General features: G+C 36.1%; 4 protein-coding genes across 18 annotated transcripts; all 4 read right to left on the reverse strand.

Moving 5' to 3' along the window:
• Positions 1 to 1,874: 1,874 nt before the first annotated feature.
• LOC136025063 (facilitated trehalose transporter Tret1-2 homolog) lies at positions 1,875 to 19,807 on the reverse strand. 4 transcript variants are annotated; one of them, XM_065700747.1, is made up of 4 exons: positions 19,653 to 19,775; positions 13,115 to 13,262; positions 7,891 to 7,997; positions 1,875 to 3,791 (listed from the first exon to the last, which is right to left on the reverse strand). In XM_065700747.1, exons 3-4 carry the CDS (start codon positions 7,994 to 7,996, stop codon positions 2,503 to 2,505), a joined length of 1,395 nt encoding a protein of 464 aa, XP_065556819.1. In that variant the 5' UTR covers position 7,997; positions 13,115 to 13,262; positions 19,653 to 19,775; the 3' UTR covers positions 1,875 to 2,502. The 4 variants fall into 4 exon arrangements, with proteins under 4 accessions (XP_065556819.1, XP_065556820.1, XP_065556818.1 ...); XM_065700748.1 differs by lacking the exon at positions 13,115 to 13,262 and adding an exon at positions 13,743 to 13,839; XM_065700746.1 differs by lacking the exon at positions 13,115 to 13,262 and having other exon boundaries at positions 19,653 to 19,807.
• A 6,579-nt stretch (positions 19,808 to 26,386) lies between these two features.
• LOC136025065 (facilitated trehalose transporter Tret1-like) lies at positions 26,387 to 65,807 on the reverse strand. Of its 4 annotated transcripts, none has more exons than XM_065700753.1 (3): positions 58,830 to 58,968; positions 29,144 to 29,241; positions 26,387 to 27,691 (listed from the first exon to the last, which is right to left on the reverse strand). In XM_065700753.1, exons 2-3 carry the CDS (start codon positions 29,217 to 29,219, stop codon positions 26,403 to 26,405), a joined length of 1,365 nt encoding a protein of 454 aa, XP_065556825.1. In that variant the 5' UTR covers positions 29,220 to 29,241; positions 58,830 to 58,968; the 3' UTR covers positions 26,387 to 26,402. The 4 variants fall into 4 exon arrangements, with proteins under 4 accessions (XP_065556825.1, XP_065556823.1, XP_065556821.1 ...); XM_065700751.1 differs by lacking the exon at positions 58,830 to 58,968 and adding an exon at positions 35,985 to 36,088; XM_065700749.1 differs by lacking the exons at positions 26,387 to 27,691; positions 29,144 to 29,241 and adding exons at positions 46,523 to 47,825; positions 65,698 to 65,807 and having other exon boundaries at positions 58,830 to 58,971.
• A 20,786-nt stretch (positions 65,808 to 86,593) lies between these two features.
• LOC136025066 (facilitated trehalose transporter Tret1-like) lies at positions 86,594 to 122,880 on the reverse strand. 2 transcript variants are annotated; one of them, XM_065700754.1, is made up of 3 exons: positions 122,822 to 122,880; positions 116,196 to 116,343; positions 86,594 to 94,862 (listed from the first exon to the last, which is right to left on the reverse strand). In XM_065700754.1, exons 2-3 carry the CDS (start codon positions 116,335 to 116,337, stop codon positions 93,565 to 93,567), a joined length of 1,440 nt encoding a protein of 479 aa, XP_065556826.1. In that variant the 5' UTR covers positions 116,338 to 116,343; positions 122,822 to 122,880; the 3' UTR covers positions 86,594 to 93,564. The 2 variants fall into 2 exon arrangements, with proteins under 2 accessions (XP_065556826.1, XP_065556827.1); XM_065700755.1 differs by lacking the exons at positions 116,196 to 116,343; positions 122,822 to 122,880 and adding an exon at positions 112,857 to 113,077.
• Positions 122,881 to 132,244: 9,364 nt separating this feature from the next.
• Positions 132,245 to 212,969, reverse strand: LOC136025067 (facilitated trehalose transporter Tret1-like). 8 transcript variants are annotated; one of them, XM_065700758.1, is made up of 5 exons: positions 212,945 to 212,964; positions 211,872 to 211,915; positions 204,481 to 204,550; positions 156,248 to 156,397; positions 132,245 to 136,462 (listed from the first exon to the last, which is right to left on the reverse strand). In XM_065700758.1, the coding sequence occupies exons 3-5, from the start codon at positions 204,509 to 204,511 to the stop codon at positions 135,165 to 135,167; spliced, it is 1,479 nt and encodes a 492-aa protein (XP_065556830.1). In that variant the 5' UTR covers positions 204,512 to 204,550; positions 211,872 to 211,915; positions 212,945 to 212,964; the 3' UTR covers positions 132,245 to 135,164. The 8 variants fall into 8 exon arrangements, with proteins under 8 accessions (XP_065556830.1, XP_065556831.1, XP_065556832.1 ...); XM_065700759.1 differs by lacking the exon at positions 212,945 to 212,964 and adding an exon at positions 212,830 to 212,933; XM_065700760.1 differs by lacking the exon at positions 211,872 to 211,915 and having other exon boundaries at positions 212,830 to 212,969.
• Between the last annotated feature and the right edge of the window lie 8,550 nt (positions 212,970 to 221,519).

The following is a 221,519-nucleotide window of genomic DNA, read 5'->3' on the forward strand; positions in this document are numbered from 1 at the left end:
ATATTTTCCCCTAGACCAGAAGAAGTTACCCGATAGCCTATGGCATATTTTCGATCAGCCAAGGCCAAATGGACATTATTTTTTTTTTTCATTCTAACCAACTTAAAACTCACAAGGCAGGTATCCCATGCCGAGAAGCCTTCCAATCTAGAATATTTTTGATCAGCCCTGATCAAATGGAGTTACCAGACACCGATTAGTCTGATCCGCCAGACCAAAAAGGATTTGGAATAGATTTGACCATACTAGACCAAAAGGATTTACTAGATTCAGAATATTTCAGCTAAGACCAAGCTAAAAGGATTTACCAGACTGAAAATACTTTCAGTGAGCCCAGGCTAAAATAAGTTGCCATTCCAGGAATATTTTCGATCGGTCCAGATCAGATGAAACTTCCAGACATTGAATTTTTGGATTTGTTGTGAATACCACCCTAGACTTCCAATTCAGATTAAACACATTCCAGGAGTCAAAATATTACCAATGACTGAATTATATTTATGCTTTGATCTGCTTAATATACCTTCCACCAAGAGGACCTTGTAGTACAAGTAAGTTATGACAAAAAGTTACAAGTAAACGAAATAAGCTTTTTATGTCAGATTGGATCTTGACATACAGAACTTGTATCCTGGGCAAATAGGAGTTCCGATACACTTTGCCACAAATACCTAGGTGTACACAAAATAATAATAATAATAACAATAATAATAATAATAATAATTATAACATCTTCGTTTGATTGGCTTGAAGCTGACAGTGTATGTTTCTTAGGCCAAGTAGTCCCCAAAGTACAAATATTGTTCCGGCTCAGAGAGGTTTATGTCCATGAACTGTACTAAAATTCTTGAGGCTTTCCCTCTTTTGTAAAATAAACCCTTTTATTTCCTGAATCCCTCTTGCCCAAGTTTTCTTCCTAACTGACGTACCCACGTATCACAAACTTCGTCACGCATTTTTTTTTTTTACACACACACCAGTATAAGCCACCAGTGTAAAACCACCAGCAATTCTAGGTCTCTTTCCTAGATTGGTAGACAGTGTGTATTTGCACCGTGCCTACAGTTAAGCTGCCAAGCGCTCTTGGGGAGTGTGCAAACAGCCTTTGGCTGTCTACTCAAAGCGTGTTCATTTTGAAGAAAGAGCGCATGCTTAGCCCTTTTATTCATTCTCAGTCACTTTTTTCACTTGAATTTAAATTATTCTATGACTGTATTCCTACTTGTTTTGCTTTTTATTTCGATTTTACTTACCCTCGAAAAACTTTTTTGGAAAACACTTCCCAAAATCCATCTTAGCAATATAAGAAGTATCCTATGCTTTAACTGCTTGTGTCGCAAGTGGTATAGGCAGTTTTATATTTATAATTCAGTGGGTAGTGCTACACTGTCTGTGACACTAATAATTTTGAATTATTATTGTAGACATGGTTAAGCACCGAAGATTCGAATCTTTACAATTTCCCACATTTCTTATCTATTCTCTATTCAGCTATTTAGCTATTTCTTCTTTACAATTCCTTATTTCCCCATTTTCCTGAGCACTTATTTATCTTTAAATTCCTTAGCTTAAAGCTCATGCGATTTTGATTCTTTCTACTCTTGTATGTCTGGCATTTGCTAAGAAGGATTTTGAAGGCAATGGATTTGAACTATGCTACCGCAACTTCAACATTGAAAAGTTCGTCCTGTGGTGGCGCAGTGGGTTTGACCTTAGCTTGGTAATACGGGACCCAGAGATCGAACCATGCTGCAGGAATGCACTGCAGGGCCGACGCAGGGACCTTAGTAGTCAAGAAGCGTCGTTAATCCGATACATTGAAAAGTTCAAGTCCTTTCGACCTTGGAAATAGCTTAAAACTATTCAGAGAATATTTTAAAACACATTCTATTCGATTATTACTAAATGCAGAATTTAACTGGTACTCTAATCACCGACCAAACATAAAAAACAGATGAAACAAGGAAATTATAATAAAATAGATTGATGTTTTGTAATAAATACTTTCAGGAAATTTAATTCTCCTTCGACCAATCTGGGAAAATCTGAAGATAAATCTTCAACTGGTGAGAGTGAATTTTCGAGCTTTCTCAATTGTCAAAATTGTTTACTGAACACTAAAGGTTAGGAGGCTGCAAATAGGTTGGGACGAAGAAAGAGTGTAAGTAAAGAAACTGCCTTAAGATATGCTTGTAGTAAATATTTAACAAAAGAGAATAGCAACGATAGTATATCTTCACGCAAAGGATGCTGGGGGACTTGAATCGAAAATTAGCCTAAAAACTTAAAGGGCCCCAATATTGATAAAAACATAGAGGCCTGAAGGGCCTTTTATTTGTTTTTAACCCCCTCCTCTTCCAACTTCCTATTACCAGAAGTAAATTCATCGTCACCTCTTCTCCATAGAGAATATTGAAAATATATCTAAACCTATATGAGCAGTGATAAAAATAATTCCATCTCCGAGCCTATATTGGATTTGGAAAACACTAAAAATTACAGTTAAGAAAATAGCTTTTGGATTTCAGACAAAGTTTTCCCCGTTGTCTCTGGAATACAAATAAGAACATACAAAGCACCAAGGAAAGAAAAAGAACCGTAAATTAGAAATATAATACTTTGATTGAAAGTTTCCACTATGATTCCGTACGTCATAGTTACTAGAAAAGCTAAAAACCAGCCAAACGACGTGACAATGGCACTCGTGGCTCCTTTTACTTCCAGAGGAAGTATTTCACCCAATACTGTCCATGTAACAGGACCAAATCCAACATAAAAAAATGCACTAAACACTATTAAACTTGCTAGTGGCAACCAGTATAGGTTATGGATTCGCTCAGGGCTATGGATACTGTAGTGGAAATATACTCCCAGACATGTTGTAGAAGCACCCATAGCAATTCCTGAAATAATCAGTAAGGTTTTTCTACCAATATGATCGATGATTATGGAACTGATAATTGTGGTCGAAAGTTGAACTAGTCCAACTATAATGACTTGTAGAGAACTTGGTATATTACCTCCAGATATGTCAAAAATGATTTTTAAATTGTAAAATATTCCATTTACTCCACAAGCTTGCTGAAAGAACATCAGCGCTAAACAAATTGATACTGGTTTAAAAACACGTTTGTTGAAAAAGTAACGAAGCTTAATCCTAGACGGAATGTTACTATCTTGATCTTTCGCTATATCTTCAAAGCCAAATAAATGTCCACGCAAGAAAAAATAATTTTTCTTTGCTTTTTTTAGATCATTTTGTCTAGCTAAGTATACGGGTGATTCTGGAACAAAAATAATGGTTGCTATAAAACCACTTATTGGGAACAATAGACAAGCAAATGTAACTGTTCTCCATTGAAAAAAGGCACCTAAAATATACATCGTCAAAATACCGCAGACAAGCATAAAAGAAAACATTGTTGCAAGTAGTCCTCTATATTTCGGGTCAGCGATTTCTCCAGCAAATACTGGAGCACTAATTGTTGTTAGACCCGACGCCAGACCAATGAGTATTCTACCCATAACTAGCATATAGAAATTTACTCCAAGGGCAACGCACAAAAAGCCAAAGAGAAACAAAGGAGTAATGAATAAGAATGTTTTCTTGCGTCCAACATAATCTATAAGCAGTCCTCCACTAAGGGCTCCAATGGCACCACCGATGTTAAGTGCTGAGCCAATCACGGATACGTCTGCCGTGCTTAATCCCAGTTCAGATTCTCCAAGTTGAGGTAGAGATGGCGCAGCCCATCCTAGACCAGCACCAATACAGAACGAACAAAGATCAGCTGAAATGGGAGAACATAATTAAAAACAGAACTAGGAGTGAAGACAATAGAAAAAGAATTAGATTCAAAACTAAGCTAGATAAATCAGTGAGAGATGATTAATGCCTACTAGAGCCTCAAGGTTATTAAGTAAAAATCATGTCAATTTGGAAATTAGGCCACTTTCATTATTTTTATCTCTTTTTCTAATAGAACTTAAAGGTCTTTACTGCTTGTAGTTATTGTGATCTCTCACATAACCACTATTCACAGGGCAAAGTGAATTTTTGGAAATTCATTTTATTATCTTGATTTTTCGTTTCCCAGTGACGAAGGTTGACACTTTAGTAAAAGATGATATTTCAATTAGGTTGTTACGACACGAATAAGACAGAGGATACTAACTGACTTAGGTCTCCTACTTCCAGCTGCGTTTAAGGTGATAACAGTACCTCTCCACGACGGCCTGTCTTGTGCTATAGACTAAAGATCTTTGAGTGATGATCTCACAAACGCAGCAGTCTACTTATGACATCGGCTGAGTGCTGTCCTTCGTCGTCTGCGTCTTCTGATGCCGGGAGGAATCTACCACCAGACATCTTGAAGGAGGCGCCGCTCACCCATCTGCCCCATGTAACCCAATAATGCCATCAGTTTTGCCTTTTCACTAATGTGCACGTTAGTGATCTTACCGGTCCAGTGGATACCAAGGATGTATTGAAGGTGGATATTCTCAAACCCCTGGATTCGCTTTTCCAGATGCTTGGTCAACGTCCTAGATTCGCATACATTAGTACGGAGAGGACGTAGCTGTTGAGTTGAAGAGCCGGAGCTTGAGCTTCATGGAGTATGCTACATTCTTCTAAACATTCCTTAGTCATGGTTGCAGAAGTAACTGCAACCTAGTAAAGAGCAAACCACGGCCCATGGTAATTAAAAGCTAAAAAAGGTGTTTACAAAAAACTGCCTAGTAAAAAAATTGCCTTTTGAAACTGATTTAGGAATGGTAACTATTATTTTGGTTCATCTTAAAAGTAAAAGTTTATTCCGTTAAGAAATTTATGGTGATTTCGAAAAAAAAACGAAACCTGTCGAAAATAGCGTCAGATCGAAACGAAAGTGCACCATTGGAATAAGCATAATCAAAAAATCTTTGAAAGGGGAATTACAGTCCCCGACCATGAACAGAAAGGAAAATCCTTCGTTTGCATTGGTAGCGCTGATGTGTCAACCTTTTTTTACTTTTCTTTTTTTCCAGGGCTAGCGGGTTGCCAAAAAACTCATAGAGAGATATTCAATAGCTTATTTATTCTATGGATTTTAACGGTAAGGAAGGCCTTCAATAGTGTAGAGTATGCATTCATGCTTTATAAACCTACAATGCTGTCTCTTGGCTAGGAAGTATGTGAAAATTTAAATATGAAATATTAATCATAATAACAGTAGTAGATCTAAATGTTTCAATAGTTCGATAGTTAAAGGATAGAGATAGGTTAGTTTAAAAGATACAAAAACATAGTCTTTTACCTATTGTTAAGTAAGGCGCTGTCTAATCAATGTACATACAGACAAAATAATGCGTTACAAAAACAGCTTGGTCATAGGACCATCAAACAAGGGGTGATATAGCCTAGTCGTCATAGGCTATCTTTAAAAAGCAAATCAATAAAAGGGAAAATACTTGGAAACGAGGAACGTTTCAATAGTAAGGGAATATACAAAAAGTTGCAATCTTCACTCTGGTTTCAGTCCTGCCTGGAGTTTATCCACACTGGGTTTTATTACGGTTGCTCAGTGAAAGCCACGTGTTCTGGTTGTATATTTCTATAGATTTCTGTACTGTCAAGAATATCCTCTGTTTTCAACGATTAATTCATTTATTAGTTTATTCCTCCTGACGATAAGGGTACTGTCAAATTTATAAAAATCACCCAAGTGGCTGTCTAAGTCTACGCGTAGAAGCTCTTTAGCTTATTACCGAACGCTCTTATTTTGACTCCTCCCGCTGGCATGCCTTGCAGCATTTTCCATCTCAGAGGTAGAACAAATATAATCACTTATGTGGCGCCTATAAGAAAGTACATCCCTAGAAGACCAAATGTTATATTAATCAATGACTTGAACTTCCGGTAAAAGTTAGGAATCTTCTATTACCCCAGATAAAAAAGGGGTTATAAGACAGTTCTAAGACAAAATTTACAAAGCCTTAGCTCGAATATCTGAGGTCAAGGTTCTAATTGAGAAGTATTAAGTTTTCTGTTCATAAATGCAAGCATTAAGTTATCGATTAATACATGATCATGGTAAACTGTTTAAAAAAAACCATACAAAACTTTCTGTTACTTTGAAATTAAGTTAAAAAGTATCCAAGTTAGGTTTAATATTGTTTTCAATGTTTATATTCTTTTGATTTTTGTAGAAAGTACTCCGCGATGAAAATCTTTTTTAAGGGGTACTGGATTTGAAAAAAAGTTTTGGACCACTGATCCAGATTATCTCTAAAGATATCAACTTCAGATTTTCCGGAAATGTTGAACTAGATCATTAGATTATATTGGGCTCATTTTCTCCCAAAAGCAAATGTAGAGCACAATTAAAACCAGAAACGAATATAAATTAAGTCTTCGAGGGATCTCCAAAAATTTCTCTTACCCACTTATTTTCGGTTACAAACATTTTTAGTAGTTACTCAGAATTGAATCCCCCTCCCCTTTTTCAACGTTTTAAAACAATGTGTTTATATTTGAAAATTTCTTATTTTTATGTATTATAACTACAAGTTCTGTAACGATTTTGTTCTTTTTAACAACAAAACTTTGTATTTGTGCTTCAACTTTAAAAAAAAAAAATTCGGAATTTTTTTGTTCTTAAAAACAAAACTAAAACAGACAAATAAAAGGGAGAAGAGCAGGCATGTTCATTTTTAGACCGTTTTTGACGTTTGAGATAATTCTGATTCTTACGGAATGCTATGGTCAACTAGATATTTGAAAAGAACATAGTGTAGCTCATTGGTGTTTTCTTGCCATATACATAAACTATCTTTGTTTTGTGCTATATTTATTTGAATAATTAGCCCTTAATTTCGTAACATTTTGTTACTTCTGATTTTTATCGGCGATATTTTGGTAAATGAGGTCAATATTTTTCAACGTTTGAGTCGATTTAAATTCAACATGAGGGGTCGATTAGGTGCAAACATACGATATATACCACCCTTATATGTAATTTACTGTATATATTTACCTTCACTAATACTTTTTTGCGTTATATTTCCTGGTTTTAGACTACCTATAGTGTACATTTTAGCCAGTTAGAGTTGTGAAAGATAAATCTTGATGTTTGAAAATCTGTGTTCCAGTTATTAAGCTTTAATTTAACTTTGACTATGATATTTGCAATGGATTTTATGACAATTTTACATATTCTGATAACACAAATGTACTGGATTTCAAATTTTAAAAAACATAAAAAAAGATGAAGACAATGGTGACAAATTGAAACCAACGAAGACAAATAAGAAATCAATAGGAGGGACAGCAATCAGCAGAAAAGGCAAGAAAATAAACTATTTCTGCTTTGTACCAAGTGAGCTAAGCTCTCCAACTTATGCCATAGAAGAGAGGGAGAATCATTGCAGGAAATCAAATGTAAAATGGGTGCCATCACTATTGCAAGAAAATTCTCGAGCACTAAAACAATCAAGGGAAAGAATATACAAAATAATAAAAAAAAATTAGAATGACCAAAAAAAGATTGAAGAAGGAAAGAGCTCCATATGATGATTTTTCATACTCTTTATGACTTACTGCAGGAGGTCATCATAAGAGACCTAAAATGCACAAAACTCCATTTTTGATATTCTGAAGAGCTAACTGGACAGTGGGTTTATGTTTCATCACCATTTACAACCAAGTCAAAAAAATACTCCGCTAAAAATAACAAAAGTAGCAAAAAATAAATAAAAACAAAGAAGAAAGAAGATTCAAGAAAACTACAGATAGAAATTCCAATGATATTTTGTGTTCTAATAAGTTACGGCAATTGCCGACTCACCAGAGGCAATTGTTCTGCGATATGGCTTGTGACCCACGCTTACATACCTCATAGAAAGATTTACCTGAAAATATCGCTAGAATTTGGTTTTTCAAATGCTTCAATGATTTTGCCTTTGGTGTAGAAAGGAATTCAGAACTTAATTCTTCTGGTTCTCCTAATTCCTCCATCCTGGAATTAGAAAACAGTCCTCTATATCAAGAAATCAAATAAATCAGAGTTGGTAACAATTACTAGCACTTCTGATGGCTTTAGTTTTTTATCTTATTCACTTTCAGTTACAACTGTTCTAGCTAGAATTTACGTTTTCTAGAAAAATAGCTTCAATCTGGAGAGAGCAAAACGTATTCAAACAAATCATGAAACTTAACCAGCCTTGATTGACAACAGAAAAACTCTTGAAACGAAATAGTTGTTAATTCCCCAACATAAGAAATTCTTGGACCAGTCTCGGGTTTTACAGTTTGCTCTGTCAAACCATTCACAATAATGAATAATATGCAAAGATAACCCTTGTCAATTATGACAAAACCCTGAAAACAGATGGTTGAATATACAAAAAGAATCGACTTTTTTTTTATTCATTTTTCATTTAATATTTGAATAATTCTTGCCATATGTCTTTCCATCTATGCTCTGTATGTTGTGTGCTCATTTTTGGAAATTACCATACATATCAAAGGCTATTAGCATAGACAATTTAGGTCTTTTTTAGAAAAATAGAAAAATTATGAGGAAATGAGAAAAACTTTCATTTTTGGTACTTATAGGGCAGTCCCTCAATATGCTCTAGCACACCAGCTAGTAAAAAAAAAAAAAAAAAAAAAAAAAAAAAAAAGAGCTCCAAGGAAGAAGCATTCAAGTAATTTGGCATGTTTTGGAGTTCCCCCTGGTGCTACAAAAATTTGTTAATGGACTCTTTGAGGAGGTCAGCCGACACTGAGGCTCACGAAATAATTGTTAAGGAGAAAAACATCTAACGCCGTATTCACACTGATTTAAGGAAAGAATATCCTCGTTGAAACACATTATATGGCGTTAAGCAGCCCTACAACCTATTTGGCATAAGACTAAAATTTTAGAAAGCCTTTTAATCAGAACGGTCGATAGATTTAAAAATGACAACAGGGACGACATGATAAAACCAGAGCCGAACCAAAATTTGAAGCTGCCCTTGTCCCAATCTCCCTCTTCCTTTTTCCAGCACTACCTGGAAATTTCCGCTTCATCCCCAAAGTCGTTCCCGAGATACCGCAGATATGATACTTCATTTGCTTGGATAAAAACAGTGTCTTTCGATCTACCTCTCCCCCTCACTCATGCCAAAATTTGAAATTCAACTTGATCCCTCCAACAAAACTCCCTGAAAGCTGTATCCTGATCCCCGGAGCCAGACAGGGTTATTGCCGACAATGTAGAACTCAGGTAAAATTAATGTCTTTCGATTTACTTAGGTAGGCTTGTCGATTACTGAGTATACCCTTGAACAACTCTGAAAATCTTGTCCTAGCAAACGATCTCTAAGAGCGCTTTGTCGATCAGAAAACCAAGACTAAACATGGGCAACTTTTCTACTAAAACCTATGGCTGAAAAATAGGCGGTTTGCATATTTACGGACAAGGCCCCATGAGGTAGTGGGTCTGATTTCGACCCTATAAGCATATTTACTGGACCAGTCTAAACAACTGGCAATCCAAAATTTTGATTTAATTTCATAGTAGCTAGGCAAAGGGCAAGAAAAGGAGTCTTGCTGCCTTCTATCACCTTTTCCACATAACAAAGACACTCTAAAATTTAATTTATAATTGAGTAGACCATCTCAAAAATTTACACGACTACCCCTTAAATTAACAAGAGCTAAGGGTAGCATTTGGCAGTTGTGACGAGGCAAGGAGAGCTAAGAGCCAAGAGATCATATGGTATGAGCTCTAACAAAATTCTATGAATCAATAGATTGATTTAAAAGGAAAATAAGAGGCTTAATGCCGGTCAGGATTTAAAATAAGAGCTCTGAGTCACGATGTCCTTCTAAACATCAACATTCATTAAGATCCGATCACCCACTCGTAAGATATAAATACCTAATTTTTTCCAATTTTTCCTCTCCCTTTAGCCCCCCCCCCGGATGGTCAAATCTGGGAAAACGACTTTATCAAGTCAATTTGTGCAGGTCCCTGACACGCCTACTGATTTTCATCGTCCAGGCACGTCCAAAAGCACCTGACTCGCCAAATCACTGAACCCCTCCCCCCAACTCCCCCAAAGAGAGCGAATCCAGTACGGTTCCGTCAATCACGTATCAAGGACATTTGCTTATTCTATCCACCAAGCTTCATCCCGATTCCTCCACTCCAAGTGTTTTCCAAGATTTCCCCCTCCAACTCCCCCCAATGTCAAAGATCTTGTCGGGATTTGATATAAGAGCTCTGAGACATGAATTCCTTCTAAATATCAAATTTCATTAAGATCCGATCACCTATTCGTAAGATAAAAATACCCCAGTTTTCCCGTTTTCCAAGAATTCCGGTTTCGCCCTCCAACTCCCCCCAATGTCACAGGATCTGGTCGGAATTTAAAATTAGAGCTTTAAAGCACAAGATCCTTCTAAATATCAAATTTCATTAAGATCTGGTCATCCTTCCGTAAGTTACAAATACCTCAATTTTCAAAATACCCCCCCCCCAACTCCACCAAAGAGAGCACATCCGGTGCGGTTATGTCAGTCACTTATCTTAGACAGATTTTATTGTTCCCATCCAGTTTCATCCTGATCTCACGGCTTTAAGTATTTTCTAAGATTTCTGGTCCCCCCAACTGCCCCCCCCCCAATTACGCTAGATCTGGTTGGGATTTGAAATTAGAAATCTGAGTTACGAGGTCCATCTAAATATGAAGTTTCAAGAAGATCCGATCACTCCTTCGTAAGTTAAAAATACGTCATTTTTTCTAATTTTTCAGAATTACCTCCCCCCCCCAATAGAGTGGATCCGTTCAAATTATGTAAATCACGTATATAAGACTTATGCTTATTTTACCCACCAAGTTTCATTCCGATCCCTCCACTCTAAGCGTTTTCCATGATTTTAGGTTCCCCCACCCCAAACTCCCCCAATGTCACCAGATCCGGTCGGGATTTAAAAGAAGAGCTTTGAGACACAATATCCTTCTAAACATCAAATTTCATTGGGATTTGATCACCTGTTCGTAAGTTAAAAATGCCGTATTTTTTCTAATTTTTCAGAATTAACCCCCCCCTCCCAACTACCACAAAGAGAGCGGATCCGTTCCGGTTATGTCAATCATGTATCTAGGACTTGTGCTTATTTTTCCCACCAAGTTTCATCTCGATCCCTCCACTCTAAGTGTTTTCCAAGTTTTAGGTTTCCCCCTACCGACCCCCCCCCCCCTCAATGTCACCAGATCCGGTCGGGATTTAAAATAAGAGCTCTGAGACACGATATCCTTCTAAATACCAAATTTCATTGAGATCCGATCACCCGTTCGTAAGTTAAAAATACCTCATTTTTTCTAATTTTTCAGAATTACATCCTAGCTTACCTGGAAGTGCCTAAAGTAGCAAAACCGGGACCGACAGACCGATGGACCGACCGAATTTGCGATTGCTATATGTCACTTGGTTAATACCAAATGCCATAAAAATGACTGAGAAAAGGTTCATAGGCCCTTTTCTGTCCCGTTGTCGGGCCTTTTTCTGGGGGTTGGGGTAGTAATAGATCAGAGACAATGCTAGGCAGCTGCCTCTGATAAGAGTATCTGTTATCTTTATGTTTGGCGTAATTATTCATTTTGATTTATGTTTGTTTTGGGTTCCATTTCTTTTTTGTGTTGGGAGAGCAACTCTTTGGTTTTGTTCTCTAGGGACTTTGTTCCTAGTCCCCAGATTTCAGGTTATTACTAGAAAGTGGTAAGGGTTTAATCTCTGCGGTTTTCACAAAAAGTGTGGACCTCAGGCTGGATTGATGAGTGTGACTTTGCATTTTGGAAAGCTTCATAGAAGTCTTGCATGGGGCCAAAAAGGATGGTCTTTGCTTGGCCTTGAGCCAGAGCCTATAGTGTAAGGAGTGAAGTGGAGTTTTATAGCCTATGTCGGAGAGAACTATCTGAGGTTATGCAGTCAAGCTTGCGTTTCATCAAACCATGTTTCTGCTTTCGAGTGGAAAGCTCCGTTCTGGCAGGCAAGCAGGCAGGCACCAGTTTCAAATTGAAGATGGTCTAAAATCTATAAGTGTTAAATATATGCGGCAATTACCCGGCACCACAGCCAATATATCTTTTTTGAGTGATAAAAAGAAAATTTTGCAGAAACAAAAAAGTGGCATTTTCCCACGGCTCTGAAAGTACTGCCATCTATTGTTTCTACCCATTTTTGTTCGTCATTTCAGGTGGGTTTATCATTCGGTTTGTCGTACTTGAGATTGCAGTAAAGAAATGGTATCAGATGTGCCCCTTAAACCTTAAAAGTTCTCTCATTGCTAAGGAAATTAGACTTTATCCTTTGCTCCTTTCTGAGTGATGACGTTAGAAAGTTGGCGTACGGCAAAAAAGTCAACTTTTAAACTAAGACAGATAGATTTTTTTTTCGACGGCAGTCGATAGCTCTTAGTGAGCTGATTAAAGTATATGTCATTCATTTTTTGGTAGAAAAATTTCTTCATGAGATGTACCAGTTAGAAAGTTTAAAGGGGTCCACAGCTTCAGTAGTAAGGTACATGCTGAAACTAATAATAGGCCGATACCAATTGTGAGACATATAAGGGAGTTTTAAGCAGCAGTCGGCTGTTAGCTCATAATCATTTTCGGCAATGAGGGCTTCGCAACTTTTGCTAGTTGATGTACCTACTATTTGTTTCCGGTGTATTTGATGGTAAGACTAATTCGATTCCAGTGGTAAGACATGTAGGGGAGTTGTTTATCTTACAATCCTTACAGATTAACAGCTTGAGTGTTTAATCAAAGCGAGAAAACAATACAAAAGTGTTGCTCTTACAACACTTTGCTCGGCGAAGCCGAACAAACGTTGCTGCAACACCTCACGTTGCTCATACAACGTATCTAGTTTTAGATAAATTTCTGTTTTGCAGGAAACAATACATTTGAAAAAAGTGTGTAAGATGATCAAGAAAAATGCAAAATATGCTGTCAGGCATTTGATATTAATAGGTGACTTTAACCGTCATTTGTCTGATAAAACATTTCCCAAAAGCCAGCTCCTTTGGAGCTTCATTCCTCCTTCGTATTCATTAGTTGACAAAAATGAATAATATACCTATATTGGCCCCAGCTCTTCAACTTCGAACCTCAATCATGTTGTGTCTTTCTTTCCCATTAAACAAGCTGCTGTACTTCGTGAAGGCTACTACTCTGACTACAAACCTATTTGTGTGACAATTGAGTGCAATGTCGAAAGCAAAATCCTAAAGAAGAAAAGTGGTTTTATAATCAAGAATGGAATCACGTTGATGTCTGAGTGTGACTCGTTCCTCAGCAAAATTAAAGTTCCTTTTCAACTACTTAATTCAGAATGCAGGTCTTACATGAGCGAGTGCGAGATCGAAATACAGCTTAAAACTTATCTTGCAGATATCAACCACGCACTTCAATGCACAGAAAAGTGTGCAGTCCCCAACAACGTGTTCGGAAAAAGACAAAAGTCATCGACAGGTCTAAAAATCCGAGTCTTGTTGCAGCTTGCGATTCAGCTGAACTGTGGCTTCGAATCTGGAATGAATCCGATAAACCGCGCTCTGGTATAGTAAACGAATTGCGTTTGGAGACAAAAAGAAAGTTCACAAGAGTCCTTAAAGACCATAAAATAACGTTGATTCAAAAAATGTCGATAAGATAGCTAGTGATCCTTCACTTTTGTGGAAAAGTTTTAAACGCAGTGTTCGTACTTCTGTCGGTAGATTGAATATGAAAAAGAGCTTGACCGTTTGCTTGCTAACTCTCAGCGCTCTGCTTTTGTATTGACGGCGTCTGATGATGAGTTTCCTATAAAAAAAAATTAAGAAAAAATCATCTGCTGGTGTTGATTTAATATCTGCTAAACACTTCGAACTTTATAATTTCTTAGACCACACCACGCTAAGCTTTTGTTTGCTAAAGTGTAGTTTATATTTTATTTTGTTCACGGAGTATTTTTATTTTTGTTAGATAAAGTGTAGTTTATATTTTATTTTGTTCACGGAGTATTTTTATTTTTGTTAGCTAAAGTGTAGTTTATATTTTATTTTGTTCACTGCTTTATAAAAATTAAACCCGTTTTTTCTTCAATTATTTTTTCGTACTTCGAACCTTGTAGTGATCTTTTACCGCATCATCTTTCGTTACTTTTTCAAATGTCTATTTCTTCTTGTATTGTGCCTCAATAGTTTTGCATTGGCCAGATTACGCCAATAACCAAAAAAGGGAAAAAAGATCTCGATGATTGTCAGTCGTATCGGCCTATAACCGTTTCAAGCATTTCTTTTACGATATTAAAGTCTATCATTGTTAGAGGTATTTTCCAAAAGTGTTCTGTGCCTCCGCGTCAATTCGGTTTTCAGAAAGAACTTAGTCGTGAGCATTCTCTTTTTTCCCTTTTTAAGGTTCTTGTACATGTGAAAGGTTCCGGGGATTTTCTTGTTCTATGCGCACTGAACATAGCCAAAGCATTTGATTCGTGCATTTTTGCCTAGATTTTGGTAGAGGTACAAAAGAGAGGGTTTGACTTCTCAGTTATAAAGTGTCTTCGATACATGTATAAACATCTTAGTGCCAAAATAAAATGTGGCTCAGAGCTTTTTAATGTGCTAAAGGGCGTTAGACAAGGAGGTCTTACTTCCCCCGTAATTTTTAATAATTCAGTCATTCCAGCCCAAAGTTCTATTGAGTCCACCTGTATTTACAAGTTTAGACGGAGTTTAGACGTGTATTTACTTACGTATGCTGATGATACCCTGAATCTGAGTTGTACTTTCTGAGGTTGTGAGAGCACTTTATCGAAGTTAAAACTAGAATATCAGCTGATCGGTTTAAGTTTTAATTTGGATAACTTGCTGAAACTTGTATCCCCCTCTCTAAAAGCCTTATTTACCTGGGAATGCCCATTGGAAATTCTATTAAGGTATTTTGAACAAAATGGCTATTTCAAATTTTTAATCAGATACATTTGGGAAAAAGTGAACGAAAAGGGCGAGGGGGCTGGTTACCTTCAGGTCACTTTTGACTCTTAAAAAGGACAAACAAATTCAATTTCCATTCGATTGAACCACTTCCAAAGTTTATACGACCATGCCTTCTATAAAAACCTTATATGTTAACGATGGGTAACTAACATAATTTATAATTACTTCCCCGAGGGCTTGAGGGGAGGGGGTCAAATCCGGAACCATAATAATTTTAGACTATTTTGAACAAAATAGCTATCTCAAAATTTCGATCCGATACATTTGGGGAAAGCAGGGCAGGGGGGGCTAGTTGCTCTCCGATCTCTTTTGACTCTTAAAACGGGACTAGAACTTTCAATTTTCAATCAATTAATGCTTCCTCCAAAGTTTATATGATCGCCACTTTGACCCCGAAGAAATTAATATATGATCTTTGGACTATTTTGAACAGAATGGCTATCTCAAAACTCAGATCGGATAAATTTGGGGAAAAGAGAGCTAGAGGAGAGCTATTTGCCCTCTGATCACTTTTGATTCTTTAAAAGGGAAATAGAACTTCTAATTTCCGATCAAATGAGCCTCCTCCAAAGTTTATAACGCCACGTTTTCCACAAGCACCTTTTATACCCCTGGAGTAAAACTTACAACCCATGCTCCAGCGATCTGAGGGTTGTAACAACCCTGAAGGCACTGCTATATATACTTTGGACTATTTTGAGCACAGTGGCTACCTCAAATTTCCGAGCGGATCTATTTAGGAAAAAGAGAGCGTGGGGGTGGCCCTCTGCTCATATTTGGCTCTTAAATAGTGAACTAGAATTTCTTATTTCCATTCAAATGAGTCTCCTCCAAATTTTATACGACCATCCCCTTCTATAACCTTATATGCCCCTGAGAAACAGCTTAAAACCTTTGACCCCAGGCTTTGTGGGGCTGTGCCAACCCCAGAGGTATTTTTATATGATACATGGACAAATTTCAAAAAATGGCAATTTCAAAAATTCAATCGAATGCAATTGGGGAAAAAGGGCGTGGGCCAGTTGCCTTCCGATCATTTTTTGGCTCTTAAAAATGGAACTAGAACTTTCAAGTTGCAATCAAATGAGCCCTGTCTGAAGTTTATACTACCACTTCTTCCACAAAATTCTTATATACCCCCAGGGAGTAACCTTCAACACATGCCTCCGGGTTCTGGGGGATTTTGTCGATCCCGGAGTTTTTGTTATCTGATCTCTGAATTATTTTGAGTAAAGTGGCAATATCAAAATTTTGATCAGATGCATTGGGGAAAAGAGGGCGTGCGGGAACAGGTGGTCTCCTATCAGTTTTCGCTCTTAATAAGGGCACTAGAACGCTACATATCCAATCAAATCAGCCCCCCCCCTGAAGTGTGTACGACCACCCCTTCTATAAAAGTCTTATATGCTCACAGGGCATAAGTTTCAACACGTGCATCCGGGCTCTGGTGGGTACACCCGTCCCCGGAGTTTTTTGCTATCTGATCGTTAGGCTATTTTGAACAAATGGATATCATAAAACTTTGATCGTATGCATTTGGTGAAAAGAGGGTGGGGAGGGGACTAGTTGCATTCCGATCGCTTTTCACTCATAAAAAGGGCACTAAAACTTCCAATCTCCAATCAAATGAGTCCCCCTCCGAAGTTTGAACACCCACCCCTTCCATGTGAAGTGCCTCTGGAAAACAATATTGAACCCTTATGGCCCTTACTATAAGAAAACGCTATAGCGCTGCCTCTGACTTGGATGAATCATAGGGCAGGATTTAGACAATAGGTCTATTCATAAAAGTGGCATTCATATAGAAAAAAAATTTTCAGAGTTAGAATAAATTCCCAATAGTCAACTGCCATTTTGCAAATTCTGACGCTGATTACATTTAAAAAGAGAATGAACCGATCAAAGGAGTGAGTTTGACACCAGCGGCACCCATACACTAAAATATAGGGAAGGAGGCACATATTTTTTGTAAGATCTAGGGGAGATAACACTTTGCTTCTTTTCAGTGAAAGTACCAAAAAACTGTTTCTCAATCAAGATACCAAAAAAGTTACTTCTCAAAATTTTGAGGGAGGAGGGGGTAAATCTGTACTGATTGACAACTACATCTAATGGAAACATGCTAATAAAAGTTGTACCATTAGTTTCCTTATTTTAGGCTCTTTTTAAGTATGGTTGCTTTTCTGACAAATACACCACCACCCTCTTGCTTATATGGTACTTATCTGTTAGCCAGTACACACTCGAGAATTTGGATCTACAGGTACGGGGTTGAAACAACTGAGACGCTTGGAAGATAGATAGGATTTATATAATTTGGGCTGTATATTTGCACATTAGGGGGAGGGTTAATTATAGCATGGCTGCATGCAAAATGTAACCTAACCTAACCGAAATACTAACTAAATATTTTTTTTAAAAATATAGCTACAAAGTAGTTTTCCACTGTGCAGGAGCTAATTGTCTCCGTTTACAACTAGCAATAAAGCGTTTATTGTCCGATTTTATTGGTCCAAATTCTCAAATGTATACTGGCTAACAGATAAGTACAATTTTTAGTCCTAAATATACCCCAAGGATAAATAAATAACTGACAGAAAACAAAGAAATTATTACTTTATAATATGAAGCATGTTTATATTAATCGAGGTATCAATCTTCCTTTCATTGTTACCGTTTTCAAGTAACGGGCTATTTTTATCCGACAATTCTTTTATCATCATTAAGCCGGACTAGATTTCACTGGGTCAATAATGCAAAACTGCTGTATAAAGAAGACGTGAGGCATCCCGAGATAAAAATAAAAACAACTAAGAAATACATTCAGCAATATCTGAGACTATCAAATGGACGGATACGATCGGGGATGATGTTTGGAAAGAGCATAAAATAAGGAATTTAGTTGCACTATTTTTATTTTATTACCGTTTTTCCGGTAAAATTCTAGTTTGGGGTGCTTTTCGCTATCCCCAAACCCCGAGAGCCTTGAAAATAGTTGAGTTAGGTGCATGAAACTCTTTAGAGTGTGTAAAAACTCAAGAGCCTTAAATGTATCCTGGGAAGATATTTTGAAACACCTACCTCCACCTCTTCTCCCTCCATAGGGCACTGACCTTAGACAAATTTTAACAAACTGTGTGTTATAAAAGTGAAACTTTGCAAAACAAATGGTGAATTCAAATGACACACAAAAAAAAATTTGAGCCTCATACCTTTGCTCAATCATAATTTATAAGGTTTCAAACATCTGTAATGTAGTTCTTAAATCAGAAAAAAAACTAATCTGGCTTAAAATTTGACTAAAATAACAGGAATTACATAAAATACAGAAGAAATTCAATTGAAAACTCAAATGAAGGCAAAACTCTTTTTTAAGGATTCACATTGGAAATAGACCTATCATGTAAGCAATCTTCTAAGCCCTAGAAATAATAAAACGGTGGATGTAGTAGATTGGCTATATCTTCTCTGGGTATATTTTTTGCCCTAAAGTCATTCCTCAAAGTTACTTTCACTTAGCTCAACTACTTTCTAAGATAGCAAGAAGCCATTAAACTAGGTTTTTACCTGCATTTCCTTTATCTGTGGTAAACCACCACAAAGCCAAGCTTAGCAGGGATAATGACCGCAACCCCTGGTTGTGCCCCTTTTTGACACCTTTAGCCTCCACTATGCCCCAGCATTATCCTACAATTAGGGCTACTGAGAAGAAAATATGTTAAGAAAATAATTCTCACCTTATAATACGCAGAAAAATGTAGTTAACGTATTTGAAGGCGCTTCAGGAAATTTATGACAGTTAATATTATTGACTCACCAATAAAGTGAATATACCGCTATATGTCTTTTCTATGCTCTTCACGAATACAATAATCGCTTCTATTGCAAATTCAAATTTAAACACTTTTTTACTTAACCTAAACTAACCTTATTATAAATAATTTTGGCACTGAGAAAATGCAGTATTATTTTGTCGAAAACGACCGAGAAGTCGTCCGAAATCGACCGAGAAGTATTATTTTGTCGGAAAACGGCAGACAACCCATACTTTAATTGAAAATCCGTCATTTTTAAAAGCTCGAAAAAAGCTTAAATTCGAATTTGCAATAGAAGCGATTAATATGTTCGTAAAGAGCATAAAAAAGGGCATTGAATGGTATATTCACTTTATTAGTAAATCACCGGCAATTAGTAAGTTAGTAATTAGTAATTTAACGGCGCTTCAATTATACTTTATCCCCAACCCCCATAATGGTAAATATTTAAGTCAAATAATATAATCCTCATGCATTTTGCTATGCGCCACTCTTTTTTCAACCAATGTATCCATAAACCCCAGAAACCGCTGTCGTATAATCAAACGCTGACGAACTCAAGAAACAGAAAAACACATGGGAAAGATACAATTTGGGCTATTTATTTGTACATTAGGGGGCCATCAGAGTATAGCGGAAGTGCATATAATACGTGTTAACAACACATTTTTCTGCAAAATAAGCAGAAAGAATATTTTTTTTTTTAACCTGTTTCCTTCTCAATAGTCCTAATTCTAGGATAATACCCCATTTCCTTGATTGGAGTATGACTTTTTGATGACCAAATTACCACTAGAATAATGTAATGAAACTAATTTCTTACTGTTTTCAATAGAATTAAATTCCTGGAATTTTCAACACTAAAACATTTTTTCTAACTATTTTTACTTCAAGTTTACCAAGTCATGCTTTTTCCACTTGTCGAGACAAAAAACTACTGATGCAAAACCTGATTGACTGAAGTATTTTATTTGGACTAGCTTGTAGCTGTCCATTGAATAATCCGACTCAGCAGTGAGATGACGCAGCAATTAACAAGGCTTATACAGGAAAAGCTGGCTTTTCGATAAATTAGCCTTAAAAAGTTTTCAAAGAAAAGTAAAAGGCCATATTAAAACCTAAAACGAGCAGATCACATAAGGAGGTTATACCCAAAATGAACAAACCTGCCATCATTAATAAGCCAATCAGAACCAAATAATTCTGGACCTGACTAGAGTCAGATCTAGTTTCGGAAGAGGGGGAAAACCCCCGGGTAGACCGCCTGGGGCGGGGCATAAAGATTAAAACTATAAAAAACAACTTCCTGGAAACAAATAATTTAACATTTCAAATTATCTAGATTTTAATACCCCAGGGTTTTGTCAAGATAGGATTTTATTTGCTTTTAGTAAGCGTTTTTAGTAGCTTCTAGCCTTTCTCTCCTGTTTTGCTTTAAGGGTTCATTTGTGCATTGAGATGACAAAGCGATATAATGAGCGTGGTTGCCTGTTGCCAGCTACGTGGCTAATCAAGGCAGGTAATTAATAAACTATGTAGGTAATTATGAAAGTTGAAATTATCAGTGCATGAGGAGGGGATGTTGAACTAAACAAAAAATCACAATGCGAATACTACTACCACTTGCTATTAATACTTCTACTGATATCACAAATACCCCTCCTATTGCTCTAATTATTACTTTTGCTACTATCCTTACTACTACTGCTAATCCTAAGGGTATTAGTTAAATTTTCAGAGAACGGTAAGGGCGATGATAAACTAAGTAAAAATACACTGTATATATGTGGGTTATCAACCAACAACTTAGTAATACTCCAGGAACGGCTTAGGGAGCAATAAGAGGGCTCCAGGTACGATGACACCCTACCCCAAGGGTTTCCAGGTAAAATGGTGATCACCCTGGGGGTTCCAGGTACGATTGTCCGCTGCCCTGAGAGTGTTCCAGGTTCTTCCGTCATCCCCCACCCCTCCATGCCTACTACCGTCACCCCCTAGTGCTGCCATCTTTTAAAATATGAGATAATACCGGTCATTCGCTACCTACGTTGACAATACAGGTCATCTCATGTCTACGTTGATACAACCGGTCATTCCATGCCCTCGTCGATACTACCGGTCATCCCATGCCTAGGTTACATTGATACTACCGGTCATATCATCTGTAGTCATTACAGGTATTATGATCACTCCTCTCTGAATCCATAATACATCCTGATGGTCATTCCTATCTGTAGCCATTACAGGTACTATAGCGCCGTTCCCATGGACCGTAACAAATACAAGCATGCCAATGGTTTACTCGTCTAGGTGCGTTTCACTGACAACTCAGAGGTTGTTATTCCGGTTTCCTTCACTGAGTAAATATAAGGGGGAATTTTAAATGTGTTTTCTAATAGTAATTAATTAGAATTCAGAGAGATATTTGCATGAATATATCTTTTCCTTCAAGTTTGATTTTACAAAACATACTTTACTAATAGAAATGAGTGGTTTGTTTGCAGTGTTGGAAGTTGATAGTTACTATAAAGGTCCTAACCTCCCATCTCCAAAAAACGTGAGATTTTGTGTTTTTGTCAGAAGAATGACCACGAATACGTGTTTATTTGTTGTTGTTTCTTTTTTGCTTTTTTCTAGAGTGATCATGTCAAATCACTGGTCCAAGAATATCGGGAGAGGGCTCTTTCGAACGAAAATTAAAAGTTCTAGAGCCCCTTCAAAGTGACCACAAATACTGAAGGGAAATTAACCCCCCCTCCCAAGCTCTTTTCTCCCGAAGTCATTCAATCAAAACTGTGAGATATCCGTTTTGTTGGCCATGTCCGCAAGATCAAATAACTATGCCTCTAGAGATGACAAGACCCCTCACAACCTAGGGGAAAGGCTGTAAGTTATAAATTTGGCCTGCTGTTTGCGTATAATATTTTTATTTGTAAATAAACATTTATTTTTCTGGAGGCACAATTTTCTGGGAAATATTTTCTACGGGGAAGGATTTTCCACGGACATGGAGGTTTCCTGGGATGAACTTACAAGGGGGAATTTTACATGGAAGAATTTGCAAGAACTATACAAAAACATTTCTACTTTCTCTTTTCCGATTGAACTTTTCATCAAGAAATGCTCTGGTTAAATTTTCATGACTCTCCCCAGTGCCTGGGGGAAGCGCTATTACATCATGCATTTTACCTATTGCTACATATAGTATCTGTTATTTGGAAGGAAATTTCCGCGAGGTGAATTTTTAATGATTAGAGAAGTTTCCTGCAATGAATTTACAAGGAGAAACTTTACGCGGGGAAACTTTCCGGAACTCCTCTCTGAAATTTATTTTACTTTCTCTTCCTGATTCAGTTTTACATTTAGAGATGTTCCAAAGAAGTGGTCCTAAGAAAATTTTTGGAAAAGTTAGAATTACCTGGGGTATATTTTGTGGGTCGTTTAAGAAATTCCACAGGAGAAATTCTCCATGGAGGATTTTCCATGGAAGAAATTCTACATGGGCGAATTTTCTGTGAGAAAAACTTTCCAATGGGAGGATGGAATCTCTAGGAAATATTTCACACCAAGGGGTTTTTCTGGCATGATTCGAAAAAATACTAGAAATTAAATGAAAAACAAGTCTTTTTCCAAATGAAAGTAGGCTAAAGAGAATTTTCTTGGTGAAATTGTCCAGAAGAAAATTTATGGTCGGCATTTTCAGCATGGATGGATTTATCGGGGGGGGGGGATTTTACGCAGGTTGAATTTACCATGGGGGGATTTTCGTGGGAGGTGGTTCTAAAGAGAAGAGAGGTAGATTTACCGGCATTATTGGAAAACGATCGGAAATTAAACAATTTTTTCTTTCAACTGAAACTAGGGAGCAATATTTGAACTTAAAGCGAAAAGAAATCATACCAATTATGAGGGGAGACAACTCCTCCTCAATGCCAAACGGAAGAGTTTGACTTTTTGTCCCGATTCCGTAAGAACAACTCCTGAAACAAAAGGGTCGTTTACGTTGAATAACAAGCTTTCTAAAATACTAACAAATCTTGATGAGAAGAATAAGCACATGTCCAAGATACTTGACTGACATAACCGGAATAGATCCACTGTCTTTGGGGAGTTACGAGGGGGGGGAGGGGTAATTCAGAAAAATTAGAAAAGGTGAGGTATTTGTAACTTACGAACGGGTGATCAGATTTTTATGAAATTTGATATTTAGAAGGATCGTGTGCTTCATAGCTCTTATTTTAAATCCCGACCAGACCCGGTGACATTGGGAGGAGTTGGAGGGGAAACCGTAAATCTTGGAAAACGCTCAGAGTGGAGAGATCAGGAAGTAACTTGGTGAGAAGAATAAGCACATATCCAAAATACGTGACTGACATAACCGGAACGAAACCACTCTCTTTGGGAGAGTTAGGAGGGGACGGGGGAGGGGGGGGGGGTAATTCGGAAAAATTAGAAAAATTAGGTATTTGTAACTTACGAACGGGTGACCAGACCTTAATAAAATTGGATATATAGAAGGATCTTGTGTTTCAGAGCTCCTATTTTAAATACTGACCAGATCCGGTGACACTGGGGGAGTTGGAGGGGGAAACCGGAAATTTTAGAAAACGTGAAATTGAGGTATCTTTATTTTACGAAAGGGTGATCGGATCTTAATGAAACTTCATATATAGAAAGTTTTTATGTCTCAGATGCTCCATTTTCAATTCGAATCGGATCCGCGGACAAAGGGGGCTGGAGGGGGAAAACAGAAATCTTGGAAACCGGAAATGTTTGAAAATGCTTTGAGTAGAGAGATTGGGATGAAACTTGATGGGAAGAATAAGCACAACTTCTAGATACGTGATTGACATAATTGGAATGGATCCGCTCTCTTTTGGGGGAGTTGGGGGGATTTCCAGCGCTTTGGCAAGTTCAGTGCTTCTGGACGTGCTAGGTTGATGAAAACTGGTAGGCGTGTGAGGGACATGCACAAATAGACTTGATAACAGTCTTTTCCCCGATTCGTCCATCTGGAGGGGTGGATGGAGGGAGAGGAAAAATTGGCTAAATGAGGTATTTTTAACTTACGAATGGGTGATCGTATCTTAATGAAATTCGATACCTAGAAGAAACCCGTGTCTCAGAGCTCTTATTTTAAATCCCGACCGTATCCGGTGATATATGGGGAGTTGGAGGGGGGAACAGGAAATCTTGGAAAACGCTTAGAGTGGAGAGATCGTGATGAAACTTGGTGGGAAGAATAAACACAAGTCCTTAATACGTGATTGACGTGACCAGACTGAATCCAATCTTTGAGGGAGTTGGGGGGAGGGGGTTAATTCCGGAAAATTAGAAAAATTGAGGTATTTTTAACTTAATAACAGGTGACCGGATCTGAATGAAATTTGATATTTAGAAGGAACTCATGTCTCAGATATCTTATTTTAAATCCTGACCAGATCTGGTGACACTTGGGGGAGTTGGAGGGGGAACCGGAAACCTTGGAAAACACTTAGAGTGGAGAGATCGGGATGAAACCTGGTGGGTAGAATAATCAAATGCCGTAGATACGTGATTGACGTAATCGGACTGGATCCTCTCTATTTGGGAGAGTTAGGGGGGGGGGTCAAGTGCTTTGGCTTGTTCGGTGCTTCTGGACATGCTAGGACGATAAAAATTGGTAGGCGTGTCAGAGACCTTCACAAATTGATCTTATAAAGTTTTTTTTTCGCCGATTAGACCATCTGGGGTGCTGATGGGAAAGAAAACATTAGAAAACATTGGGTATTCTTAACTTACGAGTGGGTGATTGGATCTTAATTAATTTCGATATTTAGAAGGACGTCGTGTCTAGAAGTACGTCGTGTCTCAGAGCTCTTATTATAAATCCCGACTTGCATTAAGCCTTTGATTTTTCCTTTTAAATCAATTTATTGATTCTTAGAGTTTTGCTACAGGTCATGCCATATGAGCTATTGGTTCTTCCGGCCTCGTCACAACTGCCATATGAGCTCTTAGCTCTTGTTTTTTTTTTTTTGCAAATTGGAACTTGCTTCATCCAAGAACTTCATCCAGTTTATCGGGACTCCTTCCCTCCAACATTATTTTTTTTTTGTATGTGAAAAGGTTCCTTTAGTCAACGATATTTCTAATGTAAACTTGGAGCACTTTGGAGAAAAAAAATGTTTTAGCTTTGTTGGCCCCTTTCAAGATGAACCAAAATTTCGTTCACGAAGGACGTCGTGTCTAGAAGGACGTCGTGTCTCAGAGCTCTTATTATAAATCCCGACTTGCATTAAGCCTTTGATTTTTCCTTTTAAATCAATTTATTGATTCTTAGAGTTTTGCTACAGGTCATGCCATATGAACTATTGGTTCTTCCGGCCTCGTCACAACTGCCATATGAGCTCTTAGCTCTTGTTTTTTTTTTTTTTTGCAAATTGGAACTTGCTTCATCCAAGAACTTCATCCAGTTTATCGGGACTCCTTCCCTCCAACATTATTTTTTTTTTGTATGTGAAAAGGTTCCTTTAGTCAACGATATTTCTAATGTAAACTTGGAGCACTTTGGAGAAAAAAAATGTTTTAGCTTTGTTGGCCCCTTTCAAGATGAACCAAAATTTCTTCATATGTGCATTTGGTCCTCAAAAATTAATAACAAAAATTTTTAGCCGATCAGGGAAAATATTAGTAATCCTTTTGGGGCCCAATTCTAGGGGGAGGAAGAACGTATCCCAAGTCATTTTTTATTAAATTTACCCTGACCAAGGAGTTTCAAATTGTTCAAGGATAACAAGTTTTTTGTGTATTTCTAGTCTTTAACGCTGTTTTCTGCTTTTACAGAACATTTAGTCCCATTAGTCCAAGTGACAAAAGTTTTTCTCCCATTTTTCATTTTGTAGATGGACTCCACATGGCTGAAGGACCGAATAATTAAAGTCTAAGCAAATCAAATTAACGTCCTCTTGGCCCAGGGATTTGAGGTTTCATGTTACAAGCCGTTTGGAAAAAAAAGGTTTTCCGAAACTTCTGGACCTTTGATAGGCCTTATTTATGGAGTAACCAATACATTTTATTCTATATAACCTTCTGAATTGAAGTCTTTTTCCCCCAAGGGTTTAAGGATACAAGTTTTGAGCCGATTGGGGACAAATACTTTTGGCCTTTTGTCAGACCGGTTGACTTTTGGAAATCATAGAACTCAAGACTCAGATTCTAAGACATGTAGTCCCAAATTCCATAACCCAGGATGTCGACTTGCATAGTCCTGATTGTATATACCGATAGCCCTGAATCTGTTGAACCCTTAACAATATAGTTCTTACCATAGAACTTAAAAGTGAAATTTAATCTTTTTAGGTAAAATAGCAGGCCATTATGTGATGATAATTATCAACAGCAAAAATCTGAATTAGTGGCCGGTATTTTATTCCTCAAGATAATCATGTATTGAAGCTCGTTTGACCTGGGACTTTGAAGATACTCCTCCCTCTGAATGCTGCGTAGACCGCCTCCAGTATTTGTTTTTTGTCCTTAAGCTTGTATCTTCTTTCTATCAATAAAATAGAATTTGCTCTTCCAACTGTATATTTTATTTAAAAGCAATTTGTATCTCTTGTAAACTCTTTCCTTTTGTTTCAGGTACAAAAAAAATCACATAAAGCACTGACAATAATGAACTAATACTAAACATCCAAAAGACACCATACTCTCCGATGATTTTAACAAAACTTTCAAAAAAAAAAGTTATTAAAAGAGCTAAAACCCAATTAAAACCAGAAATGACCGAGCTCACTGCTCCTTTCACATGCACTGGTAGTACCTCCCCCATAATAGCCCAAGGCAAGGGTCCGAAACCGATGGAATAAAATATAATATATAAAGTCAAAGAAGCTAAAGGCAGCCATCCTAAGCAAGCAGTGCTTTCTGGGTTATTTGAATTTAAGTAAAAATAAGTCCCCAATGTTAAAAGGGATATGCTCATTCCTGCCCCGGAGACCAAGAGTAAGACTTTTCGCCCTACAAGATCAGCTATAAATACTGTAATTAAAGCTGATGTGACCTGGACAATACCAACAATTAGTGATTGAACGTTGCTGTTTAAAGTGCCATCGGTTGCACTAAATATAGACGATAGATTGTTGAGCACAGCGTTGATGCCACTAAACTCTTGAAAAAACATAAGAGCAACACCCAAAAACAAGGGTTTCAATACTTGTGGTTCACCGATAATTTTGACTTTCAAATTAACACTTATTGTAGCCTCAACACTTTTCTTTATACTTGAAAGTTCTACGTCAGAAGGATATTTTTTCCCGCGTAACCATGTCAAAGCTGCCATAGCTTGAGGTTCTTTATCGCTCATTATTAAGAAATTCGGTGAACCAGGTACAACTAGCATAGTGAAAAAGTGAAAAACGGGAAATATAATTGAAATTAATGAAAGAGTTGACCACGAGGTGAATATTCCGATAGCATACACAACTGTAATTCCCATGACTATTAGGAGCACAAAACCTGACCCAAATGTACCTCTATATCTGGGAGTGGAAATTTCACCAACGTATATTGGAGCAGCTACAGATGCTATACCACCTCCTATACCAATTAGGAGTCTTCCAGCAAGAAGCATTGCTAAGTTACTGGATAGACCAATAAGTGAAAATCCCACTACGAATACTGGTGAAGTCATTAGAGAAAGATTCTTCCGACCTAGTTTATCGACTAGAAAGCCACCTACAATTGCGCCAAAAAAAGCACCTAGATTTATTATTGAGCTGATCAGAGATAGTTCCGTCTTTGTATAACTTCCTTCCAACTGTGGCATTGATGGAGAAGACCATCCAATGCCAGCACCAAATGCAAAGGCTCCAAGATGTGCTAGAAAAAAAAGGCAGAATAAGAATTTAGTTAAGCAATAGTTCACTGAGCAGCCACTGAAGTGTGAAATTTTCTACATGAAAATTTTAAAGTCGAAGCAAAAGATAAAACCAAGTTTACACAATATATATTCATTAGGCCTGAGTTCAACATTTCTGATAACCACGACACATTTTAAAACATAAGGATTGGGACAACTTTCTCAAAATATAGCTCCCTCAAAGGAAATCCAATTCAAGAAAATATGAAAGAGGACATAGAAAAATGACCGACTACAGTCGAAAAATGTGACGAGAATAATCTACTCTACACTGAAAAAAATGTTTGAGATTCAATGAAATTATTTGTTATGTTTATGAAAAAAAAAAATCGCATTTTCATCGCCTGAAAATCGTTGGAATTTCATATTTAGGGCTTTATTGGAGTCCCTTAATCATTATTACTTTCCAACTTGTTGAGAAACAAAAACATTGGATTGAGAAACTCGAATTTCAATTTCAATTTGTTGAAGAACAAATATGTTTAAATTCCAGATTCTTATTGGGTCTCCAGTTAGTTAAATAGCAGATAGATTGGATCTAAATGGCACCATAATCAAATTTAATAGAATATTAAAGAAATTTCCATCTACGATCGAAATCCAAACGATTTAGATTACTATAACCTATTTATGTTGCAAAATAGATTTTTCTACTGAAAAGTAGATAAATCTCAATAATTTGTTGGATTTCAAACACGAATCACAGTTTCTACAGACATTGTGGATTTTGTTGACTGGTTCAAATTCCAGCAAAAACTTTTGTTGAAAATACATTTTTTTTTTTTTACAGTGTTATTGGTATTTGAAGATAACTGAAGAAGGCATGGTAACGGGTAACTTCAACTGTATTCCGTGTATCGCAAGGAAGATTACTCCATTCAGATATTGCTTTTCTTATTAAATAAAAAAAAATGTACGAAATAATTTGTGCTTGTTTGGAACTTCATTGTTCCTCTTTACTTTCCTTTGAAAAAACTCGTTTTTGGTTTTTGATCTGTTTTAATGTTAAACCCAAGTTTACCTAATACAAGGAAGGACTCCGCTCTTTTGAACCCCGCACTCTTTAAATCAAAGTTCACCTATTGCATTTCGCTTCTTCGAGAAAATGACCTCATTTAGTTCGTTTGCTTTTTGAATGACAGTATAGTCTTCCATTTACAGTATAGATTAAATCACACTACGAGAAGAGTTTTTGCACCCTCAGCACCAATACTCTACACCGCAAAAAAATTGAATCTGCTGAAATTTAACCTTAACTTATCTTTTGAAATTATCGAGGTCTTAGCGGTAGCTGCAATCTAGTAAGAGACGATCACGTTCCATAATGTAATTTGGAAAGGGCACATACGAGATATTAAAATCGAGTCATCTGCAAACTTGAATCCGTCTCCAAATTTTTTTTTGCTACTTACCAGCTAAGGCAGCAAAAAGCTGAGGCACCAATTTTGGTTTTTTGTCTTCATGTTCGATTTCTTCGCAATGTTTCATTTTGAAAGACTGTAATTTCAGCCTGAAAAAATTGTTGCATTAAACTAAGAAGTATTATTCCCTATTTAGCATATTGATTGTTTAGTCAAACAGTTCGGTCAAAAACAACTATAATATCTATTTGTAGCTATTTTCAGAAAATGTTGTGGGGCATGCTGAACAGAATTAAACCACACTATGTTTAAACTGATTGTCAAAAAGCACATCAGCAAAATTCCAAGAGCGGTCTATGCCTGAGGGTATTAAATTGAAATTTTCAGGGCACGTTGAAGAAAAGAGGCGGGAATATTTGATCCTGGTTGTGTCAGAAAAGACTAAAGATACCGAGATATACTTCAGTGACTGTGGAAGGGGGTTGCCTAACTAATTCAAAAGACACTATATGGATCCAGGCTATCAAAAGGACATATCTGCAATATCTTAGCAGTGGCTAAGGGTATTAACTTGAAACTCTCCGGACCACTGTTATAACTATTACTGTGACTGCGACTGCGACTACTTGCGACTTCGACTATGAGTACTTGCGACTATTTGCAAGTGTGGTATTTGACTACTTGGAACTTTGACTACGACCACATGATCGTCACTTTAAGTATTGGTGGCTGTGACTATAGCGACCGCATGCGACTACGACTATTTGTGACTGCAGCTATAACTACCTGTATTTGCTAATACAACTATTTGCGAATGCCAATACTAGCAAATACGATTACATGTAGCTTTGACTACGACTAAGTCTACTTGGGATTACCACTGTGACTATTAGTAACTACGACTGCTAGCGACTGTGAGTATTTACGACTATGACAACTTTTGACTTTGACTACTTAAAACTATGAATATTTTCGATTATGTCTACTTGAGATTGTGAATTTCATGAGTCGACTGCAACTACTTACGACTAAGAATAACAATTCAAACTTGACTGTGACTACCTGCAACTGCGACTGCTTATGACTACAAGTATGAAAACTTGCGACAACGAGTGCGACAACTTTTGACTGCAACTGCTACTGCTGGTGACTGTGACCACTACCATTAGTACTGTTACTAGTGCTATTATGATTGCAACTGTTACTGAAAATACACTACATACTTAGCATATTCTCAAAAGAGAATAACTACATCCTGTTTATCAAAACTGCATACTCTATCCAGGTTTTCAAAAATGCTTATCTGCAATATCTTGCGAATGACTAAGGTTATTAAGTTGAAAATTTCACGGAATATTGAGAAAGAAATTTCACTAAATTAAAAGACACTATTTGCATCCGATTTGTTAAAAGAATTTACCTGTGACCTTGGGAACAGCTACTGGTATTAATTAGGAACTTTCATGGAATTCTAAGGGGGATGCAATATTTAAAGAACAGTTAGGGAATGGTATCGAGTTGAAACATTCAGAGACTGTGGAGGGGGATGTTGTTCTTAAAGACAGTAGGCTATGTGCATTTCAGTTATTAGTGGGCGAGCTGCAATGTCTCAGGGTTGGCAAATATTATTAAGTTGAAACATTCAGGAAATGTCAATTGGGATGCTAAACTAAATCAAAAGAAACCATGGGTGCTGTGGTTGTCAAGATAGCACGTCTGTAATATCTGAGGAACAGGGAAGGGTATTACTTAAAAACTTTCGGATAATGTCGAGGGGAATGTTGAAGTTAATCAATATACGATTTTGTGCATTCCGGTTGTCAAAAGGGCGTAGGGGTGATATATAAGGATCGGCTAATTATGCTGAGTTATAATTTGCAGGGGATGTTAATCTAAGTCAAAAGATATTTTGTAAATCCATCGTGTTAAAATGGTGTATGCGATGACTGAAACATCTCAGGATAAGTTAAGGTTATTAAGTTGAAACTTTCAGAGAACTTTGAGGGGGGATGTTGAACTCGCTTAAAATATACTATACGTATTCCTGTTGTCAAATGGGCATATTTACAATATCTTAGGATATACCACACGGTAATATAATAGGGCTAATGGAATTTAGTCGGAACTTTCAGGGTCAGACATTAGAATCAATTATTTTAATTCTTATGCCGAAGATGGAAAAACTGGAGAATATCCATTATATTAACCAATAGCAAACTTTGGTAATCAAAACGGGGGAAATTAATTTAAAAAAAAAACTTTCTGAAAATGAAGTAATCCAAGGAAAAGTAAAGAGCCATAGAAACCCAAAACGAACAAACAGAAATTAACATATGATTAAATTTATCAACAAAATCTCAGATACTGATATAGATGTATAAACAAACATTGAAACGAGTAAAAATCAAATTAAATATTTAAGTCAATTTAAAACAAACAAAAATTACTACAAGCAGGATTTTGGCTAATGCCCCCTTTCCCTCCCTTAACCGTAAAAAGCTCTAAAGCCTATTGCATCGTTTACGCTTTAATGAACTATATTTCATACTTTTTTTTAACTTTGAAAAAATAAGGCAAAAAAGAAATCTTTCATTACTGTGTTTCCAGGGATTAATGTTAGTGCATAGTAAACATACAATGTATTTTAGTCAATTCTATCCAGTCATCTTGATTATTATGGGGATTTATTTTTATTTGTCGTCGATATTTTAAAAATAAAATCACAAATTTTAAAATACAAACAGTTTTTAGTAGAATACTAGTGACGCAACAGGCCTTAGAACTTTAACGGTCAGAGGAGGGGGATTGGTTGTAGCAGACAAACTCCTGTTTGTGGTATTTTTGTTTGTTTTAAGTTTGACTTTAATATTCAATTTAGTTTTTACTCGTTTTAAGATCAATTTATACATCTATTTCAGCACCTGTTATATTTATGTTTCATATAATCATTTATTATAGTTTCTTCTGGTTCCGGGTTTCATTTATTCTATAATAGCAATTTTCGTTTTTTTTTCTTTTTTTAGTTTGAATTGTATAACACTTTATATCTGCTGGTCTTCACTTTATTTTTCGAAACTTTGGACAACAGCTCGATCTCATAGTGTAAATTACGTTCATTTTTCCTTTTTTTTAAGCCAAAAATAATGAAAAAGTTCCAATACAGGTATCAAAAATAATTCCACAGCCATTTAGGTATAACTTTGTGATAATAAATAAAGGCATGAAAATAGGGTTCCAAGACGCTGGAAACTCTACTTTTCTAAGAAAATTCCTGTCTCAAATGGTCTATTATGGTCTTTCTTGAAGTAGTACCCAAGACCTATCATAATCAGCCCAGTAGCGATGCGTGAGTAAAGGGTGATGCAGCTTCCTCATATTTTTCTTCTGTAGCTCATTTTGTATAAAAGGGGTGGTCGTAAAACTTAGAATGGGGCTTAACTGATTTGAAACTGAAAGTTTTAGTGCCCTTTTTCAAAGTCACAAGCGACAGGACACGCGACCCCACAAGTGACCCCAATTTCGCATCCTTTTTGCTACCCAGTCCCCACTTAACCCTTAAAGAAATTCGAAAAAAATTTATATAGTCATTTTCTTGGAAAAAGTCGAAGAGTCCAAATAAAATATCTTCTTGGAAGACGCTGTCCTATAGCCCCTCGGTCAAAGGGAATAAAATATTCAAGTTGCCCATTTGCTAAACATAAATTTTTTAATTGTGAGAAGAAAATAGAGGTTCGTTCAATACTGAATGAACAATTGGCGAGTTTTTCTGGGATCATTCTCTGCCTCAAAGGCCCAAACGCTTTTGGGGGAGGGGGAAGGCTGAGAAATAGGTAAAGAACTTGTTGTTTCTGATTAGATGTATTTCAACCAGGCCTTTATGGTACCAATAGTTATATCGAAATTCCCAATGTTTACCAAGAGCATACCCAGGAAACGAAACGCACTCCCGTTAAATCAAAAGATACTATGTAGACCTGCTTTTTCTGATTATTTACATTAGCTCAAGCAGTGGTTAAGGGATTGAGTTGAAAGTTCAAGGGAGCATCAAAAAAGAGGAAGGGGAGTCAAATGGACTTTAAATTTTTAATTTTAAAAAGCAGGCAGAGGTAAATCCAAAGACAGTATGTGTATCCAGTTAGTCAAAATTCCATGTCTGAAATACCTTGGGAATGGCTTTTAGGACGGAATTAAGACTTTCAGGCCGTTTTGGGCAAAGGAAGGTGCGGAGGAGAGAACAAATTGACTCAGGTGTTGAAGAGAGGGATACGGTCTAAACACTTTTTGTTTCTGATTCAGATAAAAATATCCAGATAATGTATAAAAATAATTTCTTTGTGATGTAAGCTCCAATCAGATTCATGCATGGCTAAGCAGCGATAAAAATCGAATCATTTGACAATATGTGCTTCCAGACTATCAAACACCATATCTGCAATATCCTGGGAGTAAAAATGAACTATTGAAGAAGTTAATTCAGAGTTTTAGTACTCTTTTCAAGGGTCAAAAGGAGGAGGACTGTTAAGTGGACTTTAAACGGTGAATTTGGGAGACTAGGTGAGAGGCAAAATGAAAAACGCTTTGTGTATCCATTTCTTCAAAATATCATTTTTGGAATGTCTTGGGAACACCTTTGGGATGGAGTTGAAACTATCACGTAATTTTGGGCAAAATAAAATGAATGTAAGAGGCAAGAGAAAACAAAATTTAATATTCAGCGGAGGGAAGGGGGTTAAACAGGCTTTGTCTTCGATTCAGACGAAAATATTATTGTTGCACTAGAAGGTCCTATGTGACTTATAATTAATACATGGTCAAGCAGCGAGAATGCCTAAATCAATAATAGATAAGAGCTTAAATGGCATGAGCTCTAGCAAAATTCTAAGAATCAATAGATAGATTTAAAAGGAAAATCCGAGGCTTAATGCCGGTCGGGATTCGAAATAAGAGCTCTGAGACACAAGGTCCTTCTAAATATTAAAATTCATTACGATCTGATCACCCACTCGTAAGTTAAAAATACATCATTTTTTTCTAATTTTTCCTCTCCTTTCAACCCCCCCCTCGATGGTTGGATCGGGGAAAACAACTTTAGCAAGTAAATTTGTGCAGTTTCCTGACACGCCTACCAATTTTCATCGTCCTAGCACATCCAGAAGCACATAACTCGCCAAAGCACTGGACCCCCCCTAACTACTCCAAAGAGAGCAGATCCAGTTCAATTACGTCAGTCACGTGTCTAATACATTTGCTTATTCTACCCACCAGGTTTCATCACGATCTGTCCACTCTAAGCGTTTTCCAAGATTTCTGGTTTCCCCCTCCAACTCCCCCCAATTACGCTGGATCCGGTCGAAAATTAAAACAAGAGAATTGAGTTACAAAGTCCTTCTACATATGGAATTTCATTAAGATCTGATCACTCCTTCGTAAGTTAAAAATACCTCATATTTTTTTAATTTTTCAGAATTAACCCTCCCTCTAACTCCCCCAATGATAGCAGATCCGTTCCAGTTATGTCAATCACGTATTTAGGATTTGTGCTTATTTTTCCCACCAAGTTTCATTCCGATCCCTCCACTCTAACCCTTTTCCAAGATTTCCGGTCCCCCCACCAACTCCCCCAATGACACTGGATCCGGTTGGGATTTAAAATTAGAGATCTGAGTTATTAGATCCTTTTAAATATCAAATTTCATTAAGATCCGATCACCGGTTCGTAAGTTAAAAATACCTCATTTTCCTAATTTTTAAGAATTAACCCCCCCCCCCCCAACTCCCCGAAAGAGAACGGATACGTTCCGGTTATGTCAATCACATATCTAAGACTTGTGCTTAGTTTCTCCACCAAATTTCATCCCGATCCCTCCACTCTAAGCGTTTCCCAAGATTTTAGGTTTCCCCCTCCAACTCCCCCAATGTCACCGGTCCGGTCGGGATTTAACCTAAGAGCCCTGAGACACGATAACCTTTTAAACATCAAATTTCATTAAGATCCGATTACCCGTTCGTAAGTTAAAAATCCCTTATTTTTTCTAATTTTTCCGAAATAACCGTCCCCATCTCCCCCCCTCCAGATGGTCTAATCGGGGAAACGACTATTTCTAATTTAATCTGTTTTTTGTTCCTGGTATACCTGCCAAATTTCATCGTCCTAGCTTATCTGGAAATGCCTAAACTAGCAAAACCGAGACAGACAGACAGACCGACAGACAAACCGACCGAGAGACTGACAGAATTTGAGATTGCTGTATGTCACTTGGTTAATACCAAGTGCCATAAAAAACACTTTGTGTTTTCAGGTTGTCAAAATGTCATGCCTGTTTTATCTCAAAAGCGGATAAGGGTATTAAGTCAAAATTTTCCGGGAATCTTGAGGAGGATGTTGAATTGAATGAAATGATACTATTTGCTTCCAGGTAATCAAATACTATATCTTCAAGATCTCGGGAATAGAAATTTATAGCTTAAGAAAGTAATTCAAAACTTTCAAGGGGCATTAGAGAGGGATCAATTGGATTCCAAATTTTGATTTGGACGGGGGAGGCAAAACAAAAGACTCTAATGATATCAATATACGTATATATGCACAGTATGTCAGCAAATTGCTTGGGCGGAAGCCTTTGGGTTGAAAAATGAATTGAAGCTTTCAGGTATAGTTGGTAGAAAGGAAGTAGGATACTGGAGCAAGGGAAATACAAATCAACTGCTGAGGGAAGGTGAGGGGGCTAAACTTTTTTGCAGTGTAAGTTCATATAGAACTTCACGGTTCATGCACGGTAAAGCAATGAGGGAAATAAAAATACGCTATGTTCTGCCAAGGTTTCAAATAGTTAAGCACCCATGACTATGAACATGTATCTGGATTAATAAACACTGTAGGCTTACCACTTACCAGAATTATAACTAGATTTTCTTATGACTAAAAATCAATATTGGCTGGGAAACGTTAAGGTGACTAAACCTATATAGTTTACATATACATAGACGGTTAACGGGTATCTACTAAAAGAGAAAAATAATTTAGGAAGCGTCTTTGTTTTTTTGCCTTTTTACTATGCCAATTAAGTAGCAAAAGTTTTAATGTAGTGACCGACAAAACTTTGTCCGATGTAAGTGGCTTCTATGACCTTACGCTGTGAGAGATTCGGAACGTGGTAAACTTAAAAGTAATGTCTGGGTATCATATAATTTTTTATTCTCAAGTTTAATGCCCCGATTTATTTGTTACTTTCACTTTAAGAAAACTAGTTTTCTGTTTAATTAACAAAAAAATGATAGTCATTATGGTATAATAAGCTAGATTTTACCGTTATATGTATTAATTTCGCATATTTGAAAGGCACTATCTGGATTTCTCTCTTATTTACTTTAGTAAAATACTTTTTGCGTTGCTTATTTTTATGGCACTTGGTATTAACCAAGTGACATATAGCAGTCGCCAATTCTGTCGGTCTGTCTGTCGGTCTGTCTGTCGGTCTGTCGGTCTGTCGGTCTGTCTGTCGGTCTGTCGGTCCCGGTTTTGCTACTTTAGGCACTTCCAGGTAAGCTAGGACGATGAAATTTGGCAAGCGTATCAGGGACCGGACCAGATTAAATTAGAAATAGTCGTTTTCCCGATTTGACCATCTGGGGGGGAGTGGGGGCCCGGTTAATTCGCAAAAAATAGAAAAAATGAAGTATTTTTAACTTATCAGCGGGTATTTGGATCTTAATGAAATTTGATGTTTGGAATGATATTGTGTCTTAGAGCTCTTACTTTTAATCCCGACCGGATCTGATGACATTGGGGGGAGTTGGAGGGGGAAAACCTAAAGTCCCGGTTTTGCTACTTTAGGCACTTCCAGGTAAGCTAGGACGATGAAATTTGGCAAGCGTATCAGGGACCGGACCAGATTAAATTAGAAATAGTCGTTTTCCCGATTTGACCATCTGGGGGGGGGGAGAAGGGGCCGGTTAATTCGGAAAAATAGAAAAAATGAAGTATTTTTAACTTATGAGCGGGTGATTGGATCTTAATGAAATTTGATGTTTGGAATGATATTGTGTCTCAGAGCTCTTATTTTAAATCCCGACTGGGTCTGATGACATTGGGGGGAGTTGGAGGGGGGAAACCTAAAATCTTGGAAAACACTTAGAGTAGAGGGATCGGGATGAAACTTGATGGGAAAAATAAGCGCAAGTCCCAGATACATGATTGACATAATCGGAACTTATTTGCTCTCTTTGGGGTAGTTGGGAGGGGGGGAGTAAGTCTTAAAAATTAGAAAAATGAGGTATTTTCAACTTACGAACGGGTGATCGGATCTCAATGAAATTTGATGTTTAGAAGGATATCGTGTCTTAGAGCTCTTATTTTAAATCCCGATCGGATCTGGTGATGGGGGCGGGGAGTTGGGAGGGGGAAACCTAAAACTTGGAAAACACTTAGAGTGGAGGGATCGGGATGAAACATGGTGGGAAAAATAAACACAAGTCCTAGATAGATGATTGACATAAACGGGACGGATCCGCTCTCTTTTGGGTAGTTGGGGGGGGGGTTAATTCTGAAAAATTAGAAAAAATGAGGTATTTTTAACTTACGAATGGGTGATTGGATCTCCATGAAATTTGATTTTTAGAAGGATATCGTGGCTCAAAGCTCTTATTTTAAATCCTGACCGGATCTGGTGACATTGGGGGAAGTTTGGGGTGGGGAGACCTAAAATGATGGGAAACCCTTAGATTGGAAGGATTGGGATGAAACTTGGTTGGAAAAATAAGCAAAAGTCTTGCATACGTAATTTACATAATTGGAACGGATCCGCTCAATTGCGGGGGGGGGGGGTAATTCTGAAAAATAAGAAAAATAACGTATTTTTAACTTACGAAGGAGTGATCGGATCTTCATGAAACTTCATATTTAGAAGGACCTCGTAACTCTGATATCTTATTTTAAATCTCAACCGGATCAAACGTAATTGGGGGGGGGGCAGTTGGGGGGGACCGGAAATCTTAGAAAATCCTTAAAGCGGTGAGATCAGGATGAAACTGGATGGGAAGAATAGAAACCTGTCTAAGATACGTGACTGACATAACTGGACCGGATCTGCTCTCTTTGGTGGAATTGGGAGGGGGGAGGTAATTTTGAAAATTGAGGTATTTGTAACTTACGAAAGGGTGACCAGATCTTAATGAAATTTGATATTTAGAAGGATCTTGTGCTATAAAGTTTAACTTTAGGTTCTGACCTTCTCACAAGTGCCAAATGAGCTCTTGGCTCTTGGCTCTTCCGACCTCGTCCAAATGAGCTCTTGGCTCTTCCGACCTCGTACCATATGAGCTCTCGGCTCTTCCGACCTCGTCACAAGTGCCATATGAGCTCTTAGCTCTTGTTTTCCTTAGAAATAATTACTTTTGATTATAAAGTGCTGAATATACGTTAAACAAACTTTGAAGAGTCCCAAAACAATAGATCCTATTCTTATGTTTTGAAATATCCAAAACACAATAAGCCAAAAAAAAAGAAAGAAAAAAAGCTGCTTATGACTTCTCGCGTAAACTTACTCTTCCTGTCTAATATTTCAAAGAATTTACTGCTGATTATTTACTAATTTTTACCCTTTTTCGTAACTCTCCCGATTTTCCACTTTTCTGAAATTCACAGCTATTGTACAGCTCTTAAATCATAAACACTTCGAAATTTCTCTTATACTTGATTGTTTCTTTCCTTATCTTTCCTTAGCTACAGTATCTCTGTTTTTAGCTTTTTTTTTCAATTACTTTCTGTTTTGTAGTTGCTGATGATGTTTTGACGTTTAAAATACAACCTGTTTTTATGGCACTTGGTATTAACCAAGTGACATATAGCAATCGCAAATTCTGTCGGTCTGTCGGTCCCGGTTTTGCCACTTTAGGCACTTCCAGGTAAGCTAGGACGATGAAATTTGGCAGGCGTATCAGGGACCAGACCAGATTAAATTAGAAATAGCCATTTTTCCGATTTGACTATCTGGGGGGAGAGTGAGGGGGCCGTTAATTCGGAAAAAATAGAAAAATTCAAGTATTTTTAACTCACGAACGGTTGATCAGATCTCAGTGAAATTTGATGTTTGGAAAGATATCGCGTCTCAGAGCTGTTATTTTAAAACCCGACCGGATCTGGTGACACTGGGGGGGGGGTTGGGAGGGGGAAACCTAAAATCTCGGAAAACACTTAGAGTGGAGGGATCGGGATGAAACTTGGTGGGAAAAATAAGCACAAGTCCTAGATACATGGTTGAAATAACCGAAACGGATCCACTCTCTTTGGGGTAGTTGGGGGGGGGGTAATTCTGAAAAATTAGAAAAAATGAGGTATTTTTAACTTACGAACGGGTGATCGGATCTAAATGAAATTTGATATTTAGAAGGATATCGTGTCTCAAAGTTCTTATTTTAAATCTCGAACAGATCTGGTGACATTGGGGGGGGGGGGTTGGGAGGGGGAAACCTGAAACTTGGAAAACACTTAGAGTGGAGGGATTGGGATGAAACTTGGCGGGAAAAATAAGCACAAGTCCTAGATACATGATTGAAATAACCGAAACGGATCCACTCTCTTTGGGGTAGCTGGGGGGGGGGGTGGGTTTAATTCTGAAAAATTAGAAAAATTGAGGTATTTTTAACTTACGAACGGGTGATCGGATCTAAATGAAATTTGATATTTAGAAGGATATCGTGTCTCAGAGCTCTTATTTTAAATCCCGAACAGATCTGGTGACATTGGGGGGGGGGGGGGGTTAGGAGGGGGAAACCTAAAACTTGGAAAACACTTAGAGTGGAGGGATCAGGATGAAACTTGGTGGGAAAAAAAGAACAAGTCCTGGATACATGATTGACATAACCGGAACAGATCCACTCTCTTTGGGGTAGCTGGGGGGGTTAATTCTGAAAAATTAGAAAAATTGAGGTATTTTTAACTTACGAACGGGTGATCGGATCTCAATGAAATTTTATATTTAGAAGGATATCAAGTCTCAGAGCTCTTATTTTAAATCCCGACCGGATCTGGTGACATTGGGGGGGGGAGTTGGGAGGGGGAAACATAAAACCTGGTAAACGCTTAGAGTGGAGGGCTCGTGATGAAACTTGGTGGGAAAAATGAGCTCAAGTCCTAGATACATGATTGACATAACCGGAACAGATCCGATCTCTTTGGGGTAGTTGGGAGGGGATTAGTTCTGAAAAATTAGAAAAAATGAGGTATTTTTAACTTACGAACGGGTATCGGAACTCAACGAAATTTGATATTAAGAAGGATATCGTGTCTCAAAGCTCTTACTTTAAATCCCGAACAGATCTTGTGACATTGGGGGGAGTTGGGAGGGGGAAACCTAAAATCTTGGAAAACACTTAGAGTGGAGGGATCGGGACGAAACTTGGTGGGAAAAATTAGCATAAGTCCTAGATACATGATTGACATAACCGGAACGGATCCGCTCTCTTTGGAGTAGTTGGGGGGAATTCTGAAAAATTAGAAAAAATGAGGTATTTTTAACTTACGAACGGGTGATCGGATCTCAATGAAATTTGGTATTTAGAAGGATATCGTGTCTCAGAGCTCATATTTTAAACCCCGACCGGATCTGGTGACATTGGGGGGGGGGTCGGTAGGGGGAAACCTAAAACTTGGAAAACACTTAGAGTGATATAACACTTAGAGTGACACTTAGATATTTAGAAGGATATCATGTCTCAAAGCTCTTATTGTAAGTCCTGACCGGATCTGGTGACTTTGGGGGGAGTTTGGGGGTGGAGGAACCTAAAATCATGGAACACGCTTAGATTGGAGAGATCGGGATGAAACTTGGTGGGAAAAATAAACAGAAGTCTTAGATACGCGATTTACATAATTGGAACGGATCCGCTCTATTAGGTGGGGGGGGGTTTATTCTGAAAAATTAGATTAAATGACGTATTTTTAACTTACGAAGGAGTGATCGGGTCTTCATGAAACTTCATATTTAGAAGGACCTCATGACTCAGGTCTCTTATTTTAAATCTCAACCGGATCCAGCGTAATTGGGGGGGGGGGCAGTTGAGGGGAACCGGAAATCTTAGAAAATACTTAAAGCGGTGGGATCAGGATGAAACTGGATGGAAAGAATAAAAACCTATCTAAGACACGTGACTGACATAATCGGACCGGATCTGCTCTCTTTGGTGGAGTTGGGTTGTCTGCTCAATTTTGAAAATTGAGGTATTTGTAACTTACGAAAGGGTGACCAGATCTTAATGAAATTTAATATTTAGATGGGTCTTGCACTTTAAGGCTCTAATTTTAAATTCCGACCAGATCCTGTGACATTGGGGGGAGTTGAAGGGGGAAACCGGAATTCTTGGAAAACGTGAAAATTGGGGTATTTTAATTTTACGAATAGGTGATCGGGTCTTAATGAAATTTGATATTTAGAAGGAATTCATGTCTCAGAGCTCTTATTTCAAATCCCGACCAGATCTTTTGACATTGGGGGGAGTTGGAGGGGGAAATGTTGGAAAAACACTTGGAGTGGAGGAATCGGGATGAAGCTTGGTGGATAGAATAAACAAATGTCCTTGATACGTGATTGACAGAATCGTACTGGATTCGATCTCTTTGGAGGATTTGGGGGGAGGGGTTCAGTGATTTGGCGAGTTTGGTGCTTCTGGACGTGCTAGGATGATGAAAATTGGTAGGCGTGTCAGGGAGCTGCACAAAATGACTTGATAAAGTCGTTTTCCCCAGATTCGACCATCTGGGGGCTAAAGGGAGAAGAAAAATTAGAAAAAATTAGGTATTTATAACATACGAGCGGGTGATCAGATCTTAATGAATTTTGATATTTAGAAGGACATCGTGACTAAGAGCTCTTATTTTAAATCCTGACCGGCATTAAGCCTCTTATTTTCATTTTTAAATCAATCTATTGATTCATAGAATTTTGCTAGAGCTCATACCATTTGATATCTTGGCTCTTAGCTCTTCTTGCCTCGTCACTAGTGCCATATGAGCTCTTAGCTCTTGTTACTGAAGAGGAAATGACATTCATGCCGTTTAGAGGTTTTGAGACAGAAAGAAGGGAATTCAAGTATCCCTTTTATTTGTAAATCTTGATTCGCCTTGGGATACATTTTTTATTGCGCTTAGTATGTACCAAGTGACATATAGCGATCGCAAATTCTGTCGGTCTGTCTGTCGGTCTGTTCCGGTTTTGCTAGTTTGTGCACTTCCAGATAAGCTAGTACGATGAAATTTGGCAAGCGTATCAGGGAACAGACCGCATTAAATTAGAAATAGTCATTTCCTTGATTCGGCCATCTGCGGGGGGAGGGGAGTTGGGGGGACATTCAATTTGGAAAATTTAGAAAAATGAGGTATTTTTAACTTAAAAGCGGGTGATCAGGTTTTACTGAAATTTGATATTTAAAAGGATATCGTATCTGAGAGCTCTTATTTTAAATCTTAATCGGATCCGGTGATATCGGGGTAGTTTGAAGGGGGAGCCTGAAATCTTGGAAAACGCTTAGAGTGGAGGGATCTGGATGAAACTTCGTGGGAAGAATAACCACAAGTCCTAGAGACGAGACTGACATAACTTTGGGAGAGTTACGGGGGGAGGGCTAGTTCGGTAATTCGGAAAAATTAGAAAAAATGAGGTATTTTTTAAATTACGAACGGTGATTGAATCCTAATGCAATTTGATATTTAGAAGGATTTTGTGTATCAGAGCTCTTATTTTATATCCTGACCGGATCTGGTGACATTGGGGGGAGTTGGAGGAGAAAACCGGAAATTTTGGAAAACACTCACGTTGAGTGTCAAATGACAATCAAAAATTTCTCAAATTTTGATTGGATGTGTTAGGGAAATGGTGCACGTGGGAGGGGGGCTAGTTGCCCTCCAATCACTTTCGACTACTAAAAACGGCACTGGCTCTTTCAATTTCTAATCGTATGAGATGTTTTCGAAGTTTCTACAACAACAAACGGCCATTTCAAAATTTCTATCACACGCATTTCGATAAATACGAGGTGTTTCGGGAGGAGGTATCCACCCTTCGATCACTCTGAATCTCGAATAGGGCACTAAAACTTCCGATTAATAATCCAATGAGCCCCCTCCGAAGTTTAAACGATCACCCTTTTTATATAAACCTTATATGCCCCCAGAGCATAACTTACAACCCTTCCCCTTACAACTACTGGGGGAAATGGTGGGCGTGGAAGGGGGGTTAGTTTCCCTCTAATTACTTTTGACTATGAAAAGGGCACTGGTTCTTTCAATTTCCAATCGAATGAGCTGTTTCCGAAGTTTCTAGGACAGCAAATGACAATCTCAAATTTTCTATTAGATGTATATCGGGAAAATACGAGTTGTGGGGGGGGGGTATCCACCCTCTGATCCTTGTGAATTTTAAAAAAGATCATTAGAACCTCATAGTACAAATCCAATGAGCCCCCTCCTAAGTTTATACGATCACCCTTCCTATATATACCTTATATGACCCCAAGGTATAACTTACAAAACTTTCCTCTGGGGGGGGGTTATCCTCAAAGAAATGATTTCCGTACCTTTCTATTACGTTAAAAAGAATGGCTATCACAAAATTTTGCTTGGATGTGTTTGGGGATATAGTGAGCATGAGAGGAGGGTTAGTTGCCCCCCAGTCTCTTTTGACCGTTAAAAAGTGCAGTAGCTCTTTCAATTTCCAATTGAGAGTGCTCTTTTCGAAGTTTCTACGACAAAAAATGGCCATGTCAAAATTTCTATCAGATGCATTTCGGGAAAATACGAGGTGTATGGAGAGGAGATATCCACCCTCCGCTCTCTCTGGATCTCAAACAGGGCATTAAAACGTCTGATTGGCAATCCAATGAGCCCCCTTCGAAGTTTATTTGATCCCCTTTTCTATGTAAACCTTATATGCCCCCAGAGCTTAACTTACAAGCCATGCCGTGAGGGCTGTGGGGGCGGGTTGTCATCCTCAAATACATAATTTCCAGATCTTTCAACTACGTTAAACAAAATGGCTACCTCAAAATTTTGACTGGATGTGTTTGGGGAAATGGGTGGACGTGGGAGGGGTGTTAGTTGCCCTCCGATCATATTCGACCATTAAAAAGGGCATTGGCCCCTTCAATTTCCAATCGAATGAGCCCTTTTCAAAGTTTCTACGACAAATCCTTCGATACAAAGTAGCCTGGTCATAGGCAGCGCTATTACACTGCCTATGATAATCAACTTATAGAATATTTTGAGAGGAGCTTGTAGGAAGGGATATTCGGAATTTTGGTACCATTAAAAAAAATAAATGAAGATTTTGCTTATTCTACCATTTTCAACTGCAAAACAACAATGTGGGCACAAATACAGGCAAATGCTATTGAGTGGAAATCCTAAGATTGTCAATCGCTTTAAAACTCCTGAAACACTTTATCAAAAGTTTATGTAAATAAAATCCAAATTTCAATACCATTCTACCTTGGGATGGTACAGTTATCCCTAGGAATAAATATTTTACAATCAAATGGATGGCTTTTTATATACCTTGTAAATATCAATACTTATGGTTATACAAGACTCCATGTTTGTGCAGCTATCAAACAGTTCGTGGTAACGAACTTACAGGATCAAGAGTAACCGAAACTCTAGAAAACAGAATTTTGATATCGACAGATACACCAAAAGAATCAAATTTATATGTCGATTTCAAACATATAAGTTTTATCAAGTTTAGTCCTGTCCATCAAAAGTTACGAGCCTAAGTATATTTGCCTTGTTTCCGAGAAGAACGCGGAAACACCACCTAAAAGTCATAGAATCTTAATGAAAACCAAACCATAAGATTCAGCGTATCAGCGAACCCTACTGTAGAGATTTCAAGCTTCTATCTGCAAAAATGTGGAATGTTGTATTTTTTGCTCTGGCAAAAAATACAACATTCCACATTTTTGCAAAAATCAGGAATCTTTCTACAGAAAGATCATGAATGGGCGTTTACTTGTTTCTATTTTTCTTCCCAGGGGTGATCCTATCGACCAAAGGACCCTAGAATGTCGCAAGAGGCTCATTTGAATGGAAATAAAAAGTTCTAGTGCCCTTTTAAGGAACCAAAAATCGAAGGGCAACTAGGCCCCCCTTCCATGCTCGTCTTTTCCAAAATACCTTAGATGAAAATTTTGAGGTAGTCATTTTGTTCAGCATAGTGGGAAAATCCATTAACTAGGTCTTTGAGGACGACTTGAACCCCTACAGTCCCCCGGGGAAAGGGCTGCAAGTTATGAACTTTGCCCATTGTTTACATATGTTATTGGTTATTGGGAAGTATATAAACGTTTTCAGGACGATTTTTTCTGGGGGGGGGGGAGAAGTAGGTTACGTGGGAGGACCTTTCCATAGAAGAATTTTTTATGGGAGAAGAGAATTTTCCACGAAGATTTCCCAGCATTATTTAAAAAACGATAAGAAATTAAATAAAAAAACAAGTTTTTTCAACTGAAAGTAAGGAACAGTATTAAAACTTAAAACCTCGTTTACGCTTAATACCTCGCTCTTTACGCTAAAGTTTTTTCTTAGTACTTTTAAAAGAGTTAATTACACGGAATTTGTGATTCAGGGGTTATTTTTAAAGAATTGGAACACATTCAAACCTTAGCCTACAGAGAGAGGTATTGACGAGGGGGAGAACCCCCTTATATACGTAATAATTTCTGCTTGTTTTAAGTTTTAATGTTGCTTCTTATTTTAAGTTGAAAAAATATTTTTTTTATAGTTAATTAGGGAAAAGGTCAATGAGTCTATTTGTTATGGGGATTACCTAAATCTCAAAAATAAGAACTTCTTATCCAAAATTTCAAGAAGAGATAATTGAGGTAAATAGAAACAAAGTTTCACATTTTCTTAGAACAAAGCTTGAACCCCATTCAACAAGGTTTTTTAATATACTGAATTATTATAGTATAAGCTTCATCAAGATCAATTCCCTTGATGGATACATTTTAGTGTGACTTAATTAAAGTCGGCATTTAAAAATATCAGTTTGGGCTCAATAGATGACTAGGACGCGTTCTGTGGATGAAAGATGACAGATTGCCAAAGATATTCCTTATCGGCCACTAGTCTAGGGCCGAAGGAAAAGCAGTCTAGGTCCGTGTATAGAGTGGGAGGATGTTGCAAGGAAAGATTTGAGGGGAAGGGGAACTTCTTGGGAGGGTATAAAGATGCAGGCTTTAAATAGATTGGGATGGAGAAGTAGCTTGCGTAGATGGGTTGGTCTTAGGTGGCTCGGTGGTGAGGTGAGTTTTTTGAAGCAGTAGTAGGCAGCAGGTATTTCAGTGTCTGGTCGTGTGCATAGAGCTTTTGCAGTCACGTGCAAGGATAATCCGTTCAGGCATAGTACTAAACCGAGCTAAAAATAAAGTTATACCTTCAAATTGAAATGAATAATTTATTTAAAACATCTTTGAATCTCTTGTAACGTTTTACCTTTTGTTTCAGGTACATAAAATATCACATAAATCACTGAAAACAATGAAAAGGAGCCAAACATCCAAAATACACCAGATTCTCCCATAACTTCAATAAAACTTTCAAAAAAGAAAGTTACTAGAAAAGCTAAACCCCAACTAAAACCGGATATTATTGAGCTTACTGTTCCTTTTACATGCACCGGCAGTATTTCCCCCATAATTGCCCAGGGCAAAGGACCAAAACCAAATGAATAAAATGTAATATATAAAATTAAAGAAGCTAAAGGTAACCATCCTAAAGACACAGTACTCTCCGGATTATGGGAATTAAAGTAGAAATAAGTTCCTAACGCTGCATGTGATATGGTCATAAAAACACCCGAGGCAGAGAGGAGAACTTTTCTCCCAGCAAGATCGGCAATAAACACTGTTGTTAAAGCAGCAGTCAGTTGAACCAATGCAACAATGACCGATTGAACGTTACTGTTTAAGTCACCACCAGCTGCACTGAATATTGAAGATAAATTATAAAGGGCGGCATTAATACCACTGAATTGCTGAAAGAACATAAGAGCCATGCCTAAAAATAGGGGTTTTAGTACTTCCGCTGTGATTAAATCTCTAAATTTAAGTTTTGTATTTCTTGTAGCTTCAACACTTTTTCTTATGTCTGAAAGCTCTATTTCATAAGGATACTCTTTTCCACGTAGCCATATCAGAGAATTTCGTGCTTGAGTGTCTTCGTCTTTTATTATTAGGTAGTTTGGTGATTCAGGTACAACGAACATACATACGAAGTTGCATAACGGGAAAACAATCGAAATTAGTGAAAGGGTTGACCAAGACGTAAAAATTCCCATAGTGTATGTAACTGTAATGCCTGCGACTATTAATAGCGTAAAACCAGATCCAAATGCACCTCTATATCTTGGCGATGAAATTTCAGCAACATAAATTGGTGAGGCTACGGATGCAATTCCCCCTCCTACACCAATAAGCAGTCTACCAGCAACAAACATAGTTAGGTTATGGGATAAACCTACAAGCAAAAATCCCAACACAAAAATTGGCGAGGTTGTCATAGAAAGCCTTTTCCGACCCAGCTTATCGACAAGGATGCCGCCCAGGATAGAGCCCAAAAAAGCCCCAAAATTTAATAATGAGCTTATTAATGACAGTTCCAATTTGGTGTAGCTTCCATCCAGCTGGGGTATTGATGGAGAAGACCATCCAATGCCAGCACCCAGTGTGAAAGCTCCAAGGTGGGCTGAAAAATAAGAAAACAATACAAAAAACTACTAGATATTCTGAAGTGGAATAATATTGAAATAAAATACTTTCTTTTTTTTTGCCTTTTTAAGGTAAACAGGCAGAGAATCCTTTTCTAAAGAAAAAAACTAAAAACACTGAATTACTCAGTTTATCAATGAGCCAGAACAAACCGTCTAGCAACATCTTTCTGATTGTCCATGGGGGGGGGGGGGGTGAGACATATTTCCTAAGAAAGTGAAGCGGGTGGCATAAGAAATAGAAGAAGTGATTTTTTGGCCTAATTATATTCATTTCCCCTCCCACTGAGTGCAGGTACAATGTGTTATATTTATAAGATGCACTTACTTAGACTGTTTTGCATTTCAGTATATTTGTCTTAAAATATTCCTACTAACGCTTCTTTGAACAATTTTGACCCCCCCCCTAAAGCTTAGAATCATTTACGCTTCTTATATGTTCAATTAAGCTATCATTTTTATATCTCAACAACCTTAAAAGATTTAAATAATGGAAAAAAAGGTTTATTTGGTAGCTATGACTTCTCGAGGCATAATTCCCCTTTGGAAAATTCATTTTTCCTACTTAAAAAAGAGAACAACTAGCAAGGACAAAAATATTCAAGTGAAAAACTAGCCTCTTCGCGAAACTTCATTATTGTAAACTCAATCTTATTTGTTTTAGTATTTATGGCTATAGGGCGTCCCTAGCTCCTATTTTGCTTGGAAACTCCATCAACAACCTATTTCGATTAATCCTAAAAAAAAAACTTAGATATTATTTCCTGTATGAAATACCATAATATCTTTCGCTAAATCAGAAGAATATAGTCTTTTTGCAATACTAGCTTCAGATTTGGTAGCAGTAAGCCCGAAACTGTTGAACATCAACTTCGATGGAAATACACACCAAATTTGAAATATGTATTCTAAGCCTTTTAATTTTTGAATCATTCATTAAAATATTTGCCTCAGGTTTATCACCAGCAGGCCTATCTGTCCGAAGTACCAACTTTAGTGTAAATTAAACACCTGTTTGAAAAATATACCTAATGTTTTTGATTTGAGACTTCTCTATTGCAACACAAAGTTTAGTAAAAATCAAGCTAAACTTGGGAGATATATGGTCATTTTCTTTTGGGTCTGAACTACTACTTTATTTCAACAGTTTTCTTAGGTTTCTCAGCACCCTTGGAAGCTTCACTACACTTACTATGGTGCCATATCAAGTGTGGCGGAAATGTAGTTTCAAAATCTAGATTGGCGGTAATTTCTTTGTTTCATCCAATTTTTAATGAAATAAAAAACAAGTTATGTTTCAATAAAAATCCTTAAAAGGAATACATTTGTCAAAACCTGGAGGGAAGGGACAATTTTTTTTCAATCAAGTTTTTTTTTATGAAAATTCCACAGAATATTTGTTTTCACTGAAAATATCCGAAAGTTTCCAAGACCTAAGGGGCTGGGGATTTAGGAAGACAATTTTGTTTGCTTCTATACGTCTCTGATTAAAACAAAAAGGCAGATATTTATTAAGTATATTAAAAAAAAGTTTTTAAGTTGTAGTAAGCACTTTAACATCCCTTCTTCTTGATTTGCTAATTATTTGGTGAATTGTTAGCAAAATAATTTCTATTTCTTTTAAGGTTTGGTAACTATCTTTTCAAATATTCTTTTGGGGATTAAAAATGCAAAGTGTACATGTTAAAGTATACAGTAGTAACATGATTTGAGTAAAAAATATATGTCACCAAGCCTCTCGGCACTTATAAAAGCTCGAAAGTACAATGCAAAATAATAAAGAAAGGGGTGACCCGGCGAAGTAATGGCTTATAACTTCGCTGAGTGGCGGATCCAGGATTTCTAAAAGAGGGGTTTGGATTGAATTTTGGCGAATAATGAAATTTGTAGTGCTAACTTCTGATCAACGCTGCAACAGGCAAATAGCCGGAATTCCATAAATAGTGGGAGAGGGATCTCGAAGTGGCGGGACTCTTCGAAATTTGCCTCGAAATATTTTACCAGCCTAATAGTTTTAGCAAAGATTATCTATTAGGTTTCATAATAATCTGTGGTTTTAAACAGTAATATTGCGCCCTGGAGCGTCAAAACGTTTTTCCTCTTGGTAAGGAAAAATATTATCTTGAATTTTTCTTCTTTTATACTCCTTTTTATGGCCATGAGAATGTCCTTCAAAATTTGGACCTTTCCTTCAATGTAGGACCTATATTTTTCTTCTAATGACTTGTGGAATAGCCCTATCCGAGAAAATACCAAACGCCTGTTAAGAGCTGTTTGTAGTGAAATTCTTTTAGTACTGTCAATCTAAATTAATTCTATAGGTTACCTCAACAAATTGCAATAGTTTTGATTTTGGTATGATTAAAACTGGAAAAAAAATCTCTACAACATATAAAAACTGACCAAAATCGGCTGAGGCGAAATTGACATTTTTTCATATTTTCTTCTAAAATAACGACAAAAAAAATAATAGCTTGCACCTTTAAAAAGTCGATGATAGGAAATTTTGGTACATAGATCACGAAAATGGACTCAGTTCTTTGTTTTCATCATCCCTGAGTAGTTTACCCCTCCCCCCCTCTTACAAACCCACACACGTGAGATAAAGCGTGTATTAATCTATCTTGGATATTACGCGAAGTCAGATCCGCGCAGAGAAAATTTACACTTACTATGCCAAAATGCTCGGAAAAAAAATCATGTCTTAGTAACTTGCATATTTTGCCACCCCCTATGAACACCCAATCAAATAAACGGTTTTGCATAAATCTTAAGACTGTCCCGTATCTGCAATGTTCTTCAACGTTGCAAAGTTAATATAAATGACATTAAAATTTAGAAACCAACAAGGATAAAAACGAACTACTAAATTCACTGAACTCACACGAGAACTTACTATTGTTTCAACCTTCTAGCCTTTTTTTGCTTCTAAGCAAAATTTTTGTCGGTAAGACAGTGCCATGAAAGTTTTCACAACTGGACATGCAATTGAACAGACCTTGCGCCCGCACGTAGGGGTTTTGCTCCTCCTATGCTGAAGTTTTAAGGGTTGGGGAAAACGTTGCCATTTCTTATGGAATCAAACCGCAATTAATTATTTTTGACTGTCTGGTCCAACACGTGGCGAAAAATATTGATCACAACCTATGTACTCTTGATGGTAGAAACGCCTTTTATGGCATGGATATCATTGCATCTGGAACCCCAGGGATTAATAGTACCTTAAGAAGTATCCTTAGGCTATACGTAGCCACTGAGGAGATAAACGCAGCTGTAAGAATGCAAATCATCCATAGAAAGTCAAACATTTATGTTCTTTAGTCAATGTATTACGATCTCGTTCATCCAGGATTAGAAGAAGATAAGATTTCAAGCTTAGTAGTTCTTTGGCTTAAGTCTCGGCATCTCAAGCAACATAGGCCAGGTTGAAGTAGAACCATGCAATTAGCCATGACCGGAGACTATTCCAGTAAAACCAACATTTACTTTCGTCCTATGATCAATCTTCTTTCAAGTGGCGAGAATTCTATCCTTTCTACACTGACATTCGTTGCGTTCTACATGACATCAGGTCGAAGGGTACGGATTTTCTCCGTTCGTAACCTTTGACCAGTTGTTGTCGAGGAAGCACACGAAGAATATTGCTGTAAAAGGACCTGAAAGTAGAATTGGAAAAGTATCGGTTAGAAGATCCCTCGCCCTCATAAGTTTTGTCGGGGCCATTGGACCTTTAATGGATTGAACTGGATTAAAAGAAATGTTGAATTGAAAGAAAAAATGGGAAAAATAAATTGATGTACGCTTCCGACACAGTTCCTTATCTTCTAAGTGATAAGGCTATTTCTCCAGTACTGCGAGCCAATAACATTGCAGACCTAACACTTTACTTGATTCTGATAGAGGAACTTATGAACGATGATTCAGATGCAGAACTTCAATTGAATGCAGAACTTGTATTGAATGGGGTTGAGTTTAGTGAAATCAAGGGCCTATATGTGAAAGTAATCACTATATAAGTAATCTCAAGGTTTAAGTCTCATGACAGTCAAAGCTTCTCTGTTAACTATTAAGCCAGAGCGAAGTCACGAGACTCGAAGAGGAAAATTTTGGATACAGTACATGGACATGGTTGCCATTTTTTGAAACTTGCTCAGAACTGAACGTACAGGTCAATAGAAACTTCATTCGGAACCCATTCTCGACATGCTCCCTTACCTTGCATTAGCTGGTCACAACAACTACATGAAGTTGGTGAGGCTGCATATACAGCACATGAACAGACTTGAAGATATAATTCTCTAATTTTTCGAAAAAGCCTTAAATGTTGTGAGAAAGTCGGACAGATTTTGGACCGCTTTATCTACAGATTTGATAATAGAACAAGAACTAATGAGAAGTCTAAAAACGCTAACCAGATTGACTAGAGATAGAAGAATGAAGGAAGTACAGAGCCTTCAGTGGGTAATGAGAGGTACAGCCTGTGATCACTTTAATCTTTAGAAGCAAGAATCTACGGATGTTTCGTATCACACAAGCAATCAACCCAAAGAGTCTGGTATTTTGAGGTAGCAGAGGGACTGCAAAAACATTAAAATAGCTATTGACTTTGTCGAGCGGTCGTATCCTTTCAAGGATGATCGGATATCGCTTCGTAGCCTTGCTAATGGCATGACTACTGTAGAAAACGTCAACGCCGGTAAAGTAATGAAAGTCAGGAAAAAGATTCATCACGGATTGGTAGGGAAATCTTTGAAAGAGCATTCGTTCAAATGGATCAGGCAGTCCCTATGGCAGTGAGGTGAAATCCAACGTTTATACCCTTTATTGCTGTTTCAGCGTCTTCTAGCTATATCCAAAAGACTGAATATTTTCATTTATCCGAAGAATATTCATTTAAGTATAAACTTTACTCCTATCTAGCGTCATTTTTTGAAGATTCTGGCCCGCTCTGAAAGCCAAATAAACCAGAGCTAGCAAAAGCTATCAGGCTACTTTTAGAAATTGATACTACTGGTGGAAGCATAGTCTGAATTGTACCTACAGGCTAGAAGGGAGCGCCTTGCTTCACAGGAGTCCCTTGGCAAAGAAAGAAACATATTCGGAGCCCTTAGACCGATACTGGAACTACGTTTTGGCCAAATATCCAGACGGTTTTATTGTCTTTGATAGCTACGACATCACTGCTTCGAAAAAAGATACGACTCATCTGAAGCGGAATGGTGTCACTGGAAGGGAAGTACTGCTTAGCCCAGAAATGAGACTGACAACCAAAAAGAGAAATTTCTTTCATGCAAAAAGAATAAAGCCCGTTTTGTCAGTGTATTTTGTGATTATTAACGAGGCAAAAGTCTGAGAACTATCCAAGATAAAACTGATGTTGACTTGCTTATTGTGTTTACAGCGGTTGAGTATTCAAAGTCTTTTGACACTGCAGTTATCGGTGACAATACCGACTACCGACTTGTTGGTGTTGTTACTTTATCATTGCATTCCTGGGCACTAAAAGCTCTTCCTGCACAATGAGCCTAAGCCAACAACTTCGTGTGGAACTTAGGACATAGAAGCCATTGTTAAGACAATTAAAGACTGCTTCCTTTTGCTCAAGCAATTATTGGCTACTACACAACTTCCCGTGTACATGGACTTGGCAAAGGGATTGTGCTTAAATAGCTGAAAGTAAATGGACAGTTTAGTCTAGAATTCTTTCTTCGAAAAAAGATATTGAAGCAGTAGGAGAAGCTTCAGTTTTTATTGTACAATGTAAAATCTCACAATCTTGACAGTTACCGACACCTAATCTTTCAGCAGAAAGTAGCAATGTCTACAGCTTTCGTCCATCCCTAAGATCTACCTCCTACCTAAGCAGCAGCGAAGATCCAATTTTTCCGAACCCATCTTACAAGTACAAGATTGGATTGGGCTTCAGAGCCCTACTATTGATCTTGAGAGTTTGGGATGGGGACTTAAGAGCGGTGTGCTGTACCCTACCTTTACGAAGCTTCTAGTGGCACCAAAGAATATTCCCACCGTCGTGAAATGTGGTTTTAAGGGATCTTGATATAGTGACTGGTGCAGCTGCTATCAAAATGGCATGGAATGTGACATTGCTTGCAAATTTTGTGTAGGAACTAGTTGCTCTAATGCTTAGGTCCAAAGCGAAGATAAAAAAAAGACATGAGATTAATCAAATAAATGCGATGAATCTCCAATCCCTTTACAATTTCAAATTATCAGTGATTTTTATTTAAACTAAATTAATGATTTAACTAGTTGTAAGAAGTTGCTTATTGTATTCTAAGAATTCGGAGTGGTCATGTTTAGGCTGTAGAGTGGGAATGGGGTGGTAAATTGATACGGATACAACTTCTTTTCTGCATTTGCAGAATATTGATGCTTGATTTATGGAAGGGAGGGGGGACTGAGTTTGAGTGTTTAAAACGAAAATAAAGCGCATAATGTTAATTAAAGGACAAGATTTACCTGTTACCGACTTTCTAAACATAATTTTTTTTTTAAGCCGTCATTTTAGAAGAAAAGACAAAAAACATTTAATTTTGTCTCGTCCAATTTTGGCCTATTTTTAATATGCTGTAGATAAATTTTTTTTCCGGTTCGAATCAAAACTATTGTAATCTGTTCGAGATCAAACCTTAGATTAACCGTACTTTTAATGAGTATTCAGAAAACTGAAAGATATCAAAAGAATTAGTGTTTGTATTTTAAGAAGAATTTAAAATAATGCTTTTTGTTATTATCGTTGTAAATATTTTGCCACGAAATTACAAATTCCGTAAAACGTCTTATCAGAAAGAATTTTTCATCACTCATTAAGTTAACCCTCACTGTTTTTTTCGATATCTTTCCAGTTTTGGGTTACGTACCAGTTTCATTGAAAATTTTGAATGTTAAGAATTGTTTTAAGATTATTAAAAATGATTTAATCATTCTAGTTACAATATTTATTGTCAGTTGCTATTCAAATTTTGTTTTGTCTAGGGCATGTTTGGAGCCAGAGGGAGGGGGTATGGCCCCTCACTAAATACACCAATGGTCTTCCTTGCATTTTTTTAGGCATTAATTTGACATAGCAAGCAACTTTTGCAGATGTCAAAACAAATTATTTTCGTCATACCCATTTCTAGAATTTTAGTTTTTGGAGAAAGGGAGGGGATTGATTTTTTCTTTTGCATTCTTTACATTCAGTTCTCGTTTTAGGTGTCTTGCATAATTAGCTTCAACATCTAAGAAAGTTGTCTCCACTTAGGCTTTGAGCGGTAGCTAAGAAAATTTTATAACGCTCCTTTCATATGCGAAAAAATAAAGTGAACTAAATCAAATTTAGCTGTGAGTCTCCATATATACAGACCACATAATTTCCTTTTGAGCCCCATCGTGCACTGGTTCTGGGAACATTACTTTACCTGAGGCCAAAAGTATCTCAATGATTTAACGAATACAGAAATTGGAACTTGTAAAGTTACGACCTTTAAAAATTTATTTTGTATCAATATTTTGATTGACGAATTCAGACACTTCGAATTGTACTTATTAGGGGTTTTAAAACACATATCTCAAGGGTAGAAAAAAAGAAATTAGGTGATTTAAAATTTATTTACTCAAGCAGGAAGGATGGGAGACATAGACAGGGAGTAGAGCTAATTAGGAATAAGGGGGTGGCTAATTCCTTTTAAGGTTGCTGACGGTTTAAGCATCCTAGATGAAAGTATGAGCAAAATGAATGGACTTTTAGAGGTGTTGCAAGTTCAGGGTGCTAGATGAGGATCGAAAATTAATTTTATGAAGACAAACTCTAGCAGTATTGAGAGCCACTAGGCAGTCTCCCTATGAAAAGTGTGCTTTCGGTCAGCCCAATATTAAAAGCTGTACTTTCGTTGATGCCACTATTGACAAAATACTTGTGAAATTCAAAGATTGTGATAAATGCAGTGTGCAAATTCCAGTCTATGTTATCATTTACCTGGCACAAGTTCCTCTAGTCCCTGCTGTCACGCACTCTGCCATTAAAGAGGATATGCGTATGATTAAGCACCCGCTGCCCGTTGTAGCTGAGAATATGGAATCCTGTAATTTACTACCATTTAAAGTTCCATCTGATTCGAGCAGTGACGAAAGTGATTGTGTTTAGTTCTCAAAAGCTTACCACCAGGATGTGATAGCTCACTGAAGCGGAAAATATTCGTAAGGTTGTCCCTTCCATGGACAAATTGAAAGAACACCTACTACAGTACCTACTGGGCAGGTACTACTGAAACTGCCCAGCAATTGTGTGATACAACAGCTGTATTGTTAAAGCCTAGCAATCAGACAAAGATTATTTCAAATGTATACCTTGGGCTTATCTGAAATTACCGTGCTGATCTAGACACCCAAGTTATTGCGGACTGTAACCCCAGCATCACTGCCGCAAATCCGATCGTTGAAGTCCACTAAAGTCAAACTTGCTTTCAAGAGTAAGCTAGATCTCGAGGAGGCATTGAAAGCCGGCCTGACTGTCGACTGTGATTTCTATCGAGTTCTTGAGTTCAAACCAGTAAATTGCCAATGCTTCTGATTTCAGAGCTTTAATCACATTTCTACAAGTTGCAATAAGTCAAAGAATTGTGCAAGGTATAGTGGTGCTCATTCTTGCTCTAAGGATGTGTCTTTTTCGAATCGCCCTAAATGTGCGAACTGTGGTAAAGACCACATCAGCTTCAGTTTCAAATGCCCTCTTTCGCGAAAAGTAATGAGGAACCAGAAATGGCGATCCTAACTCCCTCTTGCCCAGTTTATTTATTCTGTCTTTAAATATTAATGCTACCAAAGACAATGGTACAGTAATTGACGGTTTGTTAAGCGAATATGACTTCATTTGAATTCAGGAGCACTACTTGACAAACAACAATCTAAATTTTCTTGGAAGATCCATCCTCCACGAAATGTTTCTTGTTGCAGCTAAAGGACGAGAGGGCGTCCCCCTGGTGATCTGGCTATATTTGCAAAAAGGACTTTGAAGACAAAAACGATCCCTTCTACGGATAGAACCATAGCCTTATCAATTCAGGGAATGGTTCTTATAAATGTTTATATGCCCACTGAATACCACACAGCTGTTTCTTTAGCCCAATTCTCTACAGTTTGTGACGATATCTCAAAGCTCCTTCGGGCTACGTGCTCTACAAATAAATTCTGGATTGTTTGCGGTGATTTAAACCGTAATCTATTCCTCCCTGGTGTGCAAAGTGACATTTTCCTAGACTGACTCCCTCCTGCTTATATAATCTATAACGAAAGCAAAACTTTACGTACACTCACAATCCTGGTGCTACATCTCATTTAGATCATGTTGCTTGCTTGCAAAATACAAATATAGTCGCACGTATCATAGGTCTTGAGTCCAAGACCTACAGTAATCATCAGCCAATTACGTTTAAGTTCGCCCCTTCGCTTGATATACCAAAGAGCAAATCAAAGTGGTACAAAAAAAGGGACTGGTCCAAGTGTGACAGCGCTCTGTTTCCGCTAACTGTGATTACTTTATTGTCTCTTGTTAAAGTGCTATACAGTATCCTTGCAGTCGGGGTGATCCACTCGGCATCTAAGCTTGATCTTAATTTGTTAGCAAGTTTTACATTCTCTAAGTAGAGCTGAACCCTCTGCAGTTCAACTCAAAAGGATCCCAGTTGGTTCAGGAAAACCAGGTTGGTCTCTCTCCCTGGATCTTGTTAAGACTAGGCAGCACGCTGTTTTGGCTGCGATTGTGGATTGCCTGCGGAAGACCATATCGTGACACCCCTTTTGACTTAAAGTGAAGGACAAAACGAAACTGCAAAACTCAGGAAGTTTCACCTGGAAGGAATTTTGCAGTTCTCTGGTTCGGTGAAATCATGACGCAAAGTTCATAAGGCTGAAGAGAGTTTGTATGGCCAACCACCTTCCAATCTTTCACTTAGTGCATGAGAAAAATATTATAAGGCCACTTTCTCCGTTAAAAACCCTTAAATTTTTCAATATTTCTGAGGAAAGGGGTCTGACATTTCCAAATATAAATTTTAGAGTCATCATTTCTTATTCAAACAATTTTTGAATATATTGATACGCCATATCCCTTCCGCTTTTGAACATGTAAGTATTTAAATGTAATACTTTCCGTAATAATTTAAAGATAGATGTAGCAAGCATTATGGAGCAACCCTCGTATTACAGCCTCCAAAAATACTCCTCAGGATGAAGTGATATTAAGGTATGTATCTTATCTCCCTCATTCTATATTGACAAGAACGATCACTGAAAGTGGAAAAAATTTGGAACTGCTTCAGTACAAATTTTGAGACTTGAAAATCCCCCCTGTAGTTTCATCCACTAATATCTTAGAATTTCAAAAGAAACCCAATCATGATGAAAATTTAAAATAGCATAGCATAACAGGCTAAAACTATTTTCTCTCCTGGATTTATGACGAAACAGAAATTGAAAAAGTATACCAAGAGGGATATACAAAACTAATAGAGAAAAATTAATACCAATAATCAAATCTTGCCCCCCCCCCCCCCGAAGCACAATTCCAGAGAAGTTTTAATATAATTCTTTGTTCACAGTCCACGTCCACCTTTTATTAGCGAAGGTACGGTACCTAGCACTTACTTATCAAACCAGAAAAAGAATCCAATATTACGAACAGTTACGACAAGAAGTCCATAGTGGCTCGTATCAACGCAATATGAACCGACCTTTAGAAACCAGTTAAGTTTAGAGCGGAATGACTAGCCCGAAACAAGCAGTAAGTTCTTTGATAAAACGAAATGAAATGTGGTATTCTATCCAATTATAATATTCTTGCATAGGGTAGAGATCAGGACGGTGCTCGGCAGTCAATCAGCGGGAGGATTTAAATACAATAGCTAGACAAATTAGGAATTCAATCATTTTTCTAGTCTTAGAATGAAATGATTGATTCAAAAGTCATTTATTTTCCCACTTACCAGCTAAAGCTGCAAAGAGCTGGGGCGCAAGTTTTGCTTTTACTTCATTATGTTCGATTCTTTTAACTTGCTTCATTTGGAAGGTTTCATCTATGTTTTCGATGTTTTTCATCTTCAAAGTTGATACATCATCCTAGAAAACCTATAGTTATTATTAATAAAATTCAGAGATAAATTTCACTTAAAACTTATCCATATTAAATAAAAAAAACTAGTTTTCTTAACTGAAAGTAAAGAGCGACATTAAAACTTAAAACGAACAGAAATTAATCCGTATATGAAATGGTTTGTCCCCTCCTCAACGCCTCGCTCTTTACGCTAAAGTTTTTAATTGTTTTAAAAAGTAGTCAAACTTAGTTGTTAAAAAAGAGTTAAAGTTTAGTATAAAGAGCGAGGGATTGCGGAGGGGACAACACATTTCACATACGGATTAATTTCTGTTCGTTTTAAGTTTTAATGTCGCTCCTTATTTTCAGTTAAAAAAAACAGTTTTTTTTATTTAATTTCTGAACGTTTTTGAATTAATGCATGTTTGATTTTGGCTCTCCGCACATAAATTATTAAAATGAAATTTGCATATTAATTCTTTTTTTGGCTAAATGGCTTTCTCTTAGTTTTGATCAGACAATTTTGAGAAATAAGGGGTGGGGAAGGAGGCCTAGTTGCCCTCCAATTTTTCGGTTACTTAAAGAGGCAACTAGAACTTTTAATTTTTAACGAACGTTTTTATTAGTAAAAAATATACGTAACTTAAGAATTAACTTACGTAACAAACTTTTATATTCTTATATTTTTATTAAGTATGCTAGGGGGTTTGTCTCCTTGTTAATACCTCGCTCTTTACACTAAATCTTAAGTTTTGTCCCAATTCTTTAAGAATGACCTTTGAATCGGAAAGGCCGTAGAATAAATAGTTGAAATTACTAAAAATACTTTAGCATAAAGAGCGAGGTATATATCTCCTCCTAAATACCTCGCTCTTTATGCTAAAGTATTTTAGTCATATGCGTAATAATCTCTGTTCGTTTTAAGTTTTAATGCTACTCCTTACTTTCAATTGCAAAAACTTTTTCTTGTTTATTTTTTCATTGTTTTTTTTTATAGTAATGCTAGAAAAGCCCGCGCCCTTCTCATTGAGTTTCTCTTCCCCCGTGACATATTCCTCCAAAAAAAGATCCTCCCTCATAGCCCCTCCCCTCAATCCCCACCCCCAAACCGAAAAGATTCCCCTGAAAACGTCTGTACACTTCCCAATAGCCATTATTGTATGTAAACACTGGTCAAAGTTTGTTACTTATAGCCCCTCCCCCGGGGACTGTGGGGGAGTAAGTCATCTCCAAGGACATAGTTATCAAATACAAGGTTCTCTGATATGCTGAATGCTATGGTGTGATTTTCGTGAAGATTCTATGACTTTTAGGGGGGTTTCCCCCTATTTTCCAAAATAGGGCAAATTTTCTCAGGCTCGTAACTTTTGATGACAAAGACTAAATTTGATGAAACTTATATATTTGAGATCAGCATCAAAATTTGATTTTTTTTATGTATCTTTTAGCATCAAGATTCGTTTCGTTTACTATTGAGCCGGGTCGCTCCACGAACTGTTTGACAATTGTACCTTGAAAGCATTGAACTCCCAGTTTTAGTTTTCATATTTTTCATTGCTACTAAAAAGCAACTATGCCAGGGTTTAAGGTGTTTTCGTCAGTTATGATTTCCACTCAGTTATACCCATGCACTTAAACGATTAAATTTTACAGTAGGAAGAACATTTGATTTAGAGGAATTATTTGAATAAGCTTCTGCTCATTTTTGGCCTAATGGAACTCTTTATTTTTCTTTGGAAAACTTGTTTAGTGAAAAAGTTTTCTAAACTAATACTCCGAAAAAGGTTGGCACTCCTTGGTGCCAAAATATGTGTCAATAATTGATTTACTTCATAATGTCAAGCTTCAGAATATAAAATGAAATGAGAAGGTATATCAATAAATCTCCTACTTCCAAAAATAGGCTGAGTTGAATAAGTGGTTTTAAGAAAGTGGGGCAACCAAACTTATAACCTGAATACATCATAAAGCACACGTTGCCTTTGTGGCTTTGTCAATCCTAGGTTTCAGATACTTTTAACAGGACAGAGAAGCTATGGTTAAGAGATCTGGGTTTTCAAACGAAAATTTCCGAAAGAAATCCAGGATTGAGAAAAACTCAGAAGCGTGAGTAGAACGCGAATAAAAATTAACAAATAAAGTGCTTAAATGGCAGGAACGAAAAAATTATTAGGTGGTATATGATGATCCACTAGGACAAAAAACTATCATGGAACAATATCTGAAAGCACATTCACCGCTGCACTTGAACTCTTCAGCTGCGTCACAGACCATTTTATAAGCAAAAAACTGCTGATGTAGCCATTTAGCATCAATTTTGAAGAATGGCTACACATCAAAATTTTGATGTGTAGCCATTGATGCCTTGACATAAAAATTTTTTATGTCAACCTTGCTGACGATGTGGCACTAGGATGCAAAAGTCTCTGTGAGCCCAAAACTGCAATAGAAACAGTAACGTCTGCTGCAGGATAGCTTGGTTTAAAAGTAAACTGCTCTAAGACCGAAATAGTTGCTGTGGACAAGGCATCACCCACCCTACTGACATCTATAAAAGCGTATGGACAAAGATTTGAGATAGTTGAGCAGTTGACCAGCCTCAGTTCAAATATCCATTCAAATGAAAATCTAAAAGCAGAGGTGTCAGCAAGGGCCGTCTTCTGAGAACGATGTTTCACAAAACCAAGATCAGTCGACTCACGAAAACACAAATTTACTCTGCCTTTGTAGCTAGCTATATGTTGCAGTCGCCAGACACTTTACTCATTACTCATACACAAATGATGAAGGTATTTGTTGTCGATACAAAATACTTTCACAAAACAGAATGCGCTAGATGGTTTAACAGGGTACAGAACTTGGAGATCCCCCGGTCCTTAGAATTACCAATCCTCTCTGAGCTGAACGATTCTCGTTCACTCTGCTGGTACGGCCATCTACTTCGTCTGCCACTTAATTATTCGCCTTATTCATCTTTGACTTCCATCCAACAGCAAATGACTGGAAAATTCCTGAGGTAGACCACGCACAAGATAGGCGAACGTTATCCACGGTTGATTCACTACCAGGAAACGGACCCTACTGACCTCTGGCTCCTTCTGCACCGGCGACGTTGCCGAGAAAGAACTTTACGTCCAAGTTTAAGTCTTAAGTGAAGACACCGAGAAACTTAAGAATATATTTGAAAAGTAGAAATCAAACACAACTGTAGAAATAGGGATTTTGTGGGTTTTTAAAAACAAGGGATCAGATACAAAACAATCACAACTTAGCCGAAATGGTAGTGCTGGAAATTCTTACACAGAGCCAAGGAGTATTTTTATCCAGTCAAGACGAAAATAAATGGAAGTGAATCCCTACCATTGCACTTCCTTAGGGTATTATGCCATTGACTCTCAATAAAATCTTTGAGATTGAATCAAAACCAAGACCATGTGAAGTTATAGTAAAGAACCATTAAGGGGATTATGCTGCTGACTTCCGCAATTAAGTTAGCTGGAAAGAAAATAAATAAGTGATAAGATAGTTTCCTATTCCATTCTTTGGTTATCTCTATTTTTGTTCATAGAGTGGATGCCTCCTCCATCTTCTTAAGCTTGCAACTGCAGGAGGGTCAAAATGGACCCCGAAAAATTTTGTAATAGGAAAAAACAAGTCACCTTCAAAAAGAGACTGAACAATAGTGCATTTCATTTTGGGAGTTTTTCTCTTGTGAGAATTATCTTCTTTCTTTTATATTTCTTTACTTTCAGCTTAGAAATACATAGATTTTCTTAAAGCTTGAATTGAACAGCAGTGTCTACTATCTCAGACTGAAATTTAAAATTGTACTTTTTACATAAGACTGTTATATCTTTTGAGATGGCATTCCTCTTTGAGTGGGAATAAATAAATTGCCTTGAAATGGGACATGCATACTCAAATTGGGCCTCTAATATTGAAAACGAGAGGTTTATTCTTTTTGATCTTTCGAGTTCTTCGAGGAAAGTCACAAACCCTCAACTTCTTTCAACCACTAATAACACGCAAAAAGTCCCATCAGTAGTAACAATTCTCCACGTCCTGTCACAATTCTACCATTCCTGTCGCATACATATCCCATCATTCCTGGCACAAACATATTCCACCATTCCTGCCACAGTCTTAGGGGGTATATTAGAGCCAATTGGAGTCACCAATCCCTCACGTCTGGTCTGTGAGACAAGGACGTTTCCTGAAAACACTGCTTGATAATTTTATTGTGTCGAAGAAACAATTCAATGGTCCTGAGCACACAGTACCATTGCGTAAAGTAACTCAGCATCAGGAGAAAATACATTGTTTACCAAGTATTTGGCAAGTATTAATGGCAATTTTGACCTGGCTCGTTATAGTAACCAGAAGAGACTTACCTAGTTTTTACACTGAGAAAAGTTGTTAATGAAGGGAACGTAGTATGCAAGGGGGGGGGCAAAATTTACCTCCGGCCATGCAGACTTAATATTTTTTGCAGGATACCCGTTTTATAGTACAACAACCTCACTTGTTCTTTTGAAATTAATCCATTTCAAAGAAGCAATCAGCATAATTTTTACCCTTACCCTTTCAGCTCGATGGGTCGTATTCCGTATAGATGCAATTTTTTCCCTTCAAATCAAAATTAGTTAAATGGACCCTTAAGAATATTTCCAATTTCATAGAGAATTGCTGGGATTCCCGGTGGCCAAAAAGGCACGCGAGAGGGAATAGGTGCCCTCATGTTACTTTGCCCCGTAAAAAAGGTACTATAGTGCTTTATTTCTGATTAAATGAGTTTCTTTTAAAGCTTTTTTGGTCATCTGTTCTATATGAAGGTACCGAGAAAAACAAAACAATAAATTTGGGAAAGACATCGCTCTTTACTAAGCCAACGCTACTGCGTAGACTCTCATGTCACATATAAATTTACAGTTATATTGAAATCCCTACCAAAGTCCTAGCTGATATAAATTTATCTTGATTCTACATTTATAACCCTTTTATAACCCTTTTTTTATCACACTGTCAAACGGATCATTGATCATCGTTAACCATTGTCTGTTTATAAGGGTCAGGACAGAAACTTAAATTAGAAGGATATATATAATTTAAAGCTTAAATAGTTAGCACTGCGCTGTCATGGAACACCTTATCGACTAACTCAAAAATAGAATCAACCAGTCCATTTTCTCTTAGAAACTAGCAGGCCTATATGCTGGAACACATTTCTCATAACGCTAAGGTTTCCATGTTCAAACTGCATAAAATCTGAAGCTTTGTAAGTCAACAAGTTTAACTGAATAAAAAAAAGTTAAACTTTGAAAACATTGTTTTCTCAAAATAAATTTCAGACCAATGTCAAAATTATAAGATTCAAAAACACACTGGGTTAGGGAGGGCCTCTCACTTATCTTAGCCCCACACAGAATGTTAAAGTATTAATTGTGCTGTATTTAAGGCGACCAGGATTATTTAAAGTCATTTAAAAAATAAAACTAAAAATAGCTTTGATAAAATAATATATTTTACACAATACATAATAACACAAATAGCGCATCATAAATAAGATACTGAAAGTTTCCATTAAAATTGAATTAATTCTTGAACTTTTAGAGCGGAGGTTTCTTGGGAGGAGGGGCTACACATCTGATACCATGTTTGGATCAAAGAATGCCCCTGATAAGATCAACTCAAAGATCTTCTTGTGCCACTTAATTGTGCCTAATCATGGACTTAATAGTGAGAAACCAGGCAAAAATATTATCAGTTTTATATATCTATGAAAACAGTATATCAGTGCCACCTTTGCAAAATAAATTATTTTCCCAATGGATTTTAATGCGAGCTTAAAACCACCAGTAAAAGGTTTTCAGCCACGAAAATTCCTATGGAGTTATGCAAGCAGACTTGACAAAAGCACTTTTGTTCAACCTACCCCATGCACGAAGCATTTCCTGCTCTTTGGAGATTTTGGAACAAAGAAATCATATCGAGATAGATAGTAAATACGCAGCTTAACCCGGAGTCAAATCTTAGGTGTCGATAATCTGACATATTGTTAATGTTACATACCTGCTGAGCAGGTCACTGAAAATAAGAACTATTTATGATAAATTATTAGTTTGGCAACAAATTAAAACAATTAAAACGTGTCCAAATGTTGTTTTATTGTTAAAGAAAAAATTCAAATGAAAGTCACGCGAAATTAAAATTTGAAACGAGCAGAAATAATTATGTATATGAGCCCCTTCCCCTTCTCACCTGTACACTCTTTACGCTATAATTTATAATACTTTTCTAAAATTATGAGCAAAAGGAATGAGTGAAACAAATGTATTTAATAGGTAATTGTAGTCTTTTATTTATCGACTGCCTTTTAATGCTTCTCAAAAGTTTCTTAGAAACACGGTTTTAAACTTACGGTTTGATAATGGACCGAGCAATCATATAAGGGTAGCTCTATTATTTCTTAAAGAAATTAAAAAATTGCAGAGAAGGATTAATTATAAATACGGTGTTAAAAATGTGGATACTTACTGCCTAAAATTGATTTAACTAATTGTTATAGATTAAACTTTTTTCTCTTAGTGTTTTATCGTTCATAAAGTTTAATAATGTTTGGTAACTTTTTTTTTGTTTTCGATTCAAAATTTACATATCGTCTTGTAATAAACCTGAGATTGTAAATAAATAAGTACTTTAGCACCCAAGATCGTAGAAATAGACACACAAATGTAAAATTGAATTGCTTCACAAACACTTACTGTGCTTTTCCTTAAATAAAGTCCCAAAAATCACTAAAATATACAGAAATTAAAAAGAAGATGATGGTCAATCAAATAACGCTGTCTTATCTATAATACTAGACTTTACTAGATTTTATTTTATTTGTATTCAATTAATCCTGAGCAAGAGGTCATATTTGCAGAAATTGCATAAAGCGTGATTTCCCATAAATAATTAAAGACACTGCGACAACTACGAAGAATAGTCATCGGTGCAAGGTTTAAAAGAAATTATTCCTTTTTATATTAACATAAAGGGTGATGAAAAAATACAATTTTTTTCTTTTTTGGGAAGGGGAGGAGGGCCACCGTTAATTCATTATTTTACGTAATTTTCATTTCGTAAGCATAACGGTCAGTCAATAAAAAAACTTGTCACTACCGGCATTTTAATAGCTAGAAAATTTAGGTAAAAAAATTTTGCTCGGAGGAATAGGGGGGATGTATATAATAAAATCTTCAGTTTCTTATCAGTTTTAAACTTACAACTGCAATTCCTTTGATTAAGGGCACCCAAATGCACAAAACGGTTTAGGTTTGGGGCACAGGCTCCCTAAAAATGGAGCTGAAAATAAACAAAAAACTTTTCCTCTGGTTGGCCCATATCTGATTTTCTTACGTTTTTGGACCAAAGGGATCCCGATGTACAAAAAAATGGATATATGGGGGGTTAACCCAAAAATAGAGCCCGATGAAGAGCCAAAAGCAATGGTCTGATTCAAAAGGATTAAGGCTTACATCAATAGATTGTTAGGCCAAGATGATATTAACCTACAAAAAATAGGTTGGGTGTCTAGCTATTTCCCATGGTAGACACTGATCAGCATGGTGGTCATATTTGTAACTGACTCTAATGCACGAAATAGACTCTAGAGCCGAGAAATAGACTCTAGAGCCGAAATAGACTCTAATGCACAAATACATAAAAAAAAAACACAAAATATTTTGTCTCAAAAGCTGTTCGGAAAAGGGTACAAACTTTTTTGTTTTCTCAACGACTTCAAACCGAGACCTCAAGTTACTTGAAAAGAAAATGTAGTGTATAGAGGACCAGTCTAGTGGAAATGTACCAAAAATATTTTCTGATCGGTTTCAAATTGGATTTATTTTCGGGACCAAAATGTTACCCAAAAATGGGCCATAAAAGTTGCCTCTGATCGACCTGAAACTTTCAGCCTTATGTTCTTTGACCAAGGAAATCTCAACAAAAAATTGCAAAAAAAAAATGTTGACCTGAAAACTGGGACGGAAAAATGGCAGCTGTTGACGGCAAGGACTATGTCCCTATTTCATTCTACAGAGGGGCTATGGAGGGAATTAAGATTATTTCCAGGACAAACAGAATAACAAATGCCTAAGACTATATTTTTTCCCAATTTTACCCCTCCCTTTCAAAATAGCGGTAAAATGAAAAAAACAGTGTAAAGAGAAACACACACACCCACAAAAATGAGATCGAAGGTTCCATAAAACCATTTCAACATATTATTCCATGCTCCAATGAGACATTGAAAGTCTTTCAAAAGATATTGTAACTTGTATTTGCAGCAAAGTATAAAATATGCCTAGTTGCTGGGGCCTTTGAACAACGGGACATGAACAAGGACAACAGGTATTGGAAAAGTCAGATGGTATTAAATTTTAGATTGGATTCGGAAAGCTTGGGAAGGAATCTGGAATTGGTCCTATAAACAATATGTGATATTTCACCTCACTTAAGGGAGAGGAGTCCCTTGGGTAGGATCCCCTTTGGGAATTCATGAAGGAGTGCGAGCTCCCTGAAATTGCAACTGTTGGGCCAGGTGTAATCTTTTCGTGAGGAGCCTTACCAAACAAGATTCCTTTGGAGATACTTCCTCCCATTATCATTTGCTACATAACTTCTCTTAATCTTTACCCAGTTGCCCCATTCGCTGTTCTTACCCTGAATTGGAATCGACAGTCATTTCCTCCAAACCTTATTTCCTGATCTATATATCCAAGCTTCATCTTCATTTGACATCGAAGTTTTGTTCTTCATACGACTACCCCAGGAGATGGGACCCAAAAAATCTTATTCATGCTGGGCTTGGATCCCCTGTACACCAATCGGCACTGCGAACCTTTGCATCTTGCGCCATTGGCAATTCGTGTTTTAATTGAGCTGGAAAGTTGCTTTCACTGGTGGAGGTTAAGGCTGGATAGTTAAGATTACCGAAAATTAGCTATGCAGAAGAGAACATACTGTAAAAAAAGGGAGCGGTATCTTTTGCGGAATGAAAACGGGTGTAGAAGGTGTTCCTTTACTTGGCGCAGCAAAATTTCAATAGCAGGGTTTCCAGTTGTAACCTGATTTTAAATGACAAAATCACAAAAAAGGGTGAAAAGTGGACACATACGAAGAAATTTGTTCTGCTTTCAGCATTAGCCTTTAGTCAAGTTGAGGAAAAAGTAAATTTGAAATAATCAATTAAAGAAAAGACATGAGGATAGTTGATAAAACATTGACAAGAATGAACACGCTTATTTTGGATAAATTATTTGACAATTTATAGATTATGTAATTTTTGATTTACACACAGGATTTATCATTGGGACAGGGAAAAATATTCCAACCTGGTTTTGCCCCAAAAGAGTTGAGGGTCTGAATTTAAAAATATAGTGAATTCTGAAAGGCATTTTGAAATAAATCAAAAACTAAATCAATGTGCTACGTGGTTATATGGAAGGAAGGGTATAATTTAGAGAATAATTAATTGAATTAAAATGTCAAGATAATTTATAAAAAAATTCAATAAACAACGCACTTATTTTGGGACAAAATATTTGGCAATTTCAAAACTATGCAATTTTTTGATTGTTTACGTGCAAGAATTGTGATTGAGAAAGGGGGAATATTTCAACCCAGTTGTGTCCCAAAAGAGTAAGGGTGTCTATGTGAAACTTTCGTGCATATTGAGGGCTGTTTCGAGCTAAATCAAAAGACACTATGTGCATCCGTTTATAAGGATGCACATCCTTACATCCTAGGATGCAAATTGAAACTTTCACGTCTAGTTGAAAGCGGTTTTGAAAAGTGACTGACAGGAAGGGGAAAACAGTTCTCCTTGCTATTTTTAGACACTCTGCCCCTGGTGAATATTGACCAAAATTTTGAAAATGCCAGTTTTTTTCAAGATAGTCAAAAAACTGAGTAGCCCAATAGACCAATAGCTAGGACAAAAATCTGGCCTTTACTGGGGGGCTAGTAGCCAAATATATTTTCGGGCTTGTTTTTTGCGTAGGAGCCCACTTAGTCAAAAAGTTTATTAATTCCACGTTGGTAGGGTTTCTCCCCGGAAATTCTTCTGGGGGGAGGGTTTCTCCCTCCCCCTCCCTCCCAACGTACACTTTCCCTTTCCCCAATCCCACAAAAAAAGTTTCTGAACTTAATGCCTGAAACTGGGGAAACTTGCCAGACTTTTGAAAAAGGGGGGAAATAACTCCCAAAAGTCAAGGAGTTTATTGAAAACTACACCTTCAAATTCAGCGTATCAGAAAACTCTACTGTAAAAGTTTCAAAGCCCCCTCTGAGAAAATGTGGAATTTTATATTTTTTGCCAGAAGAAAGATTACTGGCGTGCCGATTTTTATTTTTTTTTTCTTTGTTCTTCCCAGGGATGATCATATCAAACCAACGGTCTTAGACGATCGAGAGATGGCTCATTTGAACGGAAATTGACAGTCCTAGAGCCTTTTTCAACCGAACAAAAACATTACCATCTTCTATGCACTTTTCCCCCTAATGTCGTCCAATCAAAACTTTGAGATAGCTATTTCGTTCAGCATAGGTGAAAGATCCAATAACTGTATCTCTCTGGGCAAATTTGCATGGGCGGGAAAACTCTGCATGGAGGAATTGTCAGCAGGATAAATTTTTCTATAGGGAAATTTCTATAGGAAAACTTTCCATTGGAGGGGGGATTCTTAGAAAAATTCCGCATAGGGAGATTCCACGATAACCTGAAAAATGATCAAAAATAAAATTGAAACTGGTCTTTTTTTAATGATAGTATGCTCAATAGAATTTCTGAGGCTGAATCGTCCGCAAGAAATTTATGTGGGGGAAAATATCACAGAAGATAGAATTATCTTATTCCAGTAACTTAATTCCAGTAATTCTAGTAACTAAGGAGGAGTATCAGTGGTTCGTTAGATCTTAGGAAGAAGGACAAGTGGTTAACACTTCAGAAAATAAATATTTACATTAACATTCATTTTTACCTTTCGTTAGCATTCCGGTAAACATAGAAGATGATCTGGGGAGGGAGGAAGTATAAGCTAATCTCTGTCCTTTTTTTAGTTGTATCAAGCATTAACGTAGGTGCTGCTCAATGATAGTGAATTTTTTTTTAACACACCCTTTAACGCGTCCTTCTTATTGCATTTTTTAACACAAATATTACTGTCATTTTCTTACTGGAAAAAAAATTACAGAGGTTGGAGAGGGTCAACTTTCTCACAAGGAAATTTAGATAGGTTGAACGTGGAAAAATAAAACCAGAGATTTTTTCGAAGATCGATAGTGTAGTATCTATCATTTTTCTACTTATATACTATGTTGATGGCATCTTGTTTTCCCAAGTCATTTCCCCTACTGGCGTTTAAGGGTTACCCTATATGCTATGGGTTGTTACAACCTATGTACATGCTACTGCTACTAGTAGTACTACTACTGCTGTTAGTACTAATGCTACTAAGGCTAATTGTTTGAATGTAAAATCCTCCAGTTACTGTTTAGGGAAATGCAGGGCTAAAACGAAACACATTGTGCACATGCAGATTATCACATCAGCGATATGATATACATATTATATGATATATTATATGATATTATCATATTATATGATATGATATAAACCATAAGTATGACCGTCAAATGCTCCCAGTTTATTTTCAGTCCACTGATATGTTTGGGAGAAAGGGCGAACTTCATCATTATGAGACTCGGCATAAAGACCAGCGTATTTCTTCTCGATTTGTAACGGAGCGATCGAGATTTTCACCAAGGAACATGGCAACAACCGCATGGAGAAAATTTCATACTGTTTATGATGATACTAAATCATTTAATATAATAAGACATGAACTTTTAATTTTTTCCTAGAAACTTTTCACCATGAATCTTTTTAACCTTTTTTTTCTCTATGGATTTTTTTTCTTTTTCTTTTTTTTTAGTTCACCGTCGCTGATTGCTCATGATGTCATTCTATGTGCACGTTTGTTTGATTGTTTTGTTATTGTGATTTTTATTTTGTCTTTCTGCTTTGTGTGGTGGGCCGTGGACTTGGTATTGGATCTTCAACTAATATTGTTTATGTGATAAATATTGATGGGGTCACCACAATCACGAGCTCTGTCTCTCCGTGGTGAACCAGTGTATTTTATTTGTTATGCGTATTGTATTAATAAATTGAATTGAAAAAAATTGAAAATCAGTGATATGTCGTAAATGGCTTCAAGTATTAAGTTGAACCTATCAGGGCATGAGGAGGGGTTGTTGGAGTAGACTAATAAGGCTCGATATGAATACTACTACTGCTTACGACTAATACTACTACTGCTATCACTAAAACTGTTCCTATTGGTTCTATTGTTACTTTTTCTATTGTGCCTACCACTATTACCAATGCTAAGCAGTGCTGCAACAAGTACTCCAAATTTTTACTTAAGTATCAACTATTAAGTACTCATTGTTTTTTTTCTTAAATATCAAGTAATAAGTACTTTCCAATTTCTTGCTTAAGTATCAAATATCAAGTACTTGCCAAAATTGTACTTAAGTATTGCTTCAAGTACTACTTCAAGTATTTATTCTATGCGTATATATTTATTCTATGTGTATATAGTCGTTACGCGCCATATTAGTTACGTGCCATTGTAGTTGTGTCCCTGTGTCCCACCTGTGAATATAGGTAGTTGTGTTCCTGTGAACCTGTGTAAACATATATATATATATATATATATATATATATATATATATATATATATATATATATATATATATATATATATATATATATATATATATATATATATATATATATATATATATATATATATATATATAATATATATATATATATATAATATATATATATATATATATATATATATATATATATATATATATATATATATATATATATATATATAATATATATATATATATATATATATATAATATATATAATATATATATATATGATATATATAATATATATATATATATATAATATATAATATATATATATATATGTTGTAAAAATCTGTAATTTCTCTTTGAGTGTCCCGGTCGTCATTTGTGTGCCGGTCTGTAATTTCGTCAGTCGACAAACATGACGTCAGTCGACAAACAACTTCATGGCGACATACAGCTCAATAATTATAATGACGTCAGTCGATAAACATGACATCAGTCGACCCACAAACATGACGTCAGTCAACCGACAACTTATTTTTATATATATAGATATATATATATATATATATATATATATATATATATATATATATATATATATATATATATATATATATATATATATATATATATATTTCTGATATCAAATATATGCTACCTTTTTTTAAAGCCATTCTGGAGGCTTCTTACTCCCTTTCCCTTGCCTATAAAATGTGCCATGTCATTCTTCTTTTGGAAATATTAATCAAGAACCAGAATTTCCGTTTTATCGATTTTAACCGTTTCTCTTGTTTGGCTGGTACCCACCCAACGAAGTCCAAAAAATAATCTTAACCAATTTTCAACACAACGGCTTGAAAGCAAAAGACTTTCAAAACAATTAAGTGCAGTCAAAAAACTCCTGATTGGATCAGACAGATCACATGACAGGATTGACACAGTGCACGTAGAGTTGAACTTCTGGTGATTAGTGTTCAGTCAAATCTAGCACGTTTGAAAAAATACACGGCTATTCTGAAACATGTGGGAATTATAAAAAAATAATAAAAATATTCTTTTCCCTTATTTGGCTGGTAGACACCCAACGAAGTCCAAAAAATAATCTGAACCAATTTTCAATACATCGGCTTGAAAGAAAAAGACTATTAAAACAATTAAGTGCAGTCAAAAACTTCTGATTGGATCAGACAGATCATATGACAGGATTAATACAGTGCACGTAGAGTTGGACTTCTGGCGATTAGTGTTCAGTCAAATCTGGCATGCTTGAAAAAATACAGGGTTATTCTGAAACATGTCGGAATGGTGGAAAAAATATTGAAAATAGAAAAATGAACTTTGGATTGGCTTTAAAACAGATAAAAGGTCATAAAGAAAGTTAATTCTCTGATTGAATAAGTAAAAACCTTAGCAACAAAAAAAACTCAAATGTAAAAGTAAGGAGCCAAGTGAGTCAGTTGCAGACTTTTTTAATAAGAGAAATCAAAGCTCAATAAAAAGGAGCAGCAAGAGGGTCGTAAACGTGAATAAAGTAGATAGTCTTCTTACATAAATCATCACTGGAAGACCGAATCCAAGAAGGCATATCTATTATACAAAATCGAGTAATTATTTTTCTGTTTTCGTGCCATCTAGGAAGCCGGAGGAGGAATTTGCAATATCTGAAATAAGCCGCAAGTAGAGTATGGCTATTTTTTTTACGAAACAGACGAGACATGCCTGATAAAAACAAACGCACAGGGGCACAATAAGCATTATAAATTATGCACAAACTGTTGCGGTTGTAACGGCTTTTGTTTGGGGATATTTTTCCGTAAGCGACGCGTAGGTTTTTCACGGCTTGATTCACTAGGGATGAAAAGGTAGTGGAAAGTGTTGGACCGAAACACAGACCAAGCCAACTAACTAAAGAAGAACATGGCAGAATTGCAGTCCCAGCAACGAATGGAGCGACCACATAAGGGCTATTAAAACAAATAAACTCGCATTTAGACGCATTAACTGACAGTTCAATCTTAGATAGTTCTTTGGTTAATATAGTAAAATTGGAAAGCAATCCACAGCGAGTCCGAGCAACGAAAAGGACGTCGTCTGCATATGCAATAGAAGACAAACCAATATTACCGTAAGAAACAGAACTTTTAAGGGGACGCAGGGACGATGCAAGCGCACATCTAAATATGCTAGAAGACAATACGGCAGAAGTTGCAACCTATCCATTTCTAGCAGCAGTTTTCACACCATGAAGTGGCAAAAACCATGAGACTAAGTCGAAAATCTTCTGAGAAAAAAGGAATAAAACAAGAGCTAAGAGCTCATATGGCACTTGTGACGAAGTCGGAAGAGCCAAGAGCTCATATGGCATGAGCTCTAGCAAAATTATAAGAATCAATAGATTAATTAAAAAGAAAAATCGGGGGCTTAATGACGGTTGGCATTTAAAATAAGAGCTCTGAGACACAGGGTCCTTTTAAATATCAAAATTCATTAAGATCCGATCACCCACTCGCAAGTTAAAAATACCTCATTTTTCTAATTTTTCCTCCTCCCTTCTCCCTTACCCCCAGATGGTTGAATCGGGGAAATCAACCTAATCGAGTCAATTTGTGCAAGTCCCTGATACGCCTATCAATTTCCATTGTCCTAGCACGTCCAGAAGTACCGGACTCGCTAAAGCACTGGATTCCCCTAACTACCCCAAAGATAGTAGATCCAGTCCGGTTTCGTCAATCACGTATCTACGACATTTGCTTATTCTACCCACCAAGTTTCATTCCTATCTCTCCACTCTAAGCGTTTTCCAAGATTTCCGGTGTCCCCCTCCAACTCTCCCCCGATGTCACCAGAACTGGCCGGGGTTGAAAACAAGAGATCCGAGACATGAGTTCCTTCTTAATATCAAATTCAAAAATACCTCACGAACGGTCACCCGCTCTTAAGTTAAAAATACCTCAATTTTTGTAATTTTTCCGATTAACACCCCCTCAAACTCCCCCAAAGAGAGCAAATCCATTTCAGTTATGTCAATCACGTATCTAGGACTTGTGCTTATACTTCCCACCAAGTTTCATCCTGATCACTCTGTTTTGAAAGATTTCCGGTCCCCCCCCAAATCCCCCCAATGACACTGGATCCGGTCGGGATTTCAAACATGAGATCTGAGTTACGAGGTCCTTCTAAATATTAAATTTCATCCGATGAAATTCAAGATCCGATTACTCCTTCGTCAGTTAAAAATACCTCATTTTTTCTATTTTTTCAGAATTAGCCCTTCCCCCAACTCCTCAAAAGAGAGTGAATTCGTTCTGTTTATGTCAATCACGTATCTAGGACTTGTGCTTATTTTTCCCACTAAGTTTCATCCCGATCCCTCCACTCTAAGCATTTTCCAAGGTTTAAGGTTTCCCCCTCCAATGTCACCTGGTCCGGTCGGAATTTAAAATAAGAGCTCTGAGACATGATATCCTTCTAAACATCAAATTTAATTAAGACCCGATCTAATTTTTCCAAATTAACCGTCCTCCCACTCGCGTGTGCCATACAAAGTAATTCTTCTCTGGGGATGGAATATTTGGTTGAAGGTTGGCTTCAGTATGACTTATTTTGGAAAAGGGTTATTTTTAGGCTTTGGGCAAGCCATGGGTGGAAAGTAGTTATAGACCCTACTAAACTGAAGGAAAACTCGACTTTCTTAAAACTTGAAACCACCTACCCCTCGCCAAAAATTATATAGGACTTGTGATATCAGAGCTCGATATGAGCCCTGATTCTAGTCATCTTTGGTCTAGCTTTCATTTGGATCCGTTGCTCCATTCGCACGTTATACTAAATTAAAACAAAAGCTTGACTTTTTCAGCACTTAAAACCCACTCCCCCTCGTTCTATTTGAGCTAGGGTTTTCATCTCAAAACTTGATGCCTGCCACGGTCTTAGGCACCTTTGGTTCAATCTTCACTGAGATCCATCGATCTCTCGCAAGTTACACTGAATTAAATGAAAAACTCAACTTTTTTAGCACTTAAAGCCCCCTCCCCCTAATTAAGCAAGGGTCTTCATTTCCAAACATTGTGTCTTATGGTTTTGGCATCTTTGGCTTGACTTTCATTGAGATCCATTACTTCATTCGCAAGTTAAACTGAGTCAAACAAAAAACTCAATTTTTTAGCACTTAAAGCCCCCTTCCCTCGCCCTAATTAAGCTTGGGTCTCCATCCCAGAACTCAAGGCTAAATACTCTTAGGCATTTTATTCAATTTTCATCGAAATTCATCTCTCCATTTGCAAGTTCCAGTGAATTAAATGAAAAACCCGAATTTTTTTAACACCTAAAGCCCCATCGCCCTAATAAAGCTCAATTTTAATCCAAATAGTTCAATTTTAATACAAATCTGATTGGCGGTTCTCCCGCTATACTCGATTGCACAGATGGGCGGACAAACAGACAGATCTCAAAAACCTATCTTGATGGATATTTTCCACCATCCAAATAGGTGATGATGCCTGGATGATGATATGCTATTGTTTTCTTTTTTTGGATCCAGTGAGCCAACATGGCTACCTAAGTCCGTCCGTCTGTGTAATCACGTAAAAGGGGAGAACCGCTGGTTGGATTTGGATGAAAATTTTGATGGCCAGATTTGGTGCCAAGGATCATGAGACTCATCAAGTTGAAAGATGAAGACCCTAGCTCAAATAAAATAGGGGGGAGAGGGCTTTACGTGCTATAAACAGTTTTTCGTTTAATTCAGAGTAACTTGCGACTGGAGTAATGGATCTGAATGAAAATTGAACTAAAGAGGCCTAAGACCATGACACATATCAAGTTTTGAGATAAAGATCCTAGCTCAAAATTAACAATGGGGATTGGGTTTTAATTCCTGAAAAATTTAAGTTTTCTGTTTAATTTAGTATAACTTGCAAATGGAGTAACGGATCCGAATGAAAACTAGACCAAAGATGCCTATGATCAGGGCTCATATCAAGTTCTGGTATCGCAAACCCTATCTCAAATAGGGCGATGGGGAGAGGGTTTTAAGTCTTAAGAAAGTTGAGTTTTCCTTTAATTTAGTAGGGCTTATAACTTATGAATGGAGTGACAAATCTGAAGTCAGATTTGTCTGAATACCTGAATTTGCTGGAACAAATTTGACAAAATATCACTGCATTGGATCCAGCTAGAATTCCCTTGACTTGTTTATTGCAGACAACGTTTAGATGGGCAAAGATTCATAGCTTCAGTAGTTTTACCAATAATATGGTCCTGAAGATGATGAAATGGTAGAAATCTGGTTCAGTTGACGAGATGACAAACCTTAAACACTAATGTCAGAAATATAAGCCCAAATAGACTACAGTATGCAACATTTAGCACAAAACCAGGGATTTTAGCTCACTGTCGACCAGTGAACTGTGAAATAATTTCAATTTTCTTTGTTATATAACTTTAAAACAAAAATTAAACCAAGTGTTAATCATACTATAATTTTTTTCGTCAAAAACAAACACCTTATTTCCTATCCAAAAACAGGGTATGGAACTATATCTGAGTTTATTCTAAATCTAAAGGGTGATGTTTTCTTGTACATTACCAAAGCACACACACACAAAAGCTATATCTGAGTTTTTTTTTTCGTAATCTTACTTAAGTATCAAGTAATAAGTACACCCTAGAGTTTTTACTTAAGTACAAGTACAAGTAACGGAAAATTTTACTTAAGTAGTACTTCGAGTAAAAGTACTTCAAGTAAGTGACAGCACTGATGCTAAGGACATTAGTCAAACTTTCAGAAAACGTTGAGGATGGGGTTGAACTGAATCAGAACACACCAGGCACATATAGGCTATCATTTTAATATAAATTAAACTGTAAATCCGTATCCATTAGTTTTTTTTCAATAATCTTGGTTATAATGGCATATTTTCGCAATATTATGAAAAATGGAAATATTCAGCTCAAAATAGAGATTGCTTTCAGTAAAGCACAAATTATGCCCTGGTCTTGAAAAGTCATAGAGGGCGTCATTACCTCGTCTTAGTGTCTGCTTGGTTCTATATTTTGTAATTTCTGCTCATTTTGGGTTTCATTTATTATCTTTTGTAATTTATAGTAGTTTTACGCTTTAAAAACTATTTGACTAAACCTCTTCTCATTTTTAATACTACCACCCCTTTCTAAACTTTTTGTAACGACATACTTTTTATCTACCAGATTCAATTGGGCTACACATAATCAATTTCTTAGAAACTGTTGCATTTCGTTCTACAATTAAACAAAATGAAAATTGTCCTCCTTTTACCATTGGTTCACTTCATTTTTATTGTACTTAAATAAAAAAAAAACAAGTTTTTAACGGAAAGTAAGGAGCGGTATTAAAACTTAAAACCAACAGAAATTACTTCGTATATGAAAGGGGTTGCTTCCTCATCAACGCCCCACTCTTTACGGTAAAGTTTGACTCTTTCTCTTAACTCTACTTTTTAAAACAGTTAAAACTTTAGCGTTAAGAGTGGGGCGTTGATGAGGAAGCAGTCCCTTTCATATACGAGGTAATTTTTGTTCGTTTCAAGTTTTAATGCCGCTCTTTACTTTCCGTTAAAAAAATTTGTTTTTTTATTTAATTTCTGAACGTTTTTGAATCAATGCATGTTTTGATTTTGGCTCTCCGAAGATGAATAATTAAAACGAAATTTGCATATTTATTTTTTTGCTAAATGGATTTCTCATAGTTTTGATCGAATTATTTTGAGAAAAAAGGAGCGGGGCCCTCCGATTTTTTGGTTACTTAAAAAGGCAACTGGAACTTTTAATTTTTTACGAATGTTTTTATTAGTAAAAGATATATGTAACCTATAAGTTAGCTTACGTAACGAATTTCTGTATTCTCATGTCTTTACTACGTATATGAGGGGGTTCCCCCCTCGTCACTACCTCACTCTTTACATTAAAGCTTAAATTTTGTCCCAATTTCTTAAGAATGACCCCTGAATCACAAAAGCCGTAGAATAAATAGTTGAAATCACTAAAAATACTTTAGCGTAAAGAGCGGGGTATTAGGAAGAGATGAGCCCATCATATGCGTAATAATTTCTGTTCGTTTTATGTTTTAATACTTCTTCTTACTTCCAGTTGAAAAAACTCTTTTGTATTTATTTATTCATTTTTTTAAATAATGCTAGAAAATCCTGCGCTCCCTTCATGAAAATTTTCTTCGCCCATGACAAATTCCTCCAAGGAAAGTTCCTCCAACATATCCTCCTCTTCTCACCCCCCCTCGACCTAAAAATCCCCCTGAAAACGTATGTACACTTCCAAATACATATTACTATATGTAAGCACTGGTCAAAGTTTGTAACTTGTAGCCCCTCCCACGGGGACTGTGGTGCAGTAAGTCGTCCCCAAAGACATAGTTATAAGGTTTTTCGACTACGGTGAATAAAATGACTGTATCAGAATTTTGATCCGTTGACTTTAGGAAAATAATTAGCGTGGGAGGGGGCCTAGGTGCCCTCCAATTTTTTGGTCACTTAAAAAGAAAACTAAAACTTTTTATTTGCGTTAGAATGAGCCCTCTCGCAAGATTCTAGGACCACTGGGTCGATACGATCACCCCTGGGGAAAAAAAACAAACAAACAAATAAACACGCATCCGTGATCTGCCTTCTGGCAAAAAATACAAAATTCCACATTTTTGTGGAGCTTGAAACTTTACTGAAGGTTTCTCTGATACGCTGAATCTGATGGTGTGATTTTTGTTAAGACTCTACGACTTTTAGGAGTTGTTTCCCCCTATTTTCTAAAATAAGGCAAATTTTCTCAAAATCGTAACTTTTGATGGGTAAGACTAAACTTGATGAAACTTATATATTTAAAATCAGCATTAAAATGCGATTCTTTTGATGTAGCTATTGGTATGAAAATGCCATTTTTTTTAGTTTTGGTTACTATTAAGCCGGGTCGCTCCTTACTACAGTTCGTTACCACGAACTGTTTGATTGAACACTTTTTTCACAACTAATAGAAATCGAAGAATCTAAAGTTCTAGCGCTTTTTTAAAACTATCGCTTGAATTATACGACAAATTCTCTACAAAGCATGCTTTTTAACATCAAAATCCTCCCCCACTGATTTTTGAGTCAAAGTAAATCAAATGAAAGCAAAACGAAACTTTTTTTGGGGGGGAGGAATATTTAATTTTGGATGTGCACTATCTTTGTGGGCCTGTGACCGTAATTGATCTAAACTGCTTCCCATGAATTGTGAAAATTGGAGTGTAGAATCTTGTTTTGAAACTTCAATTACCCCCTCTACTTTTTTTTCACCCTTCAAAAGATTATACAGCTATTCATCCCCCGGTAAAAAAGTGTTTCATTTGCCGGCACAACATTCGGGTATCACTTCTGTTTACAAAAATGTCACGAAATAGAAAGTCATAGATCAAAGTCTAGTATTTTTTCAAAGATTTAAGCTACAAATGAATTCTTGTTGTAAGCCTACAAAAACTACAACGCTATTTTTGCTACAATCCTCTACCTCTCTCTTTGTGACAAATAGTTTTTTACTTCCTAGATATATCCCACATCTTAGAACATTTTTTTCTACTAGGAACTAAATAGGATTAATATTGGAGGGTTTCGAATCACAAGTTTCTTCATTTACAAGACAATCTCAGTGTGTTCTGATTTGAAGGTCTTGGTTTTGCGCGAATTTGATTAAAAAAGAAAGAAATCTGTTTCGTTAAATTGGTTAAGTTATATTTATACATGTCTGACTACTAGATCCTTTTGGCTCTTTAGAAAAAGGGTACATTGACCATCCAGCGAGAATTTCTTAGAATATCTGATTCTGAATTACGACCAGCAGCTATAACTTTCAGTCGTGTACGTTCCGGTACAGTCTCTTCTTGGAGAGTTGTCTCATTCACGTCGAGAAAATATTTCCGAGGTCGTAGTCTTCCAAGGTTTTTGTATTTTTACTTTAGTTTTTTTTTTCTGTGCTTCTGCACGGTAACCAAACTAAGTCCTCTTTTAGAACGTTACTTTACCATGTCTCACAAAGTACTTTTGAAAAACTGACTAGCCCAAGCTCTTCATTAATTTCATGCTATTCTTGTCATTCGAAATCTTTAACCGTAAAATAATTTGACAAACCACTCCTATTTGCGTAATATATTGAAACATTCACATGCAGGATCAATGTAGTCAAGTTGAAACGCTGAACGTTTTTTACCTGAAGGGCTGTTATACCCCTATTCAAATATTCAACCGTCGAGGAGTTTCCGATGTAAAAGTGATGGTAACAAATTGTAGCAGAAAAAAGGTAGATTGATGGAAATACATTTTTTAAGCTAATTAGAAAAAAAATTTAAATCAAGCTGTTGTTTAAAAAATCTCTACAAGTCTGTGTTAAGATTATCAAACTTGTACACACCATTTTCTAAGACAAGTTGAAATAGAATTTGTATCAAAAATCTTAATTCGGAAGGCCTTTAAAAAAAAAACAAAAAACAATAATAATAAAAGTAGCAAGCATTGAATATAGTGCTACTACCCTTATACGTCAGTTGTTGCCAGACATGGTAAAAAATCTTAACATGGAAGAGATAGCCGTAAGCTTTTCTATACCGGTCCCCCTTAAGAGGCTAGTTTAGCTAATCTCTCCTGACGTCTGGCATCGTCGCATATGCCAGAACCTCAAACGTAAATCTAAAATGGACTTTCATGCAAGCGAGAAAAATTGTGATTTAATGGTGCTAATAGACTTTGATTAGCGATGTCCCAGTACCCATATGATTTCTTTGATTTTTTTTTTCCATTATGCTGGTTGGCTTTTGGACATATAAATTCCCCTTGGGCTGTTCCCGGGTATTATTAGATTAATTCAGGACGATTATGTAACACAAGTCTCGTGGATTTCTCTTCTTCAAAATGACAAACCTGATGTTGGGAGCTTCAATTTATTTAATGGAGACCTTGAATGGTAACGAACCCTGAGCCAAGTGGATGGTATGCCAGTAGAAGCCAAGCCAAGCTGTAGCTCCAGCGAAAATTGATCAAACAAGGAAGACGGGAAGAAAAAGAATTTGGTGGTTTTGAAATTGGCGTTGTTTACTTTACGTTTTGTGTTAGGCGTTTTGACCTTTTACATTCTGACTAATATGACGAAGGGATGGCCATTTATTTTAGGAGGGAAAAGTCAGGGTCCTTGGCCCTCTTTATCAGAAAAATGCCTTTTTTTGTAAATTTAATTTCATTTCTCTTTAATTTCAATGCTTCAACCCAGGGTTTAGCTGTAACTAAATATCCTTTCACCGTGTTAATATTCTTCTTTGGTTAAGTGACTACGAGACATCTGGAAAGAATCTGGTAATTAGCTCACTTCTGAAAAATGCAGATGATTGTTGACTGATAAGAGGCATAAATGAAGCTTGGAGAAGCCGAGGGTAAATTTTGTGCTTGAATCTGAAGAGTCATTCATTTCCTTTGGTCGAAGCTTGCAAACTTCCGTGCGGGAGTCAAAGCACAAAGTATATTTTTTTTTGTTCTTTAGTCCTTTTGTGAAAAATGGGTTGAGAATAACTAAGCTTATTCTTTTTAATTTTAACTTCTTTTTTGACTAGCCTAGAGTTTGAGATAGGTTATTTGATTGACTAGAGTTTTGGCACAGGGAGAGGGTCCTGTATTATTTGAAATATCTTTCCTAAAAGAAATTAAGAGTTTCAGATGAATAATTTTGGGTTTGGTGACCTGGGCTCATACAGGTGCACCTCCGGTCGAATAATGTGGCACATACATACCACAGAAAGTATACTTATCGTATACCTTCTTGTTATCAGAAATCAACAAGGGCAGAACTCGTCAAATCCGTGACACGTGAGGGTTGATCGTGGCACCGTGGTTTCAGAGGACTTACACTAGTGGCTTCAGGACTGACCCGGGAAGCCCATTAGTTTACGAATATTCGTGGCAAAATAGTCCACAAGAGATAGTGACCCGTCTTGTCCGCAACACCATACCCTATTACCGTCAGTAGAGGTACTGGGGTGCTGTGCCAAATAACCAGGCGACACCAAGTAATTGCACTGGTGGTGCTCGGAGTAAATACTAGTTATGATTAAGATCACTTGCCGTTTTGGGGGTGTTTTCCACAATTCTTAAAAATCACATAAATTATCTAAGGCTCGTAGCCTTTGATAGGAAGCTTTGGAACATAAATTATTATCGAGGCTCCTTTTTAAGAGTTGAATGTAATCTTTGGTTAATAAGAACGTTTAACATAAGCCGACAATATTAAAATACCCCGTCAGAAAAAGTTTGCCTTTGTGAATATATTATATTTATGTTCGATTTGAGCATTTATTATAATTTCTGCTTTTTAGAGGTTTTATTGAGTTAATCCTAGTAATTCCTGTTGTTGAAAGATTAAATTGCTGATATGATGTTTACAGACATAACTTTATTTCTGCTCGTCTTAGATTTTAATTTACTGCTACAGCTACTAACAACTCACTGCAACATCAAGCCGTATGAGACCAACAAAGCAATGAACGCTCCTCCTCCATCTCTATCTATTCAAAGTCTCCCTATTTACATCCTCCAAAGAAGTTCCCATTTCCCTTAAATCTTCTCAGCCCATTCGGGGATGAGCTGCTTTTCGTTCGTTCCTAGGCGGTCAGCCGACGAGGATAAGGATCTTAACTTTCCCTTGAGAAACTTTTCTGGGAAAATATTTCCCATAAATTATGAATGAAAAACTGATCTGTTCGAAAAAGTGATTTTTTATACTAAAATAAAACTGAAAGCCAAATTTATTTACTAAGAAAATTAGTCTTAGAGCGGATGATTCATAATCCGTGTGGGGAATTAAATCCAAATGAGAGCTGTAGGATCAAAAAAAGGGAAAAAAGTAGTGCCGCTTTGGTTTTTCAATTTAATACAATTCAGTTGAATCTCTAACGAGTGACAAAAAAAGTATCGCCGTCGTTATGATACAAAATTAGAAGAAACGGACAAAGAAGAATTTTCTCATGACCGTGTTATTTATCAAACAAACTATATTAATCACCGAGTTACTCAGGATAATCATCACGTTGCTTTATATAATCCTCATATACTCAAAATATTTCAGTGTCACATTTTTGAATATATTGCCAGTATAGGTCCGGTAAAGTCTTTACGTAAATATATCAACAATGGACATGATTGCGCTTCTATAAAAAATTGTCCAAAAAAGCGGTGTTTGGTTAACAATGAAGCAGATATCTATGTGGAATGCCACTGCATTACACCAACTAAAGTATGGTGGTGACTATACAGTCACGATATCCATAAAAAGAGTCATGTCATTCAATGTTTAAATACTTATTACATAAAAAAAACTAGTTTTTCTAACTGAAAGTAAGGAGCGACATTAAAACTCAAAACGAACAGAAATTACCCCGTATATGAAATGGGTTGTCCCCTCTGCAATCCCTCGCTCTTTATGCTAAAGCTTTTAATTGTTTTAAAAAGCAGAATTCTGGTAAAGAGTCAAACTTTAGCGTAAAGAGCGAAGGATTGCGGAGGGGACAACCCATTTCATATACGGAGTAATTTCTGTTCGTTTTGAGTTTTAATGTCGCTCCTTACTTTCAGTTAGAAAAACTAGTTTTTTTTTATGTAATTTCTGAACGTTTTTGAATTAATGCATGTTTGATTTTGGCTCTCCACACATAAATTATTAAAATGAAATTTACATTTTAATTCCTTTTTTGGCTAAATGGCTTTCTCTTAGTTCTGATCAGACGATTTTAAGAAATAAGGGATGGGGAAGGAGGCCTAGTTGCCATGCAAATTTTCGGTTACACAAAAAGGCAACTATAAATTTTAATTTTTAACGAATTTTTTTATTAGTAAAAAATATACGTAACTTAAGAATTAACTTACGTAACAAACTTTTATATTCTTAAATTTTTATTATGTATATGAGGGGGTTTGTTCCCTCGTTAATACCTCGCTCTTTACACTAAATCGTAAGTTTTGTGCCGATTCTTTAAGAATGACCCCTGAATCAGAAAGGCCGTAGAATACATAGTTGAAATTACTAAAAATACTATAGCATAAAGAGCGAGGTATTTATCTCCTCCTAAATACCTCGCTCTTTATGCTAAAGTATTTTTAGAACCCCTCATATGTGTAATAATCTCTGTTCATTTTAAGTTTCAATGCTAGTCCTTACTTTTAATTGAAAAACTTTTCCAGGTTTATTTTTTCATTGTTTTTTTATATTAATTTTAGAAAATCCTGCGCCCTTTTCATTGAATTTTTCTTCCCCCATGACATATTTCTCCAAGGAAAGCTCCTCCCACATAGCTCCCTCCCCTCAACCCAACCCCCAAAACCAAAAAAAAATCCCTGAAAACGTCTGTACACTTCCCAATAACCATTATTATATGTAAACACTGGTCGAAGTTTGTAACTTGCAGCCCCTCCCCCAGGGACTGTGGGGGAGTAAGTCATTCCCAAATACATAGTTATTATGGTTTTTGACTATGCGGAACAAAATGGCTATCTAAAAATTTTGATCTGTTGACTTTGGAGAAAAAATGAGCGTGGGAGGGGGCCTAGGTGCCCTCCAATGTTTTTGGTCAATTAAAAAGGGCACTAGAACTTTTCATTTCCGTTAGAATTAGCCCTCTTGCAACATTCTAGGATCACTTGGTCGATACGATGACCCCTGGGGAAAAAAAAAAAAAACAAACAAATAAACACGCACCCGTGATTTGTCTTCTGGCAAAAAATACGAAATTCTACATTTTTGTAGATAGGAGCTTGGAAATTTTGCTTTGGGGTTCTCTGATAAGCCAAATGCGATGGTGTAATTTTCGTTAAGATTCTGTGACTTTTAGGGGTTGTTTTCCCCTATTTTCTAAATTAAGACAAATTTTCTCAGGCTCGTAACTTTTGATGACAAAGACCTAATTTGATGAGACTTATATATTTAAAATTAGCATGAAAATCCGATTCTTTTGATGTATATTTTAGCATCAAAATTCCGTTATTTAGAGTTTCGTTTACTATTGAGCCGGGTCGCTCCTTACTACAGTTCGTTACCACGAACTGTTTGATTTACTGAGACATTGCTCAATGCAAGATATCAGCCAAATCCAAGAAGATCTGATAGATAGTGAACAACAAGGCTCGATGTTTGATGCGTATTCTTGACACAACAAGGCGTTGAAACAAATGAAAAAACCAGGAATTCCTCTATTATTGGGAAATGCATGAACACTTCAAATGGAATTCAAAAACGAGTATATGGGAGCAGCAAATCCATCAATTTTGTGTCATTGGTCGAATTCAAAATGTAAACTTTTTTTTTTAGCCTATCCCAAGTGCTTCTATTTGCAAGCTCTTCTCTATCATGTGAAGAATGTAACAAGTTTTTAACATCTAAAGTCTGTGACTAACATTCTTTGTGCCACGTACAAACAAACATGCCTGGCTCATGGCATTAACTTCTATTTTAAACAGTAATTTGATCCCCCTAGAAGAATCAGCACTTTCCCAAATGCCTTCTGTAGTATGAGCACGCTTTGCAAAGACTCTTGTTTTCGGAAACCCTGCAGATCCAAAAGGACTTAAGGGAAGATTCAAATTCATTGGACAAAGAATTTTATTCAGTAGGCTTTATGAATTATTATATTTGAAGATTGAAAGACCTTAATGATAAAAAAAAAAAACCTTTTTCTGTATTATCTTTGAACAACTCCTTTCTTTCTATGACATTTCCAGACCTAAGGGGCTCCTCCCCAATCACTCAATTTCAGGGACTTTTGGACAGTACATCATATTCAACATTGTTTTATTGGTCTTTAGCAGTGTTTTTTCTTTGCTCTTAGACACATTCCTTTAATAGTCCTAATCTTAAAAAAAAAAAATCATAACAAAATACTGCAACAGAACATTTTTAATGAAACAATATCACGTACAATATTACATATTATTAATATCAGTGAACAACGTTGGATGTTTAGAATCCCTTCCATAAATTAATTCGCCATGTTCTCTGTTGATAGTGCACTTATTTTCTTCTTTTACTTCGTAACCAGTTCAGTACTCATTATTCATGACTGAAACGGACCCCCCTCCCATCACTCAGGACTTTTAGACAAGACATACTATTAAACTTCATTCTACTACCCATTGCATTTTCGTACGCTCTTGTTAAACCATAATGATAAGAATCTTTGACTTGTTATTTTTGAAAAAGTCCTGTATTTCTTTTAAACTTACAGACCTAAAGGATCCCTCCCCCCATCAATCTATTTCTGTGACTTTTAGACTCCACATCCTATTGAACCTTCGTTTACTGCTTACTAACATCGTTTTTACACTTTCCTAAAGTGGTTTGTCACCATAATAACAAAAAATCTTTATTTTTATTATTTTGAGCAATTCCTGTCTTTCTTTGACATTTCCAGACCTAGGGCTCCTTCCCTATCACTCGGTTTCAGTGACATTAGACCACAGAACGTATTCAGCGTCGTTGTATTTGTCTGTAACATGGTTTTTCTTTACACTTTGTTACATTCCTTCAATAGCCCTAATCTCAAAAATAAAAAGAATGATAACAAAATACTGAGAAAGAAAGTTTTTGATTGAACGATATCACGGACAATATTGCATATCATAAACATCAGTGAGCAGCGTGGGGTGTTTAGAATCCCTCCATAAAATAATCTACCATATTCTCTCTTGACAGTGCAGTTATTATCTTCTCTTATTTCGTAACCATTGCAATATTCATTATTCGATTTTAAACCATACACAATTCTTATTGTGGTTTCATATACAAGCTCGTTTATCATTGCATAATCGTCAATATTGGATTCAATTAGTGGGCCTTTTACTACACCATCAATACGACTATTAATCTTTGCCGGCCCTTCGCTTTTCAGCATTTCATCTTTATTTTCATTAAAGATATTATCTGCAAATTCTCTTTTTATTTTACTTGAGATTTCAATATCTATTATTACATTATTTATATATAGCTTTTTATTCCGATATGCAGATAAAATATGGCTTTTGAAACTGATAAAGTAGTATGACTGTCTTCTTCTAGCCTTTTTATCAATGTTGATACCAGAAAAATGACGGTACGATTTATCAACTGGTAACTTTTTACCAGCAGCAATAGAGAAGCTTGCCCTACCAGTCAGCCAGTACTTTTAGACTTGCATTATCCTTGAGCAAGAACTTTTTCGGAGACATTATTTTTAAATATCCACCACCCAGCCCTTGGAATCATTTCGCTATTCTAAAGAAATTTAATTTCTTACTTCCATGACAATGCACACATATATTTCGAATAAGTTTCCCATTAGTACTTGTTTCATAGTTGAGATGAGTATTCATTCCACGATAACTTTATTATGTAAACACACCGTCTTAAGCCAATTCATCTTCCCTTTTCTATTTTCCCTCATATTGATGTAAAAAAACTAACTCACACTTCACGAAAAAAATATTCTCTTACTCTGGATACTCGTTTAAGGCGATAGTTTATTGGTTCCTTAGATAGACGGGGGTTAAATGACTACCAAAAGACGAAGACGGCTGAACGAGATTTTCTCAAGTCAAAACATGGAAAGGCTCTTTTTCAAAAGTTAGAAGGATGCAAGTGGAATTTTTTTCATGGGATTTTTGCCCCTTCTAAACTAATTTTACCCCTTTTAAGCTAGTTTTACTTCTTTTAAAATTACTTTAGCTGAAGTTGGTGAACCAATTCTAGCTCTTTGAAAGAGAACTCTTTGCACATTTTTGACTTTGGAAAAATCTCTGTTACCCGTCTCCGTATTTTGACATTCACTATACCCCTGCGTCCCTAAGAAGCGAATAGTTGATCACCTGAAGAGGGTACCTGGAGAAAAAATAATATGTTTCTTTACAGCACTGTGAGTTAGTTTGTAAACAGCAGTGTGTGAGACAATAGAAAAAGGATGATAAATAGCCTCAAGAAAGTGTGTTTACAAGATAAAGATGTCCTAGCATTGAATGCTAATAAGGATGAATATCTGAACTAAGAAACGAACACTAATGGAAACCTAATTTGAAATGTATGTGTGCATTGTCACGGAATCGCCAACTTAATATAAAGTAAACCTCAAAGGGTTAAACTAGTTTACAAGGGGTAAAAGGTATAAACCCCATGAAAAAAATCAATTTGCATCTTTCCCACTCCTTGAAAGTAAAAAATTCGCACGTGTCTGATTTTATAAAAATTCCATTTACCCGCCTCTGTCTTGTGATGGCTATTGAACCCCTACCTTTCTAAGGAACTTTAAACAGGTATCCGGAGTAAAAAATTATTTGTTTTCGCGGAGCATGAGTAATTTTCTAAACAGCAGTGTGAGAGACAATAGAAGAAGGAAGATGAATTGCCTCAAGAAAGTGTGTATACATTATAAAGTTATTGCAATATCGGTAAATTAAAGATGAATATCTGAACTACAAACCAAGCACTGACGAAAATATTATTGGGAATGTATGCGTGCAATGCCATTAAACCGCCAACTTAACCTAAAGTAATCTTAAAAGGTGTAAAACTAGCTTAAAAGGGATAAAAGTTGCAAATCCCATGAAAAAATTCTTTTGTATCTTTCAAACTTTTTGAAAAAACCTTCACTGTTTCTGATTTTGGAAGAATCCCGTTCAGATGCCTTCGTCTTTGGATAGCTATTCAGTCCCTGCCTATTTAAAAAACCAATAAGCTGCCGCCTTAAACGGGTACCCGAAGTACGAGAATCTTTTTTATCGAATCTTTTACAAACACAAACTTGTAAAAAAATGAAGTAAAATAAATTATAAGTATTTTCCAGCGAAAAAATATAAAAATGAATAATAACAAAATTTAAGAGAGGGAATACCTGAGCTCTCTGCGACACAATGAGAGTTTTAATTTGATAACCAGATCATTATCTTGTGTATTATTAGCTCAGATTTAAATTTAGAAAAACATGCGCTGTATAGAACACTTCCCTAAGATTAGGTCTGTGTACTTAAACTAGACTATTGCTGAGGCAGAGGTAACATAATACTTGAAATTGAACTCGTAGAAGATAGAGATATTCCATCTTGAAAAGGAAAATTAGAAAGAAATACATAGATACAATATATTTCTATCGGATGGATACAAGAGAGCATGTGGCACTACCTCTTAAAAAAGAAGACCACGGTGCAGCATGTGACGAGTAATCCCCTAAAAATTATGTCAGAAAGGTGGGCCATCCAGGGAGAGCTAGAGACCCTTGAAATGTGATATGGAACAACCAAAGCCTTCGTACCCATGAAAAAAAAAGACTTTCCTTGTTGTTGTGGGTGGGGGAATGTAAGTTTCTTGCGCAGGGCGTCCGACAATGGTGATTTCAATTATGTATTTTTTATTTCAATCCGATGCCATTTTTGATGTATATCTGGTTCTTTTTTAAATTCTTGTAAATATGCTTTCAAAATAACATTTTATTATTAAGATTAGTCAAATGTTTTTCTCACTGGATAGATTTATGACTAAGTTTTTTTTAATGTATGATTCCTAAGGGCGATGGCTCAGTCTTTACTGGGTTGTAGCTATCGCTAGAGCCATAATTATTGATTACCTTTGAAGTGCAATCTTTTTTTGTTCTTGTTTTGCTGTGACAAGTAAAAAGACACTCCTCAAAATAAAAATTGTTTTTATTCAAGCAAAACTGACGCTCCTATCTTTATAATGCTTCCTGTTAAAGATAATTTCTGTCCCCTAATCTTCTTTTGGTAATGCCTGTTCATTTTAAACTTGAAATATTATTTGAACATATTTCCAATCGTCCTATGTTTAGTGTAGCCCTTTATTTTTCTTTGAGTAATTTCTTTTTTTAAAGCTATTTTTTAATTAATCGTGTTTTAATTCAAGCTGGCAAGCAACTGAACTTTTCATCTAAATTCCATGTTTAAAAGATTGAGAAATAGGCATATACAACCAAATACCAGGCTTTAATTGGCAAAAAAAACAAGTAAAAAAGAAATGCAACTCCAAAAATATCACCATAATACCATTAGTTTTTTAATATATCTTACCAAATAATTATTTACGAAATGTGTTGTAAAGAATTTCACAGTTTATCCTGGTACATATACAAGTAAGACCGAACCATGGCAGGGTACCGATGATCAAAAAAGAGTCAACCAAAGAGATAGTGCACATTAAATAGATCAAAAGCAGTATCAGACAAACACATAATACCAAGGAATAATAACAGCGCAAGGGATAATAATACACGAAGATAAAAATATAAGCATTAAAGTAATACCTATTACAGGAATATATGGTGAGGAAGAAACTACCTTTGAAACTAATGAAAAATCATTTCTTGATTTCGATTGAAAATGGATAGAACTAGCAAACTTGTTAGGATATTCATTAATTATACCAGGAGTTTTAGACTGTTAAGCAATTGAACTCGATTCAAACAAGCATTCGACCCAAGTTAACGCGTTTTATCCAAAGAGAAATCCGTAAAAGCGCATTATAGTCATTTTATCCCATTTTTGACAATTTACATTATATGTGTTTTGTCAAATATGTTGTTTTGTCATCCGATATGTCTGATTTTCTAGTCACTCAAGCTTAAAAACATTTCTTTAAAAGAAAATTTAAGCTTTTCTGAGACTTCCGATCAGACGAAGCTAAATTCTCAGCTTTTTTTTAGGCTAATTAAATTACGTAAACATTTGTGAAAGCTCATTGGTAAATATATTCTAGGACCAATTTTGCTATACATGACTTATGAAACAAAGAAGAGAAAATATAATAAATGAAAAATAAAACAAAAAGCAGAGAAAAACGAGGGTAGTACCAGCTGGTGGAACAACATGAAGAGATAATGAGCAAATAGTTTGACAAGGACCTCCGCCAAGGCGCCCTCAATGCCAAAAAACAACAAAATAACAAAACAAAATCGAATCTTTTGAAGTAGAGTACATGAGAGACAAATAGACACTCAAGTCTATTTGTCTCTCGGGTAGTCTACTTCAAAAGGTTAGGTTCTTTTTTTGTGTGTTTTTGTTGCTCTTTTAGGCACTCAGCATGACTTGGTGGGAGTCCTTGTCGAAATATTTGTTTATTATCTCTTCATATTGTTCCAATCAGCTGGCGCTACCCTCATGTTTCACTTATTGTTTTTTTTCATTTATTATATTTTCTCTTCTTTGTTTTACAATTTTATTGTATATTTGAAAGATAGGAAACAACCGTGATATGATATTTTTCCTCAATGCTTCTTGTGTTGAAAAACTTATGTTGTAAAAATTATGTCTCTAAATTTAGATAAAAAACCAATCCTGAGATATAAAACTAAAAGTCTAAACACAGGTCAATTATATATTTTAGTCTTATGCTCACTGTAATATAATTATTCATAGTAGCTAATATGTTCACTTTCATAGAAATATCTACCTTGCAGCAATCAATCTCGAACAAAAGTCTTACGATTATTCTATCATTTTTTTTTTAAATTTAGTCGTCTCATAATAAAGGTCATTTTAGAAGTAATTAGCATCACCTGAGTAAAAGACAAAATAAGAAAACTCAAATCGAGAAATTGAAATCCAAGATTTCTATTTTTATGAGAAAAAATTCCATGTCTTTTAGCTCTTGAAAATGTAATTTTTCTGAGCAAAAAACTAACACTCCGATAAAACTAGGCTATGCATTAATATGGATATTATTAAAATTATTCGAGAATAAACATCCCAAGCTATTAGTTAATTCACTTACTTTCAAATGTATGTTTTTAAAAAGGCCAAATTGAGTATTCTATTCTGTTATATTTGTCCCTTTAGTTGACTACTGATATATCAATATAGTTCTTATTTTCTTCTGACAAAATATAACCACTTTTATTTCTTAATTTTAACATATCCCTATTAACCTGAATTTCCTCAATGGCCCTATTGAACATAACGAAAGTGTTACCCTAATGATTGTTCTATTTCTCAATGATCAGATGCAAATAAAGTGGGTGTTACAACGCTTGGTTGGGCTTGTTTGTAAGCAAGAAAAGTTTTTGCTTGTTTCCTTTTATGATTCACTGTGACAACAAAGGAGAGAATTTACACAAGGAAAAAAATAATCGAGAAAAACAAAAATAAAAGAATTATATAGAAATAATTCTATAGCAACCTGAAAAAAAAATTGTAGAAAATCCCTATTTTCAAATAGGAATGGACCTAAAATGCAGCCAGGGGACAAAAACGTTTTCATTATTATTGACTTTATCAATCAGGTACGGAAAAAAAAAGAAACCATAGAACCAAAAGTAAAATAGAACCAATTAATAGCGGAAAGCTTAACTCAAACGTCAAATTACGGTACTGCAAATATTTAACGAAAAACAAATTATAATTTAGTCCTGATTGGCAATTTCACAAATTGCAAAGCCATTTTGAAACTTTCAAACGTGGAATATCAGTTGTTATTTTTCATGTTAAAATACTACTTCAGTATTTTTAGTTTAACAAAAACTTTATTAATGTAGCAAATTAATTGGTTGATTGATGAAATTGACGAATAAGTGACAAACGGACTATCATGATATGAACATATTTTGGTAACTAATCGATAATTTATTAAAATCTTAAAACTAATGCTTAATGCTCGTGAAAACCAAAAGCTTGATATAGCGATATTAGAAAAATCAAAACCATGATCCGGAAACATTCCTGAAAATATTTTATGCACTTTTATGATTTTATATACAGTGTGTTCATCAACTATTTGCAATCTTAGTTCAAACTTGAACTCGAAAGTTAGATTCTTAACTTTAAAAAATTAATCCTGACCAATAAAATTTCGCTCTAAAAGTCTGAATATTTAAAAAACTCTTCTAAAGATTAATTGAAAATTTGTTGAATTTCTTCCAAAGACTTTCCTTTTGTTTCAGGTACAAGAAAAAGCACAAAGAAACCAGCCAAAATAGTAAAACCAGCAAAAAGCCAAAACACACCATACATCTGAATAGCGCCTACTAACATATCAAACATAAATGTAATAATAAAAGCAAGAGTCCAATTACAACTGGAGACGAGTGAGCTGGCCAACCCCTTAACATGTCCAGGTAAGATCTCTCCCATTAAGACCCAAGGTAATGGACCAAAACCAAACGAAAAAAATATAATATAAATTATGAAAGAAACTAGAGGCAGCCATCCAAGATTTGCAGCTATGACAGGATCACTTTCTTGAAAATAGAAGAATACACCAAGAGTTACAAGGCAAATTGCCATTACAAAAGCACTAGAAATAAGCAAAATTTTACGACCTGCACGGTCAACTAAAACAGAGGAGATGACTGTTGCTGCAACTTGAACAACACCTACAATGCAAGACTGGATGTTACTGTCCATACCACCTCCTGAAGCGGAAAATATTACATTTAGATTAAACATTACCGCATTAATACCGCTAAACTGTTGGAAGAACATCAGAGAAATACAGATAAGAAAAGGTTTCAGTACAGATGATTCAAGCATATCGACGAATGTAACAGACCGCGCGTTTTGTTCTTCTACGGAGTATTTTATTTCTTCGAGTTCAGCATCAATGCTATATTGCCCACCCCGTAGCCATTGAAGGGCCTTCTTAGCACCACTTCTATCTTTTTTTAAAATTAAATAGACAGGACTTTCAGGTACAAACATCATTGCTATCATGAACATCAATGGTATGATTGCGGAAATAATGGATAGCCACCACCATGTCACAAAGGCACCTATAAAATATCCAAGAAGCAAACCTGTCACAACCAAGAGCTGATATCCAGAGCCTAGGAGTCCTCTTCGATTAGATGTGGCAATTTCTCCAACGTAAACTGGGGCTGCCACACTTGTTGTCCCACCCCCAAGACCACAGAGCAAACGGCCAGCAAGGATCATCGGAACATTATATCCAAATCCAACTAACAAAAATCCAAGAGTAAAAATTGGTGAAACGAATACGACTGTTGCTTTTCTTCCAATTTTGTTTATCGCAATACCGCCTCCAACTGCACCAATCAAAGCACCAACGTTGAGAATGGACCCAATAAGGGATATGTCTTTTGGAGATAAATTCATGGGAGGATTAGCCAATTGTGGGCTTGCTGGGGATGACCAACCAATAGCTGCACCAAGAGCCAATGCACCAAGGTTAGCTGAAAGACAAACGAAATCTCAATAAACAAACTTTCATCAACCTGAATGCTTGCATGGTTCACTACTTGAGATTCAACCTTCATTAATAAAATATTAGTTTATAAAAAAGGGTCGAATATTTTCATTTCTGTGGTTTTCAGCGGGTTTGGTTCCATCACCATTTTCCTGGGAAACACTACGCCTATGAGACTTACAGAAAATCAGCCGTTAAAGTTATGCTGCTACTGATGCTGTGAGCATGCGTTACCCTCAAATAAGCCGAGTTTAGCAGTTTCATCGGCTGCAATGTATGTTTAGCAGAGGGGAGATCAGGAAGGAACCCCTTGCTGTTAGAGAGGTTGAAGAAGAAAGCCTGGACACTTAGTCCTATACAATTATCATATAGAAGGTGCCTGAATAGGTACCTCAGACATTAGTAAACGAGAAAAACCAGGTTTAAATGTTAGTGTGAGAAGAGGTTTTGGAATTTCATCAGGCTTAGAAGCCCCTGTGATACCTATGTGACTTGAAAAAAATTACACGTGGGTACCATAGGATGCATTTCTTTTATAATAATACTCAGAGAAAAATAAATTTTGACGTCCAATTTATATGAGAGAACCAATAATAGGAGATCAAGACTGGGCTTGGTCTCAAGTAGGAAGATAAAAAGATAATCTTTTTCAACAAAATACATTTTTAAAGGAAAGTGAACAGCTCCATTAAACCTAAAATGAGCAAAACTAAAATTATCTACAAGCGTAAAACTACCACAGATCAGAATCAACAAATAAACCATACCCAAAACGGGCAGAAATTACAATAAATAACTTAGCCGAAATCAAAATGAGCAGAAATTAACATGATTAGCGCTTACAACCCCTATGACGTCTCAAGGCCACAACATAATTTGCACTCTACTGAAAGAAATACAAATGAATGTGCATTGTCAGTCTAACGTACATATGCTTATGGCAGGATGGACTCGCAAAGAATCTTCCTATACCTCCCATGTTAAACATTTGGAGTTTGCCTGACGTTCCTGAATTAGTGATTTTGGCGGTTTTTATGTCAATAGAAGTAAAAAAATCTGGTGAATATTTTGGCATAATCAATTCTTAAAGCCGACAATTATTTTTTTTATAATTCCAAAATAATTATAAAACCTGTTTCGGGTTTGCATTCTAGATTGCTATGCTTGACATTGTTGTTGTGGGGTATCAAAAAATAGAGCAAAAAATTTTCTATTCATCAATAAGAAACTTTTTTCTATAATATATACCTCCTGGCTGCAGTCCCTTCAAATACTTTACATATTTGTGTTCCGAAATCAAAATTTCCCCTCAAAAGGTTAGATTGAGCTGTAATCGGAGCATCTAAGAATGCAAAAATTACACCAAGGGGCTAACCACTCGGATTGTTCAGGAGCGATTCAGTCAAGCATTATTTAGTTCTGACCTGTTTAAACAGAGTCTGGAGAAGAAGTAAGGTGCAGACACCAAACTGCCGGTTAATGAATATATAAGAAAATTGTGTTGTATAAATAATTAGGGATAAGCTGCGTCTAATCCTAGAGATAAATTGAACACAACACAAGGGCCGAATAAGAAGCAATGGTTTTATTTTAAAAAGATTGATCTATTTTTTTGTTTAATTAAAATAAATTCAGGACAAATTTATGTATTGTAGTATAAGTACAATTTTGCATAATCTTCGTACTGAAATAAGAATTAAAAATATATAAAACAAGCTAATTAATAACTAATGAATGAAACAAAATAACTAATGAACGAAACAAAATGTCCCCAGAATATTTAAATTTGTTATAGCAAGACCCGAGTCTTGCTGCAGAACTACCAAAGCAAACTACAAAAGCAGTCAATGACCAGTCTCAAGTCCAAGGCCTTTCCAAGAAACAATCCAACCCCTTGGTAAATAAACCCCAATAAAAATTACCCATACTAAAACAGTCAAATGACCAGTCTCAAGTCCAAGGCCTTTCCAAGAAACAATTCAACCCCTTAGTAAGTGAAACCCGATAAAAATGGTCAAAACCCTAATAAAGTTCTTATATAGTTCTTGTTATTGACCACAGTAACATGGGAAAAAAAAGAAATATGCGAGGGCTCCATTTGCCAAATGTGCAGGCCCATCGTGAAAAGTTGAAATTAAATTATCGGGCTAGAGGGAGACCGCGTTTACCAAAATATATGTTAGAAGACATAACGGATGCTTCGGTTCACGACGAATCAAGTTCCGAAGGAATTGGAACAAATTCCCCTTTTGTGTTGAAAGTTATCACTTCTGGAAGGAATTTGGGGTCAGACCTTCTAAAAGGCTCACGCTGGATTGTGGATCTGCCTTACCTTTTTGAGAATTATGAAAAGCTCGTGATTCGCCACATGTAAGTTTTTTCTTTGTCTTTCATTTTACGTCATTGATTTACTGCTATCAAAATTATTAGGATGGGGAATTATTCTGGGTTGCAATTAATACAACTTGTACCTTATTAATTCTTGATAATTGTCTTTTCTGCTATAGAGAAAGAATGTTCGATAACTTTTAAAGATATTTTCATCCCAAAACAACAGAACGCTCCGACGGTATCTACTTAGGTTGGTTTAATTTCACTATTGTTGGTTTTACCAACAATTTAAAGCTTATATAGAATAATCGGCAGTTGTTTCGCTATTTCTTTAGCAATCTCATCTTCGTACTCAAGTTCTGGCTCTTCTCTTGTCATATTTCACGGGTTATCTATCACATTATTTTCAAATTACGGTTTAGACAAGACAAGATTTATTTCTACAAAACGGCTATCACAAGCCCAAAAGGGCCAAATTCACATTTTAGTGTCAATAAAAAAATTAAAAAAAATGGTGAATGCCAATCAGTAATAAATATCAAACCAGTTTAAACTCATAAAATTGCAATCAGTAAAAAAGTCAAACCATAAAAAGTCGTAAATTAAAACCGGGAAAACAAATTTAAACAAAATGACAATTTAGTTTACCTTGCAAGAATTGTAAAGTTTGCAGTTGCAAAATAAGCATTAAAACTACAAGTTAAAAGTGGAGCGATAAGAGCGAAGGTTTAGTAATTTAAAATTTCAAATATGTGAAGGATGAACGTTCTTCTATATCTTTCAGTGGAAACTCTTATTTGGGCAAGAAGGGGGATTTTTGTTGAATTAGAACGTGGGGCAGTGGCGAATGCAGGGGGCACCCTCCCCCTGACATAGTAGTATATTTGTGATTGGGACCGCTTGCTCTGGTTCTTTTAGGGACGATTTTTTTTTTATTTGGTTTTTAATAGTCGAGTTTTTAGTAAGTTTTTAGTTATTAAGGCTGTTTCTTTTTGCAAACAAGTTTGAAACAAGGTTTCAGTTACTTTTTACAGTCTCTATTAGATTTTTATTAATGACACATGTCCCCAAAAAGTATTTAATTAAATTTAAGTTTATCAAGGGGATCTGTCCGTATTACCACAAATGCCAACTGGGAGGCGAAAATCTTCATTCGTAAGAAGGGGAGATTTAAAATTCTGACTTAATCCGCTGCTAATAGCAACAATAAGAAAGCATTATATTTCTGTTTCTTTGTTCTATTTTTCCTGCTACACCATCAAACGAACTATTACTTAATGTTTAATCAACAATTAGTTCCAAAGAATGTATGATACCAAAATATGGTACTAATTTTTTTTTTTCGACAATACAAAGTTTAAGTAACTCGCTATAGTCGCCAGAAGTGCAAATGCTAAAAATTATGCAGAAAAGATTAAATATATTATTTTTTCGTAGAGGGTGAACAACCTTTTAATTGTGTTTTATGGCGAGGTGGTTCTTATAAACTTACTTTTTTTGTATCAATATTTCTAATTGACTTTAATTTCAATAGAACTCATCAGATTTTATATTAAATTAAAGTCCATGTCCACTACCTACCCACGACTTAGAAATTGTTGCAGTTCCCTTTAAATTGCTGGTATTTCTTTGTCCACAAGTTTATCGGAGTAACCTTTCATGTACACCCCCCCCAAAAAAAAATCCTAGATCCGCCCCTGACGTGGCGGGTGGGTAAATATTCACTAGGGAAAAGAGAAGTAGTACAAGGGTTATGCACGATATTGTTGGCAAAATAATAAGGAAATTTGTACTCTCATTTCCTTAAGGGTGATTAGATTTGCTCTCCGAAGAAGGGAAATGTAAGGCCCTTTACCCTGTTTGAAAATAATTCTTAGACACGTTTTTTGAACTGCCTCTATTCTGTCCCAAAATTCATTGGACATGCCAGAATGGTAAACAGAGAAACAGAAAAAAAACACAAAAAAAAATGTATTAATCCAAAAACGTTCAGAAATAAAATGAAAAAAAAACAAGTTTTTTAACTGAAAGTAAGGAGCGACATTAAAACTTAAAACAAGCAGAAATTACTCTGCATATTAAAAGGTTTTCTCCCTTCTCAACGCTCTGCTCCTTACGCTAAAGTTTTTTACTGTTTTAAAAAGTAAACTTGAGAAAAAGAGTCAAACTTTAGCGTAGAGAGCAAGGTGTTGAGGGAGGAAAAGCCCCTTTGATATACGGAGTAATTACTGTTCGTTAATTTTGCTCCTTACTTTCAGTTAAAAAACTTCTTTTTATCATTTTATTTCCAACCTAAAGCAAACTTACCAGTAGAGGTAATTTCGAACAGTTCGTGGTAACGAACTGTAGTAAGGAGCGACCGGGCTCAATAGTAACCAAAGCTCTAAAAAACAGAATTTTGATATCAAGAGTTACATCTCAAGAATCGCACTTTTATGCCGATTTTAAATATGTGAGTTTCATCATCAAGTTTAGTCTTACCCATCAAAAGTTACGAGCCTGAGAAAATTTACCTTATTTTCGAAAATGGGGGAACCTCCTAAAAGTCATTTAATCTTAAAGAAAGTAACACCATCAGATTCAGCGTATCACAGAACCTTATTGTACAAGTTTCAAGCTCCTATCTACAAGAATGTAGAATTTTGTATATTTTGCCAAAACACAAATCCCAGATGCGTGTTTATTTATTAATTCTTTTTTCCAAGGGTGATTGTACCGACCCAGTGGTCTTAAAATTTTGCGAGAGGGCTCATTCAAATGGAAATGAAAAGTTCTAAGGCCCTTTCTAAGTGACCAAACAAATTGGAGGGCACCTAGGCCCCCTCCCACGCTCATTTTTTCCAAACGTCGTCCGATCAAAATCCTGATATAGCCATTTTATTCAGCATAGTTGAAAACCTTATAACTATGTCTTTCAGGACGACTTACTCCCCCGAAGTCCCCATGGGATAAGCTGCAAGTTAAAAACTTTGACCAGTGTTTGCACATAGTAATGATTATTGGGAAGTGTACAGACGTTTTCAGTGGGATTTTTTGGTTGGAAGGAGGGGTTGAGAAGAGGAGGTTATGTTTGGGAAACTTTCCATGGAGGAATTTGTCATGGGGAGGAAAATTTTCCATGAATGGGAGGGGGCAGGATTTTCTAGCATGATTTAAAAAAAACAATGAAAAAATAAATATGAAAAAGTGTTTTCAACTGAAAGTAAGGACCAGCGTTAAAACTTAAAACGAACAAAAAATATTACACATATAAGGGGTTCATTTCCTCCTAATCTCTCACTCTTTACGCTAAAGTATTTTTTAGTAATTTCAATTATTTATTCTACGGCCTTTTTGATTCAGGGGTCATTCTTAAGGATTTAGGACAAAATTTAAGCTTTAGTGTAATGAGCGAGGTATTGACAAGTGGGCGAGCCCCCCTTATATACGTAATAGATACCTGCGAATATAGAAGTTCGTTAGGTAAGCTAATTCGTAAGTTACGTATATTTTTACTAATGAAAACCATCGTAAAAAACTAAAAGCTCTAGTTGCCTTTTTAAGTAGCAAAAAATTGGAGAGCAGCTGGGCCTCCTTCCCCGCTCATTTTTCTCAAAATCATTCGATCAAAATTATGAGAAAGCCGTTTAGCCAAAAAAATAAAAATTCAAATTTCGTTTTAATTATTCATCTGCGCAGAGCCGAAATCAAAACATGGATTAACTAAAAAACGTTCAGAAATTAAATAAAAAACGAATTTTTTTAAATGAAAAGAAGGAGTAACATTAAAACTTAAAACGAACAGAAATTACCCAGTATATGAAAGGGGCTGTTCCCTCCTCAACGCCCCGCTCTTTACGCTAAAGTTTTTACAGTATTAAACAGTAGAGTTGAGAGAAAGAGTCAAACTTTAGGGTAAAGAGTGGGGCGTTGAGGTGGAAACAGCCTCTTTCATATACGGGATAATTTCTGTTCGTTCTAAGTTTTAATGTTGCTCCTTACTTTCATTTAAAATACTTGTTTTTTTATCTAATCATTAAAAAGTACGGATAAAGGTTCTGAAAGAATGTCTGCAAAGGCTTTAAAGGATTTGAGAAATAAACTAGCTAATTTGATCCTCCTAACTCATAAAAGCATATTGGTATTTTTAATCGTACTAATGAGAACTTTGTGAATTACTCGAATAAAAATTTAAATGATAGTTGAGATGCAACTGAATTTGGGGCACAGATTTTTACTTTGAATTTGATTTTAGGGAGTCAAGTGAGACTTAATTTTTCTTGGAATTTGGTTAGTAATGTCCGTTGAAATTTGGTAAATCGACACGGGTCTGTTTAGAGGGCATTTCCTGTCATGCCCCAAAGGATTTTGTAAAGTTTTGAAATACTTGGCTTTCCTGATTGGTAGTTCCAGGACAGTTTTTGGCCTGGTTACATACATAAATAAAATTGGGTGGTTTAATCTGACAATGAAATACAACAAACTTTCGGTTAGATCGTATAATTTCCACTTCTCACCCATTTCTAGCTATGTTTTATATTTTATTTCATATTTTAATTACCCTACATCGCTCACTACTCTACATACTAACTATCCTTTTTGAAGCTATAGCACTTTCCTTTCTACCAAAACAATAAAATAGCTACTTTACTATTTTACTTCCTCACAACCAATTAGCATTTTATTTACAGGTGCCAAGACATCAATTTGGTTTCAAATATGATGTTTTCTGAAGAACATAGAGCTGGATTGCGCTCAAGACTCATCTTCAAATGCGAATCATGTCATGAGGAAGCCACAATTCACACAGAAAAACCCCTTGCTCCTAGAAGGCTTAAAAAAAAAGACTCAACGAAAACCGTAGTCAAAAAACGGAAAAGGACTGATTTTGATAGTATGAATACTATCAGAAAGAAACACAAAACAGAAACAGGAACAGTAAGTGTCAACAAAGAGGTAGTGGTTGGTGCAATAAATGGTGGAATGACTCACGCCCAGGTTCAAGAACTTTTCTCTACCATTGGAATAAATACCCCGTCTCAAAAAGTCTTTACGAAATTTGAGAAAGAAATTTGCGTAGAATTGGAAAAAGTTCTGTGTGACTATTTTATCGAAAATGGGAAAACCGAGCGAAGGATGGCACTGGAAGCAGGTGAGAAAATTCACCCAAATGGAGCTGTAGAGACATGTGTTATAGTTGATGGAAGCTGGTGTACACGAAGTTATGGGAATAGGTATCGTGCACTCTCAGGCTGTGGAGTGGTGATAGGTTTGTATTCGAAGAAACTCTTAAATCTAGGAATTAGGAACAAATATTGCTGTACTTGCGTGAAATACAGGCATCAAGTAAATAGATCTGTTCCTGAACATACATGTTTTATGAACTGGCAGGGGCCCAGTACAGGTATGGAGTCAGATATATTAGTTGACGCATTCCGAATAGCAACATCCATGCACAATCTAAGATATACTCGATTTGTTGCCGACGGCGATTCGAGTACCCATTCTGAAATTATAGCAAGGGTACCATATGGCAGAAATGTAGAAAAAATTGAGTGTCTAATCATGCGTGCAAATGCTTGAAAAACAGACTATATAAGAAGCAGCATGAAAATGCCGAATGCAGAAGATTTCTTAGTGCCGCAATAATAAAGAAAATGTGTGATTTTGCCAGAAATGCAATTGTATGTGCCACCACAGAGAAGAAAAGCGTGAAGGATCTCATCAGTGCGCTGAAGGCAATTCCTCTACATTTTTTCCGTGGCGACCATAAGTTTTGTCCTACACGCTGCTCGTTCTCCGGGAAAGTTCTACAGGTCAATCCTGAAGACACCCCTAGCAACATCTTTCTCAGCCATGTGTATTCAGCCTTTGATACGCTGACCAGAAGGGCTCGTCTACTGATAGGAAACCACACGAGCAACCTGGCAGAATATTTTATGAGCATAGTTGCAAGGCTTATAGGTGGCAAAAACATTATGGTTAGCCAAAGTGCGCGATATACCACCCGTGTTAAAGCAGCAGGAATCCTATTTACGAAAGGTCACTCAGCTCGCCTTGAAATATTTCGAAGAACTGTAGGATCTACACCAAGTAGGCAGTTGAAAAAACTTGCACAACAGCGGGCCATGACTACTGCTCGACGTAAAAAACTGTCTGCTAGAAAGCGCCTTTTCACTAATGCTTCCACAAAACTCCCTTCAAAAGAAATCAGGGAGCCAACCGGAGCAGACAAAAACTACGGCTCGAACGCAACTGCTCCGGATCTTGATTGCAGTGCGCTCGAAATTGCAAAAACAGATTTTTTGACTCGTCTCCAATGTACTGCAACAGAAATCCTCAGTATCGAAAAAGCCACTAGACTTCAGAGAAATTCTATCGATAATAGCTGGATAGAATACAGAAAAAACAGAATTACAGCTTCCGTAGCTGGTGCTGTTTGTAAAAGGCGGTTGAAGACTGTGGGTTCATTAGTTCGGCAGCTGCTGTATCCCAGAAACCCCCAAACAAAGGCAATGGAGCATGGTCAGATGTATGAGCCTGTAGCTATTGCAGCTTTTGCAAAGAAAATGGGTTGCATTGTGAACTCTGCTGGGCTTTTCATTCACAAGGAATATGGGTTTCTAGGGGCCAGTCCGGACGGGATAGCAATTTTTCCTTCGGGTGAGAAGGCTCTTTTGGAGGTGAAGTGCCCTTTGACAGCAAAAGGGCTTACATTGGAAGAGTGGATAGCGCTTAAAAAAAATACATGTCTAGAAAAGAAAGTTAATAGTGAAATAAAGCTGAAAAGAACACAAGACTACTATTACCAAATTCAAATGCAATTGGAATGTTGTGACATTGATTTTGTATACTTTGTAATATTTTTAGGAGAAGAGGAATTATATTATGAAAAGATTGGTCGTGAACATGAATTCTGGTCCAACAAAATGCTGCCAAATCTACAAAAATTTTATTTTGAGGCACTGTTACCAGAAATTGTCGACCGAAGGTTGCCAAGAAGTATGGAGATACGAGAACCGTTTATATAAATCCAACTGTGCTAGGTATGGGTAGTTATAATGTGTCATTACAGTCTTATCCGAATACAAATTCATATATACAAATACTCAAGCAACAATCGAACTTTAGAATATTTTTTAATGAACCCGTATGGATAAGCTAAATAAAAAAAAACAAGTTTTTTTTAACTGAAAGTAAGGAGCGACATTAAAACTTAAACGATCAGAAATCACTTCGTATATGAAAGGGGCTGCTCCCTCCTCAACGCCCCACTCTTTACGCTAAAGTTTTTTACTGTTTTAAAAAGTAGAATTGAGAGAAAGAGTAAAACTTTAGCGTAAAGAGCGGGGCGTTGAGGAGGGAGCAGCCCCTTTCACATACGAAGTAATTTATATTCGTTTTAAGTTTTAATGTTGCTCCTTGCTTTCAGTTAAAAACATGTCTTTTTTTTATTTAATATCTGAACGTTTTTGAACTAATGCATGTTTTGATTTTGGCTCTCCACAGATGAATAATTAAAACGAAATTTCATATTTATATGGCTTTCTCATAATTTTGATAGAATCACTTTGAGAAAAAAGGAGCAGGGGAGGAGGCTTAGTTGCCCTCCAATGTTTTGGTTACTTAAAAAGGCAACTAGAACTTTTAATATTTTACGAACGTTTTTGCTAGTAAAAGATCTACGTAACTTACGAGTTAGCTTACGTAACGAACTTCTGTATTCTGTTAGTGTTAAATTTTAATGCTGCTAAATACTTTCAGTTGAAAAAACTGTTTCATATTTATTTTTGTATTGTTCTATTTTGAAATAAGGCTAGAAAGTCCTGCGCTCCCTTCATGGAAATTTTCTTCCCCATGACAAATTCCTCCATGGAAAGTTCCCCCAACATAACCCCCTGTTCTCAACCCCCCCCCCCCCCCAACCAAAAATCCTCCTGAAAACGTCTGTACATTTCCCAATAACCATTACTATATAAACACTGATCAAAGTTTGTAACTTGTAGCCCCTTCCACGGGGATTCTGGTGGAATAAGTCGTCCCCAAAGACACAGTTATAAGGTTTTTCGACTATGCTGAATAAAATGGCTATCTCACAATTTTAATCGGATGACTGTGGGAAAATAATTAGCGTGGGAGGAGGCCTAGGTGCCCTCCAATTTTTTAGATCACTTAAAAAGGGTACTATATACTTCATTTTTTTTTATATAATTCACTTGTAAATAACTTCATTTCCGTTGGAATGAGCCCGCTCGCAGCATTCTATGACAACTGGTTCGATATAATCACCCCTGGAAAAAAAAATCCATATTTTTGCTGATAGAAGCTTAACACTTCCACGGTGGGGTTCCCTGATAGGCTGATTCGGATGGGTGTAATTTTGGTTTTATTACTTTTATCGGGTGTTTCCCTCTATTTTCTAAAATAAGGCAATTTTTCTTAGACTCGTAATTTTAGATAGGTATCTCATATATTTAAAGTCAGCATTAAAATGCGATTTTGTTCATGTAGCTATTGGTATCAAAAATCCGTTTTTTAGAGTTTTGGTTACTATTGAGCCGGGTCGCTCCTTAGTACAGTTCGTTACCACGAACTTTTTGATAAAATGAAATAAATTTGTCACTTCGCTGCGAGCAATTATTTAAATTATACTTTTCTAAATAGGTCTGCATGAAGTAAAAACCCGAAAATATGTACTTTTTATTTGTAATTTCCACAATTTTATACCGCGTCTCCTGGCAAATAATGATGACCAGACCACAGGCACACACGCAGGCGAGGGATTCACCCACCTTAAATTTGTATAATGCTTAATTTTCTCAGCGAAATGTTTAATTTTCCTGTTTTTCCTGGTATTTCTTTCGTAAGAGTTGAACCCCCCTCCTCCAAAAAAAAAAAATCTCGAATAACAATTTCCCTAATTTTCTCCTCGAATAATAGTTCTTTTCCAAATAAATATTCCTATTTACTTGTCGAATTACGAAGAATGAATATACATTAATCGTAATTTTCAGTGAGAAACCCCTTGAGTTTAATGACGGCAGTGAAATCTGATAACCTTGAGTATTTGTGTGATTTGCCGCGATTGAAAAAGAACTGAACAGGCAGTATAAATTCTGGAGGAGCGTCCGGCCTTATCTGTATTCCTTAGAATCTTAAAAAAATTGTATTTATTAAAGATGTTGAAATGAAAACATTTATTTTTTTCCGTAAAGTGCAAATTATGTTCTGGCCTTGAGTAGGAATAAGGGTTGTGAGCCCTAATCATGTTATTTTCTGCTTGTTTTGAGTTTGACTCAGTTATTTATTGTAATATCTGTTCGTTTTGGGTTCCATTTATTTATTAATGCTGATTTACGGTAGTTTTACGCTTGGTAGATTATTTGATGCTAATTTGCTCATTTTGGCTTAATGGACTTCTTTACTTTTCCTTGAAAAACTTAATTTGTAGAAAAGTTCTTTAGTTAATTATAAGTAATAAACAAAAATTTATTGGGAGAAGAACGTTTTTTAAATCCTTTTGTATTAAAGAAACAATAAGAATGAAACTCATCAAAATTAAATAAAAAAAAAGTTTTTTTGAATGAAAGTAAGGAGCAACATTAAAACTTAAATTCCTCCTCAACGCCCCGCTCTTTACACTAAAGTTTGGGTCTTTCTCTTAACTCTACTTTTTTTAAACAGTAAAAAACTCTAGCGTAAATAGCGGGGCGTTGAGGAGGAAAAGCCCCTTACATATACGGACTAATTTCTGTTCATTTTAAGTTTAAATGTGGCTCCTTACTTTCGGTCAATAAAACTTGTGTTTTTTATTTAATTTCTGAATGTTTTTTAATTAATGCATGTTTTGATTTTGGCTCTCCGCCCATAAATAATTAAAACTAAATTTGCATAGTAATTTTTTTTGGCTAAATGGCTTTCTCATAGATTTAATCGGAAGTTTCTGCGAAAAAAAGAGTGGGGGAGGAGGCTTAGTTGCCCTCCAATTTTTTTTATTACTTAAAAAGTCAACTAGAACTTTAAATTTTTTACGAACCTTTGCGTTAGTAAAAATTATATGTAAGTTGCGAATTAACTTACGTAACGAACTTCTATATTCGTATGTTTTTATTACGTATATGAGGGGGCTCACCCCCCCCCCCCGTCAATACGTCGCTCTTTACACTAAAGCTTAAATTTTGTCCCAAATCCTTAAGAATGACCCCTGAATTACAAAGGCCGTAGAATGAATAGTTGAAATTACTAAAAATACTTCAGCGTAAAGAGCGAGGTATTATGAGAAGGTGAACACCTCATATGCGTAATAATTTTTTTCCGTTTTGTTTTAATGCTGCTCCTTACTTTCAGTTGAAAAAACTGTTCATATTTATTTTTTCATTGTTTTTTTAAATAATACTAGAAAATCCTTCGCTCCCTTCATTGAAATTCTCTTCCCACATGGAAATTCCTCTATGGAAAGATCTACCACGTGTACCCTCCCCCTCAACTTCTCTCCCCCTTCAAACCGAAAAAAAGTCCCCTGAAAACGTCTGTACACTTCCTAATAACTATTACAATATGTAAACACTGGTCAAAGTTTATAACTTGTAGCTCCTCCCACGGGGACTGTGGGGGAGCAAGTCGTCCCCAAAGACATAGTTATTAGGCTTTTCGACTTTGGTGAATAAATTGGCTATCTCAGAATTTTGATCCGGTGACATTTGGAAAAAATGAGCGTGAGAGGGGGCCTAGATGCCCTATAATTTTTTGGTCACTTAGAAAGGGCACTAGAACTTATAATTCCCTTTAGAATGAGCCCTTTTGCAACATTCTAGGACCACTGGGTCGATACAATCACCCTGGGAAAAAGAACAAGAGCTAAGAGCTCATAAGGCACTTGTGACGAGGTCGGAAGAGCCGAGAGCTCATATGGTACGAGGTCGGAAGAGCCAAGAGCCAAGAGCTCATTTGGACGAGGTCGGAAGAGCCGAGAGCTCATATGGTACGAGGTCGGAAGAGCCAAGAGCTCATTTGGCACTTGTGAGAAGGTCAGAACCTAAAGTTAAACTTTATAGCACAAGATCCTTCTAAATATCAAATTTCATTAAGATCTGGTCACCCTTTCGTAAGTTACAAATGCCTCAATTTTCAAAATTACCTCCCCCCTCCCAATTCCACCAAAGAGAGCAGATCCGGTCAAGTTATGTCAGTCACGTATCTTAGACAGGTTTCTATTCTTCCCATCCAGTTTCATCCTGATCTCACCGCTTTAAGTATTTTCTAAGATTTCCGGTCCCCCCAACTGCCCCCCCCCCAATTACGTTTGATCCGGTTGAGATTTAAAATAAGATATCAGAGTTACGAGGTCCTTCTAAATATGAAGTTTCATGAAGATCCGATCACTCCTTCGTAAGTTAAAAATACGTTATTTTTCTTATTTTTCAGAATTACCCCCCCCCCCCCGCAATTGAGCGGATCCGTTCCAATTATGTAAATTACGTATGCAAGACTTTTGCTTATTTTTCCAACCAAGTTTCATCCCAATCCCTCTAATCTAAGCGTTTCCCATCATTTTAGGTCTCCCCACCCCAAACTTCCCCCAATGTCACCAGATCCGGTCAGGATTTAAAATAAGAGCTTTGAGCCACGATATCCTTCTAAAAATCAAATTTCATGGAGATCCAATCACCCGTTCGTAAGTTAAAAATACCTCATTTTTTCTAATTTTTCAGAATTAACCCCCCCCCCCAACTACCCAAAAGAGAGCGGATCCGTTCCGTTTATGTCAATCATCTATCTAGGACTTGTGTTTATTTTTCCCACCATGTTTCATCCCGATCCCTCCACTCTAAGTGTTTTCCAAGTTTTAGGTCCCCCCTCCCGACTCCCCGCCCCCATCACCAGATCTGGTCGGAATTTAAAATAAGAGCTATAAGACACGATATCCTTCTAAACATCAAATTTCATTGAGATCCGATCACCCGTTCGTAAGTTGAAAATACCTCATTTTTCTAATTTTTAAGACTTACTCCCCCCCCCCCAACTACCCCAAAGAGAACAAATAAGTTCCGATTATGTCAATCATGTATCTGCGACTTGCGCTTATTTTTCCCATCAAGTTTCATCCCGATCCCTCTACTCTAAGTGTTTTCCAAGATTTTAGGTTCCCCCCTCCAACTCCCCCCAATGTCATCAGACCCAGTCGGGATTTAAAATAAGAGCTCTGAGACACAATATCATTCCAAACATCAAATTTCATTAAGATCCAATCACCCGCTCATAAGTTAAATATACTTCATTTTTTATATTTTTCCGAATTAACCGGCCCCTAATCCCCCCCCCCAGATGGTCAAATCGGGAAAACGACTATTTCTAATTTAATCTGGTCCGGTCCCTGATACGCTTGCCAAATTTCATCGTCCTAGCTTACCTGGAAGTGCCTAAAGTAGCAAAACCGGGACTTTAGGTTTTCCCCCTCCGACTCCCCCCAATGTCATCAGATCCGGTCGGGATTTAAAATAAGAGCTCTAAGACACAATATCATTCCAAACATCAAATTTCATTAAGATCCAAATACCCGCTGATAAGTTAAAAATACTTCATTTTTTCTATTTTTTGCGAATTAACCGGGCCCCCACTCCCCCCCCAGATGGTCAAATCGGGAAAACGACTATTTCTAATTTAATCTGGTCGGGTCCCTGATACGCTTGCCAAATTTCATCGTCCTAGCTTACCTGGAAGTGCCTAAAGTAGCAAAACCGGGACCGACAGACAGACAGACCGACAGACCGACAGACCGACAGAATTGGCGACTGCTATATGTCACTTGGTTAATACCAAGTGCCATAAAAACAAACAAATAAACACGCACCCGTGATCGGTCTTTTGGTAAAAAATACCAATATCCATATTTTTGTAGATAAGAGCTTGAAATTTCTACAGTGGGGTTCTATGATACGCTAAATACGATGGTAAGATTTTCGTTAAGATTCAATGACTTTTATGGGGTGTTTCCCCCTATTTTCTAAAATGAGGCAAATTTTCTCAGGCTCCTAACTTTTGATGGGTGAGACTAAACTTGATGAAAACTTACATATTTAAAATCAGCATTAAAATACGATCCTTTTGATGCAACTATTGGTATCAAAATTCCGTTTTTTAGAGTTTAGGTTACTATTGAGCCGGGTCGCTCCTTACTACAGTTCGTTACCACGAACTGTTCGATTTGTGAAGGGCGGGATAATTTTTTACCATGAAAATATAAAAAAGATCATTTTCAACTGTTGCTGGTGTTCCAGTAATTACACTGTACTTGAGGGTTGTTTTTCCATTTTTTTGTTGGAAACCTGGGAAAATTACAAAAAAGTTTTTCTTCTGCGAATCAGAGTGTCCGGGGTATATATTTTCGGAGGGGGCGGGGCACACTGAATGTCATTTCATTTTGAAATTCCTCTCAAAATGCAAAGTTTGGTCTCCTAGTAATGATTATTAAGACTAATGACCATAGAAAAAGAGCATAGGTTGATACCGCTAATATGTGCGTATATTTTCGGAACCTTTCAACTATGCTGAATAAATGGCTATCTTAAAATTTTGATCGAAAGATTTTAGGGAAAAGGGGGACGTGTGAGGGGGGCTGATTGCCCTCCAATTCTTTTACTCACACAAAAAAGAGAACTAGAAATTTTAATTTGCATTCAAATGAGCCCTCTCCCGGTGTTCTAGGACTATTGGCTCGATTCGATCATCCCTGTGAAAAAAAACACACATCCATGATCTTTCTTTGGGGAAACAAAATGCAAATTCGGCTTTTTGTGCATATAAGAGCTTGATACCTCCATAGAATAGGAAGTTATTCGTGCTTATTAGGCATTTCAATTACAAACAAGTGAATTTGGAGAATTATTGGAGTATAGATTAGATATTACATGTAAAAACTAAAACCATTAAACGATTCCCAGAAGAGATACCCCACCCCCTTACTCCCAACTGACTTCAGGCATCAAACTATAATCGATTTAACCTATCTAGTTATATAATACAAATCCTATTGTGTAAACCACTGAGTCCTATTTTCTTTTTCAATATTTTTTTTTTCGTTCGGAAAATTATATTTAATTTATACCTACCTTCTTTTTTTTTCAGTGACTCAATTACTTTCAAAGGTTTTAACAGAAGAAGATCTAATTTGGAATATGAAGAAAACGATTGATCTATGCAAATGCTGTGAAATAAGAAGTATAGAACATATTTGCAATTTTCGATTCACTAGGTTCGCTCATCCACTTAATGATAACGCTCTGAGATCTATATCTGATATAGTGAGAAATAATACACTAAAGCTTAAATTTTGTCCCAATTCCTTAAGAATGACCCCCTGAATCACAAAGGCCGTAGAATAAATAGTTGAAACTACTAAAAATACTTCAGCGTGAAGAGTGAGGTATTAGGAGGAGGTGAACCCCCCAAATGCGTAATAATTTCTGTTCGTTTTAAGTTATAATGCTGTTTCCTTACTTTCAGTTAAAAAATCTTTTTCATTTTTAATTTTTCCTTTTTTTTTAAATTCTAGAAAATTCCGCACCCCTTCATGGCAATTCTCTTCCCCCATCTATTCTAACCCCCTCCCCCCAACCAAAAAAATACCCCCGAAAGCGTCTGTACACTTCCCAATAACCGTTACTATAATGTAAACAATGATCAATTTTGCAACTTGAAGCCTCTCCAATGGGTACCGTGAGGGAGTAAGCCGTCCCCAAAGACATAGTTATTAGGGGTTTCGACTATGCTGAATAAAATTGATATCTCAGAATTTTGATCTGGTGACTTTTGGGAAAAAATGAGCGTGGGAGGGGGCCTAGGTGCCCTCCATTTTTTTTGGTCACTTATAAAGGGTACTAGAACTTTTAATTTCCGTTACAATGAGCCCTCTCGCGGCATTCTAGGACCACTGGGTCGATATGATCACCGCTGGGGAAAAAAACAAAAAAAAAACATAAAAGCAAAAAAAAACAAATAAACACGCATCCGTGATCTGTCTTTTGGCAAAAAATACAAAATTCCACATTTTTGTAGATAGGAGCTTGAAAATTTTGCAATAGGGTTCTCTGATACGCTGAATCTGATGGTGTGATTTTCGTTAAGATTTTATTACTTTTAAGGGGTGTTTCCCCTATTTTCTAAAATACAGCAAATATTCTCAGGCTCGTCACTTTTGATAGGTAAAACTAAAATTGATGAAGCTTATATATTTAAAATCAGCATTAAAATGCAATTCTTTTTATGTAACTATTGGTATTAAAATTTTGCTTCTTAAAAGTTTCGGTTACTATTGAGCCGAGTCACTTCTTACTACAGTTCTTTGCCACGAACTGTTTGATCAGGACGAAATTTAAACTTTAGAATAAATAACAGGGACAGAGGAAGGGGCAGCTTCCTTCATATGCTCAACAAGTTCTGTTTGTTTTAAGTTTTAAAGCTGCTCTTTGCTTCCAGTTGAAAAACATTCGCTTCCTCCCTACCCCCGTGTAAAATTCTCCTGAAAAATTCTCCAAGAAACTTTCGTCACCGTGGAAAATTATCCCCGTGGATAGTCTCATCCCGAGTAGGAAATTACCTCTAATAAAATTTCACTATACCTTCCAATAGCAAATACTACTTTTAAATAACACGGGAAACTTCCGTAACTTACAGTCCTTTTCCCCGGAAATATGGTGGGTAATGTCATGACCAAAGAAATAACCATCGAGCCTACAGCTTTCATAATCGAATGGCTGCCCAGAAATTTGATCAGATGTTCTTTTGAAAAAACAGGGTGTGCTAGAAGATTAGTTGCCCGTCAATATTTTTAGTCATCTAAAAAGGACACTAGACTGTTTTATCTTCGTTTGATTGGACTCTCTTCCGATCTTCTAGGACCATTAGTTAGATACACTCCCTACTAAAAAAAAACAACAAAACAATAATTCAACACGTATCCGTGACCTTTCTTCTTGTAAAAACTAAAAAATTCCAAATTTTTTTAGATATGTGCTTAAAAACTCTACAGTAGCCTATGGTTATCAGATGTGCCGAATCTGACAATGTGATTTTCGCTCAGATCCCTTAAATTTTTGGGATATCCACCCACCCCTTATTTTGAAGATCAGGCTAATTTTCTCAGACCAAGACCATTGACGGGTTGTATTAAGCTTAATTTATAGGTCTTAGATATTTGGAAGCAGGATAAAAAGCCAATTCTTTTAATTTATCTATTGTTATCGAAAATCCATTTTTTTTAGTTTTGGTTATTGGGCCTAGGCGTTCCTTAGCACGTTACTCCTTACAACTGTTTGACGACCAAAACACCACTGGTGCTTCAATAAAAAAATTATTTGGAGATGTGTGTTTTTATTTTTCATTACATCAAAAGAAAAAAAAACACATATTCAATATGGAGATAGTCTAAAATAATTTGAAACGAATTGGCTATCTCAAACTTTTTGTACGATTGCTTTTTCGCACTTTTTGGGCTAAAATTCATGTTTTGCACCACAAAATGACGGATAATGCCACTTTACTTCGGCAAATCTTTTTTTTTAGTTGAAAAGATCCATAGAAATGAAACTTGCTCCAGATTCTCTAGGACCATTGGTTCGATACAATCATCCCCATGGAAAAAAAAAGCAACAAGCAAACTACAGATTTATAAACATGTATATATGATCATTCTTCTCGGATTAATACAAATTTCGCATTTTATTGTAGGGGTTTTAAACCTCTGCAATAAAGTTTCCTAATATTCAGGATTTGGTGAAGCAATTTAATCGAAATTGCTAACCTTTTCAGGGGTATTTCCAGTTTTTGTATATGCAGCCAAATTATATCAGGCTTGTAATTTTTGTTGGCACTTGTAAACTTAATTGACTGTACATATTCGGAATCAACATAAAAGTTGGTTCTCTTAATGCATAAATTGCTATCAAAATCCATTTTTAGAGCTCTGGTTACTGTTAGCACGAGTCACTCCTTACCTACAGTCCCTTGCTCTGAACTGTTTAATATATGAAAAACAAACCCAAATTGTACTCGAATGTCGATAAAAAAAAGCTCCTGGTAGCAATTCACATCCCCTCCCTTTTATTGGAAAATTCCCTGACAACTCTTTTGATGCTCCCTGCTTCTCTACATTTTTGCTGCTAGGCATAAGAGTGTAATATTTTACGTTATAAAGAAAATATTTTTCTTCAATATGAAAGAAATCATCATGCCGCAGCACCTATATTTAGGCTTATTATAATGAAGCTAGATTAAGTTTAACTTATACCTCCACCAGACTCTCTTTTGTATTTACCTCAAGGCTCTCCGAGTGATTGAAAATTTTAGTTAAAAACGTGCTTTTTTTAGGACTCGACACCCCCTTCCTCACCTACACAATACCAACCTTTATTTTGTATGAGCTGCGTTCTGTTTTAAAAGCAAATGCTCTAAAGGAGTAATGCCAGACGACATTATTGAATCTGAAACAGGGAAACTCAATTTTCAGAACTTTCATTCTATAGCAACTTGGCTCTCCTTGAGGCAAAACTGTAGTTTTGTGCCATAAAATGATAGAAAACGCCAGCAACACAATACTTTTAGCTACAGTCACTTGGTCTTGGATTTACGTTCAAATGAGCCATCTCTTGATCCAGGAGTACAGATTCATTACAGTCACCCTTGGAAAAATGAAAAAAAAAAAAAATAATAAACGGGTATCTTTGATCTTTCTTCTTGAAAAAAAAATACGGAATTCCATATTTTTCATATGTGAGTTTGAAATTTCAGTAATATGGTCATCTGATACGTTAAAGTTGATGGTGAAAATTTTGCAAAGTCAATTGCCACCTTGGGGGTGTTTTCCACTTTTTTCGAAAATCAGACGAATATTCTCATGCTTGTGACAGTTGTGGCCTTCGACGCGTAACTTTTAACCTGATAAGTCTCGTATACTTCGATTTATCATAAAAAATCTGGTCACAAAATCGTATTCTGAAAACCACGTATTTTCGATTTGTGTTTATAATTAGCCCAGGTTCTTCCTCGCTTGCTTTTTGTCACCTGAAAGTATTTGATGGATCTTTTACCAACATAGTTCCACCCAAAATTTCTTATTGTCTTTTGGTATGAAAAAAGTAATTCTTACTAAAACTTGACCTTGTTCAATATGGCCTTCATCCTACAAAAAATTTAAGTAGATTTAACTAAGAAAATGTTTGCCTCACTCTGTTAGTGTATGTCAACTCAATTTTCAATCATTTATTTTCTTTTTTTCCTATTAATTTAACGCATATGAAGGGTTTTGTTTGTCATTGCGTATTTTTTTTAGTACGAATTGTCGCAATTAAAATTTTTTAGTCATTGCTTTTTGCCACAAGCCTTCGAGCTCATTCGAGGGGAAAACCCATACCTTAGTCACACATTTTCATGAAAAAGAAAAGATTTGTGAATTTTTAAGTTTTTGCTTGATTTGCCGTCATGCTTGTGCTACAAAAGTAGAAAGTTGAAATGGCAAGATAAAATGCTTGGACCAAGCCTAATTTTCTCCCAGCTTCTGTCCATTAATATTATATTTTCGTATTTTTAGTTAAATTTATCTTACAGAGGGAAAACTGCTCATGATTGATATTAAGGAATTTCCCCTGGGGAGGGCAAGGCTATCGGAAGCTTTCTCTGAGCACAATTTTTTTATTTTTCTGTTTTATGTATTCCATTCGGTTTCCTTAAAACTGTTATTCCAAGCTTCTGTCATTCTAATATCAGAAACTATGCTTTAGATCTTCTATGTGATAATTAAGTCACAGATTTAACAGTTGAAAGTTGAACCATATTCATTTGTAAAAGTTGCAATGACAGTCACACAATAAATGCTGCGGTCGTACATAATTTTTATTTTATCCTTAATTGTTACTATAATATGGCAAGGAAATTATTTTTCAGATAACTGTGTCTCATTCTTTCTTTTTAAAGTAGTTTTGTTTTATTTTCTGGCTAAATGGGAGAGGAAACAAACCTGCGCCAGCTGCAAGTAGCTGTGGACCAAAACTTGCTTCTCCACTTCTGTTCTGCCCAGATAACGAGGAGTGTAAAGAAACTGAGTCTTCTTTTGTGCCGCATCCAGGGATCTTTTGGTCTTCAATGCTAGCTGTACTCATTTTTGACTAAAAACAAATGTGCATTTATACATAGCTGATTTTAGCTGCATTGATCCGGAAAAATAAGAATGTCTACAGATCACAGTTTAAAGAAAAGCTCAGTTTAATTAGCGTATTTTGATGATTAGAAAATGCAGCAGACCTGTCTAATTCCTCGGAATACTATTGCAGGCATTCTATCACAAAAGTTCGTTAATTACAATTTTCGTAGAAATGGTCTTCACGGTTTTCAAATCTATCTTCTGCTTTTTATTTATTCATTTCTTAAAGCTTTCTACAAAAACTCTATGTTTTTCATGTACACTGCTATTTTTTACTTTTTTCTTAAAGTTGCATTTTTTTTATCTATACTGTTATAGACATCATTAAAAAAATTCTTCGTTGTTCTTCTATGGTCCACTTGCTCTAAAAATTAAGAATAGATCACGTTGCATTCCATTTTTATAATTAAATTTAGAATATTAGACGAAACTGTCAGTGTTCAATCTACTACATTGTTGAACACATCATTATGGAGAACATAAGTTTATGTCTCAAAGTTGAATCACTCAGACAATAGAAAATGGGTACAAGAGCCAGCACAATTTTTCCCAAGAGGGGGACAATTTTCAAACCTGTAAAATATTTTGTGGGAGAGGAAATGTTGGAAAAATGCTTGTTTGTTTTGTAGTATTTTTCCTCTTTATATGAAATGCCACATCATTTCTTAATGTTCGATAATTGTCCGATTTTTGTACGTTTTCGGTCATCAAAATAGAGTTTCGAAAAACTACATTTTATTTCAAGTGAAAGTAAAGAGCGACATTAAAACTTATAAAGAACAACTACAGATACTTTGGATATTAATTGTCTTTTAAAATGTTTGAGCTGAAAAATGGTATTTTTTTAAACATGTGTGCATCGATTTGCTTTTTCCATTCTTGGGGCATTGTGGCAAAAACATGTTATTCCTTGTGTGAAAAATTTATTATTAAGATATTATTGGGCAGAAAGTCAAACCTTAACGTACAAAGTGAAGTTTAGAAGAGTGAAGTTACTCATGAAGTAATTTTTGTTCGTTTGAAGTTTTCAATGTTGCTTGCTACTTTGGTTTGAAAGAACAGTTTATATGTATACTTTATATTCATTTTTAAGATTATGCCCGGGGTTGCACTATGTTCGAGCTCTATTTTCTCTTTTTACCCCGCTCTTTAAATTAAAGCTTGGTTTTTGAAGATCAATGTTTTGCGAAAATGTGCTTATTCAGTGTATTTGCTTTTTGGAATAAAGTATGTCGTTACAAATTAATCTATCGTATCTGCAATGTGAGCTTATTTTTCGCTCTCTCAAAACCAATACTTCACGCTTCATCGTATACTCAGTCGGATATGCATTAGTCCTTGTCAAGAGCGGTCTGAGGATGCATGCATACTCAACTGAATACCCCTTCAAAATGTGTGCCTTTTATAGACATTTTTTTTTTCATTGGTTCATAAAAGTTTAAAATGTGGATCAAGAACGATTTTAACACCCTAAATTAACACCTTCGCGAAGAAATCCTATGTTCAAAACCCTGTAGCAGACCAGCATCTCCCCGCCCCAGTATTCGTACTGCATACTTCATCCTGTGTTCATTTACGAAAGTAAAGCTGTCTCAATCTGTAAATCTGTAAATCTGTGTTCATTTACATTATATATATGTATTCATGCAAATGGAGGGACGTCAGAACTTAAAATCCGTTACCATGTCAATATCTCTTCCATGGATCTGAAGCACCTTTCATAAAAAGTTGGAAAACGGGGGCTGAAATGCTTTATTGTGGTAGTATTCCATAAAATAGTCCATTGACCAGAATACTGATAGATGGCATGCAACTATGCGATACTGTACAGCCGTTATTATTATTTGGATAAACAGTGTATATTAACTATATATTTTTCTTATGGACTGCGTGTATGTTTAGGGAAGAATGGAACACCGGACTGTATAAATACCCTTTTGATAGCTCCGGAGATTTCTTCTGGATAATATTGAAAAGCGATTTCAAGCCGAAACCGTTGCTTACAGAAGAAATTACAAATTTCTGAGCTCTTTCTTTTTCGTCCAGGAATCCCATCGAATTATATGCGAAGTTTTGAAAAAAATACATACTGATCTATTATCTTTCGGTCTTTAGAATTTTTTATTAAGACATTAAAATTATATTAATTTCAAAACCCCAAATCCAACTGAACGTTCCGTTAAACAACTTCAAGTATGATTCTTGGCTAATCTTGTCAAGATCGTCTTGAGCACGAATGATGTAAATGTAAAATGGTTTAAGGTTTACGCTTTTATTAATTGCTTTTATTAATTAGCAAGAACAGTGGATATCCAATTTTATTTCAAATAAATTCCCTTTAAAACAATCCCTTGCGGGGAAAAAACAACTAAAGTGACTATACTTCTCGTGAAAAAAAGAAGTTTCATTTCTTGTAGAAAGTGGCTTTAGGGTTTTTGTGCACGTTGGATTTCATTGTACGATTTTCATTAAGAAGACACCCTGTTTTTGGGGGGTTTAAAACCCATTTTCTAAAACTGTGCTAGTTACCATAAGTGAACAGGTTTGATTAGCTGCTCTAAAATTAATATATTTTGCAAATTAACAATCAGCATAAATAAATGTTTTGTTGCTGCTTACATAGCAAATAAAACCTCAGTTTTTAGAGTTTTGGTTTCTATTGGAATCTTCACTTACACCTTTTAAGTTTACTCCGAAGTATTTGACCCTAGGTCTATTAAATGTGAAGAGTGTCACCGCTCTCTTTTAGTGACATAATTTCAGAAAAATGCTGCTGGCATTCCTGTCCTAATAGCCAGTCTAAATTCAAACATTTCTGAATTTGGAAATTAGATAGTTAAGCCCATTGAGCAGTAGGCAACTTATGTTTTAAAAATAGTTAGACATACATCGCAATTAAGGATTCACAGAAACAAATGTATCAACACATTAAATTAAAAAAGATCATAAATTGGTTCGTACTGCGACTCAAGTATAAGTAAAGACCAACCATTTTAACTGCTGCCCTTTGCCTATTGCCGGTTATTACTTTTCATGAGCTGAGCGTATTATTTTTAACAGCAAATACGCATAAATTTAATTCTTGTGGCATCGTGAAAAATGCTTTTTTTCAACTTCAAACGTCACATTTGAGAGGTTTTAGTTTCTTTTTTGCAAGTTCTTGAAAATTTGCTTTCAATATTACATATTGCTCCCCTATTAAATTTGAATAAAAACTGTTATTTCTGAATCAGGGTTTTTGGGAAATGATTACCACAAGACAGTTTCTTAGAAAGGTTATTTTAAAACTTTCAATTTTTATTACAATCAACCGAGCAATATTATAAAAACTGCTACATTATTCCTTATGATAATAGAAAGAATAACAGTGATGGAGAAATCATAAGCATACTGTTATAAATTTGAGCACTAAATTGCTTTTAAATGATTTTACAAGTTTGATTTATTGTAACTTTTTTTTTTCTCTTAGTGATTCATCGTAAGTGAATATTAACAGTTACTGGTAACCGCTATTGAATACTACTAACTACTACTACTACTAATAACTCACTGCAGCACCAAGCCGCCTGAGGCCAACACAGCTACGCACGCTCCTCCTCCAACCTAATCTATTTAAAGCCTCCCTCTTTACACCCTCTCAGGAAGTTCCCATTTCCTTTAAATCCTTATTTATGACATCCTCCCAACCCAGACAAGGACGACCTGCTTTCCGTGTAGCCCCAGACGGTTGGCCAAAAAGGACAATCTTCGGTAATCTGTCATCCTTCATCCGTAGAACGTGGCCTAGCCATCTCAACCTTTCTTTCATTATAGCCCTAGAAAGCGGGATTGAACCACACTTTTCGTACAACCTACTGTTTGAAATACGGTCAGTCAGCCGGGTACCCAGAACAATCCGTAGGCAATTTCTCTGGAAAACATCTAGTAAATTTTCATCTGCTTTTCGGAGTGTCCATGCTTCAGAGCCATATTTGACCACTGTCATCACTGTAGCTTCCAATATTCTAATCTTGGTTTGTAGGCTTATCTTTCTATTCTTCCAAACTTTTTTTAACTGTGAAAAAACACCCTGAGCTTTAGCTATTCTACTTTTAACATCTTCACTGCTCCCACCATCTTTACTAATAATACTACCAAGGTAACTGAAGCTCCCAACCTGATCAATCTTTTCGTTACCTAAGGTCACCTGTTCATCTTCACTTATTCCTAACCTTAGTGACTTAGTCTTCTTAACATTAATTTTCAAGCCTATTTTAGCACCCTGAACTCGTAAAACCTCTAAAAATTCATTCATTTTGCTCACACTTTCATCTAATATGCTTAAATCATCAGCATAATCTAAGTCCAGGAGCGTTCTTCCTCCCCATTTGATTCCATGGTCTCCAATTGCCTTTCCTGTGCTCCTTAAGACGAAGTCCATCAAAATGATCCATATAAAGGGGGATAGAACACAACCTTGCTTAACTCCTGATTTAATATAAAACCAGTTGCTAACCTCATTTCCTACCTTAACCGCAGCAGTATTATTCTCATACATAGCGCAAATCACTTTAATGTATTTTTCTGGTATACCATATAACGATAAGACCTTAGTTAACGCTGTTCTATCAACAGAATCGAAAGCTTGCTCATAATCGATAAAACTAAGGACCAAAGGTGTTTGACAACGAAGGGACTTCTCAATTATTAACCTAAGAGTGAAAACATGGTCGACACATCCTCTACCTTTTCTAAAACCGCATTGTTCTTCCCTTAAAACTTTGTCTACAGCATGTCTCAGTCTAAAAAGTATCATATTACTCAGTAATTTGCTACCTACAGAGACCAGACTAATGCCTCGATAATTCCGACATTCACTCTTGTCACCTTTCTTATACAGTGGTTTAATTAAGGTTTTCCTAAAATCATTGGGTACTTCCCCTTTTTCAAAAATCATGTTCATAATCTTCAGTAGCTTATTCCTAACCTCAGAGCCCCCATATTTAAGGAACTCATTAATCATACTATCAGCACCTGGGGCCTTATTATTTTTTAATCCTTCTAGTACTGTCGCTAATTCTTCCTCACTAAACAAATCTTCCTTCACATCCAAGGTATCACAAACTTTTTCATTTTCATCTATATCTTTTCCTGCAACTGTATCTCGGTTTAGCACATTCTCAAAATGTTCCACCCGTCTTTCTTTAACTTTTTCCTTATCACTAATTGTGACCCCATTTCTATCTTTAACTGGGACTAGTCCGGATCGGCTACTCCCTTTCAATTTATTAACATGCCAGTATAATATTTTACTATTATGCCGTCTAGCCGCATCTTCCAGATCCTCAGCAATTTTATCCATCGCCTCCATTTCACATCTCCTTAGTTCATATTTTAATGCTTTCTCCACTTTCTTTACATTCCTTTTGTTTTCATACGACCTATCGCTCAGATAATTCTTATACAAACCCCTTCTACTCTCTATTAAACCTAAAGCTTTTTCACTAATATTCCTAGTTGCTGTCTTAGCACTCTTCCCTAGGACACCATCAGCAACTTCACAAATTGTTTTTCTGAAATTATTCCATCCATCTTCCACATTGTCAAATTTTAAACCCTCAAGTTTAGTACTCAACTGTTCCTGGAATTTTTTTCTCAAATTTTCATCCTGAACTCTACCAACATCATAACTTTCCGGGAGGGAGTTACTCTTCCGAAATTTCAGCTTTAAATTAACCTTAGACACTACTAGATGGTGATCTTTACTTTTAACATCAATAACGGCACTCCTATACACCCTAGTATCTTGTATTGATCCTGCTAGTCTTCTGTTTACAATAACATAATCAATAAGGTTTGCTGTCTTACCATCACGTGAATACCATGTCAACTAATGGGCCATTTTGTGACCAAACACCGTATTGGTTATAACTAGGTTGTTATACCTACAAAATTGCAAAAGCCTATAGCCATTACTGTTTTCTTTACCTACACCAAAATTACCTAGGCTAGGATACCATCTATCCCTATTTCTACCAACCTGGGCATTAAAATCTCCTAGCAAAAACACCATATTTCTACCTGGTACCCTGTCTATTTGCTCCTGTAACTGTAAGTAAAATTCATCTGAGTCACTAGTATCTCCATCAGTTGGTTCAATGGGGGCATATACTACTATAACTGATACCCTAAACTTTTTAGTCATAAAATGAGCAATTAGTATTCTATTATTAATACCTTCCCAGCCTAAACAAGACTTAGCAGCTTCCTTATTCATCATGAGCCCTACTCCCTGTCTATGTACCCCATCCTTCCTTCCTACTCCTATACTAATTCCAAACTTCATTGTTACTGATATAAATTCTTTAAGCTTTGTTTCAGTAATCTTTAAAAAGTGCTTTGGTAACTGAAGTAGCAAAATGTATGCACAAAATATAAAACGGAATACCGATACAAATACTTACTATGCTTTTCCATAAATTAAGTCCCAAAAAACACTGAAAAAAATAAGAGGATGATGGTCTGTCAAATAATGCTGTCTTATCTATAACGCTAGACGTTCTTATATTTATTTTTATCCAATTAATCCTGAGAAAAAGGTCATATTTACCAATAACACATAATACGTGATTCTCTATAACTTATTCATGTCACTTATTGTATGCACAGCAATACGAGAATGTTCACAGTAAACTCAACTAGGAACGGTCGACTTTGGTGTAAGGCTTTTATAAACAAATTATTTTTTACTGAGCAGTAAATACAAAATTTTTATTTAAAAAAGACCTACTTTTGGCTCTTTACTTATGTATAATTTTCATATTGTATGCATAGCGATTAGTCAAGAAAATAACGCACCAAATTAAGGTTTCTTTGTTTAATTTAAAGTGACTAAGAACCAAAATTTTGCCCCAAAAGACGAATTTTCACTTATTTATGTTTATTTTTCATTCATTTCAAATCATCATGTGCAGCAAAATAGTTTTCTCTAAATAAAGAGCGATGTCTTAGATTCATTATTTTTCTTTCTTTTGTCCAAGCTTCAACACATGATAGGAGACATCGACGATCAGAGGGGGCATATTCAATAGGAAATAAAAAGATTTAGCTCCCTATACGCTCTTTGTTCCCCTTAGCCTAAAAGTAATCCTGTTCCCTTCAGCTCTTAAAGTAATTCGATCTGAATTAGAGATAGGCCGAAATAACATGGGGAATAACATACAGTCAAAATTGACTTAGGTAGCATCTAAAACATTAACTGATCGCCGCCATCTCTGACTTTAATGAGCTTGTTAAAAACAAACCCTATCGAAAAGGGAGAATTGAGCCACTTCCACTACTGTGGCAAATTGCCTTTTGCAGGTCCAAAAGCCCTAATGATGTAAGGATAGAGTCGTCGGGTTGAGTGTCAGTATAAACTTTACTCGCTGGTTCTGACACTCAGGAGGGATACGCTTTTCGAATGGATTAAAATGAATGCCATCTGTCATTTCCTGGTAGGGTTTCCAGGGCTGGCTCTGTATATACTCTTAGTTTCACGTTTTGACGCATGATAGAACGTCGATCGCAAGGTAAGTAAACGTTTATAAAGGCAGTACTGTCACATTGAATCGCTAAGATGTTATCATCACAATGAATCACAGAGGGCTTTGATGAGGATCGAAAGAAAATTGCTAGACCACCGGATAGGCGGCCTCTAATTTTCTTGGCCTCTTGCGAAAAAAGATGGTGGACAGAAGATCGCTTTAGGCTAGAAAAGTTTGATTTAGTCAAAAGACGTTCTTGCAAGAACATTGTGTCATGGACTAATAATTTATTAATTAACAATTTATTAATTAAAATAGAGGCTTGGTTCATTTTTGAGCCGATTTCAGAACGTGTTTGGTAACTGGGCAATTCATACTATAGAGAACGTGAGCTTTGACGCAATTGGGACATTTCGGAGCCTCTAAGCAAGGATTGCCTTTAGTATTGGAATGGCATCCAGAACATTTAGAGTACTTCATCTCATTCGGAGCACATGGGGTGTGAGCTAACAAATGATGGATACTTTGGCATCTACGACACCATCTGGGCAGTTCTTTGTATTTCAATATTTTAAAAGATTCGTAACCCAAGCGCAGACCTGTAGCGATGTCAAATTCTAGTGCAGCAGAATCAAGGAACTCTAAACGGAATGTATGAGGAGAGCCAATCTGGGTGGCTTTAACCGGACCAGGGATAGCGGAGATGAGTATACTGCTAGAAACACTATTGGAAAGTCCCATAATGACCCCGAGAGGTTTGCAATCGATCACTTTAGCAAGAATATTGTGATAGCTCGCAAAAGCAGATGCAGCAAGAGAATTGACGGAAAATGTTATCCCGTGTGACGACAACGCATCTTTTCCTTACTGAATCGGACTTAACTGACATAATTCTGTCATGTCTGGCAAAAAAATATGTAGAATATGTAGCAGATACATTATTTTGACAATTTTGGATGCATATAATGCATTTTGATTCAGTTCAATTTCTCAGTCAATATGCCCTAACAATTATCTTACTACCCTTAGCCATTCCTTAGATATTGCACATGACTTGTGGACAAGACTGGATACAACTAGCTCCTTTTGATTTAGTTCAAAATCCCTAAAACAAACTTTAAAGGTCCAAAGTAAAACCCAGATTTTGTCCCTGGGATACTGCAAAGACACATTTTTAACAATCTGGTTAATCATGCTTATTTCGACTTAGTTTTACATCTCCCTCAACTTTCTCTGGATGTTTTGACTTAATATCCTATTTCGTTCCTGAGGTATTGCATCTGGGCCATTTTGACAATCTGGATGCACTTGAAGTCTTTTGATACAGTTCAGTAGTAATAGATGTAGTAGTAGTTATTGTTGCTGAAGTATTAGTAGTAGTAAAGTGATGGTAGTAACAGTAGTGTAAGTGGTGGTGACAGTAGTAGCAGTAGCAGTAATAGTAGTTGCGATGGAAGCAGCTGTAGTCACATTTCCAAATAGTCACAGTCACAAACAGTAGGAAACACGGCCAAAAGTTTTCGCCGCCACAAATAGTCACAAACGCAAACCGTAAATAGTGCGTTTTGCTTATTTTCAACATATAGCACATTATCCCCTGAAAGATTTATCATAAAGTCCCTAGCCATTCAAGACATATTGCAAATACGCCCTTTAAAAACCCATGTTTAATTAAACATCCCCCTTGACATGCCCTGAAAGTTCAAAATTAATACCTTTATTCGTTCCTAAGATATCACAATACACCCTTATACGCAATTTGACGCACATGGTGTATTATGATTTAGCTCAACATTTCCAATGACATGCTCTGAACGTTCAAGCGTGACACCCCTAGCTGTTACTGGGATATTATATATACTACCGTTTGAACATCTGGTACCTGGTATATATACTACCTTTTGATTTAGTTTTAAATCATTTCAACTATCCCTGAAAAAATAAAACTTAATAACCTCTTATGTTCCTAAGATATTGTATCAGTACTTTTTCTCACCCTGGATACGTTTAAATCTTTTTGATTTAGCTCAATAGTAGTATCAGAAGCAGTAGTAGTAGTAGCCCTAAAAGTTTCAACTTAATACCCTCAACCGTTCTTGAGATATTAATGACACGTCTTGTTGACAACCAGCATGCTCATGGTGCCTTTTAATTTGTTTTTAAAATAGCGTAAACTTTCAATGAAAGTTACTACTTTATATCCTATTCCGGTCCAATGATATCCCTCTTAAGCCATTTTGACAGCCTCAATGCACTTAGACTGCATTGAGCCAGTTCAATAGTAGTAGTAGTTGCATCAGTGTTATGAAAGTTCTTAAGCCGAACTGGCCAGACATGACAATAAACAATCAAGAGAGATAAAACTCTACAAAAAGAAAACTTAAAACGAGACGATCGCCAGTAGAATTAAAAGACTAAAACAACGCGGATATTTCGCCTGTATAAAACAAGGCGTCTTCAGCACAAGATAGAAAATTAAAAGAAAACTAATCTAAAAACAAATAAAAACCACCACCAAATAATTAACTAAGTTTCAATTTTCATAAATTTTTCCTCAGTTGCTCTTTGATTCTCATTGAAGTAACTCGCATACCTGCTTTTCCCTACGTGGATAAGTAGCGACAATTGTATTTATTATATTTGGTGGTGGTTTTTATTTGTTTTTAGATTAGTTTTCTTTTAATTTTCTATCTTGTGCTGAAGACGCCTTGTTTTATACAGGCGAAATATCCGCGTTGTTTTAGTCTTTTAATTCTTCTGGCCGTCGTCTCGTTTTAAGTTTTCTTTTTGTAGAGTTTTATCTCTCTTGATTGTTTATTATCAGTGTTATTACTAGAAGTAGTACTATGCTAACAATAAATTTTTGTTGGTTCAACATTCTCCTCAACTGGAGCTGCAAATGTTCCTTTTATATAGTTGTTGCACCCTTTGGATAACCTGCGTGGACATAATGCATGAACAACCTGCGAAAACCTGCATGTTTTTCGATTTAGTTCAATATTCCCCTCAACAGTTCCTGAAAGTTTCGTCTTAATACACATAGCTTCTGTAATAGAACTAGAAGTAGATGCAGTACCCTAGTAGTAGCGGTAGTAGCAGAAGCGGCAGCTGTAGAAGTAGTACTAGTTGTAGTAGTAATCTTATGCACATAGTGTCTTTTTATTAGTTAAACATCCCCCATTAATATATCCTGAAAGTTTCAACTAAATATCCTAGTCCAGTCCTGGGATATTGCTGATACACCCTTTTGACAATTTACATTCACACAGTGTGCTTTGATTTAGTTCAAAATCCCTCAAACATTTTCTGAAAGTTTCATCTTGATCAAACTTACAGATCAAACTACGTGCCCAAAAAAAGACACAGCAAGATCTGAAAAAACTGTACGACACGGACAAGCTACAGGATCAAAAAATCCGCAGAGATTTCTGTATCTCTGTATGGAACAAATTTGATGCCTTGCCTGTTGAGGCAAATGACTCAGAAAGTGTCGAAGAGAAATGGGAGAAAATAAAAAGTGCATACACGACGATTGCCGCAGAAAAGCTAGGTTTCCGAAAGAAACCAAAGGAAGGTGGATCTCTGACACAACATGGAAACTGATTGACGAACGAAAGGCACTTAAGCAAGCCATGCTCAGAGATACTACAAGGTGTTCAGAGCTGGCAACAAAACAATTATACAAAGAAAAAGATTAAGAGGTAAAAAAGAGTGCAAGAAAGGACAAGAGACAGTTCCTTGAAAAGAAAGCAGCTTTAGCTGAAGAAGCTGCTAGGAAGGGTGACTCCAAGACTGTCTACCGATTGACAAATGAGATGGTAGGAAAACAAAGCAGCCGAATCACCCTTGTCAAGGACGAAAATGGATCAATTATATCTGATCCAGAAAAAATTGACGAGAGATGGGCTTCCCATTTCGAAAAACTTCTGAACAGACCGAGAACTTGCGACCAAGCTAACGTACCTGATATCACTTTTATGTATCTAGACATCAATACAGATCCTCCGAGTGCTGAGGAGATCATGCATGCAGCAAAGAAGTTAAAAAATGGACGAGCCCCGGGTATTGATGGCATCTCAGCAGAAATGCTGAAGTACTCAATTAGTACCTGCATATCCATTTGGCTTTCTCTCTTCACCAAAATATGGACCTTAGTGAAGGTCCCAAGAGATTGGAGCAGAGGCATTATAGTCAAACTCTTCAAAAAGGGAGACTTGATGAACTGCAATAACTGGAGAGGCATCAATCTTCTCCCTGTCTCATCCAAATTATTAGCCTCCATCATTTTGCAACGTCTGCGGAAAGCACTAGACGCAACTCTACGAGAAGAGCAGCATGGTTTCAGAACTGGGAGATCCTGTTCTGATCTAATATTTGTACTGAGAATGCTTGTCGAAGAATCAAAAGAATGGAACAAGAAGCTCTACCTCCTATTCATTGACTTTGAAAAGGCATTTGACTCAGTTGACAGAGATTGCTTGTGGAGAGTTTTGAAATACTACGGAATTCCCGAGAAAATAGTAGATATGATTATAGCGCTTTATGAAGAATCGGAATGTTGCGTAAAGACCGAAAACGGTACAACCAGATTTTTCAAGATCATGTCTGGTGTTCGTCAAGGATGTGTACTTTCCCCCATGCTCTTTATAATTATAATGGATTATGCCCTGAGATTCACATCGGGCTACGGGGTAAAAGTAAGCAACAAACAACTGTTTGATCTGGACTTCACGGACGACGTTGTCCTTCTCGAAGAGTCTAAAGAACGGTTGCAGCAGCTGCTTGACACTATTACCGAGAATGCAGAGAATGTCGGGCTAAAGATAAACATTGACAAATCGAAGAGCATGGCCATCACGACCTCGCCACTTGTTCTCCATTGCAAAAACAAAGATCTAGAACAAGTCCAGGAGTTCAAGTACCTGGGTAGCTGGATTGATTGTGATGGAGAGATCTCGACCGAGATTAAACGTAGAATTGGACAAGCTACAGGTGCCTTCAATAGATTGAAGCCTATTTGGAGAAGTAATAAATATTCAATGCGACTGAAGCTTCGACTCTTCAATAGCAATGTACTCTCAATTCTCCTTTACGCAAGTGAATGTTGGAAAATAAACACCCAGCTTGAAAAAAGGATCCTTGCATTTGAAAATATGAGCCTCAGAAGAATGTTGAATACAAGTTGGCAACAAAAAATTACAAATGCAGAAATACGCAGAAAAACAGGTCAACCTCCAGTCATTGAGTTGCTGAAAAGAAGGCGGTGGACATACCTGGGACACGTTCTTCGTATGGAAGAGAGCCACCTTCCTCGAACAACCTATGAATGGAAGCCAGACGGTAGAAGAAAGAGAGGCCGCCCCAAAAATATATTGAGACGAACACATGACCGAGATCTGAGGACGGCCGGCACCTCACTAATACCTGAATGGGAAGACGTCATCGCTGCAGCACCAATGCGAGACGAATGGAGAGGCTTTGTCGACGCCCTATGCGCCACCGATGGCTCTGGAGGAACTAAGGTCTAAGGTAAGGTCATCTTGATAAAATGAGCATAAGTATTAGTAGTTTTAGTAGTAGTAGAAATAGCAAAAGTCGCAGCAGTAGTGGTAGAAGCAGTATTGACAGTGCACCTTTAAGTTAGTTCAATATCCCTCTCGATATGCCCTGAAAGTTATATGTTGATGTTCTTTTTCCTGCAAAATTGCTTCTACACCCTTCTGAAAACCTGAATGTTTAGTTTGTTTAGTTTACATCAACTATCCCTTAAAAAGTCAAACTTAATGCCTCATTCTGTTACTAAAACACCTTATCTATGGTATTTTGTTAGCCTGGATGCACATGAGCCCTTTTGATATGCTTCAATAGTGGTATCAGATGTAGTAATAGCAGTAGTCTGAAAGTTTCAACTTAATACTGCAGCCATTCTTCGGGTATTGCTGAGATGCCCTATTGACAACCAACATGAACATAATGCCTTTTCATTTAGTTTTAAAGCAGAGCATTTCCAAGGTGAGCATTTTCCAAGAAAATTTTACATTTGTCTCTTACAGGAGTTTCCTCACAAGCTTAGATATGTCTCAATTTCCAACCTTTCGTCCATAAAAGATAGCCATGTGGTTTCTTCTCGTATTTCAGTTTTTTTTTGTGGACAGATTGAAAGCTGCATATAAACTAAACCAAATATAAACAAAGGCGAAATAATTAAAATACATCGTTTCAAACCTGTCCCTTGGAAGCAATTCCTTGATTATTTTATTTTGTAAACTGTCTAATTCTTGCAATTTGCGTCTTTTTAAAACAATCAACATGATTTAGAAGTTTTACCGCCAGAACAGGGAAAGGGGACAGTTTACGTCTTTTTGAAAGTTACTATTTATTATAAAACGTCAAATTTGTTTCTGTTTCTGGTTCTATATCGCTCCCTTTAAGCTTGCTGGAGCAATTATCAAGCAAACATATAATTAAGGAAAATGATAGCAAAATATAACTCATATAAAAAGGAAAGCTCTGTTCAAGACAAAATTTTTCCTTATTATTGCTTTTGGTGATATAGTTTCAAAGCCCCTGTCTCTCCTTTTAAGCAGATTATCAACTCTGGATAGTTTCCACAAATGAGAAAAAAATGTTTTCATAACCAACTTAAAAAAGAAAGAAGGGAAGCCTGTTTCGTCCCATCTCTCTCACTCTTATATTGTCAAACCTATACGAAGGCTTCCTTGCAGATTGGCTGAAGGAAAAATCATCCCTGCTACCAGCATCAGGCAACCCAGGAACGTCAAATCCACTTCTACATTTCATAACCTTGTTTACCTTATCGACTCCATTGGGAAATTTTTTTGAAAAACTCAACGCTCGTCTAAATATGATCTTCGTTGATTTCCAATAAGCATTTGACCTTGTTAATCGCAATATATAAATTCAGAAACTTGTCGCTGAATACAACGTTGACTTTTCCTGGTGAAATTGATTGCCTCTCTCTTATCAAATAGGTCATAAGCAGTCAAATACCAGAATTATTATTCTAATTCCTTTATCCCTGTATACAACGGAATACACCAAGGTAATCTCCTAGGTCCCTTTTCCTTTTCAATTATGATCAACAGCCTCGCTTAAGAATTTTCTGGTAGATGGAATTTGTTGATGACTTTGTGGTAGTTTGAGACCTGCTACAAAAATTTAATAAATAACCTCATGAGCATCCTCAACGGTATTGGACATGATATTTCGGACTTGTAAACTTTCTATATCCAAGATATGTCAATGTGTTTCCTTAAATTCCCACCCCTTTTTCTAAAGTCTTACCAATCCTGAAATTCTCGCGTCATCCTTTAAATTACTTGGCGGTCACAATTTCTTCTAATTTAAAGTGGGACATCTTAATTCAAAACGTTATCCACAAGCCTAATGCGTCTATCTCCTTCTTTAAGTTCCTGAATAAATTTGTGTGTCCCCCCTTAACATTCTTTGAGGATTTATACCTCCTTTCTCACCGAATAAGCTTATCGAACGTGGCAACCTGTTATTTCATGGGAAGAGCAAAACAAAATTGAACCTATCCAAGAAAGAGCCTTGCGAATGATTCTTAAATAATGACAAGTTCTATGATCCTTTTTTTTTTAAAAATCCCTTTAAAACCCCGAGTGCAGGAGAGTTAAGTTGTGCCTCCATTTTTGCAAAAATATAATACCAAACCTTTGCACAGAACACATTTCCCCCAAATGTTACTCCCCATTCAGACTCCACCCAACCCAGGTTGTTTTTCAGCACGTTCCTACATTGTCCCCCAAATCGCTGTTTGACTTCAAGATATGGAAAAACTTGTGTCCCTTATATTACAGAAAAATTAAAAAAGCATCAAACTAATTTACTTCTTTTTTATTTGTATAAGTTCGCTTTTCTCCCCCTTTTTTATTTTTAATGACCTTTTTAATTTCTTATATGACGTGACTAATTTTATTTGTTTTAATTTTCGAAATATTACGGCCCATATATATATATATATATATATATATATATATATATATATATATATATATATATATATATATATATATATATATATATATATATATATATATGTATGTATCAAGTGTATGGTTGTTTCTATTTCTTTTTTGATGCTATTGTCCTGTTTTATTTTACTCCGAAATACAAATTTGGTCCAAATGGGCTTCTGAAGGTAATTTTTTGAAAAACACGTGTTATCTATCTTAAGCGGTGGCCAATACTTCACAAAATTGTTATAGCAGTATCCTAGAGAAGTTAAACTATGTTATAATTCGCGCCGGTGCGAGCTATATGGCCTATTGCGCGTTTCAACTAATGTTCATTTTTAAAGAATTGGAAAATCAGGACATATGCAAACAAATATATCATTTATTAGGTAAAAAAATTAACTCAAAGAAATTCAACCTCAAAATCTCAACTAAACATCTTGAGTTTCATAATCTATCATACAAAATATATACACAAGTACACTGAAGAGAATATAGCAATTTATCTTAGTAGATATACAAGTAAGAGCGAGCCTTGGTAGAGTTCAGATAACAGTCTATGCAAAGTTTCAAGTTTTACACCATTTTTTTCGGATGATTTTTCCAGTGTTTCTTACAAAAAGAAAATGAAATAGTGCCTATAAATTCGATCAAAGGTAGAATCGGACAAAAAATATTCTGACAAGAAACTGAATAATAATAACATGTAATAATAATACATAAACATCCTTAGATTAATGAAAACCCCCCGTTCAAACCCATCATGCTATATCCCTAAGTCAACAAATTTTATACAAAGGGAACTACAAAAGGGCAATGTACCTATTTTTGGCTACTTTCGGCAAATGACAGAAAACATTTTCTAGACATCCAGTGAGTCTGTTGTTCACTCGCATAAGCTAAGAAAACTTCCTTAGAAAAAACGCTAAGTTTGCCACCAGTTCAATATGAGACACATCTAAATAATCGTTTCTAATTTAAGGCTGATATAAGTTTTTTTTACATTTATGAAATTTCACTGATATATCTGAAAAATAGAAAGCATGCGTGGTATGAGCTTTCTACTCAACATTTTTTGTGTTTAAAAACACATTTTGTACCATTTATATAAACTTTTCCATTCCAAGTGTTAGGAAGTGACCCAAAATTCAAAACACAAAGTTAGATTAAAGATTTTTGTCTCATGCTTGCTATACTGTTGTTTTCAAAGTTGCATATATTCATACTTTGTTATATTTAACTTAACTATCTTAGAAAAATTTACCTTGCAGTAATCGACCTAAAAAAATTCAGCCAAATTTTTCTGTTTATATAGTAACGACATACTTATTGATTATTTTAGAAGCAACCACTCATCTGAGCATGTGAAGGGATACGAATGAGCAACTAAGGAAATTAGAATTTCAGATTTAAATTCTTTTTATGCCATCAATTCAGCCCCCGGCATGCTTTAGGAGTCAGGAATAGGTGGATATTAGACCCCTAAAATCATTTTCAAGGTGATGGAAATACGCGAAAAGCGAATTTCCCAGCTCAGTTTCTGGAAGAGGTTATACTAATTCCTTCCGAAGCTGGTCCCAACTTTTTCAAAACAGATTACCAAATGAAAGCCAAGGTAGAACAACTACATGAATAAAAACCATAAAAGGAGTTTCATTTTATTTATTTTATTGTTAATAAGGAGGTGCTGTTTATCCCAAAAAAGATTTGGCTTCAGGGAAACAACAACAACAGTTTTAAAATAGTAGTCCTATTTTTATAACTATTTCTGTGACTGATGAAAGGGGATGTTATATGTTTTGAGAAAAAACAACAGCTTGTAAATACCTTTAGAGTCAGTTAGGACACGGAAAACAGATTGAACAAACTTATAGAAGATGAAAAAATCAAGAATGCATGCAAGGAATCAGTGTTTTACAGACATATCGTATAATGCCTCTTGAAATACCCCAGCTGAAGGAAATCAGGCCTTCGTATGAGAAGGAAAAAAATTGATCACCCTTGTTTTCTACAGGGCAAATAACAGAATGAAATGAAAAAGAAAACATTACATAGTCACATGTTTCAGAGAATTAAAAAAACTAAACTGTTTTACAGCTAAAATAGGCAAGACAAAAAAAAAATTATTATCTATTATCTAAAACTTTATTATTATTAACTATACACCTTGTTATTAGTATTTTGTCAAATTTCAGCTCGAAGTTATTATTAATAATTTACTGAAAAACTATGTAAGTTCCATATTTTTTTTTACTGACTCTACTTTTAAAGCAAAAATACAGACACTTTATTTAACTGTAATACTTTCACTGATAAATTTTCTGTTTTATTTTTAGCATTACTGAAAAATAAAACTTATACCAAAAAAAAATGAGTAAAAATAAATCATTGTTTGAATTTTACACTTTCTGGGCAAAACAATGCATGTGGGGCTTAGTTAAACTTATCAAATTGCTAATAATTGTAGTTATTGTAGTGAAGCAACGATCCAAAATTCAAATATGAAATCCACCAGAACCCTGTACGAATTGAAAAATTAGAAAAACGGCTATTTCAGTATTTTAAAATGTGTGGACTGTCATCCTTTTCGCAGTGGCCAGTTTAAAATATTTAATTTGTCATTTGAGCTACTATTTTATTAATTATTGACTTTTCATAGCAGGTACGACCAACAAAAGAAACCATGAACACAAAACTAAAATAAAGTATTAACAAATGACAAGCTTAACTTGGACTTTAAAATATGGTACTGCAGTTATATATTTACAATAAAACCAAATTAAGGATAATCTTTACAGGTAGTCTCAAAAATTACAAAAGCGTTTTCAAAACTTTTAAAATAGAATCTTTATTTTTTTTTTTTTTTTTAACTAAAATACACACAGAACGAAGTTCTGTATTCAAAGTTTTATTAATGTAACAAATCCATTGATTAATTGATAAAAACTAGCAACAGTTGCATTCTAACAATATAAATGAAATACTGGCAACTAGATGGTGACTAATTAGGATCTTAAAAATTCCTGTTTAATACTCGGGAAAACCAAACATTTGACATAACGAGTTCAATCTTTTTAAAAAGCGAATTAGACAAGTAAAAAAGAATTATATAGAAATATTCCTGGATAGGCTATTTTCTGCACAGGGCTTTTCATGACTTTTATTCTTTTTTAACCTTTTGTATTCTTCGACCAGAATTTGAGCTTGAATTAAGAGTGAAATGCTTTGCTTTGTAAATCAAGGTTTCTTTTCCAGATTCAGACATATTTACAATTTTACTAAATTTAACTAAATAGTCGTTGAATCTCATCCAAAGACTTTCCTTTTGTTTCAGGTACAAGAAAAAGCACAAAGAAACCGGCTAAAACAGTGAAGCCAGCAAAAAGCCAAAACACACCATACATCTGAATAGCACTTACTAACATATCGAAAACTAAAGTAATAATAAAAGCCAGGCCCCAATTAAAACCAGAAACAAGTGAGCTTGCCAACCCCTTAACATGTCCAGGTAGAAGCTCCCCCATTAAAGCCCAAGGTAATGGGCCAAAACCAAAAGAGAAGAATATAATATAAATTATAAGAGAAACTAGAGGAAGCCATCCCAGATTTGCGGCTAGGGCAGGATCATTTTCCTGAAAATAGAAGAATACACCAAGAGCTACAAGGCAAACTGCCATTACAAAAGCACTAGATATAAGTAAAATTTTACGACCTGCACGGTCTACTAGAACAGAGGAGACAACCGTTGCTGCAACTTGAACAATACCTACAATGCAAGACTGGGTGTTACTGTCCATGTCGCCTCCAGAGGCGGAAAATATTATATTTAAATTAAACAGAGCTGCATTAATACCGCTAAACTGCTGAAAGAACATGAGAGCAACACAGATAAGAAAAGGTTTCAGTACGGATGATTCAAATAGATCACGGAATGTAATAGACCGCGCGTTTTGTTCTGCTATCGAGTGTTTTATTTCTTCTAGTTCAGTGCCAATGCCATAATGCGCGCCGCGTAGCCACTGAAGAGCTTTTTTGGCACCATTTTCGTCATTCTTTGAAATTAAATAGACAGGACTTTCAGGTACAAACATCATTGCTATCATAAACATCAAGGGGATGAATCCAGAAATAATTGATAGCCACCACCATGTTACAAAGGCTCCTACAAAATATCCAAGAAGTATACCAGTCACAACCATAAGCTGAAATCCAGAGCCTAGGAGCCCTCTTCGATTAGATGTGGCAATTTCTCCAACGTAAACTGGGGCTGCCACACTTGTTGTTCCACCCCCAAGGCCACAGAGTAAACGTCCAGCAAGGATCATCGGAACGTTATTTCCAAATCCGACTAACAAAAATCCAAGAGCAAAAATTGGTGAAACATATATGGCTGTTGCTTTTCTTCCAATTTTGTTGATCACAATACCACCTCCAACCGCACCAATCAAAGCACCAATATTAATAATTGAGCCAATAAGGGATATGTCACTTGAAGAAAGACTCAAGGGGGGTTCAGCCAATTGAGGACTTGCTGGTGATGACCAACCAATAGCAGCACCAAGCGCCAATGCACCAAGAGTAGCTGAAAGAGAAAAATTAAATTTAATACACGATTTCCATTTACTGAATGCTTTCACAGTGTTCACAACTTGAGTTTCTACTTGGCTTGAAAAAATAACAAACTTAAAGTTAAGTTCGAATTTTTCCACTTCTTCACTTTTCAGAAAATTTTGCTCTACTGCTCTTTGGTTGAAAACAGTAGCTTACGGGACTTGAAGCAAATCTGCCGTGCCGATTCAGCTTCTAATGGTATGATGAACATATGCTGCCTTGGAATTGGCAGCGTTAAACAGTTTCATTGGCTACACTGCCCACCTGCCACAGTGGAAATGAGGAACCCCTACTATTGGATAGCAATCTCACCCAACGAAAAATTTTGATGCGAGGGAACTCTTCTTCAGGGTATATACCAGCGGCCGCTGGTATTATCATGCGGGAAAACAGATTTTACCATTTCATTATGTAAGTGATCCCCACTGATACCTATGTGACTTCGAATTCTCATGAAAAAGCCGTGGATACCATGGATTGCACCTTTATTTATAATAAACTGCAGAAAATATAATGATCAATGTCCAATTTATTGGAGAGAACAGATAATAGTTTATCAATACTGTATTTGGTCTCAAAGTGGAAGATGACCGTTAGGACTTTGGGTAGTTAAATGATATAATTATATTATTATTGAGATGAATGACAATGACATTAATTTCAGCCCATATCTCACAAAAATAATTAAATAGCTTATTATTTGTAGCTATATTTAAAGCGGGGAAATGGTTCAAAGAAGCCCACTTCCCCCTTTCTAACCATCAAAAGAAGTTAAGAAAAAAAGCAGGTAAAATTTAAAAAATACAGTAGGACAAAATAAAAACAAAGCAAACTTTAAATAATAAAAATATAAATATTTCGACCCCATGTCTGGGAGCCTTTATCAACAGGAAAAAAAGTAAAATTAAATTAAACGCAACATATAAAGAAAATGACAAAAAAAAACTAAAATATAAAACGCATGTCTTAATAACTTCAAAAATAATGCAATCACTGTAAACAGCCTAAATAAGCGAACAGAAATGACAAAATGTTGTCTCAGTACACCAATTTGTCTCTTATATAATTTCAGTTTGGCAATCAGACATCTTAGTAACCTCCAAAATAGTGTAATCACTGTAAACAGCCTAAGTAACCACACAGAAATAATAAAAGATTCTCTGGTACACCAGATTGCCTCTCGTATAATTTCAGTTTGGCAATCAATTGCCAATCATTGACAAACTGAAATTATACGAGAGACAATCTGGTCTGCCAGAGAAAATTTATGCGTGATTATTTAGGCTATTTACAGTGATTGCAGTATTCTGGAGGTTATTAAGATATGAATTCTATTTATTTGTTTTCCTGTGTGTTTTTTCTTTGTTGTCTTGTGTTTGTTTTGTCTGTCTTTTTCTTTACATGTTGCGTTTAATTTAACTTTAACTTTTTTTCGTTGATAAAGGCTGGACGTGGAGCCGGTATATTCAGATATTTTTTTATTGAAAGTTATTGCTTCTTTTTATTGAAGTTATACCCATCTTTTCTCTCTTAAATTCTGTAAATGGAAAAGCAGTGTGGTCTCATAAATTATTTTCGAATCATCAACAAAAATTGGAAGGGAGTTCTTTTACGTTCGTGTTAAGCTCTCCAAACCTGTTTTCAGTGATTTGAAGGAAGTTATTTTCATTGTAGTTGGGCAAAAATTTGTATATACCTCAGTAGACTTTCAGTTCCAAGGAAGAATAAATGAATAAGTAGGACGAAAAGAGCTAAAAGGACTTGGAATTTTCATTTTGTTATTAGCCACTTAACAAGTCAATCTTCTCAAAGCAGAAAGGCGCAAAAAAGAGTCATATAGTGAATGTGAAATGCTACCTTCTATTTAAAAAAAACGCCTTATAGTAAAGAAGCCCACTTTAATGAGACATATGGTATCTTTTTGAGGTGTCTCAATTTTCTATAACAGAATGTACAAGCACCATGAGCAATGAGCCTAATATCAATTTGAGGTCTAAATAATCTCATGACATTCCGAAGATATAAAAGCCTTTACAACATTCTTATACGTTTGTGTTATTTCGGAATGACCTATTCAATATGGATAATGAAACTAAGTTTGAGAGCATTAGCATTATCCACTAAGCATTAACCAGGAGAGAGGGGAGGGGGGCCGGAGGTTTGACCCCCCCCCCGAAATGTTTGTCCTACTTCTATAAACTGTAACAAAAATGAACACAAACAAATCTTTGATGCATTAAAAAAAATTAAGCACCCCAAAAAAATTTTTTTAATTTTAAAAAATTAAAAAAAGAAAATATTCTTTTGTATCCCCCTCCCAAAAAAAAAAATCCAAGACATTCAAAGGGAAGAAGAAAAACTCACCAAACTCCTGTGTTTGAATAAGGATTGTTGCCTTTCAAAATTTTAATTTATTTTAACGCATGTTTTGTGCCTTCATGTTCTCTTTTAAAATCTTTGCATATGCAAATTTTGAGGGTTTATTTCAAATTTTTACACAAAATCACGCCTTTCTCCGAATCCAAGCTAACAAACATTTGCTAGCCAACATTAGCAACGCCGTCAACATGCTAGCAGCAAATTTTTCATAAGGACTATTAATATATGCAAGATATAGTAGCAGAAAAAAGGCTTTACATTACCAATTATTTCCACTAATAAAAAGTATAAAAATAACCTACAAGCTGAGAACTAAAAATTAGAACCCAAGCAAACTTTTCACTGCTAAATTATAAGGTGTTCAGGTTCAATTTTCTTTGTTGCAAACTTGCAAACATTAAAGTGTGAAAATTCGATTAAATAACTTAGAAAAAATACGAACCAGAGCTGCTAATAACAGAACAGACTATCCGATGAATTATCTTACCCCACCTGAATAATGACTTTTTATGGGGATATATAAAAAAATACTCAGTGATTTCATCTGCTGAGCGTAGTCGGGAGCCTGCTGCAATATAACCAAAACCGTGCAAGCTCTCCGATAAAAAAAAAAAAAAAAAAAAAAAAAAAAACATTTTCTGGGTATTGTATTCACCCCGAAAAGCATAAAATACTAAACAATCCCCTGAACTGTCGAGCTGCAAAAAAAAAAAAAAAAAAAAAAAAAAAAATCTGAGAATCAATAGACTGATTTAAATGGAGATTCAGAGGCTTAATGCCGGTCGGGACTTAAAATAAGAGCTCTGAGACACGAGGTCCTTCTAAATCAAAATTTCTTAAGATTCGATCACCCATTTTAAAGTAAAAAATACCTCATTTTTCTAATTTTTCCTCTTCCTTCAGCATCCTAGATGGTCGAATCCGGGAAAACGACTTTATCAAGTCAATTTGTGCAGGTCCCTGGCACGCCTTTTGATTTTCTTCGTCCTAGCACGCCAAGAAGTACCGAACTCGCTAAAGCACTTTACCCCTCTACCCACCCCCCCCCCCAAAAAAAAGAGAGGATCCAGTCCCGTTACGTTGATCACTTAACTACGACATTTGCTTATTCTACCCACCAAGTTTCACCCCGATCTTTCACTCTAAGCGTTTTCCAGGATTTCCGGTTTCCCCCTCCAACTCCCCCCAATATCACCGGATACGATCGGGATTTATTATTAGAGCTCTGAGACATGAGTTTCTTCTAAATATCAAATTTAATTAAGATCTGGTCACCCGTTCGTAAGTTAGAAATAGCTCAATTTTTTCAAAATTTTCCGAATTAACATCCCCCCAACTCCCCCAAAGAGATCAGATTCAGCCCGCATATGTCAATCACGTATCTAGGACTTGTGATTATTCTTCCCACCAAGTTTCATCCCTATCTCTGCACTTTAAGCATTCTCCAAGATTTCCCGTTTCCCCCTAGAACTCCCCCCAATATCACCGGATACGATCGGGATTTAAAACAAGAGCTCTGAGAAACAAAATCCTTCTAAATATCAAATTTGTTTATTAAGATCCTATTGACCATCCATAAGTTAAATATACCTAATTTTTCCAATTTTTCCGCTCCCTCCAGCCTCCCAGATGGTCGAATGGGGAAACGAATATTATCAAGGGAATTTGTGCAGGTCCCTAACACACCTACACATTTTCATCGTCCTAGCACTTCCAGAAGCACCGAACTAGCCAAAGCACTGGAAATCCCCCCCCCAAACTCCCCCAAAGACAGCGAATACGGTCCAGTTATGTCAATCTCGTATTTAGAACTTGTACTTATTCTTCCCATCAAATTTCATCCCGATCTCTCCACTCTAAGCGTGTTCCAAGATTTTCGGTTTCTAAGATTTCTGTTTTCCCCTTCCAATCCCCTCTGTCCCGGGGTCCGTTTCGAATTATAAGTGGAGCATCTGAGACGTAAGATCTTTCCATATATCAAGTTTCATTAATATCCGATCACCCATTCGTAAGATAAAGATATCTCAATTCTCACGTTTTCCAAAACTTCCGGTTTCTCCCTCCAATTCTCCCCCCCCCAGTGTCACCGGATCTGGTCGGGATTTAAAATAAGAGCAAAAATTCCTTCTAAATATCATATTTCATTAAGATCTGATCACTCGTTCGTAAGTTAAAGATACCTCATTATTCTCACCAAGTTTCATCCCGATCCCTCCACTCTAAGCGTTTTCCAAGATTTCAGGTTTCTCCCTCAAGCATCCCCAATGTCTTCAGACCAGTTGGGATCCAAAATAAGATTCCTAAGACACGATATCCTTCTAAATATTAAATTTCATTAAGATACGATCACCTGTTCGTAAGTTAAAAATACGTAATTTTGTCTAATTTTTCCGAATTAACCAACTCCCCCAAAGAAAGCAGATCCGTTACGGTTATATTAACCATGTATCTAGGACCTGTGCTTATTTTTACCACCAGGTTTCATCGTTATCTCTCCACTCTAAGCGTTTTCAAGGATTTCCGGTCCCCCCCCCCAATGACACTGGATCCGGTCGGGATTCAAAATAACAGATCTGAGTTAGAAGGTCCTTCTAAATATCAAATTTCACTAAGATCCGATCAGTCCTTCGTAAGTTAAAAATACCTCATTTTTCTGATTTTTCAGAATTAACCCTCCCTTCCCAACACCCCCAAAGAGAACGGACCCGTTTCGATTATGTCAATCACGTATCTAGTAATTGTGCTCATTTTTATCACCAAGTGTCATCCCGATCCCTCCACTCTAAGAATTTTCTAAGATTTCAGGTTTCCCCATCAAACTCCACCCAGTGTCACCAGATCCCGTCGGAATTTAAAACGAGAGCTCTGAGACACGATATCCTTCTAAATATCAAATCTCATTAAGATCCGATCACACTTTTGTAAGTTAAAAATACCTCATTTTTTCGAATTAACCGTCCCCCCACTCCCCCCAGATGGTCGAATCGGGGAACCGACTATTTCTGATTTTATTAGGTCTGGTCCCTGATACGCCTGTCAAGTTCATCGTCCTAGCTTATCTGGAAGTGGCCAAACTAGCAAAACCGGGACAGACCGACAGAAATTGCGATCGCTATATGTCATTTGGTAAATATCAAGTGTCATAAAAACTGAAGCATTCGTCCAATCGAAACGTTCATGTCTGAGTAGCATAATAGCAACATCCATAAAAAAAATGCGACTATAAGTGAATAAATGAATCCTAAAACAAACTAAGATTAAAATAAATAATTACGTCAAACCTAAAACGAACAAAAGGTATCACAAACGGGAGTAGGGCTAACGCCCCCAAAACCTTCTAAAGCCCAGAGCGTAATTGCACTTTATTGAAAACAAAATATATTTTCTCTTTTAGAATTATAACCTTAATAAATTGAAAATCTCCGAGATTTCTTGGAATTATTATCATTACATATTAACAATTTGCATGCTTTCATTAGTTCTTTCTAGTAATATCGATTATTACGGTGATTTTAGCTACGTTTGACTTAACTTGCTTTCTCTGTCTGTACATCTGACGCCAAAATTTGAGATGCTTAATTTGACCCCTTCTTTTCATCCGATTTGGCTAAAAAAAAATCTGTATACAGCTTTGTTTTACCTAATATTTTAGTATTCTGATATATTTGAAACTCAAAATACTTAATTATCCTAAAATTTAAGCATTGGTAAAAATTGAAGCCCAAGCGTACCTTCGCCCCTTAGGATGTGGGCATTTCTAATATACAACATTCTCAAGCATTCATTTGACAAGCATTCTTGCCTTTAAGCTATTTTCATGTAGGAGCAAAAAAAGAGTTAAATATTTAGCTTTATGCACGTGAGACAAAAACAGAGTTAAGTAAATACTTTATAAGAAAAAACTTTAAAAACCATGTTTTACAAATGTAATAGAAAAGGAAAAAACAAATTTTCCGGTTCTACAAATATACTTTTGATATACATAATTTAAATGTGGTGCGCATTTTACTCAAATAAAGAGCTGTGAAAAGTTATGTATCAAATATTAGCTGATTGAAAATACGCACCACGTTTAAATTACGTTTAAAGTATGTACATCAAAAGTATTCTTAGAACCGAAAAACTTATTTTCCCCTTTTTATTCCATTTGTAAAATGCGGTTTATAACAGTTTTTTTTTATAAATTGCTTTCTGTCTTTTTTGATTTTGTTGTTTACGTTTTGACAAATGGAAATCACACTGCCCAAGATACATATCGTCATCAATGAATTGTAAATGACCTTAAAGTCGTTTTGGAGGGTTTGACAGGAAGGGAACGGGAGAAGTTGTGCCATTTTTCTTTGTAACCTTGTTTAGTCTTTAGATATTGTTCTTTTTGCTGTTGTTTTTGCTATTACGACAGATAAATAAGAGCTAAGAACTCATTTGGAACTTGTGACGAGGACAGAAGAGCCAAGAGCTCATATGGCTTGAGCTCTATCAAAATTCTAAGAATCAATAGATTGATTTAAAAGAAAAATCTGAGGATTAATGTTGGTCGGGATTTAAAATAAGAGCTCTGAGACACGAGGTCCTTCTAACTATCAAAATTCATTAAGATCGATCACCCACTCGTAATTTAAAAATACCTAATTTTTTCTAATTTCTCCTCTCCCTTTATCCCCCCCAGATAGTCGAATCTGGGAAATCAAGCTGATTTGTGCAGATCCCTGACCTGCCTACCAATTTTCATCGTGCTAACACGTCAAGAAGCACCAAACTCGCGAAAGCACTGGGCCCCCCCAGCTCCCCCAAAGAGAGTGGATACAGTCCGGTTACGTCAATCATGTATCTACGACATTTGCTTATTCTACCCACCAGGTTTCATCCCGATCTCTCCAATCCAAGCGTTTCCCAAGACTTCTAGTTTCCCACTAAAACTCCCCCCGAATGTCACCAGATCTGGTCGGGATTTAAAATAAGAGCTCTGAGACAAGAGTTCCTTCTACATATCAGATTTCATGGAGATCTGGTCACCCGTTCTTAAGTTAAAAATCCCTCAATTTTTCTAATTTTTCCGAATAAATACCCCCCCCCATCTCCCCCAAAAAGAGAAGATTTAGCCCGGTTATGTCAATCATGTATCTAGAACTTATCCTTATTCTTCCCATCAAGTTTCATCCCGCTCTCTCCATTCTAAGTGTTTTACAAAATTTACCGTTTCCCCCTACTACTCCCCCCATTATATCCGGATACGGTTCGAATCTAAAATAAAAGCTCTGAGACACGAGGTCCTTCTAAATATCCAATTGCATCAAGATCCAATAAACCATTCGTAAGATGAAAATACCTCATTTTTTAAAATTTTTCCTCTCCCTCCAGCCCCCAGATGGTCAAATCGGGGAAATGACTGTTATCAAGTCAATTTTTGCAGGTCCCTGACTCGCTTACCAATTTTCATCGTCATAGCACGTCCAGAACCCCTACTACTCCCCCATTATATCCGGATACGGTTCGAATCTAAAATAAAAGCTCTGAGACACGAGGTCCTTCTAAATATCCAATTGCATCAAGATCCAATAAACCATTCGTAAGATGAAAATACCTCATTTTTTAAAATTTTTCCTCTCCCTCCAGCCCCCAGATGGTCAAATCGGGGAAATGACTGTTATCAAGTCAATTTTTGCAGGTCCCTGACTCGCTTACCAATTTTCATCGTCATAGCACGTCCAGAAGCACCTAACTCGCCAAAACCATGGAAATCCCCCCAACCCCCCCAAAGAGAGCAGATTCATTCCAATTATGTCAATCACGTATCTAGAACTTCTGCTTATTCTTCCCATCAAGTTTCATCCCGATCTCTCTACTCTAACGGTTTCCAAGATTTCCAGTTTTGAAGATTTATGTTCCCCCCGTCCAATCCCCTGTGTCCTTGGATCCGATTTGAATTGAAAACGGAGCATCTGAGGCATAAAATCTATCTTTATATCAAGTTTCATTAAGATCCGATTATCCATTCATAAGATAAAGATACCTCAATTTTCACGTTTTCCAAGATTTCAAGTTTCCCCTCCAACTCCCCGCAATGTCACCGGATCTGGTCGGGATTTAAAATAAGAGCTCTGAAGCACAAGATCCTTCTAAATATCAAATGTCATAAGATCTGATCACCCGTTCGTAAGTTATAAATACCTCATTTTTTTCTAATATTTACGAATGATCCCACCCCCCCACTCCCCCAAAGAGCGGATCCGGTCCGGTTTTGTGAGTCAAGTATCTTGGACTTGTTATTATCCTTCCCACCAAGTTTCATCCTCATCCCTCCACTCAAGTGTTTTTCAAGATTCCAGGTTCCCCCCCTCCCAAACTCCTTCCAAATGACACTGGATCTGGTCGGGATTTAAATTAAGACATCTAAGTTACGAGGTCCTTCTAAATATGAAATTTTATTACGATCCGATTACTCCATCGTAAGTTAAAAATACCTCAGTTTTTTCTAATTCTTCATAATCACCCCCCCCCCACTCCCCCAAAAAGAGAGTGGATCCACTCCTGTTATGTTAATCACGTATATAGGACTTGTGCTTAATTTTCTCACCAAGTTTCATCCCAATCCCTCCACTCTAAGCGTTTTCCAAGATTTTAGGTTTCTTCCTCCAATTCCCTTAATGTCACCGGATCCGGTCGGGATTTAAAATGAGAGCTCTGAGACACAATATCCTTCTAAATATCAATTTTCATTAAGATCTGGTCATCCATTCATAAGTTAAAATGCCTCATTTTTTTTAATTTTTACGGATTAACCGTCCCCCTCTCAACCCCCCCCCCCCAGATGGTCGGATCGGGAAATAACTATTTCTAATTTAATCTAGTCTGGTCTCTGATATGCCTGCCAAATTTCATCGTCCAAGCTTATCTGGAAGTACCTAAACTAGCAAAACCGAGACAGACAGACAGACAGAGCGACAGACGACCGACAGAACTTGCTATCGCTATATGTCACTTGGTAAATACCAAGTGCCATAAGAACACAAAGCTCGAAATACAAAACGTTTCCAATAATACTCAAGTTTTCAATAATTAACGCCCTCGCCTTTAGAGGTTTTAGAGGGCGTTAGCACTACTCATGTTGTAGAGTGTTCGTGTTAGTTTGACATAATAATTTTTTTAGTTTTTGTTCGTTTTAGGATCCCTTTATTCACCTGTAGCAGCACGTATTAGAAATATTTTCCATGTAATTATTGATTTTAATTTCTATTCTGAAAAACTATTTTTAAATGAATTATTTTAAAAATATCAGACCATCTGTTGGTCTGACTTTCTGCTATCGAACTTTCGAACTATCCAACTTTCTGCTACTTTTCTACAGACCTTGATCATCCTTCCCTTAGGTCCCCTAGCTTTAAATACTTAAGTATATTTTTAGCAACAGTTTTTTCTTAAGAACTTCGAAAGGTTATTCCGAATTTGAAACTTGAATTTGAATTTTGTAATTCTTTAGGTCATATCGAACTTTCTGCTACTTTGCTTAAAAAAAAAAAAATGTTACAGGTGTAATTCTTCAGCCGCTTCTTCATATCATTAATCCGTGTATTTGTTCAAGTAAATTGAATAGTATGTTGGAAATGACACATGTAATACCATAACATAATAAAGGAGATAAATCTAAGGTAAATAACTAACGCTTTACTGCGCTTTCGTCACCATCGTCAAGGGAAAATATTAAAGAGAAAGTCATAGAGAAAGTTTTAGAAGGAAGGATTTCTTCTTGTATTTACTAAATATCAGTTTGGTTTCCGAGCAGGACTATTTGAAAGAACAAGCCCCCTCATATACGTAGTAATTCTGTTCGTCTTAAGCTTTGATGTTGCTCCTTACTTCCAGTCGAAAAAACTTGTTTTTATATTTAATTTCTGATCGTTTTTAAATAATGTTAGGAAATCCAGCTCCCCTCAATGGAAAATACCTTTCCTCAACGGAAAATCCCTCCATGGAAATTTCTTCCCATATAAAATACTCCTCCGCCACGAAAATTCCTCCCAGGCAATTCCATTCTAGCTGAAAAATTAAATCCGGCTCCCCTCTATGGAAAATACCTTTCCTCTACGGAAAATCCCTCCATGAAAATTTCTTCCCACATGAAATACTATAAAATATAGAGAAAGTCATAGAGAAAATTTTGGAAGGAACGATTTCTTCCTGTATCAAACAGTTCGTGGTAACGAACTGTAGTAAGGAGCGACCCGGCTTAATAGTAACCAAAGTTCAAAAAATGGAATTTTTATACCAATAGCTACATCAAAAGAATCGCATTTTAATGCTGATTTTAAATATATAAGTTTCATGAAGTTTAGTCTTACCCTTCAAAAGTTACAAGCCTGAGAAAATTTGCCTTATTTTAGAAAATAGGGGGAAACAACCCCTAAAAATCGTAGAATATTAACGAAAATCACACCATCAGATTCAGCGTATCAGAGAATTCTATTGTAAAAGTTTCAAGCTCCTATCTGAAAAAATGTGGAATTTTGTATTTTTTGCTAGAAGGCAGATCAAGGATGCGTGTTTATTTGTTTGTCTCTTTTTTTCCCAGGGTGATCGTATCGACCAAGTGATCCTAGAATCTTGCAAGAGGGCTCATTCTAACGGAAATGAAAAGTTCTAGTGCCCTTTTTAAGTGACCCAAAAAATTGGAGGGCACCTAGGCCCCGTCCAACGCCAATTATTTTCCCAAGGTCACCGGATCAAAATTCTGAGATATCCATTTTGTTCACCGTAGTCGAAGAACCTTATAACTATGTCTTTGGGGACGACTTACTCCCCCATTGTCCCCGTGAGAGGGGCTACATGTTACAAACGTTGACCAGTGCTTACATATAGTAATGTTTATTTGGAAGTGTACAGACGTTTTCAGGGGGGTTTTAGGTTGAGGGGGGAGGGATTGAGAAGAGGGGGATATGTTGGGAAACTTTCCTTGCAGGAATTTGTCATGGGCGAAGAAAATTTTCATGAAGGGAGCGCAGGATTTTCCAGCAGTATTTTAAAAAAATGAAAAAATAAATATAAAAAAGTTGTTTCAACTGAAAGTAAGGAGAAGCATTAAAACTTAAAACGAACAAAAATTATTACGGCTATGATGGGCTCACCTCCTCCTAATACCCCGCTCTTTACGCTAAAGTGCTTTTAGTAATTTTAAATATTTATTCTACGGCTATTGTGATTCAGGAGTCATTCTTAAGAAATTGGGACAAAATTTAAGCTTTAACGTAAAGAGTGAGGTACTGACGAGGGGGTGAACCCCCTCATATACGTAATAAAAACATGATAATACAGAAATTCGTTACGTAGGCTAATTTATAGGTTATGTATATCTTTTACTAATAAAAATATCCATAAAAAATTAAAAGTTCTAGTTGCCTTTTTAAGATACCAAAAAATCTGAGGGCAACTAGGCCTCCTCCCCCGCTCCTTTTTTCTCAAAATCATTCGATCAAAACTATGAGAAAGCCAATTAGCCAAAAAAATAATGCAAATTTTGTTTTAATTGTTCATCTGCGGAAGGCCAAAATCAAAACATGCATTGATTCAAAAACGTTCACAAATTAAATAAAAACACAAGTTTTTTTAACGGAAAGTAAGGAGCGGCATTAAAACTTAAAACGAACAGAAATTACTTCGTATATGAAAGGGACTGCTTCCTCATCAACGCCCCGCTCTTTACGCTTAAATTTTTACTATTTTAAAAAGTAGAGTTCAGAAAGCTGAAAGCTGAGCTTCAGCTTTCTGCTAGAAGTAGAGCTTCTAGCAGAAAGCTGCTTCCGCGAAAAAGCCCTCTTGAGAATCTATCCCGCGGAAAACTCCCCCATGGAGAATTTCTCCCGTGAAAAATCCCCTCCCCCCTACGGGAAGAACCTCTAGACAATTCCAAGCCGCTAAAAATTTCCCCCCGGACAATTCCCCTTAACATCTTCACACATAAAATTGAGTCGGCAAAGAAAAAGTAAGACAAATAAAAAAAAAATCGTATAGGAATTCTAGCAAATTTTCCAGTGTAAAATTTTCCTGGAAAGTTCACCCCCGGAAACTTCTCTTCCCGCGAAAAAATTATCCCCTTGTAAAATCTCCTCAGTAGAAAATTTACCCTCCTCGCCGGAAAATGTCTGTATAATTTCCGATAACAAACTATGAGCTAAATAAACCAATAAACAATTACCCTATACCGTACAATAAACCGAGGCCAATAAACCTAAATATACGTATATAATACTATACGTAAATGATGGGTAAATTTCATGACTTATAGACCTTTTCCCAGAGGCCGTGGGGGGGGGCATGTTATTCCCAAAGGCAAAGTCACTGGACTTTTCAACTATGCTGAACAAACTAGCCAACTCAAAGTTTCGATCAGATGACTTTGAGGGGAAAAGGGGGTAGACGGGTGGGGGATGGGCTAGCTGCCCTCCAACATTTTTGGTCATTTACCAAGGGCACTAGAACTTTCAATTTCTGTTTGAATGAGCCCTTTCCCAATATTTTAGGACTATTGGTTTGATACGATTACCCCTGAAAAATAAATCACTGATCTTTCTTCTGGTAAAAAGTACAATAATCCGCATTTTTACAGATGGGAGCTAAAAACTACTTTTTAACTCCCTCGGATACACTGAAACTGAAGATGTCATTTTTATTAAGATTCCTACACTTTTAGGGGATGTTTCCCCATTTTCGCAAATCAGGCAAATTTTTTCAGGCTCAGCTTTTCAAGGTAAAACTAAACGAACATAATAAGACAAAACTTTTAATATGTCTATTCATATCAAAATTCCGTTTCTTACAGTTTCGTTTACTGTTGAGCCGTGTCGCTCCTTACTTACAGTTCGTTACCAAGAACTGTTTGATTAAATAATTGTTTAGATAAATTTTTAGATTGTTTAGATCAACGAACGACCGTGTTCGTTGATATTAAAAAAGCATTTTACACTCTAAACCAGAACTTCTTAAACTATGGGTCGCGACCCCATTTGGGGTCGCGTAGCAAAATTATGGGGTCGCGAGTGATAAAAATACAATTTAACAAAAACTGTTTTTTAACTTGTAAAACTATTGTTACAAAGAAAAATAACTACCATCGTAGATAAATGTATCATAAAATCTTCTGGTTCGGAAAGACTGTTTATAACAGCATTTCTATTCCGATTATTATAATATCTTGTATAAATTTACTATGAATCAGAAGATGTTATAGAAATCTATAAAAAATTTAGATTTATTTTTGTCAATCTCTTAAAACCGAAATAATCCTGATAAATATTATCAACGGAATTTCTAAATGTTACTTCGAAGAAACTATATAAACATTTCATGTCATTTTCTTTTAGTCATTGTATGATTGTAAACAAAGTGCGTATTATTCTGAATTAGTCAGTTTAACCCTTTAGCGAGCGACGGGACCTTGCAGTCCCGACATTTAAAAATCCTTTTGGCGCTTCTTAAATGATTGATAGCGCCAGAATTGAACGATGTGCTTCAGGATGCTGTTAAGGTCATGAATTTTATTAAGAGCCATGCCCTTAACAGTCGCTTATTTTCAAATCTCCGTAAGGATACGGATTCCAACTACACAACTTAGTTATTACATGCAGAAGTAAGATGGTTGTCAAGAGGTCAAAGTTTAAAAAGATTATTGTTATTAAAGGACGAGATCGAACCGAAAGTGTGACCGAAAATGTGAATTTGCTGCTTTTTTTTCAAAATGACTTCTGGCTATCCAAGCTGTGTTATTTGTCAGATATTTTTGCGAAGTTAAACGATCTTAACTTGTCTCTTCAAGGCAAGAATTGCAATGTATTTACTTCAAACGATAAAACTGAAAGTTTCATTAAAAAGATCAGCATTTGGAAAAGTAGGGTCAAAAAAAAAATTCTTTCCAAATGTTTTCCAGTGTCGACAATTTTGTAATTGAGAAAATTCACTGTAAAACTTTTATTGCAAAAACTATTGTAGATCACTAAAAAGTGCTAGAAACACAGTTCCGGACATATTTTATATTAAATATTGATTTAAAAAATACAGTTTGGATTCAAAAGCGGTTTTGGATTGGCTCAAGTGAGATTGAACATCTGCCACTTAAAGCTCAAGAAGATTTTGCTGAGCTTTCGTGTGACTCAAACTTAAAACTATAATTCCAAAAAAAGCCCTTGACTTAATTTTGGATCGGAACTAGAACTGAATTTCCCAGAATCGCCGATATAGCGTTAAATGTACTCCTGCCATTCAACACCACACATTTATGTGAAGTTACTTTCTCAGCTTTAACACGCATTAAATCCCAATATCGTTCAGCGATGAAATAATGTTGAAGAGATCTTACGTCTAGCAGTTTCAAACATTACACCAAGATTTGATTTGTTATGCAATTAAAAACAGGCATATCCATCTAATTAAATTTTTAACTTAAACTTTAATTTAATATTTACCACGCAACTACTTGGATATATTCGAGAGAATTAAGACGGTCAGAATCCACTTTTGTTTTTGAAACTATAATAAAAACATTTCTATAACATTTTGTGCAAATTTCAATTTTAGATTTTTATATGTTTCAAAACGAATTTTAAATTTATATATTTTCATACGCATATGTATATTGTTACATAATAAATATATCATCAAATTTTTTTCTTTTATGTTTGTTGGGGTCGTTAAGAAACTCGCAATCATAAATGGGGTCGGGAATTACAAAAGTTTAAGAAGCCCTGCTCTAAAACACGGTATTCTTTTCCACAAAGTGAAAAATGTAGGCATACGACGGACAGGATTAGAAATAAAGGAATAATGTCTTTGTGGTCACTAGATCATGGTGGACGTTGGTGGTCACTTACCAAGTTATAGTTGATCCTGAAGATATTGGTGTCCAACAGGGTCCTGCCTTAGGTCCATTAATGATCTTCCGCGATCCTTGTAGGAAAAAACAGTCTTACGATTCTATTTACATATGACCCAGCTGTCTCGGTTCACTCAGCTTTGTAGATTCAAAATTGGATTTTAACAACAAGTCTACTTAATCAATTACTTGTCTCAAAATTTTTAGCGTCAAATCTTATAGAATGAAAACTGATTCTCTGGTTTCTGGTCATTCAAAACTAAGATATGTGGAATAATTACTTGCCAAGAGCTCTAAGTTAGTGAGCATAAGATACATAAGGTCAAATCGAATCACGCTGCTACAAAGGGATTTTTCTTGAATAAGTTCTATCATTTCGGATTTATATTAACCATTTACGCATAAAACGAATTCATATTGACCCTTTATGTCTAAAACTTATACAGAGTATTGGGTCTACCAATTTTTTAATACATATTTTTTTTCGTTTTAGAAATAGTTTATCAGTCTTTAGTTGCGCTATACCTAAATTACTGTACAATGAAATACATTAATACGTTATCGTTTACTTCATACTTTATTACATCGAATGCTTCCGAATAAGCAGTGAGAATACTAGGAAATTCTTAACCTTGACTGCTACAGTTTAAAATGCATTGGATACAGAAACTTTTTTAAATATTTTAGACTTGAACCGCATAAGATATGTAAGTATTGCAATATGTATTTCAAAACGATCCAGCCTCCTTCTTCAATTCTTAGGCGGTCTTGAGCATATCAGCTTCCTTTAGTTAATTCTGAAAGATCTAGGCTTTCAATTAGACCTCAAATACCATTAACCTTAGATAAATACAGATCCAGAGACCAAATCCCAACTGAATCACTTTGACATTATCAGTATAATTTGAGAACTTAAGTATAATTTATTGGGCTTTAATGATGGAGCCAAAAAATAGTCCATGTTCTCTTTTATTTAATATTTGTTTGCCCATGTCTCGGCAAAGGTGGTTTTCGAGGGCCAGAGAGTGAACTTGTCCCAGGCCCAGAGATTTTATGGGCGCAAGAATTTCATATAAATAATCTAACGATTATAATTATTTAAAAAAATTTTTTTTATTAAAATAAAGTAAAGAGTGCAGTTGCCAGTAAGTGTAAGCAAATTGAATTCGAAATTTTTTTGGTCCCATATCTTTATCCCTATTCCTTCAAAACAAAAGCAAATAGACCGAACTGAATTAATTTTTATGTTGCTAGAATTAACTGTGCAAAACGGAGGTGAAGGGGTCTTCGCAAACGTAATAGTTGCCTATCAAATATTATTAGCGATTGCAGTGTCGGTGGTCAACAATGAGCGGCCGTCTGGTAAAATATACTTAAATTTATATTAACCTACCACACATCGACTATGGGTGAGGAGCAAAAAAAATTATATAGTGTTAATGAGCACAGAATGCGAAGAATCACAAGCAATCAATTGGGACGAGGTAATTAATAATTTTGTAGAGGCTAAAGTAAAAAGTCAGATTTAAATGAATAAAAATTTTTAATATATGCAAATTGTGTTAATAAATGACAATTTTGTTAAAATTTGGCCTGAAAATTTTTGGCAGACAGGGGGGAGGCACTAATCAATATTTTGCCCTAGGCACAAGAGATGTAGCGACGCCTCAATCTATTTAGGCAGATCCATAGCCACTACTCCTTTCTTCCTTTAATGATTTAAGTCCCCTCAAGACGCAGGTGTTATTAATTTTCTAAGAAATACAGGAATCTGTTACATCACAGGGAATGTTTTCTAAAAGATGCATGTGCATGTTACGTAATTGGCAATGTTTTCTAAGAGATGAAAGTGTTAATTACATAATAAGGAATGATTTCTTTGGATGTTACTCAATAGGGTTTGGGGTTTTACGTAATAGGAGTCCGTTAGTCAAGCGGGAGAATTTTAATAAGGCATTTTTTCAGGCGTCTGTTTCTTAAAAAACCTAAAGGTACAGGGAAAAACCTTCAGGGTCCACCAGATCAGGAGTTACTTGGATGTTAGGTCATAGGGTTTGGCTGTTACGTCTTAGGTTTGTTAGACTCTAGTCAAGCGGATGAATTTTATTAAGACATTTTTTTCTTCAAGACGTTTTTCAAGGCATTTTTTCTTCAAGGCGTTTTTCTTCATGGTTTCTTTAGTTCTTATGTAATAGGCGAATGTTTACTTATGTTAAGGATGACGCACTCTTACGTGACATGTTTCTTCAGGCCCTGTGGGGGACCTCCGCTTGTAACTATGGAGGACACACATGTGGGTGTTATGTGATGACGATGTACACACGCGATCTTACATAATACTTTAAGAGATTCATTTTCTTTCAATGCATTTTTCTCAGGGAACTTTTATTAACTAAAGATTTCATGTCCACATTGGCATTTTGCCATGGGGGAGCAAAGCCCCCTGCACCTCTCCCCTACCGACGTCCTTGAAACTGCTTTTCTAAGCTTCTAGGCACAATCTAACAAAATAATTATATCTAAAATCCAAGATTTACTTATTTAATCATAGATATAGTTCTTGGAGGTTGAGCAGTTGAAACAATAAATTACAACTCGATTGGATGAGCTGAAAGTGAAGGAAGCAGAAACTGCTTCGGAGGAGGCTATCCGTGACCCACAAAATGTGTGGAAAAAATTCAGAAGTAGTAAAGTGCAGTCCAAGCCAGGCATGTCCCACGATACCTGAGGAACAGTGGTTAAAACGTTATTCGTAGGTCTTCGGGTCAAAAGATACTCCCTTGGAAAAGGAATATGATGAATCGCTTAAATCGCGTCTTGATTCACTGTTGAAAAAGGGAAATTATTTTTTGATATCAGTGAAAAGTGTTTTGAGGGCCGTTCGCCAGTTAGAGGCTAACAAGGCTCCAGGTCTTGACGGTGTTAGTGGTAATCATTTGCGCAATAGTTCACCACTTTTGCTCCAGCATATGCAACTACTTTTTCAGATGTGTATAGATAGTGCCACCATCCTCAAATCGTTTTGTACCGGATTCGTTCCAAACATCCCGAAGATAGGAAAAAACGCAAATGAGTGTGGAGGCTACAGGCCGATTACTGTCTCAAGTACGTTGAGCAAGATGCTGGAAAAATTGGTCCTTCGCAAAGTTATATCAAAGTGTGCGATAGACTACAGGCAGTTTGGGTTCCGAAAACATCTCAGCTGTGCTTTCGTCCATAGACTCCTAAAGCGCACTCCTAAAGCGCATTGCCAAGTCTGATTCACTTGGGTTATCCGTACATATATGAAGTGTTGATATTTCCGCTGCATCTGATTCAGTAATCCAGTCTGCTGTATTCCAGACCTTGCTAGATGCCGGTGTGAACGCTCATATAGTAGCTATATTTTATCATTTTATATATAGCGATATTAATCGCTATATAAGAGTGAAACTTGGCCTTGAAAAACTCAGTGAGCCAGTTAAACTAAAGAGAATACTTCGACAAGCTTCCATCTCAAGTCCAATATTATTTAACACATTGACTTCTAAGGTACAAAACAAATTTCTGGCGGGCTAACCTTTGATACTTGTGATTTGAGTCTAGTAAGCTATGCTGATGATTTACTTATGTTGAGTTTCTCATCAAGTGTATTGCAGGATAATTTAGATAAGCATGTATCTGGTTATAGCGCTATTGGTTTACAAGTTAATGGCCAGAAAACTAAATTTCTGGTTGTCAGCTCTTGGAAACGAGAGACACCAGCACCAACTGTATCCATAGATAATGTTATTATCGTACCGTCTTCTTCGCTCAAATGTTTAGGTCTTCTGTACGGCCGAGATAAGAAAACTACAAGAACTCTTTGCCTTGATACCTTTGTATCTAACCTGCGAGTGAACTATGCTAAACTAGCCCCACTGAAGTATTCTTACAATCGGCAAATTTTAGCGAGACTGTACAGAGCAGTGGATTACCACATGTCATTTACCTTTTCCCGATTTGGGAATGGTTTGCAGAAACAGAGAGACTGAAAGCTAGGTCCGCGTTATGGAGATATTTGAAGTTTTTGATACGCATACCGCTATTCGAGAAAAATTTATTTCTTTTGAATAAGTATCAAATTCCAGATCCCCGTGAAGCTGTGGCAGAACAGGAAATTAATGCTAGAAAAGATGCCTTTGAGCACCTTTATGATTTCCTGCCGTTGCACGTCATATTCGAGCTATGAATGCATATAGTGAATGTAATTTAATCGTTTAATCTTGAAGTATTGTTTTTCGTCTTTTTATTTTTTTTTTATACTCCGCCATGTTGTTGTTTTGATGGCGGGCTAAAATAAACGATCTATCTATCTATTATAATCAAGAAACAAAATTGGAACTGCAGTCGCAAGTAATTTTAATTTAATCCTCTAGTGTTACCATAATGCAGCACGAGCATCACTTTTTTTAAGAAGATGTTATACCACTGTCTCACATTCTTTTTTTCAGTGGTTTTATTTTTCATTGCTAAATGGGATCATGGGAATAAACAAACCTGCACCAGCTGCCAGCAGTTGTGGGCCAAAACTTGCCTCTCCGCTTCTCTGTTCCCCAGACGACGAGGAATGTGAAGAAACTGAATCTTCTTTCGTCCCGTATCCAGGGCTCTTTTGATCTTCAATGTCAGTTGAATTCATTTTTGACTCTAAAAGATTACAAATTTAGATATTGTGATTTTACCAGCATATAGAAAAAGAATGCTACCTTTTAAAAAAAGAATACTTACGAATCTTATATCACAAAAAAAGTTGTGTTCAATAAACATAATTAGTCCTTTTGATCAGTAATGAATTTTACATATTTAGAATTATTACAAAGTGCCAATTCTTCCGGTCTATAAATTTTTATCGAAGCTTGTTTTCCTATGGTTCGGTTACTATTAGGACTAGCTGCCTCTTACTTACAGCTCGTAATCATAAAATATTTGACAGTGTCCCCTGCAGGTAAAAATCAGGAACAAACTTCTGACGAAAAAAGTGCGTACAGAAGTTTGAAAATTTTTGAAATTGTGATAAAGGTCCAAACAGTCTCAAACTATAATAACAGCTTCGTGTTGAATGTTTTTCTAATATTTTGTTCTTCGATATGATCAGAGATATAACAATTACTTTTATACAGGGGGGGGGGCTGTTACATTGTACCAAATCAATATGCTACCTAATTTTACAAGCTTTTACCATTTTTTTTTTTTTTTTTTTTTTACGAAAACTATTCTGCAGACGACGAAAAGAAGAATGAATATCCTTTGCAACTTCCACTAAAAGACCCAGAGACACACATTTTCCTAACAGAAAAGCACAGTGGCGATGGTAAAACCAAATATTTAAAAAATGAAGCGTCCTTGAATCTGATCTTTTCAAAATAAGGGCGATTTGAATATGACGTGAAGGTAAAATGTACCAGATAGTCCCCCTGTGACGGGGAGTTACTACTAATATTATTTTATGGTCGTAAAAACCTGTAGCGATAAAGTATACACTTTAGACGTGTCACTTGTAGCTTTTTCAAATTTTGTAGGTTCTTGTAATATAGGATCAAAAATCACTATAATGTTCAGTATCAGTGGGCATGTTCGGAAAGAAATGGTATGTTACACCTAGGCAAAGAAGATCACAATAAATGTGTTCAATAGGGACGACATTTCTGGAAGTGGAGGCCAATAGGCCATACTCCTTCTCTGATGGCTGGAAATTAAAAAAAAAAATATCCCTAAAGAGAAGACAACTTTCTAAAAGGGAGAAAAAATGTATTTATGATTCGCCCTTCTAACTCTTTTCCTTCCCAGGAAAACTTAACGTCCCCCCTCCCACTACCAAGTTACTGTATAGTCATTCGTTGTATTTTTGGTGAAAAGGAAAGATCGCAAAAGGTGTATCTATTTAGGTTTAAGATTCTCTTATCAGGACATAATAACAGCGATCTTTTATATTTATCTATGAAAACTAAGGATATTTTTAACTTTATTTTTTTTTTTACCTTGATTGTCACGTTATGGGGTTTACGTTGCTACTAATCAAAATGATACGCCTTAATGATCTTTTGTTTGTTTAGAGAGTGTTTCTGATAATGTGAATCTTGACCTTTCGAGCTTAAAAGTCTCTAAAGTAAAAACAAACATGGGAAAAATTAGTTGTCTAACCTCCAAACATACAAAAACAAACTTGAGTATTATCTTTGAAGCTATGAATAATCTTTTAAGATTTTCTTGTAATAAAGCTTTTTTGTAATAACGATTTTTTGTCAAAGAATAAAACTATTTAAATAAAAGGAATTTGAACGCAATCTTTTATTAGAAAATGTTTTTTACTTCTTTAAAATTAGACACAGATCCAGAATGCAAGGTTTCAACAAGGATAAAATAAAATAGAATTACATTAAATCGTAGTCAACGCTACGGAACAGTGTATCTCCCTTGCATTTTTCTTCCCCTCTGACCACCTTGCATAGAAGAAGTTGTAGAAAATTCGCTAGGGGTTCATTCAATCGGAAATTTCATATTCTAAGGCCCTAACTAGGGATTAAAAGTGACTGGAGGACAATACCCCCCTCCTGCTTATTTTTCTCCACGGACACCCCTGTAATCTCCATGGCATTGGATCGATATTTAAGACAGTAGTATTCTCATATTTACCAAAGAACCCCAAAAACATACCACGAGGTGAGACAAGACCAACATTGCCCTAAGGACAAGGGCCCAAAATTACGGAAATGACACTTTTCACAGTTACACCAGAGTATAAAAGGAGAGTATATCGCACTTCATTAAAATCGAAATTTTCTCAAGATTCTAAATATGTGTAATTGGAGGCGTTGTTTTGTTCTGTAGCCCGCTTATGACCCTAATGCTATAAGTGCACCTGAATGCCTCCGTTTACCTCCAATGAACTGGTTCAAAATTTGATGTATCAATTTTGCTAATAATATTTGACAAGGCAAGTAAATATGCCTCCGGAAATGACTTGAACTGCACCTTAACAGGACTTAGGAGCCTATATTATTGAGACGCCCCATTTTTCATAGGTAGGGTTTAGTAGAAAACGTGTTTGAACGCACTTTGTTTGAACTGGAATCATACAAAAAATTTTGAACTGGGAGTGTAGGCACCCGCTCCCGAGCTTCCCAGTCTAGGTGAGGTCTAAAATGAGTCAAGTCTAAAAAAAAATCGTTTTCTGCCACCCAACGGTTTGGCTAAGAAACTTGGTCGCAGGCAATAGTTTCGCCAAAAGGGCGCAAACGCAAGAACAAATTAGCGCTGTCCAATCAGCTTGAAAATTAAACGGCGAGAAACTTATATCCAAGACTAAACAAAGCTACCAAACTTGGGATACTTTCCATATACACAGACCCAAAGGAGTTGTCGGTCTCGGAATATTTTCGATTAGACCAGAAAACAGGAGCTAAGAGCTCATATGGCACTTGTGACGAGGCAAGAAGAGCTAAGAGCCAAGAACTCATATGGTATGAGCTCTAACAAAACTCAAAAAATCAATAGATTGATTTAAAAGGAAAATCAGAGGCTTAATGTCGGTCAGGATTTCAAATAGGAGCTCCGAGTCATGATCTCCTTCTAAATATCAAAATTCATTAAGATCTGATGACCCACTCGTAAGTTATAAATACCTAATTATTTCTAATTTTTCCTCTCCCATTAGGCCCCCAGATGGTCGAATCTGAGAAAACGACTTTATCAAGTCAATTTGTGCAGCTCCCTGACAAGCCTACCAATTTTCATCGTCCTAGCACGTCCAAAAGCACCAAATTCACCAAATCACTGAGCTCCTCCCCCCAACTCCCCCAAAGAGAGCGAATCCAGTACGGTTACGTCAATCACGTATCAAAGACATTTGCTTATTCTATCCACCAAGGTTCATCCCAATTCCTCCATTCCAAGTGTTTTCCAAGATTTCCCCCTCCAACTCCCTCCCCAATGTCAAAAGAGCTGGTCGGGATTTGAAATAAGAGCTCTGAGACATGAATTCCTTCTAAATGTCAAATCTAAATGTCAAATGTCAAAGATCCGATCACCTATTCGTAAGATAAAAATACCCAAATTTTCACATCTTCCAAGAATTCCGGTTTTCCCCTCCAACTCCCCCCAATGCCACAGGATCTGATCGGAATTTAAAATTAGAGCTTTAAAGCACAAGATCCTTCTAAATATCAAATTTCATTAAGATCTGGTCACCCTTTCGTAAGTTACAAATACCTAAATTTTCAAAATTACCCCCCCCTCCAATTCCACCGAAGAGAGCAGATCCGGTCCGGTTATGTCAGTCACGTATCTTAGACAGTTTTTTATTCTTCCCATCCAGTTTCATCCTGATCTCTCCGCTTTAAGTTTTTTCTAAGATTTCTGATCCCCCAACTGCCCCCATCCCAATAGAGCGGATCCGTTCCAATTATGTAAATATCGTATCTAAGACTTCTGCTTTTTTTCCCACCAAGTATCATCCCGATCCCTCCAATCTAAGCGTTTTCCATGATTTTAGGTTACCCCTCCCCAAACTCCTCCCAATGTCACCATATCCGGTCAGGATTTAAAATGAGAGCTTTGAGACACGATATCCTTCTAAATATCAAATTTCTATGAGATCCGATCACCCGTTCGTAAGTTAAAAATACGTCATTTTTTATAATTTTTCAGAATTAACCCCCCTCCCCCAATAGAGCGGATCCGTTCAAACTATGTAAATCACGTATCTAAGACTTCTACTTATTTTCCCCACCAATTTTCATCCTGACCCCTCCAATCTAAGCGTTTTCCATGATTTTAGGTTTCCCCCTCCCAACACCCCCCCCCCCCAATGTCACCAGATCCAGTCAGGATTTAAAATAAGAGCTCTGACACACAATAGCCTTCTAAATATCAAATTTCATTGAGATCCGATCACCCGTTCGTAAGTTAAAAATACCTCATTTTTTCTAATTTTTCAGGAATTAACCCCCCCCCCAACTACCCCAAAGAGAGCGGATCCGTTCCGGTTATGTCAATCATGTATCTAGGACTTGTGTTTATTTTTCCCACCAAGTTTCATCTCGATCCCTCCACTCTAAGTGTTTTCCAAGATTTTAGGTTTCCCCATCCCAACTCCCCCTCCAATGTCACCAGATCCGGTCGGAATTTAAAATAACAGCCCTGAGACACGATATCCTTCCAAACATCAAATTTCATTAAGATCTGATTAACCGTTCGAAAGTTAAAAAATACTTCAATTTTTCTATTTTTCCCGAATTAACGCCCCCCCCCCCAGATGGTCCAATCGGGAAAGCGACTATTTCTAATTTAATCTGGTCCGGTCCCTGATACGCCTACCAAATTTCATCATCCTAGCTTACCTAGAAGTGCCTAAAGTAGCAAAACCGGGACCGACAGACAGACAGATCGACAGACCGACAGAATTTGCGATTGCTATATGGCCCTTGGTTAATACCAAGTGCCATAAAAATGAGTTGTCAGATTTAAAATACTTCTGATGATAGGACTTTTCTTCAATGGAAATTAAAATTATAAGAAATGTACCTAGGGCTAAGGGGACCTCATAGCACACAAAATTTTTGTCAAAATGGCGTAAGTGCATGAAATGCATTTTTGATGTCTAGTCTGCTGTAAACTTAAGAAGTATTTACCTTGGGTTAATGGTACTTCAGCATACGACAATTTTTCCTAAAACGTGATAGCTAAAAAAAAAGAAAACAAAAACAAGCATCAATGCAGCACCAAAGAGACCTCGAAGTCCAAGTAAGTTTTGCCAAAGAAGCATCAAAGCACGAAATACTACGTCCAAAATATAATTTTCTGTCTTATTGGCTTGCAACTTACAGGGTATGTGGCCTAGACCAAGAAGATTTTTAAACATTAAAAAAGAACAAAGACATTCCTTATTTAACCTGTGAAACGGAACATAAACCTTGACATAAGCCGTCAGAGTACCATGACGTGGGATGACTAGCTCTTCTGATTCTTCAGCTACATGGTTTCAAACAATAATCCTTGAAACAATACTGCCCTGGGTTTCCTACTAACTCGCGGCTTTCAATACTGGGCTTTCGATCTAAGTCCACGGAAAGGAATTTCAATAATGCCGGACAAAAACAATTTGTCCTGGTTAAAACGCATATACCAGCTTAGTCCAAGCTGCAAACCGACCAGGTAGGCGTCAGAATGGTGGAAAATGGCACTTTTTTAACTGGAACCAAACAAAGAGTTTGATCTACATGATTAGGACAATTAACGTGGACCAGTTGCTTCTCCAACATCATCATGTCTCCAATGCATCTTAACTTTTTTAGCTGAAAGAGGGACATTTTGTCCAATGATTCACCTCGAATCGTGGGGTGGGTTCTAATCTGTCTGATTTGAGAAATAAAGTGGACCCATGGCTTCTCTCAAATCTTTCTCTCCAAGAAACTTCTGACAATAAAGTAGGTTTCATTAGTGAGGATGACTAGTTTCTCCGACAACCCCAGCCCCTCACCCGGCCGTCACATTTTATCTGAACGGTAAGTATAGCAAGCCTGGTTTTAACCATAAGGATGCAAGGATTTTCAACCTGCCAGACTGGAAGAAAAAAGCCACCACCATACTCTCTTGTGCAGCTCCTTGTCCAGACTGTCAATTTGTACAGCTCCTTGACACGCCTACCAATTTTCATCGTCCTAGCACGTCCAGAAGCACCATCTCGCCAAAGCACTGAACCCCTCCCCCCAACTCCCCCAAAGAGAGCGAATCAAGTACGGTTACGTCAATCACGTATCTACGACATTTGCTTATTCTATCCACCAAGCTTCATCCCGATTCCTCCACTCTAAGCGCTTTCAAAGATTTCCAATTTCCCCCTCCAACTCCCCCCAATGTCAACAGATCTGGTCAAGAATTAAAATAAGAGGTCTGAGACATGAATTCCTTCTAAATATCAAATTTCATTAAGATCCGGTCACCCGTTCTTAGGTTAAAAATACCTTAATTTTTCTAATTTTTCCAAATTAACACCCCACAGCTCCTCCAAAGAGAAAGGATCCGTTCCAATTATGTCATTCACGTATTTAGAACTTGTGCTTATTCTTCCCATCAAGTTTCATCCCGATCTCTCCACTCTAAGCGTTTTCCAAGATTTTTGTTTCCCTCCTCCAACCCCCTGTGTCCCCGGAACCACTTTGAGTCGAAAATGCAGCATCTGAGACATAAAATCCTTCTATATATCAAGTCTAATTAAGATCCGATCACCTATTCGTAAGATAAAAATACCCCCATTTTCACGTTTTCCAAGAATTCCGGTTTCCCCCTACAACTCCCCCCAATGTCACATGATCTGGTCGGAATTTATAATAAGAGCTTTAAAGCACAAGATCCTTCTAAATATCAAATCTCATTAAGATCCAATCACCCGTTCGTAAGTTTAAAATACCTCATTTTTCCGAATTACCCCCCCCCCCAACTCCAACAAAGAGAACGAATCCGGTCCAGTTATTTCAGTCACGTATCTTAGACTTGTTTTTATTCTTTCCATCCAGTTTCATCCTGATCCCTCCGCTTTAAGTATTTTCTAAGACTTCGGGTCCCGGTTAATCCGGTTAATCGGGATCCGGTTAAAATTTAAAATAAGAGATCTGAGTTACGAGATTCTTCTAAATACGAAGTTTCATGAAGATCCGATCACTCCTTCGTAAGTTAAAAATACGTCATTTTTTCTAATTTTTCAGAATTAACCCCCCCCCCCAATTCCCCAAATAGAGCGGATATGTTCCAATTATGTCAATCACGTATCTAAGACTTCTGCTTATTTTTCCCACCAAGTTTCATCCCGATCCTTCCACTCTAAGTGTTTTCCAAGATTTTAGGGTTGCCCCTCCCAATCCCCCCCAATGTCACCAAACCCGGTCGGGATTTAAAATAAGAGCTCTGAGACACGATATCCTTCCAAACATCAAGTTTCATCAAGATCTGAAGAACCGTTCGTAAGTTAAAAATACTTCATTTTTCTATTTTTCCGAATTAACCGGCCTCCCACTCCCCCCTAGATGGTCAAATCGGGAAAACGACTATCTGTAATTTAATCTAGTGCAGTCCCTGATAAGCCTGCCAAATTTCATCGTCCTAGCTTACCTGGAAGTGTCTAAAGTAGCAAAACCGGGACCGACAGACAAACCGACAGATAGACCGACAGAATTTGCGATTGCTATATGTCACTTGGTTAATACCAAGTGCCATAAAAACTCATTGCGCCAGAACCAAACGAGAAGAAATTTATTGTAGGCGATTTTTCTCGTAAAGTTCGAGAAATTTTTGTGCAATATGAAAAACCAAATGTGGGAATTCAGTTCCTATTGAAGATCAATTTTATCTTACGGTAAAAGAAAATAAAACAAAAAGCGAGAAAAGGAATATTAAACGCAAATACAATAAAGAGATGCAGTCAAAGATACTGGACACTGGAGTCTAATTAAGGTTTAGTGATGATTTAATTTGCGCGATTGAGAAATATGAGAAAAGTAGAAATGGAAAGATAAATGCAAAAAAGAGAAAAATTGGCAGGTTAAGTCTGCAGTAGCAGAAAACAAAATTTTATTTTCTCCCGCTTAGGGGGAGGACAAAAAAGTCCAAGACCCATTGGTAATAAAACAGGACTATAGCAGAACAATGAAATCTAAGAAAAAGGACACTATGGTGTCCTAGAGACACCTAAGAGATGGGAGGAAAGTAAGGAGAAAGTAAGAGACACTAAAAAGAGAAATTCAGCCTGTGCTTGTGGAGAATTAAATTTTTGGGGATTTAAAAAAAGAATTTAGGAGAAACCAAGAGGTCCAAGACTCATTGGAAATCAAACAAGATGATCATAAAATAGAGTTGAAGGACATACGACGGGCTATGGAAAAGTTGGGAGATAGTGAATGTCAGGTTGGATTGGAAAGGCTTGAGAAGAAATCTACGATTAGTCCTATCAACTCAAAGGGAGATATGGTCTCTTTCAGGGGGAGAAGCCCCTTCGAGAAGCCATGAATTATGGACGGTTCGCTCAACGGACAGCTAGTTGGCCAGTTGTGACCCTGTTACCAAGATTTTGCTTCTCTGATCTTGAGTCCTTGGGGGATACTCTCTCCCAGTCACTTCCTATTTCACCCAAACCTTTGTCCAGTAACCCTACTCATAGTTTTTACTCTTCATGGGAATCGAAAATTATGTTCGGCAAACCTTATTCAGTGACTGACTTATCCAAATTTCATCTTCAGTTGGTATCAATGCCCATTCTTCATTTGGCTATCCCAGGGGAGGGGACCCCGAATGAACTGATTAATGATTCGCTCAAACCTTTGGCTGTTTTCCCTGCACCCCTATCATTTTCACAGACCTTGCATTTTCATCCTTGGATTATTTCAAATTATGCCAAAGGGCAATTCGCGTTTTAATTAATTTGTGTCGTTGTTTCCACCGATGGAGAGTAAGAGGCTAGTTTAGCCAATTTTTCATGATGAATGGCATCATCGAATGTGCCAGAACCCGATTCTACACTCCCTTAAATGAAAATTCATGAGGGCGTGAAATTTTTTGTTAATCATGCTAAGCACGATAATTTCCTGCCAATCTGGTGGACTTCAATTTTCAAAACCTCGTGCGAATTCCCATACGATTTAGACCATGTTGGTTCTGCACTACAGACGTATGGATGGCGACAGATTCAGAGCAAAGCGGTGGGAGCAGTAGTACCAACGCTGGGGAAGAAAGAAGACAAATGGATTTTGTAACGTTGTAAGTTCAGTGTTAAGGTTTGTAAGAGTGAACCGTCGTGGCGCGTGGGTGGTCATTTATCTTGCGGGGGGAGGTGTTGGGGTTTCACCCCTGTTTCTGTTCTTTTTTAAGACAAACGTTTTCATTTCCGTAATTACAATTGCTTAGATTTGCCTATAGTATAATTTTCAATGATAAGTTATATTCTCGTTGCTAAGCTATAGTTGTTTTGCAATGAGTAAGTGCAAGCTAAATTCTATTTTGGTCTTCCTGTTCTGGTCCATTGAAAGATAATATTATTCAAAAGAAGCCAGGGATTTGAACTTTAATTTAGCGGATTGCCAGGGCCAATCTAAGATCCACCCCTACAGAAAGTGCTTTTGTACAGAAGTGGCGTTTTGTTTGTTAGTCTACATTGAAACCCCGTTTAGGAAGTCTACTTTTTCAGAATTGATATATATATATATGTGTGTTTTGTCAAGTGACCTTTGGTAGAATAAAAGTAAGCTGTTTCCTGCATCCGTGTGAGATTACTTTTCCAAGAACCCAGGCAGAGTAGGGAAAACGTCCGCGAGAAATATCGTCAATAGCATATCGACAGTGGGGCCCGTTTACCCTCTAAAGAGATAGCTAAAGATATTAGTAGTAACCCAGGTTGGGTGCACCCTTAGCCTAGAGTTTCGCCCGTTTGATCGTTCGATCACGTTACCATACACTAGAGCAGGGTATATCGTAAAAGGGTACTAACATATTAACATTTACATTTCCGTAAAAGGGTATCTACATTTACGGTACAGTAGTGGTAACCACGAGGCATTCCATTACAATACTAGGTGCCAGCAAGGCTTTCCCCTCCAATTTGTGGTGCAGCACCATTTCTGCGCCAATATCTGGTAGCCGCTGTGGTTACTATTTCAATATATATATATATATATATATATATATATATATATATATATATATATATATATATATATATATATATATATATATATATATATAATATATAATATGTATATATATATATATACATATATATATATGTATATATATATATATATATATATATATATATATATATATATATATATATATATATATATATATATATATATATACATATATATATATATATATATATATATATATATATATATATATATATATATATATATATATATATATATATATATATATATATATATATATATATATATATATCCTTTAATAGACAGTGAAAAATAAATACAAAAGTTCTGAATATTTCGAAGACACAGTGAGTCTTCATCATCAGCAGAAATACTCTGCTTCTGCTGATGATTAAATAAAAAAAAAAAAACAAGTTTTTTTTTAACGGAAAGTAAAGAGCGACATTAAAACTTAAAGCGAACAGAAATTACTTCGTATGTGAAAGGGGCTGCTTCCTCATCAATGCCCCGCTCTTTACGTTAAAGCTTGACTTTTTCTCTTAACTCTGCTTTTTAAAACGGTAAAAAACTTTAGCGTAAAGAGCGGGGCGTTGATGAGGAAGCAGCCCCTTTCACATACGAAGTAATTTCTGTTCGTTTTAAGTTTTAATGTCGCTCCTTACTTTCCGTTAAAAAAAACTTTACATTTTTGAATCAATGCATGTTTTGATTTTGGCTCTCCGCAGATGAATAATTAAAACGAAATTTGCATATTTATTTTTTTTGGCTAAATGGCTTTCTCATAGTTTTGATCGAACGATTTTGAGAAAAAAAGGAGCGAGGGAGGAGACCTAGTTGCCCTCCAGTTTTTTGGTTACTTAGAAAGGCAACTAGAACTTTTAATTTTGTACGAGTGTTTTTATTAGTAAAAGATATACGTAACTTATAAATTAGCCTACGTGACAAACTTCTGTATTCTCATGTTTTTATTATGTATATGAGGGGGTTCACCCCCTTGTCAGTACCTCGCTTTTTGCACTGAAGCTTAAATTTTGTCCGAATTTCTTAAGAATGACCCCTGAATCACAAAAGCCGCAGAATAAATAGTTGAAATTATTAAAAATACTTTAGCGTAAAGAGCGAGGAATTAGGAGGAGGTGAGCCCATCATATGCGGAATTATTTCTGTTCGTTTTAAGTGGTTTTAATTCTGCTCCTTACTTTCAGTTGAAAAAAATTTTTCATATTTATTTTTTCATTGTTTTTTTTTAATAGTGCAAGAATATCCTGCGCTCCCTTCATGGAAATTTTCTTCCCCCATGATAAATTCCTCCGAGGAAAGATCCCCTAACATATCCCCCTCTTTTCAACCCCCCCCCCCCCAAACCAAAAAAGTCCCCCTGAAAACGTCTGTACACTTCCAAATAACCATTACTATATGCAAGCACTGGTCAAAGTTTGTAACTTGTAGCCCCTCCAACGGGGACTGTAGGGGAGTAAGTCGTCCCCAAAGACATAGTTATAAGGTTTTTCGACTACGTTGAATAAAATGGCTATCTCAGAATTTAGATCCGGTGACTTTGGGAAAATAATTAGCGTGGGAGGGGGCCTAGGTGCCCTCCAATTTTTCGGTCACTGAAAAAGGGCACTAGAACTTTTCATTTCCGTTAGAATGAGCCCTCTCACAAGATTCTAGGACCACTGATTCGATAAAATCGCCCCTGGGAAAAAAAAACAAACAAATAAACACGCATCCGTGATCTGCCTTCTGGCAAAAAATACAACATTCCACATTTTTGTAGATATGAGCTTGAAACTTTTGCTGTAGGGTTCTCTGATACGCTGAATCTGATGGTGTGATTCTATGACGTTTAGGGGGTGTTTTCCCCTATTTTCTAAAATAAGGCAAATTTTCTCAGGCTCGTAACTTTTGATATGTACGACTAAACTTGATGAATCTTATATATTTAAAACCAGCATTAAATGCGATTCTTTTGATGTAGCTACTGGTATCAAAATTCCATTTTTTAGAGTTTCGTTTACTATTGAGCCGGGTCGCTCCTTACTACAGTTCGTTACCACGAACTGTTTGACGAAGACTGACTATGTCTTCGAAATATTCAGAATTTTTGTATTTGTTTTTCACTGTCTAATAAAGGACTTATCCCTATGAAAATAAAGAAAAAAAAACAATTATAATCTAAAACTGAAAGGATAAATAAAAATAGATATAAAAGTAAAACAACCTAACTAATAATATACAATTAATGCTGGCATATCCAATTAGCCAGAAACTTCCATGAACATACAAAAGCATCACCTTTTGTGTTGTTTTTGTGTGTTCATGGAAGTAGCTGGCTAATTGTATTTGTGAGCATAATTATATATATATATATATATATATATATATATATATATATATATATATATATATATATATATATATATATATATATATATATATATATATATATATATATATATATATATATATATATATATATATATATATATATATATATATATATATATATATATATATATATATATATATATATATATATATATATATATATATATATATATATATATATATATATATATATATATATATATATATATATATATATATATATATATATATATATATATATATATATATATATATATATATATATATAAATATATATATATATATATATATATATATATATATATATATAAAATATATATATATATATATATATATATATATATATATATATATATATATATATATATATATATATATATATATATATATATATATATAATAGCAACTATGCAACTATGCATAGTTTTACTTTTATATATATTTTATTTATCCTTTTAGTTTTAGATTCTAATTGTTTTTCCTTTTTTTCTCTCACTTTATTTAACGTTGAAGACGCCTTGTTGCATACGGGCGTAACGTTCATTTGATTTTTTCTCTTCTTCTCCTACGTACTGGCCATAGACCCGATTGGTATTTCCAGAAGTATTCCTTTTTTTATGACAGGCCAATTCGTCTCTAGACCTTTTGGTCTAAATAAGTACTAAATGAGATTTAACTACACGGGTTCTCATTGTGCAATAAAATCATGTACGATATAAAGTCACATATAGAAATATTGTATCTAGTTTGACTTCATCCTTGGAGATCTGATTTGGTTGATTATATATTTAAAGCTAATATTGCGCAAATCCTGCACAAACATACTAAAAAAGCACGTAAGTAAAAGCTTACATAGTCGTTCGAAGCGTGAGGAACATTCTTGCTGAATTGACAAGGAATAGTACCAAAGCCAAACTTTCGGTATTCCGTTCAGTCCTTGAACTGGGTTTCTAAAAACTCAAGAAAACTCAAAACAATGGAAACCGAGATCCATTTTGAGACCAAATTTGAGCTCTTTACAACTGATCAGATAGAAAATTGGAAACTTAAGGAGAGGCAACCAGCAGTGACACATTTATTTCAAGTTATGTTCAAAATAGATTGAACAGTGAAGACCCAGTGCTCTGGATACTTGACAGGTCATCAACACAAACTGCTTGTGAAAAGTACAATTCCTAGTCCAGGCACAGGCGATATAAATTAAAAAGACATCCTCTGACTTTGTGTCAACCCAAAAAGAAATCTGGATATCGAGCAACATGCGCTAATTTTTGAAATATAGTACTTCATTTCAAAATAGTACTTTTTGTCAGTTTTGATTAGTACCATTATTTCTGTTCGAGTGGCAACCCTGTTCAAGAACGAATGTTCCGACACAAGAAAAATTACGATAAAAAAGAGTTTGACTTTTCTGTCACAGTGCTTCACGAATGTAAGCCAGAAATAACTCAAAGTGGATTTCAAGATTTTCTCCTCCAAGGTCTGGGCAAAACTAATTTTCAACAGGCCTACTTTCCAAATATTTCTGGAAGGGAGAAAATAAGATGCACCTCATTTTACATTTACCCAAACATTTATTTTTAAAAGCCAATCGGATTGTGACCAATGGTTCAGAATCCCACGAAATTTGAACAAGAGATCTGACCAAGCGGAAACAGGCCTGACCAATGGATAGAACGTTCCAAGTTTATGCGGGTGGGTTTGACCAATTGGACCTGAGAGATATCTGAACAAGGGAAAACGGGCTTAAACATTGGACCGAGCGTTCCAAGTCCAAGTGGTGAACTGCAAACATCAGTTTTATCCAAAATTTCACATAGAGCCTCTTGAACAACAAAATGCAACTATGGTCAAATAAAAATGTGTTGACAAAGTCACCATTAAAAGCGAGTAGATATATCTGCAAAAATTCTGCATACTTACCTCTCGTAGCAAATCTAGCCATATTTTTCTCTATTTGCAACCATCAACACTATTGGAAAGAAATTAATTGAAAAACAAAATTACTTTTTTATATATAGCGAATTAACGGGCGTCCATTAAAACAAAAATTTTGAATATATAAGCGATTGCTAATGTCTTATTAAATGTTCTTATAGCCCCATAAAATAGGAAGTGCTATATGCCATTGACCGCAAAAATATTGCCACCTAAGAGGAATATGATATTCGGACTAAGTTAACTTCAACAAATGATTTAAGACTAAGTAAATAGATCGTTTCGGAAGTCAATTTTACGAATAAAATGTTGTTAATTTCTTTCTTTGCATAGATATGTCGGGGAGGGGGTTTCAAGTTATGGCTTGTTCTCTCCTTCAAATCTAGTTGAACAAAATGAATCTGTTAACCCATGGATCTGTGGATCTGAATTCTCCCTTTTCTCCTTCAATATCAATTGCTTCTTTAGCTTTTCAGCACTCACGAAGGAGGGGCTGTTGCGCTTGACTCCCCACCCACCAAAAATAAAACAAGACAATAAAAACACTTGTGTGTTTTATTTAGTGCCGGAATAAAGATTTAGGAGTCTTGATCATCTGCTGATGATGAGTCTTCATCATCAGCAGAAATACTCTGCTTCTGCTGATGATTAAATAAAAAAAAAAGTTTTTTTTTAACGGAAAGTAAAGAGCGACATTAAAACTTAAAGCGAACAGAAATTACTTCGTATGTGAAAGGGGCTGCTTCCTCATCAATGCCCCGCTCTTTACGTTAAAGTTTGACTCTTTCTCTTAACTCTACTTTTTAAAACTGTAAAAAACTTTAGCGCAAAGAGCGGGGCGTTGATGAGGAAGCATCTCCTTTCATATACGAAGTAATTTCTGTTCGTTTTAAGTTTTAATGTCGCTCCTTACTTTCCGTTAAAAAAACTTTTTTTTTTAATTTAATTTATGAACGTTTTTGAATCAATACATGTTTTGATTTTGGCTCTCCGCAGATGAATAATTAACACGAAATTTGCAAGTTTTTTTTTTGGCTAAATGGCTTTCTCATAGTTTTGATCGAATGATGTTGAGAAAAAAAGGAACAGTGGAGGAAGTCTAGTTGCCCTGCGATTTTTTGGTTACTTAAAAAGGCAACTAGAACTTTAAATTTTTTACGAATGTTTTTATTAGTAAAAGATAGACGTAATTTATAAATTAGCTTACGTAACGAACTTTTGCAATCTCAGGTTTTTATTACATATATGAGGAGTTCACCCCCTCGTCAGTACCTCGCTCTTTACAATAAAGATTAAATTTTGTCCCAATTCATTAAGAATGATCCCTGAATCACAAAAGCCGTAGAATAAATAGTTGAAATCACTAAAAATACTTTAGCGTAAAGAGCGAGGTATTAGGAGGAGATGAGCCCCTCATATGCGTAATAATTTATTTTCGTTTCAAGTTTTAATGCTGCTCCTTACTTCCAGTTGAAAAACTTTTCATATTTATTTTTTTATTGTTTTTTTTTTAAATAATGCTAGAAAATCCTGCACTCCCTCCATGGAAATTTTCTTCTCCCATGACAAATTCCTCGATGGAAAGTTCCCCCAACATATCCCCCTCTTTTCAACCCCTACCCCAACCAAAAAATCCCCCTGAAAACGTCTGTACACTTCCCAATAAGCATTACTATATGTAAGTACTGATCAAAATTTGTAACTTGTAGCCCCTCCCACGGGGACTGTGTAGGAGTAAGTCGTCCCCAAAGACATAGTTATAAGGTTTTTCGACTACGCTGAATGAAATGGCCATCTCAGAATTTTGATCCGTTGCCTTTGGGAAAATACTTAGTGTGGGAGGGGGCCTAGGTGCCCTCCAATTTTTTGGTCACTTAAAAAGGGCACTAGAACTTTTCATTTCCGTTAGAAGGAGCCCTCTCGAAAGATTCTAGGACCACTGGGTCGACATAATCACCTCTGGGAAAAACAAAACAACAACAAACAAACAAACAAATAAACACGCATCCGTGATCTGCCTTCTTGCAAAAAATACAAAATTCCACATTTTTGTAGATAGGAGCTTGAAACTTCTACAATAGGTTTCTCCGATACGCTGAATCTGATGGTGTGATTTTCATTAAGATTCTATGACTTTTAGGGGGTGTTTCCCCCTATTTTCTAAAATAAGGCAAATTTTCTCAGGCTCGTAACGTTTGATGGGTAAGACTAAACTTGATGAAACTTATATATTTAAAATCAGCATTAAAATGCAATTCTTTTGATGTAGCCATTGGTATCAAAATTCCATTTTTTAGAGTTTTTGTTACTATTGAACCGGGTCGCTCCTTACTGTTCGTTATCACGAACTGTTTGAAATGTAATTTTCAGCCGAAAAAGCATTAATCTTAAGTCATAACGGACTCTTAATTAATGCAAAAATACATGGTGAAATCGAACAAACTTGAATCGAGAATTGCATCTACCCCCCCCCCCCCCCCCCAGTCACAGAATGCTGTAGATTGGTTCAATAAAGATTTTTCACTAACTGGAATCCCCTTTTCCTAAAAAGTAAATTCTTTTACAAATAAAGTTCGTTTACAAATAAAGTGGGTAAAAAATGAACCCACTTACAAATAAAGTGTATGCTAAGTATTTACTTAAATTGAAGCAACCAATATACTACAAAATACCGGGGTGATCATTAAAAAAAAGCTTTTGATGTAGTATTTCATTTTTATATTCTACATTCACAAAAAAAAATTAGAGGCGTTTAGCACTGAATTTCAAGATCTAACCTTGTAAAAAATATCTGAACTTCTTTTTCAGAACACGCTTCATTGATCGTTTCTCGTTCATGTTCATTTGGTAACTGATGTGACCTACCCTGACATGACAACTGTTTCAATGGTATGAAGCACCCTTCAATACGTGATTAAATTAAGAATCTGAATGAATTTCGTAATTGTTTGTTTTTAACAAGATTTAGATTCTTTAAAATACCTTGGCTAGTACACAACTATCCTCAGCCAAGGCCGTACACAAGGGAGGTTTTAGCGGCCAGACCCCCCCCCCCCCAATGCAAAAGCGTGAAAATATACATTTTTGGCTAACTGATGGCTAGAAGACTACCCTAAAATATTTTCCCCCAGTTACCTACCTCGCTCCGAATAAAACCCAAGGTAAATACCAGTTTTATAAAACTATAATAAATTGGGAAAAATTTTGAATATTTTACTTTTGACCCGTACCTAAATATATTGGGAGTTATAGGAAGAATAACCTACCTAAGATTGATCCAAAGGACTCTCCACCAGGCGAAACTTTAAAAATAGCCTGTGAATTAGCCTTTTCGCGTTTTAATCCCCCTTCGCACAATAAAAATTATTTGAATCCTTCCACCGTTGAATCTAGGTGTACTGATTTTCCAACACATATGCACTACATACATGAGCGAACATTTCATTTACCATTATCTTTTGGTCATAGATTTGTTTCTTCTTTTTTAACATTTTCCAAACTAATGTTTTTCGTTTTTCAAATAAAAGTAGAGCCATAGCTCCAAACTAAGCAGAAATAGTCATGAAAGGCTTATAAATCAAGGTTTTAAACATCGCTTTAGTGAATAAACGTGGGACTATCTCCACCCTTCTCAAACCCTCTAAAAAGCTTGAGTGTCATTCGTCATTTACTGAAAATGGTATTTATTTTGAACTGTAAGGTTTTACTTTGTCAAAGCATCAAACAGTTCGTGGTAACGAACTGTAGTAAGGAGCGACCTGGCTCAATAGTAACAAAAACTCTAAAAAACGCAATTGTTATACCAATAGCTACATCAAAAGAATCACATTTTAATGCTGATTTTCAATATATAAGTTACATCAAGTTTAGTCTTACCCATCAAAAGTTACGAGCCTGAGAAAATTAGCCTTATTTTAGAAAATAGGAAGAAACACTCTCTAAGTCACAGAATCTTAACGAAAATCACACCATCAGATTCAGCGTATCAGGGAACCCTACTATAGAAGTTTCAAGCTCCTATCTACAAAAATGTGGAATTTTGCATTTTTTGCCAGAAGGCAGATCACGGATGCGTGTTTATTTGTTTGTTTGTATTTTTTTTTTACAGGGGTGATCGTATCGACCCAGTTGTCCTAAAATGTTGCGAGAGGGCTCATTCTAACGGAAATTCAAAGTTCCAGTGCCCTTTTTAAGTGACCAAAAAATTGGAGGGCACCTAGACCCCCTCCCATTTTCCCAAAGGCACCGGATCAAAATTCTGAGATGGCCGTTTTATTCAACATAGTCAAAAAACCTTACAAATATGTCTTTGGGGACGACTTACTCCCCCACAGTCCCTTTGGGAGGGGCTACAAGTTACAAACTTTGACAAGAGCTTACCTATAGAAGTAGTTATTGTGTAACCATTTATTTTATAATATAATAAAAATTAAAAGTTTTAGTTGCCTTTTTAAGTAACCAAAAAATTGGAGGGCAACTAGGCCTCTTCCCCCGCTCCTTCTTTCTCAAAATCATTCGATCAAAACTATGAGAAAGCAACTTAGCCAAAAATAAACATGCAAATTTCGTTTTAATTATTCATCTGCGGAGAGCCAAAATCAAAACATGCATTAATCCAAAATGTTCAAAAATTAAATGTAAACAAGAGCTAAGAGCTCATATGGCACTTGTGACGAGGCGAGAAGAGCTAAGAGCCAAGAGATCATATGGTATGAGCTCTAACAAAATTCTATGAATCAATAGATTGATTTAAAAAGGAAAATAAGAGGTTTAATGCCGGTCAGGATTTAAAATAAGAGCTCTGAGTCACGATGTCCTTCTAAATATCAAAATTCATTAAGATCCGATCACCCACTCGTAAGTTATAAATACCTAATTTTTTCTAATTTTTCCTCTCCCTTTAGCCCCCCAGATGGTCGAATCTGGGAAAACGACTTTATCAAGTCAAATTGTGCAGCTCCCTGACACGCCTATCAATTTTCATCGTCCTAGCACGTCCAGAAGCACCAAACTCGCCAAATCACTGAACCCCTCCCCCCAACTCCCCCAAAGAGAGCGAATCCAGTACGATTCTGTCAATCACATATCAAGGACATTTGTTTATTCTATCCACCAAGCTTCATCCCGATTCCTACACTCCAAGTGTTTTTCCAAGATTTCCCCCTCCAACTCCCCCCAATGTCAAACGATCTGGTCGGGATTTGAAATAAGAGCTCTGAGACATGAATTCTTTCTAAAAATCAAATTTCATTAAGATCCGATCATCTAGTCGTAAGATAAAAATACCCCAATTTTCACGTTTTCCAAGAATTCGGTTTCCCTCTCTAACTCCCCCCAACATCACGGGATCTGGTTGGAATTTAAAATAAGAACTTTAAAGCACAAGATCCTTCTAAATATTAAATTTCATTAAGATCTGGTCATCCTTTCGTATGTTACAAATACCTCAATATTCAAAATTACCCCCCCCCCCTCGAATTCCACCAAAGAGAGCAGATCCGGTCCGGTTATGTCAGTCACGTATCTTAGTTTTAGTCACGTATCACCGCTTTAAGTATTTTCTAAGATTTCCGTTCTCCCCCCCCAACTGCCCCCCCAATTACGCTTGATCCGGTTGAGATTTAAAATAAGAGATCTGAGTTACGAGGTCCTTCTAAATATGAAGTTTCGTGAAGATCCGATTACTCCTTCGTAAGTTAAAAATACGTCATTGTTTCTTATTTTTCAGAATTAACCCCCCCCCCCCATAGATCGGATCCATTCCAATTATGTAAATCACGTATGTAAGACTTCTGCTTACCCACCACGTTTCATCCCGATCACTCCAATCTAAGCGTTTTCCATGTTTTAGGTTCCCCCACCCCAAACTTCCCCCAACGTCACCAGATCCAGTCAAGATTTAAAATAAGAGCTTTGAGACACGATATGCTTCTAAATATCAAATTTCATTGAGATCTGATAACCCGTTCGTAAGTTAAAAATACATCATTTTTTCTAATTTTTCAGAATTAACCCCTCCCCCAACTACCCCAAAGAGAGCGGATCCGTTCCGGTTATGTCAATCATGTATCTAGGACTCGTGATTATTTTTTCCACCAAGTTTTATCCCGATCCCTCCACTCTAAGTGTTTTTCAAGTTTTAGGTTTCCCCCTCCCAACTCCCCCCAATGTCACCAGATGTGGTCGGGTTTAAAATAAGAGCTCTGAGCCACGATATCCTTCTAAATATCAAACTTCATTGAGATCCGATCACCTGTTCGTAAGTTAAAAATACCTAATTTTTTCTAATTTTTCAGAAATACCCCCCCCCCAACCATCCCAAAGAGAGCGGATCCTTTCCGTTTATGTCAATCATGTATCTAGCACTTGTATTTATTTTTCCCATCAAGTTCCATCCCGATCCCTCCACTCTAAGTGTTTTCCAAGTTTTAGGTTTCCCCCCCCAACTCCTCCCCCCCCCCCCCAATGTCACCAGATCCGGTCGGGTTTTAAAATAAGAGCTCTAAGACACCATATCCTTCTAAACATCAAATTTCATTTAGATCCGATCACCCGTTCATAATTTAAAAATACCTCATTTTTCTAATTTTTCAGAATTACCCCCCCCCCCCAACTACCCCAAAGAGAGCGGATCCGTTCCGATTATGTCAATCATGTATCTGGGACTTGTGCTTATTTTTCCCCATCAAGTTTCATCCCGATCCCTCCACTCTAAGTGTTTTCCAAGAATTTAGGTTTTCCCCCCTCCAACTCCCCCCAATAACATCAGATCCGGTCGGGATTTAAAATAAGAGGTTTGAAACACAATATCATTCCAAACATCAAATTTCTTTAAGATCCCATCACCCATTCATAAGTTAAAAATACTTCATTTTTTCTATTATTTCAAAATTAGCCGGCCCCCCACTCCCCCCCCCCCAGATGGTCAAATTGAGAATTGCAAATATTTCTAATTTAACCTGGTCCCGTCCCTGATACGCCTGCCAAATTTTATCGTCCTAGCTTACCTGGAAGTGCCTAAAGTAGCAAAACCGGGACCGACAAACAGACCGACAGAATTGGCGATTGCTATATGTCACTTGGTTAATACCAAGTGCCATAAAAACAAGTTTTTTTTTAACTGAAAGCAAGGAGCGACATTAAAACTTAAAACGAACAGAAATTACTTCGTATATGGAAGGGGCTGCTCCCTCCTCAACGCCCCGCTCTTTATACTGAAGTTTTTTACTGTTTTAAAAAGTACAGAGAGAAAGAGTCAAACTTTAGCGTAAAGAGCAGGCGTTTAGGAGGGAGCAGCCCCTTTCATATACGGAGTAATCTCTGTTCGTCCTTAATCTAAGGACGTAGTAATCTAATGTCGCTCCTTGCTTTCAGTTAAAAAAAAACTTTTTTTTTATTTAATCAATACAAAGCGTCAACATTACGTTAATAATCAAGACTACACAAAAAAAAAATTGGTAAAATAGTCACATTTTGACTCTCAATTTATTTTTCGATATCTTAAAAGAACATTCTGTTGTCGAAACTTTTCTTTTTTCATTCAAACATGGAGAATATTGACGTCAGGATAAACTTTCAGAAGCAACGCTATAGCTCTGTCAAACAGTTCGTGGTAACGAACTGTAGTAAGGAGCGACCCAGCTCAATAGTAACCGAAACTCTAAAAAATGGAATTTTGATACCAATAGTTACATCAAAAGAATCGCATTTTAATGCTGATTTTAAATATATAAATTTCATCAAGATCAGTTATACCCACCAATAGTTACGAGCCTGAGAAAAGTTGCCTCATTTTAGAAAATAGGGGGAAACACCCCATAAAAGTCATAAGATTCTTAACGAAAATCACACCATCAGATTCAGCGTATCAGAGAACCTTAATGTAGAAGTTTCAAGCTCCTATCTACAAAAATGAGTGGTTCTAGAATGTTGCAAGAGGGCTCATTCTGATAGAAATTAAAAGTTCTAGTGCCCTTTTTAAGTGACCAAAATAATTAAAGGGCACCTAGGCCCCCTCCCATGCTCATTTTTCCCCAAAGCCACCTGATAAAAATTCTGAGATAGCCATTTTATTCACCATAGTCAAAAAGCTTATTAACTACGTCTTTGGGGATGACTTACTCCCCTGCAGTCCCCGTGGGAGGGGCTGCAAGTTGCAAACTTTAACCTGTGCTTACATATAGAAATGGTGTACAGACGTTTTCAGGGGGATTTTTTTAGTTTAGGTGGGAGAGTTGAGGGGGGGGTTACGTGGGAGGATATTTCCACGAAGAAACTTCTCATGGGGGAAGAGAATTTTAATGAAGGGGGCGCAGGATTTTCTAGCATTATTTGAAAAAACAATGAAAAAATAAATATGAAAAGTTTTTTCTACTGAAAGTACGGAGCAGCATTAAAACAAAACGAAAAAAAATTATGGCATATGAGGGGTTTACCTCCTCGTTATACCTCACTCTTTACGCTAAAGTATTTTTATTAATTTCAACTATTTATTCTACGGCCTTTGTGATTCAGAGGTCATTCTTAAGGAATTGGGACAAAATCTAAGCTTTAGTGTAAAGACCAAGGTATCGACGAGAGTTGAACCCCCTCATATACGCAATAAAAACATACGAATATAGAAGTTAAATGAGGTTAGCAACTGGTTTTGTATTAAATCAGGAGTTAAGCAGGGTTGTGTTCTATCCCCCTTTATATGGATCATTTTGATGGACTTCGTCTTAAGGAGCACAGAAAGACCGCTCCTGGATTTGGATTATGCTGATCATTTAAGCATATTAGATGAAAGTGTGAGCAAAATGAATGAATTTTTAGAGGTTTTACGAGTTCAGGGTGCTAAAATAGGCTTGAAAATTAATGTTAAGAAGACTAAGTCACTAAGGCTAGGAATAAGTGAAGATGAACAGGTGACATTAGGTAACAAAAATATTGATCAGGTTGGGAGCTTCAGTTACCTTGGTAGTATTATTAGTAAAAATGGTGGGAGCAGTGAAGATGTTAAAAGCAGAATAGCTAAGGCCCAGGGTGTTTTTTCACAGTTAAAAAAAAGTTTGGACGAATAGAAAGATAAGTCTACAAACCAAGATTAGAATATTGGAAGCTACAGTGATGACAGTGGTCAAATATGGCTCTGAAGCATGGGCACTCCGAAAAGCAGATGAAAATTTACTAGATTTTTTCCAGAGAAATTGCCTACGGATTGTTCTGGGTACCCGGCTGACTGACCGTATTTCAAACAGTAGGTTGTACAAAAAGTGTGGTTCAATCCCGCTTTCTGGGGCTATAATGAAAGAAAGGTTGAGATGGTTAGGCCACGTTCTACGGATGAAGGATGACAGATTACCGAAGATTGTCCTTTTTGGCCAACCGTCTGGGGCTACACGGAAAGCAGGTTGTCCTTGTCTGGGTTGGGGAGATGTCATAAATAAAGATTTAAAGGAAATGGGAACTTCCTGGGAGGGTGTAAAGAGGGAGGCTTTAAATAGATTAGGTTGGAGGAGGAGCGTGCGTAGCTGTGTTGGCCTCAGGCGGCTTGGTGCTGCAGTGAGTTATTAGTAGTAGTAGTAGTAGTAGTAGTAGTAGTAGTAGTAGTAGTAGTAGTAGTAGTAGTAGTAGTAGTAGTAGTAGTAGTAGTAGAATATAGAAGTTCGTTACGTAAGTTAATTCGTAAGTTACGTATATTTATTACAAATGAAAACGTTTGTAAAAATTAAAAGTTCTAGTTGCTTTTTTAAATAATCAAAAACTTGGAGGGCAACTAGGCCTCCTCCCTCGCTTCTTTTTTCTCAAAATCTTCCGATTAATTGCAATTAATTAATATGCAAATTTTGTTTTAATTATTTATGTGTGGAGAGCCAAGATCAAAACATGCATTAATTCTAAAACGTCCAGAAATAAAATAAAAAAACGAGTTTTTTTTTAAATGAAAGTAAGGGGCAACATTAAAACTTAAAACGAACAGAAATTACTCCGTATACGAAAGAGGCTTCTCCTCCTCAACGCCTCGCTCTTTACGCTAAAGGTTCTTACTGTTTTAAAAATAGAGTTAAGAGAAGAAGCAAACTTTAGCGTAAAGAGCGAGGCGTTGAGGAGGAAAAGTCCCTTTCATATACGGAGTAATTTCTGTTCGTTTTAAGTTTTAATAATGCTCCTTACTTTCATTTAAAAAAAACTTGTTTTTTTATATAATCTACAGTAAAGATCATAAGGCTTCAATGTTTTATACTATTTTTCCCCAGAAGCACTTCTTCTGGAAGGGGTGATCCTATAAACTTCAGATTGTGCTCGCTCGATGGAAATAGGAAGTTCTAGTGCCTTTTTAAGAGTCAAAAGTGATCAGAGGGCGTAAGTGGCTTCTGCCATGCACTCTTATTCCCAAATACATCCGATCATAACTTCGAGATAACCATTTTGTTCAGAATAGTCCAAAGTTCAGATAACAATAACTAGGGGGCACACAACCCCTTAGAGCCCAGGAGCAAGTGTTGTAAGTTATGCTCGGGGGGAAAATGGAAGTATTAGTCCCCCTTTTAAGAGTCAAAAATAATCGGAGGGCAACTATTCCCCTTCCTTCGCCCTCTTTTCTCCAAATGCATCCGATCGGAAATAAATTTTTTTAAATAGTCCAAAGATTAAATGACAATCGGGGGATCAAAACCCCCCGAGCCCGAGGGCAAGTGTTGTAAGTTTTGCTCTGGGGGCAAATAAGGTTTTAATGGAAGGGGTGATCGTATAAGCTTTGTAGGAGGGTCATTTGATTGGAAATTCAAAGTTTTAGTTCCTTTTTTAAGATTCAAAAGCGATCAGAGGGCATATAGCATCTCCCCTAACTCTCTCTTTTACCAAACACATCCGGCAAAAATTTTGAGACAGTTATTTTTTTTTTTAATATTCCAAAGATAAAACAAAATGCCCCCTGGTTTGACACAACCCACCCACACCCCCAGAGCCTGGGGGTAAGAATTGTAGGGTATGCTCCAAGGATATATGAGGTTTTTATAGAAGGGTCGGTCGTATAAAACTTTTGCACTCACGTGGGGCTCACACTCACTCACACTCACACCCAGGTGAGAAAATTGGCCGTACAAACTTCGGAGGGGGTCATTAAATTGGAAATCAGAAGTTCGATTGCCCCTTTAACTGTCAAAAGTGATCAGAAGGCAGCTAGCTCCCCCACCACGTCCTCTTCTATTTATATTTATTTTACCGAAATATTGAGATAGCCATTTTGTTCAAGATAGTCAAAAAATCATATAAAATGCCTCGGGGAGGATAAAATCCCCAAATACCGCGGGCAATGATTGGAAATTAAACGTTCTTTTTCCAATTTAAGAATCAAAAGGGATCAGAGACCAACTAACCCCCTTCCCCACGCCCTCTTCTCCCCAAATGCGCCCAAAATGCCCCCAAATGCGCCCGATAAAAATTTTGAGACGCACATCTTTTTCCAAGGTACTCCAAAGAGCATACAACAACGCCTCCAGGGTTGACATAGCCCCCCCAGAACCCCGGGAGCATGGATTGTAAGTTATGGCCTGGAGCATTTAAGGTTTTTATGTATGTGGTGTTTATGTAAGCTTTGGAACAGGCTTATTTGATTGGCAATTGAAATTTCTAGATCTCTTTTAAGAGTCGAAAGTGATCGGAGGGCAACTAGCCCTCGCCCAAGCCCTCTTTTCCCCAAATGGATCCTATCAAAGTTTTGAGATAGCCATTTTGTTCAAAATAGTCCAGAGGCAAAATAAATATACACGGAGGTTGACTTTGGCCTCGGGGCAAGGGCAATAAGTTGTGCTAATTGCCCATTTTTAACATATAATGTTTTAGGAATGGGTGGCTATATTAACTTTGGGAGAGGCTCATTTGATTAGAAATCGCAGAATCTACTTCCCTTTTGAGTCAAAAGTAATCAGAGGGCAGCCAGCCCTCTTACTTGCACCGGTTATTGTATCCGGTCAAAATTTATGTATAACTATTATGTTCGAAACAGTCTGAAGTTAAAATAACTATACCTCCGGGGTTGACAACCGCACTCCCGGCCCCTGCGGCATGGGCTATTAGTTATGGGAAATTGCCTATTGTTTACACATTGCATTATTATGGAAGGGGTGGTTGTATAGACTTTGAGGGAGGCTTGTTTGGTTGGAAATTGAAAATTCTGGTTCTCTTTTTAAGGGTCAAAAGTTATCGGAGGATAACCAGCCCCCTCCTCTCACGCCCTTCTTTGCTCAAATGCATCCGATCAAAATTTTGAAATAGCTATTTTGTTCAAAATAGTTCCAAATCACATAACTATAACTCAGGGGTTGACAATCCCCCAACAGCGCTCGGGGTAAGTGCTTTAAGTCATGCATGTTGCTCATTGTTACTTTGATGCTTGGTTTATTGATTTACGGGGCGACATTGATTTACAGGGCAGATAATTTCTTTACTGTGATACTTTCTTTACAGTTATAGTTTCTTACTTTGATAGAATAAAAGAAACAAGTTTTTTTTAAATGAAAGTAAGGAGCAACATTAAAACTTAAAATGAACAGAAATTACTCCGTATATAAAAGGGGCTTTTCCTCCTCAACGACCCGCTCTTTACGCCAAAGTTTGACGCTTTCTCTTAACTCTATTTTTAAAACAGTAAGAAATTTTAGCGTAAAGAGAGGGGCGTTGAGGAGGAAAAGCCCCTTTCATACGAAATTTGCATATTAATTAATTGCAATTAATCGGAAGATTTCGAGAAAAAAGGAGCGAGGGAGGAGGCCTAGTTGCCCTCCAATTTTTTGATTGCTTAAAAAAGCAACTAGAACTTTAAATTTTTTACAAACGTTTTCATTGGTAACAAAATATACGTAACTTACGAATTAATATACGTAACGAACTTCTATATTCGTATGTTTCTATTGCGTGTATGAGGGGGTTCAACCCTCGTCGATACCTCGCTCTTTACACTAAAGCTTAAATTTTGTCCCAATTCCTTAAGAATGACCTCTGAATAACAAAGGTCGTAGAATAAATAGTTGAAATTGCTAAAAAATACTTTAGCGTAAAGAGTGAGGTATAACGAGGAGGTAAACCCCTCATATGCGTAATAATTTTTGTTCGTTTTAAGTTTTAATGCTGCTCCTTACTTTCAGTAGAAAAAACTTTTCATATTTATTTTTTTCATTGTTTTTTTTTTCAAATAATGCTAGAAAACCCTGCACCCCCTTCATTGAAATTATCTTCCCCCATGACAAGTTTCTCCATCGAAATATCCTCCCACGTAACCCCCCCACAAATCTCCCCTCTAAACAAAAAAAATCTCTCCGAAAATGTCTGTACACTTCCCAGTAACCATTATTATATATAAACACAGGTCAAAGTTTGTAACTTGCAGCCCCTCCCACGGGGACTGCGGGGGAGTAACTCGTCCCTAAAGACATAGTTATTAGGTTTTTCGACTATGGTGAATAAAATGGCTATCTCAGAATTTTGATCCGGTGACTTTTGGGAAAAAATGAGCGTGGGAGGGGGCCTAGGTGCCCTCGTATTTTTTTGGTCACTTAAAAAGGGCACTAGAATTTCTAATTTCCGTTAAAATGAGCCCGCGACATCAGTCGATACGATCACCCCTGGGAAAAAAACAACAAACAAACATACAAACAAAAAAACAAATAAACACGCATCCGTGATCTGTCTTCTGGCAAAAAATGCGAATTCCACATTTTTGTAGATAGGAGCTTGAAAAATCTACAATAAGGTTCTCTGATACGCAGATCAGAAATGAGGTATTTCTGAAATGAGGCAAATTTTCTCAGGCTCGTAACTTTTGATGGGTATAACTGATCTTGATGAAACTTATATATTTAAAATCAGCATTAAAATTCCATTGTTTTGATGTAACTATTGGTATCAAAAATCCATTTTTTAGAGTTTCGGTTACTATTGAGCCGGGTCGCTCCTTACTACATTTCGTTACCACGAACTGTTTGATACTAGTTTTGATACTTTGATGAAACTTTGATGTTGATAAAAAAAAATAATTTTAAAATGGAGAACGTTGAAGAACTTAAAACTTCGGCAATTAAAAACAAACGGAAATTAACTTAAACAAAAACTTCCTAAAAAAAGAAGTCTTTCCTAGAAAAGTAAAGGTCATATTAAACTTCAGATCAGCAGAAATAAAAATATGTAATAATTCAAACTCAAAACGACCGTAAATCACTATTAAAGAATAAATGAAACCCAAAACGAACAATGATTAAATAAACAATAATCAAACAATTCGTGGTAACGAACTATAGTAAGGAGCAACCCGGCTCAATAGTAAACGAAACTAAAAAAAAAAAGGAATTTTGATACTAAAAGACATATAAAAGAATCGGATTTTTATGCTGATTTTAAATATATAAGTTTCCTCAAATTTAGTCTTTGTCACCAAAAGTTACGAGCCTGAGAAAATTCGCCTTATTTTGGAAAATAGGAGGAAACAACCCCTAAAAGTCAAAGAATCTTAAAGAAAATCACACCATCGCATTGAGCGTATCAGAGAACCCCACTGCAAAATTTTCAAGCTCCTATCTACAAAAATGTAGAACTTCGTATTTTTTGCCAGAAGATCGATCACGGGTTTATTTGTTTTTTGTTTTTTGTTGTTTTTTTCCCAGGGGTCGTCGTATCAACCAATTGGTCCTAGTATGTCGCAAGAGGGCTCATTCTAACTGAAAAGTTCTAGTGCCCTTTTTATGTGACCAAAAAAATTGGAGGGCACCTTGGCCCCCTCCCACGCTCATTTTTTTCCCAAAGTCAACGAATCAAAATGTTGAGATAGCCATTTTGTTCAGCATAGTCGAAAACCATAATAACTATGTCTTTGGGGATGACTTACTCCCCCACAGTCCCCGGGGGAAGGGCTGCAAGTTCTCTCCTCAACGCCCCGCTCTTTATACTAAAGTTTTTTACTGTTTTAAAAAGTACAGTTGAGAGAAAGAGTAAAACTTTAGCGTAAAGAGCAGGGTGTTGAGGAAGGACCAGTCCCTTTCTTATACGGAGTAATTTCTGTTCGTTTTAAGTTTTAATATCGCTCCTTACTTTCAGTTAAAAAAAACTTGTTTTTATTTTATTTAATAGCAAATAAACATAGAAAAGGTATTAATACAAATGAATAAATAAATCTTAAAACAAGTGAAACTTTAATTGAATATGTAAATCAAGCTGAAAAGATACAAAAATGCCAACAAAAAAAAGTTTGGCTAGTGCCCTTCCCTAACTGTAGAAGTCTAAGGCCTACTGCTTCATTGGCACTTGACTGAAAACTATATCTGTCTTGAATAGTCTTGGAGAGAAATAAACAAATTAAACTGGAAAATTTGATGTATAATAATATTAAGTGATCAAAGCTCATCAGTTGAATATTTTATTTCACTGTATTTATTTTTATTTTTGATGATGTAATAAAGGCAAAAGAAAATACGTTAGGGAAGGGGGCAGTAGCAAAATTCTTATTTGCAGTGATTTTTGTAGTTAGGGGTTCCCAGTGTTCTGTTTTGAGGTTATTTTTGGCATTCTGAATCTTACCGTACAACTTTCATCAAGATCAAATCTCTTTTGGGGGGTGTCCCCCCCTCTCCAGTACTTATCCAAATTTCTTTAAGTTTACGACTTTCCTGGGTACTTTTGAACTGGAAAATTTGTGGATAATTAGAGTCACAATGGAGAGCAGATTCTTATTTATATTTTTTCGTTGAAATTCGTTTGTTTTTGTTTCGGATACTGCGTGCACGGGTCGCTCTTTAATTACAGCTCGTTACCACAAATTGTTTGATGAACTGTTTGTCAACAAAATGTAAATATTACCAACCGTCTTTAATACTTGCTATTCTGAACCGTCATTGCGTCGTCATATAGGCAAAGATGGTAAGCCAGTTTCATTTCGCCTAACCCCTCAGTATCGCTATTTTGACCATTTGTCTCAAACTTGAGACCATCTGTCTCAAATTTGAACCCAAAATAGCGTGAAATCCTGATTTTAATCGAGAAAGAGTGGTTTCCGTTTCCTCTCATTGGCACTTAAATTGCTACTATTAACAACTCACTGTAGAAACAAACAGCTTGAGACTAACACAGCTATGAACGCTCCTCTTCCATTCCAATCTATTTAAACGTCCCTCTTTATAACCTTCCATGAAGTTTCTATTTCCCTTATTTCTTTCCTTTCGACATCCTCCCATCCCATTCGGGAACGACCTACTTTTCGTTTTTGGCCTAAACGACCTACTTTTCGTTTTGGTCTAGGCGATTCGCCGACAAGGAATACTTTGACTAGGCATAAATACCACTCTCCGTTTCAATAGCTTTGCATCAGTGGAAAACCCCACTGATCAGCAAAAAGTGACAGCATGCAATCACTTCCATCCAATTGCAGGCCATTTTGCGATCCTTCTGGTTCGAATTTGGGACTTTCGCTACAGTTTTTAATCCCGTCATGCATGAGTATTCGCATTTACAGTGCATGAGCGCATTGGTTCAAAATACCAATACCAGGGACGGGGGAGGGCTACGTTTTCTAGAATGAACGTGAGACGTGTGGGCTACGTTCGCCATCATGGTCTTTAAAATATCTGTTCTATGCTAGAAAAGTCTTGAATATATAAATACTTTTATCTTATTAATTAAAAAACAAAGAAATAAGTGAAGAAACGCCCCCCAAAGAAAATTAAAGAACCTTATCAAAACCTAAAATGAGCCAAGATAAGCTATATAATAATTCGGGCTCAAAACAAAAAGAAATTACTATGAATGAATAAATGAAATCCGAAATGAACAGAAATTAAAATGAATTATATCAAGCAAAATATACCTGCAATAGATGAATCCTAAAACAAACAGAAATTAAAATATATAATTTAGTCAAATTTAAGCCTAACACAAATCACCACAAATAAGAGTAGGGCTTTTGCCCCATAAACTCAAATGGCAGAGTATCATTTCAGCTTTATTGACGAGACATATTATCAACAATTTTTATTTTGTCATTAGGCTATAACTTTGGAGAACTAACAATAGCTAAGACTTCCTGGACCTCATGGCATTATTTTTCAAACAGTTAATCCAGTTTCGTTTCTGATATTTAGTAAAGTTGTATCTTTAATTTCTTCCTTCTAAACACATTTTTCCAAATGTATAGAATATCAAGTTTTAAATATTTTTTTTGCTTCGTCACTTCAAAAGATTAAATCAATAAGCTAAACAGATTGCTTCAAAGATTACCAACGTTAATTGTACTTAATTAAAAAAAAAAGAACTTTCCAGAAAACAGGTTTTTTAACTAAAGAGGTTATTAAACTTAAGATCGGAAGAAATAAAAATCTACAATAATCCAAACTCAAAAAGACCAAAAATTACTATTAAAGAATAAATGAAACTCAAGATGAACAGAAATTAAATAGACAAACATAGCAAAGGCTCTTGATACGGCATGTATTATTTTTTTTTCCCAGAGGCACATATGGATTGATGGTCGTATAAACTTCGGAGGGAGCTCATTTAATTCGAAATTGAAAGTTTTAGAGCCCTTTTAAAGAATCAAAATTAATCAGAGGGTAATCAAATCCCCCGCGCCTTTTATTTTCCCGAATGCATCCGATCAAAATTTCGAAATATAGCCATTTTGTTCAAAACAGTCCTAAGGCCAAATAATTATACCTTTCAGGTTGAAAAAACCACAGCCCCCGGGCAAGGGCTGTAAGTTATGCAAGTTGGCCATTGTTATCATAAAAGGTTTTATAGAAGGAGTGGTCGTATAAATTTTGGGGGAGGCTCATTTAATTGGATATCTAAAGGTCTAGTTCCATTTTTAAGAGTCAAAAGTGATCAAAGGGTAATAAGCCCCCTCCATCAAAACACCCTTTTCCCCAAGAGCATCCGATCAAAATTCTGAGACAGACATTTTGTTCGAAATAGTGCAAAGGTTAAACAACTGCATACCCAGGGTTGAGAGCCCCTCAGCCACCGAACAAGGGCTGTAGGTTATGCGGTCAGGGTTTACATCACCCCTTCCATCCAGTCCCCGGGGAAAGGGCTGAAAGTTATCGAAGTTGAACTTTGTTAAGATATAAGGATTTTTATTGGAAAATAGGGTATTTTTGATCCTAGTTCTCCAAAAAGGCTTAGGGTATTAAATTAAAACCTTAAAAAAAATGTTGAGAGGGATGACGATCAGAGTCAAAACACACTATGTGTTTGTTGCCTGTGAAAAGGGAATTTCAGCAATATTTAAAGAACGGCTGAGGGAATTGATTTCAAAACTTTTAAAGTATAATGGAAAGATATTGAAGAGAGATTGAGGAAGACTCCCCTCCTTCTTTACCTTTTTTCGTACCCCCACTGCTCAGCAGTGATTGCAATTTTGGAACTGTCATTTTTGTCAAACTATTAAAGGGTCTAATAACTATACCTACAGGGATGCCATACCCCCAAAGCCCCAGGGCAAGTATTGTAAATTATGCAATTTGCCAATCGTGTACAAGCAGGATTTACAATTAGGAAAAGGGAAAATCCTTAGTTCTGGATGCATCCCAAAAGGCTAAGGGCATTAAAATGAAACTTCGGAGAATATTGAGGCGTATGTTATACTAAATCAAAAGGGGCTAGGTGCATCCAATTTACCAAAAACGAGGATCTGCAATATTTTAAGAACAGGTATGGGTATTTAGTTGAAACTTTCAGAACATGTTGAGGGAGATGTTGAAAAGTAGTTGGCGAGCTGCCAACCCCTCTCATGTCCTTTTTAGTTGCCATTCCTTCAAAAAATTCGACCAAATTTTGAAATAGCCATCATGTCCAAAATAATATACTATGCCTCTGCGTATAACACAACCCCCCACAGCTTGTGAGAGAAGCTACAACTGCTAGTATGTAACTGCCATTGCATTAGAGTTTGTTAATAATTGACGCTTAAATGTGTTTATTCCACTAGAATTTATTTCCACTGTAGGGAGAGCGAAAGAATTCTACCTTTCTCTTTTTGGTTTTATGAACAATAAAGTGTCGGGTTCTTTTTCAATTAAATAAAAAAAACTAGTTTTTTAACTGAAAGTAAGAAGCGACATTAAAACTTAAAACGAACAGAAATTACTCCGTATATGAAATGGGTTGTCCCCTCCTCAACGCCTCGCTCTTTACGCTGAAGCTTTCAAATGTTTTAAAAAGTAGAATTGTGGCAAAGAGTCAAACTTTAGCGTAAAGAGCGAGGGATTGCGGAGGGGACAACCCATTTCATATACGGAGTAATTTCTGTTCGTTTTAAGTTTTAATGTCGCTCCTTACTTTCAGTTAAAAAAACCAGTTTTTTTGTTTAATTTCTGAATGTTTTTGAATTATTGCATGTTTGATTTTGGCTCTCCGCACATAAATTATTAAAATGAAATTTGTATATTAATTCTTTTTTTTTGGCTAAATGGCTTTCTCTTAGCTTTGATCAGACAATTTTGAGAAATAAGGGGTGGGGAAGGAGGCCTAGTTGCCCTCCGATTTTTCGGTTACTTAAAACGGCAACTAGAACTTTTAATTTTTAACGAACGTTTTATTAGTAAAAAATATGCGTAACTTAAGAATTAACTTACGTAACAAACTTTTATATTCTTATATTTTTATTATGTATACGAGGGGGTTTGTACCCTCGTTAATACCTCGCTCTTTACACTAAATCGTAAGTTTTGTCCCAATCCTTTAAGAATGACCCCTGAATCAAAAAGGCCGTAGAATAAATAGTTGAAATTACTAAAAATACTTTAGCATAAAGAGCGAGGTATTTATCTCCTCTTAAATACCTCGCTCTTTATGCTAAAGTATTTTTAGAACCCCTCATATGCGTAATAATCTCTGTTCGTTTTAAGTTTCAATGCTACTCCTTACGTTCAATTGAAAAACGTTTTCATGTTTATTTTTTCATTGTTTTTTTATAGTAATGCTAGAAAATCCTGCGCCCTTTTCATTAAATTTTTCTTCCCCATGACATATTCCTCCAAGGAAAGATCCTCCCACATAGCCTCCTCCCCTCAACCCCACCCCCCAAACCAAAAAAATCCCCCTGAAAACGTCTGTACACTTCCCAACAACCATTACTGTAAGTAAACACTGGTCAAAGTTTGTAACTTGCAGCCCCTCCCCCAGGGATTGTGGTGGAGTAAGTCATTCCCAAAGACATAGTTATTATGGTTTTCGACTATGCGGAACAAAATGGCTATCTCAAAATTTTGATCCGTTGACTTTGGGAAAAAATGAGCGTGGGAGGGGACTTAGGTGCCCTCCAGTTTTTTTCAGTCACTTAAAAAGGGCACTAGAACTTTTCATTTCCGTTAGAATGAGCCCTCTTACGACACTCTAGGACCACTTGGTCGATACGATGACCGCTGGGAAAAAAAAAAAAAACAAACAAATAAACACGCACCCGTGATTTGTCTTCTGGCAAAAAAAAAAATACGAAATTCCACATTTTTGTAGATATGAGCTTGAAATTTATGCGGTAGGGTTCTCTGATACGCCGAATGCGATGGTGTGATTTTCGTTAAGATTCTATGGCTCTTAGGGGATGTTTCACCCCTATTTTCCAAAATAAGGAAAATTTTCTCAGGCTCGTAGCTTTTGATGACAAAGACTAAATTGAATAAAGACTAAATGAAACTTATATATTTAGAATCAGCATGAAAATTCGATTCTTTTGATGTATCTTTTAGCATCAAAATTCCGTTTTTTAGAGTTTCATTTACTATTAAGCCGGGTCGCTCCTTACTACAGTTCGTTACCACGAACGGTTTGATTGTGGGTTTTATTCATGATTCTGCCAGATACTGTTACGATAAGCTTAAGACATATTATTATTTTAGTTCGTATTTTCAACACGGCGTAATCGTTGATAAAACAATGTGGTGATGTTTTGTTAATTACTTTTATAATGCTCAAAATAGACTTATGGGCTGTGGGATCATTTGATTCATGTTTTGTAAATGTGATATAGCACAAAATTGAACTTGAAAATTACAAAATCTAAATTCTTACAATTTTTCAGATTTTAGGGAATGCTCAGCCCCCCCCCCTTTGTCGCACAACAAACCTCAAGACAAAATAAAGTGCCCCTTTGCATTCTTGAAAATGGATAAAGCAGACACAGGGAAAAGCCTAAATGTAAATTTTACACTCAACCAGAAACATTTTACATGATTAGGCAAGTCCAAATAATTCAATTTTTGTAAGGTTGGGGGGCGGTAAACTATTGGAAACAAGCGAACTAATTAAAAACTCAAAAAAGTCTTAGGATTAATTATAAAAGCCAGGATCCACCAGTAGAAGACCCCAGAGACCCCCCCTCGCTTAGGTTAATATAAAAATTGGAATCCTTGAATGTACTTACGTAGTTATCCCTAGACAATTAATTATTCCTGATGTTGCGTGTACGGTCTCAGTTAATTAAGTGTCATCAAAGAAATTGTAAACTTTTATAATAAAAAGCTCTTATTTACATTATGATAACATTCAATATTTGACGAAAGATAGGATAGTAATTTTTCTATAAATCAAAACTATACATGATTGACAGATAATTGTTTTATGACTTTTAATGTTTATATTCGCAACATTATTAGTGGGCTTTTAAATCTCCAATTACCCAAGCATTCATTTGCTGTTCTGAGGAGATAAGGTTGAGGTCAATGAACCCTTTTACTTCATAAACCCACCTGTATTATCAAACCAGAATTTTGAATTAGATGAGAAAAGCTACTTAGAGGAGGAGGAGGAGTCAGCCATAAAAACGTTACTTTTGTATTTTTTAGTGATTACAAAAAATGCTTTTTACTAGCCTCTAGTCTCCTCCCTTTTGTCGGACCCCTCCCCTAAAACTAGAGTTTCTTTTATTTATTCTACAATTTCTTGTATATTCTCACTCAATTTACCTTTTTTAATTTTGTTCAACGTCGTTCAGTCCCTCAGAAAATGCATTGAGTGCATTTTTCCAACAGCGTTTTGGCAATTTAGCAACAAAATTTCAAGCAACTAAAAGCATGGTCTTTAAATAGCGGTAGTTTAACTTACAGTCTATTGGAATTCAAGAAAAAATGTCTCATTTCTTGGAAGGAGGTCGAAACTAGAGAAAATTCTCTAGTTTTCTAGTTATACCACAGAAAACTATATCCAATTATCTATTCCGATAACTATTTAAAAAATTGGGACAAGTCAACTTTAGCACACAGAGCAGAGGGTCGAAGAAAGGGCAGCCCATTTCATATAGCTTACGGGTTAATTTCTGCTCGTTTTAAGTTTTAGCACCATTCTTTGCCATCACATGAAGCAACTTTCTTATTTAATTTATTCGTTTTAATACCTCAAGAAGAGATACCCTACATGCAAGGACGGCTAAAACCAATTAAAACCCGGTCCTTTAAAATATTAAATAAAACAAAGTTTTTTTTTAACTGAAAGTAAGGAGCAACATTAAAACTTAAAACGAACAGAGATTACTCCGTATATGAAAAGGGATGTTCCCTCCTCAACACCCCGCTCTTTACGCTATCAAACTTTAACTCTTTCTCTCAATTCTACTTTTTAAAACGGTAAAAAACTTTAGCGTAAATAGTAGGGCGTTGAGGAGGGAACAGCCCCTTTCATACACAGAATAATTTCTGTTCGTTTTAAGTTTTAATGTCGCTCCTTACTTTCAGTTAAAAAAAAATAGTTTTTTTATTTAATTTCTGAACGTTTTTGAATTAATGCATATTCTGAGTTTGGCTCTCCGCACATGAATAATTAAAATGAAATTTGTATGTTATTTTTTTTTTTTTCTTTTTTTTTGCTAAATGGCTTTCTCTTGGTTTTGACCGGACGATTTTTCGAAATTTGGCAGGCGTATCAGGGACCAGACCAGATTAAATTGGAAATAGTTGTTTCCCGATTTGACCATCTGTGGGGGAGTGGGGGGCCGGTTAATTCGGAAAAAAATAGAAAAAATAAAGTATTTTTAACTTACGAACGAGAGATGGGATCTTAATGAAATTTGACGTTTGGAAGGATATCGTGTCTCAGAGCTCTTATTATAAAATCACGACCGGATCCAGTGACACTGGGGGGAGTTGGGGGGACCTTAAATCTTGGAAAACAATTAGAGTGGAGAGATCGGGACGAAACAAGGTGGAAAAATAAGCAGAAGTCCTAGATACGTGATTGACGTAATGGGAACGAATCCACTCTATTTGGGGGAGTTGGAGGGGGGGGACTAATTCTGAAAAATTAGAAAAAATGACGTATTTTTAACTTACGAAGGAGTGATCGGATCTTAATGAAACTTCATATTTAAAAGGACCTCGTAACTCACATCTCTTATTTTAAATCCCGACCGGATACAGTATCATTGGGGGGGGGAGATCTTGGAAAATACTTAAAGCGGAGAGATCAGGATGAAACTGCGTAGGAAGAATAAAAACAAGTCCAAGATACGTAACTGACATAACCGGACCGGATCCGCTCTTTTTGTGGAGTTGGGGAGGGGGGAATAATTTGGAACAATTAGAAAAAATGAGGTATTTGTAACTTACGAACGGGTGATCAGATCTTAATAAAATTGATATTTAGAAGTATCTTGTGCTTTAGAGCTCTTGTTTTAAATTCCGACCAGATCCTGTGAAATTGGGGGGAGTTGGAGGGGGGAAACCGGAATTCCTTGAAAACGTGAAAATTGGGGTATCTTTATCTTACGAATAGGTGATAGGACCTTAATGAAGCTTGATATAAAGAAGGATCTTATGTCTCACATGCTCCATTTTTACCTCGAATTGGATCTGAGATATAGGGGGTTGGAGGGGGAAACAGAAATCTTGGAAAACGCTTAAAGTGGAGAGATCGAGATGAAACTTGATGGGAAGAATAAGGACAAGTTCTAGATACGTGATTGACATAATTAGAATGGATCCGTTCTCTTTGGAGGAACGGGGGGGGGTGTTAATTTGGAAAAATTAGAAAAATTGAGGCATTTTTAACTTAAGAACGGGTGACCAGATCTTAATGAAATTTGATATTTAGAAGACACTCATGTCTCAGAGCTCTTATTTCAAATCCCAGCCAGATCTGTTAACATTGGGGAGAGTTGGAGGGGGAAATCGGAAATCTTGGAAAACGCTTAGAGTGGAGGAATCGGGATGAAACTTGGTGGGTAGAATAAGCAAATGTTGTAGATACGTGATTGACGTAGCCGTACTGGATTCGCTCTCTTTGGGGGAGTTAGGGGGTGAGGTTCAGTGCTTTGGCGAGTTTGGTGCTTCTGGACGTGCTAGGACGATGAAAATTGGTAGGCGTGTCAGGGAGCTGCACAAATCGACTTCATAAAGTCGTTTTCCCCGACTCGACCATCTGGGGGGCTGAAGGGAGAGGAAAAATTAGAAAAAATGTGGTATTTATAACTTACGAGTGAGTGATCGGATCTTAATGAATTTTGATATTTAGAAGGAAATCATGACTCAGAGCTCTTATTTTAAATCCCGACCGGCAGTAAGCCTCTTACTTTCCTTTTAAATCAATCTATTGATTCTTAAAATTTTGCTAGAGCTCACACCATATGAGTGGAGCTCACACACTATATGATGACTCTTGGCTCTTCCGGCCTCGTCACAAGTGCCATATGGGCTCTTAGCTCTTGTCATATTTTATTTTGTACTTTCGTATTTGCAGCTTTGTGAGCTATTAAACTAATTATACCTGAATGCGTTGTTCAGTGACAAGGTATGAACCATGGGCTGGCTCAATGTGGACCGCTCCCTGCTAGGTGGTACATAGTAAACCAAGAGAAGTTTTCAGTAGTTACAGTAAATATATTCATAAAAATTATTTACTAAATGCAGCAGTTTGGTTCAAGGGGAGACGCCTGTCCAAATTAATTTACTATCTCTCCCATGTTAAACATTTTTTAGCTTCCTATTGATAAGTACTTGAGGGATTTCGTCGGTTTTTCTGTTGGTTTTTAAAAGAAAAAGGGACGAATATTTTGAAAGGAAAAAAGCTGAAGCCGACACATATTTTCTCTTAAATTTGAGGTAAAGCCCAAAACCTATTGTAGATTTGCTTTATAAACTCCTTCGTTCGATATTCCTGTAGGTAGTATCGAAAAATAGACTAAAAAAATTCTTTAAAAAGAATGGATGCTTCATTTCAAAATAGGTGGTTAATGAACACACTGCCTTTTAATACTTCGCATACCTGCTCGCAAAATTGGAAAATAAACGACGAAGAGACTCCCAGTTGCCAAATTAAAGTAGATCTTGACGCATGAGCTAATGCAAGGGGTTTTTAACTTGGGGCCGGGTAAATGTAGTTTAGCCGCTAACGAGCAAGTTTGAAAATATGCAAAAATGTGCAGGGAACATTCATAGTTTGTTAATAGCCACATTATAAGTATATACCAGAAGCGAAACCTTTTTTCAAACATGAAACGCATTTCATAGCGCGTAATTTGACTATGAGCATATAAGTCAGGGCCATAGTTTCAGTTGCTGCTTGGTTTTCCATCGCAAACATTTGTCATTGCGCGTGCGCGAAGGCGGGGTAATGAATCTTATATGGTTTTAGATCTGTGTCAAAATATTTTCAATGGGGGGTATAGGACTATTCACAACTGTATGTTACCTTTAAAGTGGTTGATAGCACGCGATTAAACGACAGAAACAGTCAAATAATATGTCGTGAGAAAAAAAAGAGGCAAGAACTAGGTATGAATGTGCCTTTTGGCCAGGCCAATCGAGGCTCACCTTCTTCAATAAAAGAAGAAGGCAAGCATATACAAAAAAAATTTTTGCACATGCTTAATACCTCTTATTTTCTTCAAGGAGCGTCAATTCATTAAAATATAAGGTGTTAAAGAGCAAAATATATTCATGTTAAATATATTCATAATTCATATTAAAAATATAAAAGGGATAATTTCGTTTTTTTTTTAATTTTATCAAATGAAAACATTTAATAATGTTTTCATTTGACGAAAATACTTGAGTATTATTTTAAACCAAGTGGTAAAAATGCCCTGAGATATACCCTCATTCCAATCCAAAACCCTGTTCCTCATGTAGATTTCAATTTTCTGTAATTTTCGTTGTACTTACTGTGGACAGTGATTTTTTATAATTTTGTATTTACCTATCGTTACTTTTATTTTGGGAAAACGAGCATATAAAAATACGTAAAAAGTATATCTTTTGATACATGCTTTTTACCTTTGATTTTATCGTAGGGGTGTAAATTCAAAGGTAGATTTAGAGCAAAATCTTAGAGGGGGAGAGGGAACGTGACAAGGACACCAATAATTGACCAAATTCACAAGTTTACGGTATTTGTTAAGTACAGCGACAACACTCAGTGAAGTTAGGTTAATCCTAATAAGATATACCAAAACATGATGAAAATATAATACTTTAGCAACAAAATTATGGAAAATACAACAGAGGATTATGAAAAGCAGGCCACCCAGAACGCATTATATGAAATACCTAATATAACCTAACCTAACCATCTGTATATATTAAATACTTAATTAAAATGTACCTGCATAGTAGTTTATTTCGCTCAGACTAAACTAAAGATTACAAAGAAAACAACAGAGAAACAGGTTTTAAAAAGATCAAACTTCTTGAGTATGATTGCCGTACTTAACAAGAACCAAAAAACTTTTTTTTTCTATATAAAAAGGTGTAAAAACAGAGGAAAACAAATAAGGGTGCAGAATAGGAGTTAGTGCCCGCAGTCCCCTGGATCCGCCCCTGCGTCAGTCTACAATAACACAATGAGGGCCGTATAATGATCTTTTTAGACATTAGGTCTAAAAAGTGGGTAAAATAGGTGGGGCGTCAATCATCCAAATTTTCTAAATTTCCTAATTCAAAATCATCCAAATTTTGATGTTCTTGTTCACTAAAAATAAAGGCGTAAGGTTTGTTCGAAGAAAATACAAAAAAAAAATTATCTCAGGGTGAGGGACAGAATTTCTCAAAGGGAATTTTGCTCCCAGCCCGCAATTGACAGTTCTGTTTACCAAATAGAATTTATTTTCTACAATTTTTACTGTACGCCTACTTATTGCAGACGAAAATTGAATTACTGTGTACCAATGTTCATGTTGGCTTAGTAGAGAAAATACTGTGTGTTAAAATTCGTAGATTTTTTTTTAGAAAGAAAAGGTTGAATAAAAGCTTCATTCTTGTGATTTGAGTGTATGATGGATAATCAGAAGCTTTTGTTTACACAAAAAGTTGTTTACATTTTTAAGCAACGGTAAAAAGATTCTGATATCCAAAACTTTTTTTTCAAGGCATTCCTAATAGGGTTTTTATCATGTCACCTTTTTTGCCATAATTTTGTCATTGAAAAGAGACGTCATACCAAACCAAAGCCACTCGTATTTTCAAATACGATCAAATTCAAATTCATCAAAATTCATATTCAAATGAGCGTCCAATAGATTTAATGGTGGTCAGCATTTGACCCCTCCCCCCAAAAAAACAAAACAAATACCCCCCTCCCCGGAAAATACTCCCCCGCGGAAAATACCACTCCGGAAAATACTAACCGCGGAAAATATATGCCCCAAGGAAAATACCCCCTCCCCCGTGGAAAATAGCCACCCAGGAAACACCCCAGCCCCCCGCGTAAAACAGGGCTTTCCAAATTTGAGAATTTTATTTGAGTTGTGCTTTTTTGTTTTTAGTTTCGTTGAGAAGTGCTAAGGAAAGCGAAAAACACGAATTAACAGACCAAAACTATCTTAAAACTGTTCAACATATTAAGAATCAACACATACAGTTACTGGCCGGCAGTATTTGTAGTCCTTCAAAATTCTTTTGTGAAAGCACTAGTCTAACTCTTGCGTAAAGAGCAGGGATTGGAGAGGGGACGATAGTCCCAACACATATCAGGTGATCTCTGTTTGCTTTCAGTTTTATTGTGGCCCTATGTTTCTATCTGAAAACTGTTATTTTTTAAATATCAACAATTAACTTTAAATTATTTTACATTATCAAAATTAGCCTGCCTTTAAACAGTAGAGTCTAGCGATTCTTAACTTTGAACTATTATTAAATTATGGAGCTATTCACAGATAGGCTATAAAGGATAAGGAAGTCAAACCATACTTTCAACAACAGCATTTGGAAAAAAATTGCTTTAGCGACAGCATTTGGAGAATTACCCTTCCTCCCCCTTAGATAAAAAAAAACACCCACGCAAAATGATGCAAATTATTGCAGTAATCATTAAAAAAAAATCATACTTTTATGGCACAAAAAATTTTATTCTAGTCTTTGAACTCCCCCATTCCCTTCAGAAGAAAATCGAAAGGACATCCCCTTGGGTCTTCACAAGCATGTACTAAAACGGTACAGGAAATCCAAAAGTCCATAAGCATTTCTTCTCTTTCAAGGCTATCAAACAGTTCGGGGTAACGAACTGTACGGAGCGACCCGGCTCAATAGTAACCAAAACTCTAAAGAACAGAAATTTAATACCAATAGTTACATCAAAAGAATTGCATTTTAATGCTGATTTTAACTATATAAGTTTCATCAGATTTAGTCTTACCTATCAAAAATTACGAGCCTAAAAAAATTTGCCTTATTTTAGAAAATAAGGGGAAAGATCCCCTAAGAGTCATAGAATTATAACGAAAATCGAACCATCAGATTCAGTGTATTAGAGAAGCCTACTGCAGAAGTTTCAAGCTCCTATAAAAAAAAATATGGAATTTCGCTTTTTTTGCCAAAAGACAGATCACGGATGCCTGTTTATTTGCGATTTTTTTTCCCAGGGGTGACCGTATCGACCCAGTAGTCCCAGAATGTCGCGAGAGGGCTCATTCGAACGGAAATTAAAAGTTCTAGTGCTCTTATTAAGTGACCAAAAAAATTGGAGGGCACATAGGCCCCCTCCCACGCTCATTTCTTCCCAAAGTCACCAGATCAAAATTTGAGATAGCCATTTTACTCAGCATAGTTGAAAAACCTAAAAACAATATCTGTGGGGACTAATGAATCCCCCAAAGTTCCCAGGAGAGGGGCTGCAAGTTGCAAACTTTGACCATTGTTTACAGATAGTAATAGTTATTGGGAAGTGTACAAACGTTTTCAGGGGGACTTTTTCGCGGTGGGGTGGGGGTGTTTTGGTCAAGCGAGTGGTTTACGTGGGAGGATCTTTCCATGGAGGAGTTTATCATGAGGGAAGGGAATTTCCATGAAGAGGGCGCAGGATTTTCTAGCATTATTTAAACAAAAAACTGAAAAAAAAACTAAAAAAAGCTTCTTTCAACTGGAAGTATGGAGCAGCATTAAAACTTAAAACGAACAAAAACAATTACGCATACAAGGGGGTTCACATCCTCCTCAATACCTCGCTCTGTACGCAAAAGTATTTTTAGTAATTTCAACTTTTTATTCTACGGGTTTTGTGATTCAGGGGTCATTCTTAAAGAACCGGGACGAGATTGAAGCTTTGGTGTAAAGAGATAGGTATTGACGAGGGGGCGAACCCCTTCATATCTATCTATACATATATAAATAAGCTGTATGTTTGTGTGTTTGTCCGCATATGACGTCATTATAAGTATATAGGGCTTTGTATATGACGTCCTTATATTTTACCTTCGTTAAATCACTGATCAATTTTATAGTAAAACTTAGAGTGTTTGGGCCAGTGCGATGCTGGTTGTACTCAGTGGAATGGCAAAAGCGAGGATTGCCACACGCACATATACTAATATGGTTATTTAATAAAATTGCTTCTAATGATATTGACGATGTGATTTCCGCTGAAATACCTGATGTAGATGTCGATAGGGACTTACATGACATTTTGGTAAAAAATATGATACATGGACCTTGCGGTGAACTGAATGAAAATTCACCATGCATGGACAGAGGAAGGTGCACAAAGCAATATCCTCGACTTTTAGTACCTAACACAATTACCGGCAATGATGGATACCCTTTATATGGAAAAATGTCTACCAAAGATGGCGGAAAATCAGCAATCATAAAGCCGGGTAACCATTACATCAAAGTAGATAGCCAGTGGGTCGTTCCAAATTCACCTTTATTATCGAAAACATACAATGCGCACATAAACGTGGAATATTGTAATTCCGTAAAGGCAATCATTTCCGATACATGAACTAAGTCCAGCTGTAGTTCACTTAGCGGTACATTTACAGAATGGTCAACGTGTTTATTTTTCGGAATCCAACGTGCAACGAAGAGCCCTGAATCCACCGGATACAACGTTAACTGCTTTCTTCACGTTATGTCAAAATGATTCGTTTGCAAAAAAACGTATTCTGAAGTGCCTACGTATTATACGTGGAATTCTAATAAAAAATCATTTGAACGTCGAAAACGGGGTGAGTCAGTCGACAGCCAAACTAACATCTTCAAAGAAACCACGACAGGAAGAATCTACATCATTCACCCCAATCAACATGAATGCTTCTTTCTCCGCCTGCTTTTAGTTAATGATCCCGGCCCGACGTTCTTTTAGCATTTGAAAACTGTAAACGTGACTATACATGACACTTATCGTAGTGCATGCCAAGCTCTGAATTTATTGGAGAACGACCAACACTGGGATAATTGCACCATTGACGCGTGCGAAATGTCAACTCCAAGTCAAATTCCTGCATTGTTTGGAATCATATTGACAACTTACTCTCCTTCATCTCCTACAGAGTTATGGGAGAAATACAAATCGCAAATGGCCGAGGATATACTCAACCGAATACGGCTAGAGAGGTCAGATATGACCTTGGCCTTTACAAAAGAAATTTATAACTGCACTTTAGTTATGATTGAAGATTTGTGCTTACCTATGGCGAACAAACTTCTCAAGCATTTAGGAATGCCTTCACCTAATCTTACTGCTGCTATTTCTACATGTGTACTGTCGTATATACAAACAAATACTTCTAAGTTAACGTCTGAACAAAAAGGCATTTATGATCAGATAATGCATTGTGTCGATAACGAAGTTGGAGAAATCTTCTTCATGGATGAGCCAGGAGGTACTGGTAAAACGTTTCTAATTAGATTGCTTCTGGCATCAATTCAATCCAAAAATGACAGCGTTGGCCCTTGTGTCGTCCAGAATAGCCGCAACGTTGCTGCCTTGTGGGAGAACTGCCAATTCCGCTTTGAAATTGCCTCTGAATATGCAATCTACAGAAACTCCCACGTGCAACATTTCCAAATCATCTGGGATGGGTAAAGTATTGCAGCAATGCAAACTTATTGTTTGGGACAAGTGCACAATGGCGCACAAAAAATCGCTCGAGGCTCTCGAGGGATCATTGCAAGATTTGTGAGGAAATTCTAAACCCTTTGGCAGCACATTAATTATGCTTGCGGGAGATTTCAGGCAAACATTACCTAGTATTCCTAGATCGACACCTGCAGATGAAATAAATGCTTGCCTGAAAAATTCTTATTTATGGGCACGCGTAAATACATTAAAATTAACTATAAATATGCGTGTCCGATTGCAAAAGGATCACGCTGATGAAATATTTTCAGATCAATTGCTGGCAATTGGAAACGGAAAGCTCCCAGTTGACTTAATTTCAGGACGCATACAGCTGCCTCCTGAATTCTATAATTTAGTGACGTCAAAAATGATTTGGTTGAAAAGGTATTTCCGAATATTCTAGCCAATTATAAAAAATCATAAATGGCTAAGCGAACGAGCAATTCTGGCAGCCAAGAACAAAGACGTCCACGAAATCAACAATATTATTCTGACCAAGATTCGAGACCAGGCAGTCATTAACAAGTCAGTCGACAAAGTTTTGAAATCAAATGAAGCGGTTAACTATCCATCAGAATTTTTAAATTCCCTGGATCTCCCAGGGTTTCCACCCCAAGTGCTACAACTAAAAATAGGCGTACAAATAATAATGTTGTGAAATATTAACCCACCAAAGCTTTGCAACGTCACACAACTTGCCGTGAAAAAAAAAACAACTGAAAACGAAAATCACAATTTTGACAGGGCCTGCCGAGGGTGATGTTGTTCTTATTCCTCGCACTCCCATGATTCCAACGGACCTGCCTTTTCAATTTAAAAGATTGTAATTCCCAAATCGATTAGCATCTGCAATCACGATCAACAAAGCTCAACAAGGGCAATCATTAGAAAAATGCGCTATAGATCTTAATACGCATTGTTTTTCCCATGGACAATTATACGTCGCATGCTCTAGAGTCGGTAGACCAGACAATCTATTTATATGCACAGACAATGGTACTGCGAAGAATGTTGTATATCCACAAGTTTTACGCAGTTAAATTAGTACCTTGCATACGTGTTGCTTTAAGAGGGGGGAGGGGTTAGGCTTGCGGCTCAGAGAGAAATTACCAAAAGAAAGCGTGTCGATATAGCACAAGAACAACGCGAAACCAGGCTTGCAGCTGAAAGAGAAAATAAAAAAGAATGCGTGTCGAAGAATTATCAGAGTATATCATAGGAATTACCAGTTGTATATCCGCAAGTTTTACGCAGTTAAGAATTAGCACCTTGCATACGTGTTGCTGGGGCACGTTCCAGAAAAATACTAAAAAATAAAGAAGAAAAAAAATAAAAAAAATAAAAAAACTAAAAAAAGTAAACAACAAAAAAAACTAAAAAGAAAAAAATAAAAAACTAAAAAAAGAAGAAAAAAAGAAAAAAAAGATTAAAAATAAAATAAAATTAAAAAACAAGGGATAACAAGAACCTTAAAAAAGAAAACCAAAACATTGAAGCTTAGTAGATACCATTGTTAGAAATTGACTTGCTTTAATAATCAAATATCTTTGAAAACACTGCAATAGAACACAAGATACAATGAGAATCCATATACAGAAGCCTGCCGCGTGCCGTGCAAGCCGTGCCGCGAGCACGTAATAAAAATATACAAAATATAGAAGTTCTCTACGGAAGTTAATTCGAAAGTTACGTACATTTATTACTAATAAAAACGTTTGTAGGAAAATAAAAAGTTATAGTTGCATCTTTAAGAACCCAAAAATTGAAGGGCAACTAGGCCTAATCCCCCACTCCTTTTTTTTATCAAAATCGTCCGATCAAAACTGTGAGAAAAGCAATTTAGCTCAAAAAAATTAATATACAATTTTCGTTTTAATTATTCATGTACGGGGAGCCAAAATCAAAACATGCATCAATTCGAAATCGTTCAGAAATTAAATAAGAAAAATAAGTTTTTTTCACCTGAAAGTAAGGAGCGACATTAAAACTTAAAACGAACATAAATAATTCCGTATATTAAAGGGGTTCTCCCCTCCTCGACGGCTGGCTCTTTTCGGTGAAGTTTTTTTATTGTTTTAAAAAGTGGAGTTGTGAGAAAGAGTCAAACTTTAGCGTAAAGAGCGAGGTATCGAGGAGGGGACAATCCTTTTCATATATGGGATTAATTTCTGCTCTTTTTAAGTTTTAATGTGACTCCTTACTTTTAGTTGAAAAAACTTATTTTTTTATTTAATATCCATAAAGCAGGAAAGGCACGTAATTTGGTTCATTGGTATTATGATCACCATGCTCAAATTAAAATAGATTTCAACTAAGTAAGAGACGATGAGAGTAAAATTTACATAAATTTACCGCTTGCAAAATAAAGTTAAAAAACAAACACACAACACAAAAAAACACACAAACATACACAAAACATACACATAAAAAAAAAACACAAAATAAAATATTAAAAACACATACCTTCTAGGAGCCATGTACTTTCTTCTGCCATATTTATTGAATTTTACAGGCGTTTCGTATCAAAATGAGCCTAAAATAAAATTGCATTAGAATAAGTTATTTTACTCTGATACGTGTCAACGTTTTTTGTCTTCCTCTCGTCTTTCTTTCAGCAACTTGCCCTTCCCCTAACACAATTACTTTGTATGAAATACATAGAATTAGCATGCGATAATTAAAGAACAGAGTAAAGGCACCGATGATTCGGCAGTGCAATTTTGGAACCACTGTCGAAATTTTCCATCAAAACGGAATAACTCTGCTTAGCCATGAGTTGGAGCGCCATCTCTTGAAGACGTTTTTCTATTTCAACGACAAGAAACGTTGACACCATATCCGGTACCTTCAATTCAGTCATTCAATTCACAATTCAATTCAGTCATTCATATTCAATTCAGTAAATTCAGATTCAATTCAGTCATTCAATTCATGAACATTCAATTCAGTCAGTTTCCTGTTTTCGAGAAGAAAAGGAGCTCCCGACAATTTTTCAGGTAATTTTTTAAACAATTTTTCTTGATGAAAATGGCAACAAATATTACATTGTCAAAACTAGGTTCCAAGTGTCGAAAATTCTTGTTGAATGCAGTGGAATATCAGTGCACAAAAAATGCTCTTTCAGCCCAATTCAAACACTAATAATGGCTTCTTTACTTATGGATTTAATCGATATAAATGGATTTATTTCTTTTGAGAATATTTTGTAGCAGCCTTGTCGAAATTTTTGACAGACAGCAGCAGGCCCGGTCGAAATATAGGAAACTCTGTCGAAACTTCACTGAACATGTAAAACAGGTGAGATATAATTGATGTAGAAATTCCAGGGTTCACTGACGAAACAATATCTGTCTAATTTATGGGTGCCCGCTACTGCCAAAAATTACAGAGGTTCGCAGGGAAGTGTTGTTCCCTTTCCTTAGTAATTATCAATGAAACTAAAAAGAAATAAATAAAACTCTCAAATTTGGAAAACCTTATTTGGGCGGGGGAGGGGGGTAAACACCAAGAATGATGTCATAGAAATATCAGATGCGATCCCCTTAAAATCCTAACCTATGTTTTCTATGAAGCTAATAATCTACATATGAAAATAAAATCCACAAAATGAAATATAATGACAAAAAAACTTCTTAAATTTTTTGAAAAAAATCTTCTCTCGCTTTCCTGCACCCAATCCCTTCCGAAACGCTAGTGAAAGATGTTAAACTCCTTGGTGTCATAATTTCTAATAACCTTGAATAGGAAATACGGTTCTAGGCGTTTACCTCCCTCCCCACGAACAGATTAGTTTCTTTCAGCTTAGCGTAAGACAAGACAAGTGACACTGTGGCGCAAGTGGCACTGAAAGCAGCTACTTCTGGAATGGTAAGGAGGAAGTTCTATCAACATCATTCCAATCTTGACTACCGTCATGCAAAAGCCAAAAGAGGAAACAAAGTTCGTAATGAGGCGATAGTCGTAGATGGCAAGTCACAATCATTTTCTGTATCCGACTCCGAAATTCCGCCGCCAGTTGGGTCGGAAGTTGAACCGCAGCTTGACGAATACTACGCCGTTTTCTTTAGCGATAAAAAAGCGAGGTGCCATATTCTGTCGGTAGAATTCTAGACTTTCCTGACAAAGGACAATCCAAACTAAAAAAATTTCAAGTGAATTAGAATCGCAGATCATACTTTGAAATGGCCAAATGTTGATGACATTTATACTGTCAACAATGAACAAATCTTTGCTCGACCATTAAGACTAACAGGAAGTGGGCTATTCCAGAAAGCGTTTGGAAATACTATTCCTGTGGCACATATGCAACACTTGGGAAAAAGAAGATTTATGTGATCAAGGTCACAATATCGCACTCCTTGTGATTAACCAATTTTGTTATACTAAATACTACATAGTTGAAACAATTTTGTAAGTTTTATTACTTCAACTTTTTGAATAGTATTTTATACTTTTATACATTAAGTGAAGTTGAAGAAAAACAAAGAAACAAGAATATACATGTCGAATACACCAGGTTCCACCCACAGGTATTCCCTAGGTATTTCGACACGTGTCGAATTGGGTTCCGACTTGTATCGAAAACAGGTATCTTTTTTGTTGTGTCAACTTTGTCGGAGAAAACGCTCTAATTTTGGTAAATCGGATCTTTGTACCCTTTTCAGATAAAACTTCAAACTTCTCATCGAATAGTTCGATTCCTAGATGTTTTTCCTAAATACTGAAACCCTTTTCAAACCAAAAGTCTTTAAATTAGAAATTCTGGAGTAGAGAGTGTTTTTTTTGTTTTGTTTTTTTTTTTTTTTACAAAAACTGTCAAATCATCGGTGCCTTTACCCTATGGGTAAATAAAATAGTCAAAAAAATCACGATTTGCAAAAATCAGACCAAATCATGTAATTTTAGCATCTAAAATCCTTTTAATAAAATCCAAAGCCAATTTTTTACTGTTTAACTCATCTACCATTACAAAAACTTTATATTATACAATTTAATAGGTTGCTCTGACATTGATTCAGATTTTTTTCAATAGCATAGCCTATATTTTTAAATTTCTTCTAATAGTACAATAATATTTTCTGAGGTTATTTGTATTTGGTAAATCTATAGGTTAAATATTCTGAAAAAAAACTGAGCAATAATTTCAAAAATAATCACCTTAAATTAAAAAAGTTAAATCAAAAATTAAAAAACTAACATCCCCATCTTACACTGGCAACCCGGACCATTGCTTTTCCTGAGACCAAATTAATTTCAATGAGTTAAAGAATATGAAAATTGAAACTTGGAATGTTACGACTTTAAAAAATGACTATAGTATCGACATTTTGACAGAAGAATTCAGACGATTCGAACTGGACTTATTAGGAGTTTCAGAAACTAATATCCCAGGGGCAGCAAGCATGACATTAGGTGATATAAAATCAATTTACTCAGGCAGAAAGGATGGGGTACATAGACAGGGAGTAGGGTACAAAAGAATTTTTTTGGCAGGGGTTTTACAAAAAAAAATTTCAATGCATCAAAAATTGGTTTATATTAGTTTTTGTTTCTTTTTTTTACCAGTTGGACAAACATTTCGGGGGAGAGGGTTCAAACCCCTTAACAATTTCTCTGGATACGGCCTTGCTGAAGATTATGAGTATGATTTTTGAAAAAAGGAAAGTACCTAGCGAATTTAGAAAAACCTTAATATGACAACTGTTTAAGAAAGGTGATAAGAGTGAGTGTGGTAATTATAGAGGTATTAGCCTGGTTTATGTAGTTAATACTTAGCAATGTGATACTTTTTAGACTGAGAGATGGTGTAGACAAAGCTATAAGAGAAACACAGTGCGGTTTTAGAAAAAATAGAGGATATGTCATCCAAATTTTCACTCTTAGGTTAATAATCGAGAAGTACCTGAGCTGTCAAACACCTTTAGTCCTCAGTTTTATAGATTAAGAGCAAATGTTCGATTCTGTTGATAGAACAGCTTTAGCAAGAATATTATTCTTGTAAGAAAATTACCTTGGTAGTAATCACAGTGGGAGCAGTGAATATGTCAAAGTAGAATAGAAAAGGCTCATGGTGTTTTTCCAGTCAAAAAAAGTTTGGAAGAATAGGAGGATAAGTCTACAAACCAAGATTATAATTTTAGAAGCTAGAGTGGTCAAATATGGCTCTGAAACATGGATGCTCTGAAAAGCAGATAAAGATTTACTAGATATTTTCTAGAGAAATTGCATACAGATTGTTGTGGTTACTCTGGCTGACTGACGAAATTTCAAAACAGTAGGCTGTAGCCTATAAAAAGTGTATTTCAATCCTGCTTTCTAGAACTATAGTGAACGAAAGGTTGTGATGTCTGAGGTATATTCTGTGGATGAAAAATGGCAGACTGCCAAAGATTGTCCTTTTTGGCCAACTGTCTAGGCCTGATAGAAATCAGTTTGTCTGTGGTTATGGTAGGAGGATGTCATAGAAAAAGATTCAAAGGAAATGGGAACTTCCTGGAAGGGTGTGAAGATGGAGACTTTAAATAGATTGGGATGGAAAGAGAGTAAACGTTGCTGTTTTAGCCTCAGAGGGCTTGGTGCTGTGGTAAGTTGTTATTAGTTGTATATAATTTGAGCATCAAAAGTTAAAACCTCTGGACCCAAGCCTGACTTGCTCTCTACCCCTAAAAACTTGGTTAACATGGACAAAGCATGTTTTTTTTTGGCTAAAAATCATTTGTGGTTTCATAATAATTAAATGTTCAATTAAGAATCAACTAAATATCAACTTTCATTAAAATCCAATCAACCATTCTTAAGTTAAAAATATCTCATTTATCTAATTTTTCTGAATTAACTGTCCCCCTACTCCCATGGCACAGGTGGTCAAATTGGGGAAACCACTATTTTTTATTTAATCTTGTCTGGTCCCTGATACGCCTTCAAATTTCACTGTCCTAGCTTATTTGGAAGTGCCCTAACTAGCAAAAGCAGGACTGACAGACAGAAATTGTGATTGCTATATGTCACTTGGTAAATACCAAGTGCCATAAAAATGCTTTATTTTGATATCCTGAATGGACGTGGTTTTTGTTGTTCTAAATTGCTACTTCATAGTGAATAGATTCTAATTCAACAGAGGCTCAGAATGACGAAAATTCAACAGATTGGAGAACCATTCTTTAGACTATTCCCCTCTGTCCAACTCAAGGTTTGAATTCTACTTATCCCCCCTCCTTCCCTATCTCACACTCTATGGAAGCTTCAGACTTTTAGCCCCTGGCCTTTTCTACTCTGTCTTCTCCCCCTAAACCATAAATTGAAGTCCATTTGGCCTCCCCAACCCTCCCTGAAAGCTAGAACTTGATACCCCATGCTATTACAGAAAAATTGAAGATATTCTATTTTGATAACCTACACTATTTGATTACCTGGATACAAGCAGCTACTGTAGATTTATCTCTTACTTCTCTAAGTCAAAATTTGAGGTACTTGACCCTGCAACATCTCAAGAAATTTAAAATTAGATCTCCAAAACTGTTCAGGAGATATTGTGGATACTATTGTGGATGTGGATTTTCTAACATTAATTTACATTACTACTTCAGTGTGAATACATTCTGGTCCCACAGGGGGTTGAAGTGCCAAAGCTTCTAGGCAGATTTGAGATGCAAAATGTTTGACCCCTCTCTATTCCTCCCCAAGCCTCAAATTCGAGGTCTAACACCCCTCTTAAAATACTCCCTGAAAGTTTCCTTTCCAAAGTTGATCTTAAAATATTGCAGATAAGCTTTTCTGATAGCCTGGCAACACAGAATGTCTTTTGATTTACCTTGTCACTTAACCATGAATAAATCCTAAGCCTTACAGCAGGTTACTGTAAAAAAAAATGTATAGGTTGACCTTTGGCAGAACATATTTAGCTCCTACTCCAAAGTAAAATATGAAGTTTCTCTTGACACCTCCTACTTCTCCTCTTATATTGCCAGAATGTTTCAACTACATCCCCTAGGCCATTCCTGAAATATTGCAGACATTGCATTTTGAGAACTTGAATGAAAGTAGTCTCTTTTAATTTTCCTCTAAGCACTCCCCTATGTGACAGTTTAATGTTTGCTTTCCCATAGCAAGGTAAATCAAAAGACACTATATGTTACCAGATTTTTAACCTGTGGTATCTGCAATATCAATATCTGGAATGTCAGGGGTATTGTGTAAACTTTCATGGAGTATTAAGAGGGAACACATAGATTTCAAATTTTAACCTTGGGGAGGAGGAAGAGTTAAAAAAAAGACACTATTTTCATCCAGCAACTTCTTGTTTTGTATTGAGAAAGGAGAAGCAGCTTGACTGAACTATTTTTGTTTTGGATTCACTAAATAGCTTTACACTTTATTCTTTGATGGGATTTATAATCCATGTAAAGTTAAGAAGCCAGGTAAATCAAAAGACCTTATGCTTTGTCAATTTATCAAAATGGCATATCTACTATACCTTGGATACAGCTTGGGGTATCAGGTTGAAACTTTCAGAGAATGTTAAGAGAAAAGTGAATATTGAGCTGTTTTAAAGTTTCTCATTAAAATAAAATTAAAAATGTAGCCTACATGAGGCCTGAAGCCACTGCCTACAAAACGTGAAATTTCTCCTTTTTCTTATGAAGTGAATGAATGAGAGCTTACAAAGTGAACAGCTCTTCTCAAATTTAGGGTAGCCCTGAGAATGTATTTTATTAAAAACCAACACACACTAAGTAAAAAAAAGTGTTTAGGCATAAAACCCCTTGCTATCTACACTAAAATTCTATAGTGCTTAAAAAAAACTTTGTTTTCTCATTAAAAAGCCCATGCATTAACAAACAATCGAGTTCTTAGCATAAAGAACAGGGATGAGGATGAGGAAGCCCCCTCAAATACAGAATAATTTCTGTGGTTTCAAGTTTTAATGTTGCTCTTTACTTTCATTAGAAAAAAACTTTTTTTTACTTTATTCAAGATTAGCAACCTGAATTCTATGTTTGGGGAAGATACATTTTAATCAAATGGTTTGTCTAAGCTTAGGCCTGGTCTGAGCATTTGGAGTATCACTCTAATTGTTTCTCAGGGAAAATGTAAAATGATTCATTTTGTTTCCAGTTTATAAAATATCAAATTGAAACATTCTTGTCAATGGGCTCATCTGCTTCAAACAGATTGAAACTGATGCAGAATCTGTCATTGATTAGTAATTTCTAAAATAAATTAGATTTTGGCATGTGCTGTAAACTTGAAGTTTTCTGTCTGATGACAGTCAGGAACACCATGTTTTCTGAATAAAAATAACTCTTTGTATTTGTTTTGTTTACATTTTGAAGCCTGTGATGCAGAAAACCAGCAATTTGTGTAAAAGTCTTTTGCAGTTATGTAATGTTTTGTCAAAAAACAATTTTTTAGTGCATTACTCATCTACCATGTGCAGAACATTTAAGTTATACAGATTTTATAGATTGCTATGACATTGATTTAGATTTCGTTTAATAGCATAGCCTACATTTTTAATTTCTTCTAATATTACTGTAATATTTTCTGAGGTTGTTCTTATTTGCTAAATCTATAGGTTAAATATTCTGAAAAAAACTGAGAAATAATTTCAGAAATAATTACCTTAAATATTAAAAAAAAACATCAAAATAAATATGCACAAACAACAAACAATATTTAGAACATAAAATTAACAGATTAGTGGACAAAAATTTAATGGAGTAGAAGCAACCTGAAAAACCTGTTTAATACATATTTTCTGTATTTAACCAAGAAAAACAAGTAAAATTCTAATTTAGGGGCTTTTTGCTAAAAAGCAATAATGATCTCCAGGGAAGATATTTTGAAGCACCTACCTCTACTGCTTCTCCCTTCAAAGGGCACTGACCTTCTGAAATATCTGAAAAGTGAAAACTTGCAAAATGGATCTTTTGCATAAAGGCAGCAAAAGAAAATTGTTTTGTTCCTCATGACTTTTTGATCTCAATTCATAAGGTTTCAAAGATCAAAAGATTTTTCTCAAATTATGAAAAAAACCTCATATGATTTAAAATTCCAGTAAAATTTTAGTTAATTGACTTTTTGCTATCTCAGAAAGGGTTAAGGTTAGGAAAATGAAACTTTCAGGGATGGGTCTAAAGGCTAAAGTATGTCCCAGGAAGGTATTTTAGAGTACCCACCTCCACTCCTTCTCCCTTTAGAGAGGCCTAAAATCTGCATACATGACAGGTCTATACCTATTGAAATTTTGATAAAACAACATTTTACCTTAATTTTCAGTTACCAGTTGCTTTTTCTCTGCCTTTAGTTCTGAAAATGCAGTTCCTGTTATTTAGGTAGAATTTTGAGCCATATCAATGTTTTTGTTTTTTTTTTTAATCTAGGAAATGTATTATCATATCTTTAAAACCTTGTAAAATGGAATTGAGCAAAGTTATGAAGCTGAAAAAATTTTGTTGTACTTCAATTAAGCAGAAGATCTATTTTACAAGGTTTCACTTTTATAACACACATATTTTTAAAGGTCATCAAAGGTCAGGGCCCTCTATAGGGAGAAGGAGTAGAGGTAGTTGCTTCAAAATACCTTCCCAGGACATACTTTAGTCTATAGATTCATCCCTGAAAGTTTTATTTTCCTAACCTAAACCCTTTCTGAGATAGCAAGAAGTCAATTAACTAGAATTTTACCGCGGTGGGTACTCTAAAATTCCTTCCCGGGACATACTTTAGCCTGTAACCCCATCCCTGAAAGTTTCGTTTTCCTAACCCAAACCCTTTCCGAGATAGCAAGAAGTCAATTAACTATAATTTTACCAAAATAAAAATAAACAGAAATTTTAATTGGGTAATTTGCTATCAGTATATTTGAATCTCATTTCCTTCCGTTCTACTTCAACATGCAAAGAGTAAGTCAAGGAATTGTTAACACGTTTTTGAATTTTGAAATCCTTCTCGAACTGGATGCAGGGCTTCACTCTCGAATCTAAAATTTGCGATCAAGTTTTAAAAGCTCGGGGCGTTTTCGGGGATAAGTCTTCAACATTCGGAGGTTTTTCGCGCGCACGTTCAAAATGAAATTTCGTTGCAAAAAACTTGGGAGCCAAAATTGGTTATAGCTTCAGTTTCAGGCTCAAGTAGGGCTTGGTTCCGCGTAGTAAATCAAGCTCTTAACAGAGTAGGTTTTAGAGCCAGAGTACGGGATTGGAACCCATAGCAAAAACGATTATTGCTGATATTAGAGACAAAACCTCAAACCTCTTTTCAAATTAAAAAAAAAAATAGGCTAAACGACAATCTGAAACATTATTGCTTTAGGTTCAATATTATCTTTGATGCTTTATTCTCTTGGCCCGAAAACGAGAATTTTATGTCATTTATTTTCAGAAAGACGACAAAAATAAAGCATAGAAAGGCAATAATCGCCAACAGAGTAGTCCCCAAAGCCGTGCCGTATCGAAATTCGGCGGCGGCGGAGAGAAGTTATGTCGGCGGTGGTGCGTCACCGGCGCGCCTTAAAAATTTTGGTGGCGCGCCGCCGAAAAACTATTGGCGGCCCGCCACCTATTTTTCGGCGTTTTCGCCATTTTTAAGGCATTTTCAGTAACTTTTTTAATTTTCTTTGGAATTTTCAATACTGTCTTTATAAAAATTCATAGCGTTTTTCACAACATTGATAATTATCAATATAACGATGAAATATTTCATCGTTACCTAGTTATATAATATCTTGTCCGAGTGTTTAGGCAGTGGTTATATATAGGCTACTTAGATCTACAATATTCGCCTTACGACATGACTTTGCAAAAACTAGTGGAGGTTTCTAGATCGTGAGATTTACGCTTAACTCAGCAAACGGTAGACTAGAAAATATAAGTGTAGGACTATTCATAAGATTGAGAGTTTGGAATTAGTGTTCGAATACCAAATACCCTTTAACACTGAATGTATATAATAAATTATTCCTTTGAAAGTTTTGACTACCTTGTAATTATCACGTATAAAAATGAGCTTGTTCACGCGATGTGGAGCTAACTTCGAACGTTTGGCAGTGACTAATCGCTAATTTCAGCGTAAAATCGCCGAAAATCACCCACAGATGGCAAAGACAATAGAACGTCCGTAGTTACAGCTGTACTCACTTGTATAAGCTATATAGGACTAAATAAAAATCGGTGACAGTTATTCATCGGCGGACCGCCGCCGCCGAACCTCTCAGCGGCACGCCAACATGTTTTCGGTGGCGGCCCGTTGAACTATTTTCGGCGGTGGCCGCCGACTTTCGGTGTGGCTTCGCGGACTAATACAGAGCAATAACAAGTGCAATGATTTCTCCAAATTAATGATTTCTCCAAATTAATGATTCGGCAAACAAACCTGAACTTACACCAGAAGTTTAATAGAAAACAAATCATCTGAAAGCAAGGAGCAACAGCAAAAATTAAAACGAATAGAAACGATAACATACTAAAGGGATTACCTTTCTAAGCAGCCGACTATTCACGCTGAAGTTTTTTAGTACTTAAGCTTCTCATTGTTCTATCTAAACTACAATGATGTTTCGGGAGTCGTTCTTAGAGAATCGGAACTAAATTTAAACTTAAACGTAAAGAAAGAGCCGGCAATCCCCTTCATATATATCATATTTTTGTTCATTTTAATGTTTCTTCTTAGGCGTACTTTCAGACGGAAAAAACCTTTAATTTAATTTCAAATGGTTTTTTTTTAAATTCCAGGAAATCCAGCTCCAACTCCACGGAAAAATTATTCCTCTTCCCAGAAAAATCGTCTAGACAGTTCAATACCATTAAAAATTTATCCTGGGCAATCACTCCTAACATGTCCACGCGTAAGATTGGGTTCACAAAGAAAAACTTAAAATAAATAAAAAGAATTTTGTTTACGAGTTCTGGCCAATCGCCCTAGTGTAAAATTTCCCCTCAAAATTATATCCCCCGGAAATAAGCTTCCCAATGGAAAGTTCTCCCTGCTGAAAATCTTCCAGCAAAGAATTCAATTTTTTACCCAAAAAAAGAATGCATACTTCCAAATAGCAGATTCTATTCGTAAACAATGGGCAAATTATATATTTTCAATACCTTTCCATGGGGGTTGTGGGAGGTCAAATTAACTCGTAGGGCAAAGTTATTGGGTCTCTCAACTATACTGAACAAAAGGCTATAGTATCTTTAAATTTCGATCAAACGATTCAGAGGAGAAAGGGCACGGAAGGGCAAATTCTCATGGAAAAATACATCTTCTGGGAAAGTCCGCATTTTTGCAGATAGGAGCTTTAACCCTATACAGCTGCGTTCTCTTATACGCTGAATCTGATGGTGTTATTTTCGGCAAGGCTTTTTGAGATATTTACGATGTGTCTTCCCCTTTTTTAAAAAATCAAGCAAACTTTTTCAGGCTCGTAGTCTTTGAACAGTAGTCTTTGAACGCTGGACGTAAAGTATCTTATATATTTGGTACCAGCATAATAAGCCAATCCTTTTGATATGTATGTTGTTTTTTAGAGCTTCGGTTACTATTGAGCAGGGGAGGATCCAGGATTTTCTTTACGGTTGCTCGCATAATAGGTTGCTCGGATAAATTTAAAAACAAAGAAATGTCTGCAATTTAAAGGGAACCTCGACAACTATGCGTCGTAAGTAGGTAGTGGAAATGGTTGTAATCTAATCCAAAACCTGGTGAGGGTTAAAGTTCTAATAAATATGTTGAAATTGAAATGATATAAAAGTATTAATACAAAAACAGTAAGTTATAAAAACCATCTCACCATAACAAAAAATAAAAAGCTGTTCACCCTCTGTAAAAAAAATGATATTTAATATTTTCGGCATAATTTTTTACCTTTAAACTTCTGACCACTATAGCGAGTGAGTTAGTCTTTTTATTGTAAAAAAAAGTGATCTTGAAAGTGACCATCCTTTGGAGTCACGCATTCTTTGTGAAAATTTGTATAGGTCAAATCATTTAGCATGTCGCCTAACTTTGTGGCATCGCTTATTAACTATGGTAGTAATGAAGGGTAGGAAATGAGGATAAAGATACAACTTGTATATTCGCAAAAGATATATTACACATTAAAAACTAGTTTTTTTAGGAATGTAACAATAAAAATTGATTTTTTTATAATGTAACAGATGGGAATGCAAAAAAAAACATTTAAAACGAGGGTTTTATATACAGGCAATAAAACATTAACTAATGACTGTTTCTTTTTAAAAATAGTGTTTTAATACTTCAACGAAATCTCAAAAATTTACTAATCAAAATTCTACTTTTCATACCAACGTTGCATATCTTTCCATGTTTAAAAGTTCGATATACTTTGCTTAAATTACGGAACTCACACTTTTATAAGAAATTAAATAAAAAAAACAAGTTTTTTTTAACTGAAAGTAAGGAGCGACATTAAAACTTAAAACGAACAGAAATTACCCCGTTTATGAAAGGGGCTGCTCCTTCTTCAACGCCCTGCTCTTTACGCTAAAGTTTGACTCTTTCTCTCAACTCTACTTTTTGAAAACAGTAAAAACTTTAGCGTAAAGAGCAGGGCGTTGAAGAAGGAGCAGCCCCTTTCATATACGGGGTAATTTCTGTTTGTTTTAAGTTTTAATGTCGCTCCTTACTTTCAGTTAAAAAAAACTTGTTTTTTATTTAATTTCTGAACGTTTTTTAGTTAATCCATGTTTTGATTTCGGCTCTCCGCAGATGAATAATTAAAGCAAAATTTGCATATTTGTTTATTTGGCTAAATGGCTTTCCCATAGTTTTGATCGAATGATTTTGCAAAAAAAGGAGGGGAAGGAAGCCCAGTTGCTCTCCAATTTTTGGGTACTTAAAAAGGCAACTAGAACTTTTAGTTTTTACGAACGTTTTCATTAGTAAAAGATATACGTAACTAACGAATTAGCTTACGTAACAAACTTCTATGTACGTATGTTTTTATTACGCATATGAGAAGGTTCGCCCACTCGTCAATACCTCGTCAATAACTCTTTGCATTAAAGCTTAAATTTTGTCCCCTGAATCACAAAGGCCGTACAATAAATAGTTAAAATTGCTAAGAATCCTTTAACGTAAAGAGTGAGGTATTAGGAGGAGATGAACCCCTTATATGCGTAATTTTTTCTGTTCGTTTTAAGTTTTAATGCTACTCCATACTTCCAGTTGAAAAAAACTTTTTCATATTTATTTTCTCATTGTTTTTCTAAATAATGCTAGAAAATGCTGCGCCCCCTTTATGGAAATCTTCTTCCCCCATGACAAATTCCTCCATGGAAAATTTCCCCCACATAGCCCCCTCTTCTCAACCCCCCCTCCCAACCAAAAAACCCCCCTGAAAACATCTTTACATTTCCCAATAACCATTAATATACGTAAACACTGGTCAAAATTTGCAGCTTGCATCCCCTCCCACGGGGACTGTGGGGGAGTAAGTCGTCCCCAAAGACATAGTTATAAGGTTTTTCGACTATGTTGAATAGAATGGCTATCTCAGAATTTTGATCCGACTACTTTGGGAAAAATGAGGGTGGGAGGGGGCCTAGGTGCCCTCCGATTTTTTTGGTCACTTACAAAGGGCACTAGAACTTTTCATTTCCATTCGAATGAGCCCTCTTGCAAAATCCTAGGACCACTGGGTCGATACGATCACCCCTGGGAAAAAGAAAAAAGAAAAAAAAACAAACAAATAAACAAGCATCCGTGATTTGTCTTCTTGCAAAAAATACAAAATTCCACATTTTTCTAGATAGGATCTTGGAACTTGTACAATAGGGTTCTTTGATACGCTGAATCTGATGATGTGATTTTCATTAAGATTCTATGACTTTTAGGGGGTGTTTCACCCTATTTGCTAAAATAGGGCAGATTTCCTCAGGCTCGTAACTTTTGATGGGTAAGTCTAAACTTGATGAAACTTATATATTTAGAATCAGCATTAAAATGCAATTCTTTTGATGTAACTATTGGTATCAAAATTCCGTTTTATAGAGTTTTGGTTACTATTGAGCCGGGTCACTCCTTACTACAGTTCGTTACCACGAACTGTTTGAAAGTCTATTTCTCAATTTCCACTCCCACCATATCCATTTATTTCAAGGTCGATGTCTACATCAATATTTAGGTGAATGTTTGTAATGGCTAGTCCTGTCAGTCTAGAGTTATGTCAGTTTAGAGCTCTTCGTTACTATTTCCTCTTCTATACATCCAAAAATATTTGTTTAAAAACCAAAATCGTCAGAAAAACATGAACTCTAACGAAGATGCATGTAGTTATTTTCTTCAAACTAAGTATATGAGTCGAAATACTCTTTAAAAAACAAATTATTATGTGTTTGTCATCTTTGCATTTGATAGGTATAGATAGGTGATTTAAATTCTCAGGGTTTCAAGCTGTGGTAGATTTAAGTGTTTTTTTTTTCATCCGAAAATATTTGAATAAAAACCAAAATCGTCAGAAAAACATGAACTCTAATGAAGATGCATGTAGTTATCTTTTTCAAACTAAGTATATGAGTCGAAATACTCCTTAAAAAACAAATTATTATGTGTTTTTCATTTTTGCATTTGATATGTATAGATCGGTTATTTAAATTCTCAGGATTTCAAGCTGTGGTGGATTTCAGGTGTTTTTTTTTAATCTTTATATTTTCATATATTCAACTCAAACGTTTAAGTCTCAATACGTCTGTTAAGCACAAATATAAAATTTGAAATTTGACCCCGGTTTAGCATTAAGTAAAAGAATTGTCCTGTGAAAATTTTGATTTATATACAATTAATCGTGGAAATATGATTGGATGGAATGTATCAAAGCAAGTATAAAAATCCTCATCGGTATATTTAGCAGTTTAGACAATTTTATGGACAAATATATGCAACTCTTAAGCAAGAACATAACTTTATTTTGTGATTGGTTGGTATTGAGAAGGTGAGAAACTCTGAAGTTAAATTGTAGTTGCATTCCATTTCCGTGGTTAAATCAAGTTGTATGAATTTTCACTTTTTATTAACATTTTATTGGTAAATATTTGAAAAAAAAATCGATGCCATCCTTCAGATTCGAAATGAGAATTCAGAGACCCATCTATACCTGCTAGATAAACAAAAATAAAAACATAATTATTTGCCTACTTTTATAAACAATTTTTTGAAAATGTGTTTTTCTTAAATGATTACTCCGACCTTGGAAGGAGTATTTCGACTACTATACTTAGTTTTAAGTATATAGTTATACGAACTTTTATTGAAGTCCTGAAAAGTTTGACCTTTATTTTAATGGTTTAGGATGAACAGAGGAGGTGATATGTCATATAATGCAGAGCTTTAATTAGATGAAAATAAGCAGTAAAGTGGTCACCATTTCCTCACCAAAATCCAAAACTTAAATTAATGATTTTTGCAATTCTCATATATTTACTTTCTATTATAGAAATCCAATAAAAACAACATAGTTGAAAAAATCACCCTGCTTTGCAAAAAACAAACCCATAAAACTTAAACAGACAGCCAAAAAAATAATGATATCAATTTCTTCACCTCAGTGTCTTAGAAAGACTCGAAAACAAATTTTCATAAAAAGGATTGAGTAGTTTGCTTTTCAGCCCCGTTGTGAAAGCACAATCCTGAAATATCATTTCGACAGCCTAAAGAAGTTTTGATTTTAAATTTCTCCTCCTTGTTATTACGAAATGATGATTTTCACCTCCCAGTTGGCTTTTGTAGTAATACGGACAGATTCCCTTGATAAACCTAAATTTAACTAAATACTCTTTGGCGGTATGCAATATTCTGAGCCATAGCAATGTTTTTTTTTTTTTTATTTAGGAAATGTGTTTGCATATTTTTAAAACCTTATAAATTGGGATTGAGCAAAGTTGTGAAGCTGAAAACAATTTTGTTGTACTTAATTCAAGCAGAAGATCTATTTCGCAAGATTTCAATTTTATAATACACATATTTTTAAAGGTTATCGAAGGTCAGGGCCCTCTAGAGGGAGAAGGAGTGGAGGTAGTTGCTTCAAAATATAATGATTTATGTTTTATTATAGGATTTGAAAATGAAGCTGAAATAAGTAGTAAATATAATGAAGGACTAAAGTTCCTAATATTACAAGAAATGTTGATAAAATACATTTTCACTGCTAATTAGTGGATACTTCAGCTGTGAATTGGAATACAACTTCTGAGGTTATATGGAGTTTTGCTCCAAAAATGAACCTAGAACGCTATTCTGTGAAATTCCTATAGAAAGGCAATGTCTTCCAACCAATCGGAACGAATATATCAACACGCTAAAAATTACTATAACTGGTCAATAGGTAGATTAATTGATCTGAATGGAGAAAATATTTAATGTGTTTTGGAATGGAAAAATTTAATAAAATTATTTAATAAAATATATCTATAATAAATGTTGATCAGTAAGAAACATGTATTGTATACAAACCGAATGGTAGCGGGATTGGTAGTTTCTTTAAAAATATCGCCAATTCTCAATTATTCAAGACGTCCATAAAAAATATAAGAGATGAAGCTCGTTTCATATATAACAATTAAACCTCGACTGGAACTATTTAAAAATAGAGCGACTGAATATGGAAAATATTGGACAGATTAAAATCAAAGAGAGTTAAATGATGTGAAATCCCTAAAAGATATAGTTTCAAATAATGAGAGATATTTCAACAAACATCTTGATGGACAAAGGAAAGGCTTATTTGATGCAATGATTTTAGGGAAGGGAATTAAAGTACATCCCTGGTGATACACTCGTTAACAACCTCAGTTACAATTGAAGATCAGCTTCCACTGTTTGAAAATCTTTTAAAGTTTATTTAAAAAAGAACATTCTATATATGAATAACAGTGAATCAAGTTGTTGCTCCATATTGGGAAATATTTGAAAAGACTATTACTGGTAATTCTACAACCAAATATGAATATACAGAAGCTAGAGAAAACAATATTTAGAATGAAACTTAAAAATTAAATTATAGTTTCCTTATAAAAAATGTGGGATCTTGAATTCTTGCAAGTAATAGTTACCTTTATGCAAAAGTACGAATCACACGATTGGATGGAATCAATATGCGAAATAATGATGAAGCTACTTTAACAAATAATGGATTTAATTTTTTTGGAAATGCTTAATATATTATGAATGGAAAATGTACTGAGAGTATTGAATATGTAAGTATAACGAACACTGTTAAAAATTTATTAGAATTTTCTGATAGCTATAGTCGGTGCATCAGCTAATATGTTTTGATATGAAGATAAAACCCAATCTGTTGATTCCTTTAAAGCAAAAAATGAGTTTGAAAACACTTTTACACCTGTTTCAGTAGGTGATGGAACCATTATAACAAAACGAAATAACGTTTTCATAGTGATTTATTTCAAAGATTTAATAAAACAAAAGAAAATAACGTGGTTAGTATGTATTTACCATTTTCGGGATTATTTGGATTTGGTCAAGATATTAATCGT

This window comes from Artemia franciscana, chromosome 3 (genome assembly GCF_032884065.1).
Source record: "Artemia franciscana chromosome 3, ASM3288406v1, whole genome shotgun sequence".
Classification (NCBI taxonomy): domain Eukaryota; kingdom Metazoa; phylum Arthropoda; class Branchiopoda; order Anostraca; family Artemiidae; genus Artemia; species Artemia franciscana.

Coding starts and splice junctions, on each gene's coding strand:
- LOC136025063 (XM_065700745.1), bottom strand. Junction 3,792..7,890: donor AATTCTAGCGATATTTTCAG/GTAAATCTTTCT, acceptor CTCCCATTTCAG/CTGATCTTTGTTCGTTCTGT.
- LOC136025065 (XM_065700749.1), bottom strand. CDS start 58,941: ATGAAAAACATCGAAAACATAGATGAAACCTTCCAAATGAAGCAAGTT. Junction 47,826..58,829: donor GCTCTTTGCAGCTTTAGCTG/GTAAGTGGGAAA, acceptor CTTATTTTTCAG/CCCACCTTGGAGCTTTCACA.
- LOC136025066 (XM_065700754.1), bottom strand. CDS start 116,337: ATGAGTACAGCTAGCATTGAAGACCAAAAGATCCCTGGATGCGGCACA. Junction 94,863..116,195: donor GCTACTTGCAGCTGGCGCAG/GTTTGTTTCCTC, acceptor TTTGTCTTTCAG/CTAACCTTGGTGCATTGGCT.
- LOC136025067 (XM_065700756.1), bottom strand. CDS start 173,553: ATGAAGCGTGTTCTGAAAAAGAAGTTCAGATATTTTTTACAAG. Junction 156,398..173,510: donor GTTCAGATATTTTTTACAAG/GTTAGATCTTGA, acceptor GTAATCTTTTAG/AGTCAAAAATGAATTCAACT. Junction 136,463..156,247: donor ACTGCTGGCAGCTGGTGCAG/GTTTGTTTATTC, acceptor TTTCTCTTTCAG/CTACTCTTGGTGCATTGGCG.